The 288358-nt window shown below is 43.3% G+C and overlaps 3 protein-coding genes across 7 annotated transcripts; 2 read left to right on the top strand and 1 right to left on the bottom strand.

Annotated features, from left to right (window-relative positions):
• Positions 1-2279: 2279 nt before the first annotated feature.
• GRAMD4 (GRAM domain containing 4) lies at positions 2280-75087 on the bottom strand. 2 transcript variants are annotated; one of them, XM_054279390.1, is made up of 19 exons: positions 74973-75087; positions 51095-51305; positions 42192-42312; positions 29016-29136; positions 21516-21577; positions 19484-19616; positions 18957-18982; positions 17048-17139; positions 15415-15506; positions 14450-14498; positions 13562-13633; positions 12192-12235; positions 11985-12094; positions 10638-10792; positions 6520-6667; positions 5972-6065; positions 4873-4957; positions 3086-3154; positions 2280-2523 (listed from the first exon to the last, which is right to left on the bottom strand). In XM_054279390.1, the coding sequence occupies exons 1-19, from the start codon at positions 74999-75001 to the stop codon at positions 2422-2424; spliced, it is 1815 nt and encodes a 604-aa protein (XP_054135365.1). In that variant the 5' UTR covers positions 75002-75087; the 3' UTR covers positions 2280-2421. The 2 variants fall into 2 exon arrangements, with proteins under 2 accessions (XP_054135365.1, XP_054135357.1); XM_054279382.1 differs by lacking the exon at positions 74973-75087 and adding an exon at positions 73924-74188.
• LOC128938837 (histone H2B 5-like) lies at positions 74856-94240 on the top strand. Of its 4 annotated transcripts, XM_054279427.1 has the most exons (3): positions 75465-75554; positions 77361-77520; positions 89672-94240. In XM_054279427.1, exon 3 carries the CDS (start codon positions 89704-89706, stop codon positions 90082-90084), a length of 381 nt encoding a protein of 126 aa, XP_054135402.1. In that variant the 5' UTR covers positions 75465-75554; positions 77361-77520; positions 89672-89703; the 3' UTR covers positions 90085-94240. The 4 variants fall into 4 exon arrangements, with proteins under 4 accessions (XP_054135393.1, XP_054135402.1, XP_054135377.1 ...); XM_054279418.1 differs by lacking the exons at positions 75465-75554; positions 77361-77520 and adding an exon at positions 74856-74879; XM_054279402.1 differs by lacking the exon at positions 77361-77520 and having other exon boundaries at positions 75471-75554.
• Positions 94241-121236: 26996 nt separating this feature from the next.
• Positions 121237-286192, top strand: CELSR1 (cadherin EGF LAG seven-pass G-type receptor 1). The gene is made up of 35 exons (XM_054274344.1): positions 121237-124435; positions 190391-191029; positions 211833-212055; positions 216417-216532; positions 219175-219263; positions 239496-239653; positions 240552-240715; positions 241751-241876; positions 246535-246701; positions 247163-247348; positions 247664-247777; positions 248098-248272; positions 248967-249108; positions 250793-250913; positions 252003-252186; positions 253074-253175; positions 254980-255074; positions 255331-255540; positions 258028-258211; positions 260869-261012; positions 262181-262382; positions 262708-262875; positions 265228-265354; positions 265731-265931; positions 269311-269485; positions 275143-275255; positions 276554-276633; positions 278161-278287; positions 280183-280308; positions 280618-280754; positions 281188-281291; positions 282072-282239; positions 283105-283347; positions 283648-283912; positions 285212-286192. Exons 1-35 carry the CDS (start codon positions 121237-121239, stop codon positions 285234-285236), a joined length of 8799 nt encoding a protein of 2932 aa, XP_054130319.1. The 3' UTR covers positions 285237-286192.
• Positions 286193-288358: the final 2166 nt, after the last annotated feature.

The raw sequence follows: 288358 nt of genomic DNA, 5'->3' as shown, positions 1-288358 counted from the left end.
GATCCTATAGCTCCTCCAGGAACCAGAATCTAGGAGAACCCTGGACACGAGGGTCACCAGTGAAGGGTGGAGGGGGAGGAGGTAATAAGTGCAAGTCAACTGATTTCCTACTGAAACTGCTGTTATGATCAGAGTGAAGGTATAAATTACACTTGAAAAATGATACAAAAATAAGAAAAAGAGCATGCTCTCTGTAAAAAATATAGTTTTCTGTTTCTTCAAAGAAAAAAGGATAACCTTAAAACACATCCAAGGGATTTTCTTCTTAAGACAAAATGAATGAATCTGATTAAGATTTATATAACATTAAGCTATTTTAATGCCTATTTTTTAGCTGCACTTGCTATTCAAGGAAGATTCTAGAAAGAAAAGCCAAATTATAATATGTAGCAATTACAAAAAAGATATTAACTGATTTTAAAGTAGTTTTGATGAGGAAGATTTAACATCAATAATTTTTTCTTAAACACATAACCTGAATGTGTAAAGTTATGAAACCATAAACTGTCAAGCTACATCCACTTTAAATGGTGGCAAAATGGATTCCCACCAGTTCACTTGTATTTGAAGTTTCCAGGCCCTGAGTTACAGCATACCAAAGGTGGTCTTAGAAATGCACCCATTTCTCAGGTCATGTACAGACATGTTCCAGTGCTACTCTAAAGTGAGAACTTGAAAATTGCATTTTAACCATTACAGTGGCTTCTCCCCCATTCTTGCTTACATTTCCACCCAGGGCATACCCCATCAATGTTTCACTTTACAATACTCAAACAAATTATGATATTCAACACAATCGCTTCATATAAAAGTTCTATTAAGTTCTCATATCCTACCTTTTCATGGCCAGACTAAAATAAAGTTTGTAGAGTTTGACCTCCACCTTCTTCATTACTCCTGTACTTATTGACAGACTTCAAGTTAAAACTGTGCTAAGAGTTAAACACCCTTTGGTGTTTGCTACCCCTCTCCCTCCTTCAATTTACCCCTTTCCTTATAAAGAAAGGAAATTCCTGTTAAAAAAAAAAAAACAGAGAAAAAAATCCATGAAATTAAGTCTCATTTTACATAAGAATTTGCATCTCCATTGCTTTTTTTTAGGGCCATTCATATAATGTCTGGAGACATCTATACTACTCAACTCAAAAGGCATAGCAAAGGAAAAGACACTCAGGAAGGCTTGGCATAACTCCTACTGTGCTTTCATGAAAATGCAAATAAAACTCTAAACCTCTCAGATGGGTGCTATTATATAGAGTATAAAAGCTCTCTAATATTAAAGACAAAGGTCAATATGTGCTTTGCTGCTAGACAGGCCTGAGAGAGTTTAGAGGAGTGCAGCCTTCCTGTTTTACCTGGCAGTTGGGTTTAATTGTTATTAAAATTTAGTTCTGCAAGGGGGAAGACGGAAGCACACCAACGCTCCTCAAATTATATTTTGAGAGAACTGGTGCTTTCAGTTGCTATATTATAGCATAATTTTATCACAAGGTAACTCAAGAAAAGAGCCAAATTAAAAAAGATCACATCTGAGTTTAGTTTAATCGTTCCCACCTCAACACAAAAAGCCTTCAAGTCTTTAATGCGTTACATACAAATGCCTTGTACATGCAACATGTACAACAGCTGAGCCCTTCTAGGACAAGTACCTATAGAAATATAGTTATAAGATGCCTAACATTTTAGGAACAACATTTTGGTGCCCTCTTTTATAAAAAGTATCTGCCTGCCTTCCATCCTCTTGATTTGGTTAATGAGGAAAGGAAGATATAGTTACAAACTTTCTCCTCCAATTTACTGTACAAGTAATTTAAACATCTCTATGCAGGAAAAATTGAAGTTAACCAAACCAGTAAAACATCCTTCTGCAATGCAAAAATTAGCAAGGAGGAGTTACTTTAAATGCAGTTGTACATATGGAAATACTAAGAAGCTAATACTTCCTTGGTGTTGCCATCAGTTTCAATAAAGGACCCAATTAAAAACTCCAAGCTGAAGAAGGTGACTTCAGGCTGCTGCAGTCATCATTCTCACATCTCAGGGAAAAACAACTAAGATAAAGGGACAAATGAATCCCTAGTGACATCAGTGGAGATAAAGGGATCAATCTGTTATATAGTCAGGTCTCTGAGCATCTTCCCAGCTTTTAATGTCAGTAAATAAACATTAAAAGTGCTTAATGTGCAAGGCTAATAGTGATGATAGCACTTTCACTGTTTTCATTTGGTTTTTTTGTCTTTTTTTTACAAAAACCTTAAAAACAAACATGAAGGCATATATAAAATACACTTGGTTTATGTAACAGATAGAATATAAACTACCAGACAAGAAAAATTATTGCAAAATAGATGAGGATGTTCATTTTTTCACTACCAAGTCATACAAGAAGGAAGTTTCCTTTAGTTCTTCCAAGATAAGACACTAGCTTTCAGTGCTGGATGATGCAGATGTGATTTTCATGTATTGGCTGAAAATTGCCTCAAAAGCTTCATCTCTGTGTACCATGGCACCAAACACCAAAGGCTAAGGGACAGAAAAAAACACATCATGTCAGTCCACAAAGAAAAATAATTTCCTCTAGGTATATTTTCATCAAGTCACTAGGAATAGATCAATTGTGGTAGAAATGCATTGATAAAGACAAAATAATCCTTTTGTCTATCAAATCCTTGACCACGTGGCATATTTTCTAATATTTTTCATTTCCTTTAAAACTTCATCTGAGGGCCAGGCTCTCCCAAGAGAGAGAAAGCCTCCTTCCCCCGCCATGGATACTCTCAAGCCAACAGCTTTTTGTTTCAGACTGCATAGCAGACTGCATGCTCCTGATGGAGGGTGCTGGGGAAAAGCTTTCTGAAGTGTTAGAGTAAAACACTCCAGATGCACTAGACCAAGCTGAATATTTAATACATTAAAATTCTGAAGACAAACACACTGAATAATAGACAAGTGAATTTTTTAAAAAGAAAAAAAACCCAGCCACTGGCATAAGGGGGAAGAAAAAGCCTTTATGCTTGTGCTAACCAGAGGAGGGAAAGAAGGTAAGAAACCCAACACAGCAATACAGATACAGCCAGCTACTTACTTTCTGTGTAGATGGTGTTGATACAGCAATACCCATCCCTGATCCCGGGAGAACAGAGAGCACTTTATACTAAAAAAAGCAAAAAAAAAGCCACACACAAAGACATAAGACACCTTCTGTACTGAACAACTGCAAAAGATGCTCCAGAGGTTACACAATCCATCACTGGCCTGTCCTCCCAGCCATGACTCAGAGACCTCCAGTAAAAGCAGGATGAAGGCAGCTGCCATTCTCTGGAGTCCGATTCTCCTGGCCTTGCTGGGAACAGCCTCACTGGACAGCCAGGACCCTCCTCTCCCCTTCCTCCCAGGAGCTGCTGGGAGCATCCCCAGCCCCCCTGTAAGCACCAGTCCTGCCCCAGCCCAGGGAGCTGAGCCAGCCATGGTGTGGGGAACACAGGCAGGGCACACGTGAGATGGGGCTGGGTGAACATCACCCACAGCCTCCCCTACAGGGGACATCCACCCACTCCTTGCAGGAACAGCAAGCAGACCAGAAAAAGCTTCTTTTTCAAAATTAGATACAAAACAGGGTATCACAGAGTCACAGCATCATTAAAGTTGAAAAAGAGCTCCCACCTTTGAACACCACCATGTCACTTAAACCATAGCACCCAGTGGCACACATGGATTGCTTGTGTGTTTTTTACAAAGTCCATAAAGATAAGAAGGAATACAGTTTGCTGAATTCAGAAGTATTCACAGGGAGAAAGTGACATTCAAGTCAGACCCAGGTTTCCCACCTCCAAATAAAACCACAGTACTTTTTTATGCTTGACTGCATGATCCCTGTCTCATTAAAAACACTACACAGATGCAAAAGAAAGTTTATGGCAGTAAAGGCCTATTGAACAACAAAGTAAGTTGAAGCATAATGTTTGAAAGCCATTAAGATGAATTATTAATTCCAGTAGGAATGTTCAATTTGAGTATAAGCTGTCTGCTTTACAGACATGTCAAAGAAATAGAAGGAATTAATTTGAAAATCTGGAGGTACTTATGCAGTAATAGACACCAGGCTGAGGTGCTTCTTTGCTCAACACGATTTAATCTGTTGTAAGGATGCAGCAGAAAGCAAGGGTGTCTGTGTTCAAGATAGGGAGAAGTTCAGAAATGGTAGCAAAAAGTGATGTTAAAGGCCACAGAGAGTGGTGCAAGGCACCAGTAAAGCCATTAGTAACCACAGGCTGATAAACCTCAGCCAGAGAAAGGACAACACTGCCCTTGCTTTGCTTCCAACCTTCCACTTCTTGCCTCTGTTACTGATGGGTCCCAACTAGATGAAATTCCAGCCCATCACAGTCTGGCTATTCTGATGATCTAAAAATTTAGATCATTATTTATCAATTTATTCTAATGATCTACATTTCTCCACTGACAACAATCCTGCCTCCCTCTAATGCCTCTGCTTTTAAGGTGGTGCATCTATCAATATCCACACTCAAACTGAAGTTAATAATACACAATTCCTGTTACCAATAGATCTTCTTAAGGCCTACACAGCTCTGGTCAACAATGGAGTTTGTAAGCAACATAACTTAAATTTTAAAAAAATCTGGGAGTGTAACGGTTTAGTAAACTAGTTTGTCTTCATGCTTAGAGCAAGTTTGCTTGTGCTGAGTCTGAAAAAACAGTTCTGTGAAACATTCATAAACAAAGGATTACATTTCACTTATACAAACTATCAGTGGCGTGCTTTTCCAAAATAACAAAAGCACAAATGCAAAACATGACTAGCTGAACAGAAAACCAGTTTTCTCCCCTATTTCCAACACCAACCAGACATACCTTCTGGATATCTGTTATGTCCAACAGCTTTATAACTTTATTTCTTTTTGATGAGCCAGATTTTGAGCTTTCAAAGCACAAGTAACTGAAAACAAGAAAAGAAAGGGTTCATTTTAATAGAGTGTTTTAAAATAAATTTCTCAAATATCTTCTTGTCTCTTCTGAAGTTTGAAATCTCACAAGTTAAAACAACTTTCAAAATAAAAAAGACGTTCAGTTAAGTTATGGCTTCTAATTTAGCACAAACATTTATAAATTCTAGCAGCTGGCTGGTGTGTCTGAAAGCCCAGAACATACAGTATGCATACACACAAGAATTCTTGTATTTATATCACTGCACTGAATGGTTAAACCTGACAAGCATTTTAAAGACACACAAGGGGCATATATCCTTAAACAGCTGAAATACCAAATGTCAAAAGGCTTATATGTCTTTCACCATCCTAAAAGAAGATTAATGAGAAACACTATGTTAGTTTCATGTTATTGTGCTGCAGACAAAAGCTCAGATTTCTAAACACTGGAGAGCAGCCTCCATCACTAGGTGTCACTGCATACAGATGAGCTTTACTTCCTTTCATTACCCTCCAAAGGAATTTCAGTGCACGACCCAAACAGTAATGACCAAAGCTATTCAGTCCTGGGAGGCAGGGAGGTAAGCAAAAAAATTTTAAAAAACAACCACTCACCCATAAAAATTTGAATCCAAGGCTTATTTTTCAGTTTTCTTTTTTGTTGCTGTTTTTTCAAGGAAGTTACACATTCAGCTTGCTTGAAAAAAAGCCCAAACTAAGAATATTTGTCAAATAGCTGTTGATCACAATTTTCAATGTTCACTTTGGGTTTTAGGTTTCTCTTCTAGTATCTATACAGTTAGTATGTTATCCACATCAAGAGCTGCAGCTTCTAACAGCTGTCTGTACAGAGCTACTTTGCATTCCTATAAAAGCCTTTCCAAGGCAAAATCTCATCTGCTAAGCACAGCCACACACCAGGCTCAGCTCTCCCTCTCCTATGATACTGCCTTGATGTTGCAAGGCACCTTGAAATGGAATTTTTGTTTCAAAACATTTAATAATGTTTTGATTCAAACACTCACTTTTCTGTGACATAGAGAACTCCATTCCTGATGTAGTCTGTGGGCATCTTCCGGTCTCTGTTGATCAAGCAACAGCGCCAGCCATTTTCACACACTGAAAAAAGCATAACAAGAAATCTGACTTTAAGAAAATGAGACCGGCACTATCCCCAAGTCTCCTTATACAATAGAAAACACTGAATATTAAACTTTAGATACCTAAAAGTGCTTAGAAAGAAAGGCCTAAATCTTGTGTTCTAGACACCATAACATCTGTTTTAACACTTATTTTGAAAAAAAAAAGAAAATAAAACCACCCACACAATTATTCCCTTTAACTTGACTACTGGATTTGCATAACCATAAAAGGAACACCAGGCTGTGCACTCTTTCCAAGAGCTGCAAGGGTATGGAATGAAAGAGACCACCTCCATTCATTCTAATTTAAAGCAAGACCTTTAAATCAAAAGCTTACACCTACACAATGCACAGAAAAGGAAGTCAACTTTAAATTATCCTTGGCTTTTTATAAAATATTCTACTAATGTAGCATTCCTGTGGCATCATACCTGGCAAAGGACGCTCATTCTCTGGCAGGTTAAAAACTTCATGGAAATTTCCTCTCTTGGTGGAATGAAAACGACTTGTGTCTTCATCTTTGCTTATTCCAGTGGGGGCACTTGAGCCCACATAACTCCTGGCAGTTGCTGTTTGAAGCTGCAGGAAAAGAAACATGATTCCAAAATCTGAGCAGCAACATTTAAGCTACACTCTCAAATATAATTTAGCTAACTACTCTTTCTAAAAAAAAATTAAAAATCTATAATGCAACAATTTTCATTAACTACTTCCATAAATTAACTTCAGACTAGTGCACTATGCTGCTGCTAGAGCACAAGCCTCTAATATGCTACCTGAACATAACCTTTCAAAGTGCTGCCCTTTGATGGACACACTTTGCTGGGGTGAAGCACATGGTGCTAAATGCATCTATCTTAAAATACCATTCTTCTACAGTAAAGGCTATGTCTCATTAGATACAGTTAAGTCACTGCAAACAGCTCCAGTGATTGTAACTACTGGGATTACTAACAGACAATATATTATCAGTACTTGGCTTGTTTTCAAGAGATAAACAAAGTATTACTGCACAAAAGAAGTTAGAAAGAAAAGAGAGAGGAAAAAAAGCCACACAGAACTGAGTAAGCTCATTATGAATAGAAATGCTGGAAATGAAAGGAAGTTTTCCACACTATGATCCATACCTTTTCATGCCCTGACAGCTAGCAGGAAAAGAAACAAACAACACAAATGTGACAGTGACAAAAGAAAAAAAGTGAAATCTATTTAACAGTATAATACACAGAATAAAACATGAACTGAGTGGCACTGCAAGACTTTGCTCACAAACCAAGAGACTACACACAATGAATGCAATTAAAAAAGAGTTACGAGTGGTTAGAGCGCACCAGTTCAATTTATTCAGGTTGCATTGGAAGCAGTGATCTTTTCTGTGCTTTGAAGTTGCACTGAATTTTGAAAGCGTTGACACATAAAACAAAATCTGAATGGTTGCTGGCATCTTTGGGAAGGAAAAAAGTACCATGGAGCTCCTAAAACCATACTTGAGTAAAATCTGTTTCTAACAGAGATTGAAAGTCACTGGGGACTGCTCTGGCAACAAGCCCTGCTTCTGGAAGGAGAGCCAGGCAGGTTCTTTTGGACAGCTCTTCCATTCTCATCTTGGTGGGGCACCACGATTGCAGAGCTGGCACGAGCAGCTCTGCTCTGAGCCCTCCCATGCTCATGGAGTTAAACAAGTGTCAAACTGACAGACTGCCAGCCCAGGACTGAGCTCTGCTTCTGTGCAGCCCCAGTGCTGCTGAGGGCCAGGCAGCCTTCAGCTGCTTTTTGTTACTCTGCACTAAATTGGCAGCACTCAACCCCTCACAGGATTTACACACTAAGGAAAGAAATCCAAAGCAAATGAAAACTTGTGAACTGCAATTGCTAACTAGAAATCAGACTGACAAAACAGGCACAGCAGAGGGCATTTGCCCTCTTACCTGCTTAAAGGTACATTTTTAGGGTACCTGTAATACAATGATGCCTCAGGGGAAAAAAATAAAGTTAACATGGAAAGCAAATGACTGATGGTAACTAATATCACTTCTGCAGTGCTCATTCCCTGGAACCAAGGAAAATAACAGCTTCTTCAACAATCTGTGTGCAACTAAAGATGAAAAGAATTTTCTGAAGACCTTCTTAGACAAGCTATTTGGCTGCACATGCACACAACCAGGTGAAGCACCATGGCCCAAAATATAAAAATGATCAAAGCAAGAGGTCTAATGCTCTTTGTGCTGGAATAAGAACTATTTCTGCTCTCTGCTACACTGCTTCCTACCTACCTGCTATATAAAGATATTTAAAAAATGGGAGTTTAAACTTCAGTACCATTACCATTACATCTGGTGGCCGAAAATATGAGTAGTTCTGCCCTTTCTAGTCATAACTAACACATGCAAATGTTTCCTCTTACCACTCAGGCTTGAGACAACCAATGGCCAATTACTAAGAGAAAAGCATTTCCATAAGCCTTAAATCTGACTGTAAGTGATTGGATTTGTAATGCTGGGAGAGTCCTGATTGTCTAAAAACATCACCAACAACCTGGAGGTATTCCTTTTCACCTGATCTGCCATCAACTTTTGACATACAACCTTTACCCATCAGATACTGCTGTCAGGACTTCTCTCTAAGGACACAAGGTCAGAGTGGTGGCAAAGGCAATTAATATTGCATTGTGTCTAAGTTTACTCTGCCTTGTACACTGTTGAATAATAAGAAGTCAAAGTGAATGCACACACATGTTGGCACTACATGTTTTGGGCTCTGCCTTTCCTATGAAAAAAAAATTTAAAACTCTCTTTGGTTTTTACCTTTTAGTACAGAAGTCTATTTTTCATACTATGAGGTTTGCAGAAATCTCTCAAGGGGTAAGAAAGTTTCTCTAAAATTACTGAGATGAAGTTCATGTTTTCAAATGCGTTTGGAAGCAGGTAATGCAGTCCTGCACATCCTTTCCAGGAAGATGAGCCAAGGCCACTGAGCCAGACCTGGTAGTACAAAACCCCTGTCTCTACTTGTAAAACTAAAACCACAAAGAACAGCCAAAAGGAATCATTATTCTCTAAGTTTATGGACTCAAGTTCAACAATTCAGAATCCTTCTACCTCTGAGGCAGATTAGAGAGATTCAGCAATATGATGTCCCAACTACCACAGTATGTAAAAGACAACCTGAAAGAGTGAGCTTTTAAGATAATTTTCTGCAAGTAAGAGAAATACAGGCCATGAATGGCTTCATCCAAGTGCTTATTTACCCCTCTCATCCCTTAGAAAACAGGAACAGGAGACTCACTTTCTGTAAGAAACTGTCCTTGTCCACTTCCTTCTGAAATATTCAATTGTGCTGCAGTTATTTTACCATCCTATGCTCCACCACCCTCCAAGCCCCAGATTTCCTCTTAACAACTTAGGGGTAATTTCGTATTCCTTTTACTTTCCAGTTGTACACCCAGGCTGAATTATTGCTCAGTACTGTGCATTTCAGACAGTACTCAGAAACTCCATGAATGCAATTAGATATTGTGCTAAGAAGCATTAAGCAAATGCTAAAATGGCATTAGACTCAAGGTTTAATACAACTATTTTAATTTTTAAACTAACAAACATTGACAAATCCAGGGATATGGAAAACCCTGACTCAGTTACCACGTCAGGCCCCAAAAGAATTTACCAAGATGCACAAAGCACAATACTTAGTGATTAAACTATGACATTTTTAAAAAAAGAAAATGTACTTCGGAGTATGACATGAAGTCATTTGTCACCACTATGCTAAAAGGTCACCTAATACAAATAACCATGAGACATCATGTCTCATATGTAAACTACCTTACTACCTTTGTAAGTGATTATCCCATTAGAAAGCTAATATACTTTTAAAAAGGTAGTAAACTACCTTAATACTCTATAAGTGATTATACTTACAATGGTAGTAAACTAATAATTTAAAACTATAAATAAATACACTACTATACTACTGTAAAATAATAAAAACTAATTTCTAAATTAGAAAGCTAATATACTTTTAAAAAGGTAGTAAACTACCTTACTACCTTTGTAAGTGATTATCCCATTAGAAAGCCAATATATTATAATATTGCATATTATACTCAAGCCTTTATCTATTTTTAACTGCACTTCATTTTGAATAAGTATGTAAATTTCCACTGAAAAGGGATGTCTAAGAATAGAGAAAGTGGATACAAAAATACTGTACTTGACAACAGTATTACACAGAATGTAGATTAAAAAAATTGGTATGAATATGGATGGTGTTATATTTGTATGTTCAGCTTCATGATTCACAGCATCTCTATACATACATACACATTTTTGATAATTGATTCCTTTCATACAAGAAACAGAATTCACAGAAGAACTGTAAATCTTGAAAATAATAAAAAGAAAGGGATTTTACAATCAACTAACATTGATTGTAAGGATTTAATTAACCTTCTCTTTAATGTGCTCTAGCCACTGGAGAAAAGGAAAAGGGAGAAAGGGATCTGATTTTCAGAGGCTGAGAACACAGGGACAAAAAGATTCATTACCCTTACCCGTCTCGACACCGTAGCATTAGATCTTTCTTTGAGCTGAGGATCTGTCAGGAGGCTTATCCAGATGATATAAGGAGTGTCATACTTAGCTCTTAGTCTGGGGCATCGTTTGAAGATAAAATCAATAAGGAAAAACTTGACTCCAGCATAGAGTCCTGAAAAAAAAGGTCACTTCAGTTTGAATGCTGAAGAGGCATTAAGAACATCACTGTTTTGATCATATTTTCAAAAGTTCACAAATGAAACAGAATTCTGTATATTTAGTCACAGTGTTAAAACCATTCTCCTAGGTTTACTATTTTGTTATTCTTCTTGCAACACCAGAAAATTATTTTTCTTTCCTTCCCATCCCCAGTTCCTTTAAACATTTACATAATTACTATTATGCAGAAGAACATTTGAATAATTCAAACATATGTTCCTTATTACCAGAAGCATTCTGCAAACAGTATATACTACCAAAACAAAAAACACACCAGAGCATTCAACTATGCAGCTCCTGCAAGAATTTTAATGGCAACAGAGGGCTCTCATGTACTACATAAACCTCTATCTTCCAGTCCCAACTCTTACACAAGTTATTTCCTTGCATTCTGCCATTAAATCTGGGCTTAAAATACTCTCTCAAAACTTTACTGAGTGCAGTTCAGATCTCCTAAGAGTCAAACAATTATTCCTCACGCATCTAAATTCAATTGCTGTGTGAAGCAAACCTACATTTACGTTCAAGCTAACTAAATGTAATACTAATTTGATTGCATCATTAGTTTAATGAGAAAAAATTAGAATTCTTAGTTCACAGTACAGGACTTCATACCATAGCAAGGAGTCTCATGGTGTAGTGAGAACCCTTTTCTCCATTCCCAGCTGAGACTGAATGTCTGTAACAGACCCACTGTAGTCTGTTCATTTTGTCCAGCCCATCCTCCAAGTTTTACCAGTAATCCCACTAATACTTTCATTTTTTTCCTACATTGTCACTTTCATGCCTCCTGTGCCATGCCACATATTTCATCTACGAGGATGCATGAGCAAAAAACCCCCAACATACAGGATTTTCCAGAAGCCTTGGAGCTGACAGTCTGAGAAGTTCTGCTAACAGCTCATCATAGACTTCTCCTCCTCAAGAAGCAAAAGCATTACCCAGTCTTTTCCTATTATACACTGAGATGGTTTTCAAAATGGTCATGACAAATGATGCCAAGCACAATGAAAATACTTTAGAACACTGCATGATTTATTAATGCAAGTTTTCTCTCTTAAACTCTAAAATTCTCCCTCTAAAGATCATGTAAGCTTTAACCATTAAGTCTGGACCATAAGAGGTGAATTATTTATTGTGTTTACCCAATGCAAGTCCAAGAATCCTGTAGGGCAAAAAGCAGGATGCAATAAAAGCTGCCCATAGAGCAATGTAGAGCTTCTGTGTTATTTCTGGCTGGACCCACATGAACAAGCTGAAAACAAAATGAAGCAAAATTTTATTACCAGTGTTACAGATATTGGTCAAGTCTTGTTTTAAAAGGGAAGAAAATCTCACATCAGATAACTTACTTTTTAAATTTCTCCAGTATGTCTGCCATCTTGCCAAAAAGGTTCTGCACAAGAAGCAAGAAAATTAAAACGAAGTCCTGCATTGTTTTGGGGTTTTTTGTCCACATAATGAAAACAAATAGCTTTCTGACGGTGTTGGTAAGCAATTCTCAGAAGTGACCTTTTTTAAACTAATTTTTAGCCATTTATGTACTTCACAACTTAGTAAATTACAAAATAGTAATACATGATGACTTCCATCTTGTTTAACCTAGTTCTGTAACTTTTGTTTGATCCTTACAAGTGAAGAAACTATTTGATCCCACTGTCATGACTGGAAAGCACTTACATTATTGCAAATATTTTAAATTAAGCGGTCAATCTAAGAGTAAAGAGCTTCTCTTAGTAGGTAACAGAACTGAAGGTCTCTTCAGACATTCTGAGTATTGAAATTTCAGGAAGTGGTAAAAATGAATTCATCAAAAGGACTATTAGCTTCTTGGAAACAGACCATTATCATTTTTTATAATAAACCATTGGAGACAGCAGATTTCAACTAATTCCAGCAAATGGGGAGGCAACTGACCCCTGCTCAGGACTCAGGCCATACTCTCTGACCAATCCTTACTGTCAGAGCACCTGAAAATTTCACCTTCCCAATAAATTTCCAAAGGTGTTTATGTAAAGATGCATCACCCCAGCAGGAGGGAGGAGCAGAGCAGCCACAGTCAGCAGGGAAGGTTCAATCCCTTCTGACAGCAGCACAGCAGCAAGCAGGGCACAAGGCTGCAGCTCAGCTGCATGCTGCAGCCACTCAGCTGCCACCTCAGCCAGCTCAGGGGGCTGGGAGAAAACCTTCCTTCAGCCTCACCAGCACCAGCAGATTTCAAGGCTTGGAGGGGGTGGAGCTTTTTAAAACATGCTGTTTTAGAGATGAAGTGCAAACTGCTGAATTGACACAGCCAAACAGATCACAGCCTTCAGCTAAATCTTAAAGGAACAGAGTCTCCTAAATCAGTTTTATGACTAGCAGATTTGTGATATGGATCCACACTCCAGTACATTTTGAAGATTCACCACCCAATCTACATTATCAGAAGCTTATATGATACATAAGGTAGGAAACTGTGAGAAGTTGCTTCTGTTCCCCTCCAGAGCTTGCTCAGAGCTGCAGTCAGGGAACCTCAACCCATCCTCTGAAGCACCATGCCATTTCAGAAACTCCAGGAATCTTACTGAGATCTCCACTGCTCACAGGTAAAGTTCCCTTTGCCAGAGAAGTATTTCTTCTTTAAGCATTTGTTTTCAGATGCTGCCTAACAACCTCCTTTGACCACCTGGAGCATGAACCCGCTTGTTCCCAAGGAGGCAGCCAGAGAGCAGCACAGTACCTGAGCCTTCTGAGCCACATCCAGAACAAGCTGGAACTTCTCAGACACAGTCAGGTCCTCTTTTGGGGGCTCCTTAAGCAAGAAAGAGACAATCCATTGATTAGCAGCTCAGATAAATGTGTTTTTACAGAACAAGGTGACTCCTCAACATTCTCAGCAATACTCATCTCATTTTTAACTGTCTCTACATTTACCATTTTCCTCCCTTGTTTCAGAGCCATTTTTTATGTCTTTCAGTGGTAGTTATTTTAAGTTTTCAATGCTGTGGGGGGCTCAGGGGAGACTTTATCTACAACTATCTGAAAGGAGGTTGTTAAGAGGTGGGAGGATTATTCTTCTCTCCCAGGTAACAAGTGATAGACCAAGAGGAAATGGCCTCAAATCTTGTCAGGGGAGATGTAGATTAACTATTCAGAAAAATTTGTTAATTAAAAGGGTTGCCAAGCCTTGAAACAGGCCGCCCAGGGAAGTGGAGTCACTATCCCTGGAAGTATTACAGTGACATTTAGATCTGTCACTCAGGGACGTGTACCCAGACCCAGTGATGGGGCTGGCAATGCTGAGTTAACAGATGGACTTGATGTTCTTAAAGAAAACAGAATGCAAGACTTCTTGAAGATCCCACAGGACCTAATTTGGCCCAAGCTGACAAATTAAAATTCATTTCAGAAATGTCTTTTAAGTTTGGAATATTTTAGGGTGAAGCATGTGAACCCAAGAGTGCTGTTACTAAAGACTTTTAAATTACAAGAGAAAGAAAAGAAAATGTAGTGTCTTCACTTGCAGCTTGCTCTTCCTTCCTTTCCAGCTACCCACACAAACACAGAGGAAGGTTTAAAGGTGCAATTTTTTCTGCAGGCATACAGGTGAAGCTGATCAAAGACCTACCATCTGTTCAGAAACTTCAGGCACAATGCTCCACTGTATCCTCCAACCCCTAGGAATGATGGAAATAGTTAAAGAGCAAGAACTCCATCCATCCACACAGCTTGTTTGTAAAAGGTTAAAGAGCAGTTTTCTGCAATAAGTACTTATGGCTTAAAAGCAAATAATATAATCCTCAAATTAACAAAGAACCCACAATATAACAGAAGCACAAGTGGCCAACAACAGCCAGCTTTAAAAATATTAGTTAAGTAAATACTAAACAGAATCACTACTTGTGGGTTTTACAACAAAACTTAATGGTGTGCATGGAGTAAAGGATTAGGAATATTTTCTCTTATTTTCTCATGCAAAGAAAATTACATCAACTTATTCAGAAGCCTATTTGCTACCAGCAATTTCCAGGGAATACAATGTCAAACAAAATATCAATTAAGAAGTCAGAAAAGTAGTTTACAACATGAACATTAAGGTAATCTACACCATTTTAAGGTGCATTTAAAAAAAACAAACACCCAGACTTAATTTTTAGAAGAGATTGACTTTACAACTGGAAGATACTTTGGATAAAGTATTTCAAGAGCTATGGAAAAAGGCAAAACTGCCATTTTAGGCCTAGGTGAACATTCTCTGCTGGGAAAACCAGCAAGCTTCAGTATTGAAGGTGATGTTCTTCAAGTACTCTAAACATCACAGAATTAGAAATATTAGAATTTCAGTGTGCTGAGGGATTTGTCTGAGAGCATGCAACATTGTTTATGATAACTCAAGCCACAGGATACAAAGATAATTCCCAATAATAGTAAAAGATAATAGAAATTGAGCAATGACCCTTAGGGTATTTGGGTTTGAATTTCCCTGTGTTAAATGTAAGAAAAGGTAGCAGTTTATAACTCAGTGCAAGGACAATAAAACACCTTTGAAACAAAGCATTACTTAAAAGAGTAAGCTAGTATTTATGCAAATACCTGGCTATGAGGTAATTTAGGGATAACCTCAAAATTGCTAAAAATAAGAACATAGGAATGGCCCAGCCATGCCATACAGCATTGATGTAAATCTGCAGATTAAGAAGAAAAAACAAACAAAGAGAAATGTGGATTACAAACTGGGGTACAGTGAGTTACATGAAACACCACTTCCCACTGTGCTCTTGGGCTCAGAAACATGCAATTCATATAAAAAAAATTAATACACTTTAGCCACTCTGTAACTGACAATGGCCCCACACTCAGGAATGCAAAACCAAAACTAAGAAGGAACCAGATCTCCAGAGATGACACTTCACTAGTTCTCAGCTGCCTCAGAGATGGTACTGAGTATTTTCAACACTACAATTACTTGGAGGGGTAGCAGGAAAGAAAAAAAAAAAAAAAAAAAAAGAGGTAAACCCTCTGTGAATCTGCTACATGGCCATGATATGGCCAGCAATGGCACAGAAGCCATGGTACAGAAGTGGAGTTACAGCAACTAGCCCCATACTGGGCAACAGGATAAACTCTCACTCTATTATTTCAGGAAAAGATTGCAGGAAAACAGGTTTTATTTTATGTAAAAAGTACAAACACAAAAAGCTTCAAAAGGTATTCTGTACCCAGCTTCTGAAAACAGAGACTACAGTCTCGGTGAGAGACCCTAGGGTTTTTACTGATAACCACAAAGTGAAACCTTGCTCTGGCTCCCAGGTACCAGAGCTTTCAAAAAAAAAACCAGCTCAAGTTTCTTCTTTCAGTTTTTATCTGAAATATGGGCTTACCAGGTGAAGCAAGAGAAAAACCAGCAGATATGGAGAAGGGACAGACAGAGGGCACTGGGAGGGAAGTCTCCTCCTCAATATTCATTCAGCTGTGCCATACAAAATAGCAGAAGGCCCATAACTTACAGGGAGTTACTATTTAACAAAAAGGTGTGTGATATTTTCACCACACAGCTATTGCCAATTCCTTTGACAGAAATTAATTTCATATACACTATGACGAAAAGAATTTAGATCATTTCATTAACAACAGGAGGAAGGAAAACAAATCCAATCCAAACTCCACTAGATACTTATGTTTCTTTGCAGCATCCAAATCTCATTAAGACAGCAGAAATCTTGAATTAGAGAAATGCTTGAACTTAGCTCACAGACCTCATGTTTGCACATTGATTCTTAATGAAATCAAGGCATTTTGCCTCTCCTCAGTATGATCCTATCGAATGGCAAAGAGCCCTGATGGGGACAATAGCTTCTCACCAAATGTAACCACTATCAGAATTTCAGCCCTAGACAAAAAGAAGCTTTGCAGAGGCTGAAGTAACCATTGAATTACCAGGTCTGGGAGACTGGAAACAAGAAAGGCATGAACAACACCCAGACAGTTCTAAGTTATTTTAACAATTACAAAACTATGCTACAGGAGACCCAGGAAAACACAATTTAACTGGTTTTATATATAACAAACTGACCACTACTGTTATTTTGTGTCAAATGAAATTACATTTTTGATTTGACTTGAACTGTAGCACAACCCCTACTCAGATATGGCAGTTTGAAAGAATTTCAGCAAATAATGTATTTTTTCAAGTTCTTACTACTCCTGGAAGAGTAGGATAACTTACAATAAAGGCAATAGCAGAAGTGTAGATAGAATACCAGTCTAATAAGGCAGTAAGATTCTTCAAAAAATTTGTAACAGGTTTGGCACCTCTCTCTAAATGGAAGTTGAGAAAAAACACAGTATTAGAATTAGCTGGGAGTGGTTAAATCACTTTTAAATTACAAACAATCAAATTAGAAAACTACAGGAATATTCATGACATGTAATGATAAAAAGGCTTACCCAAATGACAAAAAATTAAACCCACCAATGTAACTGAACAAATAAAGAATGCATTTCCAAAAAATGAAGTGTATCCAAGACAAATATTACATCTCAACTCTTAAGTATAAACAAAGGAAAAAAAATCAACATCATTTATAAGGGTACCCTGATGCTAAAAGCAGCTTGTTCTCAGCCATGGTCACACCACCCCAAAGACCACTGTAAAGGTCAGTTTGTCTCACTGTAAAACAATCTACATTAACCTGACTGAAGTACAAGCCACCAAGGAATAACCCAGAATCACAGAATCATTTAGGTGGGAGAAGACCTTTATGGTCATCACTGCATTTGACCATTAACCCAGCATTGCCAAATCCACCATTCAACCATGCCTCTAAATGATTTTCTCTGCAGAGCCTTCCCACTCACCATCAGATCAACACTCCTGTCCAAGTTGGTGTCATTCTGCAAACTGACAGGGAGCACTCCATGCTGCTGGCCAGATCATTGATAAAGATACTGAACAGGACAGATCCCAGTACTGAGCCCTGGGGAACATCACTTGTGACCAGCTGGATGTAGCTCCATCCCCTCTGGGCCTGCCCATCAGCCAGCTTTCTACCCAGCAAAGGTACACCTGTCCAAGCCATGATCAGCCACTTCCTTCAGGGAATGCTGTGGGAAACAGCACCAAAGGCTTTACTACAGCCCAGGCAGACAACATCCAGAGCCCTTCCCTCCTGCGCTGCTGCTCCACCAGCTAGAGTAAAGCCAGGCTGGATCTCCTGGCTGTGTCTCTGCAGGACTCTACCCATAGCTAGCACTTTGCTGCTTACCCTTCCTAAGCCAGGCAACCCAGCAGATGGCTCCCTGAAGCCTGTGTGCCACCCTGCAGACTCTGCTCTGGCTGTCACTGCACGGGACACTGCTCTGTGTGGGAGAGGCCCACACACAGGCACACCCAGCCAGCAAGAGCAAGAGCAGCTCTTCCTCTGCTCCCTAAAACCCTCTTGTCCTTTTCACTACTTGGCAAACCAGCTAGGGAACACAAGGAAACAGGAGAGGGCTGCTGCAAGGCCACCAAGGTGCCTGTTGGACCACACCAGTTTTGCCTTTCGTGAGAAGAATGATGATACCTCCTGCACAGAGAGCCTCAGAAGCTCTCACTCTCTTTTGCAGTAGAACTCACAACTTTCCAAGCCTTTCTTCAAGACAGCCTCTGACTTGCTGTCCCAGTTTGTTTGGCTTGAGACTGAGCTATCCTAAACATACTTCCTAAGTGAAGTAATTAAGCAACTAGCACTGCATTTCCTTAAGCATCAGCAGCACAACCCAAGCAGCAGATGAAGAAGTGGAAGGGCACATCCAAGGCACTGGAAGAGCTCATGGACTCAAGTGCTGCTTCCACCTGCTCTGCTGCAGCAGCCTACACCAAGCCCACAGAGAGGATTAAGACCTGAAAGACTGGAAATCACTGGTGACAACAACACTCTGGAGAGCTCTGAGTCAGGCTCCCTGGACAACAGGGATCTAGATTTTGTGGCTAACCTAGTGGAACTTAGGAACCACCCAAAATTTAACTTTAATACTATTTTGTAAAAGGTATTCTGAAGGCAATGCATGTACACCACTGACAATAAATCAGAAGTATTCTCCCAGATGAAATCAGAATAAAAACAACAAATAAAATACTGCTAAGTACTTACTTAATCTTCTCATATTTTCAGTCAACCTGAAAAATAATAGATAAAAGCAATTTGTTAAAGAGACAACTAGTGAACACTTGTGTACATTTGATCCTTGAAATACTCTTCACACTTCTAAACTATAAGCCTTTATTCTGGCGTTTATTCTTGCCTATTCTTTATTATTTCTTGTTACAAAATGTGTTTCTACTAATACAGTCTACCTTGCATCAGACTGAAAATTGAAGTTTAAAAGCCCTCCAGCCTAACTAAGCCTTTGTTCACTGTTTCTGGGAGGCATATGACAAAACCTGGTAAATAATACAAATCTTATTTTAATTCACACAGCAGATAAACTTAAAACCTCATGTTTTGTCCAAAGTAGTCAAAAAACTTTTGACGTAATTCTGTACTTTTGGTGTTATTATTTGTTATTGAAACACTTGCTGAAACCATACAAAAGGCTGGTTAAAAAGAAAAAAAAAAGTGAGAAGAAAAGTAACTTGTAAAGGCACCAAGAATTTCTCAAAATGACATTAGGGATTTACCTTCTAGCACTAAGTGGCTCTTCTGTTTCCACTGTATTCTCTTCTGGCTGAAATCTGAAGTCCTCAATATACTCCCCAAATTTATCACAAAACCACTTATGGAGTCTTGAGGAGACGGTGTGACTGCTCTTATCTATAAAAAAGAAGCACTAAATATCAGGATAATGCTAGAAGACATCTTTACCCAATGCCAGCCCATTCCCACACAGGGTGCTTTGCTGGGAAGCACACTTCATACAGCTTCCTCATCCTTCACCAACACTCTTTGTGGAAACTTGCAATTTACTTGTGCCACTGCACAGGAACCCAACTGCATTAAATTGGTAAAATAAAACTAAAAGTGATTCCTGCATTGCTCTTAGGACAGTACACGGAAGCATCTTACCACCCAAAGTACAAAGAGTAAAACATCCTAACAAACAGTAATTTTTAGCAAACACAGTAAAAACATTTTCTGGTTAAGAGACTTCTGTAAACGAAAGTGTGACATAAATCTCAGTGCTCCCCGTTGTGCTGAAGGGTCACCTTGAGAAAAGCAAGTTCAAAGCAAATCGCTCCTGAGCAGAGAGCTGGAGAACACTCTGCAGCCACAGGGATCTGACAGGAAAGGGAGGTGGAAACATAAGCAAGATTCTGCTAGAGCCATTTTTACTTCCACTTTCCAACCACTGATAGTCCACAAAGATTGTGTGTGTGTGTCTTTATAGAGCAATACAAAAAAACCACAGAGTTTCTTTTTTTCTAAAGTCAGCCTTCAGAAATTATGCTGCATAAACCACTTTCTATATATGGCATATAAAGTCATAATACTACCTGGGAAGTCTTACACAACAAAATAATGAAGTGATGCACACTTTCTGTACGTCAGTTTCAGTGGAAAAATAACATAATAAAGGGGTACATGGCAATAAAATCAGGCTAAAAGCCTTAAGGCACTGCAAGTGAGAACAAAAGAATCACCCATAACACACAAAATTGTGGTCTAGAAGGAACAGACAGACTATTTGGAAACACAGCTCAATACAGCAATGTCGCCAAGAGGACACTGGTCATAATTACTCCATGACCAAATTTAGTACAGAATTCCATTAAATTAATGTATGATTAAACAGAGACATGGGAGATTCATCAGCCAATTGCAACAGCCAAAAAGATGCATTTAAGCTCATGAGAAAAAGCCACTGGTGCTCAGAAAATAGAATCAAACCATTTATTAATGATTGACAATGAAATACAGAAAAACAAGGAATCTAGTGACTGTTTACAGCTGGGACAACCCTTCTATTTGAGAATAAAAATATGAAGTAGCTTCCCACATGCTAATACTTCAGAAAATACTGAGAAAGAGATTTTGACAAGGGGGAAAAAATGTCAGGTTGTAGCTCTCATAACAAAAAGCACTGACACTATGGAAGTACAGGAGGGGAAATTTCAGATTTAGTCCACAGATTTAAAAGCCTAAATCTCAATCACAAGCTGTAGGAAGGGAAGTAAAAGTGTACTGAAAGATTAAGAATTTGACTGTTGCCTTAGTTGTTTCAGACATCAGTAGTACATTATTGAATTCATAATTAGCATCAGCTTGAGAAATGTATATGGCAGTGTAGGTGTCCAACAAGTTAATAACTCTTATCTTACTCCTTCACTAGAATGTCTCTTCTTTTAGATAAAGGAAGTAGTAATATGATTAGTGGCATAACAGACCTTCTGCAACTGAGAACAAAACAGAACATTTTTTCTACATATTACACCTATTTTCTGCTAAGTCAAGGATCAGCAAGGCATGCCAGAAAGGTGAAGTGAGCCAATAGGTTTCATTACATGCCTAAAGGCTTTACAATACACAATAAATTCCTTGCTCATGTATGCTAAGTCAACTACAAAAAGTAAATGCAGAATCATGTACAGAGAGAGAAGTTGCTTGAATTGTCATTTATAAAAAGCTTCTTCAGAAGCAAGATTTGATTTTCTAAGGATCCTAAAAAAAAATCCAACTGAACTAAAGTGCTGTTAGAGATCTGACCAAGCTCACCTGTTCCATTGGCCTGTGCCAGTGGCTTTGCAGGTTGCTGAGCTGCAGGCACCTCCTCTGCCCTACAAAGAAAACAGAAACAATGTGAAATGCTACAGAGGAAGAATTTATTCCCCTTTAGGTAAAAGAAACACCAGAATCTCCATGGTTTCCATAGCTGAGATTATACAATCATGAAAACCCAGCTTACACCCTTTCACAAGACTCAAAATATTCACTGCACTTCAGATCCTGGGAAATGCCACCCACTGTGAGTGGGGTTTAGCCATTGCTGTCACCAACAGCTCCAATTCACCTTACAACTGCTCAACAATGTAGTATTAAATTTCTTGCATTATTTATGCCTTTGTGTGGTATATTCATTGCAATGCCTGCCAGGAAAATTCTTCAGAGCCACAACTCTTCCCACAGCAATAAATTAAAAGGGATTCTATATCACAAGTTGATAACCACAGCAGCAGAACAAAACCACAATTTAACACACAAATCTTGAATCCTGCCATCGCTACTAGGGTCAAACAACTTCACAAGAGGAACAGGTGTTAGGAATGATTTAAAATGTTATGTTGTAAACTCTCAAAATACACAGATCACAACCAATTTGAAAAATAACTTGAGAAATCGAAATAGCCTGAAAAACTGCAACAAAAATGTTCTAAAAATATATGTCAAGAAGCTGGCATCATTGGTCTCACCTTTCAAAATGACTCAAGAATATTCTCATCCATTAAAAGTGAACAGATTTTTTTAAAACACAAATGCTCTTGGCATTCTGTACATGTGCAAGGCTTCAAGTTACATTCGTACACAGCCTCCAACTGCCAACCTGTGTTGAGAATACTTCAGGCTTCAGTCCCAAAGTCTTCATTCATCCATGCAGATATCATACAGAAAGATTTTTCTAAGGAAGCAGGAGCTTTGACAACATAACACCAGCCACAGCAAGCTTTGACAGGGAGTTGTATGATTGGAAAGATTACTTCTTGAAATAAAAGTGTCAGTTGTGCAATTTCATTTATCAGGCAATGTAAGCATTTTCAAATGTTCCTTTCATCTTTTGCTCCTCAGAAAGAGAAACAAGTGAAACATGGTCAGGAAATGAAGAGCAAGAGGAGGGATCCCACTGCACTGGGCAGGTTGCAGCAATACATATGGACATACAGTCCTCTCTCCTGCTGTTCCTCTAGAAAGGATGTTAGGAAAAGATGTCACTGTACTGCCTGCACATGGAAAAGGTCATTACTACTGTGTGCTGCTCAACATGACCATACATCAATGAACATGATGGAGAAACTGCAGAACTTGTTACCTCCCTTCCTTCCTAAGCATTCCCAATCCTTAATGAGTTTTCCATATCCTTGTTAATTTCTAAAAAGAACATTTAGAAGTAGTTTACTGATTTATGAATTACAGTTCGACATTTATTGGTGTTAATGAGCTGAAATCAATGGTTTTTGCTTTGAAAGACACTTGCTTTCATGATTCATCAGGACTTTTCCCCATGGTTTCTGTATTTGCACCAGACTTTTGAAAGTCACCTGAAATGTCATCAGTTTATTTTCTTTAGCTAAACTTTAACTTTGGTTCCTGTGCCATTTTACCCCAATTTCTATATAAGTCACAGGTTCCTCATCTAAAAACTCCTCCTATCCTTGCTTCTTCACTCATACCGTTGCATCTCCTCCATTACCAGCTCTCAAAAGACAGACAGCAACAAACATGATCAAATTTTGCACCATTATACAGTGGTATCTTGTTTTCCTCCACCAGCCACACATCAGATGGTTACACCACATATTGAGCATTTCAGCTGAAATCTGTCATTCAGGCTGTGCTTCACTGGAGCTGAAGCCACATTTAGGTGGAAAGGAGGTGGTCATTAACAACCCATTCCAGCTGTGTGGAGGCACTGGCTGGGGTGGTGTCACACCAGAACTCCTGGGACAGAGCCAAGATGAGATCCCAGCACTGTCAGCTGTCAGAGTCTTCAGGCTGGGTCTTCCTTTGACATGCTGGGATGTACTTTCAAAAGCAGCACAGCATCATTACTCCCCATGTTTCTTGGGCAAAAAAATCAAGAAAATCTCACCAAGAAGTAGCTCTGTACAGCAGCCTTACTGGGCTCCATCAGGAGCACGTGACAGTTGGCTTTGGCCCTTCTTGGTGCTTTTGTTTCATTTTTTTGGCAATGTCTTACTTGCCATCTGCCTGTTACTTCTTCCCCATGAAGAACCTGACCTTTACGAGTCATCAGGTTAATGACAGCTCATTACTGCACCTGTGAATCAGGTTATAATTAGCCACTTCAGACAGATCTGTGACAGGAAGCTCAGAATTCATTGTTTGGGCTTGCACACCTACTGGGAAGTTCAATTGTAAAACCAGGTCATGTTGAACCATGCAGTTCATCAAGACCACTGACAGAGGGAAGAAATTATTTTTCCAGGTTTCTGAACCACTCTTCATGCCAGAGATAATTTAGAGGACTGAAAAACATTAACAGTCCCGAGAACAAAAGTGTGTTCCTATGTGGGCTTCCCAACAGCAGCCTGAACCTACGAAAACAAGCTGCATTAATTCCTCTTGGACACACTTTCCAGCCAGAAAAACGATGTAACACCAACACATCCCCAACATGAAGCTAGGTCTTCTTTATGCAACTAGAGATTGCAGCCATTTAAAGCACAGCTGTTTGAAACAGATAAGAGCAACCTCAGACAGTGGAGGAGACAAACACAAACTGTCTTTTTTGTTTATTTTAATATACTGAGGTCAGGGAAGCATTGATATTAATGAATGTTAGAGCTGTTCATGACCAGGTCACATGTACCTCTCAAAAGCAACCAGCACACTCTGATGCAGTGTCCATTCAGTGCTGCCCCACAGAACAGCACCCAAGTGTTATTTAATTATTTAGTTGCAAGCATAACATAAAAGTTAAGGGAACCTTGACACTGAAGACCATTTCCCTAAAATAAACATTTTTGTTTATGCATATTAGGCCCTGAATACAGCTGCAAGTTGAGATGTCTGTGAATCAACAGACTCCCCCAAAAAACTGGATGCAGACCAGAATTGTTGGACACAAGAGGGGCAGTCCCTGCCATGATGTTCTCAGACATATTCAAAGCATATTCCCACAGGCTAACTCCAAGTTCACAAGCAACCCACCACCAGTTTTTCAACCACTGTTGCAGAAGACACTCAAGGCTGTTAACACTTTTCCTAATGCTCAAACCTGAATATGCGTGCACTTCCATCAAAAGCACATTCCAACCTCATACATGCAAAACTAAGCAGGTATTTTCTGAGCCCAGTTTAAAAATATCTTTCAGGCATGCATGGCTTCTTACCCTGAAGAGCTGTTAAAAAACCAAGTTAAATAATTTTCATGTTTTCCATCTCCTTCCCATTAAAACACACCAAACATTTCAGAAGCCCTTGCTATTCTCATCTACAATGAAGGAATAGTGATTTATGCAGAAGCATTGTCTATTTGGTCCTTGTAAAAATAGTTCACAATGGTACTAATAACAAGGTGTGCTGCATAAGTCACAAGCTGCTGCTAAATGGTGTTGCAAAACTTTTTGTTATTTTTCTTTTCTGCATGACTGTAGCTCACAATTTGCAAAATATGCCAGTTACAGCTCACACAAACTATTCCAGATTATTTATGCATCATTCTGCTCACAACATGTCATAAGCTTCAGCTGCCTTACCAAATGCTGGGATGTTCTGAACTGTATCTGTGGAAAACTTCAGCTGAGGCCACTGTATTTCTGAATAATCAGATACACAAACAATAAACACCAATACAAAAAAAAGCACCAAAAGTCCTCTTCTTCCACTCTACTCTCTTCCCTGTGTACAATTGTGTCCTCAACAAAGGAAGCCCATGTTCTTCACTAGAAAAAAAAATTAGATTTTGAACTTGCTTTCTCCTTGCCAAACATTTTTTATCATATTTTATATTGATACATGTATTATCTGCCTCACAAATACTTTCGAATACTGCAACCTTTAAAATAATTTCTTTCTTATACCAGAGCACAGTTTGATTTTTTTTAGCATTAGCTTACTTCTGCAACTAAAAAGAACAGTACATGCAAACCCCAGCCTTCAACTGAGTACCACAAAGTTGCTCCCTCCCCTACCAGGGGACACATGAATCTCTATTTTAAAACTGCTAACAATAACCTTAGAAGCAGGATGAATTTGACATAACCAGTCAGAACTTGCTGCAGTTACTTTGCTTAATAAAATCAAATTTCCAACAGGCCATATTTATTTATTAATAAATATTACTTTGCTTAACCAAATTAAATTTCCATCAGCCCATATTTAATTGGGCTATTACATATTTGACTATGTAAGCCAACATTTCCCTTGTAGTCTTAATAAAAGTATTTTTAAATGTCCACAATGAGGTGCAAAATATAGTAAGCAGTGAAGAATTTTACACAATAAAGCACAAGTTAAGGAAAAATAATGGACAAACAAATTGTTCTTTTCCTGGGTAGAAACCAAAAAAAATTTCAAAGTCTTATTTTGTTGTCACCTTGTGCATCCTACCTGCCACAAAGAGGTTGAAATAGTAGTAAAAGCAGTTAGAGAAGCACTTCAGTAGAGAGGATAATTGGCTGAATGTAATCCCCAAGTGCAATACCCAGGCTGACAGGACTAATGCAATCCTTAGGGTATCTAAATAGCACTCAGGGAGCCATGTCATCCTACCTTAATTTAGCACTGTCACTCCTGCTAGAGGTTTGCTGCTGTTCACAACCCAACAAGGTACAGATGTCGACACAAATACTGATAAACAAAGACTGTCCAGCTCTTCTCTGTAAAACCTGTGCTGATAAGCTGCAGTGGGCCAGATCAGACTCTGAGTCAGCCTTATTATTGTGAAACAGAGCAGGATGATGAGTACCATTGTGAAGAAGAAGAGAGCTCCTCATCCTCCTCCAGGACTCACAGCCATGAGGAGATCCCTGTCCCCTTCTCTGTGCATGACCTGGAGTGCAGGCACAGCCCTTGGGACAAAGCTGTGCCAGATCTACAGACAAGCACATGGAATTTGCATCTCAAGCAACTTCTTCAAGGCAGCAAGTCACAGGTGAGAAATTATCCTTTCCTGAAGCATCAGTTTCACCTACCAAGAGCAGGGAACAAGGCTCAGTGCTCTGCACAGCTGTCACTGTGCCAACAGATACTCTCAGCACACAACAAGCTCAAGCTTCTCCTCCTCAGCTATCACTCTAACAGGCAGTACCAGTCCAGACACACAGCCAGACCAACCAGCACAGGAATAAAAATGCACTCTCACATCCCAGCTGTAAGAGCAACTTTAAAATGTCACTCCAAAAAAGTCCAGATGAGAGCAGTCTGAGCCACCTTCCCACTGCACAGTTGTGGTGCTGGCTTGGGAACCAGACTCCTCACAAGGACCTTGGAGAGCCCCTTCTAAGCTGACTTGGCAGCACAGGTCAAAGACTTCACATAGACCAACCCTGCACAGAACCAGTGATTTTGGAAAACCATCACTGTGAAATATCACCTGAAAAAATCCCACTGTAGTAGGTACTGAGAACAGAGGGAAGGCCTCATCTATCTTTTATCTAAAGCCTTGGTGCACCAACACTGAATACTGTTCAAATTCTTAAAACAGTTAAAGAATGGCAACTGAATGGATGAAGGGGATGGAGTACTCTTAAAGAGACAGTGAAAAAGCTGGAACTCTTTAGTCGGAAGAGAATGTAAGAAGAAAGGACTCATTAAGGATGGCAAATAAACTAAATGCTGAACAGTAATTCACCAAATCTTACAATTCTGTAACTATGGGGCACTTCTTGAAACCACTATAAAATCTGTTATAAAGGAAAGCAAATAAAATGTTTCTTTAGAGTTAAGAGGAGACTTCTGTAATGCATTGTCTCCACAGTTTCCAGAAGAAGATAGCTCCAGCAATTAACAGTATTAAGTAAATTCATGGACAACAGGTTTGCCAAGAGACCTGAAGTGAAAGACAGCAGTGTACCTTGTGAAACCCTTAAATAAAGGGTATGTGTATGCTTACAATGAGTGGTTGGGGGAACAGGAGTCGTTTAGCCTGGAGAAAAGGAGGCTCAGTAGAAATCTCACTGCTGGCTACAGCTGCCTGAAAGGAGATTGTAGCTAGGTGGGGGTCAGCCTCTTCTCCCAGGTAACAAGCTATAGGACAAGAAGAAATGACCTCAAGTTGCACTGGGGAGTTTTAGACTTGGTATTAGGAAAAATTCCTTCACCAAAAGGGTTCTCAAGCACTGGAACAGGCTACCAAGGGATGTGGTTGAGTCACCATCCCTGGGGGTATTTAAGAGACATGTAGATGTGGCTCTGGACTGCATGTTTTAGTGGTGGCCCCAGCAGTGCTGGGTTAATGGTTGGACTTCATGGTCCTAAAGGTCGTTTCTAAACTAAATAATTCTATGATTCCATGGGAGCAGCAGGCAGACAGAGAACAGAAAGAAAGTAGGCCCACATGTTTCCTATAAATAGCCCCTACTTCCATTGCTACCAGTGCATGTGGACTGGCCCGAGAGGGAAGGTATTTTTACACCTGAGTACAGAATGAAGTGGGAGGCTGGGAAGAATTTGCATGGCACTGGGAAAGTGCATATCCAAGCAAAACATTTTGCCTGTCTGCTCTTGCTTGTCACCTCTAAGTAAGTGTCAGTGCTTAGCACGTGATCACCAACTCAGCCTGCACTGTGTCCTGTGACAGCAATGGGTGGTGAGACAGAGATCCTGCTCTCAGCCCAGGAATCTCAGCTCCTGCTGGGCAAGGTACAACAGGCAGCTACACACACAAGGGGTCTAAACAACCAGCCACAAGCAGCTGCTGTGGTCTGAAGATCTGTGTAGCTAAGCAGAGTAAGGAGAGACTACATCAAATGCGATGCTTTGCGTCATCAAAATGGATGTCCTTGAAATGGGCGTGAAAGGACCTGAAAGGACCTAGAAGCATGGGGAGTGTTTCCATCTGTCACTGCAGTGGCCAGAAAAGCTCAAATTCCAGTTACTCACATGCTTTTAGGGCTTTGCTGTGGCGCTGGGACATCCTTGCTGCCGCTAGATTAAGAGTAACAAGGATTGGGCAGTCTGGAGAAGACACAGGTTTTGAGAAGGATAAGCATATGCAACAGCATGGCAAAGGCTCTGGCATTCAGTGGCTCCAGGAACGCAAGATCCCAGAGGGAGAGCATCAGAAGAGGTGAAATGAAAAATATCTCAACTAGAAAGTGTCATGGCACTTCTATAGCTACAGCAGCATGTATGGCAAGTAACTTAGATGTACATGGATGTTAATTACATCATTTTACGACTTAGCTGCTCTCTCTGTGACCAGTAATTTATTTTAAGAGCACCTGGGCTGGAAACAGATGCTTTTACCAGCACTTCCCAGAGACAGACAGAGATCTCAAGTGGCTTTGAGCTCTACAGTGAAGATGGTTCTCTTACCTTGCTTTAAGTACTTCATTGACTCTTTGTTCTAGTTCTAATCTCCTGTGCCGCTCCTTTTCTAGCTCCTGCCTTAATGTTTCAGCGTTGGTTTCTTCTCTCAGCTTCCTGAGCTCCTCCTCTGTTAATTAAAGAAGAAGATAAAGATTTAGTTACCCTGAAGTATTTCTATATGAAATTTTAAAATCTAATTATGACAGATTCAGTGTGGGGGACTTTTTTAGCTGCGCTATACCAAATATGTTCACCAGAAAAAAAAAAACAAACAAGTATTCAAGGGCTAGACAGACTTCATAAAAAGCACACAGCTGTATCAGGTACAAAATGTTTCATTACAATTGTTAAGCAAGGAGAAAAATAGCTCCAAAGTTTTCTTTTCAAGACGCAAAATAAGCCCTTGGTACAAGCTATCTTTACTTAAACATGACATACTCTTCATTCCCCAAAAAAAATAATCAGCAGGAAAGGCTGCCTATTGCTAAATGCAGTGATCATAACAACAACAAAAAAAGTATCTGTTTTCTCCCCTCATGTCTGTGGGTGGAAAAACACAAAACCATAAAATCAAAAGAAGTTATATGATGCCATATAAACTCATGCCCATCAATTCCTGGCACTAGGTCAGAGGGTGCCTCTATGAGCCTCAGCATCTTATAATTTTAAGAAAGGGTTGTGAAACAAGAAACTAAGTTAAAATTTTTACACTTTTCCAAGGTTTTTGGGAAAATGTAAAAACTACTAACTTCCATGTAATAATTATATATATAAATATACTCACATATTTACTTATACGAACACATACACACTCTCACAACATTTTTCACAATAAGTTAGTAACAAGTATGTATAAGGATTTTTGTGGCTAATTAGTCTTGCTTCTTGTCACTGGCAGTGTCCTTGCTCATGACCTTATTTTACTCCAGAGCTAAAATGGGGTAACTATTACTGACAGCTTTTCCCAGACAGGCATACATGAGACATGGCCAAAATAAGATTGGTAATCTCTCTCTCTTTTTTTTTTCCTTTTTCTTTTTAAACCAAAATTTACTTTACACTTTTTCTCTGGTATGATTTTTAAGCTCAATTACAACAATCAATAGCAGAACAGCAGGTGTATTTCAAGTTTACAGCAAACCAGAACAGAAACTACTTTCTACTTCCACTACCATTAGAAGCACAATGGGTTCAGGCTTTTTATATTGTTTTACAAGACTCGAACACCATTTTATACCCTCCAGAGAGTTGTTACACAATGTCTTTTGTTTCTCCTCACATACTGCCTTCTAACTCTTTGATAATCAGAGGATTTTGGTATGTGAGCCTCACTGACTCCAACCACCATGGCTCTTGAGAAGGTCTGAAGCTGTAGTGCAAATGTCCAGAGGAACTGATGCACTCTGTGTGCCCTGCAGCAAACCCTGTGCAGGGTGTCCAACCTCTCCATCTGCTGATTGTCCTGCAGCAGAGCAGGAGCCTCAGAGCACAGAATTAGGACAGATGGGAAGAAGACACATGAATCAAAGGGACAACACTACGGCTTCCACAGTAAGGCAACAACTGAGCTCCACCAAAAAGAAAGGAGTGCTGTTACCATCTCCACTGAGAGATGGTGACCCTGGGAAGAAAAGCTGGAGCACAGAAACCACCACGTTATCCCCCAGAACTGAAACTGAGAACCCTCAAGGGTGGGGCAGGGCAGTGTCACTGGTGCAGAAGGCATTGTCTCTCCTGTCAATAAATGGACAGATATGGATATAAGGGCAGACTTCTACGTGGGGCTGTTCCTAATGACATACCCACAAGGAATTTTAAATCCAACAAGAAAACTAAATTTATAATTAATTTACCCAACTTTCAAGGGCTTGCCTTGCTCCAGAACAAGAGCCTGCACACAGCTGAGGGGAAACATCTGTTGCACTTCAAATGCACTGGAGCTTGCACAATATCATGAAGATATCACAGAAAGTTCCAAAGCTTGATAGAGACACTATCTTCTCAAGACCATTAAAGGGAAAAAAATTCTTCATTACGCATTTTTAGTTTGATTAAAGAGGAAGTGACTATGCGTTTTGTGTACATAAAAAAACCACACACATTATAAATTAACCTCAATGTCCTTGAAAGTCAGATTTTCCAGCTTCTTTAATTCCAGCTGTTCTGACTGTGCTACATCTTGTACCAAAACAAAACCTCCAGAAATTGTACCTCTTGTCCTCCAAAGAGGACAAGCAGTGCCAAATATTCTTAATGGAAAGAGGCAGAGTTAAAGGGTGCACAGTGAAAGAGGCAGAACTCCTATAAAACAAACAAAAACAAGTTCAACATCCAATCCTTAAGGACTGTCATAGCTTCACATTTCAGAGCATTTCCTAAGTTTCTCATACATGACTGCAATTCAAATCCACCTCATCAAGCCCTTAAAGCAGTATTTGTTGCTACTTTGGCAGCAGTGTGGTCTGGCACTGTAAAACCTTCGTGTTCAGTTAGTTAAATACTCCTGAGTCTGCTAAGCAACAGGAGCCACCGAGAGGGGAAGGGGGAGAAGTTCTTCCTTGCTCTCTGCCCTGAAATAATCTATCATTTGGCCAAGCTGAACTGCACTTTTAAAGCAAATTTCTCTGTCCCTGAAGAGCCCTCCTGCAGAATGACTGAAGCTCGCTACAAAGAGCAGAGGTCATGGACCCCTGAGAAGAATACATAAGAATATTTCACCATGGTATCTGTCTACTGAGTTTTACAGATGAGTACCCTCCATGATGCTGAGAATGGAGAGCTCCTTAGCTTTCATCTTCAATCAGTCAAAATTCAAACATCCTCCCCACTCTGCACACACACCAAAGGGTAAAACATGAAACATCAAGCTGCAAGGTTCCAGATTAATCGGTTTCCATAATTTCCTTCCCAGGCATATCCATCATGGCTCACTATCTCATCCAGGGCAAGAAACATTAAAATATTGCTGGAGGTTCAGTGCATGTCTTAGCTGGACACTCAGGTGAAGTGAGCAGCCATGAAGGTGACCTGGTTAGAGGGGGGAATTAGTAAAAGAAGAAAGTGTCTGCTGAAATACTGACAGAGAAAATGCTGGTATGTCTGGGAACTACACCTGGGAACCAGACGTATTGCTAAGAAGTGCAGCTGGCCTCTCTGAAATGCATAGCCTGGTACCTAGAAACCTGAGATACCCTGAGATACCATTGATAAGCACAAAAACAAGGAAACACAACAGCCACTTATCATCTGAAAAGGTGAAAAGTAGTCCAAAATCAGGGAAAGCATCCTGAGGAAGAAAGATTTGGTAATTGCCATTGGCAATTACCTGCAGGAAAAAGAAACCAGTCTAGAAAAATAATTGGCATGAGAGAACAGAAAACAACATGCGTTGGCTATTCTGGGTGAAATATAGAAATTACCAGCATCTATTGGCTGCTGAAGTGGTAATGTCCTACACTTCCTTATTTCTGTCTGATATGACTTAATTTTTATCCAAAACAAAATTTCTCTCTCCAAGAACTTCACATACTGCACATACTTTTCCTTTTCTAAACAGGATGAACCCTTCACACAAACTTTCTAAGAGATCTTGGACCCTCACCCAGGACAGTTTCCTCCAACATCTGGGAAGGTCTGGCCCATTCTGACATCTGTCCAATAAGCTGGATACTGGTATTAATATAAACATTTGTAAATGTGCACATAAATAATCCATCATAATTACATTTTCTGTGGTTTTACTGGAAAGCTTCATTAGTGAAAAGTTTGCAGTAGCCTGTAACAGTATACACATATTTGGTTGCTGCCATACTATTGATTGTTCCCAGAAATTTGTAATAGCTCAATATATATTTCTATAAATATACACACACACATATATATATTTGAGTTATAAATCATACATATAGTTGCTAGCCATGATTTTTGTCACAATATGTAATAAAGTAGAGAATTTAGAGTAAAAAACCTCCATGCCCTAGAGTCTTAGAGAAGCCTATGAAGTCAGTAATAACCTCTAAATACCTACACATTGGGTAACTCTAGGTTTTGATAGCAAGTGTGAGTCTGAAAAAAATGCTTTAGAAGCTCTCTAGCAAAGTCAACTTGTGTAGAAAAGCTGAACAATATCTGGATGCTACTGCTCTTTTAAAATGAGCTATAAAAGTCTGTCAGACAAGGCAACATTGGTGTTTCAATGACAGTAATCACTACACTTCTTATTGCACTGTAAACCCTAGGAGAATTGACCCCATAGTGAACACCATCATCAGTGATGTATCTCACAGGTCACCAAAAAAACTTACCCATTTCAGTTTTTCTACAGCATTTTATCCTCTATGAAGTGTAATGGAAGTGTTGGAACTGAACTCTTAGGATTTGACAACTGAAATTGAAAGACAGCATTTCAAAAAGCTTAGCTGATACCATGAAACTGCTACAAGACAGCAGCACCCAGGGCTTTGTTGCATCATCTTACAGCATCAGCCACTACAGCAAATGAAAAATTTCAGTTTGCTCCTCAGAATGCTCACCTGTAAGAAACATTCTGATAAAAAGCACTTTAACACCCAAGTGTTTAGTATTCAGTATTTAGTTCTGGTGAGACTGAACAGAATGTGAGTAGTGTTTAGAAAAGAAGGATGGTACATCAGGCTAGCAAGGCGTGGCAGAATGTTGGATTTCTAATTCAAAACTGCTTGTGCAGTAAAGCGGATGTTTCCCCTAATCCCAGGATTGGAGGTAGATTAGGGAGCCTCCTCGTAGCTGTTTTATATAATACCATTTATTCCCAGACCTACAGGTATGCTGCAAAATCCCCCTCTGGGACAAAGTGACCAAAAATTTATTTCAGAGCAGAGCTAGAGACTGCCAGTCACTGTTTCTAGCTACCTGAATTCAGTCTAGTGCTAAATCTAAGGAATTTAATCTGAGTTAAAAACTAGAAACAGCAAAAAGCATGTGTGCAACCCTGTTATATTTACATGGGGAAACACCAGTACTTAACAGGACAAAAATAACCCTTCTACATCTATGTTAATCATGGTAAATCTCCTTACAACCCTTTGAACATTACTAGGGTTCAAGCACGTTATTTAATTGTTACTAAACACATTAAATCCCAACCACACACTTTCAATCTGGATCTCAGCAGTTGTGCTGATGGAGCTAGACACTGGGAGCTGTCCCCAGGGCAGGCAGCTTCCACCCTTGCCAGACTCCCAAATCCTACAGAAAGCTAATATGTGAACTTTGTCCCAAGGTAAACCCACTATATGACACTACTAACAAAATGTCAGGAGTCTGAAAACATCAGATGTTTTTATCATCAGAGACACTGAAGAGATTTTAGTCTTCACCATTAAAACCAACAGCAAATGGCAGTGCTGTGAAAGCATGGAACAGCTCCATCACTTATGATAAAGCAAGGACAAACAAAGAATATTGTGTGACCAACAAGCAGTGACGGAGGAAGTACCTGCAATGGAATTCCCTAACCTGTTTTTTTCCTGCTTACACTTACTCTGGAATTTACATACTCCTCTGAAGACATGGTCACAGTTCATAGCTGTAACTAGACAGAGCTCAACTGTGCATTATTTGTTCCTGTGTTTCTTCCAATCCATGATTCTCCTTCTCCAGGGCATATGTTTTTTTCCATCAGTGACTTAAGAACCATGGAGATTGCCAAAGAACTTATCATAAATCTACCCAAAAGATTTCAGATAAAACATCACCTTTTGATCCCAGACATTGTGAGATATTCTACTTCTCTGCATGCCAAATGTTTGGCAAAGTGCTTACTAAAGCCATCACTCTAGCAGCTCCACTTTATTAATTGTCCTTCCTTCCTTAAGTCACCTCTTAAGGTCATGTCATCTTTCATGCTTGGATTTCTACACTTCACTTGGGAATCCCAAAACTCACTGTTTAGGAGGATTGCTCCAAGGATTTTATGAAGGAAGAGCCTAAAAACGTCCTTTGTCAAAATGGATACCAGTATTCTTGTTGTCCATAGCTCTTCCAGAGCTGAACAACAACTGGTCTGGAAGAACTCCTCTTTTTTGTTTGGTTTTTTTTTTTTGCATTTTTGAACACCTTGATTTGTCAATTTAATGGCTTTCCCTTGTGGTCAGGCCTCTTGCTTGTTTGCATGAATCTTTCATAGAGCAAAAAAAGATTTTCTAATAGGAATATTGGTGTCATAAAAAGCCAAAAGGCAGACAGAATCATTAAAGATTAAGTATCTTTACTTAGTGCATATCCTTCCCTCCTCTCTGCCCATTTTATACAGGCATTTGGTAGAGTGGAGAAGTGAAATGCATAAATATAAGCCCCACCTTTTCAATATCACCTTTCTCCAGCTAAGTCTGCACACATCAAAACAAAGAAGTGACTTGTCATTTTCAGAGCCAGTCATGCCAATTTCCCTTTAAAAACTTTAACACAGGTTTGTCAGTTAAAAGTTTTTTGCTTTCTTTTGTTTCCATCATTCCTTTGTGCTTCCCTTTGCCCTTCCAAAGACAGAGCTCCTGCCCCCGTACTGAGACTAAGCAGAGCTTTAGAGGACCAGTTTTTGAGCCTCTTTGCATGTGCCTACAGGCCAGGGAGCAGTGTGCTCACAGGGCTCCTGCTCTGCTGATAAGAAACAAGACAACTCTGATCCAGAGACAGGGGAGGGAAGGCAGAGTCTGAACCAGCATCCTCCCTCAGACAGTTAATATTCACTGGTACTCTTCTCCTCACCTGAGCAGCAAGAGTTTCATATAGAGCGATCTCTTTCATGTGATGAGGAAGATGGATTTACAAAACACAACATATTTTATAAAGTCTTCTTCCTCTGTGCAAGCTGTTCCAGCCTCCTCTCTCACCATTCCTGTCAAGTCCTACTTGGAGTGGGTGAGGTTAGAAATAACTAAGATGCCATTGCTAAGGTTTGTACAAAATCATGATGCTGACTACCAATTAGTAACTTTACATTTACATTTAGTGCTTTCAGTGGAGCTTTTTTCATGTTGTAATAGACACAGACCTGGATCACTTCCCCTTCATTAGGGAAGGATTTTAAATTACACTTCCTGAAAATATAGCTTACTGACAAAGACCCCCTTCTCAAAACATCAAGTGGAAAGTTTTGTATTGCTAGATACACTTAAAAGTTCAGCTTAAAAGCAATGAAAAATACAGCTCCTCTATGAATTTTCAGAAATTTCAGATAATAAAAATGCCAGAAGTGTTGCAAAACCCACCTAAAATAAACAGAGCTGCAAAAATGTTGTCATTACTGCAGGAATAGTTTTCACTCTGTGGTTTTGGCAGAAGTGAAACAGTCTATAAATGCTGAAATAACGTCTGGCTTAGGAATAGCAGCAGGCTCTTCCAAGGCTTTTGTGTTACTAAGCTGAGCAGGGAAATGCAGGTTCCACATGGGGCTCCCAAAATCTCTGTCCCAGTTACACAAAAGGGAGAGGCACAACAGTGCTGACCTTGCCCTGCCTGGGTTATCAAACCATCTCTGCAAATTAACGAAGCCAAGCTGGGCAGCCAAAAAAAGGCAGAAATAGGCACAGCCCACACGCATAACACAGTGTGTAGGTGGGATCCGCTCAAGGCTCCACAGCAGCTCCAACAGTACATCCCTCTGAGCACTGAGCTGCATTTCCTGTGGTCCATCAGCCTCATGAAAGGCAGTGTGACAATACAGGACCCTGCAGCATTTGGGCATCTTCACAAACAGCACCATCCCCTACACCACCACGTGCATCCTTTGTACAGGGACAAGGGCAGACTGCACAAACCAGGCTCAGACCCAGCATCAGCCCAGGACTCCAGCCTGCTGCTGGACTGGCATGGAGCCACATCCCTTCCCTCTGCCCTGGTCTCAGGAACCTCATGCTCTGGGAAGCCAAGTTGAGAGTGAGCAAAAGCCCAACCTGTATCTTCCACCAGTCAGAGCAGAGTCCTTGAAGATGAGAAATGGAGATCTGAATGCTCATTAGTCTATATTGAGGCCTCTTGACTCCCAAACAACAGATCACAACTGCCTCTTCCAACAGCATTTCCAGGAAAATGAAGTCAGAGTTTTGGAGGGTTGTTGTTTGTTTTTTTTCCCCAGGAATGCTAGAAATGAACTCAACATACACATTGAGTATCTTTGGGTATAAGCAAAACCTTTCCTAAATCTCTTAAGAAACTTTCTGTAGTTTTAGAGAAGTCTCTCAGTCAGATATCAGACCTAGAAAAACTTTAAAATTTGTTAGGAAGCAAATGAGAGCAGCTCTAGTAAAGAGACAGCACTATAGCAAAGCCTGGACTCACATATTTTTACTGTGTCATCTCTGGGTGCCCAGGACAAACATTAAAGATTTCCCACCCATCACCACAGGCAAACCAGGCTTCATCAGAGGAACTCTACAATCTCAAAAGAGACATGTAAATCTTCCAGGGATACATTTTTAGTGCTAAGGAGTCCAGGATTGTAAACTGAAAGAAAGGAAGTTTAGAGGAAGGAGTAAAGGATGTGAGAAACCCAGGGTGAGCTCCAGTGCCACAGCACCCTCAGCACTCACCAGCACCAGCACACTTTATTTCACAGCCCTGGTGCAGCACCAGGATCACCTGGCCAAGGGCTGACCATGTAGCAAGGAATGGCCATTATGGCCCACAGCTGGTATTTGTGTCTCTCAGATAAACACAGAGCTGCTTATTCTCTTGCCAGGGCCTCCACCTGCTATGTAAACCAGCTCAAATCAGCTCTAGATTCTGCTTCAAGATTTCTGAGCCTCAGGTTCAGATTACAGGCTGCTTTATCAGTAAGAAAACAGCAAAACCAATGCAGTAAATCTATTCTTCTGCTCCTCTCTAGCTCTGCTACTGCAGCTGGTATGACTCTCATATCAGGAGAAATTAAACAGAAGGTGTCCTGACACAGTTGGTAATTGGACTCTGGCCCAGCTTCACTGCCTATTTGTTGCACAGAATGACTGGGACTGTTTGAGGAGGTATTAGCATTTCTGCACAGAACTGGACTTTTCAGCACAGGTCTTTTGCTGGTCAGCACACACTTGGCCTCTGAGGTTTAACACTTTCTAACGTGCCAGTTTTGCCTGGGAATCATGTATGGTTTTCTAGAGCTCTATTTCCATGAGGTCAGTATTCTTCTAGGTTGTTCTTAGAAAGAAGCATCAGGTCATTTATATCAGAAAGTGAAGTGTGAACCAGAGAAAATGCTGTGGAGTTAGTCACATAAGCGGTTCAAAAAGGCACAAGGATGAACAGTGTGCCAGAGCAGAAATTTCAATGGGAAAGCAACATAATTCCAACTTCTTTTGTCATGTGGAATAAACATCATGACTGAGACCATTCATTTGGTGAGACCTTAAAGTCTCCTGCTACAGACTGCTGTGTGGTGTGGAATGCAAACACCCTTGTGGGAGAGGATTCTATTTCCTTCTAGTGCTCCTCATCCTCATGTGAGGTTCCTTTGATTTACCAGCTCATGACTAACCCTCCTCTCTAAGAGTCACCAGGTTTATTCACTCTCAGCTGGTGCTACCAACTCCTCTTTCCTGAGCTGCTGAATTCCACATTGCAAAAGGCCTGAACACCCTTGAATTAGAATTAGCTAATACTTCATGTAAATCACAGGATGCATGTGTGCTTGCAAAGCACCTTGTGACACCAGGACAAGAGCACTGATATCTCCAAAACTGCCCTCTATAAGCAGGCACAGGACATAACAGGAAGCAAGGTGTTTACCTCAAACAAAAAAGATGCAAAAGCAGAAAGATTGTTTTGTTGGTTGTTTTGTCTTTCAAATGCAACAGCAGCAGGTACAATTTTATTTTTTGTTAAGATACTAGGTTTTGAACTGGAAACACTAAAATCACTACTAATCTTAGCATATCAATCTAACTGCCCTGGGTCAGTAGTTGCCTTCCAAAACTGAGCCCTTAACTAGCCGAAGGCAGTGTTCACTTGTATTAAAATCTAGGTTATAATAACAGGAAGTCCTTTAGAAATAAATGATTCTGATTGTCCCAGCTCCAAGAAAAGCTTTTTCCAACCACATGCACTGGAAACTCCAGCAGACTAAGCCCTTTGCACTCTTCATTCAGCTGCTGTTCCAAGATTTCTTCTGAAGGAGCCCACACCAGTACCACAAACTCAACAGGCACATTTTCAGCATTCCTATAATAAGGCTCAGAATGAGCCATTAGATCAAGAGATTAAGACCATTCCCACACAGACAGGAAAAGCAACTTTAGCCCCTTTAGCTGGGAGAATCAGATGATCCCTGCCCCTTGCTTAAGACATTATCCAAGATCCCATTCTCTGCATGCCTCACCCTCCTGTCAATCCACAGCTTAAATCCCTTGCATTTCCAGACACATTTCATTTGCATTTACAGCTCTGCACATGCTAAGCAATTCCTCTCCATCTTCACATCTCTGGGTGTTTAAATTACCTCTTTGCTAAAGAAGACATTCATCTGGCATCTCAGATGTAGATATTTTCCTTAGAGACAACAGCTTCTCTCCATACCTACTTGCTCTGGATATCCCCAACAGCTCATAGAGGCTACAGTGAGGTTTGGGATGTGTTTCACTGAATGTGCTACTCATCCAAATTTCACCCATTGCTGGTGCCTGCTAACAGTTGAATGGAGTTTAGAGAAAAACTTTAGCACCTCAAATTACAAACCCACACTGACCTGCACCTGTGTAATGTACGTGTACATCATACATGAGATAGAGCTGAAAGGAAATTTCTCCTCCTTGAACCTCCTGCCTGATGACATCAATACAAATAAAAGTCAGAATCAAGCTGATAACAAGTAGAACCACAGCACATTAAAAAGCAAATGCATGAAACTTTATATATTTCCCTCACTAACTAGCAATTGCTTTGGTTTTTGCATGCCCAGCTGGAGGAAATGGAGTACGTGGACATGGCAAACAATATGCAAATTCACTATCATAGCAAGGTGTCCTTAAGGGATTCCATAGTTAAAAATAGTATGGAAATACTGCAGAGCAACTAGCCTTCCTAAAAACACCTACTGCAGCAACAGGATTTTAAAAAAATAATGGCCAGGCTTTCTTCCAAGGGCAAACTGAAGTGAACAAACTGCACATTTCAAGAATGTTTTTCTGCAGACCATTAGTTCAGTTTTGGGAAGAAAACAATAATGAAGCATTTCTAGTATCAAAAATCCCAAACCAACTCAAAAGAGAAGGAAAAAGGAAAAGTAAGAACTCAGGAGCCATATGCAAAAGCTGAACTCCTACTTCACTCCAATTGACAAACATGGTGACCTATTTCATCCCAAAATTTTGAATGGAAAGTGGCCAAATAAGGGATAAGCTTCATTTAACTTATTTCTCAACCAGTTTGTCACTCTTACTCTTGTTTTTATGTACAGAGTTACAACCAATTTGTCAGGACAATGCTGCTATTTCAGCCACAGTGAACACCAGGCTGTGGTGAAGAGGTGAGGGCTGGAGACGCTCCTGGCTGACTCAAGGCACCCAGCTGAACCACCCCACTGGCCTGAACCCCCGAACATCTGCTCAAAGTTTACAGAAAGGGGTAAACTTTATCCTATTTATCCTTCCCCTTGGAGTTCACTGCAAAGCTCTGTGCAAAGGAAAATTCAGCTACAAGTAACAGTTGATCAGAAGGTTTTCAAATAACACCAGGATCCTGAAGACTACCAATATTCCCAATATTCCAACATTTAGTTACTGTAAGAACATTTCGTTCTTACAGTAACTAAATGTGTGCCCCATTTAGTTACTGTAAGAACATACTAAGAAGGAGAATGGATCAACCAGCCGTGGAAGTGCCTGGGAGCTCTACCATGTTTTTACATCAAAAAGCACATCCCACTTCAAATCAGAAATCAGTTCTGCTAAGTCCTGCTGTTTTTGGTGTACTTTAGATTGCATCAAGAAACCACAGTTGTCCAACCTAGCCTAAAACACAGCTGTGTAACAGGGGCTTAAGCAAAGTATCTTTGGGGATGGAAGGAGTACATGGTAACTCTGTACCAAATAGTTAAATAAAATTCAAGTAAATCACTGAAACTAACATGGCAAGTCAAACAGATCTTTCAGTTTTTACTTGACATTCCAACCATGATACCTCTTCCAGGTATCAGGGGAAGCTGACAGCAGCTTGTTATAAATTCCTGCCCAGTCTCCTTTATCAGGCCTCCCTCTTATACACATCAGGGGGAAAACATATCAAAGAAGTATTGCCAAGTGAAAAACAAGTCACAGAAAATTAATGACAAATCCTTGAGAACATGCTGAATATAAAAACCTAAGTCTTGTCATTGGATTATAGCCTAGAAATTGAACAGAATCTATAGTTTTGTTATTTCTACTCCTTAGAAAATATCTGACAAGCTTTAAAGACATAAAAACAAACCTCATACTCTGAAGTTCAAAACCAAAATATTAAAATGGCCATTTTGGGAAGCAACTGAGCAAGAATTCTCATTAGTTTATTACAGAGATCTCTACTTGTATCAAGTTATTTTGTTTTCCATTTTTCTCTTTTTAACTATCCTGTCTTAAAAATCAACAGTTCAGACTTGCTGAGATAAAATCCCCAAAATCTTCCCCTCGCCATGAATGACAACTTTTTCTCATTATATAAACATATGTACACATATATAAGCATCAACCCAAAAAAAAGCACTTTAAAGCTCCAGACACTCTTCTCTGTATTTCTTACACCACTTACCAATAATACACATCATGTTAAGAGACATGTGTTTTAAGGTGCATTATTTGTTGAAACAGCTGCCACGAAAATGAACTGGTCTCCCTGTCATAAATCTCTTCTTAGCAGTTACTACTGGAAAGCAAAACACCTATTGCAGGCACATGAAGGTTGACTTAGTTCTAAGAAAACCTGCAGATGTCAACATCAAGACTTCATCTACGCAGCTTTTGTCACACAGTGAGTATGTTGTGAGGAATGTAACGAGGAAAAAAATACCCAAGTGACCCAGAAACCCTGGGAATGCTTTCAAGTTCTTCTTAGAGAAGCATAAACCCATGTGCTATCTGCACATCAGCACACCTCAAAATTCTGATGCCAACTCCTACAGTTAGAGAAACATTATTTCAGAAGTCCAAAGCTATTCCTCTCCACAGAGCATTTTATACTTACGTAAAAAGTGTTTTTCCAGTAAGGCTATTTCCAGGTGACCTTTGATCTCATTCAGTCTGTCAGACTCTGTTCTGTTAAAATCCTGGACTCCTGAAGCCATGATGGTGGTCCCTGGACCAGCCTATAAGAAAGCCAGAACATACTGAAAGTTCACAATGATTTTTTTGTGTGTGTGTGTGTGTGCGTGTGATTTAAATACATCAACTGATTTCTGGAGCAGTAAAGAAATAAGCATGTGAGAAACATGAAAGTATCAACAACTCTAATGCCTCTTTCAGCATGAGATTACCAAAATAAGTGAATGAAAGCTAATCAAATGTGAATTTACAGAACACACTTCTGCAAACCTTGGGAAGCCACAGAAAACAAGTATTTCCCACCACCACCCTCACCAGTTCTACTGCATCATCATTTAATCCCTTCTGCTGCTGACTGAAAAGCCGTATTTGTACTACTCCTCTCCTCTTCCCATAGAATGAATGGTCAATGCTACACACTTTAAACATAAAATTGTGAAGCTGGCAAAAGTAATACTTTTCTAGATAGTCACTGAGCTACTGGGAAACACATATTGTATATTTTAATATCTGTCTATGGAATGTATAATTTTCAAGAGCACAGCCTCTCAGCAAGGAAGGGGCTCCCCACTCCCCCACAACAGTAACTCTCCCAGTTACTGCACAAGGATGTTGTTGGTGCCCAGGAGCTCACTCTGGCAGGCCAGGAGAGCAGGAAATCAGAAGATTGCATGCCTCAACAGATTTACCAGCACCCCTTGAATGAACTCAGCAGAATACTGAAAATACTGCAGAAAGCAGGAATTAAAAAGCAATTTGATTAGTTAGTGAGACCACTGGCAATGCCCACCTCCATGAATTAAACACAGAAAAACCCCAGGCCACAGAGCAGAAGGCAGGTGATGCCTTCTTTCTCTCATCAAGTGGGTATTTTCAGACAGCAGGGAAAAGGGTGCGTGAGGGCATCTCCTGGGTAATGGTTGCTAAGTGCTTGTGTACAGGCCCCACCAGGTATGAAAAATCTGTCAAAGAGAATTGCAGGAGTTTCTCTAGCAGTTTATACTCAAAACCAAAGGGATAGGTTACAGAAGCCTACCTCTCAAAAACAATCTCAAGACAAAAAAGGAATTTATTTACGTATTCTAACTATTCCCCACTCCTTGTTTGAACCCTGCAAACATACAGGAACTGCATTCCTTTCAAACACCAGCTTGCATACATTTAACCATGGCAGCTTAAATTACATACATATATAAATTTAAGTAATCTACAGGAGACATTAAATTCTGACATTTTCTATGTTTTAGGAAAGATGTGCAGAAAGCTTACTGACAGCAAAGTACATTCAGAGTTGGGATTTATTTGCACTTTCAAGATAAAACAGTGTGGAAATAGCTATTAAACATCTGTTTACTTGTTTGAAACTGAGTTTAAGAACAGATCCTGAGTTTAAGCCTCAGAATCTGTCTGTGCAGGCATATCAGCAATCTGTAGGCAGTCACTGCCCAGCATTCACCTAGCACCAGCTCCCCACCTGGGCTTGCTGAACACAGTGCCAAGCAGAGATGGATGCTATTTCCAGCCCCCCAAGCAGCACCACCCACACACACTCTGTCAGTGCTGCTGGCCCTGACGAGGAGCAGGAGCTCTTAGCTCAGCAGCAGCCCTGGGCTACTTCCCATCTTGGAGCTGGCAGGAATCACAGCACAGCAGAGAGGGACAGGGCCCAGGGCAGGACTCACACCGGGAGCTGCCGCGCAGCATCCTCCTCGCCGTGCCCACATTTCCCCACCACTGCTGCCTTTAGACAGGAGGTGCAGTGAGAAATGCCATCTGCAGCTGCTCCAGACACTGCAGAAGATTATCAGAGACTCTTTTCAGATGAGCACAGGATGCAAATTGACCTCTGTGTTGATCTCTTATCTACAGAGCTGGGCTGTATTTATTTACACTGCAAGATTTAGTGCTATCACTTGCCAGACATTAGGAGAGCCCCAAGGAGGATGGTGTGGCTGAAGCTAAAAGCAGCATCCTTACAACATGGGCAGGCACAAGGGAAGTGTTATTAAAATTCAGACTGCTGCCCAGGTGTTAATGCATGGCTTTCTGCATTGTACACCCACATCTAGCACACAGGGACAATCTCTGCTCCCAGCACGCAGGATTTCACAGGGAGCTGTCTGAAGAAACAGTGCCACTGCTCAAATATTTTATTGATAAATAAATAAAATCACATACAGGACAAAGAGCAAGGAGCAGTACTCAAAAGGAATGAGCCTGAACTGGGCATCAGCCCCATGCTTAGACAGCAGCTGGTCCCCATCCCTGGTGAGGGGGGACAGGAAAAGAAAGGGGCTAGCAAGTACCTAAGCATATTCAAGTCCTCATCCTCACTGAAGGTACTCAAGATATTTTACCCAAAGATGTGCTACATTTCAGAAATATGCCTAGAGAACCAGCTGTGCTTTTGCTTCTTCAGAGCTGTTGAGTGAATAATTAAAGCCCAGGATACCTTAACTGTGCCTCTAAGGAAGAAGGAGGTGCACAGCACTGGGGAGAGTGATACCAGTTAACATGACTCAGAGTTCCCAAATACGTTTATCTGCTAAAGCATTGGACCTAAGCAGCCCGACATCCACAGATAGATTAAAAATCAAAAGGTACACGTTTTTAAACTAGCTACAAAAGGTTAAAATGACCTTCTAACTTAGAGAGGAGAAAAAAAGAGAAAGAAAATCCACTGAGTTAAAATGTAAGGCTGCTCACTAGAATACTAGGAGCAAGATAATGTAACTAACATGTAATAATAAAATGGCTTATTAAGATACACAGTGACACAAGTTTGGTGGTGCACCCAATTTCCAAAATTAACATCATCACATTTTATGAGTACCATTTAGAAACACTCAGAAAAACTGAGGATGCCCAGGACAGATGGGCATTTAAACAGATGTCTCTGTCACTGAAGCTTTTTCCCCACACCAACACATCTAAGAAAACAAGAAATAATGCCTCTACATTTGCTGAAGGTCAGCTGCTTCCCTCTGAATTCAAAAAAGTCCCTGTGTCTGAAGCTAGCATATCTGGCTCAATTCACAAGTTAACAAAATCCTTGTATTAATTCCAGTTTTATCTGGGTAAAGGTTTCTCCTCTCTGCTGCCTCTGTGGACAGTGCTGGGACTCGGGCTGGATTACCTACACTGCCCTGTACAGATGTCCTTTCCAGTTTCTGACTCACAGTAAAAGCCTTGAAGGCTTCCACAGATTTCTGCTTTTCCTTCTGCCTCTCTAGCTTTGACAGTATTTGACACAGGAGCCCTCTTAAAAGGTTGGCAATCGTTATTACTTAGCCAAGACCATGAGAAGAAGGCAGTGCCTAGGAACACAGAAATGCCCGAGGTGAACACACAGACAGAGGGGTTACAGGAACATTTCTGATGACAACAGACTGCCTGCAACCCATCAGCAGAGCTCAGGGCTGCTTGTCCAAGCCACATCCAGCTCCAGATGAAAAACCCACATCTCCCCACAAAAGTGTTTTTCAAAAGCCATCTGCAGTTCAGGCTTTTCATAGCAGCACTTCCCAGCCCAAGATGTCTCTGCCTTCCCTCTCCAAAACCCCTGCATGCTGCAAGCCCTGGGATTTTGTTCTGTGTGTGCCACTGCTGCTGTACAGCCACAGAAAGGGTCCCAGTCACTTCCCAGCTAAATGGATCTGTCCTCTCCACTTGCAGCACAGCACCTCTTCAGCATCACACAGAAACACAACTGCCCAACTCTGTGCTTCTAATTTCCTTCCACAACATCATATGTATGTGGATGACTTTTGTCTAGGAATATCTCACAAAATGGTGAAGTTTCCTTGGAGAGGAGCAGCTCTCAAACACAAAGGATGGGGAGCAGTGAGGACACAACATGCCAGTGCCAGGGGCAAAATCCTCCACTCAAGTCACTCCTCAGAGCCCAGAAAGTGGCTGTGTCCCAGAAAGGGACACAACACAGGGAAGAGACAGTTTAAAATAGAAATTTTTAACTTGCATTCATTTGAGGAAAAAAGAGGAGGGGGGAAGTCTTCAGCAATACAACAAACTATACAGCTTGTCTTGTGAAGTTCTAGGCTGAGTTTTTCATCTGACACTTCATGTGCATTTTCTTACTTCAAATTATGAAAGGGCTCCCCATGAATGATGCAATTACCTGCTGTAAGAAAAGGAAAAAACTCAACAACATTGCATAAGGATGAAAGCATCTACATGAATAGTTAATTCTTAGCAGCTATTCATGGAAGCATCCCCATATTGGCATGTTCCTAAACCACAGCTATATTCTACATAAATTTTTAAAAACCTAGAGCTAGCCAGGTTCAGAGAGACTTTAACTTCTTAATTGTAATGTTTGCATCATGCTTGATACTTTCCAATCCCTGTAAATGAGATGACCAACACAGCAGCATTTGAGGTTTTAATTGACATGTGTCAGGGAAAACCAAGCTATACTGCAAGAGCAATTAAAGTAATGTTTTCTGTACCACTTTTCTGTACCACAATAACTCAGATGTAATCCTAGCACACTGGCAGGGAACTTGCATAAGTAGATTAGACTGCTTCCAGCACAATATGCCAGATACAAGAGAGCTTTACCAGCAATTCTCGCTGCCAGGTTAGTGCCAGCCTACAGGTTTAAACACAGTTTGTTCTTTCTCTGCTCTGTGAAGGGGATGTGATCTGTCTGCAACACGTTCATTCATACACCTGCGTGTAGAACAGGATCTTGTCTCCCCTTCTGTACAAACAGGAAGGGTAGCACTGAATAAAGGGGACTTAATTACTGAGCAAGCAACATTGCCTCAATTTCTAATGTCACAACAAATCACATGCTAATTGTTTTGGAATGGCCCAGGTTCCTCCCTCTACCTATTTTGCAATTGTGGTGATTTTACCAAACAATGCAGACAGAGCAGTGCTGCATGGAGTGTGTAATACCCTTGCCTTAAAAAAAAACCAAACAACCAGCTATGGTAAAGAGGGAAGGAAAGAAGAAATCTAGGAAGCCATTCAGGAATTGAAAGAGATATTTAGCAGAGAGTTAAATTTGTTAACCAGTACTGCTGTCTTGGCAATGATCTGATCACAGCATCCAAACACCCACAGGGACCTAAGAAAGCATCTCCTATTCAAGGCATATCTGGTAGCTGAGGCACTTATATGAGAGGGGGAAACCCACACAAGCAAGCAGCCAGCCTGTAAGCTGAATCCAAACTAGTTCAAAAACTCTTTTTTGAACAAAAACTCTCAGAAACCACTGAGAATTCAAAGGAAAATATAAATCCTTCCACCTCCAGAGTCCTTGGACCAGGAGCTAGCTGAGTGCTTTACCCAAACACAGGTTAGGATGCTTCTTATTGAACTAAATAGGTAAAGCTCAGTTTAAAGATAAAGAATAGGAAATGACCTTATCTGGCCATCTTTTCTGTCTTTTCACAGGGTATGAATTTTGCATGTGTGACTTCAATAAGGCATGTGAAGTGTTGGGACTAAGTGCCACTGAGCAATCTGTGGCCTGGGACTGAGCATTCACTTCATTTGCTGCAAGTGCAACAGAGGATGCTGCTCCTCCTGGCAGATGGTCAGGGCTCTGCAATCACAAGCTTTTATCACAAGGCTTTTTACTCTGCAACCTCCATTAGTATCAAGCTTTTGCACTTGTTTGTCAAGTTCAGATACATACCTAAAGAAGAGGCACATTTTTAAGAGCACTGTAAACCCATGAAGGGTTCTTCACTCATAGATGCACTGTGCTGTTCTAATAGACAGAGATCTTTCCTTGATGCCTCCAAAATGAATAATACACCAGATGGGCAGGGGAGGGAAGCAGAGAGAGGCAGAGATGAAGTCTTTGTCTAGGGAATGGCTGCCAGTGAAGATGCAGATAAGGGGACTAGGACCCTAGTTTTGGGTGCTTATGTTCAGTTCCAAGCCCCCAGCCTTGCTCTTTCAAGACCATGAGTTCTGTACCCAGATTTCAATAGAAACCATGAAGGAACAGAAGTGCATCTACAGATACACTGTAGATCCTGTGTGAAAAGGATCCTACAGATCCTTTTCAGATAGATGTGCTTCTGTTCCTTCAGATCTACATGATCTACAGATCCACTGTAGATCCTGTAGATCTAAAGGAACAGAAGCACATCTATCTGAAAAGACATGTAGCCTAACTTCCATTTACACAGAAGACTTGCATTGGTTTTTGTGTGCTTTCATCAGTTTCCCAGAGGTATTAAGCAGGAAGAAACCAATAAGATTTGGTTTTCCCATGATCAGTGTAATACAAATATAATACTAAGTTGCTTACAAAGCCTATAAAAGAAAAACACCCTGCACAAGCAATTTAAGTTATGAGTTTTAGACACTGAATTAAAACCATTTCAGGCACAACTCAACTATATAATCTCAATAAGAAACAGAAAAATAATTCAAAATTGCACTGTTTACACAACCTCAGACACCACTACTTTAATACTGATTTAAGTATATAAGCATTACTTTCTTTACTCTTGGCACCTCTGCAGCACAGGGGTTATTTCTTCTCCCTTCATTTGAGGGATGGGCAGCAGCACTGAGTGCACAGATGCCTGTGAGGGCCAACTGTTAATCTCCCAAAATTCCCATCTGAAATTTATCCCTTGTATGTCAGACCTTTCTCTTCATAGCAATTTGTTTATTTTGCTCATATCTGTAACAGAGCCACTGCTCTTAGCATCCAGCATCACCCTGGGTTTGGAGCTCCCAAACATCAGGAGCAGAGCGAAAAAAGGTTGATACCATTTCTGCTTTCCTCTCTTTCTTTCTCCCTGATTTTAAAGAACTGCCCTCAACTGTATCCAAGGACTTGGACCCAAGGACCACAACAGCCTACTGCAGAATGTAATCAGCCAGAGAGCAAATGCTTCTCAGCACACAGAGATCAACATTTTGAGAAAACAGAGACCATCACTGCAGATGTGCAGCTGTTAAGGCTTTATTACTATTCAAAACTACAAGTTTACCTTGCTGTGCCCTCAGATACCCTCCATACCACCCAGGAGCTACTACTCCCCTGAAGAAATACAGAAAATAGTACCTGGAGTTTAAGGCAGATCTTTCTGTAGCCTCTAGCTCTGCCATCCAGATACTTCTGATTAAATACAAAAGGCATATGTACCAACACCAAATATAAAGCCTGAAGTTTAATGAAAATAAGCCAGTATTTAACTACAAAAAACTCACAAAATACCACATTGGAAGGACAGCATCAAAGATTAGTCCCAGTATTCACAATACTTACATCTTAACAAATGACAAATGCCACAGACATATTTTATGAAAAATCCTTTCATTAGGATTTCTTCTCCTGAGAAACCGAGAAACTTCAGCTTCTCCATGTTTTGCTTCTTTGGAATGTGATTTGGAGAATTGTTTACCCAGCATGTGAAATTGTTTTTACCTGATGACCAATGACAGCCACCTGTGTCGAGGCTGTGAGCAGTCACAAGATTTTATTATCATTCCATTTCTTTCTATTCCTTGCTAGCCTTCTGATTAAATCCTTCTTCTATTATTTTAACATCGTTTTAATATATCCTTTTGTTTTAATATAATATATATCATAAAATAATAAATCAGCCTTCTGAAACACGGAATCAAGATTCTTATCTCTTCCTTCCCATGTTGGAGTTACCTGCAAATTCCACATCTGGTGACCTCGAGTGAGGAACATTGCCACAGATACATGTCTTCAGTAGAATAAGAGCAAAGGAATAGCATTTAACAGATTTCCTTGTCTGAGAAGCTTGAGGATTTCCATATAACAGACTTTGTGACCAAAACATGCTCTGTCATTACCACCTGTTTGTTCCATGATCATAGGAAAAACATTCTGGCAGAAAAGCTCTCTATAAGCAGGACTGTATGTAGTACCATGAAAGCCTACTTCAATTTAAAAAAGCTAATAGCTACAGAACTAGATACAAGCTTCCAGCCCCAAAGGAGATGCATAAGCATATACAGTTTAAAATCTTTTAGTTTACAGCTTCCTGTGAGCAAGTCCCATGCTCCTAGCCATGAGCCTTCAGACAACAGTCTGATTACATTTTGGGGATAAAAACTGCACAGGAAGCTTTCAAAAGGTGATAGAAGTTCTGAATTCCAAGCACCTTCCACAATACAATTATATAAACAAATCTAAAGTAATACTGTGGCACTCCAAGCTCATGGATCTACAGCCATTTCTTAACACTTAAAGAAGGATTTTATTTTACTTTTTTAACGAAAATTTAACTTTTCCTGAAGTAATGTCTTTGAAACAGGTAGGTGTGCTTTGGTGCTTCTGCTTATAAGCACCAAAACGTTTTAGCAGCCCCTTCACAGGTTTAAACCAGCTCTAATGGCATGGAAGCACTACTGGTTATAACACTGCAGTGGAGAAGGAGCTGGTGTGACCCTCTAACACCAATGAAGCAACCAGAAGTCTTATCCTTAAAGTCCTGGACAGTGTCATTTGAGCAGATCTGAGCTCCTCAGGCTGAAAAGTTGCCTTTTCTCTTTCACATGTTCATTAGTAATTCAACAAAACAAATAAAAACCAGAGAGCATCCAGAAGCACATCCAAAGTTAACAAACCAGTCAACTCACAATATCTAAAATTAGAAGTAAGGACAGGGAACTGTAGTATTGAGAAATAAATTGATCTTCCCACAAAATGAAGGCCTAATACTGGAAAGTTACTTCCTAGCCCATAATCTTCAAGTTTTACAACCATTATATAAGGATAAAGAATTAGTAATTTCTGTTATTTTTCTGCCTGAAAAGTAAATAACATAATATAATGATACTAATTTGAGTACTTACAGGGTCTCTCAACTCTTCATTATCTCGAGCTGACGTTCGAGGTATCTTCACTGGGATTTCATCTCCACATTCAGTGTCTGAAGCATTTGGAGACTCTGCTAAATCAAGGAACTCATCTCTCTTGTGACCTCTGAACCTTATTTTGTCCAACTTCTTTAGCATGTTCAGCACTGCACTTTTCTGCTTTACCTTAACATGACGGTTGGAGTCTCTGCAAGATCAAGAAATCAAGAGTATTTTAGAAAGCTTGCAATAAATCTAAATACACACATTCTTATCACTAACTACTCCCAACCATCTTTCAAGTGCCTTCCTGCTACTTGAGGAAAAACATGCTTAGCTTCTTAACAGGAGTTTTTTCCACAGTGTAACAGATGCATGGTTTAGTTTGCAGTAGTTGATCATTTACCTTCTTCCCAGACTATCACGGCCCCTCTCTCCTGGCAGTTTCTAAAGCAAGTCAGAATAGGCAGAAAGCAACAACCTGCACTCCAAAGAAAGATTAGGAAGTCAGTTCCTAACAGGTTACTAGAAACAAAAAAAAGTTTAGCTGATAAGTCAATATTCTTCAATTTGTGATGCTTCTAATCAAAGACATCCACCAAGAAAATCCACCAAGCTTCACAACCAAGTTTTAAATTCCCAGACAAACTAGAGCAAAAGAGTAAGGATATTATCCTATCTCACCATGACCTCAGGCTAACAAAACAAAGTACCATGGGTTTACTGAAAAAAGCCACAGACAGATCCATGCAGAAGATTTCATGAAAAATTAGACAGCTGAAACAGACCATAAATCATATTCAAACACACTGCCAAAATCCTTAAAATTACCACAACTGACAATCTTGTATATCCCTGAAATTATACTAGGAGAAGCATTTTGCTTTTTAAACGACACCAGAAGAAAGTTTAATTTATGTGCGCAAACTCACTGTAATGGCAGCTTTTCAAGACACTGCACTGTATAATTTCTGATTTAACCCAGACTTGCCAAACTGGTCCCATTCAAGATATCACACTCTGTACCAAAGGTGTCAAGCTTCATCTTAAAAAAAAAAAAAAAAGCCAAACCCAACAGTTAGTTCCTTGACCCTGTCACTCCTGCTCTGTCAGTTTATAACAAAACATTCACAATTATCTCAGCACACAGAGATTCATCTGGAGGATGATGCCATGCTCTAGCAAATGGATTTTTAAAAACCTTTTTTGAGGCACTTGCTCCTGGTACTACCCTTTTGTCCTCTATGGTCAGCACTACCATCCTCTTCATTAGCGGTCATGCTTGGCTTCATGGCACATCATCCCAGACACTGGTGTGAGATGGAAGTACAAAGGTAAATTCAGACTCATGTCATTTCAGGAGTAAAAACAGAGAGCAAAATACAAAAATCTTTTGCTACCACAACCTTTGTACCTAAGACAATTCTCACCTCCTAGGACAAACCTCTTTTCAACAGAGCCCTTCAACTTTCCCTATGGATTCTCCACTTAACCTAACACTTTGGCACTGACTATTCACTCCAAGTTCAAACCAGATCATTACCTTCAAATATGTCTTAGTTTGCACCTCTGCCAAAGTTTATTAGCACCTTTCAATTAAACACAGAAGTTTTAAACCAATACAAACCCCTTACAATACAGCTGGCAAAAAAAACCCCACAAAATTCTTCCTTTATCAGAGATGCCTAAAGTTTCAACCTGTGTTTAATCTATCACTTATAGAGAAACACTTGTGGTAACTCACACCAAGGTTATTTTCTAAGAACAGCTTTACTTTGAAGTTCTTTTACTTGTCAGAGCTATGTTTAAAATAGAAACACTTCTTGCTCATTCATTGACTATTTGATGAAGAAACTTGTCAGCTATCACATCCAGAAATATCTCTAGGCCCTACTATTAATAGCAATTAGGGAACAAATGGTATGAGGGAAGTTTAAACCTCTGATAAGCACCAGCACCATTGTGTTGCTCTCTCTCCCATCACAATGATCTCCATCTATGTTCAACCAGATTTACATACCGTGTAGGAGACCTACAGCCAAGCAGCTGTAAACCAAATCCTGTCTGCTCATCATCCATGCTGCCACTGCTAATGCCACAGCAGTGCATGGAAATAATAAGGCATGGAAGAGTTATTCCTTTTCTGGAGTGGCTGGCAGCCCAGAACGATGGAGGACAAGCATCCATCCCATGCCCTCTCTATCCCTCTCAGAGATGGAGCAGTGAGTGCAGATGAACACTGCTGTCCTGGACAGAAACAGGAGACCTCAGCATTGTCCTGTTAAAAGCACATTTATCCACTGCTCCTCAAAGGACAGGGCTGGATCTGGACATCTTTTATAGCCTGGCATATCCAGTACTTTCACAGATGGTTCAAATTCAGAATTCAGCTTTCCTTCCCCTTAGCATAAATTCACATTCACTTGCACGCGTAAGAAATGAGAAGCATCAAAACCATCTTGAGACAAAGCAATCTCCAACCCTTTGAATGAAGACTGAAAAAAGCCACAAGGAAGTGAAGAGGCCCACTGGCATAACTGCCAGGAATGGGCATCATTTGGGGAAATTGAGGTCCTTTCTCATCCTAGGATGGCTCATGCATTTCAGCACAAGGTCACAGAATAACCTGGCCAGCAGGTCACCCATGAACACATTTATGGTATTTTTTAACTCACAAAACTGATGACTTACGCCTATGTATGTTACCACCTAGCCTTTTAAAAATGCAAACCTTTCTTTAAATTACTCCACTGAATGAAGTCAGCATAAATTCTGATTTGACAGGTATGCCATGAGGGTCAATATTTCTAAAGGATTATTCAGTAGGTTAACCATTAAAGGAGGACATAGTAAAGAACCACACTCCAAGCATTTCTGAAGTGCTTGAAGTACCAGAAGCTGGTTTATAAAAATATCTTCTCAGTTAAAATTTAAAAATAATAAGATCATTTTGTCTAAAAATTGTTTTGCATGTACCAGGTTCCCAAATTACTTACAGTTACATTACATTAACCTAAGCAGAAATGTAAGCTTGCCAACAAGCTCCTATGAAAACTCATTATCTGGCCTCCAGCCAAATGTTGGATCTAAGACAGGCTTTTTATGTCAGCAGCCTGTTCCTGCAACCAGTAACTTTTTTTTATGCTGACATTTCAGCAGTTTCACTAGGAAAAAAAATTCTTGGAGATTCTGTATTCCAACTGACTAGAGTCAAATTTAGGCAAGCTTGGGGAAGCTTTTGTAAAGAAAGGAAGCTTTTGAAAGACCAGAATCTGATCTAGAATTAGATTTACTGTAAAATACAGCAACTAAATATCAAAACACTTGCTTCATCATCATAGCTATTCATCCCTCACCTTCTCCCAGCTACCCATCCTGGACCCACCCCTGGGTGCCCAAACACCCATTCTGAGCCCAGCTGGCTCAGCTGTGAGTTTCTGGGTGTTTCTACTAACTTCCCATACCCACTGCATCAAAACCACCAAGCAACTCTCTGCATGTGAGGAGCTCAGAGTGCAAAGGCAGACCCACACCTCACTCTGCTTTCAAACTATTAACAAATACCATAACACTCTAATAAAAATACAAGTATTTTAACTCCATGCATTTAAAATACTGCCAAACATGCATTTCCCAACACTGCCATACATGTGACAGTAATCAAGTGAAACAGGTCTATTTTCTCCATGCTTAAAAAACCTCCTAGCTAAAATAATCTTTAAAGATTTTCTTTTTAATTGTCATTAATATCTACCAGTCCTTCAAGCCAGAAGCTTTATTCCTTTTAGAGAGGGCCAGGGAAGAGATACCTTTATTTTGACCTAATATGTAAAACCCTCAAACAACTGTCAGACCTTTATTTCAAATGAATATAACAAGACCCAAAACCAACATACACTCACATTCCAAATTTATACTAAGAACAGAAAAATCAAGTTTTCCCAAACTTCCACATGAAAATTGTAAGGAGATCTACAAGAAATTTTTCAGCCTACATTTATGGAGACACTTCAGTAAGCAGACAACGATTTCCAGGGAATATTGACAGCCACCCCTGCCATCTGGAGGGACTTGTTCATGAGATGTGTTCCCGTGGACAACCCTCCCACCCCTTCCTGCCACTGCAACCCCATTTCTACTCCTGCATGGAGGAGGAAGAGGTTGGGATGAAGAGAGAACTCAACAAGTGCAGTACCCAACGCACTGCTGCTGTCTGAAACCTGCCTAAACTAACCCCAGAGGCTCCTACAAGTAGTACACAGGTTTTGGTTTTCTGTTACTGCATTTAGTTTTTACACAAGTACAGTCTGTGGCCTGGTAGACCCAGCAGGGATTGAACAGCTAAATTTTCAAGTGCAATTTTCAGAGAAAGGGCTCTGCTTCACAACAGAGGGTTCAGTCAGCTTTCCTTGGCTGTTAACAAAACAAAAACCTGCTACACAAAGTCAAACAGCATTGCCTCAGCAAGTGTTAGTCTGGAGCCTGAGGGAAAACAAACAAAGAAACCACTTAAAACATCATGGATGAATTTCATTCCAGGTCAAAAAGGCCCTACGAGATATGACACAGTACAGTAACCTTCAAAGCACTCATGTTCCTTTTGCTAGAAAAATAGCTCTTCAGAAAGCTGAAGATGACCTGCTAATCTAGCATACCCCTAGTTCTCATTTCTACATTCCAACTCCTTCATATTGTCCTTTCATTCTCAAAATGCATTTCTGCAGAAGTCCAGTGTAAGAGCCCTGGTATCCAAGAAAAGCCAGGCTGTGAGTGGATGAACAAATACAGACATTGTTGTCAACACCAGGACATTTTGGTCTTATCGTGAGGAAGGGATGTGCAAACTGAGGGAGTGGAAGGAATCAAGGTTGTGTTTGGTATTCATTACTTCTACACTGAAATGCTCCTTAATAATACCCTGAGAGTTGATAGGAGAGCAGTAACACAGGATAAACTCAATCCATCCACATACACTGAAAATTAAGCTTGCTGTATTCTTTTCTAGACATGTTTAACTAAAACTGGCAGGAACAGCAATTATCTAAGCCTAATACAGGTTCAGAGTCCCCTGTATAATGTTCTGTGCAAAAAGTTCCCTCCTGCTACATATTTTCCCCCCAATATTTCATTTTAATGAATGGAATCTCAAGTCACTGTCCAAACATTTTGTACTTATTAATATTTAAGAAACTAACCAGAGAAAGATCAACTGCACTAGAGAACTCCTTGTCTGCTCAGCTTTTCACAGAATCAGAATGGGTCAGAGTGGAAGGAACCACAGTGGGTCATCTGGTCCAGCATCCCTACTCAAGCAGGGTCATCCCAGAGCACAGGATAAAAGAAAAGGACACTTTCCTTCCGCCTGTGCAGAGACTTCTCCCAAACTACTCTCCAGAAGGCTCACATCTGTGAAGAAAGCCAAACTTTACCCACAGTTCTTCTTGAACAACAGGGAGTGCTTTTGTAAAGAGGAAGTTTGTACTTTTCAAGAAAACTTTTCATTAAGCTCGACTCAACAAAGACATTTAGCACACAGAAGGGGCACAACTCACACTCAACACGGCCCTTTCATGTCATGAACAGCTCCAACATGAGACTGAGCTCATCCAGGACAATACAACATTTTGGGTTCTCAGTACAGGATGTCATCACTTGTCACTGGAAACCAAGACTGCAATACTTCGGGCCACACAATCAGTTGGATTGGCCAAGAGCAGCTTATAAATACTCTCTGAAAATTACAAGCATTGCACAAGTGCCCTCAATTTCTGACATCACAAACACGCAAACAAATCTTCCAGCTGAGCCCTCCCACACTCATCACAACAGGTTCATCCTGAAATAACACTCACTGCCTCAGCGTCACAGGCTGGTCAAGTCTTCCTTGAATCACCCTTGGCTTCAGGGCCATAACATATCCAGAACAAACTCCTTTCTGGTTTTGAGTAACATCTATTAAAAGCTCCTGACAGGGTCAGGAGTCCTTAAAACTCTAGGAACAGACTAGACTAGACAAGGATAGACTATGGGGATGGACTCTGTGAGTTGTTTCTCTTCATAATAGATGAAATTATCAGGCTACCCTTGAAGAAGCATTATGCTTAGTAACTCAGGATTATTATGCCTGTGAGTTTGAAGGGAGACAACAAAAAAAATCCCACCAGAATCACTTCCTCTGTGTTACACACTCCCAGCAGAAGCAACACTCAGTTAACACAGTTTGGAAACCAACAGGAAGTTGTGCTTTGGTGTTGAGACTCAAAACAGATGCAGCTATTAATTAAGCATCACCTCAAACAATTTATATTGTCCACTGGGAGGAGGAGGGGAGGAAGAAAAGAGTGGAAAGCTGTGTAACATGTTCTATAGTTCAATATGGGGACTGGAGATGTAGTTCAACATACAGATCTCGACTGCCACTGCTGAGGTTGTCACAGCAACCATAATGCAGCTTCATGAATATGCATTATGCTAAAACCTATCTTTTTTTTCCCCCAAAAGGGAGTAAAGTGCCATTCAGCTCACAACATGAAGCTCCCTGGGAGACAAATCAGGACTGCACAGTAAAAGCGATTTGTCTGCAAAACCTTCAGCTTGGCTGCTGCCAACAAAAGGGCTGGGGGAAGAGGGGAGACCCAGAACATGGTGGCTTGGGGCTGTAGGGATCTCTTCTGTGCCTTCCTCAGACAGTACTTCACCCATATCTGGCAAAAATGTTAAGGCAGCAGCACCAGGGACCCTCCACAGAAGGACGGAGAAGGGGGAGCTGCTGCTCAGTGTCCCAGACAGCTGAAAATGGGGCCCTTGACTTGACCACCACTGGAAAACTGTGGGTGGACAGTTCACCAAAAAACAAAAAAAATCCCAAACCACACACTTGTACCTATCCAGGTCAAACCCCACTGTGTCAAGGAACAAAAGGCAGTAATTGTTTCCACTGAGTATCTGTGGGAGCTGCACTTTGTCCTTAACTCCCCATTTACCCTAACATTTCCTCTGCTAACAGAGAGCCACCATACACACTTCTTCTGTCTGGCATCATGAAACCTGTCTCTCCTTGTGAAACCTAAAATTAACAAGCTTTGTTAAATTAATTTGTCTGTAAATTGAGAATTTTAACTCCTGAACAGGAAGATGAAATTCATTCTTCCTCAGGACACCTGTGTGGGAGACAATAAAAGTGAGACACTGGTTATGCCACCAGAAGAGCTGCACAGAAAAGCCTTGCATGAAGACTGCCTGCAGAGAGGATCTCCAGCAGCATGCATGGACTGGAGGAGCCACCAGCTCAAGCCATGGCAGACAGCCTGTGAAAGGGTTAGCATGTCGTGATAAAGGCGATTGCTGGCATGAACTTCTCCCCTCCAGGTCACCCACTGGGCCCTCCTTTCTCCCCTGCTGTGCTCCCATCCCAATCCCAGAGAGTCCAGCCAAGCCTGAAGCCCACGAGATCATAGGCTGACACCAAAGGGAGCAACCCCATTAATTTCTGCCACAGCCTTTATGTCATTTCATCACTCATGCAGTTTATCAGCTCATTGCTGAGCAACTAATTTTTGTGTTTGTTTTCTGGCAAGGTCAGTTTAATCAGAGCAGACAGGGATGCAGTCTCACTCAGGGAAGCACAGACTATTGGAGATTCTGCTGCTCCCACACAGAAAACATTTGTGGTGGTGGTGGGCAGAGGGAGAAAGCATCCTTTTACAGGAGCCACCTGCACTTAAATGAGGTTAAACTGCAAAGACAGTGTTCATGAAGCTGCCACAAGGCACATTTCAGAAATTGGACTCAAGAGCTTCATTCCCTACTCTGAAGGACAGGGAAGAGTTTGTCACAGCTTGGCATTGACAAAAGGCTTTTTTCTGCTTCCTTGCTCTGAATTTTGTCTCCTAGTCAGGGCAGAGCTGAGGGTGAAGACAGGAAGATGAGCATCACCAGCTTAGCAAGAGCCTCTGCATAGAAGGCTCAGGCAGCTCAGAACTGGATGGGCTTCCAACAGGTAAGAAGTTGGGGCACACAGCAAGTGCTGCCCTCAGCAACCACAGCTTCTGCCTATAAAAACAGAGACATGGGGGTGACAAATAGGGCAGAAGGACAGGACACAACTAACACAGGGTAAGATTAAGTCATCACTGCCCTTATCTCTTCCTCCACTGTTCAAATGGAAACTCTAAGAAGTTAACTTGACACAGCACTCAGAATAATGCTGGTCTTTTGCAATCTACTTTAAAATAAATATTTAAAGTTGGAAGTACATATACTGGCAGGAGCATCTTATGCAGACTAAAAAGTTTATTAAGAAGGTAATCACTGACTGTTTATAAAAACTGTGAGCCCTGCCAGCCTTGAAGAATTTTGATTATATTCCTTCAATGTAAAAAAGAGCAAGTTATTGACACCTCTTTGATGCCAAGTTTTTCATCATCTCAACTGCATGTTCATCTTCAGAGGGTAACTACAGATAAATCAGAGAATGAAGGTACTGCTAAGAAAAAAAGACACTGTAGAAATGAGCTGCAACCCAAGCTTAAAAAAAGATTCTTTGAGAAAAGCATTCCAAGGTCTACACAGACTGGCTTGGTGCTAGCAGGTATTTCTTTGAGAGGACTCTCAGAAGCAATCGGGTGTCTGATCACAGCTCACTCAGCAGCCTATGGAAACAGAGCAAAGGTACACAGCATTGTCTAGTTTTGAAGAATGTCTGTGCATTCCTTTTTTTTGTTGTGTGTAAACACAAAGATGTACCCAAGTGAAGCAGAGACAGCTCACAGCTAACAAGCACAGCCTGACCAATCTCCACCATGCACATACAGCCACAAGCACAGCTGAGGGCACAACCCAGGGCTGAAGGGGAGCCTGCCCAGCCCTCACCACCTCTGCACCTCTGGCAAGTGAGAAACACTTCCCTGAGCCACACTGCCAAGCCTCCTGTGCACTGTGATTTCGCTCATGGCCAGGCCACACAGAAGGAATTACTCAAGCTAAGAGGCAAAAGACCGCAGGCTGCAACTGCTGTGTCACACAGGCAGGGATAAAAGGAACCCCCTGACTTTCTGACACTAAGGAACCACAGGCCTGGGTTCCCAAATACTTCCCAAATCACATATCTATTAGGGTACCTCACTGAGAACAAGGGCCAGAGTACAGCAAGATGGTCTGTTTTGAGGGTCTTTCCTCAATTTAGGGAGACAATTCAGAAGAAGCCAACGCTAGAACTTTGTGAGTATCCAGTTAACATGAAAGCATCCCGATGCAAGTTTTCAGTGAAAGATTCCCAAGATGCAGTAATTTTGTGTACAACACTTGGTAACTTGTTTCACCAAGTTTTAACTAACCTACTGCTGATCTGAGAATTCATTAACCTTCTGAAATGTGAATGTTGCAAAAAAAAAAAAATCAAGCATTTCAGTAATGCCGACTACAAAAATCGAAAGACAGACACAACTGAGGAAAAGAACTGAGCATTTTACCAAACACCAGTAGCTCTCCAACTGCTATGCAGTTATAAAAATAATGTTAATGCATTAAAGATTTTTAACTTCTCCCTTTGTGGTTAAATACAACATTGCAATTCCATGAAGAACTATAAAGACATAGCTAGCACATGCCAATTACAATCACCACTATAATTCAGCATATTTTCTTTCCTACTATATACTGGCCCTGAGCTTACAAAGAATGTGTATAATCTCCAAATCACAGACATTTCCATGCAAGAAGCAGAGCTGCTGCTCATTCTATTCCTTGTCACTTTCTCCCAACAAATATCTGAAAATTCTTCTGAAGTTGGTGCTACAAGTACACAAGAGAGGGAAGGGGGGAAAAAAGTTAAAATATACCATGGATTACACAAGTTTGCAGTATTATAATTACTCATCATGTCAACCTCTAAATGAAGGGGCATAATACATTGTGTAAAAACTTGCATGTGTAAAAGGACAGGCACAACACAGAAAGATGGGGTTTATCAGAGTAAGTTAAATGAAGAAGTAACACAGAAAGACCAAGTTTTATACAAAAGTCTGGCTTCAGGCATCAGCTTAATTTCTGGCACTGTCTGTACTACACAGCCACTTGTAAAAGCCATGTAAACTATTCCTTGAAATCTTACCACAGAGTAAAAAAGCCAAGGTCAAGTTCCCACCAGACTGACAGCAGCTCTGCTGGAAAGCAGCACTCTGGAAAAGAGCCGCCTTCATTCCACCCACGCAGCTTGTCAAAGCACGAGAGAGATATTTTACTCCATGTAGAAGAGTTAGGAAATAGCAGAGGAAGTTGTGTGACACAGGAAAGCACCGAATCTGGGCTCTAGTTATCACAGACCCCTCCTGCATTTCTTCTGACTGCAACCCTTTATTGCACTGCTGTTACATTTGCTGGGAAAAGAAAGAAATCACTGTACCCGAAATACAGGTTTGATATCTGAACTGCAATTACTTGTTTAAATAATTAACCTAGTGAAATGGCAGGCTCCAGATTGAAAAGCCCTGCTGCTCAAGGTAATCTTCCTTACAGGAGCAAACCTCTATTCTCTTACATTTCAAACTGCACCATTCCCACAATAGCCAGAATATCTGCTCTTTGTCCCCATGCTTACAGTAGAAATCCTAAATATTTAAGAAACAAAACTCCCAGCTAGTACAGCCATACCAGGGAGCAGAGGGTACAGTCCTGTGAGAAACTAGATCCCTAATGAATAGAACTACAATCCTGCAAGTTAACTCCTTTGTTCAGTAAACTGCTCGGGTCTTCTGCCATAACTGCAGATCTTTCATTTCTCATGTTGATTTTAACATGCTTGGGACAGCAAAAGTCAGGAGAAATCTTTGCTATTAAATCTGATTCTTCCAAGAAGCAGCTGCTGTCTGGGATCTCCTCCACACTCTTTCCCAACTACCTCTGCCTATAATATCAATGCTGTTCAAAAAGCCAATTTGGGTGATACCACTAACTGCTCTAAGAAGAGGACTGAGGATGGACACTGAGGATGGACACCAGTGCAGCCCAGGAAAAAGCTGCCATACACACTTAGCAGCAGTGAGAGTTCAACAGGCAACAGATGGAGAAGTATGAAGGTGAGGCTGAGCAAAGTACATCCCCTCACCCCACCAACAGTCACAGATGGGGACCATAGCCTATGAGGAAGTAGAATTCCTTGGAAAGAATGATGGAGAAGTCAGGGAGGGAAAGAGAAAAAAAAAAAAAAAAAAGAAGACATTACCCATGTTTCCCATGCATTCTTGTGTTTTCTTACAAATTCTACTAGTTGACAAAACCTATTTTATTTTGCAAACAAAACCAAAATAACTCATCACTCAAGACACTCAACACTGCTGGAAACAAGCTCCAGCCAGCAATCATAACGCACTTATCTTCACACACAGGGCAGCTCAGCTCCCCACCTCCAGCAGCCTGGCACACACAGGAACAGGGACAAAACATGGAGATGGTGCAGCCACATTCTATAAGCAATTCTGAGGCCTCCTTAGAGCAAGAATAGAGCTAAGAAAAACTAAAGAAAAAATCCATAATTTCAAGGAAACACAGAAATTATGCTTTATATAAGTCTGAAAGGAAGATACAAAGCCTTTTCCTAACAACAAAACACACAGCTGAGGTAATTACCATAAGCTTGCCCAGTTCATACTAATTTGGTCATATTTGTAAAAAATTAACATTTTAATGGTGTCTCTTATATTCTATCATCTCATAACTGCAGATGACAAAAACTTATGCACAGGAGTTAACAAGTACATTTCTGAAGCTGCCTGAAACAACTGGAACAAGATTATCTTAGAGAAAGTCTTTAAATAAAGCAGAGCATGTCAACAAACCAGCTCCACTTCTCTGCAAAGGGGGAGCCTGCTGTCAGCATCACCACCAAAGTATACACATGGGCTAAGTGGCATTTCTCCCAAGAGAACCAGCTCCTCTCTGGAAACAGCAGTACTAGCTGGTTTCCACCAGGTTTCAACATGATATGCACTGAACACATGGAAAAGGAAAATAAAACCTCTCCCAGATTGGTCCATCTGATCCCAAACATGGGGTAACACATGAATCCAAACGTGTCTGCACTTCATGGATCAGCTTTTTGGTTTATTAACCAAGCCTGTAAAAGCACTCTAAATTACCATACTTTTTGCATCTCTATTATAAAAAAAACCCAGTACTTTCTTGTCTCAAAATGTCACAGCTACAACGCAAAGCCTGTCAGGCTGCTAAAATAATCCAAAGCCAATGACAGCAAATAGCAACCTGGCACATGTTGAGCCTTCAGACTCAAAATAGATTTAAATTAACACAAAGATAGAGGGAGAGAGTTTAGTAACAAAGTGAAGAAACCAAGGGAAAAGAAATAAGATTCTATCAGTCATCATTTCAATCAGCCCAAACAAGTCAAAAGGCAGCTAGAGGATGGCATTTACGTCTGCCTCTGAGGCTGGGCGAGGGCCAGAACTACACTCCTTGAGCTGACTTATTTATGCCACGCTGGCACTTCAGTTGGCAGCCATAAAGGTGCAGAGGTCAGAGTCCCTGCGGAGAGAGCCAGGGATGTGTGTCCTTCCAAGCAGTGTGTCTGGAGCCGGGAGCCACAGCCCCTGCAGCCACCATCAAACCTCTTCAGCTGCGCCCGTTTCAAAGCTGCCTCAGCCCACAGAGGAGATTTCTGGAGAGATCCCACCTTTCTCCATCCAACCACTCCTACAAAATAGAGTGTTTTTCCAAGCCAAAGCCAGAGAGAAGCCAGCGGGGCCTCACTTTAACACTGAGAGGCCACATCACCAGCTGAAGGCCAGAGACCACCCACAGACCTCCAAAGACCTCATGAAAATTCTCTAAAGAATGTGGGGATGGATACAAATGAAGGCAGAGAGCAACATTTCTGGCACTTCTGTCAGTTTCTTAACTGGGATTTCTTACAGCTTTAACTTATTCCCAATTTCTTAAATAATAGTCCCATATTTAAATCTTGGAATTTTAAAACCTAAACCATAGATTTCACTTTTCAAGAAGGAACCCAAAAGCTGAATTACAAGTGAAGCTCAAATTCCTGCATAGGGATATCAAGCCTTTTGTTTATACTACGCAAATGTTTTAACAGATACAATCTCTCAAAGTCATGGAAACTTGCAATTCTGAGACTTTTTGCATTAATGTCAGAAGTATACTCAAGACTGCAGAATGTGATGGAACCACCAGCTAGTACTGAACTCCCACTAGCCTCTGACTTACTTACATGATTGGCATAAAAGTTAAAAAAAAAAAAAAGTAAAAGCTACACTATATTATTCTTGAATATACTGGGCATCTCCAGAGCAAAATATGCTCAAATGCAAATTACAAAACATCAAATTTGGTGAAGGGAAAGTAAAAGGAAAATGATCTCTTTGGATTTCTTTGTTGTAGACACCTGGAACCTCCATCCAGCTGCAGGATCCAGGCAGACAGACTAAACTTGAGCAGGGACTTGGATGGCTGGAAATGGGATCTGCTCTAAACAACACCTTAGTCTTGGAAGAAGAGCTGATGAGTAACAGGGACTGGCTGTCTTTAGGGTGAAAAGAAAAGCTGTAAATACACAATGAAGGGATAGTTCATCTCCTATGGATACCCCTGCCAAACCATTCTATTTGTTGGATAGTACAAAAGCTTCAGAAACGAAACAGCACTTTTAATCAGGGACTGTTCTAGCTTTTAATTGCTGCACTCAACTTTGATGACCCAGCACACCAGGGGCATCAGGCTTTTCAAAAGATCTATTGCAACAAGCAAAATAAAAACCTCCCCTTACTGAAACCCTTCCTTCAGAAGAGGGAGGCACACAACCCAGAGACATGAAAGCAAGTTTTTCCAAATTATAAGACTGTTTCCTAGTAAATGTGAAGGTTTCTGAGTGCCCAGGAGTCACAACTGGTGCTGGGATCAGAAAGTTGGGTCTGATTTGTATAGAACCAGCACTAAGAACTTTGACCAAGAGCTCACATATGTACAGAAAAGGAAGTCTTTGGATTTGGTATATAGTTAACAAACATACAGAAGAGGTCAGACCACTTCCTACTGGCATTCTTACACAAGGGTGCACACTGGACTACAATCACACTGCCAGTTATGACTACACTTTTTAAAACAACTTTTAAAGTAAAAGTTGAATCTACTAGTAAGTCCTTATTTAAAAATAAAAATAAGCTATTCCAATTATCAACTCATAGGAAAGAAAACCTGCAAGCTTGTAGCTAATCTACCTCAAGATCTCATGTCTGGTGCTTCCTCTGTGGTTCAGAACCATCAGCAGTGCATCTGTTTCCTAAACACAGTTTCCCATGTCTCATTTCACACAATGAGCAACCTGTGGTCGTTCAGCCATCCTCAAGGTCAAACCCTTCACTGTGTTTCCAGTAAGTATATGGGTCTTCAACTGACTTTTCTTCTGACTTTTACAAGAATGCAGTATTAACCCACAGCAACTAAACTACTGCTTGATTAAGAAAGTTCTAGAAAACACCAGTCTGTGTAACTGCCAATACCTAGTTTTGCTGGAGCTTTTGAAATGAGAAGTAGTAGTTAAAAAAACCAAGGAAACAGACACTGGTTTTTGTGTCAGTCTATGTAGTGTTTTCAAAACTCATCTAACACAAATGTTCAACAGTTAAATGTGCACATGAAATATTTTGTTCAATGAATGAGATCTGCTGTACTTACATATTAGCTCTCAGATGTTATCATGAACTTTTAGCCAGATGAGAAGAAAGCCTCCTTCAAGGGTAAAACAAACAGCTGTAGTTTGCTTCAGACAATAAAGAATACAAACTGCATGGAAGGATTTTCCATGATTTAACTGTCACCAACAACAGACTAATGAGTCACAGACAACAGCTTAATACTTACAGCTTATTGCTAAAGAAAATATATTTATGCAATTTCAAAGTATTAACAAGAAAACACAAAATGAGTTTTGAATAGATCCCTGTAGTGTCTCAGGTTAGTTGTAACCACCCAAGTGAAACAGAGTGGACACTGGACACAGCCAGGCTTGCACTGCACCAGGAAAACCAGAGTGAAAATGTCAGCCATTGTTTCCTACTCAAAAAGCATATACTGTCCCTGCTCTCCTTTAACAGAGGACTGCAAGGGCCAGAGAGCTTCACCAAGCAAATTCAAACTGCTAACAAAGTCAGCTCCACATTCCTCCTGTAAAATATTCCAAGAAATGGTATTTGTGCTTCAGTTATTTTCAAGAGGGATAAGTGATCCAGCATTAGAGGGAATCTTTGTTGGCAGAGCACTCAAACTGGGGAAGAATTGTGACTGGAAGAAACAGGAAAGTGGCAGAAGTGGCTTTACAAAATGTGCATTTGCTGTAAAAATATTGCCTAATATAGTTTTCTGGGGAAGTCACAACTATTCCACCTTGGCTGGTTATTGCCATGACTGAAAGTAAAAAGAGCTGTTGAATGCATGTAAAATCATCAGTCATATAAGCAACCCTGCCAGGGAGGGAAGACAAAGTTTCTCAAAATGGCCGAGACCTTTCTTAAGTATCAAAAAGCTTTTGTTTTCAGAACATTTCTTCCAAATAGAAAAGGGCTTGCTTATTATTCCAGATAATCTGGAAGAGAACAGAGTTCTCATTTCTGCAGTGTTTTGAAAACTCTTGACATTAGTTTTATTTACTGCAAGTTTCCAGGAAGCTCTTACATCTGAGGACAATCTCGCAAGCCCAGCACCTGGTAGCAGCTGTCAGTTCTCTGAAAGGATCACGGAGCTCAGCCACACTGTTCAAGGCTTGTTCGGAAGGGCATTCCCACTGCACATCCACTGGGATCCCACAGAGCTGCTGGGACCATGCAGGGGTCTACACAACACCAAGTCACATTTTGTACCACATTTTGGTACAAAAAGTGACCTCAGACACTTGGAGGTGTCCTCTGGGTTACTTTGTAGATTAGCTTTTAAAGGAGCGTGAGATATTGGATAAAAGCACTGCAGAAGTGCAAAGAATCATGAACTTAATCTAATTGTAATAACACCTGCAGGTGGTTTAACGCTTTGAAAAGTCAGACTACACAAAGAATATATTCAGACAGATTGCCCTTTTTCCTACTCCTTCCAATGCCATAATTCTTGCAGGGCGATGAAAGACTTAATAGTAAAAACCATCTCTGAAGACTACTATCCGATGATCCCATCAGTCAAAGACACCCTAGTGCAAGTCCCATGAGGATGCTCTGGATGTTTTGCTGCCCCCAAGTTCCACACTTGACAGCAATCTTTGCTCCACACAAACAGGATGGCAGCTGCTGAGAATCAAACGTCTCAGCTAAAGACAGCAAGGTGCATGAAGGCAACTCCTTTGGCACTACTCCCTGTCTCACAAGGAAAAGATGAGCAAGAGAGAAGATGAAGAAAGCCCCCAACACAAAAATGAGTTCAGAGATAGGACTGTGGATTACAGATCATCTTGCACTTGATTTCAATCAGGTAAAGGTCATGTTCATCAGGGGCCATGTAACTGCAAGGAATATCACATTGAAGGTACACAGCATTTCATCTTTGGGTGCCTAAAATGCCCTTGTTTTTTCCTGCTCTAACCTGGTATCTCGTTGCAATACTTGTGCATTTCACAAAACACTCAGGAGCCCAGGCTATTGCTCCCTGCACTCCCAGAATGGGGTTATGGGTATTTTCAGACTGGGCTCTACTGCTAAGATCTCTAAGGCTCATACTGGACATCCCATTCTCTCCAGACAACGCAGAAAGCATAAACTCACCCATTTTCTGGGTTATCCCTGGAACAAAGGCTGACACTGGTAGTGATCCCACTACTAGAGAAGTGTCATGGGAAGCAGCTTTACCCAAAGCACACAATCGTACAGTTCCCTGGATTCTGATCTGGAGGAAATTACAGTAAATTACAGGGTTTAGACACCTTCATCAGTTCTAATGAAAGGTGGGTCCCTGAAGCTGTACAGCTACAGATATCACTTGGCTCTAAAAAACAACATGGAAAAAGAAGATATCCTCATCAGGCTTCTAACACAGCAGCAGGGACTACTCGAGGTGAAGTCCAAAAAATGCCAACATTTTAAGAGCTCCTTCTCCAAACACCTCATGTCTCCCCACCCCCAAGGCTGTGACACTCCTGAAAAACTGCTGACAGTTAGAAACCTGCACACCTCTGTGACACTTCCCCAGGAATTACAACACACTTCTGACCTTGAGAAGTGCAGCAAGGTATTTTAAAGCAGTTACTGTGCACACCTGGGAATGCAGAGAAGAGATCCAGAGAGAAAGAAAGAAAAACATGCAAACCATTTTCCGAATGCAGAAGGAATGTGGAGCCTCAGGTAAAATACATGTAAAATACATAGTGAGAGGCTGGAGGACTTTTTTCTGAAGGTACCTCTAAAGCTAAAATTCTCTTAAGGAGTCAGCTTTTTCATACACATTTCTAACTTAAGAAGAGTTAGTTTTCAAAATTTAAGTTAATTATAAATTTTAGTTTATGAATTAAACCCTACCTTGAGAGCATCTAAAGATGCTTGTGTATCCTTCACTGAAAAACCTGGTACTAATTTTGATCTCTGAATATTGGTCAGTTCCCAAACCAGTGAATTTGATCCGTTGTCTATGTCAGTAACCCTGATACCTGACATGAATATTGAAGGAACAAGTGGCTTTTACAACATGGTAAAATGCCAAGCATTAGTAATGCTAGACACCAATACAAACTGCTGATAGTCCTGTCAAGAGATCTGGTAAGACAGTTTTAGCAGCTGGAAACTAACTGCACTCAGTCATTAACTGCATGCATCAGGCCAGCCTGAAGGGTATGGTTTTGTTCTTTCCAATTAAGGTAAGTACAGACCTCTCATGTTGTGAAGTTACTTTTGGGGGGATACTAAGAAAATTTGAAAGGTGCCTATTAATCACTGTATTTGGACACAGAGAAGGCAAGCAACTTCCAACTGCTTTTTCCACATGATTTTGCTATCTATCTTCAAAAGATCCTATCTTAACCAACCACACATATTAACATTAACAGGATGTAAATGTAATGTAAACCATCACATTTACTTAACGGTAAAGAAATTAGCATCCCCTCTCAAGGAGTTTGATGCAAAACCCACAGATAAAGTGATATTTTGTGCTTTTTGCCTTTTTCTTGTTCTTCTCTCTCCCTCCTGTCCATGACCAGCGCTAGCAGCATTACACCAACATCTTTATTCTCCACCTGGAAGTGTTCACCTAAAAATAGAAGCCCTGTTGACCTAAAAATAAAGCCCTTGTTTACAAATTCTGTACTTAATACCAACTACAGAATCACCCATTTACGCACACAGCATCCAAACTCGCCTGGGTTTGTCTAGACACAGCTGCTCCCCTCCAGGCCCATCTCTGGGAGATGCAGCTATGCACAAGTGCCCAGGGCTGGGCAGGGCAGCCCCAGCAGAGCACAAGGGTGGCTGCTGGAGAGCCAAACCAGCCCACAGCAGGAATGTGCCCTCACTAATGCAAGCACACGTTCATTATAAGCTGCAATGAGCTCTGTTTCAGACAGGAGTCTGCATCAACACACCCCAAAAACACATGTCCCCATGTGACTCAGCATCCAATGGTTACGCTTATTAGGCATGTGCAGCCAGCAAACCCAGTCATAAATCCCTTAATCACAGGTCAAAAGAGTTGTCAAAGCCTGCACTGATGGGATAAGCAAAATGCTGAAGTGTTTTAAACAAGGAACATTAGCTCCCATGGAAGGCAGAAGTACTCAGAGTGTACCCAGAGTGCAAATCATCAGTGATTTACAGCACCAAAGTGACCTCTTGGACCTGCATCCAAAAAACCAAAATGCACAATTTACTTTATAAGTTTCTTATTTTTAAAGCACACTAGGAAACATGAGGCCGCAACTGCAGCACTGTGCGCAGTTCTGAGGGCCCCAGCACAAGAGATGCATGAACATACCGGAGATAGTCCAGCAAAGGGACTGGAGCATCGCTCCTGCGAGGAGAGGCTGGGAGGGCTGGGACTGTTCTGCTTGAAGAAGAAAAGGCTCATGGGGAGGATTTTACAAATGTAGATAAAAAGCTGAAGGGAGGGTGTAGAGGTGACAGAGCTGGGCCCTGCTCAGTGTGCCGTGACAGAAGCACATCTAAGGGGCACAAACTGAAACAAAGTTCTCTCTGCACATCAGGGAACACTTTTTTTACTGTGGGGGTGACTGAGAATTTGCACAGGCTGCCCAGGAAGGTTGTGGAGTCTCCATCCTTGGAGATACTCAAAAGCCATCTAGATTTGTCCCTGAGCAACCTGCTTTAGCTGGCTCTGCTGGAGCCAAGGGTTGGATCAGGCGTCCCCAGAGGACCCTTCTAACCTCAGTCAATCCATGATGCTGCAAAACAAAAAGACTAATTCTCTTCAATTACTGATGAGATACCTAGAGCAAGTTTAAAAAGAATACATCAAACTTCATCTAAAAATGTATCTACAGGTGAAGTGCTCTTTATGCACCACCACAGAAAGCTTTCTGCATTAACCTGGGATTTACAGGAAGCTGCAACCAAACAGAATTTCAGTTTTTATTAAAATGTAAACTAGTTTTTAAACTTAGAGACAATTTTGAGTATACTCAAGGCACGTTTAGAGAACACTTCCTGTGGGGTTTTTTCCTTATTAACACAGGCAAATATTAAACATATACAGTGGCCCAGGATGCAAATAGAAAGGATTTTTTCAAAGCGAACTGTGAATCTTTACTTTCCGTCATCCTCAGAAGCAAAAAATCTGCACTTCCAATCATTTAAGCACCTCTAACAATTGGGTCTTGTAAGCCATGGAATTAAATTTTCTGCTTCCAGAGCATGCACCAGGAGAAAGGATTGGGTGTTCAAGAGAGAAGGGAAAACACAGCAAGAGTGCTCCCACCCACAAATACCCCAAATCAGCATTTCTGATTTGCATCTGATAACTGCTCTTTCAGTTTAGTCAAGACAAGATTTACTTTGCAAATGAAACCATACTATTAAGGTGAAGAAAAGCACCCAGAACCTACTCTCTCTGAAAACTGCAGAGCCTGTTAATATTTATGAAGTCTGAAGTAGCTTCAAAGGCTGTTTACTTCATTTTCCTTATGTCATAACAAAAAGCAGCACTAAGTCATTAAATTTTAAGGGCAGTTCACAACCAAACTCTAACTCTTTTAGTAAATTCTGACCTCTAGGAAAAGGTGGAATTTCTTTGGTTTGGAGGTGCATGTCCTATAGCAACAGCAATGAACACAAGGTGCAAAGAGGAAACTTGCAGGCTCAGTAACTTCGAAGACCAAAACAGATAAAAACCTCAAAGCACCCAACATTCCAACTGAAGCACTGTATTTGTTGTCTGTATTTCTGTGCACAGATTATTACATGGATTAACCTGCCAGGTTAAGGGCAGTGGGCAGAGAGGAAATATGTTTAGAAAAACCCTGATTAAGCACTTACTGTCGAAAGCTTTCCCTCTGATCAAACTGTGTGTCACAAAAATAACACATTAGAGAAAGTGATCTCTCCTCCTAGCATGGAGGCTGCCATGCAGATATTCTTTAGCTTCAAAAGTCTGTGTAGGAAAGAAACAGAACCAGCGCTACAGGATAATGCTAGGAAATTGTGTACTTTATTTGGGCCTGACACAGGTTTGGACAAGAGAGCCTCCAATTCAAGATGACAGAATTCTCTGAACATAATACTGGGGTGTTTTAGTTACAGCCAGGGCTTTCAAGACTTTGAAGTTAGAGAGCATCACTGCTAATCCTGATAAATACAGGGGGTAAGAGAGGGAGGAAGGGACCACGACAAACCATTGAATAGCTACATAACTTTAACCCCAAAAAATCAGTGAGGTATATGTTGCCCTTGACTCAAGCCTTCCTGAACAGCATTTATTACCCAGACCTATAAAAAAGAAAACATCAGAAATGTGATCTATTACTCCTTAAATAAAAAATTACTCACTATAAAATTGTTAATGGGACCATATGTTATACAAAACACAGACTGGTGTTCAAGAGTCCCTATACATTTGGTGGTGATACAGTCAAAAAATAAATTTTCAGCAGACAAAATAAGGAGAAATGGGATCTTTGTTATTCTTCCAACAGATCTGTCATCACTTTGGGGGTTAAACAGCTAATGTCGCTTCCTAGTTCAGAAGTATCTGTATTAAGGATTGAATACTCAAGCACCAAAATGATGCTGAAGACATACCACATATATGCAGTACTACATGTATGTACTTCATGTGTATCCACAGACAAAGTTTCACACCCAGTACCTATACCTGACCTTTAACAGCAGCACTAATCACTTCTCAGACACTGAAAGGGTTCCCTTGCCAAAACAAAGTCTTCCAGCTGGGGTTTTTCCCCCCAGGTCTCAAACAACACTGAATCTCTCTGGCACATAACACTGCTCCAGCCATTCATTTGTATAATTAACTTCTGTTCCTATAACCTTTCAGTATCACTCACAGAAAGAGAAGGAGTAGAGGCAGGGAACAGTTTCTGCTGTAAATCACTGGGAACTAGATTCCAGCTGGAAGGACAGCAGGGCTGCGGTCAGCCCCCTGATTTTGCCTCCTCATTTGGGATCTCCCTCTGCCAGTCTCTTTCAAACCAGGTCCCATGAAAGAGCAGAGCCAGGACTGGCTTTTCCCAGCTGCTGCCTTAATTCCTCACCACCCCCCCAGGTACTGATGTGAGGTCACCAGGACACAGCGATGCTGGCAAGGCATCAGCAGGAGGTGAAAGCCTGGGTGATGCCTCCATTCAGGGCAGAAGCTGTACCATGCAGCAGGAGGTGAAAGCCTGGGTGATGCCTCCACCCAGAGCAGAAGCTGTACCATGCAGCAGGAGGTGAAAGCCTGGGTGATGCCTTCACCCAGGGCAGAAGCTGTACCATGCCAAGGAGTGGCACACACACACATCCAAACAGCAGCAGCCAACCCCAGGCTGCTTGAGAGCCACCCCCTGGCCAAGGACATGCTGAGCACATCACATCTCAATCATGCCACAGTTAAATGAGAAAAAAAACCAAAACCAAACCTATCAGTCTGGTACTTGAACTCAGGTTAGTCCCATCTACCACCGTCCGAAACCAGCTCTGAGAGCTTACCTGCAGAGCAGGATGCACGGCATGGCTCATTTCAGTTCACTCTGGCATCTCAGCCCAAAACCACCTTTATTAGGGCAGAGGGATGAGCCAAACATTCTTGTGGCAAACATGAAAAATAGTGAACCATAACTCAGGATTTCATGGAATTTTGCAAAATTCAGTGCCATAACAACACCAATTTTGTATTTTATCAGTTTCAGAGCTAGCAGCTTAACTGTCAGCTTCTGAAGAACACAGACTAGGACTAAAAAAAGCCTTCCCTTTCTGAACAACTAGATGTGGTATTTGATAACTAAACATGGCATTAAAAAAAGTAGTTAAACTCACACTTCTAATTCTGTGGAATGAAATTATCTATCATATGTTAAAAGCAAAGGCAGGATACTGCCAGATAATGCAAAGCACGGGGACCTGAGAGACCTACTTTATTAAATATTTCCTCTTCCCACTCGCATCTCAACCACCACTGGAAACGCGATACCGAGAACTTGTCCATCATTTATTCCATAATCGCACCAGCTTAACTGTACCACATCTACTAATCTAAAATTCCTGAGCTGCAGCAACAAGGCAAGACACAAAAACATGACAAAAAGCCGTCCTTTCGATTTGCCCCATTTGCGCACACGATGACCACAGGAGCACACAGAAGACCACAAAATCTACGCATACCTATTGACCTGTCTGCAGGAGTCCAGGCTGACATCCTGAATTGCAAAACAGCCATTTACCATGCCATCCTCTCTGTCTCCTCCCGAGTAAGCTCTCCAGCAGCATTCCTCCGCTTCTACTGCTCCACACCAAGAAGCATCCAGACACTGCATGCTCTGAGCAATCAGCACATTGCTGGCTGCTATTTAACACGAACGTGTGCCCAGCCCTGAACTCGGCTAGGCACAGCCACCGCTCAGGAATCAAAGCTCACAGCAGAACCTGCATTCCCAGCTCTCATTGCTAAATCGGATGCCACCCAGCTGCCACCCCGGCCGGGGGCGGGAGGAGGCAAAGCAGGGTGTGACGCAGCTCCCGCTGCTGCTCCTCGCCAAGGGAGATCCCTGCACGCAGCCGGGGAACACCGCCAGCCCAGCCAAGGGCCGGGAGCGGCTCTGCCAGCGACCGCCGCCGGCAGCCGCCACACGGCCCCGGGACAGCAGCTGGGGAGCCCGGGGAGCTCGGGCTGCGTGTGCACACAAGGATGTGACCTTTACCGGGCTCACCGCCGCCCCACGCGCTGTGTTTACTACAGCCGCTGCCTTCTGGCTGGTGGCGGCGATGCCACCGCCTGTCCCCGCAGCCCAGGGCGGCTCCTCCGTGCCGGAGGGGTGCAGGCAGGGGACGAGGGCCACTGTTCCGCCCGGGAAGCGGGGAGGGAGCAGCCGGACATCCCCTGCGCGCACGGGGACAGCCGTGCCGCAACCGCCCGGGCAGCCGGGCCACCGGCCGAGACCTCCGTTGGCTGCCCCGCAACCTCCCGGGCCGCCCCTTCCCCCCGGCCCCGGGAGAGCCGAACAAAAGGGAACGGAGGGACCAAAGGACAGCAACCCCTTCCCAAGGGTCCTCGTCCGGGGATGGCGAGAGACACCGCACCCCGCTGTCCCAGGGAGGTGGCGCCGGGCTAGTAGGTAAAGGTATGGACACCCAAAAATAAAATTATTATTATTATTATTATTATTATTATTATTATTATTATTATTATGCCTCCGAGACAGCGAGGCACTCACCCTGCTCGGAAATCGGAGCAAACTCTCATTCACGCTCCCCGCCGTGCCCAGGCCGCCGGAGCCAGGCGACGCCCCGAGAGCCGCCGCTCTGTTGAGCGGGGCCGGGCGCGGCCGGGGCCGGGCGCGCCCGCTCAGCCCGGACAAAGCGAGCGCGGCGCTGCTGCGGGCGAGGCGGCAGCAGGTGCCCGTCCGCCGCCGCGGCCGTGCCGAGCGCCCCGCGCAGCCGCCGCCGCCGCCGCCGCAGCGCCCGAGCCGCTCGCCGGGGCCGCGCTGCGCGCCCGCCCCGCCCCCGGCGGCCCCGCGGCGGGAGCCCGCAGAGGCGGGGGCGGGCGGAGCCGGCGGGCGGGCTATGGGCGGTGCGGCACGGCCCGGGCCGCAGCGGCGGCGCACAGCGAGGCGCCCCGCCGGTCGCAACCCGGTCGGGACCGGAGGCGGGTCCCGGTCTCGCGGCCCACCCGGCGCGGCGGCTGCCGGATCTGCGCGGAGCGGCAGCGAGCAGCCCCCCGGCCCCGCCGCCCGCACCTGCCCCGCGCCACGCCGGCGCCTGGAGCTCGCCTGCGGAGGAGTCCAGACGCCCAGCAGGCAAGACCCTCCCCTGCGCTGGCTGCCTGCGGTGCGGCAGCGGTGGGCACCGCACGCCGCAGTGTCCGCAGCGGGGCTGCGCTGCCCGGCCGTGAGGGCTGCAGCACCGCCGTGCCGCGATGCGGTGTGCGGCCAGCGCTGCCCTGCCCTGCCCTGCCCTGCCTTGTGCTCGACCCTGAGCCCTGCAGAGTCGGGGCTTTGTCGTTCCCCGGGCTTGGCGAATGCACCGGCACGGTGTCAGCCTTGCCAGTGCTTTGCTGCCATGGTGGGAGTCGTATCGCCGGAGCTCAGTGCGCTCCGGTTAACCGGGGCTGAAGGCGAAGCCCGGGCCGGGCACGGCCGTGGCGGGGCTGGGGCCGCAGCCGGCACTGACTGACTGCAGTGGGGCAGCTGTGCCCACGGGCCGGGCTGGCCCTCGGCAGCCTCACCGCACACATGCCGGGGAGCCTGGGCCCCCGGGGAAGGAAGGGATTATCCTGTGTACAGACCCCCATTGTGTCAACACTCTGTGAGGTTGTTAATTATTTAGTGAGCGTATAGGGCTGTAAACCATTGCTCATGCACTGTTTGTTGTGTTTTGTGTTGCTTGTGGTTAACCCTGATCTTTTTTCCGTAGCTTAAAAAATGCAGGGAGTATACGCCATAGGAAACCCTTTTTTTTCTCATTCCTCTCACCTCCAGTCTCACGGGTTTGGTGATGCAGGGGCTGCCCAACCGAGTGGCTGCTGTGCAGCCTAAGCAATATTATATTATACAATTTTGTAATGATTTGTCTACCTCAGAATGTGCCTCTAGCGCAGTGGCGATGAGCCGGAGTTTGCTGCGCGGCGTCCTCCAGAGAGCCCTGGAGAGGGTGGCCCTGTCTCCAGTGCTGGTCTCCGGCAGATTTGTCCCTTTGCAGGGTGGTGATCGATGGCACGTTCTGTGCTCACCAGCGTCCTTGTATTTCACGTCATCTCGTGCCCTTTGCATGCGGGCTGTGTAACTCTTTCATTTTTTGATATCAAGAATTTATGAATCAAAAGGTGGGGGAGTGTGGAGGCTGAGTCAGATCGTGAAAAAGGAAAGCCAAATGAGAGCGTGCAATTGCATATCACATTTACAAACATGGTTTCATTCATCTCCATATGTTGCTCCTGTTACTACTAATAAAGCTCTGGTTTCTCAGACTGGAGCTACCCTGGGAACACTGATCTTCCTGGCGTTTTTTCTCTATAGCCTCCATAGTATTTGTGTTACAGTATGTTATTTTCCTGATTATGTTTTCATTATATTGAACAGGTTAATATCAGAAAGAACTTGATAATATGAATGTACTTCCCACACACTCCCTCTTGTTCCTATTATTTGATGTTGAGAGGAGTGACAGTTTATTTACAGGCAGCAATTTCTTTCCCTCTCTACTGGGTAAATTAACTAATTATAATAACAAAAAAAAAGAAAGCTTTTTTTTTTCCTGGGTGCTTACCCCTGTTTCCTTCCTCTTTCTTTCCTCATTTTACTAATGGTAGCCAAATCCAGCATGGTGATTTTGGAGCTGCAGGAAATTTACCTTTATCTACCAAAAGATTTCTACAGAAGCCTCTATAGGCAAAGGGAGCCAGAGACAAAGGTCTGCTTTAAGCAGAATGGTGTCTGGGGTTTACATCCCCAGCAGGGAGGTACAACTGTAGAGTGTTCAGTAATTAATTTAATCCAGCATTGAGAGAGAAGGAAGAATGATTGTATTGGGAAAGAGGTTTTTGTCAAGTATCAGATGTAAGATTTAAGCAGCAATTTCAATGACCTTTGTGATTTCTGTTTCAGACAAAAGGCAGCAACCTAGTACAAGGGTATCATTACCTTCTCCCAGCATTGTCCTTTGTTCTCCTTGGGTTTAGCCTGTCACTTCCTAGGGTTTGCCTCTGTCCCTTGTTGGGACGGCAGCACCTCTCACCCGTGACTCTCAGAAGTGCTGTGCTAGCAGGTGATTTATTTTTCCCCACTGCTCGTTTCCCATCTCTGCTGTTCAAGGTCTTTTTTTCTTCTTGTGGCCCTTCTTATGAGTTTCTCTTTCCTGTGTCTTATTTATACTTAAGTATTTCTGCCTTACCAAACATTGTGCTCATTACTTTATCTTCCTCCTCTGTTTTTTTCTCCACTCATTTGTTTTCTCTCATTTTTGTTCTCTTTCATATATCTTCCTCTTACATCTCTTTTTTTCCCCCTCTGTGTCATTCTTTTTAAAGCCTCTCCTTCTCTCTCTCCTTTCTGACATCTCACTTCTGTCCACTGCCTAACTCTACCTTCCTCTTGACATTTCTTCTCCAAGCTATTGCTTTGGTCACTGTCCTTTTCCTCCCTTATATTTACATATATTTTACTTTGATATTATGTATATATATGTATGCATGTATTTCCACTCCACATCTTTCACTCTCCAGCTGGAAACAAGAAATTACTCATGCTGATAGTCTGATCCTATTTCATCCCTTCCTTAGCACCTGAAATACACTGCTCCTGCCCATCCTCAAACATATGTATTGGGTAGACTGAAGAACTATGTGGAAAATGTTCTTAAATTCAGATGTGTACTTGAGAAAGCATCTTGCTCAGGCTGCACTGTGAACAGAGCAGATGTTGTGCTCCCACTGACATTATTAGAGGAGGACTTTAGGGCCCTTGAAGAAAGAACCTCAAGAACCTAATGACATTCTTTTTACGTTTCTCAATTTCAGGGGGGTTTTTGGTAAATAAAAAAACTTACATTTTAAGTGAGGGACTCTGCCATATCTTTGAGATATCCCTTGGATGCTGGACTGACCCAAAATAAGACATCCCAAAACATTTTTCTTTCTTCCCCCCCAGTTGTTTTGTTTTATGCATTTGTTAAGCCAACCTTGTGCAGCTGTTGGAAGAAGTAGCTGCACAAAAGTGGCTTAACAAATGCAAAAATTGGAGAAATGCTTTCTCCTCAGCAGAGCAAAGCTCTTCCTCTGGAAAGGGTTCTGTGTGGGGTGAGACTGGGATTTCAGCTTGTCAGCTTCCCTTTTTTCTGGAGCCAGAGGGAGAGGAGAGAGCTGTGACTGCAGGATCATATGCATTAGGTGGGAGATGGAAGAGTAGATGCATAACCCAAAAATGCTACATTAACCTCAGAGGGTAGGGGGAAAAGTTGTTTAATAATTTTTTCCCTTGACTGTCACTGACTACAAACATCACCATTGAGGATTAAGGGCAATTGTTAGATTTTGCTATTTAGATAAGAATCTTAGTTTTTAAAAATATAATTTATTCTTTAAACTACTTTTTTTGTGTTGTTCAAAGAGCTTACTACTAACTGGCTGGAATGAAAACAGCTCCATCCCACGGATTCCACCTCCGCTTTCTGGCAGCTTACCTGACTCATAAAGAGAGTGGGGGGTTTTATGTGCCACCTACAGCAGCTCAACATTTTCCTTTGTGGTGTGACTTAATCACCACCCTTGTCATATTATTTCATCGACCTTCTTGGAGTAGGAATCCTTTACCTTTCAAACCAGCCTTAAAACTTCCTATAAAAATAGGGCGATGGTTTTTTCCTGAATTTGGTGAAAGGGCATAGGTGGTCCAATGCAGCAAGGTTTTCTGTGTTATTTTTTAAAGATAACTTTTACCTGAGGACCAGAAGAGAGAGTTTTCATTTGCAGAGGATGTATCTGTGACACAAGATGTGTCGCCTGGAGAGTTGAAATCCATCAGCTGAAGGTAGAGGACCATCCCTCAAATAATCACTGCAGGTGGTGTGTGCTGAGGGGCAAACTGTGGGCTTTTGGCCACCATGGTCAAGGATGAGAGTGGACAAAATTTGTCAGAGGCAGTGCCTGTATTAGAGTCAGGAAAGACAAACATGCCCTTGGGCACATCAGATCTCTCCTTATAACCTGTTTGTGTAACCTCTGTGACTGTCTCTTGTAGGGAGAGAGATCATATGAAGTAGACTGATATTTGTCAAGCAGAAAATACTGCTGAGAGAAGACTGCAAGGTCAAAATGAAAACAATAAATAAATACATAAATAAATAAATAAAAACAGTAAATAAACACAAAGGTGGCAATGCAATAGGTAATGTGTACAGGAGGCAATGGAAGAAGGGGTAGGAGAACAGAACCACCCCAGGTTGTTGGGAGTTACAAAGAGGACATGAGTTATGCTAGAAAGCTGGGGCAGAATGCATTTGACATTTTTTCTAAAGAAAAAACATGACATAGGGGAAGGGCAGAAAGGAAGGTATTCTGGAGCTCAGCACTTAAAGATAGAACCAAGTGTGAAGAGAGGCCAGGGAAGGCATTTGGTAAGAGTCTCCTCATTTCTCTGTCACAAAGGCAGGTAGAATCAAGGAACAGCAAGGAAAGGGGAACATTGAAAGGACTGAAGTGAACCATTGGTAAATATCAAAGAAGGAAGTGTAGGGAAGGGAAGCTGCTTGCAGGTTAACAGAAAGGCAGAAGTCCTCTTTGGTCCTCTGGAGGACCTGGAAATTGACTGCATGACAAGTGGGGTTCTACAAGATGGGAGACAGAGAACATTCTGTCAGGAAGGAGCTGTCTGACCACACCTAATATAAATATAGGCTGTTTTCATTCTTGATGTGTTTGTCTTAAAATGCACTGCAGGTGCAGCAGCTCTGCCCTGAAGATATGGAGGCTGCAGCTGTCTGGACCTTCCATTTCCACCATCCTCCTTCTTGCATGCCAGAATTAACCCCATATTATCTCCTCTCCTGCACTGTGGGTCCTCAGCCCAGCCCCAGTCATCCTCCTTACCGACTGCAGCTGCCTGATAACTGGGACACAACTTAAGAAAAGGACTTGGCAGTCACCTGCAAAGATGTGCTTCTGCAAGCAGAGGCACTGATGAGCTCTGTGGAGGGAGTGTGCTGGGGAGGCACCAGCAGGGAGGGAGGAGAGCAAAGGGTGAGCACTTCATCTGAGGGAGAAACAGCTTGGGAGGCTGTTGGACTAAAGCAGTGGGGAAACTAAGGGCATGGAAAGCTCAGGAGGAAAGTGTATGTGGGAGGATGGAGCCAAGGATGGTTAAAAATAACAGTCTTGTACAGCTAGTATGGCACTCCACTGGCATTTTAAACCTGCTGTCTTTCTGAGTTTTGAAAAGTGAACTTTACATTTAATTGTTCTGATTGCTATTGACCATCCAGGACCACTGCCATTTTGTCCAGCAGGCCCCATTTTCTTCACTGCTGGTCCAGTGGTTGCAACCAGGTCTTCAGCATATTGCTCTTTGCATCCTTGCCTGATGTAAATATTGGTGTATCTCCAGTTATACCTTGATTTCTCTGGAAGGGAGATGGTGTTTTTTAGCTTGCATCAACACAGTGACTAGCACACAAAATTCATGCAATAATGATCTATCACAAATTAGAGGTAAATCAAAACACTATTCACAAGCAATTTGTACAGTGTGGAGTTCGGGCATGGGCTAACTTGACAGCCATTTCTTTTAAAGTTTCTGGAGAGCTGCCAGTTTTTCAGCCCTGTGGCTGTTCAAAGTGCTGTGGTAGTCTCTGTATGAATACCACATGTGAGACAAGACCAAGTGGCACAGATCTGCTGGGGCTTTGAACCTCCTGGCACTTGGAATCGATGTGAGGAAAAGAAGGAAGGAACAATAAATAAAAGAATAAAGGAAAGCGAAGTACAAAGTGAAGAACATCTGTGCATTCTGATAACAATTCTTCAGTAGCACAGCACCATAAAAAATGTTGCCTGGTTAATGTAGAGCAGTTACTTGCTATGCTGGAGCCATTTCCTAGAATTTTTATAATATCAAGTTTTGTCTTTGAAATATGGAAGGAATGGATTTCTTTGTCTTTCTCTGCTCCTCCCTTGCCTTTATCCTCCCAATTCCAAGTAAGGATGTAAGTGAGGTTCCCTTTCATCTCCAGTGTAAATTTATTCATGAACATTATAAAACTGTTGGTCAGTTCTTGTTTCAGAGTTTACTCTTACCTTCAATAACTCTTGTGTCTTTAGTGCTTGCCCCCATCTGTTTCTGGAGAAAAGCCAGCTTGTCTCTTCATGGGAAGCTTTGCCAGACCTGGCTGTCCCAGCCCTGCTTCTCTCCTTCCATCTAACAGACTCTCCATTTTCCTGTTTCCTACAGAAGATGACCTCTAATGCTCAGAGGACTCTCTGCCTGTGGTAATGTGATCTGGTGGCAGCAGCAGAAAAAAGTGTCAGTAGTCTTGGATCGTGTTCCCAATCCAGTTATTGAATGATCTGGGGAAGGACATTTATCTTTGTTTCCCTGCAGGCTCCAGTAATAGTCACACATCTCTGTTTTACAGTAAAATTGCTTTTACCATGCCAAATTAATTATTAATACACACATTACAGTATTTTCAGTGTCCTGTAGAAATGAAATCAGATGCTGTGTCACTTGCTGTCCTTTAGTTTGTGACATGGCATGCAATCCTTTTGGATATACCTGTCTGGTACCTGCTGTGTTTACAGTCTGTGTTCCCAGGCTTTATCACCATTATAAAGCAGCTTTCACATATCCCTGACTTTTTTTATTGCATGCTTTCTGCTATTTTTTCTGAAACCATTTTCAGGACTTGCTGAAATGTGAGTAATGTAGCTGGGAAGGGCTGATTGAAGTGAGAGACTCATTTAGAAGGAATGTTTGACATGATTGATTACAGCTGCACACATCATGCCCTTGCCTGACATTTCTCCCCATGTAGGGGGAGACTTGGTGGTGGTGAGGTCCAGGTCTGTAGAGCATGCATGCCTTAGACCCATATAGATACCTTGAAGGTTGTTAAAAGGTTTTGCTGGGTTTATTTTATCCATGGCATTGAGAATATGTGGTAACTACACAGGTAGATCACTACATGGTGATGTACCAATCACATCACTCATAAAACCCTTCATGACCTTAATCTTGTCTTCAGCCTAATATGGGCACGTAGCTTTCCACTTCAGTGTGGGTTTATGTCCAAATTATTGTTCTCAGTCAGTGTGGTTTGGCCAAAGTACACATTTTGGGGTACAATCCCAGCTTTTTGTTTCTTTTTGCTACCCCAGTTATCCATGGTGCTGGAACAGGGCTACAGGAGCCTGCCTAAGCCTGGGTGAGGGGTGTGTAGGAGGAGGAGGTGCTGCATGTGTCTGCATTGGTTCCCACATAACTCCTACCTTAACTCAGAACAGCTCTCACTGCTTGGTGAAGCTTCTCCCTCTGCCACCCACTCTCTCCCCACGGCCTGCAGGTGTTGGGCTGTAGCTTCTCTCCTATTTTTGGCTGAATGGCTGAATTAGCACATTTTTAATGGATGCCTATTTCAGCACTTATGAAAATAGTCTAGAATTTTGATAATTCTCCATTACTCCATAAAATGCATAAAAATAGTTTGCTTGAATGTGATAGCAGTTCTTTAGGCTTATTGTCATTACTAGTTTAGAGACCATGGTTCCACTGAAGAAGGAGATATTTAGATATAGCAGCCTTAGTGAGGTTTTGCTCTCCTCCTTTTCCAGAGAAATTGAAATTATGTGGATAAAGAGCAAGTGATTTTCATTTTTGATACAGCACAGAGCAAATTTTTTTTCAAATCTGCAGTTTTTATTTTCAATAGCATAGGGTGCTATGGAATAAGTAAAGCACTTTTCTTCCATTGGTATTACAGACCCCAGTCATCTCTGATTTTGGTTCTCACACCCATCTCCACTAGTTTGTACTTTGCAAACCACCAAAAAGATAAAGGAGAGGTTGTGATGCTTGTGAGCAGTGGAGCTGCTGTGAAGCCTTGCTCCTTCTGCCCAGCAGGATGGTCCCAGGTCAGTTGGGACAATCAGCTGTCCTTACATGGTGAGCAGGCTCTGACCTCTCCCTGCCTCCAGAGCAGTTTTGCTGAGTTAGTCTGAGGATGGGAGCTAAACCCTGCAGTTGGACACGGGGCTGCTGCTGACAGGCTGGCTCCCAGTGGGTCCAGTTGAGTTCAAGTGGGATATGAAGGGAAAATAAGGCTGTGGCTTGAGGAGAGGATTCATGGCAGAAGCAGAAAATCCTGATGATCCTAAAACTTGGGGAGGAAGCTCATGCTGTATTTTATGTGTGAGGTTTTGAGTTATTGATAAAACACCAGGAAGGAAGTGAGCCTGCTTGTGTTCTCTGTTGGGCTTCCTGAGGATGCTTGTGATAACGCAGAATCACTGAATGGTCCAAGTTGGAAGGGACCCACAAGGATCATCAAATCTAACTCCTACAGGTTTTTCTGAAACCCTGACCATCTGTGGGAAAGCTGACTGGAGTGTAATTGCAGCACATGCTGTACCAACTGGGTGTACCCCACACACATTTAACAGGTATGGGTCCATAGAAAACATCATTTTTCTTTTTGTATTTATTGGATACTTGCTCAAGCATTGAGATCAGAGCTATCCCAAAGCAAGTACAAAATGAGTACTCTTACAAAGAGCAGATAATAAAGCTTTTTAAAGTGCTCCTTCATTAACAGTAACAAAACCTTGATAAAATATGAGGTCGGATTTTTGTGAAGTAATGAGCCTTTTGAATTCCAGTGAAATCAATGTCAGCTGTTGATGTTAAACATCTCTAAACATTATACATGTGCTTTCAGACCTGTGTTAAATCCCCATTGACTTCAGACACTCTTCAAATCAGCATAAGAACTGCAGTATTTAGTCTCCCGACAGTCATTCTTCTTGCAACATTGTCTCTCTATTGCTCTAGTTGACTCATGGGTAAGATTTTATTTTCCTTAAAATTTCAATGTATCTTCTCTGCAGAGAGCTCTGATGTAGGGCCCTGCTCCTTACTTTGTAGGTAATAATACAAAATCTCTGACTGATACCCCTGCAGCCCTGAGAATTACTTGCAACTTGGGCAGAAGTAGCACAAGAAATTACAGCTGTTACTGTGATTAAACAGTAGAGAACTGTAGAGAACTCCCAAGCAATGGGTTAACACAAGCAAGATAAGAATCAGTCAAAGAGCTCAGTGCTCTGTTCTGCTTGTATTTGTTCTAAAGAAATCTGAAAATCTACGTGAGCATCATGGGTCTGTGTCAGGGACTGAGTTTGTAGCATTTCTTTCTTTGTCAGTGAGTAGAGGTCATCTTCAATTTTAACCTGTAGTCACAGCCCTCTGTTCACTACAAGACTGCATGTGTATATCCGATTTTGAAAGGTAGCCATTAAATGAAAACCTCACAGGAGCAGAGATACAAAGTGCAGCAGAGCATGTGGAACTGAGGATGGGGTCTTAGTGCTGTTACTGGATTACTTGGGAGGAAACCTAGGATCTCAAAACTGTCTTCTGTACCCCTCCACCATTGGAAGAAATCAGGCATTTCAGATTAGTTTACCTTATTCTAGGAAATTCTCCTCCTCCTTACTTCAAAGCAAATATTACCTCATCATCACATGCTAGACAACATACCAAGGGAAAAATTCTCCTCAGACCAAAATACAACTATCAGTTTTTGCACGAGGCAACATCACCAATGTCTCACAATGACTCATCATGCATCTGCTTTATACCTGAGGCAGAGCTTGCTACCAGATAATCACAAATATTGTTTGTTTTCCCAACTATGACTATATAATGACACCTGACAGATGAACAAGTTCTTGTATAATAGTAGATGGCCATGCATAATAAAAAGGAAGAGGATTTGCAGTTTGCAGAAATTCTCTTTTCCAATAACAGTCATTTGCTGACACATTGTAATTTGTAAGCTATATTTACCAGATCTCACAAGCATTTCAGAGCAGGTGAATCCATTAGAAAACCTTTTCCTTTTGGTGGAAACATTCCCTAATTTTTTACCCTTTGTGCTTCAAAGAAAATGAAACAAAATGCAGCAGCAAATTTCATTTGGTATTTCTTGGCATGCAGGAATAAATCCAGGTATTCTTTCTTTTATACAGTAGGAGAAAATGAGGAAAAGGGAAATAATTGGACAGCATGGAGAGAATATTCTTATTTAAGGGGCAGAATTATCAGCAGGTATCTGTTGGTTCTAGGAAGGATTAAAGTAGAACATCAGAAGATTAACAAATATCAGAATTTCAGATGTCCAAATGATGAGAGCTTGAGTTTTTTTCCTACAAATATTTAATTTGTCACCTCCTAAGAACAAAATGCTGATTCTACAAATGTAACTTTTATGGTTGAATAGGAAATTACAGAAAGGGCATGGGGATATACAGTGAATGCCCCAGAGCTCATCCCAGCAAGGACAGCCTTCAGAAAGAAAAAAAAAAGTTTAAAAAATCCAAGTGCTGTTTCCAGCTCTGCATGAGGAGAGGTCCAAAAGGGCAGCTCACAGCCCACCCACGGTTACCCATGCACACTGCTGGCAGCAGCTTGGCACTGCTCCTACAGACTCAGCAGCAAGGCCAAAAATGAACAAAAATCTTCCCTGCTTGTCTCTCTCCATTGATATATCAAGCCTGGGGAGAGGAGACATTATCAGATTCCACGTGGGATTTCTCATCAGGCTCTCCCATTTCAGATCTGAGAGACTGTGGTGATTTGTATCTTTGAATATGTTTTTCCGTTCACTTTCCCTTTAATGATGCTGAAGAAAGGAGTGTCAGCACAAAGGAAGATGTATCTGTCACTGGCACTGCTCTGGTTTTTGGCAGCACTCAGGCTGCTGCTTGGAACTGGCTGGAAAAATTACTGTGCTTGGTTTTGTTGTTGGTTTTCTGAGGAAGGAAAAAACTGCCAGCACTGATAACTGATTTAACTCGGAGCATACAAAGCCATAAAGAAAAAAACTTTCCCAGAGATTTTTCTCAAAGACCTGAAACTTTCCAAATGTGCTGCTTGAAAGTGCCTCCTCATGCATGGCCATGGCCTGCATCCCAGGGACCTCAGTGGCCTGGACCTGGAGGTGAGCATCATCTCTTCTTAGGAGTCCATGTGGGAATCTCAGGCTGCAGTATCCCATGGGAGATGTCAGTCAAGGGAACACAGCTCATAAAGTGTTCATAAATTTCTACCCCATTTCAGTCTCCAAATGTCACAGAATGGATGAGGTTGGAGGTGCCTCTGGCAAACATCTGGTCCTGTCCATGCTCAGAGCAGGAGCAGCCCCTGTGGGTTTCTCAGAGTCATCTCCAGTTAGAGACTGAGTATCTGCAAGGATGAAGATCCTGCAACCTCTCTGAGCAACCTGCACCCAATGCTTGGTCTACCTCGCAGTAGAGAAGTCAGTCATGCTGGCAATGCTTCCAAAATAAAAACCAATAATTATTAACCTCTTCAGGTTCTCTCTCCAACTCTCCCTCTCTTTTTTTTTTTCTTAAGGAAACAAAGATATGCAACTGTTTTTATAAAAAGAAACCGTTCTCTTGAAGGTCACTTTTTGTTTTCCTCAACAAACTTTCCACAAGGACACTTTGGGAATAATCCCACTAGTTGTGTACTTACACCAGAGCAGCACCTGCTGTGGGTTGCACTGCACTGTTGACAGAAGGATTGGTGATACTGTTGACCATTATTAACATTATTTATTCAGCACCTGGCAAATGCACTCAGGCTCTGCCTGCTAGGGACTGCCCAAATAAACCACAAAGAACACAACCTGTTTTCAAAGAAGGTGATATTTACCTGTTAAACAGTCAGCTGCAAAGAAATGGGTGGAGGGAAGCACAAGCTCTTGTGCTGATCTCTGAACTTCAGCATCGTTGCTTCCCCCATTGCAGCCATGCATGGGAGGGGAGTGAGATCTGGGCTGTGCTACCCAAGGGTGTTGGCTGATCTAATGGATGGAGATGTCCTGTGAAATCACTGTGGTGCCTGTTGGGCCCTCTATTCATTTTTTTAAAGCTGCAATAGAAGTGCACTTAAGAATTAATACTTACTTTAGAAGGACATACTTTTCAAAATGCTTAAGAAATATCCGTTTGCATTTTTCAGTTGTGGTGTTTTTCAGTCAGGAAATGAGCTCAAAAGAAAAATAAGCAAGTGCACAGTTATTTCTTCCTGTAGAAAAATCATTTTCCATTGAAAAGGCATATTTTCAAGTCTACAAACTGGGGATTTCTTTTCCCAAGACTGTTTCCCAAATAGATAAGGAAAGGAAGAAAACTTGTGATTTCACCAGAGGAAGAAAATGTTGCGTTTAAGTGGGCAGGTGTCAGTTTTGAAAGGTGTCCAGAACTTTTGGGGCAGTCCAGCACTTGCCATTCCAAATGCCACCACTGGGAAGAATGCCAGAAAAAATTAAGGACATGAGGTGGCAGAGTCAGAAACTTGTCACATGAAAATCACATCTTTGGAGAAGGAACTGCTGTTCTGGAGCAGAAACCCAGCTCTCAGGACACTAGTGCTGACTTTGGCTTCCAGACAGGAGGGTGTTTGGGAGGGCTGTGGTGGAGATGTCTCTCCACTGCATCCCAAGCAATGCCAGCCTGCCCCTGCAGCTGGGCACAACCCTGCCTGGGATTAGCCCAGCTGGGCACAGCCCTGCCTGCAGTGCCCAGTGCTGGTCCTTGCCCAGGGGCTGCCAGAGCTCAGCCCAGCCCTGGTGCTCGCTGCAGTGGGAGGCAGCCCCACACAGGCTGCTTTGGAGCCAGGGAGGGGATTTGGAAGCAGGAGCTGGTGCCCACGGAGGTGTGGGTGGGCACATCAATCCAGCCTCAGGATCAAAGGTGTCTCCTCCCACAGGGAGCAGCTGGGAACTTGGTCTGGGCTTGTTTGCAGCAGTGCTGCTGCATCTGGCTGTGATGCAGATGGAGAAATCAGACATCCACTCACTCTCTCCCAAGGAGGAGAGGCAGGGCTGAGCATGCAGCCATTGCCTTGGCACAGGCACTGTTTAGGTCCTTCTCTGATACTCAGAGTGTGCAGACCATATGTTACATCCCAGCTTTCTCTCTTCTGTTTACTTCTATCCATTTCCCATGTGCCAGCAGCCCTGAAGCTCTTTTTTCTCTACCAGTCTCTCTTGGCCAGCAGACTGTAATTCCTAGGCCATCTTCAAAGGAGATGCACAGCAATAAAACCCAAGCCCTGGGGTGATGCTGTAAGCTCATCCTGCAGCAAAACCTGGAGGAGCCTTGTCTTTCAAGGGAGCATTTGAAGTGTTCTCTGAAACACAAAACCATTTACCTGGTTGCAACACAGTTATTATTGCCCTTGGCCCATGAAGTAAAGCACATGTAAATTTGTAGTGTAGGGGAGGCACACAGTTTTTTCATGGGTTTACATACTGGGTTTTTGTTACTGCACTTTGGATGAGAGCAGTCAGCTGCAGGTCATGGCTTTGCACGTTGTGACCTAATGAAGAAAAACTCAGAGGGAGGATCAGGCATCTTGGTGTAACTGTGCAGCAAAGGCTTGCTCTCTTGAAAGCAAAAAGCATCAAATAACAGGAAATAATTTTTTCCATCAACATGTACCCTGAAAGCACTTTGCTTTTTGATTCCTATCCACATTTCTGTTTCTCAGCCAGGTGATTCCTGCCACCTCCTCTAAGCTTTTCTACTCTCTGGTATTTTGGATAGCAAACATGAATACTGATATATTCCTGTAGCTCAGCCAGAATAGCTTAAAACTATTATTTTTTATATTTCACTGGAAAACATGGTGTCAAACAATAGCCACAGAAATGCAAGCATCTTCAAAGTAAACTTCTATCTTCATGCAAATAAAAAGGGTTTATTGGAGATTGTAAACCACGTAAAATAATTTTGACCAGTCTCATGTGCCTGCAGTGATACCTTGCAACAGTCTTGGGCCCATTCCAGCAGGATTTGATTTAATCCATGCTGCAGTTAGTGTTTTCTTTGGAACTGCAGTGTTCTCAGAAAGATGTTCAGGCTCCATCTCATATTTACTGAGCAGATGCCAATTAGGCTTGCGTTCAGAGATGTTGACAAGGCCAGCGTTGTAGGTATTTAAACAGAGAACAACAAAAAGCCATACAAAATCCAGAGAAATTCTTGCTGGCAGTTCAAAAATGCTCTTTCAGGGTCATGGGGTGTTCATCTCAGATTCTGAGCTGTTACTTGCCTCCAACTCAGACTCTGTCATCTTACAGTACAATTATTCTGTAGAAGGTCAAAAAATAATTAGAATTTTTTTATTTTCTCTCCAAGCATCTCCAAGACACAACAAAAGAGCTCTCAGGATGCCAGAGCCAGCGAAGTCAACCTCAGCCCCCAAAAAGGGCTCCAAGAAGGCCGTCACAAAGACGCAGAAGAAGGGCGACAAGAAGCGCCACAAAAGCAGGAAGGAGAGCTACTCCATCTACGTGTACAAGGTGCTGAAGCAGGTGCACCCTGACACGGGCATCTCGTCCAAGGCCATGGGCATCATGAACTCCTTCGTCAACGACATCTTTGAGCGCATTGCCGGCGAGGCCTCGCGCCTGGCGCACTACAACAAGCGCTCCACCATCACCTCGCGGGAGATCCAGACGGCCGTGCGCCTGCTGCTGCCCGGCGAGCTGGCCAAGCACGCCGTGTCCGAGGGCACCAAGGCTGTCACCAAGTACACCAGCTCCAAATAGCTGTGTGTGTGTCCCCTCTGCAGCAGCACCATCGAGCGCAGGGCCCTCCACGCCAGCACAGGCAGGCAGCCATGGTGAATGGTCACAGCTATTGTCCACAGCAATCTGCAACTGGGGATGGGCACGGGAAGCTGCCCAGAGGAGGAGGAGACAGTGATCTGGATATCAGCTGGTTTCCATCATCTGCTCAGGATGTGGGAAGGACCTGCCGAGGCTGGCAGTGGAGGCCCCTGCTTTTACATCTCATTCAAAGAACTGACCAGCCATGGTTTATCCAGTCTCCTCTGTGCTTGGCAAACATTCCTGTTTGGCACTGGGAGGGGGGACTGGCAGCAGCAACACAGAGACACCCTCACTGAAGTCTTCCTGTTTGACTGCTTTCTCACAGTCATCTGATATGGGTACTGAGGAGTCAGCATCCTCTCCCTCAGAGCCTGAATCCCTCCTGGTGTGCAGTGCCTCAGCCCACCCCGTGCTGGCAGAAGTGGCATCAGCAGCTCCCAGGCACATATTGATTCAACAGCTATCTGTGCTTGACAGCCTGTTTTAAAGAGCAAGCCTGGCAGGCAGGCAGATGCCCACGTTGATAGCAAGCACTAATCCTCCTCCTTGCTCCTGATGGATGAGCCATGGAGCAGGATGAGGGTGCTGGAGCTGCCCACTGCCTCCCACCTTGTGCTGAGGTGGAGGGATGGACAAGGTGGGATGTTGGGAGTGGGCCTCTGTCTTTCCTGGCTGCTGCTTTGCCTGCCTTAGGACTTGCTTTGGCATGCAAGACATTGCTAATTCTGCTGCTTTTCAGAGACTTTTCCTGCCTTGATGCTGCCTGGGTGTTCCCTTCCACCATAAGTGTGGGCAAGATGGGGTGGTGCCCGTGGGGGTCCCCTCTCCTGTGAGCAATAGGGTGATGCAGGACAAACAGCACAGATGTTGTGGGCAGGGACTGAGGATTTGGGAAGCATCTGGTGTGGGGGCACAGGTGGTCAGTGCATTTTGAGGGATGGGAGGAAGCTGGATCCCCTCAGAGATCACTGCAGGCAGCTCGCCTGGCCCTGCCCTCCCTAATTCATTCAGCAGTTAGAAAGCAAAAGCAAAATTGGAGGCTGGGTGGATATATAGGGACACTTACCTGCATCCCAGATATTTAAAAGATTAAATAGTTTTAAGCTATTTCAGATAGTCCCCTTATCTTTTCAAAGTCCACAGTAAGGTGAGCAATAATAAATTCATGATAAAGCCATAGAGGTTAATGGAGGAATGTCTTGGTTACAGGTTTATCTTGCCCAGACTGCTGGATAGCAGAAGGGCCTGTGTAGAACTGGTGTGAAGTTGAAGCTTCCTACTCAAACCACAAAATTAGCCAACATTAAAAAAAATCAAAGCCTCTGGTAGGCAGTAACATTCAAACAAAAAATATTCATGTCTAAAATAACAACAGCTTTCTGCACTTACTCTGTAAATAAAAGGAGCAGTAAGGAGATAGGATCCAGAACTAAGTTCAGATTCTCCCTAGGCTTCAGGACCTTGCTTTTAATTAAAAGGTAAATTCATATCCCAAAATAGCAGCCATGCAGTACATTTCTATCTTTCCCCTGCCTTTATCTCTATCCTGTTTCTTTACACTTTGAGAGTGATTGGGACCTTTGGCAAATTTATGTTGCTTTTGGAGCTGTAGGGCTCTGCAGCTCCAGAAGATTCTCATTGCAGTCATTTTTCCAGCTGGTCTGAGGCATAGCCCTGCTCAGAAGGCTGGGAGCAGCCTGGGGTCTCTGTGCAAGAGTGAAGGTCAGTTTGTTTGTGGGCTGCTCACACAGCCCTGCTTTGGGTGTCAGCACCCCACACTTGGGAGGGGGCCAGGGCCACATCTCCCAGGATCACCTCCCACACTCTGCTCAGTGCTAACACACAGCTGTGTCTCATAGCCTGGTGCTGACAGCTCTCAGAAAGAACCAAACCCATCTCCCTGGGTGCCAGCACCCACAAGGAGCAGCTGCCAGCAACAGCCCCTGTATTCAGTGTCAGTGGCATTGGTAACCTGGGCCTCTTGGCCAGGACACTGTGCAGGTACAGCTCAGTACTCCCTTTTGTTTCCAATCAGTCAGAATCAGATACCAAAGATGAACATGTACCTGCAGTGGGCCCAGAGCCACCATCCTTGACACCTGTGCCACAAGAATCCAGGCAGTGGATGATGCACCAGGAGCACTGTTGGGAGTGAAGGGCTGGGTGGCATTGCTGGAGCTTTCTTCTTCTGTCCCTGTGAGCTGCAGGTCAGAATTCATCCCTGTGAGGAGCTCTCTTGAAGGCAGGAATTCAGAGTGGAATGAGCCCTCTCCAGTCCAAGCAGTGTGTTTGAGCCAGGACACATCTCCCAGGATCACCTGGCACAGCCTCTAAACTCTCACTTTTCTGAGCAGAGTCCCACTTGAGTCTCCACAGACTGCAAGAAATCAAGAAAATAAAATTAGGGTTTGGCCCTGCAGGGTCTCCTGGGCAGCTCAGGAGCCAGGAATGAGGCTGGGCACTCAGATGGGAGCTGCTCACTCCATACTCAGAGTACTGGTTCCATTTTCTTCTGCCACTGTTGTCATTCTCCATTTTTGGAGATTGTTTCAGAGAGGAGAACCAGTGATTTAAATATACAAAATACTTGAAGGCTTAAAGAAAACTTTTATATTGTCTAAAGCCAAATGACTGAGGCTGATCATGTCCATGCATTTATAGTTTAGGTTGTCCTTTTATGCATCATTTGCTCTTCACTGTCCATTTGTATTTTTTTTCACTCACTCCTGACAATGTGAAGCACAGGATTGAAGAACTGATCCATATTAAAACAAACCTTTTTTTTTCTTTCCTTTCTTTCAAGCTTTGTTTTAACCCTGTTCTGGTGGCTGCTCTGTTCTGTCATACATTTGTGCCAGCAAAGGGAAGGGATGATCCAGGAAGGGCAAGGCTGGTATAAGCTAGGACTGACACAGAAAGCATCTGGGAAGTTAATGTACAGGACACCATCCACACATCCAAATGGGAATTAGTTTGCATGTGATAAGCTTGGGCTAAGCCTTAATATTAGAGGCAACAGAAGGTGGTCTGAAAGTTCAAGGATTGATTGTCCTGTAAGCAGTCTGAGGTGTGACATATTTCACAGTTTCCTGGTAAGGAGATTTGCTGCAGAAGATGGATTCTGCACTACAGGATCAGTGCTTTTAAAGAATACATATTTCCAGCTCTGGAATTGAGAAAATGTTTTAAAAGTGAAGATAATATACCAAGCCCCACTATCCCTACCTGATCCCCTCTGCAGTCCCAAAAGCATCTCTGGGCCATGCCTGTGTTTTGCCAACTAAAGTAAATCAACTACAGATTGAAAGTTGGAAAGGAAGATGATAAAGGTAATACAGCCTTGATACTAACCTCATATTAACCCCAAGGATATCACTGTAAGTGTTATTTGTTATTTGTTTTCATGTACAATTTAAAAGAGAAAACAAGCTGCTATAGATCTTCTGATTGTCCACCCTGCTTCCCCAGAAGGGCCTAAAGTCCATCTGCCTTTCACAGCAGAGTTCAGCCTGTAGAGGAGCGGAGTGTGGAGGCTTGCTCCTGCTCAGGACTGACAGGTTTTTAGTGAAGCTTGGGGAAAATGAGCAAAAACCATTGTGGAGGATGAGTGCCTGTCCTGGGCACAGCTGTGTGCCCCACAGGGACACTGAAGAGTCCTGCCCAGTGGAGCTGTGTGGCCTGTGCACCCTTACTCTGGTGAGAGGCAGCCCCAAGTCCTGCCACCCCTGGAGCAGAGTTTGGCATGGCCTCTGCATAGCCCTGAGCTTCTGTTCCATCACAGCATGTCCTGAGGGTTTACATCCAGACCAAACTGTTTGCAGGCAAAGGAAGAATGGGAACTGAATAATAAAAATCACTTAGTGACAGAATTTGAGGGTTTCCTGGGACCACCACCTGGGGAGCAATCTTTCATGCTTACTCCATGCATGGTATCTCTTGGGCTTATGTACACAGAGTTTTTCTGACAGTAAGTGTTACATCAAGTATGATCCATGTTAAATTGCTGCTGGGTTATGACTTTAGTGCAAATTACCTGCTTTCTGTTAAGTGTCTAAATAAAATGTAACTTCCATTCTGTTGGAAGTCAATGGTACCCAGCTGTTGGGGTGTCTTTGCTTCTGCCTTATCACTAGTGTTCCCCAAGCCCTGCATTTCTCCCTCTCCATGATATTTCCTCCAGGCCTGGGGTGACAGCAGCGACCCTTCCAGCAGAGATGGAGCACAGCTGATCTGACAGAGGGTCAGTCAAAAACCAGAGGAGTCCCTCGCTGAAGGGATATCACAGGCTGCCACTGGAGTCCTCATGGGCTGTCACTCAACCCAAACATGAGTGCAACATCAACATCTGTTTTGCTCAAGCTCTTCCAATGATCTTGTCCCAGGCAGAGCTGAGCCTGCCATCTGTCCTTGCCACACTCCTGCTTGGGGTGTTTCTGCCTAGCACCCATCATCTACCCCCAAGCAGGAACAGTTTGGACTGAACAATGTGAGATCCTGTGGCTGAAGAAGTGTTTCATGCACATTCAGAATTTCTGTTAGCTGAATTAACAATTGCTAGCACTAGAAACATCTTTTCTTGGACTCTGAGAATTTTATAGGCAACAGCCATGGGATAAGATGTAGCATCTGAAAACCCCAGAAAGAAAAAGATCTTCCCTTTAAGGAATGGTTGGTAAATACACTCCAGTGAAACACTTACCTGCTGGACATCAGTATCATAATGCATTCCCTGGAGTGGGAAATGCAGGGGCCATGCTGGACACTGACTGCTGGAGAAACAAGACTTCAGACATGGCATATAACAGCAATCAGAGCTAAAAGTGTTTCTAGTGTCTCTAAAGAAACACAGGCTTAACATAATTGGGAAAATCAGCATTTAGAAAAAAATTCCCAGCCTATAACTAGCTCATCTGAAATATTTATTTCCAAGGAAATAAATTTTGCTACCTGTACTGATTTCCATTTTCATACTCCTTTCCAGAGACACACCCGCAGTGCAATTTCAGAACAGAGCTGACACCAAGGTATCACAAAGACCCAAACCAGGTTATAAAAGGTAGAGCATAATTCTATGGTCGTGCTTCTCCAGGATGTTGGGAGATAACTTTTTTTTAAATTATCCAGTTATTATCTAATAATTACTGACTGGTTATTCAAAGACCATTAGTGGACTCAGGTGCCAGAATAATGTTGGCAGAACCAAGTGGAAGAACTCAGGAACATCAAAATAAATTATGAGAGGATGAGGTTTGAATTTAGAGGAGCAACCCTTCCTGCAATTAGTCCATCTGTAGAGCCTTTGCCAATGGCTGCTGAAGATGCTAGAACTGGCTCAAGGACAAACTACTGGTAGAAAAAGTCTTTACGTCTTGCTAAACACATAAACTGTGCTGAAAACTATTATAGGCTGAGAGAATATAGAAAAGAAGTGACTGGATTACATGAAAGATGTAAGAGATGTTTTGTTTCTAAAATAGTTAGGGTTAATAAACACAGATGTTGTGAGAATAAGGAATGGACCTTCTGCTTTCTCATATAATGGAAAGCTGTTCTCAAAAGCATTTCTCGTTTTCTCCCTTGAAGCAGTTGATTAAAAAAAAAAAGAAGAAGAAGAAATACACCATTTCCTGCCTTTTAGTGTCTGTAATGCTAATTCCATCCCCTGGCAATAAAAAAAAAAAAAAAAACAACCCAAAACTCTTACAGAAATTAATTCAGAAGAAGATTGAAAATTCTTACAGATTTAACTGTCTTCTAATAAAAGAAGAATATTCCAATAGTAATAGAAATGGGAAGGTTGGTAGGAATGAGGGAATGAGAAAGGAATGGCAATGGGTGGGTTGGTGTAAGGCACCAGAAGGGACCAAAGGCAGGAGACTGTCAGTGATTGCTGCAGGATTGACAGATGCTGGTGAAAGCTCTCTGAGGAGCTTACCAAGGTGCCAGCACACACAGTGTGCTGCTGTTTGGATACAGGAAATAAAGGACAGGGAGTGAATCCCTGGTAAATCCCGGGGCTGGAGCAGGATGGACGGTGTAGCTGCTACCAGAAAAGGTACAAAAGGCACATCCAGAGGCAGCACATGTCACCAGTTCAAGAGCAACACAGGAATGTGATGCAGACATGAGGGCATCATCCCTCATGCTCAGAGCAATTGCAAAGTTGGGCTCACATATCCTGTGTGCTGGTCAGAGAGCTTGGATACATCTCATGAGGGTGCTGCTGCTGTAAAATAGCCTTGACTGCCAATGAGGACACAAAGTCACCCTCCTGTAGGGATTTGTGTTCAGTTTGCTGCACTGTGGCTGCTCATCAATCTTTTGGGTACATCCAGCCTTGGGGCAGGAAAACTTTCCCATCTTCTGGGCACCGCTCCCATTTATGGGCCACTAAACCTTCTCCTAATCAGGTGTGGAAAGGATTCTTTATACAATGTACAGCCCTATTTGCCAAGACTCAGAAAAATGTCCAGCACAACTTTTCAAACAAACCAGGAGATGTTTCTGACCTAATCTGCCATATGGCTCAACACATTCTGGTGAATACAATGCCTGCCTCTGAAAAACTCACTCTGATGGGAGAGCTATGATATGAGCTACGAGGGCAGCTGATCCAAGCACCCAGTGTCCAAACTTTGCCTGACACTGCCTGGGAGTAAAAAACAAAAAAGGAGGGAACATAAGTGCACCACACTGAATTTCACTAAAGTGAAGGAAATGTGAGGGTATTGAATTTTTTTTTTTTTTTGGTAGCCTTTTGGTTTGTTTGAAGTGCCATAGTATTCAAGGGGTTCAAGGAACCCTGGTCTTGCAGGCACAGATGGAAACAGGCTATTGAAGTGCTCCATCCCAATAAAACCTGCCCTTGCACAAAGCTTTCTGAGGCATGACTAAGTTATAGCAAAGTGGGAGGCCTGCAACAGTGAGGGCTGCCTGAGCATGTTGAGAGGAAGATGGTTGCTTTGTTGGGAGGTTGCTTTTTTGGGATGAACATGTATCTCACAACTCATTTCTCCTGTCATCAAGGTAATAAAAAGTCACATCTGAGTACTGACTTCAGAGATGCAGGATCCTCCCATCTCTTCCACAAACACCCTGCAAATGCTGCATCCACTGTACTCACACCAAATCCACGCTGCTCCCATGCTGACTTGCACTCTGGCCCTGAGTTAAAGCCAAGCAACTGCAGCCTGAAGTGGAAAATCCACAGTAGAGTGTGGTGGTGTTCACGGGGGTCCCAGGATGAGGGAAGAGATGAGAATCTTGACTCCATGTTTCAGAAGGCTGATTTATTATTTTTTTAAAAGAAAATTATATATTAAAAGTTACTAAATGAATGGAAGAAAGGATTTCATCAGAAGGCAGGAAAGGAAAAGGAAAAGGAAAAGGAAAAGGAAAAGGAAAAGGAAAAGGAAAAGGAAAAGGAAAAGGAAAAGGAAAAGGAAAAGGAATGATAACAAAAGCTCGTGACTCTCAGAGAGCCTGAGCCAGCTGACTGTGATTGGCCATTAATTAGAAACAACCAACCTGGACCAACCAAAGATGCACCTGTTGCATTCCACAGCAGCAGATAATTATTGTTTTTCTTTTCCTCTGAGGCTTCTCAGGAGAAAAATCCTGGCAAAGGGATTTTTCAGAAAATATCATGGCGACAGTAGAGTGAAAGAATAAGATCAGAATTCATCCCCCAGTGCCTCTTGCAGCTCGTTTTGTAGTGAAAGGCCCGAGACACCTCACGCTGCAGCTGACCTTGGCTAACAAAGGCTGTCCCAGTGGGGTGTGCCAGCAGTCACTGGGCACTGGGCAGGAGCCAGCCCAAGCTCCTTTGGCACGGATGGTTCAGCACAAAGGAGCCTTTCCACCCCTGCAGCAGCACCCCGTGCCTCTGCACATCACACCTCTCCCCAGGCTTTAAATACAAGGGACAAAAGTTTTTGCAAACCCCTGAGTCTGTCCATTCCCTGAACCCACACCTGAAATGCTCTTTGTGGCATTTAAGTGTCTTCAGATGGAAAAGAGAGAGCTCAGGATTGCATGCACCATCTCTCTCGGAGGCAGTTTGGCCGATGGATCCTCCTTCTGTGAAAAACACCAATCACTTGTTTTTATAATTTTAAAAGTTTAATAGTAATAAAATGGTTATAAAAACAGTAATGCAATTAGAGTAATAATAATTTGGACAATTTGAATTAGGACAATATGAGACAATAGAGACAAAGAGTTATGGATGTCTGGGTATCTTTTTCTGGGCAGCACGAGCCTGGAAAAGGACACACGTTAACAGAGGATTAACCCTTAAAAACAATAGCCTGTTGCATATTCATATACTTCCTACATGATGCATAAATTCCATTCAAATACAGGATTCTTCTCATCATCGTTCATTTCTCCTGATAAGAGAGCAATAAATTCTCTTTCTCTGAAAGATTCAGGTGTCCTGTGGCTGCTATCTTGCTGCAAGTCCTTTCTTTAAAAAAAGTATCCTGCATAGCATAGTTTCTATTTTAACATTTTTTTATAACCTAAAACTTTATTTAACACAGTACTTAAGAGAATTAATACAGCATTACTTTCTAACACAATACATATAATATTCATTTTAATATTTGTGAAAAGCCAATCATAAAATACACATTTTTCACACTGCCATACCTGGGGGCTGCAGGGCAGGGCATGACACTGAGCCCCCTGAGCTGCACAGAGCTGGGGCCAGCAGCTGCAGAGCCATGCAGAGCCATGCAGGGGCTGAGCAGGGGCCTCCCTGCCCAAGGGAGGGCAGCCCAGCAACCAAAAGCTCTGCAAGGTTTTAAAGGGATTAGACGCGCATAGATGGCAAGAGGGATTTTCATAACAAAGGATTAAATAGATGCGAGTTTGCAAGCAGCAGTAGCTCTCTGCTTTATAGGAAAGTTACACTAGATACAAAGAAACCGCAGGAAGAAATCTTATCCACCCTGCAGCTGCTGCTGTGGGGCTTGCAGCATCCTCAGAAACAGCCCAGACCTGCTGGTCCAGGCAAGGAGCCTTCCCTAGGTGAAGGCAGAACAGAAGCTCATGCCCTAGCTGCCCTTTTCATGTAAATGAATAGTCAGGTCAGACTGCTCAGAAAGAAATACTCACATTTCAGAATTTTTCCCTTTTTTTTTTGTTTTGGTTTTTCTGTTTCTTTTGCTTTTGTTTGTTTTGTTTATAATTCACCATTTTGATAAAACTATCCACGTTTTCTTTGGGCTTTAACCTGGCTGTGGGTAACTTTGACATGCAGCTACACAACTGTCAAGGCCTGAGCAGGCAACAGCTCTGAAAATGATGGGGAAAACATGAAGGTAACCCCAATATCATCAGTTTTGCTTCTGGGAACAAAGATGCCAAAGCCTCTGTGCTTTGTCTCCCTGTTTGTCTCCATCAAGCTGTCAAGAAATGCAAGAGCAGGGAGCCACTGCTTGCCCACTCAGTGCTACAGCTCAGGGGAAGAAAAAGCACCCTGATTTCTTCCATCTGGTTGGCTGTGTGGGAAACAAGACTCTTATTTCCCTGCCAATGGCCCTGCCATTACTCCTGTGCCTAACCTGGGGCATGCCTTTCGACCCCACTGCTGAGGCTGGGCAGCTTTTTGGAAAAAATAAATCAAGTAAAACAAGTGTAGGAAGAAGCAAGCATTTCTGAAGCAAAGGATAACAGAGCAGTACCCTAGAAACTGTTTTTATAACATAAATTATTAGTGAGGAAGTGTGTGTGACTTGGAGCAGAAATCCATTCCCCAGGGAGTGCCATCTCTTCCAGGTTCCCCACCAAGGGCACTTTTGCTTTCTAATATTTTTGGACAAGAGATCAGTTTAGGAGGCAGCCAAGGGTGAGAACACATTGGAAATTAGACACAGTAGTAGTAGTATAATTTAAATCTCTCACACATCTCTTTACCACAGCTCAGTGCCTGCTATGGATAAAAATCCAACCTCTGCTTCTCATTCTAGTTTCAAAACAGATGCATTAGCTGGGTCTGATGATCCAAGTACCACTAGTAGTACCAGCATCTGTTGTTGCTGTTGCCAACATTCATGAAAGGTCCTTTGCCTGTCCTTGAAGGCAGTTTGACACTGAAAATGGTGTCCTCTCCATTTGGTGGTTGTGTCATATTCCTGCACTTGTCAGATGATGACCCAGAAGAGGTAAGAGCCACATCAGACAGATTTCTCAATCCCCTAGAGCCAGCCAGGGATGAGGTTTGACTGGATGCTATAAAATATTTATTGGAAGACGTGGTTGAGCTGACATCTCTGCTCACTTGTGGGATTTCATGGCACAGCACATCAGGCTGCATTTCTCTGTGCAGGGCTGCTCTTCTCCTGTGCTGGATCTCCCTGGCTCTGCCAGTGAGCCCTCACAACTGAGATTTTAGCTGTGGACTGCACAGTCTAAACCACATCATGTGTTCTATCCTGTGTGTCTTGCTGGATGCCCAGTTGCTGTGCTCAGTGAGCTCCAGAGAAAGATCCTAGCTGGATTCTTAGGAATCAAGTGAGATTTCATTAAGAATTTAAATATTTTTAGCAAGGTGGAAATATCCTTTTTCATCATCTAAGATTCAATTCTCCCCTTGAAGCCAGGCAGCCAAGACACCTCCAGCAGGGTGCTGAGTCACACAGCTCAAGATGGAACCACCTTGTCCTTGCAGCAATGAGTGTGATATCATCTGGGCTCTGAGCCCTGAGCTGAAACACACCCTGACACATTGACAAGCCAGGCCAGAGGGGAAGGGACCTTGGACACAGCACACACTCTCCAGCAATCCAGTCCAAAGCCTTGAGCCTGAAAGCAACACACACACACAGAGCTCCTTCAGCAGCTCCTGTGTGAGCTGCCTTAAACCTGCTGCTGACAGTCATTGTCATTCTCATGGAGAAACGTAAGCTGTGGGAATGGCAGAGCAGTATTTGGTATAAATCAGTTAATTGAAACTCAGCCAGCTTGTGTCAGGGCTGAAATAAACCTGAAAGATTTCATCACAAATATTTCATTTTTATTTTAGAAATGCTAAAAGAATTAAAAGGAGAGCAAGTCTCAACACCAAAGAAAAGAGCTTCTCTTCCATAGACACTGCTCCCAGGCCCAGGACAGGCTGCAGGATGGCAAGGCATGGCCAGGAGTGCCAAGGGATGCTGCCAGGGGTGCTGCAGGCAAGGGCTCTGCTGCCCTCCTGTTGCAGACATCTTTTATGGAAAATCCTTTCCTTAGGATTTTTCCTCCTGAGAAGCTGAGAGGCCTCAGCAACAAAATGTAAACAATGATTATCTGCTGCTGTGGAATGCAACAGGTGCATCTGTGATTGGTCTCATGTGGTTGTTTCTAATTCATGGCCAATCACAGCTGGCTTGGACTCTCTGTCCGGGACACAAGCTTTTGTTATCACTTTTTCGTATTCTCTTCTTAGCTAGCCTTCTGACGAGAACCTTTTCTTCTATTCTTTTGGTATAGTTTTAATGTAATATATATAATAAAATAATAAATCAAGCCTTCTGAAACATGGAGTCAGATCCTCGTCTCTTCCCCAGTCCAAGAACCCCTGTGATCACTGTCACACCCTCCCCTCACTGCACTTTGCTCAAGTGTCCCCCTCCTCCTTCTGCTCCTCCCTGCCCGTGGCTTTGGCTGGTGCAGGCAAGGAGGCTTTGGCTGCTCTTCTCTAACAGGCAAGGAGGAACCAGCTCCTCTCCCTCTGAGCTCCTGCCTCCAGAAGTAGATTAAACTTGAAGAAATGAAGGGCTTATCCATTTCAAAGTCCCCCAACAACAATGTAAAGGTGAAAAGGCCTCAAAGGATTGCTCATCGTGCCTCTGCATGGAGGACGTTTTGTTGAGGGAGGAGTTGTAGTCCCCACACATGCTGTCAGCTGCAAAAACCAGCATGGATAAAGGAACATCCTTCTGCTTTACTCCTCTCTGCCTGGATGACAGATATCTGATGTGCTGGTGTCTCTCATCACTGGGGTTAAGAGCAATTTCCATTCTGTGAGCCAGCTGACATGCACCAGCAGGAAGTGACCTGTACCCCAGGAGGGCACACTTCTCTCATTTTGCAATGGAAGGAGCCTGGAAACCTTCCTTGAAGAGCAATGTCTGGAATTAGGCTGTGGTAGGCAAGACGTGGCTGAGGGGGAGCACAGATCCATGAGAGGTCCATCCAGCAGTGTCTGCTGGCTGTGCATCCCCCAGGATGTCACATCCTGACCTTCCCCCAGCAGCTGTGTGTAAGCTATTCACTTGGCGAGCTGCTGGGCTCAGAGATGCTGAACAACATCTGATCCAGCTCAGTGTGAAGCTCATCCAGCTCAGGCTGGCATGGACATGTCCTCTCCACAGATCTGATGCTCACAGGGGCAGCCAAAAGCCCTTCCAGGCACCCATTTACCATCTCTGTGGTTTTTGGGGCAGAAACTCTGCCTAAGACCCCTCTCAGCAGGGCTCATCTGAAAGCAGGATGTCAGGGACTTGGGTCATGGCCTCTTGGAAACGTGGGGAGCCCCTTGAGAAAATTGTCCTGCAGATCTGTCCTCAGTCACCTGCTCCACTGGCACAGCAGCCTTGCCTTCCCCACTGGAAGCCTTTCCACTGAAAGAGAAAACTCAGTGCTGCTTTCTGAATCCCACAGAGTGCAACATAAATCCATCTGCAGGGGAAAAAAAACAAAAATAAAGTGTGCAAGTTTTGCAGACAGCTTTTGCAGGCACCTGACATCAGTTGCCCACGTCCGTCCTGCCTGCAGCCGCTGCCAGAAGTTTTTTGCCATTCCTGTATCTATCCTGGAGGAAGTTGTCTCTCTGCTGTTTGGAGATTGTGGGCACCAGCAGCAGCTTGAGAACAGTTTTGGATTCAGTTGTTTCAGCTTTACCTGCTTACAGCATTGGGCTGTCACCCTCAGGAAGGCAGAGCCACCTGGCTGGGTTTCTCCTGCACTGAGCTGCACAAAGCTGGGAAAATTCAACCCACAGCTGCTCAGGGACTCAGCTTTATCTGGTGCCAGTGGCCATGGAATGGCCCACATATGCCCTTTCATCTTCTAGTTAGAAACAAAACAGGAAAATTATCCCTCCTGTTACCCTGCCTCCCATAAGAAAAGCAGTAAAGGAGAGCACAGATTCCTGAAGCTTGTGGAGAGGGTTAAATATTGTCACAGACTGACCAGGCTTTGTATTCAGCCATCCCTGCTCTCCCTCCAGTGTTCCTTGTGCCTAACAGCTCTGGCCACATCCATGGTGCTCATATCTCCCATGGGCATATTTTGCAGCAGAGCTTTGATTCCATGAAGTGGGTGTTAGCTTCATCCAGTGTGAATAATTTTGAAGGTGGGACTGCAGGTTCACTCCTCTGCCCTGATTTGGAGAGGCCCTGAGGCAGACAAACCTATACACTCATGTCACAGACACATTTTATGAAAAATCCTTTTGCTAGGATCTTTTTCTCCTGAGAAGCTGGGAAGCTTCAGCTTCTCCATGTTTTGCTTCTTTGGAATGTGATTTGGAGAATTGTTTACCCAGCATGTGAAATTGTTCTTATTGATGACCAATAACAGCCACCTGTGTTGAGACTGTGAGCAGTCACAAGATTTTCTTATCATTCCATTCCTTTCCTTGCCAGCCTTCTGATGAAACAATTTCTTCAATTCTTTGGATAGATAGTTTTAATATATCAGTTTATTTTAATATAATATATATAATAAAATAATAAATCAGCCTTCTGAAACATGGAGTCAAGATTCTCATCTCTTCCCTCACCCACCACCACACACACAGAGGCAGCAGGGGGATTTGGGACAGATTTTTGAAGCCTGTGTCTGTTCTCCTGGTGCTGAAGGAGCCAGGACCTAGCCAGCAGAGCACAGTGCTTTCCTCAGCAGCAAAGCAAGCTGTGTTTAGATCCCAGAGATCTGAGTCCCTTCGGTGCTTCTTGCAAGTGAAATCAAATGCTTTGCAACTTACTTCATGAGGTACCTGTGGGAGCAGAATCTGACATGCTGCATCTCTCCCTAAAACTAACATGATCCTACTACAGGGGAAGTCTGGGGGATTAGCAGCACTTAATCACACAGTTCTTTGAGCAGTATAAATCTTCCTGTACTCAGGCTGGAGAGTCACAAGTTAATGACAAATATTTGTTCTCTCTAATGTGTGTACCAAGGGAGGAGTGCCCAGCTCCTTCCAGCTTTCCTCCTCCATCCCTCTGACAGCTCCACCACCACTTGCTCTTAGAGCAAAGTGGGCACAGGAATAAAATCCATGCTGGTTTTTGGACAGGCAGGCAATACAGGCTTGTAATGTGAGAACATGCACTTTATTTTTAAGTGCAGTGAAGAACTTGGGCACACCTTGTTACAAATGGAGCGATGCACTTCACTTGAAAAAGAGAAGTAGCAATATTCTTATTTATATAAAACATGACTTTTTTATAAGCTTTATAAGTTTAAAGCATGAGTTTTAAAACATTTGATAGCAAATACAACAGTGATTTAATGAATTTGATGGCAAGGTGCACTTGCTGATTTGCTGCATAGAGGATAGAGTAACACAAAACTGTCAGGGAGATATTCCCTTTGAGTCCTGAGGTTCACAAAGGCCTTCTTTCATTCTAAACTCCTACTTTGAGGAGAGTTTAGGGATGGCTGGACTCAGACTTAGTCCCAAAATTGGTCAATGATTTATACATAAAGGATTTTACATGTACAATCAAAGCCTTTAATCATTTAGCTAAGATTTCAAAGTTTCAGAAAATCTAAACAGAAAACATTTAATTCTTTCCCCAGGCTGCCTTTCCTGTATATTGCTATTATTCTACCATCTTTCCTCCAGGACCCCACCCCTCACAAGGGTCATTGCTCAAATTCCCTGGGAGCCAGGACCAGCCCCACAGGCTCCCCCTGCTTCACCTCAGCTGTCAGGGACCCTGAGCACTCTCCTCTGCCTCCCAGGCTGTCCCAAAAACGGCTCCTACTCCCCAGCAGCTCTTCTCCTCCTTGTCCTCCTCCTCATCATCATGTGCTCACCCCTCTCCTTCATCTGTAAAGACAGATATAGCCTGTGTCTCCCTTTGCCAGAGCCTGTGAGTGCTGGATCACCCTGCCCTTCTCTGCTCTGTTCCCACTCAGGAATCGGACAAAAAAGAAGTTTCTGCTTTTCTTGTGTGGATTTCAGCTTATGAGAAGTTCCCACACAGTAGGTCACAGGTGCAAATATCTCCCAGTGAGGACACTGGAGGGGCTGCCTGGCCAGCTGGTCTCACCCTGCCAGGCACACTCAGAGTGATCACAGCTCATGGAACCAGGTGCATTTGTAGCCCTGGGGCTGCAGACTGAAACGCCGTGATCCAGAGAGGTGACCAGATCCCAGGCTCCCAGGGATCTATGGTGGCAGGGAAATAGCATGAAAATAAACCCAAAGGGTGCTTTTCAATAGCAGGGTCACCCTGCTGAGCCATGGGCACTTCCCAGTGCTGCCCCCATCTCTGGGATGGCACAGATGGGTTTGTGTGGCCACGCTGGGACTCCCTGCACAGCACGTGGCTGGTGTAATCACATTCATCCCAGGGTGTCCCCAGCACCATTCAGATGGGCCTAGCCCCATCATTTACACCCTTTGGGTTCCGGGGGGGGTGGTTTGAGTTTTTGCCTTTTTTTTTTTTCAGTGGTGAATGAGCAGTTCTTTATGCTGTAATTTTGGGGGACAGTTGAACAGCTACAGCCTTGCTCTGCCAAGACAGACATGTACCATCAGTGCTCTCATTCCAGCTCCTATGTGCATGGTCTGTGGTTGTCACAGACATCTTTTATGGAAAATCCTTTCCTTAGGATTTTTCCTCCTGAGAAGCTGAGAGGCCTCAGCAACAAAATGTAAACAATGATTATCTGCTGCTGTGGAATGCAACAGGTGCATCTGTGATTGGTCTCATGTGGTTGTTTCTAATTAATGGCCAATCACAGCCCAGCTGGCTTGGACAGAGTCTGAGACAGAAGCCTTTGTTATCATTCTTTCTTTATTCTATTGTTAGCTAGCCTTCTGAGGAAATCTTTTCTTCTATTCTTTTGGTATAGTTTTAATGTTATATATATAATAAAATAATAAATCAAGGCTTCTGAAACATGGAGTCAGATCCTCATCTCTTCCCTCAACCTGAGACCCCTGTGAACACGGTCACATGTGGTAGAATGGGGTCTTGAGCCACATGAGGACCACTGAGCTCTGCAATATGAATGATAATTGGTGCAGGTGATATATAAGGTTCAGAAAATTTCAGGTCTTTGAAAGTTCAGGATTGATGCTGCTCCTGTACAGAGAATGAATGATCTGTGCAAACTTTGTCATCAGTTTTCCATTAGCTTACATTTGCTAATGTTTCTGCTCCATGCAAGTAAAACTGATAAAAACTCATGAAAAGATCATGAATACAATATATACACTGTTGTGGATATGTAAGGTTTAACACCTTTGAATATTGGTGCCAAGATTTGCACCCTTTTTAATGACTCTTTTTGTAAGGCCACACTTACAAAATCTGTGATTCAGGAAACACTTTACAGGCAAATTATTAAATTTTCCTAATTAACAAAAAAGAAAAATCCCACCTTGTGGAGAGCTTCATTGGCTATTCTTTGAGAGATCAAACAGTTATTCAAGTGTTGTTATCATTGTATAAAAAGGTAGAGAAACTCTAGCATGATTAATTTTCCATGTATTGAGTAGAAGGGATAATTAGGGTGTGCTTCATACCGATTGACTGCAATGGCTTTCTAATTAAGTAGAGGACTGCAGAGCTAATGAGATTCAAAATTAATTTTTATATATGAATTTTGCCAGACCTATTTTAAGAACCACGAAGACTGATTGGTCAGAAGCTTGCTCTTGATGGCAATCAGATTGCTATTTTGGAAATGGGCGTTTTATCACCAGGGTGGCTCCTTTGCAGCGGCTTTTGCCTCTACCTGGTGGCTGGAAGATGAATTGCAAGATTCCCGGGGTGTTTTTGCTTGCGGGCAGGCAAGAACATATATGAACATGAAAAGCACTCTAAGATTTTACCATTTGAGGACTTATCTTTTTTCCCCACCCCACAGTTGGGTCAAGTAACTATTGGAAAGGACTGGTCATGTGGATGTGTGAATGAATAAGGTACGTTCATCTCAGCATCAGCAGTCATGGCTCACATATCTATAAGATTCCTTTGAAACCATCAACAATCAGACAAGCAAAACCCAAAAGATGCAGTCAATTCGATTTTCAAAAGGCATTGGGTAAATCCCGCAACAGCAACTTGTGAAATAGCTGCCATGGATTAAGAGAGAGTGTTTTCATGTGAGCAAGCACTTGGCAAAACCCAGGGATGCAGCAGCATTATTCACAGGCAAGGGGAGTCCCAGCTGGAGTCCTGCACTGACATATGCTGCAGCTCCTCTGAGCAACCAGCTTCTACAAAATCCACAAATGAAGGTTTAATAGACCTATTACAGGGAAAATAGACCTTCTGGGATATTGAGTAATGTCAGTCAGTATGCAACTGTCCAAAATAATAAGGACAAAAGTTATTTCAGCAGCTGCAGAAGGGTTTCAGAATACACAGAAACTGGACAATAAAGTGGCAGGTGAAATTGCAGATAAAATACAGAATAGTTTAAGTAAGTCAAACCTATCAGCAAACACAGTTGTAGCCTCCAGTGCAGAGATAAAACCTGAACAAGCTATTGCAAATCAAAACAAGATACACAGTTCTGGGCCCACATTTCAAGGCAAATATAAATGTGAAAATATGTTACAGGAAAAACTGCAGCCATTAGCCCTGAAAATAAATAACTAGGAGGGTGGGAACTGTGTGCATGAAGTCTTGAGCAGGATGGAGAAAGGGAGCAGAGAACATTGTCTGAGGGTGTTTGCAGCCCTGAGCAGGTGGCAGATGCCACAGGGAAGGAGGAGGAGGGCTCCTCACACAATGAATGCTGAAGGTCCACAGCAGTTTGTGGGAGGATGCCAAAGTTTGCACAGTTCAGAAAGCAATCAGCCAAATTCCTGGAAGAAAAACCAGTTTGTCACTATTGAAAATGAAGGTGTTTTTTCTGGTCAGGAAGTCTTTGGACCACAATAGTTGCAGTCTTGCAAGCACTTCCATGAAACACCAGCCCTTTCCTGTCACCTCCTTTTGCTCTACCTGCAGGATCTGTCACTGCCAGAGACAGGGTAACAAGCCAGGAAGCTCTTTTTGATCTGCTTATTCTTGATTTTTTGGTATCATTTATATCCATTACATCTCACATTTGAAGGAAAACACCAAAGGTTACTGAGCATTTGCTGGAGCACATCTCATCTCCCACTAGGTGACATTTCAAACCTCAGCAGGAGTCATTTACAGTGTCTGTAACAGGAATGGAGACAGCTAGCCAGAAAAGCCACAACTAAATGGGAAAGAGAGCTAAATTACTAGGTCTACAGTGTACAACAAGTGCTACACTGAGAAACTGCAACAAATTCCCATAGTAAGTGTACTTAGAAAGTCTGTATAGCATGTAAAACATTTTAATTCTGGCATACTCTTGTGAGCTGGACTCTGCAAAGGCAGTAAAGTTCATTTAATCTGATGGTTGTGTGGTTTTGTGTGAATAATTAGTAGAAATTTGTTGTCAACTTATTGTGAAAGTTTCATACATTCTCAGTGATTTCTCATGGATGTCTCCTCACAGCACTAACTCCTTCTCCCTCACAGTAAAGACAACAAACTCTAGCTGTCTCCTCACCCAGCTAACCCACTCTTTTGTAGCACTCATCCTTATTGGACACAGCTGTGGCCTATTAAGGGGAGGCCTGTTCCTAATCTTTGGTGATTGGTACAGCTGCAGCTCCTCAGGTGTGAGACTGCCTTCTGCACTATTCTCTTACATTCTATCCCTCCACAGAAATTTATATTTTTTTAATCACCAAGACTTTACATTTGTAGTGAACACTTTTACAGTTTGGGATGATTTTCCTTCATCAGACTCAGTATTATGGCTCAAGCTGCTCTCTTCCTGTTGGTGTAGGCAAAGCCTGCCCAGACATGGAAATAACCCATTAGAAGGTTTAATCTGCCAGCACCTTTCATTCAGATTGTGTCCCAGGGCAGTCAGTGCTCCCCCAGCCCTGAGAGCCTGATCATGGCCCATGGTGAGCACTGGTGCCTCACAGGCCCAGCCCTGAGGTGCTGAGCACCCCCTGCCACGGCCCCACCTGTGGGCATGCTCTTCACTGCACAGCCAGCCTAGAGCAACACCAAGAGCAGGAGCACAGGCCTGTGTGGCCTTCAGACAAGCCAACAGCAGCAGCAAACCCCTGCAATGGCACTGCTGTTTACAGCAATACAGAGGCAATCCAACCCAAGCAGAGAAACTGGGCTCAGCCCTGCCAGCTGTGACTATCACATCCCAGCATAGCTCAACTAGCAGAACTGTCAGTGGATAATAGAACATTCTAGATGAACAGCACCAGTGAGGGCTGCCAGGGAGGTCCCACAGCCCTCCGTGTGTTTGGTGTGCCCACTGCTCCTGATCAACCACTGCAGTACTGCAAGCTCATGCCCGAAGCAGCTCCAGCTGCTGGGATTCAGACTGAGGGAGAGGGAAGACCACAGAGAAATGCTTCATTAGGAGCAGCCATGTCCCTTGGATCAGCCTGCCATCACCTCTGTGTGACAGTGTTCACAGGGGTCCAAGGAAGAGGGAAGAGATGAGGATCTGACTCCATGTTTCAGAAGGCTTGATTTATTATTTTATGATATATATTACATTAAAAATATACTAAAAGAATAGAAGAAAAGATTTCATCAGAAGGCTAGCTAAGAATAGAAAAAGAAAGAATGATAACGAAAGCTTGTGTCTGGGACAGAGAGTCCAAGCCAGCTGACTGTGATTGGCCATTAATTAGAAACAATCACAGATGCACCTGTTGCATTCCACAGCAGCAGATAACCATTGTTTACATTTTGTTGCTGAGGCCTTTCAGCTTCTCAGGAGGAAAACTCCTAAGGAAAGGATTTTCCATAAAGCATATCTGTGACACCTCTGCACACCCAAAGAAGGCTGTGCAGTGACAGTGACAAAGTGCAGTGCCAGCCCTGACCCTGGGCAGCTCCTACAGCAGTTCCAGGTTTCACTGGCTCTGTGTTACAGGGGGATGGAATGGCCTGGCACAGGCTGACTGCAACCCATGACAACCATCCTGAGAAGTTCAGTACCAGGTAGAAAGCCTGCCAGATTGTGAGACTATTGTGATTTTCCACTTTGCAACCACTTTCTACTGCAGCATTATATCTCAGTAAGTCCTAAGATATTGGTTTCAGATGGGGCCAGAAGAAAAGGCCGGAAGAAAAACTGATGCTCTCTCCTGGCAGTTTCATCCCTCTCTTCTATTCTGCCTCAGTCATTTGCCTGGCTCTATCTTCCTTGCCCTGTTTTATCTTGCTTTTTTTTCACTATTTATTTTCCTGTTTTGAACCACAGAATAGCTGAATTTGGAAAGCACCTCCAGAAGTATCTGGTCCAAGCCTCTGGTCAAAAAAGGTCATCTACACCTGGTTGGCCAGGCCCATAGTCCGATGTCCTTTGAGTATTTCCAGGGACAGAGACTCCAGAAGATGGAGATTCCTGGGCAGTGTGTGCCAGTGCTCAGTCACCCTCTCAGTGAGAAGGTGATTCCTTGATGTTCAGAGGGAACCTCCTGTGTGTCAGTTTGTGCCCATTGCCTCTGGTTCTGTCAGTGTGCACTGCTGAGAAGAGCCCAGCTCCATCCTCTCTGCACCCTTCCTTCAGGTGTCTGTACAACCTGATGAGATCCCCCTGAGCCTTCTCTTCTCCAGGCTGAACAGTCCCAGCTCACTCAGCCTTTCCCCATGGGAGCAGTGCTCCAGCCCTTCCATCATCTCCAGGCCCTTCTCTGGGCTGTCTCCAGCACACCCATGTCTCTCCTGTGCAGGGGAGAGTAGAACTGGACCCAGCACTCCAGGTTTGGGCTCCCCAGTGCTGAGCAGAGGGGCAGGATATCCCTGACATTCTCCTCCTGGGAATACTTTGCCTGGAAGGACACCAACAGCTCACTTTGCACTGCACAATACCAGGGGAGCAGCACTGCAGAGCTCACCTGAGAAGAGATGTTCCATTCAAAGAGCTCTAACAGCCAAGCTCCTACCAATGGACTAGCAAGGTAACCACTTCTGTATTTTAGAAAAATGCCACCTTGAGGCTAAACAGACCATCTGATCAAAAGTTACAGCATATGAAAAAGGCAGGGACTTTCCAAGAGAGCCTTGCCTCAATCCATAAAATAGGGGGATATGGGGATTTTTGAGGGAATTTTGAATGAGTTAGAGATGGGATTTTTGAGGTTTTACATGTTGTGATTTATTTTTCTTATCTTCTACATAGGTAGGAAGGGTGAGTTTGGTTTACATCTTTATTGTATGGCTCAGAAGGTCATAAGACTACAGGTGGAGATCATGGATTAGAACAGGAAGCAATCTTGGCTGTAGAACAGTAAAACACAGATACAGGGCAATATGCCTTCAGCAACCCAAATATAAACACATCTCTGACATCTGCAGGTTTATACAGCATGCAGTTGGGTGAGAAATCAAAGAAAGAACATGAAAATTTCCTCCTCCAAACAAGACCAAATGTTTCCCTTCACCCCCTTTCCCAAGAAGCAGCCCATTAGCAGCCAGTGATACCCACCCATGAGAAGTGCAGCGTCTCAGCACCCCAGCACTTTGCCCCATGCCTACCCCAGGACTATTTTCTGTCCCAGCCTGTGCTGACAGCATGCTCTGTTGATTAAAATTCTCAGAATAAGACAATTTTGACAACCTTTTTCATCAGTGACAGTGGCAGCTGTGGGAATGCTTTTACTTCTAAGTCTCTCAGCCTCCTCATAGTTCAGAAAATATTTCATTTTCTCTGCTGTGGGTGGAAATGGAGATCAGCACTTCTAATGTTAGAGCAGTGCTCTCTGCATGAGTAGCAGAGTCCCAATGTTTCACCCACAGTCTGCAAAACTGCAAAATTTCAAGGGTGCCCTGCATTTCTCTAACATGACATGGCAGAAGGTGCAACGAACCATAGAGGCAGCAGCTAAGGGTGATGCTGCACACTCCAGTAGGAATGGTTAGAGATATTACCAGAGGATTTTTTTCCACCTGAAATATGTTTTGGGCCCCTGAGGACAATGAAATCATCAAAATGGCATTTATAGCTGAAGGTCAGGTTGTCACAGACATGTTTTATGAAAAATCCTTTCCTTAGGATTTTTTCTCCTGAGAAGCTGAGAGGCCTCAGCAACAAAATGTAAACAATGATTATCTGCTGCTGTGGAATGCAACAGGTGCATCTGTGATTGGTCTCATGTGGTTGTTTCTAATTAATGGCCAATCACAGTCAGCTGGCTTGGACAGAGAGCCGAGCCACAAGCCTTTGTTATTCATTCCTTCTTATTCTGTTCTTAGCTAGCCTTCTGATGAAATCCTTTCTTCCATTCTTTTAGTATAGCTTTCATATAATATATATAATAAAATAATAAATCAAGCCTTCTGAAACATGGAGTCAGATCCTTGTCTCTTCCCTCATCCTGGGACCCCTGTGAGCACTGTCGCATCAGGTCAGGAATTACAGAATCATCAAGGCTGGAGGAGACCTTTTGGATCACCAAGCCCAGCCATCAGCCCAGTACTACCCCTGTACCCCTAAACCACTGAACTGCTCAGGAGCAGCAGGGGTTTTTGGCTCTGCAGAGCCCTGTGAAACCATTGCTGTGGCATGGCTGATGGTGGGATTTGACCCCAAAGCTGCTCTCTGGAAATCATCCTGTGTGGCTCTTGTTTCTCTGAGGGCTGTCAGACCTATGTGTGTGGGTACAGGGAATCAGCCTGGCAGCAGAGGTGGAGTTGGAGCACGTGCCTGATATCCCAGTGAGCTCCCATTGCCCCAGCCTGTGCAACCAGGGGTAATTTCTGTCCTTTTTCCTGACTGCAGTGTTCAGGCTAGAATACCTGATGATAAGGCTGTTTTGGGGCGTGCCAGATAGAGCAGGAAATGACTCCTGGCTGTAACCAAGCAGGAAAGAGGGTCTCTGGTATCCTCCCACAGCCACCGTGGTGCTGCCAGTGAGGCTGCTGTGTGCTGAGGGTTCCAGTCACTGCAAATAAGCTTCACCAATTTTACTTAAAAAGCAGAATTTGGACTGCTTCCCAGATTATAATTACCTATATATAAATATAATGATAATTACACTACCTAAGAGAGACCTCAGAGCACAAAGCTGACAAGTGATGACAACTAAATTCATTAAGAGTGCAAATGCTCTTCCTCTCCTTTATGAAACAACACTGAGTGATCTCTGAAGAAATCCAGCAGCCAGAGACACAGTCTGTTAATAAGTGGTGAGCCTGGTGAAAGCTGCTGGAGAGGCAGGACAAGGAACCCTGGTGCTCAGTAGCAGCAGAGCAGCAGAAATAGAACAGCCAAGACACTAGATTTTGAAAATGCAACGTGTTTCATACATTTGGAGTGAAATCTGTCATTCAGCTTGTTTAAACTGGGAAGGAAGTAAATCAGGGCAGGGACCATTTTTCATCACAGAGGCCACAGGTATGGCATGGCTTGCTCCCAGAGAGCAGCCAGCCCTTTCACCTTTCCCAGCACACTCAGGGCAGCTCTGCCCAAGTTTCTCACAGGGCACAGTCCCAAGGCTGTGCAGAGCCAGCCTGGCCTGGGCTGCCCAGGGAAGGGAGCTGGCACAGGCAAAGCCCAGCCTGGGAGCCCAGAGCAGTGCAGTGCACACAGCCCTGAGCCCTCTGGATGCCTGCACATGGACGTGGTGCCTCTGTGCACCCAGCCCAGAGCCAGGGAGAGCCTGAACTGAGGCCAGCACAGTGTTAGTGAGGCTTTTTAAAGTGGTTTTTCAAACACTTCCTATTTCTCCACATTCAGAGTTGCCAAGCCTCAGGGATGCCAATGAACGCTCACAAATATGTTACAAAATGCATCTATGAGAAAAAAATTACTATTCTTGGGTCTCCTGGGAAAAGATGAAAAGAGGTTATGGTGCAGAGTGTGCTTCCAGGCCAGGACTAGAAACCAAGACTCTGTCTTTCCATTGAATTCTAGGTATGAAATAAAACAAAGAAAAGGGGGGACATAACAATAGCCATAATACCTCACATGGACATCCTATGGTGATTAGGAGAGGTGCTAAATGCTGACTTCACCTTCTCTTGCTGAAACAGCCACAAAGCTGTAACCCCCATCACTGTCTGAGCAACCTGCTATGCTGATTTCATATTCCCACATTAAGCATTTCAGTTAATATTTTTATTTTTCCAACAAGGCAACTAATTCCCTGCCTGAAAGTGTTTCATTAGAGCTGAGTGTTTCCTCCCCTGAGAGGCTGAAATCCCTTGTCTCTGAATGTAATTGAACTTCTAGAAAATGAACAGGTTAAACCAAAGTCACAATGTCCTTTCTTTCACTCCACCTCCATGCCCATCCACCAGAAGCTCTTTGAATACTCCTTGATAAGTTGTTGAAAGAAATTTCCTCCATGCTTTTCTTCTGCAAATGTTGCTGTGTCCAACGAGCCCATGGCAAGCTCATGAAAAACAGGTACAGGGGCCTCCTGCCAGGAAGGAGCCAAGCAGGAAGGGAGCTGGGTGTGTAGATGCTACAAAAATAACCAAATAACCCAGCACTGTTTAATCTAATGGCATCAGATCTAACCAGCTTCTGGAGAAGAATCTCTTGGTGCTGAGCAAGTAGGCAATATAATGGCAGATGATGCTTGATGCTGATAAAGACAAAATAACAGAGATTGGAGGAAAAAGCCTAATCCTGTCTCTGTGTAAACCATAAAAAGTTCAGAAGGTGTTAGTTCACTCCATCAGAAAAATGGACCCTAGAAAACAGTATTTCAATATGATATGGGTGTCTAAATATTAGAGGCAGCTGGAGGAAATACTAGGGGAGAAATTGGAGCAGTCTGGATTCTAACATCATATTGCAAGCATCCATGTGTAGGTACTGAGGAGTAGCTGCTGATGGTGGTTCTTGTAGCACCACCAGGAACTGCTCCCTGGTGACCACATCAGGCTGTTTGTAACGTGTTGTTGGACTTCAGTCCCAAACCCATCACTCAGTCAAGCTAGAATGCCTACCAAGACAGCGTTTCCCTTTTGTACTCTGTTCTTATTAATTAGTGCCCTAATCCCCCCATCAAGCAACAGGAGCTGGCAAAGCCAGCAAATCTGTCCTACTGCACCTTTATTTTGATGAGCTGACTTTCCTCAAGCAAACTTTCCTCAAACTCTTGGCCAAAGCCACAAGAGCTGACTTTTAAATCTGTTTGTACATCATAAGGTGAGACCCTGTGAGAAAGAAAGGGAAAATCCTGCAAATCCAACAATAAAAGGTAATTTCAAAGGGTTTGTTTTTCACTCAGTACCTCAGTTAATGTATAGGTGAGATATGCAAAGTACAGAAAAACACATCAATGTGCAGACTTGGGCTTTCCCCTCTGTTTGTTTACTTGAACTGGATGATTAGTCTCACATTTTTTTTCTTTGTTTGTTACAGTATGTGGTACAGAGCTTGTTATTATGTAGAACTATGTTTCTGATGCATTAATCTCCATATCACTTCCTTCATAAGTAACAATCAAGCCTTATTCAGCTTTCATTTGTTCTTGGCCACTGTGCAATTTTTGAACATGAAATTTGCTTTTCTATTGGTTTATTTGTCATTTTGCATGTTGTAACTAGTGGAGCCTTTAGCTAAAGTGGGGAGGGAGAAAATACCCAAACCAATTTAGAGTGAGGAAACGCACAGGCAGTGTTTGAGTAGGGTGGGGCTGAGCTCCTTAGGGTAAATTATAAATGGATGGTATGAAGTCTAAAGAAATAAACAAGTTCCAACACCGAATCGCTGCTGTATCCACTGAGGATTTTAAAAGAGGCAACAGTGTGATTGGCTGCAACAAACACCAAGAGAACTCAAAATTGTTTCTACTCTTTCTAAAATAAAAGCTACATACAGCCAAGAAGCCTTGAACATAATTCCTGCAATAAGGATCCCAGCATTTTGAAATCCATTCTTGGCTTTAAGAAGAATGAATGTTAGCAATAAAAGTATTTTCTGGAACACTTCCAAACCTGTGTGGTTCCTGCAATAGGGGAAGGATCAAATTTCACCATATGGAGCTTGAACTAGTTCTTCTATTCCTAAAATGAACTCAGATTCAATGTGGAAACATAAACTGGTTTTGCTCATTTAACCATTCTTGGGCTGGATATGGAACAGATTCACATGGGGACTGAGAGTCCAAATGCCTGCTCACAGAGAAATATCTCATGCTTTTGTTCTGTGGTGATTGGAGAAATAGTCTAATATCCTGGGTTTATCCAACTTAAACTCACTACAGTGGTCCTGTCAGCTCCTGTCCGCAGACTAGTTTGCACCCTGTGGCAGGATGAGGTCTCCTGGAGGGGCTGTGAGCAAACACAGATCCTCTCTGGTGTTCCTCTGTGCACAGATCCTCTCTGTGGTGTCCTCTGTGCACAGATCCTCTCTGGTGTCCCTCTATGCACAGATCCTCTCTGTGGTGCCTCTCTGAAGAGATCCTCTCCTCTCTGGTGTGCCCTGTCCCAGAGAGCCGGGGTGACCCAGCCAGTGACAGACCAGGGCTCCCCCCTCCTCCTGCCACAGGCACGGGGAACCTTCAACACTGGGCAATTCCTCTTTTCTCCCCTTTCATGTTTTATCGGGCTCTGTCTGGGATCACAGAAGATTGCTCTCTGCTGATGTGCAGTCCCAGACAATGGAGACACTCAGCTGTGAGGGTAGGATGTAAGAGCAGCCAGCACAGGTAGTCTAAAAACCATTGAGGTATTTGTTATTTGGGTTGGTTTGGGTTTTTTTCATGTCTAATATGCCGCTAGTTTATTTGAAATAACAGGCAATAAATAACATTCCCCTCCAACATCCATTATTCACTTGTAATGTGTGGCACAAAACATCCAGTTTCTTTCAAGTTGCCGGAAAATTGTAAGGTTGTGGAATAAATTGTGGTTATACTACCTGTTGTGGTTTCTTAGATTATTTTCTCAAAGTGTTACTTTAGCAGGAATAGATCATTGGTGCATTTCTGAAGTGAATAAATGCAGTTATGAAGATGTAATAGATATATCAGTTTATGTTAACACTATGTATATAGAGATCTCATACAAGATATAGGTTGTGTTGCATGGACACATAAATTTGAGGATAAATTTTCTTCTTCCCCCAAGCAAGAGTTTAGAAGACAAACCCCTGGTTTGGAGGGGTGGGATACACACTGCAAATCACTTTTTTGCAATATACTTCACAAATTTGATGCCAAAAAAACTTTACACCACTCTTGTTCTTTAAAAAAAAAAAAAAAAAAGAAAGAAAGAAAAAAGTGAACTATTTTAACACAGCATTACTGAATGTGAATTTTAAGTCTTTCCTCAAATTACTGGTGAGCTAAGAAAAGCTCCATCTCCTTCTATAGAACCACCTCTTCCACAGAGATGGATTTACAGTGAATCACTTTATTCCCAACCTCAAAAATACTATTGTATCTAGATGCAGGCAACCCTACTCTGCACAAGCATTCCTCTGGGCTACAGTCCCAATTAAGGAATGATTCTTGATCTCTCCCCTGGTCTTGTAAACTCCATGTTTTAGGAAAATCCCTAACAGTTTAACTACTATTTTTTTAAGTTGAATTAAGCTGGGTAACAATTATGTTCTTCTTTATATATATATTTCTCTGATTTTTTTTAAATTCACTTTGGAAAGAAACTTGAAACATTTCACTCCTAGACAAGTTGAAACAGAGCTTTTTTTTACCTGTGAAATGAATATGTCATCAATTGGTACTAAGGAAACAAAGGGTCAAGGAAAACCTCTCCCACTTGCATTTTTTATGAACATTGTTCATCATGGTGATGTCAGTGCCATTTCTTCTATAGGAAAAGGACAGCTCATATGAGAAAATCTGCAAAATCAGACACAAAGAAAGTATCTGGTATTCTTTGGAGGATCAGCCTTCACTGAAAACCTGCCAGCTAAAACAAGAGAGACGTGTAATTCTGTTTTTGTTCCCCACCTTGAGTTGCCTTTACCAAACGTTCTGTTTCACTGCTGCCTTCTCTGGCCCTTCTGGACGCACAGAACAGCAGCAGGGACAGATCCACCTCTGGTCTAACAGCGACCCCTGTTTCCACACAGAGCACTCTGGGAGCAGGCATGAGTCATTTATTTCACCACTCCAAAGTCATTTGAGTTGCCAGAGTGTTAAAACATTCTTTTTGCTAGAGCAGTGAGTCAGTCGTAACAATTGTATTCACCATTTTGGATTTGAAGTCTATTTTAATGGCACAATAATCTGACAAATGGTGTAATGCATGCAAGGAACAATAAGGATAATACATTTAATAACAAAACAGTGAAACATTATATCAACAAGATGAAATTGGCTGGAAACAGAAGGCAGGTCATACAAATAGGGAAAAGATGGAGGATTTTGTGTAATCATACACAAAATTGGTTTATACAGAAGATATTACAGTATCTTCCCAACTCACAGTTACCTCTTACTGCAATAAAGAGAAAAGAAAAAAGTTTAAACTGTCTTTTCTTACAAATCTATTTTGTCTTGAAATATGCACTTGGATCTCATTTTTGAAGAGCCAAGAAAAGACATTATTTTATAACACGTGGTTATTTTTCAAATTGTGGGCATTGAAAATATAGAAGGAAGGAAGAAAAATATGGACTTAAACTAAAGTTTCCTTATGCAAATCCCAAGTTAATATTGATTAGCCCAGCTACCAGATGAGTTGCTTTGTTTCTGGAGCAGGTCACTGCATCCACTCAAACTCAATAAATGAATGGAAGGTTAAGTTTAATTTTTTTAACTTTCTTTTCATGAGCAATCATTTTAATCAGAAGACATGCAAAGCCAAGTAAGCTTCTAAATTCCATTAAAAAAAAAATCTCAAATTGAGTAAAGCTGAATCAGCAAAATATCTTCCAAAACAACAATTTAACAATTTAAAAAGCTTTTGTCCTCCTGACAGACATACTGGCAATTATCCAGGTGGTCATTTTTGTTTTCTTTCTTTCTTTCTTTCTTTCTTTCCTTTCTTTCTTTCTTTCTTTCTTTCTTTCTTTCTTTCTTTCTTTCTTTCTTTCTTTCTTTCTTTCTTTCTTTCTTTCTTTCTTTCTTTCTTTCTCTTCCTTCGTTCCTTCCGCCACTTCCTTCCTTCCTTCCTTCCTTCCTTCCTTCCTTCCTTCCTTCCTTCCTTCCTTCCGCCACTTCCGCCACTTCCGCCACTTCCGCCACTTCCGCCACTTCCGCCACTTCCTTCTTTCCGCCACTTCCTTCCTTCCTTCCTTCCTTCCTTCCTTCCTTCCTTCCTTCCTTCCTTCCTTCCTTCCTTCCTTCCTTCCTTCCTTCCTTCCCTTGCAATAATGCATTTCATGGAATGAAAACCACTGAAAGAATCTGTTTTATTCACAGTATTCATATAAGTGCTGAAGTGCCTGAACCGCCCGTGACAGATCGCTCTGAAAGTTGCCTCCCAGCTCCTACCAGTAACAAACTTTTGCGAAATCCCAGTCGGCAACTTCGGGCTGCTCGTTGTTCACCACCCCAGGTCTTCATCCTGCGTGAAGCTCCTGTACGCGGGATCTCTGTAGATCAGATCGGTCCTTGCCGCTGGCTGCGGGAACGGCGAGCACGGCGGCGGCTCTCCCGCATCCCCGCATCCCCGCACTCCCGTCCGCGCCCTTCCCGCCGCCCCCGCCAGGGGCCACTGCAGCCGCGGGGATGCGGCCGCAGCTCGGGCGCGCCGCTCGGGCGGCCGCACCGCTAAGGGAAAAGTAGCGCGACGTACAGTAATCAGCATAAATTCGTAGAATTGTCATTATTGTCACCGGAGCGACATTTTCATAGGGAGTTGAGCTTTGCTTCTTCCCACAGAAGTTTGCGTTCTGTTTATTATTATTTGAGATTTCCCCAAAGAAATCTTTAGCTCAGGGCTCCAGATTCCGCCGGCTGCTCTGTGTGTTTCAGAGCAAGGCGTGAGCACGGCAGCGGATCTTGCGCCGGGATACTGGCAGCCCCCCTTGGGCCCCCACATGATGCTCATTTTGCCCTGGAAAGTAGTTTCACTTTATTTTCCCCCTCTCCATAGCGAGAATTTAATAAACCGAATTTAAATGAATTTCTGTTTAACTTTGTCCTGGACGACGGACTGAGACGACAGGTGGCTGCTGCGTGGGGAAGCGGCCGAGAGTCGCCTCCCGCGGAGCTCGTTCCACGCGGGCAGCAGCGGAGCCGCCGTAGCGGGCGCTGCCGAGCGCGCCCGGCCCCGCCAGGACACGGCAGCATCCCCGGCCGCCGAGGGGCGCCGGGCGGCGGAGCGGGAGCCCCGCGGGGCTGAGCTCGGCTCGGCCCCCGCCGCCGCCGCCCGGGAGGGGCCGGGCGGGGCCGGCAGCAAACCCCGCCCCGGGCAGCGCCCGCCGCGCTGCAGCCTGCGCTGCTCAGCGGAGCCGAGCCGAGCCGAGCCGGGCCGGGAGGCTGGAACGGGACGGGACGGGACGGGACGGACGAGGCGCGGCGGCTCTGCCGTGTCGCGCAGTCACGCGGGACCGCGCCGCCCGTGGGCCGGCCCCGCCGCGGGGGGGACCTCGGTATTTGATTTTCTTTTCTTCTTTTTGGCGAAGGAGAGAAGCAGCAGGTTTATGCTAATCGCCCTCTGGGGAGCGGCGGCGGGAGGAGGAGAGGAGCCATTTTGAACTCACTTCAAAGTTTAAGGTGGAAAAGTTGGAGCTCTCCAGCCTGCTGCCCGCGGACCGGGACGGGGCGCGGGGCTTGAGGCCGGCGGTGCCCGGGAGGCGAGGGCGGTGGTGGGGCCGGGCCGGCGGCTGATGGATGCGGGCGGGCGGGCAGCCCGGCGGGTGGATGGATTGTGCAGCAGCCCGCTGCCCGGCCCCGCTGCCCGCTGAGCTCCGGAGATGCCGCGGCTGCTGTCCGCCGCCGCCTGCGTGTCCTGGGCCGCGCTGCTCTGCGCCCTGGCTTCGGCAGCCGGCCGGGACCCGCGGCCGCCCCGCGCCGCCCCGCTCCTCCACCTGCCCGCGGGGGCCCCGCGCCGCCCCGCCGCTGCCGCCGCCGCCGCCGAGCCGCCGGCGCTGCCGCCCGCCGGGCGCCTGAGGGCTGCGGGCACCGCGCCGCGCCGCGCTCCGCCCGCCGAGCCCCGCGGGCCCCGTGCCGGCGGCCCCTGCCCGCGGCGAGCCCGGCACCGGGCGGGCGCCGAGCCCCGCGGAGCCGCCGCCGGCTGCGACCCGCTGCCGGGCACCGAGGGCGGCGGGCGGCGGGCAGCGCGGCGGGCGCGGAGCCTCAACAGCCCCCCACAGTTCCAGCTGCCCAGCTACCAGGTCTCCATCCCCGAGAACGAGCCGGCCGGCACGGCGGTCATCGTGCTGCGGGCCCAGGACCCTGACGAGGGGGAGGCCGGCCGGCTGGCGTACTCCATGGAGGCGCTCTTTGACGAGCGCTCCAACGACTACTTCACCATCGACGCCGAGACGGGCAGCGTGGTCACTGCCCGCAGCCTTGACCGGGAGACGAAGGACACCCATGTGCTGAAGGTTACCGCCTCCGACCACGGTTCCCCACGCCGCCGTTCGGCCACCACCTATCTGACAGTGACAGTGAGTGACACCAACGACCACGAGCCAGTGTTTGAGCAGCCCGAATACCGGGAGAGCATCCGGGAGAACCTGGAGGTGGGTTATGAGGTGCTGACTATCCGTGCCACTGATGGTGATGCCCCAGCCAACGCCAACATGCTGTACCGGCTGCTGGAGCCTGGAGCTGGGGACGGAGTTTTTGAGATTGACCCGCGTTCCGGGGTTGTGAGGACCCGGGCTTCCGTGGACCGTGAGGAGGTCTCTGAGTACCACCTGGTGGTGGAAGCCAATGACCAGGGCAAGGATCCGGGCCCACGCAGTGCCACAGCTATGGTGCACATCACCGTAGAGGATGAGAATGACAACTACCCTCAGTTCAGTGAGAAGCGCTACCTGGTCCAGGTGCCAGAGGACGCCCCCGTGAACAGCCAGATACTGCAGGTGCAGGCCACAGATCGGGACCGGGGCAGCAATGCCCAGGTGCACTACAGCATCGTGAGTGGCAACCTGAAAGGCCAGTTCTACATTCACTCTTTCTCTGGCGCCATCGACCTCATCAACCCTCTGGATTATGAGACTATTCGGGAGTACACGCTCCGGATCAAAGCCCAGGATGGGGGCAGACCTCCTTTGATCAACTCCAGTGGTATGGTGTCAGTGCAGGTTGTGGACGTGAATGACAATGCCCCCATCTTTGTGAGCACTCCCTTCCAGGCCACGGTGCTGGAGAATGTTCCTCTGGGCTACTCGGTGCTGCACATCCAGGCTGTGGATGCTGACTCTGGAGAGAATGCCCGCCTGGAGTACAAACTCATAGAGATGGCACCGTCCACTGGAGGTGCTCCTGTAGCAGGTGACTCTGGGTTCCCTTTTCAAATCAACAACAGCACGGGGTGGATCACTGTGGCTGCAGAGCTGGACCGAGAGACTGTGGAAAACTATCACTTTGGGGTGGAGGCCAGGGACCATGGCGTGCCAGTCATGACCTCCTCAGCCAGCGTGTCCATCACTGTCCTGGACGTGAACGACAACAACCCCACCTTCACAGAGAAGGTGTATCACCTCAGACTGAACGAGGACGCAGCTGTGGGCAGCAGTGTCCTGACCCTGACAGCAGTGGACAGGGACGTTAACAGTGTTGTGACTTACCAGATTACCAGTGGCAACACGAGGAACCGTTTTGCCATCACCAGTCAGAGTGGAGGAGGGCTGATCACGCTGGCCTTGCCCCTGGATTACAAGCAAGAAAGGCAGTATGTGCTCACGGTCACTGCCTCTGATGGCACTCGCTTTGACACCGTCCAGGTCTTCATCAATGTCACAGATGCCAACACACACCGCCCGGTCTTCCAGAGCTCCCATTACACAGTGAGCGTCAGTGAGGACAAGCCCATTGGCACCTCTATTGTCACCATCAGTGCCACTGATGAGGACACAGGGGAGAACGCAAGAATCACTTATATTTTGGACGATAACATCCCCCAGTTCCGCATTGACCCCGATACAGGCACCATCACCACCCTGATGGAGCTGGACTATGAGGACCAGGCCTCCTACACTTTGGCCATTACAGCCCACGACAATGGTATCCCCCAGAAGTCGGACACGACGTATGTTGAGATTCTCATCCTGGATGCCAACGACAACGCGCCCCGCTTCCTGCGCGACCGCTACCAGGGCTCGGTGTTTGAGGATGTGCCGCTCTCCACCAGTGTCCTGCAGCTGTCTGCCACTGACCGTGACTCAGGCCTCAATGGCCGTCTCCTCTACACGTTCCAGGGGGGTGACGATGGAGATGGGGACTTCTACATTGAGCCCACCTCCGGAGTGATACGCACGCTGCGCAAGCTGGACCGTGAGAACGTGGCTGTCTACAGCCTGCGGGCTTTTGCTGTGGACAGGGGCAGCCCGCCCCTGAAAGCCTCTGTGGACATCCAGGTGACCGTGCTGGACATTAATGACAACCCCCCAGTGTTTGAGAAGGATGAATTTGATATCTTTGTGGAGGAGAACAGCCCCGTGGGCTCTATTGTGGCACGGATCAGCGCAGCTGATCCCGACGAGGGGACCAACGCACAGATCATGTACCAGATTGTAGAGGGGAACATCCCTGAGGTCTTCCAACTCGACTTGCTCAACGGAGACCTCACAGCCCTAATGGACCTGGATTATGAGAGCCGGACAGAGTATGTTATTGTGGTGCAGGCCACTTCAGCGCCTCTCGTGAGCCGAGCAACTGTGCATATCCGCCTGCTGGACCAGAACGATAATCCCCCCGTGCTGCAGGACTTCCAGATCCTCTTCAATAACTACGTGACCAACAAGTCCAACAGTTTTCCCTCGGGTGTCATTGGCAAGATCCCAGCTCATGATCCCGATGTGTCTGATAGCCTGGCCTACAGTTTTGTCCAAGGCAACGAGTTAAACTTGCTCCTTTTGGACTCTGTCACTGGGGAACTCAAACTCAGTCGTGATCTGGACAACAACAGACCCCTGGAAGCCCTTATGAAAGTGTCAGTTTCAGGTAAGCAGGCATTTGAGTGCATGATTTTATTTGTCAGACGAGTATGGGGGCACGGGCAGAAATAACACACTTGCAGTTTAGAGTGTAGCTCTTGGTTTCCTGAAGCAGAAATTGATCTGTGAAAGTTTTGGAGAGGAACCACAAAAATCTATCAAGTCTATATGCTGTGGATTGAAGTGGTGCTTTGAAGTTATTTAGTAAACGTGGATCACAAGGATAAATAAATATGAGTGTGCATGGAAGGGAGCATACTCCCTCAGCTGAGGTGGTACTGAGGCTGGAGCTTTTCTGATGTGGTTCCATAAAGGTAGTAAATGATGTAACTTGCAAAGGTAGTAAATTATGTAATTTGCAAAGATGTAGGGATGCACAGGTATCTGTAATGCTGTCTCCCTTCCCTCTTCATTTTTCTGTAAAAAAAAAGCTGTGATTTGATATCTCTGCCTTTCCAGCAACGAAACATGTTCACTCCCTTCTGTGTACCCAGAGCTTTGGCTGGTAGTTCCTCAGACCTCAGCCCAGGGCTGGTGTGGCCCAGGTGGATGTTCTGCTGTGTTTGCACTGCTGAGCTGCACTCCTGTGGGAGATGGCAGCCCTGAAAGCAGTGAGCTATGGCTGTGTGACACGGCTAATGGCACTGGAGCTGCTTTAGTGGCACTAGGGACAGATACTGGCCCAGTGCAGCCCCCAAATCAAGGCTGTTACCGGGAGGGAGAAACAGGGAGAGGGAGGGGTGCTGTGCCATTAACTTCATCGGAGAACTTGTGTCTCCGTGTGTGTGTGAAGACTGTTCCATATTGTCCAATATGTATTTTTATTTGAGCACAAACACGCTCTTGGGATATCATTCTTTTTCTGCTCAGTTGCCTGTTTATCATGGAATTACTTTTTATGCCTCTAATTGTGACATCAATCGTGCAGTGAGTAATTTCCTCTTCAGGTGCCACTCTATAAAGTTTACTGTGGACTTGATCCCATATTTCTGTTGACTTTCAAAAGTTTACCCAGATAATTTTCTTGCTGCCTCTCTTTGCAGACTAAAACTAAGATTTGTGTTATTTTTGTTTAAAAAAAGGCTCAAAGTACTAGGTATGTAAAATCACACATGGGGAGTTTATTAGAAAAATAATAATCAATCTGTGGCATAATCCCAGCAGCAATTATTTTGCTGTAAAAGTGGCCACAGTGTGCAGCAAGGCCTCAGAAAAGTGAGCCACACTCTCCCTTGTGTTTGGAGGCTTGAGGTTCTTTATTCTTCAGAAGAAATGAAAGTGGCATTAACTGAGCTGACTGGTTTTGGTGCAGTGTATCCCCTGAAAAGCCACTCCTGGTTCTTCCAAAATGCTAGGGTGCAGCTTATGCGGTAAGGTAAATGCTGTTCCCATGTCCTGAGAGGACTAGCAGGAAAAACAGACAGTAGGCTTGTGACCTTAAAGAAAAACATTTGGATTAAGTTGCAGATGATTGCATGGTCACTGTCTGTTTGAACCAGTAGCTCTTTATCTGGTAGCAGAAGATAAGCACTCGTCTTGGAGCACAAATCTTGGAAGAGTTGTTAGGCTGGGTGAAGAGCATGTTCAGTGCAGAAAAATAGCTGACATGGGTGACTCCTTTCTCAGTATAATGATTTACACGGTTTAAGTGGGTGAAGTCTCAGGCAGGAGTGAAGACCTGTTTTCTTATGCAGAACATTGATTATTCCAGCATCCTTTTCATGTTTTGTGAAGGTGTGAATTTTGAAACTGTGCTGTGATGTTCATCAGAATGGACTGTCTGCTGCGTGTCTTGAGATACTTGAAATGCTTAAGTTTTTTTATGGCTAGGATTTTAAAATAATTTTAACGAGCACTGAGCTACATTTGACATTTATTTGGAGAAGTTCGCTGTGTGGAAATTGGAAGGGCAGTTTGTCGTGTGATTAGCCCATGAAAGTCTCACCTGCCTGGTTTCTCTGATTTATCTGATGAAGTTCAAAAAAAGAAGGGAGACAGAGAAGAAGCTCAGACAGAAGTACTCCCCGGGGTTATCTCTAAGTGTTGCGTAACACCTGCAAATCATCTGCTAAAATGAGCTGCCAGTTAACTGGGAAAAACGCGTCTGTGGGGTAGCCATTAACCTCTCAACCCAGACAAACACGGAGTCCTCGCTGCTCGCAGCTGCTCTTGGGTCAGGGCAGGACTGGAACTCCTTATGAACTTGGGGATTTGATCTCTGTACGAGTCGGAAATAACAGTGCTGCTATAAAAATCTTATTTCTGTCCCACAATATGTTGTGCAGCGGAGGCATGTGAGTGTGTGCAGTGCTAGCCAGGAGCCCTGCTACTCAGGGAGTTACTTTGAGGCACTGATACGTGGCTAAACGCAGCACTTTTTCATTTCACTTGGGGATTATTCAAATAAGCATGGTAATTTTTGCTTACTCCTTAGAAACAAAATGCAAGGATCATGAAGAGCAAGCAAATGGAGCTAAGAGGCTTCACAGAGCTGTCAGAAGTTTCATGTCCTCGCTGTCAGAGCTCTGTGGGGTGGTGAGCAGTGGGGCAGGCTCTGCCCTTGCCGGGGGGCCCTGGGGTCCCTGTGGGCCGTGCCCCCAGCCAGGCAGGAACCAAGCCAGGCCGGGGAGGGACGAGTGTGGGTGGTGTGGATATTAGCATGGTGCTTTGGACTGGGAAGGAGCGTTTGAAGTCTGTCTCTTTTGAAGTGAATCTCTCTGGGTGTCCCCCTGCCTGTGCCTGTTGTGCAGGGCTGTCTGAGTGAACAAACCGGACCCCTTTTGCATGCACTGTTCCAGATGTGCTCCAGGGGTCCCTTCAAAAGGCACATTCTCCTTTTTCTAGAGTACCTTCAAGGTTTTCCTACAGAAAGGCAGAGCTTTAGCTTTATGTTCCCATGTCTGCACATTGTGTTGTTGTTTTAACAACTGGGGTAAAATCTGGACTCTGCTGAAATCCTGCCCCTACTTTCCAGGAGGGACAGAATTTTACTCTGACCTTCTGAAACAGGTGGTCAAGAGTCCATCAGTCTGTGATTTCTTAGTTTTACTAATTGACAGGATGGTTAAATATGATTATTTTTTGTCCACAGCAATGTCCATCGTAATGCTAAAATGGGATTTATTTGGTCCAAAATGGGTTAAACATTGTTGAAGTCACCTTTCATTTGCTTGTTAAACATTATATTGCAGTTCTTGCTGGGGCAGCGGGAGGGGGAAGGCTGGTCTGAGCATCAGCTTTTCACAAACGTTACACAAGTTTGCCTGGGTATCACATTGCAAACACTGCTGGCACCTGCTTGGCTGTGTTGCCACAAGTAGTCCCACTTATCATCAGCGACAGCTCGGTGGGATACAATGGATGTGTGTGCAAACTCCTCTGGGAACCCAGCCTAAATCAGCAGAGCAGACAAAACCCAAACTGGCTGGATGCTGCAGCTTCTGAGTGGTCCAGATAAATGCAAAATATCATTATGCAACAGACAATATACAATTCTGGGAAGGTGTTGCACTTCAGACAGTGAGGGATAGACACCCAGGCATTTCTGAGGACTGTGTGAACTCAAGTATCATCTTTTACATTTCTTTAGCTTTAAATATCCAGTGGCATTCTGTGAGGTTATTGACTATCAGCAAATAGAAATTAACATAGAACTCATTTGTGTTACAATCAGCTTTGGGAATTTTTACTCAGGGCTTCATAAAGAATCTTCATTATTATTGTAATTTTGAAGTCATTATTGCTAATGAATCTCCATACAAATACAGATGCTGCAATACTTTGGTACAGCCCTTCTCAGAAAGGTGAGGCCACAGCTGTGCCTGAGATAGAAAGTATTGGGGTGTTACTGGTGTGTGGCAAGATTTGGGATTAAAGGGAAAAAGGAAATTTCAGCAAAAAGGTATCTTTGTATGTACAGGGACACCTGTGGGCATGGAGGGTGAGCAGGGTGTGACCCCTCAGGATGTGCAGGGCAGCACCAGGGCACAGCCCGGCCTCATGTCCCCACCTTTGGGCAGCAGGGCAGCTGCTTCTGGCTGCCACCAAGGACAGGCTCCCAGGGACAGCAAGGGACACTGAGCACCCAGACTGCTCTCCATGCCCCCCTTCCAGGGAAACATTGCTGCAGGCAGCTGCTGTGGGGATCCCTGTGGGTTGTTCAGGTAGGAGATGATGGAAATGGGTGGGTGGAGAGTCCTCCCCTTGGAGCAGGGGATGTGTTGGGGCCTGTTCTGTGCCTGCAGGGCATCCCAGGCACCTTGGGCTCCTGCAGTTCCCTGTGCATCCATCCCACTGCAGAGCAAGGGGAGGAGGCAGCAGGGCAGAGGCTGCCGAGGCGGGGGAGGCAGTGATGAGGGACACCTTTAGGAAGATGGCATGGAACCACAGGCTACAGGATTGCATCCCAGTCCTTGTGTGGTGTGTTTGGTGGGACTGAAGTGAAGGATGGTTGATAACAGCCAGTAGAGGTGACTTTGAACATTTACATTTGTTTTCCTAAAACAGCAAATCAAGAACAGTGACCATCAGTTAAAGCTACCTGTGGCTACCTGTATCCTTTATTGCATCCATATAGGATCCATTATAGATGTGCGTCCTTCCAGCCTGCTGGAACGTGACTTTCCATTTTCAGCTGCATGAGGTGTTCCAGCTGATAAAAAGCTGTGGTTGCCTTGTTGCTTCCCTACAGGCTTCCTTCCACTTCATGCCTGGGTTTCATAGGAGCGCTGTATTTTTGTTTCAAGACAGGAAAACATGTATGGCAATAAGGGGAAATTATTTGGTGGAAGTCTGACTGACAAAGTAACATTTTATGAGATAAAAGGTATCTTCTGTCTCTCAATAAAAAAAATGCTGATACTTTTCTGGTCAATTTCTGGGAAAGAGAGAAGCTGAGGTAACAAGGAGAAAGTATTAGAAGAATGAGAATGGAGATATGACAGTGAGAAAGATCTAATAGGCTTCACTTAATAACAAGTCTCATGGGAAGGAAATTAAATGTGGAGAAGTATGGTGAGGGGATTACCTTGAAAACTTTTTTCCTCTCATTTTCACATTATTTGCAAATGAGGAGATAGTTGTAATAACATTTTTAAAAACTGGACTAGTAATTGGTTTATATTTTTGATTGCTTTTTAACCCTCAGGATATATTAAAGAATTGGTTTCCTTGGTGTATTCTCTTGTGATTTGCTTCCATCTCAGACATCACTGAAGTGTTCTTCCTTCTGACCTGCACCCCTGAGTTCAGAAGAATCCTCTCTTGTTCTGTTTTTCTGGTCAGGCATTTCAGAATTGTTTTAGGCCGGGATTGTGGAGCCTGCTGCAAACTGCCAAATACAGAATAAACATTGAATTGTTGTCCAGGTAATGGCAAAAGAACCCTTTGTTCAGAATACAGGAACAGTTTTCTAAGTTTCCATGTTAGCATGATATTAAACCTGCAGCAGAGGTAGTGGTGGGGAAAGTAGGTGATATGGAGCAGTGGGATTTTATACTTCACTATCTCCAACATGCCAGGTGTTACCTGAGGAAGTGTCTGGCTGCTGATAACGCCTATCATGTTACATTCGCTCACTGAATGGTCCATTTTCCTTCAGTGTATCTACTTAATACCTGGGAACCCCCATCCATTGCTGACTCCTGTCTTGGAACTAAAGAAATTTTCTCAAGATATCCCATGACTGAGGAACATAATGTGAGGTTTTAAAGTGTAGCATTAGGTGAAGTAGGTAGTGTGCTCACTGCTCTTCTGTAGGGTGACTGAGAGACCCTTAGCAGACGCTTGGATGGGAACCCTGACATCCTCACGTTTCAGCCAGTCTGGCCAGAGCATCTTGATCAGAGCATCTCGCCATCCTGGTATCTCCCAGCATCTCCATGGAGGGTTTGGGGCGACTCAGTCATGATCTGCCTCCCCCTCAGAGTGAGCAGCAGGTCTGTCAGACACCCCTGTGGCTGACAAGCTGTCTGCAGTCTTTGGGCTGGCTGGGGAGTTCATGGGTCCAGGGGCCTGTGGGAGCATGCCAGAGCTCTGATGGTGATTCCAGTTCAGCCAGATGTGCTGCTGCTGCACACATTGGCATAGCTGAGCTCACACCCATCTGGTTATGTTGGGTACAGCAATTGTTGGGCACAGGTTTGACTTGTGGGCCCTCAATTCCCTTGTGGGTCAGGTGAGACTGATACCAAGACCCTGGGAATATGACTGCTCTGAAAACTGGAGCAGGAAACAACTGAATGTGGAGCAGAAACCTCTTTAAACCTGTGTGCAAGCACCTTTTCAATATTTAGCAGTGTAGGCAACTCTATCAGTAATGCTCATGCATGGAGGATGAGTAAGGGAAGGATCAAATGTCAAGACACAAGATCTATGCTCTCATCCCTTCTCCCTCTCTTTCTGAAGCCTTCAGGGTTTTGAGAGTCAGTTGGTGAGGACAAGCTCTCTAGTCTGAGTGCCTGAGATAACAGCACAGCTTACCTGCTTACCTCAGTATTGCCCAAGGTACAGGGTTTGGGCAACTGCTCTGTTGGCTTCCTTTGACCTACTGACTTGCATTTCCAAAAATATCTATGGAAACTATTTAGGAAATGTAGGAGGGTTAGAAGAGCTGAAGATACTCAGATCAGATCTAATGACAGTCTTTGACAATCTTCCATGTTACAGTTTATCTGTCCTGGTTTCTGTGGGAATTATGATGTTTTTAGGTAATACAGTAGTCCTGACTACTCTGACGTCTACTTTGCCATCCAAGAAACAAGCATGGTAGTACTGTCTTTTCTGAAGAATAGGTTTTTTGTTGTCTGCTCCTTTTTTAAGACTAGTTGTACAAAAAATGGCATAAATCAAAGTACAGAACAAGTTGACAAGAAGTTCAGTTCTTCAAAGATTTTTTCACAGTGGATGTCCACTTGAAACAAAGAACATCTGAGACCTAATTAAATTCAGTTTTGCCACTTTGAATTTCTGTGACAAGTGACAGTATTATTTTTCCCTCCCCCAACAGAGATCTTTTTCCAGTGTTGAAAAACACTGAGCTATTTATAGAAGTAAATATTTTGTAATATTATTTCTGCCAATTTTCCAAAAGGGGCCAAATGTAATCTTTATAAACAATTCAAAATCTGTTGAGATTTGCCTAATGCTTTTTTTAAAAATTCTTAAGTCTTTGCTTGAGAATGAATTGCAATGTGTTGTTCTTGTTGGATTGAAAACAGCATTATCAAAGGTACAGCTTGGCTTTTATGGTCAGATCTCTATCTGGTACCATGATCATCCTCTGTATCTCTTCAAATGCTTCAGATGTGGGTTGCAGCCATGACTGGGTGATAAGCAGGTGGTCTGTTGGCTGGAAATGTCCATCACTGATTAAAGAGGGGACAGAAATGACTGACCTGGGCTGAGTGCTTTGCTGTTAGGTGGCTGAAGTTCAGTGGGATGAACCCACCCTGAACGTGTGTGCCAGAACAGAAGGGTTTGTTTTCTTTTGGAGGGATGATTGTACTTATTTCTGTTACTGCAAACTACCTGTAGTAACAGGCTTAGCAGACCAGAGAGAAAAGATGGGGGAGGCTGTAATTTGCAAAGAGGAAAATATTTTGCTGTGAATAATGCTAGGATATACTTTAAATATTGTCAAGGGTTTGAGTGAATGAAGAGGGAAAGTATGCTTTTATGGGGATTTGGCATTCAACAAAGAAAGAAAATTTTAAAATACTTCAGAAAGATGATCTTCACACTTGAAAAAAAGCACTTGAACAGAAAAGTAGGATTTGCTGGAGAGAAAGGAAAACTGTTGGACTTTGTTTCAACAAGTCGTTAATGCTGCTAAGCCGTAACCACCTTCATATTTATTCTAGTGTTTACCCTTGCCAAGCACAAAAAAAGCAAATAAATGGAACAGCAAACCTGTAATAAATCCTCAGGGGACCATATGATAAACATGGACAGGTTATGTTTATCACATACAAAGGAAAGTGATCTGTTTTCAACACCATTGCCTGACATGTGATAGATGCTACATTCCATCAGGTCTCCAGCACTTTTGGAGATGATGCATATGGTCAAAATATTTCAGTGTGTTTTGAAGGAGACAAAAGAAAAAATCTCTTGTTAACAACTGCTGTCAACGTGGCATCTCCTGCCTGCCATGGAGTCTGTGGCTTGGCCCAGTTTTAGGAAGAAGCAAAAGGTTCTGGACCCCACCAAAAGGGGCAAAACAAGGACTGTGCTATTACATTTGAGTTTCTAAGATGTGATGGCCAGCACCCAGCAGCCTGTCTTTGCTGTTAGATGCCAAGGGGCTGTTAGGTTTGGAAGCTCATGCACTCAAGGAGAATCTCTGTAGCTGCCATGCCAGCGGGGCACACATCATGGGCACAAAGATCGGCTGGGTTGGTTGGGTTTGCTCTTTCCTTTCACTAGCCACAGATCACATTCCTTGATCCTATTCAAAACTGATGTTAGCAAGTCACTGAGCTCATTGCATTGAATTCCTGTCACAGCACTTTTGAACTTTCCAGGAACCGGCTCAGCCTCTCATTTATTTGTGTGCTTGCAGTGTTCGTGCTGGCTCCATTTCTAAAGGAGACTCTTGAACATCCAAGCTGTGATTTTTAGTTTTAAAATTGATTTGGCTGTGTGCATTTACTTTAAATCATGTAAAAGCTGTCCCACACTAGTGCATTTCTTGTTTTAGCAGCCTCCAGACACTGCAGGTACCATTCAGTGGGGACTAGGGAGAGGCATTTGGCACCTTTCATCCCTTAGGCTAGTAAGAGGACTTGGATCTAACCAGCAAGTGCTAGAGCATTTCACTTGTAGGTGCCTGTTCCCTGCAGCCCTATTCTGTTTTAGGCAGTTAAGTGTCCTATAAAGTGGGAATACTTGAAATACCATCCCACTACAGCCTGGGCACTTCACTCAGCACAGCCATCAGGACACTCAGCAGGGCAGAGATAGGCTGGGCTCCAGCCTCTGATCTCAGAGCTCTCACTGTGCTGTACATTAAAGAGGAGCCCAAGAGGGTTCACAGGCTGCTGTGGGACTCACATTTCCCATCTCTTTGGTGAGTGCCATCAGGCACAGGATCACACTCACTCCTGCAGGAGAGGAGGATTTTTGGCTCATGGGCATGGGCATCTCTGCTGCAGCAGCACTGTGGGCACTCTGGCTTTTACCCTCAGGATGCTGTTTAGGCTGTAAGAAAAGAGGGAACACAAGCCATTCAGGCCATGTCAGGACTAGGTCACTTCTGGTTGTAACCAGGAACTGAATTCTTCTTACCTGGGTACTTAAAGTTAAAATAAACAAGAACCCTGGGAATTTTCATGGAGTACTTTCCTGTTGATCAGAGATGATTTGTTTCTCTCCTGGCTTTAACTATTTGTAAATATATTCTGATTTTATGTGGAGCAGCCCCCAGATGGGCTAAAGAGTCAATTATGGAAGAATTCATGGGCTCAGACTTACATTACACTGCTAAATATTTAGAGTCCAACCCATCTTTGCCTACTGTTTAATCCTCTTTCTCCCTGCAGTTTGCCATGATGATAGACTTGCTGGCAATTACGGACGTGTTGCTGCTCGTCCCCTGGGAGCGGTGGCTTTTCCTGCAGTGTGCTCTGGTGCTGCAGGCAGCCCCTGCTGCCCCACACGTGTGCCAATGGTCCCTTGGCAGCACTGACTGGGCTGAGCTGTCCCTTTGGTGACTCAGTTTCCCTTCTCACAGGATGCATTTCTGGTGTTGGCCACCTCTTACTGTCACAGTGTAATTTGGTGATGTATGCTCTGCACGATGAGCTCTCCATCTGGCAGGTAATTGCCTGCTAGTTTAAATCCCATCTTAACTGCAGTTTCTCAAGCTCATGAACCTGCTGATGCCTTCTGGTTAGTTTTGCAGGGTGTTTGCAAAAGAGTTTGGTGCAAGTTATAGTGATGTGGGTAAATTTCTCGGTTTTGATTGATATGTAAGACTAACTTTTAGGTTAAGATTAGGTTAAGACTAACTTTTAGGTAAGATTAACTTTTAGGTCCTACTTACCAAGCTACCTGACATTGTTCTGCATTGAGTTTGGCAGAATGACACCTGGGTTTGTAGACCAAGCTGCTGACAGCAGGCACTGGCTGTTTGCACTGGTTATGCAGAGTGGGAACCCTGGGTGTGTTCTGGGACTTGGTAGATGCTGAGAGCTTGTTACACAATACATGCTGCTGTTCCTCTTCCCTTCTTCCATATATTTTTCCCCTTTCTCCCTTTGCACTCACTGGATCTGTTTGCCCTACCCTGTTGTGCAGCAAGGTGCTGCATCTCTGGAGCTTGCTTGCTGCAAGTTTGTACAGGGCCAAGCACAGCAGAGGCCTTGCTGGGCTGCTTTTGTAATACCTGCTGTAAATAATGAGCATAACCAGCAGGCATCGAGTGAGTGACTGCCCTGTGAGATAACAGCAGTGCTGGGATGTCCTGGGCCCATGGTGTGTGTGGCAGGCCCTGGGAGCTGGCTGGCAGGGCTGGCAGGGCCTCTGGGAGGGCCTGCTTGGTGTGACAGCCTCCATTGCCACTGCCGTCCCTCTTGCATTCGGGGAGGCAGGGCAGATTTCTGCACCTCTTCTGAGCACTGTGCTGTCACTCAGGAGGGTGTGTTGGTGCAGAGGGAGGGGCAGGGTCCATCCCTTCCTGGGATGCCCCTGGAGATGTTCCTGGTGAGCCAGTGCTTTGTCCATGCAGCCCTTGCCCTTCCCTGGCAGTTCTGGGCTTGAGCCTTCAGCAGTGATGGCTGCAGGTTGCAGCTTCCAGAGGTTTTGCAGACACAATCCTCTGCCCCTGTCCCTGTGCAGAGCCCAGGGGGTTGCAGCATCAGGTGCTGCTGACAGCCCCACAGAGGTCACCAGCACAAGCAGTCCCAGGACATCTGTGTCCAGCTCCATGTGTGTCCAGCTCCATGTGTGTCCAGCTCCATGTGTGTCCAGCTCCACGTGTGTCCAGCTCCACGTGTGTCCAGCTCCAGGCTGCAGGGCATGCTGCACACTGAGTGTCACTACTTGCTGTCTTTGCAGTCTGTGGGAGCAGCATCTGTGTGGCCCAGTCTGGGTGGTGATGTTGACTGTATTTTTTTCCTATCCCTTGTGAAAAGGTGCAGTTGCCTTTATTGACTTGTGCCTTTGTGCCTCAGCTACCCTATGGCTCAGCTAATAACACTGTCTGGAACTTTATTCAGCTTTAAGAAGCTTTAAACTAAGAAATTCCTATTTACTACTTACAGCATTGATGGACATGACTGATTAATGGCAATAAATTCAGGTGAGAACTGAGAGACAAGGACATTTTTTGTGTTCTGTGCCATGAACATGCTTGTTTTGTATGACTGAATTTTACGAACTTTTGTAGGATCTGCTTTTAAAATGTGTCCTTTGCCAAGTGGTGGGGATTTCTTAAGCTGGGATGACTGATTCACTCCTTTATCTCAGCCAGCCTGCATCAGACTGGTCTGAAGCTGAGATGCTGAAATGATCAGATAAAATTCTTCACACCCCTTCTGGCAGTTAAGTATCCATCCATCCTTTTTTTTTCCCCTGGGGCGAGTCCTCCAGGAGAGTTTCTCCTGCTCTGAGGTTGTGTCAGTGACTCCCTGAGTTTTTGCTCTGAGTTTCTTTGATCAGTCTGTAGCTGTTAAAAGATTCCATGGCTCTTTTCAAGGCCTAAGGGGAAAGTAAAGTGACATCTCTGATAGCCAGTTTGAAAGCTTTCTCAGACTGGAAAGCATCCCATGGAGCAAACTACTTTACTCACACTCTAGAATCCCATACTAGTCATACAGGATGGCTTAGTGCTGCATAAAATTTGGATATGGTGCATTTTCAGGTATTTCAATTAAATTATATAAGTGACTAATGATAAGAAAACCCTAATTAAATTTTTCTCCTGTGATGAAACGGAATTTTAGAGAAATCAGGTTGAGATTTCAGCAGTTGTGAAATTCCCAGTGTTGTTCTTTGCACTGTAGAGCCTTTGTGTTTACTGCTGTAGTCATGTTACATGACATTGCCTAATACCAGCAAGGCGTATTCTTGGCTCATTCAGCAGGTAAGATTCCCTGAGGGTCACTGAATCTGTCCCTGCACTCAACAGAGAGCTCAGTCTGATGCTTTCACAGCCATGGATTTGCATTTCCAGTGCCTTTTTCTTTTTGCCATGCATTTCCCTTCTATTCTACCATGATTATCAAAACCAAGGCTCTGACTAGTTTTGTGACTGTGTCATCCCTTCCTGCATCCCACTTGCTAGCTGGTGGTCTGTGCTGGGATGTGTTTTCCCTCTTGAGCCCTGGCTCCATCTCCTGATGCAGTGGGAGGGCCCCACGGGTGTGGGCGCCTTGCAGGGGTGGTCAGGTCATGGGGTGGGTGTTGAGCTTGCAGCTGAGAGCTGGTCCATTAGAACCATGAGAAGGGGATCCATTAGAACTTCAGGGTAATATAATCCCTTTTGGAAAGCACAAATCCAATAGTCAATAATCCAACACTTAGAAAGCACCACTGTTTCTGTTCCTTATTAGACACCTTGATTAGTTTATTTTCTATTTCTGTTCTTAGGTATTTTGTAGCATTTCATTTTCTCTACGATAGTTTATGAGTCACAAAATCTCTTGGAACAGGTTATCTTCCATGTGATGGCATTTCAGCACCTCTTGCATTTCCTTTAGCTGAATCACAGGTTGCTGTTTGTTTGGAGGAAATTCTGCTGCTTCTCTGAAGAAATCAATATATTTTTACCTGGGAATGATGTGCCAGGGTCGCACTGCTCTCTCTTTGGAGATGGGCCCTGCATCAACTTATACAGTACTTAAGGTGCTTGTCAAATACTAGGATGGAAAATTACTCCATTTTCTGAAATTACACTATTTGGGTGACTTAATTTTCTTTCCTGCCACCTCTGTCTATGTGTTTGAGTTGGTTCAGACACAGGGAAGCGTCAGACCAGCAGAAAAAGTGCAGTGATGTGTGGAGCTTCCACCACAGGGGCTTGATAAGGGAGATGGGTTTATTACATGAAGTATTACATGCTGTTGTACCAGGCACTGCAAATATCTCATCTCTCTCTAGTTCTGATTGTTCCTAGTCAAGAAAAGTTAATATATATTGTAAAGAGGACAAATGGAGGAACAGAGAGAATTTGTTTTACCGGAGGTATCATTTATGGTAGAAGATTGCATCCTTCTTATTGCAAAATAAAGACCAAAGAAAACTATGACTGCTACCTACACCCCTGAAGTACAGGAGCAGGGCAGTTTAAAGAAAAAGTGTGTAAGTTAATATAATAAATTTAGGTGGGATGTTAGAAGGCAGTTTGAAGCCTTCAGGGAAGCAAATTTCTGGCATAACCCCTCTGTGAAAGGATCCAAAGAAGTGTAGCTAGGTTTAAGATAAAGCTTGATAAATTGATAAGCTTCATAGTTTTAAGTAATATTATGTATATACAACACATTTCCTTGAGAATCTTCCTTAAACTGAAAATTGAACTTGCTGGTGGAAAAATTATTTCCTGTTCTCTTTTTGCTGCAGAAATTAAACATACATATTAACAAATTGTGAGAGCAATTAGCTCTTTGAACTGCCTGAGCTTGTGTAACTTGCTGTGTGTTGATAACAGGATTGCTATCTCCTCCTAAACTTGGTATCAAAATAAGGTAAAAAATCCACAAAATAACATGGTTCAGACACATGAATGGGGCTGGAAGTTACTCACAAATGTCACAGGATGCAAGTGGCAGCAAAGATGAGCCAATCTTGCTTCTGCTGTTACAGCCTTTTGCTTCCCATCCCCTGTATGACCTTGTGCTGGGCTGTTCCCATCCACCAAGTTTCTAAAAAGCCAATCTGCCAATAAAAACCCCAACAAAACAAGCTTCTGACTTAGCATGAGGAAACAGCTGAGTTCATTGAATGAGTGGAAGATAATGCAAGGGAGGATGAATGTTGACAAAAAGCCAAACTAGCAATAAAAAACAGACTAAAAAGTTCTTAGTTGGTGTGAAGAAACAGTTCAGTGCAGTATGAAATGAGTTCCAGTGTGGAGGTGGAGAGGAGCTGTGGTAGTCAGCCCTTCCTTAGCTTAGGGCTGCTTTGAGTTTGTAACGAAAGCAAAATTAATTTTTCTTGGTTTTCTTTTTTCAGTAGGATTTCTGTTGCCTTATGCTGGAGCAGTTCAGCACATGGCTGGACAGACATAGGGATGATGTTAAAGAGGAGGCATTAATTAGGTGGGTTTAGGCTCTGCCCTTGGCTTGGTTGTTTCTTTGCTGTTTTTTCTTGAAGGAGATATTATATAATTCTGCCCATGCTTGCACTGTGTCCCTCTGAAAGGTCAAAAGCTTCTAGAAAGTCCTTTTAAGTTATGAAGATGTAGTACTGTCCCTCCCTCAGGCCTGTGTGACCACATGGACTCATACCAAGGGAAGGATTTTTTCCAGTGCTCTGTGTGCAATACTCAGCACCTAACCCATGTAGGCAAGAGTGTCAGCACTCACCGCTTTCTTCTGTGGGTACAAAGCTTCCAGCTTTCATCTGTGTGAATTTCTGCCACCCAGAAATTCTACAGTTTGAACCTACCAGAGATGTTATGATACAAAATGCAGCTGCATTGTACTAACATCAAAACCTCAATTAACATGGCTAAAAATACCTGTCTTGAGAACACACAGAGTGCATAAAAAAAAAGTAATGAATGGATGCAAAAATAAGAACTGAATACATTTTCCCTGTAGATTGCTGCCTTTCTAAGTTTGTGAATTTAAAAGACTAACAAATTTCAGTTAAAAAAGGTAACAAATTCTCTGATAATAAGAGTTTGGCATTGAGAAAGTGTACATATTAATGAGCTCTGGCTCGGTCCTTTGAATTATCTAGGCACTACTGTAACTGATAAGTGAATGCTGATAACCCTGTTAATATTTCAAGGGCTCTGCAGCTATAGGGGAGCACTCAGTAACTATCACATTCCTTTGCACTGCAGGACAGGTTTTTTATTTGCTATCTTAATGGTATTACATACATACAGGGTTTTTTTTCTAACTCAGTTCACCTTGTCTCACAGCAGCCCCTTGGCACACAGCCTCATGAGCTCTCTGAAATGCTTTTTACAGCAGCTAGGCTCATTGCCTGCTCTGGTGTGGCAGGGATTTGGATTGCAAATTCATGATCCAAACAAAGAGGGAGAATAGAAAGGGCTGGTCTCTGGCCTCTCTCACACTTTAGGAAACTTTGCTAGCTTCACAGGATTGTTCTGGTAACTCTGGTTACACTTCGAAATAAGAAAAAAAAACCCTTTATCTTTGCAAAGATGGGTGCAGCCCTACCAGTTGGAGAGAGGTGGCTCTGGGGAGGCTGCTGGCATTTCAGGCTACCTTGAGTTTTGTCCACACTTGTTCGCTTTTTCTCCCCTGCTTTGTTTCCTCCAAACCACAGGTTTGGAAGTCCATGAGTTTAGAAAACTCATGGGAGAGAGGAATAAAAAAATGGATGGAGGCAAGTGGTGCATGCAGGATGTATCCACACGTGTTCCTTCACTGCTTGTTGGCTGCACATGAGGCCCTGCAATCTGAGCAGCAGCTTCCAGTAATTGATTTTGTGAGCCAGTATCATCTGGGTAGGATTTGGCCTGTGCTGGCTTGTGTTCCTTGAGGAGCAGAGAGAGGAGTCAAACTAAACAGGGTGACTCATGAGAGTCAGGTTCCTGCAGTGCTTTGTGTGAGAATGCTCAGAGTTGGGAAATGGCCTGTCATGGTTGTTAAATTATTACCCCTCCTTTGGTTTGCTGCTCTCTGGAGCCACTGGAGAAGGCCATGAGATCCCTGTCAGCCACAGCCAGGGGCAAAAGTCTGTGTGTGCCTGTCACCTGGCTGCCATGGGGCTCTGGACAAGGACAACCACAGTGCTGCAGGGCAACTGCTGAGATTGAACCTGTGTGCTTGCACCTGGGCTTCCCTTTCTGCTGTCCCTCTCATTAAAAATGACCAAAATTGCTCAAATCACTCATTTGTGTGGAAACCTCTACGGAGGACTTTGCACAATAAGCAGTGCTGGGCTAAGCAGCCTGCAATTATTCAATGCTTTGGTTTAAGTGTGGTAACTACATCCCTGAAGCCAGGTTTGTGCTGTGCAATGAGGAGAGGCACTGCTTTGCTGTCTCTTGAACTGTGTTTTGACTTGACACCGTTCTCCCTCTTCTCTTGGGCGCTTGTGTGTTAAAGATGTTCACCACATGCTGGAATCTCCACCTCTCTAATGGCATAAAATCACAGGTTTTGTCTGAATGTACTGGGAGGACCCAGGTAGAGGCAGGGAGATGGTGGCCAGATGGATGCTGGAATTACTCTCCCTCACCCCAGGGTTGATCAGAAGAAATCCAGCCAGGGATGCATTTCTCCTGCATGAGAAAAAGCCTCCTGGAAGGGGGAACTGGAAGGTGGAGCCAGGTGTGGATCTCTGGGAGGAGGAGAGCCTTGTTTGATCTGCAGATGAGAGCTCCTGTGGGCGCAGAGCGGGTGGTGGCCGGGAGCAGCCGTGGGAGCCAGGGATGGTGGCCGTGGGCGGGAAGGAGCCCCAGGGCTGCCTCGCACTCATCTCTGCAGACAGGAGCAGCCTCATGAAAGCATGGTCTTGAATATTATATGCACAAAACAAGCCTCTGGGAAAAGCTGCTGCTTGCTGGAGACATTTTTTGGGTGTATCCTGCTCTGTGAGGTACGATTTCTGTGAGATACAACACACACCCTCTTTGGGTGAGTTTGTTAGTCAAAAAGTGCACTGACTTCCTTCTGTTTCAGGGGAAGCAGGGCTGCAGGAGAGGCAGGTAAACAGTGTAAGGGGATCTCCTGGCATGGCTCATTTTAGAGCCAGGAGGCCACTGGGATGGGGCTTGGCTGGGCTGCCTGGCCAGTTCCAGGATAGAGGTAACTAAGATATATCCTGCAATTAACCTGAGTGGCCCTTTTATTGATGTGTGAGATCAGTGAGCCCAGCTGCCATACAGACAGCAGAAAAGAGTCTGGATGATTTTAACCACTGCTTTGCATGTTTTAGTAATTTAGAGATCTGCCTTGTTAATGTTTACAGAGGCTCATTAAGCAGGACAGGTACGCTTCCCTGCCCTGCAGGATAAATGGCAGGGCCTGGCTGGGCTGGAATAGTTCCCTTGGCTTTGTCCAGCCTGGTGTGGCCAGATCTGTCCCTGCAGGTGAGCCAGCTCAGCAGGATGCTGCTGCACCTGCCAAAAATTGCACCAGGTCCAGGGCTAACACTGCTGTGTTATGTGGCAGCACTATTTGAATGTATGAATGTCTGTGGTGCCCTGTTTTATTTAGAGCCACAGGCATCACCTCTCAGACCTACTAAATGCTGTGAGGCCAGAGGGATGGCCAAGCCAACATCCCCACTCTTGCTCTGCCCAGCAGCATACACTAAGGAAAGTGTGTGAGGAACAGGACAAGTACAGACTGATCCTTCCCTCCCTGCCCTGCTCCAGCCCACAGCAGGCACATGTTTGAGGGCTTTTGGGGCCGCAGGATTCCCCTGATCGTGGCATTGACTCACTGTGGGGCAAGTCAGTGCCACAACCCATGGTCCTCTCATCTCTCAGTTTCTTCAATCCCTCTGAAGTTTCTGCTTTCCCCAGTGCCTGATCACAGTCCCCACCATCCACATCACACTTGCAGAAATGGTTTTCTGTTAAAACATGTTGCCTGATCATCTCACTGAGTGATCTCTTGGTTTTGTATTGTGAGGGACAGGGATTTTTTTGGTTTTTTGTTTCCCTTCTTATTGTGATTTTGTATTTCCTTCTCATGCTTCATCTTAGCCATTGTCTCTCCATCCTATGAAGAGTGCTCCTAGTCATGTAATATACTGTGAAGGTGATTTCTCCAGATGTGCCTGACTTGCCCAGGGGGGTGCAAATGAAAGAATCCCAATGTATATGGAGGGTGCATTTATGGCCAAACTATTTCCAGGAAAAAGGCAAATTGCAGAGGTGATAATTGTCTGCAGTGTTCTCAGATGCTTTGAGCTTTGTATTTTTCCTGCAAGAATTGTTCTGTGTTCACATCATTTTTAAAAACTTCTTTACAAAACTTCAGATATATAAACATTATTTTCCCCAGATAGCTGCTTCTGGTGGCTGCTGTTTGAAGAGCTGCAAGGTAACCCATACAGCTTTTTGTTACTCTCTTTGCTCATCTCTCTAGCTGGGCTGTTTTGGATACTGAGCTGTTTTAATGCCCATTTCAATACACAAATAGTAGCTGTATTGCCTTCCCACTCGTGTCAGAGCAAAGATTAGTCATATATTTCAGAGAAGAATGAGAAGAGCCAGGTGCAGTGAATGTATTTTTACATTTTTATTTGTATTTGTTGGTAGCATTTTAGGCTGCAGAGCTGTGCTGAGCAGTGTTTGCTGCAGCTGATGGAGGGTAGCTGTGATCTGGGCTGGGCATCATGTCAGAATTAAGGTGTTCATCCCTTTTGGGCTCTTGCTTACATTTGGGCCCAGCTCCAGGTAATTGCTGGTAGTGCAAACAAGAAGGAGAGGGTGGGAGATACCCATGAGGTCAGGGTCTCTGCAGACCTTAAGCCAGGGTTGGATAGCACACCCGCCCAGCTGGTCCCTGCTGGATTCTGTGCAGGGAGCAGGGATCACTGTGGCTCTCCCATCCCTGGGGAAAGGCTTGACTCCTGCTAAACGTTTTACCCCGCTCACGGTTTCTTTATTTATTTGTTTATGTATCTGGATACTTTTGCTCCTATAACCACATGAATTGTGAGCACATCTGAACCTGGTACTTTAATTGCTGTATGAATTGCCTTTGGGTTGCTAAGGGAAAATCCCTGTTTTTTCCTTCAACGGTGCTGTCGACCTGGTCAGGATTTTGGTTTGGGGTGGGGCAGGTGTGGCTGCCTGGTTTCTTAGACCCCCTTGCTCAGCCCTTTCTGATAGAAACACCAAGGTGGACAGTTTATTATTTTTTTTACAATAACTCTTTCTGCTAAAATCATTACACACTGATTTTTTTTAACAAAGTCAAAATCAGCTCAAGAAAGATGCTTTCTGTAGCCTTCTGAAGAAGACCAAAGCGGTGAGAATATTATCTGTTTGGCATATGGAGTACAGGGATTTGGGAGCTTCATGGTGCTGCGGGAGAATGTCTTCATGGGGCCCTTATCACCAGTCTTTTGGAGAACAACTTCACCCAAAATGGGAGCTCAATGCTTGGCAACAACATTGGACATTATTTTTAGTTGTTAGATTTAAATTTGTCTCTGTTTACTGATTTTAAAAGGTGAAAAAAAAAGCAGAAAATCCTAAGCACCATTGTTCAAATGACATAAAAAGCAAAGTGTTTGTTGTTTTTCTTTTGTTTATGTTTTGGGTCATAGGGGCTTGATCTTGGATCAAGCTTTGGATTATAAATCACTATAATAAAATGAAAAAAGCCGGCAACTCTGCTTTGCCTTGCACACAAGTATGATACAGCATTTCCTTAATTTAATTTTTTCAAATTTTCCATATATGCTTTTGATTCCATTTTTTGACTTAACAGGAATTGTATTGGTTGTGTCTTGGTCACAGATGATTGAGCAGGGAATTATTAACCCAGCATAAGAGCTAACATGAGGATTACTGGAAAGTTCCTGCCTGTGACAGCTTTAAGTGAACTGTGTTACTGCAAAAGCTGCAGAAAGTTCAAATTGCTTGAGACCGTGCCAGAGGACTGTCAGTGGTCTTTTGTTAGAGGCTGACCACCTCAGGCAGGGCTCACAAAGGGAGCCTATTTTGTTTAAACCAAGCAGGGCTGGTTCTGTGCTCCAGAGTTACTGCCTAGCTACCTTCCCCTGCATCAGCATTTTGGATATTAGCACAGTTACCCCTGTTTCCAAAAGCCTCTAGCAGGGAACCTGGCACTGCTGTGACTGGGGTCTCACCAGCTTTAATGGGAACTTACTGCAAAGCTCCTGCTGTCTTGTGGACCACCTCTGTTTTTACCTGAGTCATAAAGCTTGGTTTTGACCAAATACTGCTCCTGGCTGCTCCATATGGCTGGTGACACCTGCACATCCATCTCGCTGAGGCTGAGCCCTGCCAGGCTGATGGATCACTGAAACAGAGCAGTTCCCTAAAGCCTGAGCAATCTGAGGCTCTGAGTCTTTTCCTGAGCAGTGCAAAGCTGTGATGCAGGCGTCTGCAAGGACCCTTATGTGGCTCAGGTCCGGGGAACAGGCCTCCACAGCCATCAGATTCCACCTCCAGGTGCTGAGAGAGGTCCTCTCCGTTGGACATCCCTGCTCTGCACAGGCTCCATTGCCTTGGGGGATCTGAGATGTTTCACTCCTGTAATTCTTCTGGAGCAGAAAAGCCTCAAATCAGTTACATTGGGGAGCTGAGGGTCTTCTGTGCATCGGGCCAAGCCTTTCATATCAAATTGAACAGGAGTCTGGACAACCCCTGTTTCTCATGTTGTCATGTAAAGCATCCTCCACTGAGTAACTGATGTCCTTGATTCCAGTATCTGCAATATCTGGATTTTAGATCATTTCAGGAGGTATTTGTCTGGGTTGCCAAACCCTTGGAGACAGAGGAAGCAGAGACAGCAGCAGAACCAGGAACTGTTCTTCACTGTCAGCTGCTGGAGAGGCTGAGATCACCCTCCAGGAAACTGGAAGATGTTGAAAAGCACTGTACTGTTTGTACCTTGTGGAAAATGTGTAAATGGTGCCTGTAAGAGGGAGGGCAGAGCAGTGGGGACTGGGGGGGTTTCCATCAGTTCCCCAGCTGCTCACACATACCAAGGTTACCAGCAGCTGTCCTGAGTGTGTGACCACAGCTTTCTCATGTGCTCCTGGGGATGCTGAGAGGACCAGCTGGAGAGCTGCACACCTGATTGCTTGGTGCTTTGTGGCAAAGTATTCTGACAGAAGTTTAACAGAAGAAATGACCGGGTCAGTGGTCAGCAAAGGTCATGACATTCAGCTTCTCTTGCCTTTTCACCTCTTTTCTAGATTGATTGACCAGCTTTAGCCTGGGAGGTGTTGCCTTCTGGAGTGCTTTTTTCCATCACTGTCAGCAGATTATGGAGGCTGAGTCTGACTTTGTGCACCTGTGCCTCTGCTGACTGTGATGGATGCACGAGTTTGTCACTGATCAAGCTCCTCCCAGCATGGCCAGCATCTGTCCTGGGGGTCTAAACAAGGACCAGCCTTTGTCTTAGCTGAGAGACAATGTAATCTGCCTACAGAAGCTGGAGCTAGCCCAGGGCTAGCTGTGTGCTCTCATGGCTCTGCTGCCCTGGGAGCAAGAGGCTGCATTTTCAGAAAGGAATTGTTGCTCTCATGGAGAGAAGCATTGCCAGTCCTACCCTGTTGGCATGTCCTGCCCTCTCCCTTTTTGCTTAGTCTGAGGGGCCTTCACTGGGTGTTGTGTCTTAAGGGTGAGACCTGGTTTCTTGTCTCTTTATTGATTATTGATGTGATTTTTCTGACAAAGCTTATTTTCATTAGCCAAATGTATCAGCATTCGTAAATGCTTTCTAGGAAAAAGGATCCTCAGCTCCTGTGTCTTAACACTTCAGAGCCTTTTTTTTTTTTCTCTGGTGATACCATGACAGGGACACAACTTTTACCAGGTTTTTGGTGGATGGACCTCCAGGAGGTCTATAAATAGACTTACATTGTTACATGTATGTGACCACATATCACTGCAACTATTCTTGAGGTAAAAACATTCAGAGATCCACTATTGTTCCAGCATTTTAAACCCTAAATAGTGGCAGTAGCATGAGACAATATCTAGTGTTAGTTTGAGCCTTTCAACAGCTTTCTGAAGCAGCAGACCCTGGTGAGTCAGAGGAACAGAATACAGGTTTATGTGGATTCTTTCAGAAACAGAACAACAACATTGTTTCTGTTGTTTTCCCAACATCTGAAATTGTTGTGGGAGTTTTTGTAACATCTCTTTCTCCTATACATATGTGCTGCTTCTAGGAGAGAAGCTCAGTACAGAAGTTGCACTCTTAGCAAGTCAAAGGCTACCCTGCAGCACTGTATTCTACTCAGGCATGTCTAACACAAAATTAGCTCCTTTCTTTTAACTATTGTGTATTGTATAACATGGTATTGTTATTGGATAACACTGGAGTCCTCTTTGTTGTGTGTGTACCCACACGTGTGGAGAACACCAGCGTGGTAAAGGGGACAATTCCTGCAGCGCGTTGCTGGGGCTGCCAGCTGCTGATGCCGGCTGTGTGCAGCCTTTGCGTCCCTCACATTCAATAGCAACAGCTGCCAAGGCTTTTGTGCTGGCTCTGATTGCAAAACCACTCTCTGCCTGTTCCTCCCCGTGCCCGGCCCTGCAGCAGGCTCTGGCTAGCGTGACCATTTGTACAGGATGAGTCTCCAAAATCGTCATTTTGCACCCCAGCATCTGCCGCTGGTTCTCTGCCATGTGCTGTCTTAGCTGTGCCATGTAACCTGTGTTTATTCATTTCCCTGTGAAAGTAGTAACAGGTCGGAAGTCAGAGCAGAAAATGATCAGGCTGTGCCCTGGGTGGGTGCAAATCCTCACTGAAAGGGAAAACAGGGCAGGTCATGGCTACAAACCATCCCGAGGGAATGCTGAGCTCTTGAGGGGCTGTGAGCTCATGGGCCTCTCAATTGGCACCGGGGGAGAACTGCACTGTGAATGTTGAAGAGTCTCTTTTATCATACTCCCGGTGAGGTAATTCTTATGGAATAACACCCAATCATTGATTAAATAGAATTCTTATGGAATAATATCAAATCATTGATGAAAGGGAAGCCCTTTATTTACTTAGTCTAGAGAGAGATGGCAATGTAGTACAAGAAATGCTGTGTAAGTACAAGTGACAAGAAATGGTTGGATTTGATTTTGTTGATGGAAATATGGTAGAGACTTGGCAGATAAAGTTTGACAAATTCTAAAAAAATCCATAGTGTGGATTGAAATAAAATGCAGATGTGCAGAGGTATATAATCTTCTCCTTATCTGTCCCTATGCATCTTTATAAGTTTACAAACTCATGAGGTACCAAAACCTTTAGATCCCAGAACACCCATGTTTTACTCAAATGATGCTTATGGCAGGTTGGTCTGCCCCTTTTTTTTTTTTATTATTATTCTTTCTGTTATTTTCTTCCTTCACAGCAGCAATCTTTTGGCCAGCTATAATGCCCTTTCTCAAGAAAGAGTTGTCTGGGCTAGAAAATCATTGGCATTAAAAAGAGGTTGTCATAGTGATTGAAACCTCCTCATAGACATTCCTTAGGAAAAGTAGGCTGCAAGATGCACCTTTGTAGTCCCTTTTTTAAGTAAGGGACCCTTTAAATTGAAGAGCCTATTTCATTGTCTAAATGCAGATTTCTGTCACTTGTAAAACAATAGGACTCTGGAGTGCTGTTTGTGTATCAATGCTTCTTTTAATTACTTTCTACAAGAAATGACTCAATGGGAATTAAGTTCCAATTTCTTGCTATTGCAAGGCACCAGGTTTTTAGGTTTAAACCAGGATCACAGCTTGGTTCTGAGATTAATTGGAAAAGATTTGAGGACGACACTCCAAGTGAGCCCTGAATGACCAGCTCTGAGAAGGCTTGAAAAGCACAGCCTGGGAAATCCTTCCTTAGAGAAGTTTGGTCTCTTGCCTGAAAAGACCAAAACAAGGTCGGGAATTAACTGTTACCTCTGGAGCAGTCAGATCCAAATGTGTCATCAGTGTGTTTGGCTCTGGACAGAACGATGCACATACAAAAGAGACAGCTGAGAACATGAACAAATCACTTTTATGCTAAATCTAGAATTACAGCATTGAATCAGTATGGTGCGGATTTTTTACAGAGCGATGTCATTATTTATTTGAATCACCGCTACATCTGTGCTGTATTTCTCAATAAGACTAAAATAAGATGAGAAGGCACATGTTTCTTGAATGGGATCTTCACTATATAAAGTGAATAAAAATGTATGATGGATAATCTGGGAAAAGATTGAAAAAAATTAAGCTAGGAATAAAATATGTGCAGGGGCTGGGGTGGGGTTGCAGAAGTCTCTTGGCAATTATATCTTTCACTGCTTGGAGTCCCTGGATGTGCTTTATTCCATACACCTACTTTCAGTTCTTTCATAACACATGCACATGCAAGGAATATTAATTAGATGAAAGTAAACTTGTGGCTAGCCCACAGCCATCTGTTAGGAACCTACTTTTTTACCTGGCTGCCCAGCAAGAAAGGTCTAATCCTGAGCTGTTTGGAGACAGTGGAAGAATGAGAGGTGTTGATGTGAGCTGCACTGGATTTCAATGCCTGCTCCTGCAACAAAATTAACCCCGAATTCCAATCCTGTTGGGATTAAAGAAAGAGACAAAGAAAGAGACCTTCAGGAAGATCTTGTTATTTCTGGAAGTACCCAAAGCCCTGCTGGGAATGAGGCCTAATGAGAACCTATTATTGTTCTTATTGTTGTCTCTGAAGTCAAAGGGACTTCTGCAATCGACTTGAAAGGAGCAGGACCTGGGAGCCATTTATTTTACTTTCATTCCCTGCAGTGAGAGTTCATCAGTTCCAGAATAGTAACTCCAGCGTTTATGGGTATGGGAAAACCCATCTGAGGGGGAAACAGGGGCTATTTTTTTGTATTGCATCGGGGTGTCTGGGGAGCTGGGCAAAGCTGAAAGCTGCAGTGTAGTTTAAATCTGTCTCACCATAGGTGCCAGCATTTTAGCTCAGATCTCAAGTGTGCTTTTGAAGCAGGTCTGATCATTCCCACTGATTCCAGTGTGATGTGCCCTTCAGTGTGCTTTGTGCAGCCACTTGTGAGTGCAGGAACTGGGCTTCTCCCCTGTGAAACTTGTCCAGAGCGCTCACTTTAAACACAGCCACTTTTCAGGACAGAGCCAGGACAGGCGAGACCAGGAACCCCTGAAATGCACGCAGAGAGGTGTCAGCCCCTGCTCTCTTCACCTCCCGGGTCCTGCTGCACTGCCATGCCAACATCATGTGCCACACAGCCTGGAGGGGAATATGCGCCCCACCCCGAGCTTCCCAGCTGCCCATCCTTGTCTGGGTGTCAGGCAGTAGCTTGGAGCAGGTCTGCAGGGTCTCATCGGGTGAGGAAAATGCCCAGGAGGGTCACTAAGCTCACAAGATAACAGGAGACTGGTTTTGTCATTTTAGCACACAGCCATGCTTGCCCCATGTCTGCCTTCTCTTGCTCTTAGGGTGCTGCAGCAGGTGCTGAGTTACTGCTTTCATAGAAAAGTTTTTCTTTTCACATACGCAGCTGATTTTAAACATTTCGGAAAGACTAGAATATTGAAACATGTTTAGTAATAGATTTTTAAAGCAGCTCAGCATGGTTGGATGTGGCATTACACTCGGCAAAGGGATTGCTACAGGGGAACTGATGGTTGAAATAATGTTGTGAACAAGTTTTTGTCTGCGCTTCTGTCTGCCTTTTTGAAAGCTCTGAAGTTAGGGAGGACCAAAATCTGGATCCAAATCATAATTCTTATGTGTTTTCTCCACACGAGAAAGTGCTGTAAATAATAATTCAAAAATCCTTTAGGAAGAATAATAAAGTCATTTGGCAAAATTTGGCAAAATTTGCTTCAGTACTCCCTTTATGATTGCTCCCACCAGCCACGGGTGTCTCTCCAGCTGCGGTTTCAGCTTGGACATTTCTTCCCCGGGGTTTGTTTCGCTGCAGCCATCCTTTCCTGCCCCTTGCGGGGCGCTGGGGACCCGCGGGGCGCTGGGCGCAGCATTGTCCCCGGGTTACTCATCAACCACCGGGCCCGCAGCGCTGCCCCGTTGCCGTGGCGACCGGCAGCATCGCGCTCCGCTTGTAAATGCGATCTTTGACCGGAGCCACTGCACCGGAGGAATTTTCACAGCTCCCGGAGAAGACAAAACTCCGGGAGCCGGGATGTAAAAGGTTATCTGATACAAGGTGGATGAAGCGGAGGCTTGTTCTGTGTGAAAGGGAATCCCTCTGCCTCGCAGTGAGGGAAATGTTGGGAAGATTTTAAAGTTTCAGGCGTGTTCCCTTGCAGCTATGGTCTTGTTAAATTTGTTTTCTCTAGCTCCAGTACAAGGGTCCTAGGCAGCAGTAGGGGTTTGGCCGTTGGCCATTTGCAGAGGTATAAGGTCACTCAAAATTGTTCTTGCACTTGTGTGCTCGCAGTAAGAAAATTTTAATGAGTCTTTCATTGGTAGCAGCCAGATTGTATCTGCTCCAGGGTATCACTCATCTGGCCCCAGCAGAATGAACGTGCTGAATGCCCTGAGCTACAGGCTGAACTCGCAGAAAAGGAGCTCAAGTCTTTGTCTGCGTAGCCACAGCAACAAAACCACAGCTGAACTATAAGGTTCTCCAGGATCTGACAATAAACATGCTTTAGCCTGAAAGACTGTGATCACCTGCCTACAGGAGGGTGTTCTCAGTCGGGACTTTCTGCTTACCTGTTTCAAAGTGATGGGTCTGAATAAACAGAAACTGGGGCCAGAGCACTGGAGACATCATAATATCATTGCATTTACCATTGTATTTTGTCTCATTTGTTCACTGTTGCATTATGTTTATAACTTTATTTTTCAGGGGAGTTTGTATGCGTATGTATGTAATATGTATCTATTCTGTATCACATTTTTATTTACTCGAATTGCTTAAAATGTTTAATTCCAGGCATGAGTTTAACAGGGGAAGGGGCTGGTGCAGTGCTGGCTGAAAGGGAAGTGCAAGAGGTGCAGATGATGAGATTGTCCCCTCTTGCTGGGACTCTGCCCCCCTCCCATGTACTTTAGACATTCCAAGCTCTTCTTAAGATTTTAGAAGTCCCTTCCTTCTTCCCATACATATGAGTTCAGGCCTTATCTGCCCCTATTCTTTCAGTTCTTAAATGGAAAATACACTGGCACCTGTGCAGTTATTGAAAATACCAGAAATTATTGCCTGCCTGAGTTTAAGATCTGTGTGATGGCTGTGAGCAGATCCTCAGCCCTTACAGAGGGAGGATGGCATCTTGCAGCCAGCAGGGCAGGTCCTGCCCCTGGGTCACGGGACACGAAGGGGTGACAGGGCCATGCTGTGTTGGCTCCAGGCTCCAGGGACAGGGTGAACATCTGATCTCTTGGGTGGTGTCAGGAATGAAACCAAGGGAATTAATGCAGTTAAACCCGCATCCATTTTTTTCTTAGTTCCCTCTTTGCTACTGTGGGAAGCTCCCAAAGCAAGTATGATTCAGCAGGGCCAAACAAGATGAGCTTGTGAAGATGCTCCCCTTGTGTCACTTTGGGAGCTGCATTCAGATCTTGAGAGGTGCTGCAAGGAGAGCCATCCCAAGGCAAGTGTGCAGGTGAAGGCAGTCAGGGGCTGTTGCAGTGGGGGCTCCGTGGTGCTGCAGCACCACAGCCCCAAACAGAGATGATAAGCCAGATACAGTTTCACTGGGGCTTGCACTGTGGCATAAAAGGTTCTTTTTTAGTGCAGCCAAGAATTCCATTAGCCTTTTCTTTTCCCAAACAGCCTGTCTCCTAACCACTGGCAGTACGTTTTGCTTACCTTGCATCATATAGTGTGTCTTGCATGATTTTGTGCTAAAATGCATCTCTTTACATTTGCTCACATTACAGTGAATTCTGTCACTTCACTACAATCAGCTGCCACAAGCCTAAAGTCATGTAGTGTCCTGGTGATTCCATGAGTCTGTTCTCACTGGGGAAGTGAGCAGAATTTGGTTGCTAGTGGGACCAATGCCTGTCCAGCACAGTCTGTGTGACGCGGGACATTAAATGTGTTGAGATTTGTGTAGTCTGGCGTGTGAAGCCTTAGAGCCTGTGAAATTGCAGTGATACAATGACATTGTGAGGTGTTTAACTTTACAGGAACTCTTTTGCTCCTTTCTTGTAATTTTTGAACATCTCTCCCATTTATAAAGACAGAATTCTCCCATTTCTTCCACTTGAATACTCTGAGAAAGCAACTCTTCTGTGGTGTGGTTAATGTTACAATACTGTTTGTGTGCACTCTCTAGTCCCTATAATGTCACATCACTTTGGACTAGGAACCTGAGAATAGTTATGCATTACTTTAGTAGAAAAAGCACCCAAAATATCCAAGTTTTTATACCATCAAAATTAAAATAGTAGATATTAGGCACTATCACTCTTCTTAGTGAGTAACTTTGGCTGAATTAGAAGAAATCTGTACTATGAAAAAGCTTTTATTTGCTAAAAGTATCTTAAAACTGTTTATATTCTTGCTGAATTGCTTGTGAATGGCCCTTCTGCTGTGAGAGGTAAATGCTGGCTTAATTGCACTTTTTTGGTGGAGCTCCTTTGGTTTCCCTGTAGATTACCAGCAGTTTATACCCACTCCTGCCATTACCCATCAGTGCAGAGAGCAGACTCTCCAGTGCTGACTCTCAGAATAAATTGGTCTGAGAAACTGTTGGCAAACAAACTGCTGCAGTTAGATGCTTTAGAACAGCACTAATGAGGATAAATTTGCAGGGATATTTGGCATGATTCAGCATGGCTGTCAACCACGTTCTCTGTTTCTGCCAAAAATACTAGAATGTGTGTAATTTGATTGCAAGTAGTAAAACAGTTTTCAGGTATAAACAGGCCATTTCTCTATAGAACAGAGACACCAAAGTGTATTATAATCATTTTCAGGTCTGAAAACTCTATCACTCATAAATATCTCTTTAGGCACCAACACTACAAATTCTTGCCTGAGTGAGCTAACTTGTCTACCTTGAGCGATTTCATTAACTTCATTCTAACTGCCAGGGTAGGAAGAGATTTGCAAGACCAGGTCAACAGTTTGACTTGCTTTCCCACGTGGTGCTAGACTTCATTGTAACAAACTCCTTGTTACCATTTTCAATTCACTTTTAGGAGGAAAGGCTGGTTTTGATAAGCAATATAGACCCTATTGCCTGTTGTCTTTTCATATGGATTTTTCTTCCCTATAGATTTTGTAACATTTTTCTCTGTTGAGATCTATTCTTTTAAGAATTGTTCTTTTGGTAAGAGCTGTTTACTTGCAGAGATTTGTGTACCTAAAGTGCTGAGGTTGTTTCTACAGTGGATTTCCATGTCTCGCATATTTGTCTCCCTGTCGGATTAACCGTTCTTGCTGTGCCACTAGGAACATCTGTCAATCTTTTCTGCCCTGTCTGGCAGCTTCATTAAGGATTTCAAATGCATGTAAACACCTTGGGGCTGGGCCTGTCTGTCTTTCCTCTTGGCCAATGCAGTGTGTTCAGGAAGTGCTGCACCAGTGACAGCTCGAAGTAACAGACACAGATAGGGTGTGAGTACTCAGAAACAGCAGAAAATTCATGGACTCAGTTTGAAGGGTTTGGGGACTGACCTCTCTCACAAAAGTCATTGGGACAGGGAGAACTTGGACTTTCCCAGGTCAAGCTTTTAATCTCCAGAATGTCCAGATTCTCTTCCGTACTGCAATATACTGTTGGAAAGATATTTGAGGTCTTGGTAGTTTTGTTTATTTAATGGGTTTTTTGTGTGATCACTTAAGGGAATCAATGAGTACTTTTGTGTTCCCTAATTTTATTTTATACTTACATCATAGGTTGTTGGACAGATCATAGGCACAGTTTGTTCTTGGTACATGCACTTCAAGTGACATTTCCAGTGATGGCCATAAGAAAAAGAAAGCAAACAAATGTAGTAGACACAATCCTTTTTTAGAGAACAATTATTTTTTCAAAGGCATGTGGATGGAATATGCCTTCTAACCAGGAGACACCTCAAGGAGAGGATAAGACCTTCTCTGCCCAGCTAGGAAGGCAGAGAGGTGGGGCTGGCAGTCACTGGGACTTTGCCAACAGGGTGGATGTGGAGTGGGATGCCCCAGACTGTGCATTTGGCATGCCTCTGTGAAATACAAGGTCTTTCTCCTTTCCCTTTTGAAGTGCATTTTGTCCTTTTTTGGAATGCAGCTTCCTTGGACTGAGCATAATTATCAAACTCTGACTGATAGCTGTTATCAGTGCTTCTCTTCTCAGACACAGTTCAAGGATGATGTGAGGAGATGGCAACCACAAGTCAGGTCTGCCCCATCTAGAATGGATCTTTTCCATTTTTATATGAAACCTGTTCTTCAGAAATGATGCAGAAACTTTTTCAATGGATGAGTTATGTCAGCTTAGTTTTCACTTGTTTTCACTGTGGAAAGTATGTTATGTTTTTCTGACTTGGCTCAAACAATTCACTTCAGTTCCCCAAGTCATGGGATCAAGAAGATGAGAGACTTGGGATAAAGAAAGTGAGGGAATTCTATAATCCCCTTGCAAATTTGCTGAGGTCAGTAGAGTTTTCCTACCTGAGCCCTTTGAGCTGACCTTACGGAAAATATGGGTGCCTTATCTTGATTATGATTTCCCTCGGGGTAGGTGACATGCACTAGTTAACTGCAGACAGAATAAAGCAAGAACCTCCCTCCCATGTATTCGGTACTCTCCTAAGCTTCCTTCCAGTCCTTCTGCTGATATTGCCAGTGCCAGCACAGCCCTTGTTAATTAGTGAGCCCTCGTGGGACTGCTCACTTTCCCACTGGATGTGGATGGCAATCATGGAGCAGGATCCTTCTGTGTACCCAAAACCAGAAGACAAGAGACTATAGCTATAGTTCACAGGGGAATTTGGTTTGTTGTTTAACTTTAGTTGTCTGTTTTCCAAGTAGTGCAGATGGCCCAGTTCTGAATAGTGTACAGACTTGCGTTTCCTCTGTGTTTTTCTTTATAAATTGTCTCTCTGTATATATTTGGGAATGTACCAATATCTATATATATTTCTCTTTTAAATGGTTTAAAAATCTCACTTTTTAAGGCAATGGCAAACTACAGTATTATTAAAAGATACAAGCATGTTGCCTTCTTCTTGTATTTAGCCCAAATACGGTGAGTGGAGAGTGATTTAGTAGGGCTGTGAGAATGTAATGAGTGCATTAGCAGGCTTATAAAGTCAGATTGTGAATCAAATCCTGACTCATGCACAAGAAGTTTTGACTTGCTGAGTTGCTTGTTGGATTTCACACAGCCAACAAATTAATGAAATATATGAATTATTAGCCTTTCAGCATCTCCCTTTCCTTTTTTAGTTAAAATGTTGTTTTAATTTCAAGTATGGGCAGTTCATATAATGAAACTGTTTTGGTAACTGTAGACTCCTTGTTTGCATTTTCCTGCCCTTTCTTGGTAAAATTGATGCTGAGGTTTCCAGATTTGCATTGGCAGAAGTCAATGTCCAGCCTCCTGCACAAAGACTGCATCTCATCCTCCTTCCAAGCTGCTCTTTGCCCATCGAGCAGACACAGCATGGTCAGGATAGCAAAGCAGGTTCCTGGGCCAGAGGGATAACAGAGACAGCATCAGCACTTTTTATGGCATGAAACTTCTACAAGCAAGCACACTTAGTAGTTTTCTGAATCCCCTCACACCTGGAGCCCTGTGATTTCACAGCTATCAAATTTTCATTTTTGGGGTTAAAAAAACCAAAACTCTTTAATGAGCAAACGTTTAATTGCTTTAATACAAGATTTCCCAACCTGCTGCAATTTCATTTTGAAATCACGTGTTGTTATGAGAAAGCTGTGCTCTGACAGTTGTGCCGCATTTTAATAGAGTCCTGGGGCCTAATTCTGCCATGTTTGCATTAAGCAATGCTTTGTTCCAGGAGCAGTTGTATGGCAATTACCAGGTGTACATTACTGCACACCATGAGTAAGCATGTGATTTAATTAGCTCATGGCAGATTCTCATTGATGTAAAAAGAAATATTGACCCTTCCAAAAGCTAATAACTGAACTTTGGTGGAAGTATATAAAGCTGTTTTCTATCTGAATACCAAATGTAGTAATTAAACATCAGGAACTCACTGTAAAAATGTAATGGGAAAAGTTGCCCACAGTTCTGGAAGAATTGTGGTATGGGCTGGAGCCTGTGCCGTTCCCAGGAATGGGAATTTTTCCTTTGACTTGGTGAAGAGCAAGATAAAGATCAGTGTGCTGAGTTCTGAGGGACCAGTTAAACAACTCATGTTGGTCACATTCTCACGGCAAGCCTATGGACTAAATGTGCAACTACTTCAACAAGTAAATGCCTCTAAATTAACACCGATAAATTAACTAACCTAGTCCTTTGCAGTAAATAATGTCTGTTGGGCACCATATTAGCATGTTGGGATCTGAAAAGGTTTGTAACAGAAGAGTAGAATATGCATTCTAATGAGAGAGAGCAGCAGTCTGTAAGCACACTTTAGTTTTGGGGATCTCAACTGGACACTAATCAGTAGAGACATTATTAGCAAAATTCTCCTTTCAAGTCTGTTTATGTATAATGCACTAAGCACCTTTTATCAGATTTTCTCTCAGAGGGAGTGACAAGAATCTCTGATGACAAAACTCTTGTCAGTGTGTTGTGTTTGCAGCTAGCTTGAAGGAGGAGATATGTGCTGTACAGTTTATTCTCACCAGGTGGACAAGAATCCACTCATTGCTAATGGGGTTTTCTTGATTTTTTTGGTTTTTGGTTGTTCTTCATTGAGTGTTTTAGGTTTTTGTTTGAAAGATGTATTGCTGCCCCATAGACTTTTCTATGGTTTGTCTCTATAAAGTTATAGAACTTGGTTCTCACCTTCCAACTCTGAAGGGGCCTCTTCTCATCTGATGATTTTGAAGTTGGAAGCCAGGGGAGCAGGAGATCTTTGTGTGTGCTCAATTTATCTTCAAATAATTTAGGAGTTAGCTTCATGGGGTGTGGAATCTGCCTCCTTCCCTCACTGGATCCTTTCTGGTTTGCAGACTAAACTGGGTTGGTTGCTGGTCTTGCCTTCTCCACTTGACTCTTGCAGCCAGCCTTGTAGCCCGAGCCATGGTGAGGAAAGGGTGCCTGGAAATGCCAAGGCAGGATGTGAGCCCAGGAAGGGCAGGGACAGCCATTAGGCCTCCAGCACTGGAGTCCCCTTTGCTGCCCAAGCCACACATCCTGAGGGTTACACAGTGTATCGTTTTGTTCATTGTCTGAAAAATTTGTGTGACTGGGGAAGTCCATAATCTGTGGTCTCTTTATTCATAAATACCAGTTCAGCAATTTTTTAATTCTTAAAAAATCTGCAGTACTGTAAATGCCTATAGAAACTATGCCCTTTTGGATAGCATTTTCATTGGGGTCTTACCTTGGTATTCAGAGAAATTTAGAGGAAAAGTGTACTCCATTTTAACTACATAAAATCTGCTCTGATGATTTACTGCCTGACTTGCAGATATGATTGGATTCATATGCCACGTTGGTATGTTTGTTTTGCAGTATATATTAATAAATTTGAATGTAATATTGCTGGAATACAGCAGACACCAAGTCTACTGTACCTCCTGCACAGTGCAGTTGTCATGCAGAAGATTCATTCCTTGTGCCACAACAATATCTTGAGTGGTTCTTGTTCCAAAATGAGGGAAGCATTTCTTATTTCATTACTTTTGCCCTCTCCCAAGTGTTGAGTGAGGACTCTGTGTCAGGCAGTATTGAAATGTTGAAAAGTGAAAGACAATGGAAAGACAAGGATTTGTGCCCCTTCACAGTAGGAATCCCTCTCTGTTACACAGAAAAAGTATTAATCCATAAATTCCCTTATAAAACTTGCATCTATTGAAACAGGATTATTTGAACAACATAATAAAGGAAGTTATTTGAAGTTTTTAATGGCGTGATACGTACCACTTTCAATTATTAATAGAGAACTCTTTCATCAATGTATTTTTCTGTTTTGATGAGTAAGTGTTTTCACCTGGAGATGATGAGTGACAGCTATGAAGGCTCTTGCAGAACATGTTGCCCTGGCAGATGAAGCCTGGGCGGCTTGGGGCAGATCATCAAGGAGGTGCCCATCGCTCCTGCAGTGCCGGCGGGAGCTGCTTGGAGGGAAAACACTGCTTGACTTCCCATGCTGCTTCCAAAAATATGGCTGTAAAAGAGCTTGGTTTGTGCTGCTTCAAGTAGCAGCTTGATCAGAGAAGCCTTGCTTACTTCATCATTTTTGTGCACTTAGACCAAGATCAGAGGCTGGTGTGACTGAGAAGAAACTGGCACCAGGGTGGGCCTGAGGTGACTCCTCTGGCACGGGTCCTCGTGCCTCACAGCTTAGCTCCACTCCTTGCAGTGAGATTCTTAAGGGGTAGGAAGGTTTTTAGGACCAGAGGAGTAGATTAACAGAAAAGTGTTAATTAAGGAGATTTATAAACTTTCTGTGTCAGATATGTAGATAGATATTTAGGAACTGAAGTGACCACTCACGGGATGTGTTATACAGTTAGAGCCATGTAACAATTTCCTAGCTGTGGCACCTGGGGCAAAGTAACTGTCTCCTTTGGTCACCACTCATTGTCTTCAATTCAAAATATTAGCCCTCTGGTTTTTTTCTTTTTGTGCTGCTTTTATAAACCTTTGGGCAGGAGCAATGCATTCTTGGCATTGTTGCACGTTTTGGGGGAGCACAATTCCATGCATTCTTAGCTTTGGGAAGTGATCAGGCAGAAAGGTGTGAGCTAATGTCCAATGATTTATCATTGTTCCACCAGAAAAGGGACACAAGACTTTAAACAATTACTGGCTGTATAAGCTCAGAAAGTTATTTTACATGGGGTTGTTTAAGCCCAAAATAGGAATGGTGACAGCCTTGCATACTGGAAAGTTGCACTCTTGTTTAAATCCATAGGCATTATTTACTTGCATGATAATTTTGATAATGCAATAATGGGGAAAAGTTTGTAAAGAAGAGATTTACTTTCAGGAAAAATATTAAGACTGTGAAAGCTTAATATGTCAAAATGTTTGGTACTTTGTTCAGTCCGGGAGGTCTTTATCTTTGTGTTCGTAACAATGGTCTTCTCCAACCTAGGATTTAAGTTTATTGATGGGCTGTCTTGGTGAATGAGGAACTTCCTTTCTTGCTGCTGAGAGAAAGAAAACAGCGTACTTTACTGAGATTCCCCTTTTATTAAATCCAAAATCAGCTGCTTGACAACTGATCGTATGTTCTCAAGATTTTCACAGCAGAAACCCTGCATTTAAACTTTGTTTTTATTCTACAGCATACATCTAGAAACTCTCTAATTTAAATACAATAGTTGTAAAAGGAATCTGTCAAGTGTTCTCTGAATTTCACTCTCTTTCAGAAAGCACTGGCAATTCAGATAGGCAGTAAATTGTTTAAATTTAGTTATGAATTCTGTAAAAATTATCTACAAAGTCATCACACTTCTGGGTTTTCTTGGACATATCTCCTTTCTCTTCCCAGCAGTTTTGTCCAGGCAGAAAGACGGGACTTTGCCTATATAAAAGCACATTATGTCAGGCTCTTAGTGTGTGAAAATTTTGCCTAAGGAGGTGTTTGATAATTAGAATAATTAAAAGTAAGCACTAGGGCAGATGTGCTAAGGATATTTATGGAAGTTTATTCTCAGTATAAACAGAAGAGGAGCCACTTAAAAGGCTGAAAGCTTTATTTTGCATCTTTCAGTCTTGAACCAGAGCACTAAGTAGCACCACTGCTACTTTGGCTTTAAAGATAACACTGCTGTGAAGACTCGTCTGTTTTTAGGTACTCAGTTTTCTGGGTGACAGTCTTTTGAAGTTTGTGATGGACTACTTTGTACAATCACATGCATGAAGTGTTTCCAGCCCTGGGTCATGATAAAGCCTCTTTAAAAGAAATCAAGTAGTGTATTTTGTTCTGGTTCACAAAAGTGGTATGGGATAACATAGTGAAAACCTTTGCTGCTTAGTGAATCAGGAGAGAAACAGCGGTCTGACCCTGAAGGGAGGAGAGCTGGATGTACAGAGCCTCAAGAAGGGGAAGTCCCAGGGCCTTTGGGTTTATATTCTGAAAGAAATAAAGTTCATTTTCTTTTAGACACAAGTCATTCTAATTTTGACTTCCTTCAATTGGGAGCCATGGGCAGAGCCAGGAACTGGCTCTGAGGCAAAGCAGGGTGAGGGGGTGAGACCTGGAGGATTGGAGGGAAAGGAGAAGGCTGTCTGTTGTGGGAAGCTGCTGGAGTTGGACATTCTCACTTAAACTGAAAAGTTTTCCTTTCCTGACTGCCCCAAAGTTTCCTCCCAGCCCTCCTGGGTGAGAAATACCTGTTGTCCTGGATCTGGCAAAATATCTGTCTCTCAAGGCATAATGATTCCTGTTTACAGCTTTACTAAGAGAGGGAATATGTGAAAGGAGAGAGTGGGAGGGGAAAAATACATGCTGTGTCTTGGGGAACTTGTGTTTCCCAGCATGTGAAGGACACAGGAATTAAACTCCCTGCTTGAAAGATGTGACTCTCGTTTATTGTTACTCTTTGTCCTCAGTCCATATGTATGCATATATATTTACCTATGTGTGCCTATGCCCATGTAATACATGGTCATCAACTGGGATTTTTTGGTTCTGTAAAGAGAGTATATTGCTTGTATTGTCATATAATTACTTAGCAGCATTTGAAATAAATGGAAAATAGTGAACAAAGTTCCTGTGAGTTAAAAAAACTCAACACAGAAAACCCCCCAGCAAACTAAAAATCCAATTGCAATATGTGAAAAATTATTGTATTCAGTCTCTGCAGATGGAAATGTGCACCTTCAAGTCTGAAAGTGGAACTTTCTTAAAATGAAGGAGTTGGAGAACAAGAAAAAAAAAAAACCCAAGTCCAGAACCATTCCATTTCAGAAGTTTGAGCTTTCATGCTCTAAGAAAGGGAAAGCATTTGTCTTTTTTCAGTATACATACATGTGTTGGTTTACAGTCAGAAGAGAAGTGTAAACCTCATCAGAACCATTGGGATTATTTCGTGTTGGCATCTGTGAGAATAGTGTTTGTTTTTTGATCCTAATGTTTTAGCTCCTACCAGAACTCAAATCCACAGGTGAAAGCTGCTGATATTTTCCTGTGAAAGTGTGAATTCACAAGGGAAAAATTGATTGTGTGGAACGGTATCATTAAAGTTGAAAGCTAGAGGAAATTGTGCAAAGTCCCAAAACACAGACACTTAGGCTGGGATCTGCTGCCATTATAGTGAATGCCAAAACTCCTATTGTTTTCCTTAGGAACTGGATTAACACTTCTATTGATATCATGCCAGTTTGAATTCCTTCTCTTATTTTTGATCTTGACAATCACTTTTTCCATTGAAGTTTCATTAAAGACTTATAACACAGCATAATAAAACTCAGTGAAAAAAATAACTTAATACATCTAAATTATTATGTAGATGGATACAAATTAAAATGCATTCACATAATTGCAATTCTATCTTTGCAGCAAACAACAGAATCTAAACTTCATTCTTTTTGCTTGCTAATCAATTTTCAGTTCATTGTCCCTTTTTTCCAGAGGTTTCTAGAGTATCAAAGTAATTGAAAATAATTGGTCTTTCAGTTGTTTTACAATTAGTACTTGAATAATTAAAAATTAAGCAGATTATGCATGTTGTATTTTAATAGAGCAATTAATTCAATGGCATTATTCAGTGGCCTCTGTTGAGCATGCCTGGCAGCGCTCAGCCCCAAACCAATGGAGACCAGTCCAGAACACAGAACTGGCCTCTCTGTTTTGGCAGCCACTGAGATTGCTATTATGGACTCTCCACAAGGAAACAAAAATAAAAGGACTGAAGTATCCTTTTTTAACCCAGGAGAAGCTGCTGCAGCAGAGATTTGGGAGCAGGGACAGCGAGAGACTCTGGATGTCAGAGGCTGCTGGGTCAGCTACATCTCATCTTCACTCACTTTGGCATTTTTTACAAGACTGTGATGGAGGAGTCTATTTGAGGCTCATATGTAGATCTGAATCAATAGTTCTTAGTCAGTGTCAACATAATAAATTCTGTCACAGTTGACCTCCACATGGCCATCTTCCAAATTATGTATTTATATAATTCTGAACAATTGTGAACTTGGTTTTAAGGTGTATTGGCTCAGAATTTGCATGTAGAAATAAATGGAGACACTGTAGACTGTCAGTGTGCAACTTTGCTGTCATTCAGGCTGATCATGGTTTATTTTTGTTTATATGATTTTGATATGAATTTAAAGATGTGACAGCAAAGATACGGTTGGAAGAAAATTGATAAATTGCATCTAAAACATTTGCAGTGAAGAGCCAAAGTGTCTTATGCCCTTTTGGCTTTGGGTCTCCACAATGTCAATTCCTTTGCCTCCAGCCTTTGCATAGGACAGCTGTAGGAGCATTGCTGTAATGTTTTAGCGCTTCATACAACAAATATTACAGACAATTAAAGACTGTTTGAAAAATGCTTTTATTTTTCAGATTTGAAAATGCTTTAGTGAATAGACCAGCCTCTTGTCTACAATATGCAATATAATTTTTCATACTACACCAAGTAATAGGATCTGACACAAACAAGGGGAGTTCTGCAAGCTGCATTTGTTTTGGGGCATTTCTATCACTTACCTGCATGAGCAAGGATGTTCCGGTAGTGCACACAGACACTGAGGAAATGGTGGTGTGGTAAGAGGCCTCGTTCCCTCTTCAAACATTGTTTTCTTTTCTCTACACATGGACACACAAGTGTTAGATGGAGAATCCTGAGTCAGTCCCAGCAGCCTATGAAGCTCAGGCTCAGCCAAGGCCTCTGCTGGTTAATGAAGACATTTATGGCCTCCAAAAATGTCCTTGTGACAGGACAGGTTTTTAATAGGGGTAATGGGGAGCTATGGAATCTGTTGCATTCACTCAGTGCTCTGTGGTGGCTCTTAGGGAGCAGGAGCATGTTTCTGTGTTTTCCTTTTGTGGCTGGATCAGGAAAAGAAGGTAAGTTAGATAAACTCAGTTAATGGGAATGTTAGAGACATGTTGTCCCTAGGTTTTTCCCCTTCTTTTCATACATTTCATTCCACATACATTTCAAAAGGAATGGGTATTGCCAAAAGGAATGAGGAGCATGCAGGGACAATGAAACCTGAATTTGGCAGCCTGAAGCCTGCCAAGGGCTGGGAACCAGGGGGTGCAGCCTTCACAGGGTGCCAGACCGAGTAGGCTAGACCACATGCAAATCTTGATTTCAACTGTAAAGGCAATTTTGGGATGGGTCTTGCTGGGATGGGTGTTCCAGATCATTCTCATATGCCCAGGGCAGATGTATTACTGTTTGAGCATTTGGTTGAGACTCAGAGAGCTGTTAGCTTTACTGCTAGAGTCAGGGAGGCCGAGTTCTCTCTTCTGTAATAGCCCTGTAAGCCTCAGCAAAATCAGTGGAGTTATGTCAGGTCTGCATCTTTGGGGGTGAGGACAGTGTTTTACTTCTGGGCAGACTTCAAATACACAGATAAAAAGGGACAAGTTTCTTTTGTCTTGCAACAAAAGAACCAGCTCTTTTCTGAACAGATTTCAGTGGGTTTTGGAGGCCTGAGTCTGTCATCCATAGTGCATGAAGCATGGGATGAAGCTGCTCTGCTGGAGCTCTGCTGCTCCCTTGCTTTGCCACAGCCCTGTGCACATGCTCACAGCTGGGTGGGCTTGCCTGGAAATGTGCACTGAACCTACGTGGTTTTATTCTTCAGCTGTCTTCTAACACGCCACCCAAGCATTGCTAATAAAATTGTCCTTTCTATGGAGATCTAATATCATATGAGCTCTGCTTTTGAGCAAATTTACATTATTCCATGGCATGTGGTGACGAGTCTGAAGTTGCAAAGCACTGGGGTGACTTCTGTGCCAAGGGCTGGAGGGGCAGCTCCTGATGGATACCCCTTTACACATACACGAAAATCTGTGTCAGTTCTGACTGCAGCAGGTTTGTGGGCTGTGCAAAGGGATTTCAGGAGGTGTAATCCCTCATGGTGCAGCTGCAAGGACATCAGCAGAGCCACCCACTGCTGAGATTTTCTGCTTTTTCCTTTCAAAGGAGAAGCACCGAGTTTCTGTGGCTAGTTTGGAGTGTTACCTGCCTAAAAAAATCCCTTGATCCTTATACTGTCTGAGAGGCCTCTCAGGTGGGTGAACACAAGCTTAGTAGAACACAAGAGCTCAAATAGTAATCAGGTGGTTGTTTGGATAGTAATACTTTTTTATCATTTTCTTCACAAAAGGCTTAGTGAAGGTGTGGATTACTTGCTAACAGCTGAAGTCAAGCAGTGATAGGCAAATCCTTTCCCTCTATTTACACAATACAACGCCAGAAAGCAAGAAATTTTTTTGAAATAGTCTCTGTAAGCACTGTAAAAACAAATGTCTCCACCCTTCACAAATAAAGGCTTTACTGGAGAGGCCGTTTGCCATGTATAGAGCAGAGAAAAGGAAATAAAGCTGGTAAAAGTATCCTGTTCATGATGGAAGTGAGAATCCTGGCTGTTCTTCTGTCCAGGTTTGCAAACACATCTCTGCTGACTCCATGAGCTCCACAGAGCTGAGCACGGAGGAGGAAGAGAAAAGCTTTGGGGGAGCAGTCAGAACATCAACCACTTCCCAAACCAGTGCATTTTAAAAGCAGGTTTGGGTAGAGGGTAATGCCATTTGTCTCTCCTAAGAGCTCCACAGCACGGACTGCTGGTGGGGCACTCAGTTTCTGAGGGCTGGTGCTTGCCTAAAGCTCACTCCTGCCCTGAAGATGCCTGTTCCTGTGCTGGTTAGTCACTGGTCTTATATTTTGTACATGTTAGCTGCTGCTCCCCAAGCAACCAGAGGTGAACCACAAACAGGTTGCAACAAGACCCTTTAAAATGCTGAAAGGTTAGAATGCAGCAAGTGGGATTTTCAGCATGTTAAAAAAAATCTTGTAAACCTTTCATCCGCAAAGTTTTAATGGACGTTTTTAGTGTGTATGTGTGTGTGTGTGTGTATCTTTCTAGGAATAAAAAACTATTTGAGGAGATCTAGAAGTATAAATTAACTGCAAATTGAATTAGGAAGGCATTCCAAATTCAAGAGGGAGAAGAAGACTCCTCTCCAGCATTTCTGAAGTTGTTGTGCAGTAGGGTACAAAATCTTGTAATGTTTTTTCCAGTTGTTTCTTTTTATGTTTTTCAATATGGTTACTCTTCTGTCTGCCTTTTACTCTTCAGAGGGGGCTTGGCATGAACTGGGAGATATTTCAGATCTCAGCAAATCTCTGAGTTTCTGAGCCCTACATCATCTGCATTTGCGCACCAAACAAAAATCCCAGAAAGGAGTATTTTTCTCTCCATGTTCATGCAGAGTTAAGAATTACTTAGTTGTCTTCCTTGCGCTGAGAAGGATCTGTGGAGGCCTCAGCTGCAGAACATGCAGCCCTTTGAAGACTCTCAAACTCCTGTTTCTGAAACGGTGATCCCCAAAGTTTGGTGCATTTTGGAAGCTGCATGGTGTTTTCCATTTAACACGTGCTGTTCAGGTGGCATTTTGGTACTCAGCCTAGCCTGGTGGCCCAAAAAGCAGAGGCACTGCTTTTGCTGACCTTCCCCAGTGGGGGCTCCAGGGGGGGTTAGTGGAGGTGAGCCCGTGGGTGGGCAGCATCATTGGGCACGCTGTGGGGCAGGCAGGGGATGGATGGGGTGGGCAGTGCAGTGGAAGCTGCAGCTGCAGTGCCCTGTGCCCTGCCTGGGAGCACTGTACATGGGCCATGTCAGCAAAGCTCACTGCTGCAGTGGAAAGGAGCTGAACAGCCCAGGCAGGGAGAGTTGGAGAGAGTGGCAATGGAGGAGTGCTGTGAAACTCCTAATAATTAACTGCCTACTGTGGACTAGATGAAAAATCTGCAAATGTTTTCTCTTTTTAAATCCTTTCTTACATGCTGTAATAATGGTAGAATTATGATGATCTGCCAAATAAGCTGGGGTGGCAAATGAAATGACCTTTATACAGGAAAGGGTGTTACATTGCTGTTCTCATCTTCAGCTGAAATATGTCCAGTGCACTTTTCTATTGTTTAAATTGCTTAATTGCTATGGTCTATGAAGGCATTATTTTGCTTATTATTCTTTAATTTGTAAGGTAAACTTTATTTGGGGCCAGAAGGTCAGCTCGTGAATATTTTTTAGTTTTTAGGTAAATAAAAAATTTGCTTTTAAGAAATCTTTCAGTGCTAATTCTCTGTGTCCTGTAAAATAAGTCTGCATTGAATAAAATAAAGAAGAAGAAACATAGGCTAATGGTAAAACTGGTCAGGAGCAGGGTGCCCCTGGCTTGCCTGGTGGTATTATTGGTCACTGGGTCTGCAGCACGTCACCCTTGCAGAAGCAGCTTCTCCAGGAGCTTGCTTGGTTTCTCCTGGCAAATATTGTCTCTCATGCAAGGAGAAGGAACAGCCCTGGTGCCAGGCCTTGAAAGGCTGCAGACCCCTGAGCTAACCTGCTCTAGTCTAATAGAGACAGATTGATGTGCTTCTCACAGCATGTTTGAAAATATTGCTAAAACTTTCTAAATGCTAGTCTGTACAAGTTAATCAGCTGAATTTTATCCCTCCTCAGTGCCCTGGGAAGGCGTGCTCTGTGTCTGAGCTTTACCTGAGCTCGGCTGTTTGCTGTGCTTCAGAGAAATGCAGCAATAACAGATGATGGACATTCTTTCTCACAAACGTATTCCTTTTTCCATACTCCTCCTTGAATGAGCTTGTGCCAGAATTTGCTGAGCTGTTAGGAAGGTGCCGGAAGCTGGTAATTTGCTCTCCTCTCACAAAAGCTACCAATTTTTTGTGTAGTTCTTACCATCTAAAGGCATATATAATTAAGAAATTTACTTGGTTTACAAATAGGTCATGGACCATCTAATAAATTGCAATTGTTGACATTTATGGAGGCTTTTTCTCCCAAACATTGTTTGTGAAAGGCAACTGGCAAAGGCAAGGAGACAAAAACTGCTGTAGGCTCCTATTCTGGGCAGCGCTTAGCCTCTCCTGCTCCTCCTCCTCTTTCTCCCCAGCATATCTTTTGAAGCTCCCTTTGAGTATTTTCATGTATGTACATGTGCTACACTTCAAATGGTGCAGTAGTTGATTTTCTTGTACTGAGAGCTGTGGGTTGTTAATTGCTAGGCTGGTATTAATGGGTTTCATCCAAATCCTGGCTTTCCTCCGGTGAGGCTGCAGAGCACGTTGGTGATTTCAGCTGCTATGTGGGCTAGGCAGGGTGTCCCAGCCAGGCACAAAGTGTCCTGCCAGACCTCCTGTGGAGCTGCCACCTTCACTAGGTCAGTGTGGAGCACTCTGGCTGTCCATAGACATTTGTCTCAGCCCCAAATCAACCTCTGGAGCAGCTGTAGGTGCATGTATGGTCTTGCTCTTTGTGGGAGAGCAGCAGTATGTCAAGCATCAAAGTTGCTGCAGGCAACAAAGGGTCAGGGTACAGTCTATCCTTGAAGCAGCCAGTAAATTTACCATCAGGTTTTTCTTATTTCAGTTTGCTGTGCATTGCATCTCATTTTTGTACCAGAATTATTTACTCCAGTTAGAGGCAGCTGATCTGAACTAAAAAAGTCTTGCTAGAGGCAAAACGCATATTCTGTCTTCATTACCCACACCAGACTGGTGAGAAAAAAACAAAGGCGGGGAGCAAGGAGAACCAGATCAGGGAAGGAGCTGAAAGCGGAAGCCTGGTCTGTGTTCAGTTTTTTGCCCATGATCTGGTGTACTCAGAGGTGTGGTTAGTTAGATTCAGGAGAAGGAAAATAAGGGTCAGTCAAGGAATGACCTCGACCTGATCTTCTCAAAAATTGGCAGTACTGGGTTGTGAAGTTGTGCTTTGGAACTATTGGTAAGGAGGCAAAACCTGGACCAAGCAGATCCTGTGGGGATCTTCAAGGAACAATAGCATCTTTCATACTTCATACTTCATGTCTATAAAACACATGAATCAACTCACCTGAGGCAAGAGAAGTCAGGACCAGCTGACATCAGCCACCGGGAGCCGAGCTGCTCATTCTTTCGGAGTGAGCGCATTTCCCGACCGACCCGGTCTGCGCTCTGGAGGCCGATCCCTCCTTCCCTGCCAATATGAGCTGGGCCAGATGTTTCAAACACTTCTGCTCTTGTGTCAGACAGCTCACCACTCCCACAGAGGCCACCATGCAGGTGAGAAGCCCAGCTGGACACTGCCACTGCCGGACATAACACTGGGCAAGAGGTGTTGTGTCATGCCCTTGGTGGTATCCCCACCATGTGTGCTTATCCTGCAGCACTCAGGGTGTTGAGAACAGTCCTGCCCTGGGTGGTAGGGGACAGCCCAGCTCTCCCTCATGATGGGAAGCTGGAGATCAGTGTGCAGGGCTTGGCTTTTTGGATGGCTCATATGCAGTTCCACAATTGTGTCTGAGAGGCTACTTTCTTTGCACTCAAAATTACTATAGTTGGAGTTTTAGTGCAAAAGATCCCAGAGTGACCAAACTGGGATTTAATTTACCCATGGAAAAGCCCCTTGTAGCAAAATCCCACCCCTTCTTGTATGGCGTGTGTTAGTGTTTCAAACACCAATAAGAGCCAGAGGGAAGCTAAATGAAACTCATTTAATTTTTTTTCTTTTGCCAGAGCACTCAACCTGGTGTGAAAGGCTCCTATTAGCAGGATTATTCTCTTGTCAGATGGAAGCTGGAGATAGTTGTCCCAGATGTGCATGTCTGGTTTGAAGGCCTGATTATCTTGTTCATGTCACTTCTTGGCCTCCTATCAAAGGAACTCTCACGCACATCACCTTTCAGCTCCTCGCTCTCAGCTCTGCAAGGAGGAGGGGTACACTTAAACTATTTCCAGCTACTAAGCCAGTGTTTGTAATTTTTTTTTCCTCTGGGGCAATAGTGTCAAGAGGAACAGGCTCCTGAGCATGTTAGGTGGAGAGAGGATGGAAGAAAGTTTCTCATGGTTGAGGATAATAGATGAGGACAGAGCTGCTGTGCTGCAGCAGGAGGATTACAGCCCGGTGCATTTGCCAAGCATGAGGTGCCTGTTGGATGGAGCCTTCTGGATAGCTGGGATTTGATTTAAAATAATTTTTAAACACCCTTTATTGTGAAATGTAGCTTAAAACCTGAAAGTATTATCAGGTGGCTCAAGAGGAGAACTTAAGGAAGATTCAGAATACTGTAAATACTCACTTAAAAAAAAAATAGTCTATTATTACTTTTATCAATATGTCAATAGAGTAACTATAAGTTCTGGTATTCCTGGAGTCATTTCCATGAACCACTTAGTAACTTTTCATAACAAAGATATCAAGAAGAGAAACCAAGTATTTCCTGCTTGTAAAATCCCCAAACATCATTTGATGCCTGTCAAGGTGTCACCAGTCTAAACAGAGGCATATGTCCTTCTGAACACAATAAATGCAGGAGCTTCTATCTCTGTCATTCACTGGTAGGGAAAGCTTGTCCTTTCCCAAGGCACATTGACAAGGGGATGTTTAATTGAGCTGAACAAACTGGTACTGAGGGGCTGGGGAGATGAGCAGTGCTGGCTGCGGGGCAGGCACTGCTGTGGATGCTGTGTGCTGCTCAGTGAGCAGTCCCAGGCAAGGACTGCCAGTGAGTGAGCTCTGCTCTCTGGAATGAGCTGCTGAATGTGCACTCTGCTCTCAGAGTGAGCCCTGAGTGTGCACTCTGGTCTCCAGAGTGAGCCCTGAGTGTGTGCTGTGCTCTCCTCACTGAGCCCTGAATGTGCACTCTGCTCTCTGCACTGAGCCCTGAGTGTGCTCTCTGCTCTCAGAGTGAGCCCTGAGTGTGCACTCTGCTCTCAGAGTGAGCCCTGAGTGTGCACTCTGCTCTCTGCACTGAGTGTGCGCTCTGCTCTCAGAGTGAGCCCTGAGTGTGCACTCTGCTCTCTGCACTGAGTGTGCACTCTGCTCTCAGAGTGAGCCCTGAGTGTGCACTCTGCTCTCTGCACTGAGTATGCACTCTGCTCTCAGAGTGAGCCCTGAGTGTGCACTCTGCTCTCAGAGAGAGCCCTGAGTGTGCACTCTGCTCTCTGCACTGAGTGTGCACTCTGCTCTCAGAGAGAGCCCTGAGTGTGCACTCTTCTCTCTGCACTGAGTGTGCACTCTGCTCTCAGAGAGAGCCCTGAGTGTGCACTCTTCTCTCTGCACTGAGTGTGCACTCTGCTCTCAGAGAGAGCCCTGAGTGTGCACTCTGCTCTCTGCACTGAGTGTGCACTCTGCTCTCAGAGAGAGCCCTGAGTGTGCACTCTGCTCTCTGCACTGAGTGTGCACTCTGCTCTCAGAGTGAGCCCTGAGTGTGCACTCTGCTCTCAGAGAGAGCCCTGAGTGTGCACTCTGCTCTCTGCACTGAGTGTGCACTCTGCTCTCAGAGAGAGCCCTGAGTGTGCACTCTGCTCTCTGCACTGAGTGTGCACTCTGCTCTCAGAGTGAGCCCTGAGTGTGCACTCTGCTCTCAGAGAGAGCCCTGAGTGTGCACTCTGCTCTCTGCACTGAGTGTGCACTCTGCTCTCAGAGAGAGCCCTGAGTGTGCACTCTTCTCTCTGCACTGAGTGTGCACTCTGCTCTCAGAGAGAGCCCTGAGTGTGCACTCTTCTCTCTGCACTGAGTGTGCACTCTGCTCTCAGAGTGAGCCCTGAGTGTGCGCTCTGCTCTCAGAGAGAGCCCTGAGTGTGCACTCTGCTCTCCGGAGTGCTGGGGGTGCCAATCCATGCAGTGCCAGGAGCCAGCACTGCAGCCAGCCAGGGAGAGAGGGGAATTAAAGGAGAGGCAGCAGGTAAGAGTTAAAGGAAGTCAGTGTGGTGCTCCCAGCTAGATTGGCACAGGCAGCAGTTGTGAACTCAACTCCCTGTGACCATCTCTCAAGTCCAGGTGGACTGGAAGTTACTTCTGTGGTTCCAGGAAAAACACTCTGAAGATATTCCACTTTCACCATATATCATTTTTATCAGTAACTAGTCTATATTAAGAAAATGCAACCAGTGAAGTTCATGTTGGATTAAGCTGGCTTCTGTCATGTCTGAATCCTGCAGATGGGAGCATTACTAGTGTTAACAATTTACTTGTATTTGGCAAATCAATTTTAACTATGCTGACTGCTGTATTTGTTCATTACTAGCGCTAAACTGCCACATGTTGCATTACCAGCTAGTTCTTCCTTTAATTCTTAAGTCCTCTCAGATCTCTTTTCTTGTAGTTAGATTCTACTGTTTCTGTATCACGGAGCTGGTCTATAGATCTACTAGCAGAATCTAGCATGCATGTAAATGCACAGTGTGTTAAAATTCCCTACCTCTTTACAAGATGTGAAAAGCCAAGCAAGTTTATATTGTGGTGTGGTCTGTTCCTGATGTCCAGCTGGCTTCCTCTTGTAGCTGCTTTGGGGTTTGTCCCATTTATTCACTCCCATAATGTTTTGCCTCCTAATTTTCTTCATTGTCATATGGGCTTTTGTTAGCTACATCTAGCACTGCATCACCACCCCTCTGCCTCCATTCTCTCTCTCCATTGCTAGTCCAGGAATCATTGTTCTCTGTTTGGTGATGTTGCCTAGGTCACAAATTGCATCATTTATTAACATTTTTGCATAGCTCACTTCTTTCCCATACCCTCTGCATTGTGTGTGTGTACATCAATGTAGCTGTCACCAAGCACTTATATTTAACTTTTTAAATTATTATTTTGACTGTTCAGGGTTTCTTTAAGCCATAAAAAGGAGCAGAGAGTTGGCTTTGCAGAGTAACACATTCAGGCATTTCCCCAGGCTTGCAGAAAACCCAGCTGACACAGACCTGAGAGGTATGTCTGTGTTAGGAAGATGTTTACATACTGGGGGCCTGGCAGCAGTGGAGGCAAACACCAGCCATCAGCGTGCCCTGTGTGGCTTTGTTTCTTGCAATGTATATTGTCATGAGAATGTGTATTTCAGGAGTAAGAAAAACAATTATATTTTCTTTTAGACTCTATGCTGGAGCCTGTACTGAGACCTCTGAGCCAAGTGCCTCCTCTGCTGTTTTGTACTTATCTTGAAGCTCTTCTGAACTGTCAGTTGTGAACACAGGGACGTTAGCAACCTCTTTGCTTAAGACCATTTAATCTTAGTACTAACCTTGCATTGAAGAAAGCACCCCTGAGCCCTGCCACTGCAGGTTCATTTCTGTGGCACTCCTGCATCCCTTGGCTGCTGTGCCATCTCTGCTGACCTGCAGTGCGTACCAGAGCAGTTGCAAGGGGCCTTCCTCTTGGCTTTTCTAGCCACACATTTCTAACATGATCCTCTTAAGCACTGACTTCCCTGCTGCCCTTCTCAGTAGTTTTCACTTGAAAATACTGACTCAGAAAATTCCCTGGTATTCTTGAGCTGATCCACCCTCCATATGTTTATTGTATTAATCCCAAACTCCCAGAAGGTAACATCACATCCCATCCCATCCCATTCTCTTTCTTACAGACTGCAGGTTTTGGCTCTTCACTGTAAAATAGCACTCACAGTGAGTCAGGTCACCTCTGTGTCTCCAGCCTTTGGCTCATGTTTGCTTCTTGACTGTGAGTTAGCAGAGTTTTGGGTTCCTTGTGTCCCTTGCATGCACTGCTCTCTGCAGGGGCTGCGGCTCAGTCAGTCTGAGCAGTCTCTAAGCCCACACAGTAAATTCTCCACAAACATATGCCCTGGGACCATAAATCCCTTTCTGCAAGAGATACCTTTGCTTTGTTACTCTTCTCTCCTTGCATTTTAGCAGCCTGCTGACCCAGAGCCAGGTGAACATGGAACAGGCAGTCCTAGGGGCTGAAAAAGGAGATGGTGAAAGTTTGCAAGGCTCTCTCAGGGTGAGGGATGGTGGAAGGGCAAGGCCATTTGTCTCTCTACACTTGCATCTACATCTACATTTGCAGTTGGGACCTTCCCTTATCCACATGAGCATGTAAAGAAGGCATCAGTGGCTGCAGCCACCTGCACCTGCTGTCACCTGCTGTCACCTGCTGTCACCTGCCATCACCTGCCGTCACAGGAGGGCAGCTTCCCAGCAGTGCTTCAGAAAAGAGAAGTATATAGTGGGCAACAGAGGGAGGACTTTGTGGTCATTCTGGGAGGGGGAAAAAGGGGCAGACACTGAGAGGAGATGAATTGTAGGGTAAATCTGATGCTGGGAGATGGAGCTCTGCTGTGCTGACAGAGCAGAGGGTAAGTGAAGGTGTGTGACCTTAATGATGTGGAAATCTTGATATGCCATGCCTACAGCGCATGGTAACTCTCTGATGTTATTCCTTAGCTCATGAGGATCCTGTCAGCCACCACACTAGTGCTTTGAGGATTGTATTTGCTTTTGTTGGTGTGACAGCTCTCCTTTCTTTCCCATCTCCTTTGAGCTCTGAGGTAGAATTTCCTACAGACTTCTTTGCAGGATCTCTGCATCTGCTCCAACAGAAGCATCAGCTTCGGGCAAGGGCTGACAGGACCTGAGCCCACACTGGTAGTACCAAACAAAAACTAATAAGTAGTTTCCCCTGAATTATTAATTTTCATATCTGCGTTCATGGTTTTCCCCTGCACGGCTTCTCTGCCCACTTCTTTACTGACTGTTGGCAATTTGCATTTGAAGTAGCTGGCTTGAGTATCAGTAGATGTTTTGTGACATTTTGAGGTGCCAAACTGGGACCTGTTCACCTCCTCAAACATGCATCTGCCTCTTTGCCCTCCTGTGCAGGTCTAGCAGCTGAGAGGAGAGGGATTAGTCTCTCTAGACAGGGCTTTCAGAAACAGACTTTAATTAAAGGTGCAGGATGGAGCTCAGTGATCACCTCTGATTACTGCTGCAAATGCTTTAAGAAGAGAAATTAGAGCAATGGCGTATTAAGAGGTGGATTCTCAGGTATTTATCTCAAGCAGTTCAGTCTTTTTAAAGTGATTTGGCCAGATTCTGCCTCCTGGTGCCTGTGTGCAAACCTAAAATAACTCCAGTACACCAAAGGTGTTCCTGAGCAGAGCAGTTACTTTGCTGCCTTGGGTAGAGACTGTTTTGAGCTCAGTGCTGCTGGGTGTGTAACTCTGTGCTTGGAAAGAGGAGAGGGAAACACCCAATTTATTTTAAAGTGGCGAGTGATAATAGAGAAATAGTCTGCTTCATGCTCATGTGACCTTGTTGTTGCCACATTATTTCTCAACTTCTGCTGATGTCTTGGGATGTTGGTTTGGTATTTTCTAGGACAGTATAATTATTCAAATCCCATGCCTTGCACAGCAGTGCACAGCATGCATCAAGTGAGCTCAGTACCTTAAAGTAATTACAGAAATATCATTACTTGATTGGCAGATAAAAACAGTTTTGAAAGAGAGGTACAAGATGCACTCAGAGAGACCTAAGGAGCCCCTCTGTACTTTCATGATCTCCAGAGTATCCTGTGCTTTCCAGATGACTCAGTCAGTAAAATGCAGCAGATATTAAATGATGTTAAATTTAAAGAAATTGTAATATCATATCTGGTGGCCTTGAGTAGTGTCTTGGTATGAGTCATGGACTGATACAGAAACCCCTAAATTCTGATAATGATTGTAAACATCTAAAGACAGAAAGGTGCATTAGGTAGGTAATATTAACGTTTCCTTTTTCTGGGTGCTGACTTAACTTGGGCCACCTGTTCCAGCATTTCTGAAACCTCAGGTTACTGCTGGAGAAACAACGTGTGGGAGATGGCTTGAGCTAACTGAGAAAGAGAGCTGAGGGAGGTCACTTGCAGAGCTTGGGCTGTTTTCAAGGGCACAGGAGCCTGGTGTCACAGCACAGCTTCCTGTTCACAAGAGCCTCTTTCAAAGACAAATGTGAAAGGGTTTATCCACTAAACACGGAGCTGGCAGCAGTCCTGAAGCGAGAGCGTAGCGTTGGATTTCCGTAAGAGGAGACTGTGAAATGTCCTCTTTGCCAAACAGGTCTCTGAAAAGGACACAAAGGCAAACTGGTAATTTTTTTCAGGGCTAGAATATCTTATTTTGAGCTTGAACATTTTTGGAAATTTTCATGGGTTTTTTTTTTTGTTTTGGTTTGGTTTTTTGGGTTTTTCTTTTAATTGTGCATCTATCAATCCTAAAATTTAATTTTTTTAATTTTTTTTTTTAATTCTACATCCATCCTTAAGTAGAAGATTGTTCTTTTTTTTTTTTTTAATGGAACCAAAGTAGAAGACATGTTTTTCAACTGAGGAAGCACTTATAAATTTTACTGTAATGAAGTTGGAGTTCATGAAAGCTTGAGTCTGGCCAAACCCACCTCACCCCATGGGCCTCATGCCCATGAACAGTTTCCACCACTAAATGCACTGTTGGTATTTGCTTCTGCATCACTGCTCAGAGAAGAATGCAGAATGCCCATGTGAGCTGTCCTTTTCTACCTCCATGTCCTTGTAGCTACAAATGCAGCAGTTTGTTTTTCCTGGGAAGACAGAAAGAAAAAAAATAGAGGAGTAAACGCCAGCTTCTCTGGGACAATTCTCTGTTCCTCTAGGGGTGGTGGAGGAGGAGCTGCATCCACTTCTTGTTAGCAGTCATGGAGTCAGCCTGAGCTGGAGATCAAGAACTTCTACAGTTTTGGAAGATTCCTGGTAGAAATGTTTCTCCACTTGATGTTTTCTGCAGACATTGCAGCCACCTGTCATGACACTTCCATTGCATCTTGCTCTGAGGTTTCTGGCATGAGGAATGACACCTGTGTGACAAATTGTGGAGCAGGGTTGGGTGGCAGCTGGGCATCACCACTGGCCACCACACTGCCCCCACCCAGCCTCCTGCCTGTGCTCCCTGTGACCTGGAGCGTGCCAAAGCCATCCCTGGCACACATTTATGTGAATTTTGCTGTCCTTTCCACTAACATTGGCTGTGTGGAGCTGCTGCTGCTTCCTGTGCTGCACAGGCATGCTGGCAGCCCTCTAAACCTCCTGATCTGGGTTACAGCTGCTTTGCCTCTCCCCATTACCAGCTGTCACATCCAGAGAGAAATAATTCTTTCCATGCAAATACTGAAGCTCTACTTCCCTTCTGCATGAGCCCACCTGTGAGACATTCAAAGTGCTCAAGCAGCCAGTGCTGTGAGGTCCTGCAGCTGAGGACCACTGTGGCAGGATTTGGCTGTCCTGGGACCCACCTCAGGGATCAGCAGGTTTCCTGCAGGCTGGGAAGCAGGAGGGGGTTTCTGGTTGGCTCTGTGGAGGGAAGGAGTGAGTCTTCATGTGGATATTTTGGGGGTTATTAATGTAGTACAGTGACTGCAGGTGATAAAACCGAGTGGTTTTTCAGCATTTAGGAAGCTCTTTCATGGAGATGCTCACTGGCTAAATAGAGAAATATCAGGGCTAAATATAAACAGGACTAAAAAGGTTTTTGAAAACAGAGAAAGTTTTAAAATAGCTGAAATACATTTTTTTTCTGAGAACTTTGTCATTGAGTTGAGCCATGGCACAAGCCTAATTTTATAAGTGGAGAGAGAGAGAATGAATGTCTGGACTCAAAGGCGTGGTCCAAAAAGCTGATGTACTGTCTGTCCAGTTGCCCTCAGAGCTTAGGTGGTGAAAAGAGGTGCTCTGGACACTGAAACACAAAAACTTTCTACTTAATTAAACTTCTACAATTATCTGAGCTCTTGGGAAGTGACTCCACAGTGTGAAGCATCCTGCAGGAATTCAGATTAGGTCTTTGCATGGAAAAAATCCTGATTTACAGACAACTGCTTTTCACAGTATGTACTACTAAATTTTAAAAACTATATTTTAAAAATAAAATTAGTGTTTCTATTCTCTCAGTGATAACTTTATCTCATTGCATGCCTACAAATGGAGGACATGGGTTTGGTATGTTTTATAGAAAGGTGATAGGATGAACCTCTACTAATGCTTGGTGAAATTTCATCCTTGTGACTCAGTGGTTTCTCAGGAAGCTGCACATCCTTGATATTGTACCAAAGTAGTCTCAGAGCTCAGGCTGAAGGCTTCCTGTCCAGCAGTCCTGTAATGGTCAGCTGTGCAAGAGATCAGTGGGATTACAGGGGTAGGGATTCCTAGAATTAAGATTTTTGTGTTTTACCAGAGTGATTTACATTTTAAGGCTCAACATTAATGGTGATAGGTTTTGAGTATATTTTACATATGCTCAGTATTTTTATATTTTTCCATAAAACATAACTAAAACAATTAAAAATAATAGCTTTAAAGATATTAACAGGAATCTCCTGGTACTATAATGAAGGAGATACATAAATTCTTTAGGTTTTGTAGAATATACAAACAGCCCTAGGAAAACTCAATGTACAATGAAACATTTTTTCTTCACGGGTAGTTTATTCAATGCTAGTTGGAAAATGCTGCTTCCACAGCACCATGGAGGTCATCACATATCCAGTTTTCACTGTGCATCTCCTCTTCTACACCTGGAAATTCTGCTTGTGTTGAAAGAGAAGGCTTTTCTACACATGTTAAGATGTCCAGTGGTCTGGTGGGAGCATTAGCTACAATGGGATACCTGGAAATGGTGAATTAATTATCACTGAACTGGAAAATCTTTGTGCTGTCCATGATGCAGGTGTCCCAGGGAGTCACCTTGCCCTGCTTTGTGGTGGGCACATGCCTGCTGCGTTTTGCCATGCTCTTGTAGTAAGGCTCTGTTTGCTGATCTCACCAAATACAAGTCACCTGGGTTGTCTGCAAATTTGGCAGAATAGGAAGGAAAGAACCATCACCCAGAAGAGAAAGACACAATCATCCTGCCCTTGGCCAGAAACATGTAGCTGCTTGGCAGAGCCCAGCCTGGCAACTCGTGGAGATGCCCTGCTGATGTTGTGCTGAGATCAAGTATGTTTCAACAGCACAAATTTTTTCTCCATTTATCCATATAGTAAATTCCTTTAAAGAGAATCTTTTCCTTGTGGAATTTGTTGGACAATCTTACATTAGTTCTAGAATGCAAAATTTTGCTCCAGATCAGTGTCTTACAAAGTGTGTCTGGCAGAAAATCTTATCTGATTCTTCGAGAAGCGAATCATGTAGTTATGACTTCATTTCTACAGTTCAGCTGAACAGGAATCCTTAGATAGGCATTTGAGATTGCAGTATCATTTCTGAGGATCAGTGTAGTTTCTGTGTTTCACCAGTGGCTCCCAGTCACTGCCTTACCCACTTTCATCTGCCATAACTCAACCTGCCCCTTCTCTGCATGGGCTTCCCCAGATGGCGTGCAGCGACAGGAGCCGAGCTCTTCATTCTCCACATTTTGCATGGGCAGCTGCTTTTGTCTTTGGAAAAGTTTTGGGGAGAAAAATACTCACCCACAGGTTGAGTACTATAGAAACAGGAAACGAGTGCTTTGTCTCTTTTGATTCTTGTCCAGCATTCTAGTTTTAGCGGCAGGGATCCAAGAATAATCTCAGCTGACCATGCAGCCAAGCCCACCATGATCTCATTGCCAGTGGCCAGTGGTGTGTAGGTGGTTGGTTAATCAGAAGGGGGTTGTTTTTGCATGACATTTTTAGAAGATTGTGTAGGTCACCTGTCAAGAGAGAGTCCAGACAAAGTACCTAGCATTTTCCCTATAAATATTCCCACTGCCTGGGGAGTCTTTCCCAAAACTGTGGAAGTTTGGTAAGGGTGGTTTTACCTGTTTATTTTGTCTTTGTGTTTGTACTTCTTTAATCACATGATGCAAGCAATTTTATTTACATTTCTTATTTGCTTACATTTATTTCCTCAAGTTTCTGATTTGTTTATTCCCTTCTTATTCTGCTTAAGTCAGCAGACCTCAGTTAACAGAAAAGACCAGCTAAACTGGTCAGCTGAAAATCTAGTAATAAAAAGGAAAATCTACTCCCTTTGAAATCAAAACTGAAGGAAAATGTAATATTTTGTTTAGTATTTTCATTCTTGATATTTTTAATGGAATTAAGCTAGTTGAAAGTCTAAATTTTTCAGACTGTGGAAGATTGGTATATTTTTTGTCAGATCTCAGTGCATGGACCGTGATGGACCTCATCTCTTCTCTTGAATTTTATCTACTTCTTATTAAAAATTCTTAAACATTAATTGAGCTTGAGAGACGAAGGGAGAAAAGGTAGAGTTATAAAGGCTCTGAAACCTTTACTTTTGGACATGTATGCTACAGGTGAGACATCCATGCCCTGTCATTGCTCCCATCAAAAATTTTTGAGAACTGAAGCAGCCTGAGTGTGCTACTTTGTTTATGTGGGTCCCTCATGTTTGAGTCTGAGTCTCCTGGGTCTCCTGAACCAACTTTTCCTGTGCCTGGTGCATGTGGAAGCTGACATGTAGCCATTATTACTTGCTCTGTTCTAGAGAGATAGCCCTCTGGTTTTGCTTTTTATTAATTTGCAAATGCCTTAAAATGACAGAAACCACAGAAAATAAAAAAAAAAAAGGAAGTGCCCATATGCCTAAGAACCCTCTTATTTCCCCAAGCTGGGCCTCCATAGCACACGAGAACAGTCAGCAACCTGTTGAGCTACCACAGCTGAATTTTTCTGGGTTTTTTTCTGTTTCAGAGAGCTGGGCAAGTCTACATCACCCCATATACCAATAACTTTCAGCTGATACACAGCTGTTTTGAAAGCTTGTCTGTAAACATAACTATTGTCTTTCTTTCATTGTTCCCTTCTCTTTTTTCCACTCAAGATAGCAAACCTGAACCCCATCCAGCAGGAAGTGTCCCTGTGGTTTCACTGTGGGTCACAGCAAGGAGCAGAGCATACCTCCAGGAAAAAGCAACATGGGAATTTGGAGACATTTATGATGGATTTCATTTTGCTGATGCTGTTTTGAAAGGATACCTTTGAGGTTACTAATATGCAGTATGGGTGCAAACAGTGAGGCAGAGAAGCAATTTCCTTAGCACCGTTCCCAGTTTTGAAACTCCCAGGCCCCCACCCCAATTCATCCCACCTCACCCTTGCCATCCTCAAAACAGTTTTCATCTATTCCTGCTTTGAAACTGCAAAGAGAGAGATTTGAAAAGAGCTCTGGCTTGCCTGGGGAAGTTCTTGCTTTAATCAGACACCATGAGTAAAAATGTTTGCAGGGGATGTGTAGCTGTGAGGAGAATGGAGGCTTTTATGGTGACCCATGGGTTGTCCCCCCGCAGCACAGCCAGGCACCCCACACAGGGGCTGTCCCGTTTGAAGTGGGGTAAGTGACATAAAAGCATCTCAGGGTAAACAGACTGCTCTTATGTCCTCTGTACAAAATGCATCATTTACTTGAGGACCATGGCCTGAATGGAGATTTAACGCTGGAGCATCCCATGACTGCAGTTGTTTGTCCACTGCTTTCATGGATTTTTCCTGGAGGCCCAGGAAAAGCTCTTTGGCGGTGGGGTGAGGGGACAGCAGTGCTCCCTGTGCCTAGGCTTCATACACCTCAATGCTGCTGGCATCTCTGCCTGCCCAGCAGTGCCCACCAATCCACTGCTGCCACCACTGCAGCACACTGTGAGATGGGGCTACAAGCCATGAGAGTCTGCTGGGAAACTCTTTTGGCTAACAACATTTAGCTCTGCATTTAATTAGAATTAAAATGTGAATGATATTAAACCCCTCTTCCTTTAAAGTTCAGAGAAAATTATTGCAGTAATTAGGCAATAGTTTTGATTATATATGAAACAAGGTCAAGCTTTATGGGAGGTGCTGGAGGCCCCATCAAGTCAGTCTATGAATTTATCTGGTGTAGCAATCTGGAGCAGGGTTTTTCAGCTGAGCAGGTCAGATGAGTGTTGTAAGGTGCACAGTTTCCATGGACATTAGCATTAAATGGAAATCCTTGTCTTCAGTGGGAGTCTGGAACCTCCATTGTCACTGGCAGCTGGCTGTGGAGAAGCAGTGGAGTGGGCTCCTTGCCTGTGCACCCCATCAGGGTGTGGCTGGGAGCAGGGCAAGGCTCTGGAGCTGTGCACCCCACCAGGGCTGCCATGGTCTAGAGCAGGGCAGGGCTCCTGGGCCGTGCACCTCACTGGGAGCAGGGCAGGGCTCCTGGGCTGTGCATCCCACCGAGGGCTGGCATGGCCTAGAGCAGGGCAGGGCTCTGGGGTTATACACCCCACACAGTCTGGTGTGGGCCAGAGTGGGACAGGGCTCCTGGGCTGTGCACCTCACCAGGGCTGACATGGCCTGGAGCAGGGCAGGGCTCCTAGACTGTGCACCGAACAGGGGCTGGCGTGGCCCAGAGTGAGACAGGGCTCCCCAGGAGTGGTGGTGTGGCCCAGGAGTGGCCTGGCCCAGAGATCATTGCCTGTGCACCCCACCAGGGTGCACATGGCCCGGAGCAGGGCAGGGCTCCTGGGCTGTGTACCCAACAGGGCTAGCATGGCCTGGAGCAGGGCAGGGCTCTGGAGCTGTGCTGCCATACATTGCAAGTGTTCTATTGTCATTACACTGCAAGGGTTCCATACTGCTAGAGTTTTGTACCTCCTTGACATTTCCTGTAGGCAGCTCCTCCAGGCACTGACTCTTCCTCATCCTCACAGCAGCCAACAGACTCCAGTTCCCACCAATCCACTCTTTTATAACACTCTTCTTGTTGGCTACAGGCGTGGCCTGTTAACATCAGGCCGGCTCCTAATCTTTAGTAATTGGTTCAGCTGCAACTCTTTAGGGGATAAGATTACATTCTATACCACCTTCATTTACCCATACTGTACCCCCCTACAGATCTGTGCACCCCAAAAGGCTGGCATGGCCCGGAGCAGGGCTTCAGTGCTGTACACCCACCAGGGCTGGTATGGCCCAGGGCAGGGCTCTGGGGCTGTGCACCCACCGGGGCTGGCATGGCCTGGAGCAGGGCAGGATGCACAGGTGGGGAGCTGGCCCTGCTGCCGAGCACAGCTGGGCAGGGGAGTCTGGCCAGTCCTTGCTAACAAGGAAAACCAGCTGAGGAACAGGGAGGTGTGCAGAGGCCAGAAGGAAAATTGGTTTGCATTTTAGTTAGAAGGGAAATCTCCTCTTTAGTTAAATAGCCTGTAAGGAGCTGGTTGTTAGCATGCTCATGCTATCTCCCCACATATCATACTTCCCTCTAAGTGTCCCAAATCCCTTCTACTTGTGCTTTCTGCTCAGGACAGGGATTTGCTTCCTTGTTCAACCTGTTGCTCCTGCATCCCCGTCAGCATCCCTTGCCTACACCCCCGACAGAAGCTATAGCCCATGGGCACCAGGTACCTGAAGAGCAAGAAGTGATTCTGTGGGAGGGTGTTCAAGGAAATGAGGTGTATCTTCAGCCTTGCTACAGTTAGAAGTCAAGAAGGCTTATTTCTGTCAGCAGATCCAACTTGCTTTACCTCCTACCCTCCGGAAATGTTCCCCCAGACTAGTGTTATCAACCCAATTAACATTTCAAAATTCTCAGCTTGCAGGTGCTGGTTTCAGAACAGCAATCTTGTACAATGTTGAGCAATCCAGTTGGCATCAATTTGTTCAAGTTGCAGACTCAAATATGCTCTTTTTCTTTTCAGTATTGTGTACAAAGTAAATAATCCAGAGCAGCACAGGCTACATTAAAGATAATGATGCCAAAATTGGTTTGTTTTTCTCTCTTATGCACGTCGGGAATTCACAGTTGCTTTATGCACAATTTATCCTCCCACAATTTGGGTATTTTTAGCTGTTTGATTTAGTTGGTTCAGCTACAGCTGCTGCCAAGGGAACTGTGGGGTGAGAGCCCCAAGTGCCACTGCCCACTCTCCCCAGGTGTCCCAGATATTCATCTTCTTTGCAAAAAGAAGTACATTAAGGTTTGACTTGAAATTAAGAGTACCTGCAGGTTGTGAGCAGAAGAGGTGGCTTTGCCTGGAAGTGTCTGAACACACTTGTTGGGATCTGTTGCTTGCAATGACTGACATCCATTCACAAGTGGGGATGTGGCTGATGCTGCCATGGGCAGTGCAGTGGCAAGGCACAGCCTGGCACAGCCATCACCCAGGTGCATGGGTGGCCTGCCTGGGACAGACCCTGGGGTGCTCCGAGTTGCTGCAGTGGCAGCAGGAAGGTGCTGGAGGTAATGTGGTTAATGCTGGTTTAAGGGGAGCTGGGCACTGGCACAGTTACACATTGGCGCTCTCTCTGCCACTGTGGACTTTTCTTCCATCAGTCTGCCAGTCTTGCTGTAGTTAATCCAGACACCTGCTTTTCCCCTAAAGACATGTCTTACCCAGGACTTCCCCCTTCTTGCAGCTCAGTCAGGACCTGCCAAGGTACTTGCATACACCATGTACCTCAGCTGCCTCCTGTTTTACCTCACCCTGAAACCTAAATACCCCTGTAACACATCTTTGTATTCCCTCTTCCTGTGAGTGCTCCAAACCTCCTTTTCTCCAAATGATGCTGGGCAACATTGGCCAATGTTTCAAAACAGAGCATCTGCTGAAGGGTGGCTGCAGGTGCTCATTCTTCCTGGAAAATGGGAGATGTTGAGGTACAGATTCAGACACCTGATTTTAGAAAACCTTTTCCACCATTACAGCTCAGGAGGTGCTGTCCATGGGGCATGTTTCTAGTGCTTGCCCTGCTCATCCCTCATGTTTTGCTTTCTGCTCTTTTGACTTTTCAAGCCTGTACCATTTCCTGGGCAGACTGTTCTTGTCTGGGGCTGCAGGGTTGAGAGTGAAACTCTGTGTTAGTGCACTGGCAGTGACTCTGGGATTTAGGCTCTAGGCCAGATTTTGGCAGGGAGTCCAACTGAAGTCCATGGGTATCTTCCTGTTGGTGTAATGGGCTTGGGAGCAGACCTGGACTTTGACATTCTTCACAGCAGCAGTTCCATCATGAACCTTTGGCATTGTGTGAATAATAGATAGTTATTTTTATATATTGTTTCTAAAGCCCACAACTTGTGTTGGCAGTCAGTGCTCCTAAATGCAGGGAGCTGACTGGCAGCCTGAAACAAAGGGACAAAATCAATAACATAAGCTTCATGTGGCCAAGGACAGTCTCCATGTGGTTGCACCCAACTTGCTGTATTGACAGAATTGCTCATCAGCAGTGTTTTCCTAGGAAGTGGAGGCTTTGACAGAATTCATTAGTGCCTGTCTAAGAAATAATAGGATATTACACCCAATATGTTATGTTTTTTACAGCAAGTGATGGAGTGTATTTCTCATGGATGTTACTTTTCTGTTACTGTACCATTTAAAATCACTTTTCTCTAGCAAAAGAGGCCTTTGCACTTTGAGCTGTTCCAGCTACAAAACAGAGACTCTTTAGGGACACAGAGGGGATATTTGCCACTGGACATTGTGGTTGTCTTTTGGAAAGCTAAGACCAAAACCATCACCTGCTTCCTTTTCCAGGGTGCCCTGAGGGGACACTAAAACTGGGCTCATATTCACTTTCTAAACACTTCCTCAGTGAGGCTGCTTGATAACTGGGAAAACCCTGAGATGGGAGATCTTTAAATTCACAAGTATGCCCATTTTCCTTTTCCTTTCTGGTCATGTCTTCCTGGTGTTTCAGCAAGGAATCTTGCTTAGGTTTCCACCTGCCATTTTCTGTGCAGTTTATTTTCTTTCAGGGTATTTTCTTTGCATTATAAGCTGCTGAACTTTCTGTAACACAGAGATATTTTAAGGAGTTTATCTTATGGGTGTTCATAGAGTTCTTATTTCTACTCATGGATGTGAAGCTTTGTAATGCCTACAGCAGTGGTTTGGAAGGGACAATATTAGCATTTAAATATTTTATGCATTTTAAATCTGCTCCCATGGTGGTGGAAGCACAATGCAAGGAAAGGAGTCAACCCTGCAATGGTGGCAGAATCTGAGGCAAACTAAAGCTCAGGGCAGGACTGTGCAGTCTGTCTCACTTTTATTGACACATGTTGATGTTTTACTGCTGTTTGCTCAGTGGGAAGTGTGGTTTGGGTGCCAGCCCTGCTCAGACAGGCCAGCATTGCCTGCAGTGTTCATTCCTGTGAGCTGCTGCTACTGATGTGCTACTGCCATCCAAGCTGTGGAGAGGGCACTAAAAGCACAGCATCCTCATCAGAAATTCCAGGTTTAGTGCTGGGCTGGGTGTGCATTAACTCCTGTATGTAAAGACATGGGTGGAAGCAATGAGGATGCAGCTTTGGTCATTCCAAGGCCTTTACCAAGCAGTGGCTGCTACCCATGGCCACAGCTGCTTCTTGTGATCTGAGAAGAGCAAGAGGTTATTTGAACCTGGATTGCTGGCCAAGGATTTTGCATGGCTGTTGTAAAAACTGGCATCTGCTATTTCCAGATGTGTTATAAAGCAAAATTAGAATGAGTTTGAGTCAGTATATCTGTGAAAAAAAAGCTCTGATGCTAAAGTATAAAGTATGCAGCTTTCAAAATTGGTACTAAGACCTTTGTATGTAATAAGCTAAAAATAGTTTTAATTATTTTATTTCTGCAAACTTAAAAAAGAAACATAAGAACCTTTCTGGCCAGGTGCTACCATTGCCAAATATGCATTTCAGTTATACTTTGCTGTGTTTACATTTCTAGATAATAAAATTCTTTGGTTTATGGACTACCAGAGGATAGAAAGCTGAGATTAAAGTATCAGATTTCATAAGGTTTGTTGTAAAGTAAAGGCAATAATGAAACAATGCCTATTTAGTCAATTTTCTAGTTATTAATGTCTTTTAGAGAGCATCAAGCTTTCATCAGCCTTTCTTGTCTTCTCTTTTCTTTGTAATGCATCAGGGTATGTGTTTGCTATTAGATCTTTTCATTAATTTGATGAAGGATGAAGATGAGTAATTCTAGTTTTAAGTCTCCTTGTCAGCAATGACAGTGACTCAGAAGACAACAATCTGCTTTGATTTCCACCTTGTGGGGACCGAGCACTTTTGTGGAAATTATACATAGAATAATATTGCCAGAATAAAAATTGAGTGTGCAGGGACCACATTTGTAATGAACACATTTCTGGTGTGGTCACCAGGCTGTCCAGAATTCTCTTTGTTCATTCATGGGTCTGTGAGACAGTAAGAGTCTTATTTTAATCCTTCCACCTTGTTTTTGATAAACTTGGCTGCAACAGCTCTTAAAAGAACCTTTTATGATTTGTTAAGGACATTTGTCTTGCTTTTGTTGTTACCCAGTGTCTCAAAATTTTATCATCTGTACCCACTACTTCACAGTGTACATGTTAAATGCTATTATCCCTATTTTATGGAAGAGAAACTTGAGGACCAAGTGACAAAAGCCACTGGCACAGGGATTTAGGAGCCAAGCCAACAAGGGGTTGGGTGAATCCTTTTTCATTCTTTGGTCTGTTCTGTGTTTCCCTTTCCTCGGGCTATCTGGGTGGCTGGGGCTGCTAAGATCCAGGCTGTCTGCTCAAATCACTCTTAGCAGGATGCCTGCACATCCCATCTGCCAGCATGATCTGAGTGTTTAGAGCTCCTTCAGGAAGACTCCTGCACCCAGCAGGTTTGCTGAAGCCCCCACATGATGGCTGTGAGAACTGGTGACAGCTAAGCCTGGGGAATGTGTGTGCACTCATCTGTTCCAAGATCTGCTCCAAAGAGTAAAGTGCAGCCAGAATTTTCCAGTGTAGAACTTGAAGGTTCTTTCACACCCCCGACTGAAACCATCTTGCACCTGCCATAAACATGATAGGGACTTCTTATGGCTGTATCATGAGACCTTTGGAAGCTCAGATGGTTTGAGCCTTTTTAGCAGTTTGGTAGCTGCCTATGGTGGGCATCTCAAACACTGAAGGCCATGAAGTATGGCCACTCCACAAAACAGTACTTCCTAATAATAATAATAATTCTCTGGCATTTCTGGCAGGAAACCTTTTAAACATTCATGGAGTATTTCAATTATAAATCTCAAAACACATATGTTACTGGGTATTTAGGGCTTAAATCATTTCCCAAAAAAGACCAAAAAAAATTTCCACTTTCTTTATTGCAGTTGTTCCCCACCTCAAAGCCAATGTTGTCTGTTGAAAGGAGAATAGATACTAATTTGGTCTCATAAAACCACAGATTGTTTCAACTTTCCTTGAGTTTCTGAATGAATAGCTGATCAGATCCTGTGATGCTGCTCTCAGCCTAACTGAGATATGAAAGAGGCACTTGTCCAGCCAGTTCTATGGCTGTGCCATTCTTTTGTTGCCTATAGTACACATGCTCTGCTCCTTTTTTACTCTCTTTTTAATTTAATGCTCTGCAACAGGGTTGCACAAAGCTGAGTTGGCTTTTAAAACACAACTTCATTTTGCAGCTATATGGCTGTGCCCAGTTTTCTTTTGTGCTGTCCATGGAACAAGGAGGCTGTGTGGTATCTGACACCAGGCTTTTTTCCAGTGATTTATTAACTGTGTCAGAATAGCTGTTGTGAATGCTGGGAAGCTCTTGCATATTGTGACAGTTGATATTGATTATGACAGTTTGTAGACTCTACTGCATTGTCAGACAGTGGATCTTATTTTGTCTTTTTACTATACATACCACGGGCTATAGATCATAGTGTTTTCTTTAAAAAAGGACCCATTGTCCAGCATTCTGGCTGGTATGAGGGAACTTCTGTAGCATATTGTGCAACAAATAGCAAAATAGTTCAGGCACCCTATGGGACAAACAGGCAAATGTCAATTGCTTTAGGAAAAAAAAAAGTGAATAGTTTCTTCTGGCCTTTCAGGGGAATGAGCTGTGCAAATGATAGACATGGGTAAACTAGTCTGAGGATGTCATTTATGAAAATACTGGAAATCCTGTATTGTCTGTTGACCAGAAATCCACAGAGGATTTTGGCTACCAATAATTTGTAAAGGCTACTTTGGGTCTTGATGGAAACTGATACCACAGATTTCTAGAATGAGTCCGAGGAAGAGAAGAAAGAGATTTTTGCAAACTTGGGAGAAAATGAAAGCTGGTATGTGAGCTTCTGTGATGGGCACATAGAATCATAGAATTGTTTATTTTGGAAAGGGCCTCTAAGATCATTGAGTCCAACCATTAACCCAGCCTTGCCAAGCCCACCATTTAACCATGTCCCTAAGGGCCACATCCACACATCTTTTAAACACCTCTAGGAATGATGACTCCACCACTTCCCTGGGCTGCCTGTTCCAGTGCCTGAGCACCCTTTTGGTGGAGAAATTCTTCCTCATACTTAATCTAAGCCTCCCCTGGAGCAACCTGAGGTATTTTCCTGTTGTCTTGTACTTGTTACCTAGGGGAAGCCAAACAGATCACTCCAGACAATGTCCCCTCCTGGTGGATTGGTTTTAGCCAGGCAGTAGTTAAAGTAGCACACAGAAGAGATTTTTCTATTTGCATTAAAGCTGCTTCCGTGGGGAAGAAGTCAACAGCTGAGCTTTTACAGACAACCTGATGGGAGGAAGGAGTCAAAAGCCATTTTGTTAATTAGGCTGCTATGATTTACTATATTGCTGCTATAAAACTGGAGGAAAAATTGTCCAACAATACATTTCTTTTTAAAACAAAACCATACTTGAGATGGAGTGGTGACAGTGAATAGGAAAGAAATAATTCTGATTTTTCTGTTCTATTCCTGCATGACCATAATAGGTCATAAAGTTACACTTGGAGATAACAAACCTTAGCAAAATGACATTTAGCAGTCTATGCTGTTAGACTCTTGATCTCACACTAATAGATTTAAACACAGTTCCTGATGCAATTTACATTGATGTGATTCAAAATCCATTTCTGCATGTACCTTGTGGTTTAATTGAAATCAAGCTTAATGGCAGGTTACTTGTGCATTATTATCACTGAGATACTTCAGACCAAGGCTGTGACACTGAGCTGTGGCCTAAGGAAACTGGGCTCAGGTCTTGACCCCACTCTTGGGCTCATATTGGCCACTCAAACCAGTTCATCTCTCTCATGAGACAAATTTATGCCCATTTCAGGTTGTTTGTTTACACTGTGACATCTTTCAGAAGGAACATTTCCTACCGGAAACCACTCTTGATCTCATCTGGGATTTCTAGATGCTGCTCTAATGCTAACCACATTTTCTGTAATGCAATCTGTATTTTAATGAGTCCCTAATGTTAGCAAGGAGACACATTTAAAGTAAGTGATTTGATTTAGTGATGATGCAACTTCCCATTCCACATATGCATTGAAGTTAGATTAAATTTAGCACTCTCACAGTGTCATAATTATTTTCCATAATGCCAGAATAATCTAGAATTTGTACATTCACAGTGCTGCTGTAAGCCTCAGGGTGTGCTGAAATTTTACAGTGGCAATTCTCAGTCCAGTGTCAGGTATTAGTGCTATATTTTTATAATTATGGGTTTTATTGCAGAACAGGCACAGCAGTATCAGAAATGCCTTAAAGGAAGAATAAAATGGAAGAGTTTTTAAATGTCTACTTTTCACTACAGGCATATTTTATTTAAATTTTTTTCTAATATTCATAAAATATTTTTAAGAAGTTACATGTGAGAAATGAAAAAGTTCCAGCACTCAGATGTGAAGACTTGTTTCCTTAAATGACTTATCTGAAGCTCTGGTCACAATTCTCTGTCTGTGCAGAGTTCTGGCTCCTTAAGCCTGAGACCACACCTGAAGAAGATAATTTTGGTATTGTGCTGTGAAAAGCAGCAGCTTCCCAGCACCAGTTATAGACTAGCAGTCACTGTCACAGGAGTCACCTTCCTCTTGGTTTCCCTTGGCCATCATAGGGCCCTCAGACTGTTTCCACACTAACCCTTGCTAGTTATTTGCCTGGCATCTTCTTCAGATGTTCTTGCCTCTTTGAGATGTCTTGGGTCCTTTGAGTTACAATTCTTAAGAAATTTTATTTTGTTTTCCTGATAAAAGGCAATGGTAATAACTTCAGAAGGTGGATACATTTCCCTCTCTCATCCTGGTGCCCAGAACTGAGTGCCTTGCAGGTCTGTTTCATTTTCAGGAGGCTCTGGGAGCCCCCCTGTCCGTAGGTTGAGGCCTGCTCTCTGACATGGCTGTTATTTTCTCCCTTCCCTTCAGATGGAGTTCACAGTGTCACTGCAGTCTGCACCCTGCGTGTCACCATCATCACGGACGACATGCTCACCAACAGCATCACAGTGCGCCTGGAGAACATGTCCCAGGAGAGGTTCCTTTCTCCCCTCCTGTCCCTCTTTGTGGAGGGGGTGGCAACCGTGCTCTCCACCGCCAAGGACGGCATCTTTGTTTTCAACATCCAAAACGACACGGACGTCAGCTCCAACATCCTGAACGTCACCTTCTCAGCCTTGCTCCCTGGTGGCATTCGAAACAAGTTCTTCCCCTCTGAGGACCTGCAGGAGCAGATCTACCTCAACAGGACGCTGCTGACCCTGATTTCCACGCAGAGGGTGCTGCCTTTCGACGACAACATCTGCTTGCGCGAGCCCTGCGAGAACTACATGAAGTGCGTCTCCGTGCTGAAGTTCGATAGCTCAGCGCCGTTCATCAGCTCCAACACGGTCCTGTTCCGCCCCATCCACCCCATCAACGGGCTGCGCTGCCGCTGCCCGCCGGGCTTCACCGGCGACTACTGCGAGACGGAAATCGACCTGTGCTACTCCAACCCCTGCGGGAGCAACGGGCTGTGCCGCAGCCGCGAGGGCGGCTACACCTGCGAGTGCCACGAGGACTACACCGGTATGTGCTTATCTTATCTGGGGCCCCTGATTTATATGTTGGACCAGCAGCCAGGCCAGCTCTGTGGCAAGCTGAAATTGCTGGCATTCTTAGGCAAAGGGAGGGAAACTCCTGGCGCTGCCTTCTAGTCAGGAGAAGGTTTGTGGGTGTCACTGAGGGTGGGTAAGTCCCGTGTCTCTGTGTGTGCACGGTGGGAGGAACCGTGCCTTGCTCCAGGTCATGCACGGGGACTGTCAGCTGCTGGAGAGATTTGCACAGTGTGAATTTCTGCTCAAAATGCGTTACGCAGACACATTTCTTCTGTCTGGAAGGAAAAAGGTGGGACACATCTCTTGGTTCATGGGATTGCATGTAAACCCATTGCAGGCCCCTTCACCTACCAGGGCATAGTGAGGGTGCACAGCCTTGACAGGAGCTCCTCACCCCTTGGTCATCAGCCAGCACAGAGCATTAGCCTTGTTCTTGTTCCCAAAAAGCTGCAGTAATACACACTTAAGGGAAATGCTGTAACCCAGCTCTGGTTTGTAAATGTTCAGATAAAACTCCAGAAGGACGTAGCTGCTTCCAGGCCTGTCTCCACAGCCCACTGAGGAACGTACTTTACCTCATCATGGGCTTGACAGCTAATAAAGATCAAAGTGCTGCTTCTCAAATACTCCTGAGAAGTTACAAAAGAACATTAGGTGAATGTTCTCTGGTGCTTCAGTAAAGTCAGTGAGATTATTTATGTATTTGAAATTGCACACGCATTTAAGCATTCTGCGCTGACGTGCTGCCAGCTGTAATTTACACTGACAGCTCAGAAATGTCTGCTGTGACCCTGCAAACAAGGGGTGGAGCAGAGGGGGCTGGTTCCCAACACTCTCTCATTGCTGAAGTTATAAAAAATTGAAACCATAAATTATTTAAATTCTGATGTAAAAAAAATCTCGTTGATGTGGATCCAGCCCTCCAGGTGGAAGGCTTTTCCTTCACAGTCTCTGGCTTTTGCCTCAGGGCTGTCATCAAAAATGTGACTGTGGAAGGAACCAAGAGTTAGCAAGCAGGGACATGGCAGCAAAGGAACTGGGCTTTTCCCTGCATGGGGGACAGGAGATGCTCCCTCAAATTTATGCAGGGCTTGGGGTAGCAGGACCAATCTGATAAGAAGAGAAAAAAATTTTTGCCTGATGGGAGAAACCCTGAGCAGAACTATGAGATGGTTGGAATACTTGGTGTTTGTTGAGGAGTTACTTTTGTGCCAAGCCTCTCATGAACGAGTTCCACAGCGAAATACATTTTAAAGTCCATTATCCATAAATACACAATACACACAGAACTGGGCATCACAAAATAGATTTTATAATTGGTAGATTTAATTTAAAATGTTTGTATACTATTGTACTGTAAATAGGAAGTAGCAGGATTCATTAACCAAAGATATGCATAAAAATGAAGTTAATGCATCCATGTCTTAGTTTTGGAATGACATGCATTCCATCACATTTTTAGAATCTCTTGCTAGAAATCCTCAGAAAAAAAGGCTAAATACACTTTTAGAATGAAAGATAATAAGCTCATATTAATAATTGATGAACGTGTTTAATACTTAATGCTGTAGTCAGAACAAACAGCACATATTTAGAAGAGAAGCACCATATTATTCATACACAAAGATTTGATCTGTAAGTCTATTTTCAGTGCATAGTTGTTGAGTTAAAAATTAACTGTCCTGCTGTCAGGATATTAAAGTGGTCAGAAGTTAAGGAGGGAGCACTGCTTATAGCTTTGTTGTCTTTAGGTTTCAGAGTTAGCTACACTTGAGTGAAAGCACTTTCTTCTGTGGAAGGTCAGTTTGATCACATTCAGATTGGCCAGGGAAAAACACTTCCAACCATGATAAAGAGGGCTCTGGAATACTTTATCCCAAAAATCAATGCAAATATTGTAGAATTTTATGACTGTTTTATCACTGGATGAATGCAGTAGAAATTTGATATCTGTTCTGGGGTTGGTTGAAGCTGCTTTGATGCTTTTAGGTTCCATGTTGCATAACAATGTTTTGTTCATCGAACCCAAACATCTACCCACATATGGTGGCCATTAGTTCCTTATTTTCATCCCCTTTACAAAGCAGGGTTAAAAATGTTATCAACAAGAAATCTATTACCAGAAATATTTCATGAAGGTGCATTATTGAATTTTGTCCCAATCTCCTTTAAGTATTGTTATTTTACCTATGATTTTAATAATTTAAATATATTCGTATCCATTTGCAAGTTCAGTTTATGACTATTAATCATAATATTGTGTTTTCAGCTTGGATGTGAATTTATTGTTTACAGCATTCCAGATTTTCTATCTATTTGATATGTAAATAGCACAGGTTGGTTTCAATAGCAGCAGTGTGTGTTGGCTCATGGAATGCAGTGGCCATAAATTGGAATGAGCAGGGAATTCCCCAGTCTGAAGGTTGGAAGATTCTGGTATTACTGAAATTTTATCATGGTACTAACTTGGTGTAGTAACATACCAGTATGAGGTACCTACAAATTTTTGAATTAATTGTAAAAGATGAAATATGAATGGTAATGGTCTATGAAATGCAGCCTGCTTTGGGAGCTCTCATGTTTCCATTTCCCAATTAAGAGCCTACATAGAAAAATAATTATAAGAAAATACCAAGATCTGTCATCTCTCTGGGGAGATAGGCTGCAATTTGATGAGAAATCACTACACAATCACAACCCTGTCCTGATTCTATCTGACTAGTCACCTGCTAAAAATATAATGTTTATTTCCTGTAAAAGACTATTATGTCCTATCTTAATAGGATGGAATTTCCCTCCATTTTTCCACCCTGCTTTGAAGCCCTCCATTTGGTTCCATGTAATTGTTAGTCATTTATACATGATGAAAGTTTCTCTGTCTTCAGGAGTCTTCTGTTACGGGCACAAAGGTAAACTGAGCTTCCACAAGGTATTTCTGAAACCTGATTACTGCCTAGGCTGGGGTGATTTGGAATGAACTTCACTTCCTGTGATGTAAGGATGTGAGTGAGGAAGTACATATATTTTTAATCCTTTTTTTTTTCAGACTTGCAACCTCTTTAACTTCTTTATATACAAATCAGTGTAGGGAACTGAGCAATGTACACACTAATAGTTGAGCCATTGATGGCAGAGAGCTGTGTGCATGACTAAAGGTTAAAGGATGTAATTTTAGTTAAGCAAACAAATTTATTGAACACTGTATAAAGCCTGTATAATTTTTCCAGCTTCCTTTCATTTATCTTTGAGCACTGCAGAAGCAGCTGAGATGAGCTGTGGGTGGAGGCTTAGACACAGATGGAATTGTCTGTACTCCCCAGGAGGCAACCCCTGAAGTGCAAATGGATCATGTCATGGACACTGTTTTAGGGGCATGGATGCCACAGCAGTTCCTACATGAGCTGTACTTCCAGCCCCATTGGTGCCTCCTACAGAGCACACCACTGCAGCCGTAAGTCAGCACCTTTTTGGGTGTGAATTCCCACTGTTCCTGCCCTGCCATGAGTGGTGCCTCCTCCAGTGCTGTCCTCATGGTCCTCCTGCTCAGCAGCCCCCAACACTGCTGTCCTCTATGGTCATGTTCCCAAAAAGCAAAATTTAATCAACACAGAACAAGAGCGCTCTAAGGGAAAAGAAACCAACTCCTGAAATAAAGAAATTCAATGTTCCCACAGTTCTCCTTAGCATTATCACATTCTCTCTGCCTCCTTTGCTATGCAACCCCGAGCAAGGAGCAGTTTGTAGGGGAAAAAGATCATCAGAGAATTCCCCATATCCTTTGCATCTCTCCTTGGATTTCACTTCAGAGAGAAGAGAAATCTTATGTGGTTGTAAATCTTCTGGTAATCAAATACAGCAATTAGAGATTTTCTGCATGTTACACTTTTTTCCCTCCTAGTTTGTATTTGTGATACTATATTGACATGAGGAATCATTACATCTAATGTGCCTGCTATGAATTCAAACTTTGTGTCATAAGAAGGTAATTATAGCTGGTTTCTCAGCATCCTGCCAGAAGTTCCTAATCATATTGCTCAGTGTTTGGCCCTTGCAAACATGGAACATAAAAGTAAACGTGAGGATATCTTCTGCTTTATCTTTACTTATATCCATTCTTCAGATAGTAATTTCTCAGTTCACTCTGATACCAGATTCTCCTTTTTCAGGTCAGAGAGATTTATTTCAGGGAATTTCAGCTTTGAGGTAGAGAAATCTGGCAGCCACAGTAGTCATAATGAGTGTTTTATCTTGTGCAAGAAGGTCTGAAATTCCACCCTCAGTTGCATTTCTGCAGCTTGTTGGGATCACAGGTGTGTAACAGCCAAATATTGTAGAGCAAATCTAAATTTGATTCTTTCCTCACTGCATCTTTAACTCCTTGTTTAGCTTATGGAAGGCTGTGGTTTTGTGACAGCAAGTGTGAACAAGGGTTATCCTTACTGGCCTGTGGGGCTTTGACAACATTTTCAAGCAGCTGTGACCAAGTTTTTCTTTAATATAAAACACCAAACAAGAAATTCTGTCATTCACAAACACTGCCATGAATGTAAGGACATTGTCCTTGCCATGACAGCTTCATTGATCATCTCTCTGATTCTTCATTCAAATATTGAGGGAACACAATGAAGATACTGAAATGTTTTGTATCATTGCTGCCTTAACAGTATCTTTTAGTGTAAGTCTACAGAGTTATGCTACTGGACTCCACATGGTTTTACATACTAAAGAAATAAACACCTAGGAAGGTCTAATACTCTAAAAAACATATAGACAATTTTAAGAGTTTAAATACGATTAGAGTTTTTAGAGTGCTGGATGATTTGCAGTATTTCCAGAATTTGAACTCTTAATGGAGTTCTGTCAAGTTTTTCTGTTGATTTTGGATGCAGGAAAAATTGAAGTAGAGTGCTGACTAACTTTCATTGTTTCTCAGTGCCTCGAGTGGAACACCTGGTTGCCTTACCTTGCAGTGTCTGTATGGCAATACTGTGAGAAAGCTTGTGGAGGGTGATTGCATGCCAGTGAAGGTCTGGACAGTGTTGAAGGTTTAGACATTTTTGTATTTTTTTTATTTTTCAGCAGTGCTATGCCATGCCATTATTCTGATGCTTGTAGTGAAACTAGGTCTGCAGAACAGCATCACCCCTTCCTCTGATTGCTGTGGACCTGACTCCACGCAGCTTTTTCACATCTGATGGAAAAGTAAATAATTGTTTGCTTGTAAGATCCATCCTTACAATTAGTACTCCTTGGCTGACGTCCCAGCACAGTCTTTTCCATCCATCTTCAACTTTCTCTGTTTCATCAGCCCTTTTCTGTTATCTCTGTTGGTGTAGGCATGGCAAGCTGTGCCCCACATTGGCAGCAGCTGTGTACAGCCAGGTGCCTCTGTTTCCTCACAGCCCCTTCCAAGCCCCCAAAGCTTACAGCACTTGGGTAGCTTGCAAGGACCCCACAAGCAGGGAGATGGATGGTCCAGAAGCAGAGTTTAAATCCTCCAAACTCTTCTCAGAGCATGACTGGTGTAAAAGCTGGAACAGGCTGTCATTATTGTTATTTATTATCTTCATCAATGACATAGACATAGAGATCAAGCACACCATCAGATGACACCAAGCTGAGTGGTGCAATCACACACCTGAAGGATGGGATGCCATCCAGAGGGACCTGGACAAGCTCAAGAAATGCATGGTGTTGCCATGAGAATCTCATGAGGTTTAAGAAGACCAAGAGCAAGGTCCTGCACCTGGGTTGGGGCACCCCTGGTACCAACACAGTCTGGGGGATGAGCAGATGGAGAGCTGGTGGTGGTGAGGCTGGATGTGAGCTAGCAATATGCTCTTACAGCCCAGAAAGCCACTTGTGTCCTGGACTGCACCAAAAGCAAGTCAAGAGCAGCTGGGGAAGGGACATTCCTGGGCAGCCCATGGCTGGGAACCTGGGGGGATCCCTGTGAAAGGCATTTCTTTCCTGACACAGATTCTCAGCAGAAGTCTGTACACCCACTCACCTGGTGTGTTTAACTCTGAGATTTGCTGTGCATGTTAAAACAGGTCCTTGCTTCTTTTTGTGGCAAGGTTTGCTGTTCATGCATGCAGGGATGGGGCCAGCATACCACAGCCCCATCACACAAGTGATGCTGCAATGGGGCTGTGGCCCAGATGTCACAGCTGCATGAGTGCTTCCTCCAGAATATAAATGAAACAACAGAAAGAGTAAAAAAATTCAGTCAAATTCTGAAGTCTATTATTGTCATGTTTCTGTTGATTGTATTCCTGTCCATGTCTATCACCAAGTCACAGGAGATGAATGTTGCAAATCTGGAGTTTATATCAGATTCTCAGGACTCACTACCATTTCTCTAGGTGGGTTTTTATCTGGAGGGCATGTCCTTCAGCTAATCTTCAACCTACGCTCACTTGTCAGGATGCAAAGAGCCTTTGCTAATTGGATTAGTGTGGTGTCTTTGTTGACAGTTTAGCTCTCAAATGCTGTACATGGCCTGCAGCCTTCACAGCAATCTGCTATGCTTTTTCTTAAACCCAGGCAAAGAGTTTTATCGCATTACCCTCCTCCTGATGTGCATAAACTGGCTACTGTTTAAAGTTCCACAGTTTCCTCAGCCACGTCCAAACCCTCCTTGCCCTCACCCCAAGGTGCTGCATGTGGGATGCTCTTTGATTCAGCTGGCCTGCTGCAAGTGCTGGGGGCTCAGATGCCTCATCTGGAGCCTTGTGTCTTATCTTCCTTGCCCATGGAAATATTTGCACTGATCAAAGTCCTTTGCTGTCATATGGAAAGCTAGCTACAGACCTCATGTTGTGTTTGTTCTTTTTAATTAGTTTTATAATTATTTGACAGGACTCATGTTCTTGCTGGGTGCTCCTGCAGTGGAGGCACCATGGGTGCTTTGTAGAAGCAAGCAGCAGATCACACACCAATGCAATCACTTAGCTCTGGTTTCAGGAGCTCCCTTAGTAATTAATCTCCAATATACTTATGAATTCAGCTCTTCCAAACAGTTCCGTGCCTAGGAAATCCTCCTTACTGATTATGGCTTATCTTCTTTTGCTTCTCCATAAGACAGCTGTGGGGCTGGCTGCTTCTTCCCTTCATTTAGCCACTCCCCTCATTTGTCAGCCAAAGAGTCTATCACTGATAATTTTACACTTTCTCCCCAGATTTTGATTTAAAAAAATTTTAAAAAAGTAAAAGTAGCATATAGCTAGAATTCAGTGACCAGATAACTCTGGCAGTAACCTGTTTCAGGATGGTTCCATTCTCACGGTTACATTTTCACATTTGCTGGCTCCTGCTGCCCTTGGTGACTGTGAGATCAGGGAGAAGATGGAGGGAAGGTTGTGGGTTTTTGGCTGTGGGCTGTACAGTACAAAGTCAAGCCTTGCTGACATGAGGGGCCTGCAAGCTCACCACAGACTGTGGTGGGACAGGGTTGCAGCTGAGGGACAAGTGCTGCCCCAGCTCTTCTACAGTGCAGGTGTTCAGTATCTAGCCCTGATGGCCAGCTGTAACCTCAGGATATTTTGGGTTGGAAGGGACCTCTAAAGATCAGCTAGTCCAAGCCCTCGACCATGGCTAACATCAATTTCAGTCTCTTTTTTCCAAGCTGAATTTATTAAATAGCTGTGTGAAAAGAGCACATTTGACCTGACACCATGCCCAGCTAAGCTCCTGTTTGCTGTCAGGCACCCTGCTCTGTGTGAGCAGGGCAAGCTGCTGACCTGGTGTGGGTGCCTGCCTGCCTCTGGCACTGACCTCTCTTCCCACCCCTTGGCAAGGAGATGTGCTGGGAGTATGAGCTCTCAGTGGTGTCCAGTGGCAGAGAATACACAGTGAGCACCTCAGCTTTCCTTTTGGCAGCCTGCTTAACAATAGCCTGCTCCAAATTTAGCATTCCCTTTATTCTAGCGCATGTGAAATCTCTTTTATTGTATTTTATTGTGTATGACATTGCTCTGTCAATTATGAGCAGTTTCTTGAATTATTTTCCTGGTTTTATATTGATGGTATTTCTGTTACCACACCTAAATGGGAGTCACAATTCTCCCAGGCTTTTTGAAAACCTTTGTTATAGCACATTTTCTTATCATCATTGGTCAAACTGAAATTAAAAAAAAACTTCACTGTGGGAAGTGGAATTCATCAAAGTGAAGATGTTTGCTATTATAATTTTATAGGTACATGTAAAACCCCTCCCCACTGATGTAGCTAAATTCCCACACACCGTCATAATTGTGAACATCTATATGCATTGCAGATCCTTGGCCTGACAGGAATTACACACAGGGAGGTTTGTTTTCATTAAAATATTTTAAATAGCAGTTTATTAAACTACAGCAAATTTCTGTGACCGAAGTTTACAATTGTGTTTTCATTAACTTAGCCAAGTTGAGCCTTGTGTAATGTAAGATTTGGGGGGATTTTCCCCATTGTTAAAATTCAAAAAGGTTAGCTGGATAAAATTTTAAGCTGCACAAGTGCATTCTCATTACCCAAACATACACTTGCTAAATGTCGAAACAACCCATATGTTAGATACCCCTTAAGTGGTTGTGGTTTTTTCTCACTGAAAACAAATCAGATAAGAAAAAAGGAGAAGAGAAACCAGGAGAAAAACCCAAAAACTTACCTATAAGTTATTTGTGCAGAAGATAAAATCATAATGAGATAGTGTTTTTTCCCAGCCTACATTATGTTCTGAAAATCCCCTCACAGAGTTCACGGCAAATCAAACCTTTTCAAAGGTGAAAACAAAACAAAAAAAATTCCAGGGCATCTGAAGTGAAATATTCTAGATCTTCCAAAACAAAAAAGATATTTACCTTCCAAGGATTAAGATAATGGAGCTCCTTTTCTCCTGTCTGCAAATAAAAAACTGGGAAACAAAACGACTGAATTATGAAAAACATGTTGGACTTCTGTACATATATTTATAATTCCCAAATCAGACATTTTTATTTTCATCAGTGGATAAACAATGGGAAAGTGGCAGGAAGGATGGTTGGGTGCAGAGAGGAGGGTATCAGGATGATATCCTGTTAGGAAGGAAAAAAAGCATGAAATAGTTGCTTGTGTCTGTGTTCTTTGTACTATGATGATTGAAAGTTTCGACAGTTGAGCACCAGACTGAGGCACTTGGCCTTGAACATCAAGATAATTACAGTTGTGCAGAGCGTGGTGGGAACCACAACTTCATTGTTGTTGCAAATGCTCTTTTGTTTGGAGCCCCATGGTTCAGTGCCTGCACGGCAGCCCCGCTCCTCCCGGGGCGCGTTGTGTGCGCTGCCCCATCGCGCCTTCCAGGGAGCCACACGCTCACTCCCCGCTTCCTACAACTCAACATCAGGATACTTTCCTTCCCAAATTCTCCACAGAGGAGCTTATGAGACCTTTCATACAGCATTTTCATATGGTATAATTAAAAAGCATGTTTTAATTAGACAGGCCAGCTTCAAAGGGTCAGCACAACTGATGTGCATATGTGTGTAAGGAAGATTAAGATAGGAAGATGAATGCCTTATATTAATAATTAAACACGTTCTAATTGACACAGTGAAGTGTATTAACTCTAATAAGATGGTAATCACTTAAAGTTACTTTAAAATTGAATGGTATTTAACAAAAAGACTGAATTTTAATTTACTGGACTGCTGTAAGCAGTTAAGTACAAGCTATGAAAGCTGGCTGGATTAATTTTTTAAGAATTCATTTAAAAACACTTTTTAAGAAAGTAACTTTTGAATGTCCATCAGTTCTGTAGGTTTAAAAACACATGGATTTTGAGATTTTCTGAGCAAGATGTGTGTGACATTACAATCCCTTTTTCATGACGCATTAAGAAAAAGTCAGTTTCCCTGGTTAAGTTGCTTTTTGTTTTCAGTTTGTGTTCCTGTGCTGTGTACTAAATATTTTTGAGGCTACCAAAACATAAGATTACAGGATTATATGTTTAACCTTAATCCTTTTAATTTGACAAGCAAAGGGGCATTTTTTGATTGGTTTTTTTTTTCAGAATTTTCTTTCAATCTATAACAATGAGAATTTGATCAGCATCAGATTGTTTTGCCAGCTCTACCTATCCCATGATGCTAAACCACTGAACTACAATTCACAGTAGTGAAGACCGACAGTGCTTTTGAGTATACCTTTCTTTTAAGCTGATAATTCTCATATAAAATAAAATATAAAGCTGTGAACTGCCAGCTTCCTAACACACACTTACAATGGTAGATTGACTTTAAGCATGGTTTTCTGTTGCATTATTAATATTTTATGGCTTATCTTCAGTTATTCTCACTAATTGGCCATTACGCTTCTTTCCACCAGAACTTGTGGGACCACCTAGGGTGTGAAGGGGCATGGTTTCATTTGGGGCCTGCCTGGTTTTAAATTGCCATGATGTTTACCATAGCATTGGGTTGCACTGAAAATGGGAGAGTGAGATTTTCCTGTGAAAACTTCTAATTTTATGGAAAACACAAAAAGCAGGCTCTCACCAGCCCTCCTTTAGTGGAGACACGCAGAGTTAGCTGCTTGTGCTGTCAGTCCCAGCAGGCTGCTGGAGACAGGGGGAGATGGCTTCTGTGTTCTGTCTCCTGTGAGCTGAATCATCCTGTCTGTAACAGTTACATGGAGAAAATTAAGTGCGATTTTAGTGAAATAAGGGCTGAACACTCCTAAAGAAAGGGCAATGTTTGCCCTTGAAAGGACGACACTGATCTTCATTTCTGCTTATTCTTTAACCTTCATTTTTCGTCTTCTTTCAGAGGGCAGTTATTTGCAGATGTGTTGCCTTTTTGAACTGCTTTGAGATGCTAACTTGATCAAAAGCAAGTGCTAGAGTTTTGCTCTTGCCCACCAATTTAGGAACTGGGAGTTGCAACCCTTTGGTGATCTCTGTGGAAAGCAGCTTAGGGAAACTAGGCTCAAAGTGAGCAGGAAGCCTGATGGTGCCTGAAAGTGTGTCTGGTTTTCCAGCTCCTGAGTTCCTGTTGATAAAAGATGTTATTGCACACACACGCCTGCCCCTGCCACCACGCCTTGCTTGCTTTCCTCATTCACATAAATAGTTTAATGTATTTTGAAAAGCCCAGTGGGAGGCCCAAACAGCCTGTGGAGCAGCAGCCTTGTGGAGTTAATGGTCTTGGTGGTGGCATTTGGTGCCCAGGAAGAATTGCAACTCTGTGGCATGAAATAATCTTTCTTGTCATGTGAGCAGAAGCACAATGAGCTTGTGGCCTTCTTCTGCCCCACTGCTGCCCATGGAAGGAGGTGAGAACCAGGCCAGGCAGGTGGTTCCCATGCTGGAGTGCCTGCAGGCGTGCAGGGGTGCAAATGTGGATCAGCCTGCAAAGGCTGTCCCAAAGGGAATCTGTCCTGCCAGCCACGGTGCCTACTCCAGCCTTTGGCTCCCTCCATGTGCCCCTCCTCAAGTAACACTCCTGGAGAGGAATCAAGGGGCACAGAGAGCTGAGAAAACAAAATATAATATCAGATGAATCTATAGTAAAGGTAGAGGGTGAATGTGCCTCTTAAAAATAGATGGAGGATGGGATATTCTTCTGTAAATGAATGTGTTATGCAAAGGGATGCTTTGTTCTTACACCTCCAGCTTCTTCACTAGTTTTAAGGTGGGGTTTTTTAGGAAGAGATTTATTCCAAGTAATAATGCAAATTGCAGACACAATGGCATAATCTAGTTTGAGGTTTATCTTTGACATCTATAATAATGTTATCCCCCTGATAATACATCCAGAGATAAAGCTTAGGCTTTTATTGAAAGGCACTGCTTCATCACCATATCTTACACCAAATCACTGCAATTTGCATTATGATGAATTGTCTTACATGTAAAACCTGCCACAGAGTTCAACAAAACAGGAAATTTTTATGAATTTCTTTTTTCTCGTGTGTAGATTTGTACTGCATTTAGCTCTGTGAGAGAGACAGAACCTAAAAGGTCTCTAAAGCTTTACCTTACAGGTCAAATGCAGAAGGAGATGACACCTTGTGAGGGCCCTGTACACTACAATAAATGGTTTAATAATTTAGAGAGCTTAGCAACCATTGTCAAGTCAGCCAAGAGTAAAATGAAGATGTCAAGAAATTACCCACTGGACCCCATAGGGCAAAATTTGTTGTTAAGTGTGGCAGGCTAAAGGCCTGGATGCTAAAGGCCTTTTCCAACCAAAATGATCCTGGGATTCTATGGGTTTTTCTCCTCCACCACATCTAAAGCCTTCCAAAAAAGTGCTTTTCCTCAGCATTTCCTCAGAAGTCTGGGGGCGATTATGTCTGGTGCTGTGCGAGCAGGCAGCAGGGGGAAAGCAGAGACATTGTGTGCACCCTGCCCACTGGCCCACTGCAGGACACAAGTGCCCAGGTTTCACACAGAGGTGTCTCTTCATAAGTTTGCCGTTGAGCATGTGCCCCACCTCTCCAAAACAACCCTCTGGGGCTTCCTTTGGAGGTATTGGCACCAATCGTGGGCTGGAAAATCATGAATTACCTCTTCTTCTTTTGCCAAACCGTAAGGTGGGCTTCAGAATTGGGTGTTTTCTTAAATGGGGAATATTTTACTGTGGCATCTGGCTCTTTGCTCACCATGGTGCTGTCAGGAAAAAAAAAAATCACAGTACTCCTGATAAATCTTGGTTTCACTTCTAGTGCTCACACTGTTCTGGCCTCATGGCTGGAAGGTGAAAGGTGAGTTGCCTGGTATAGATAGAGTGGAAGCTTAATGCCTGGGAATTTTTAATCCTCAACAAATACACAAGGGAGGGAACACAGGTGTTCAGTTGTGACTTTTGTCTATGCTCTGTTCTTGCTGGCACTGGTGGAAATTGCACAGGAGAGTGAGGTTCAGTGATCATGCAGCATTGAGCATATATCTTCTTGAGAACATGCTCATAATTTCTGAATCCACAGACTAATTCATTTCTCCAACAGATGTGCCCCAAATATCACTAATCCTCCTCAGTATTGTTTCTTCTCCCTCCCAGCTCCCCCAATTATTCCTTCTCAGTTAAATGCAAAAGCACAAAACAACCCAAATCATCAATCCATCCATCCATCCTTCTCTGCAGGGTGTCTTTTGTTTTGCTTTGTTGTGTGACCAGGGAAGAAGGGGAGGAGTCCAGGCAAAATGGAGCATCTTTGCTCAGGCTGGTGCTGTTCTGGGATCCTGGCCTGGTCTGGGGCTGTGAAAGGGCCAGGCACTGTTGCAGTGGCTGCTCTGCGTGTGCATTGCACTGTTGCAGTGGCTGCTCTGCATGTGCATTGCACCAGTGGGCACAGCTGGAGCAGCTTGAGACATGGGGACCTGCTTTGGCTGCTTTTGCTTTTGTAAAACAGTTTAGCTTGGTTTCCAGTGGGGAAGGATCAGCAAGAAGAGTGGGATCCTGGCCTCTCCCTTGCCTGTTTGGCCCATGGGAGATTTTCATGGTGGTCCTGCTTCTCCTCCCAGGAGCTTGCAGGAATTCAGAGCAGCCAGGGTGCAGAGGTTTTCCTTGAGGACCCTGGTGGGAAGAGGAACTAGGAAGGCTCAGGTAGCATCATCCTGTTGATGTGTGAGTAGGAATGGGAGTTCCCTCAGAACAGACAGTTTGGGCTGGAATTTGACCACCAAGAGCTCTCATCTACCTTGGGGCCAGCAGATGACACCCACAGCTTCAGAGGAAATAAAATAAAATAAAATAAAATAATGCCTCTCACATTCATTATTTTAAAGCATCTCATTATTAAAAATCTTAGGACACTTATTTAGTTGAGTCTTAGGATTTCTGAAAATCTGAATTGTGAGTTATCAGGGGTGCCTAGGGGGAACTTTATGGAAGCACAGGGAAGGGAGAAGTGTGATGGTAAAGGAGATGTATGAGAGATATGTGTTTGTATCCAAAAGAGCAGTGGTATCTGCACTGTTTCTTCCCACCAGCTCAGAGCTTAGTGCTTATGCCCACAGAAAACCTAAAGCAGATACAGAGATAAAAGGGTGATTTCTAGAGTATCTTATTATAGAATCATTTCTACATATCACCTCAGAGAACTGCTTGGCAAGCTATGTGCATAGTGTGACAGGAATGTTTTTGCTGTTACTTTGCTTAGTGTTATAAGGTCAGATTATTCTCCCGTAAATACATAATATGAAATCTGGAATGGTTAGCAACTGAAATTCTGCAGGAAAGCTGTCACTACAAAGTCAGCAGTTTGAGTGTGTATGTGTGGAGTATGTCTGTAGGTATTTATGTATTATTTTACTCTAACCTGTTTCTTATAATATGACTTTATAAGTCAGAAATCAGCAAAGGAAGCAGAAAGCAAAAGAAAGGAGGGAAACTCTAAAATAGACCTTAAGCTGGTGTTTCTCCCTGTAAGAGGATCTGGGATAATTTTAATTAACCTCAATCAGTCCCAGTTCTAAAAACATAAACAAATGTGTAAAAGAAAAGACCAAACTGTATTTTCAAGTTGAAAGGTTTAGTAGCAGTGTCATTTAGAAACCTCACAAAGTCATGCCCATCAGTGTCAATAACATGGAGTCTGCATGGCCTCTCTGAAGTAGCAGTGGGAGTTTGGCCCTTGGTTTCTAAGGAACCCAGATTTTATGTCTGTTACTCAAATAACACTTCTGAGTCAGTCATGGAAAATGGTACATGAATTTAGTTGTCCCCTAATTAATCTCTGTCACTAGTACACCAGTGGCTTCTATTTGATCCAGTTTCTCCATCATTCAGAATGAGCTGGCTGATGTTTCTGGGTAGCTGCTCTCTAACTTCTCTCATAAACCAAGTAGAAGTTTGTTTGTTTGTTTGTTTGTTTGTTTGTGTCACTTTTCATTGGTAATTGGCATTTGCTGCCAATTTGCTGGGAAGTAAAGCTGACCTCCCAGTAGGTTCTGAGGGCAGACTCATGCAACACAGAGCCACTGAATTTCCCTTTATGGGCATGGATTCCTCATGAATTTCCCTTTATCGAGTCATGAATTTCCCTTTATGGACAAAATCCAGTGCTAATTTTTATTATTTGAATCGCACCTATGTTTGAGGCAAATTTTTCTGCAGTACATCCGTGTAGTCAGTGGAGAGAGGTGGGTATCTACTGGAGATGTTGATTCAGTTCTCCTAAGGCAATCATTGAGCCACTGGACTCACACATGAGCCATCTAAAATGGCTCAAAGCTGCATTTCCATAACAGTTAAACCTTTCTAAGAATTCCTGGGTGCATGGTCCTGCCTCCTGCCCATGTGCTTGCTGTGCTATTCATCCCATCAGTTCTAGAATGGACTTAATCTGAAGATCACTAACACTTCAATAAAGAAATGAATGGTGTTTTACCATCTTAGCTCTACAGATCAGTCAGCTGCAGGATTACATGAATGCTTGCACAAGGCAGGGGGAGGGAACTGCAGTGTGCTTGGGGAAAGGAGGGGTCTGTGGTAACTCCCACTCTCTGAACTATGGTGAAACCACCCCCAAAGCACAGGATCCTCTATCTCTTGTCCCAGTGGAGATTTCCAAGCTGATTCTGCAGCTAATTTGGTTTTAACAACCTTCTTATTTCTTAGTGCACTGATTGCTTTGGTGCCAATTGTCATGTAAGGTTAGTAGTGCTTTAATTACTAGAGGAAAAGGAGGATTGATTTCCCATAATGTGCAAGACAGCAAATGCATTTTTAATGCAGTTGGTTCTTTATTAGGGCAAACGGTCAATAGGAATTGTTTTAAGAATTTAGTTGTTCTATTTCTTGTTGTTTCTCCTTTTGCCTTAATTCTTATGGATTCTCCTTTCCACTTTAAAGTATATAATTTTAGGTCAGCTGCTTAAATCAGCTTCTCAACATGCTGTTTATTCTGGCAAAGCAACTATAAACATAGAGAAAATGAATATGTGTCTAGAGCGAGTGGCAGGATGAGGAAAGGAGAAAAGAATCAGTTCAAACAATTACAGACAGTGAGTAAAAAATTCATGTGTCCAGGGAAACTGATGAAAACAGAACATCAGTGCAAATTTGCTGCTTCATGTAAATATATATTTAATGTACTGTTTCAGTTGAATACAATCAGAGACTAGTAAAAAAATGTGAGGACTTGTCCCTAAACTGGTGTATTGGTGAAACACACTGCAGTAAACTGATGTGAAGAGGAATTCTGTATGTATTTGGATGCCGTCATCTTGTTTCCAGCAAGCTTTCAAGCATTTTACATTGTTGTTGTAAAGTCAAACAACTCATCAGGAAAACCACAATTTTTGCAGATTTCTGCACAGACCAGCTCATTGATGCACACCAGTGTGTTGCCTGAAACCCTCAATGTTCAGCTCACAAGGCATTTTCAATTATGAGATTATTGTCTCAGTTTTAAGACAGCTTATTTTTATTTCTTTTCACTTTTTTCATCACCATTTATTGTTTATTAGTTAAACTTACATTACTTTATTTGGAATTGGTCAGAGGAAGACCAAATCTAGCCAGCCTTTGTATTTGCCTGTTCTTGTTATTTTGCACCTGCTATCATGGTGTCCTCACTTATATAAACTTAACAGGAACTTTATGACTAACATCTTTATAACATTAGTCCTAAAATCGAAGAGGATAGGTATGTATTAAAGATAGGATGTTTGTGAGTACTTTGCAGTGTCCAAAGCAACTATGACATTTTGATCTCAAGGGCTTTAAAACCAGGAAGCGCTACATAAAGCCCTGCAGAAAAGCCACAAGTAGCTTTAAAAGGCATCAGTATTAATTGAGAGCCTATAAGTTCAGCTACTGGCATGTCACAGTAAATCATTTTCTGGCAAGGCAGAATTTTTTCAAAGGCCAGGAATCTGCTGGCAGATAACAGGCAGCCACAGCCCATGTTATCTGAGAGTGCATGCTTTAGCTTCAGCAGCTGGAGGGGCTGAGCTTCACATCCCCTGCTTGGATCCCACAGAGCTGTGATGTGTAACTAGTTTGTTCAGTGATTCCTAAAATGCAAGCCAGTGTGAAAAATGAAATTATATTAGCCAAGGAAATGCTGTGAGGAGCAAAGGAGGGTTTCACAGGCTGGGTGAGTGGCTGAGCCATGCCCCCATCCCCAGTCTCACAGACTGGCCCCAGGCTGTGTGTGTCAGCTATTTGGGCTGTGCTTTTATCATCCCAGCCCCTCCAGACCCTCACTACACAGCAGCTTTCCCCCTTCTGTGCTGTTTTTTCCTAGCAGACTGTAAGGCCACCCTTTTGATGGCACGTGCCAGCCCTCCGACCTTGCGCTGCAAGCAGGCACACAGGCGCTTTTCATTGCCAGGGCTGGCACAGGCAGCTCCTTCCTCTCGTGCTCCTCTAGCAGCTCTTCCCTTAGGCCCTTCTGGCTCCAGCCAGCAGACAGCTCTTCCTTCAAGTCCATGCAGGCTTTGATTCTAATTCTGAGGATGGTTTTTAGGCTGTGCCTCAAAACTCCTGCAGGGCAGAGCTGTGGGACAGTGCTGTGTCCAAGGGAAGGTGGCTGCCCTGGGAAGTGGCAAACCCAAGGGTGACACAAAGGTACCTTCTGATCAAAGCAGAGCTTCCAATTCTTGCTCAGATGGCTACTCCAAAAGGCAAAAATACTCTGTTTCTAAGCTGATCCAGTCCTGATCAAAGCAGAGCTTCCAATTCTTGCTCAGATGGCTACTCCAAAAGGCAAAAATACTCTGTTTCTAAATAATTCCAGGCACTTTTGGAGAAAAGAGTAATTAAGGATTTTAAGTTTAAAAAACAAAAGGTTTTTTGGTAACCTTTATGCTCAAAGCACAGTGACACCTTGCATTTACTGCTGAGATTTCAAAACCACTACTTTAATATATTTTGGTAAATACACATAAAATATGAAAATTCAACATCAAAGAATATGCATCAAATGCAGTTCTCATTTACATTACAGACTTAAGAGAATTCAAAATAATTTTAGTAACTGGGACATCAATGATGCTACAACCGAATAAATATGGGACAAAGAATCTTGAAGTATATCATTTTAATTTACTTCTTTACACATCATAATGAAAAGAAGTAATAAAAACAATACAATATAACTTTTCTGTAGGCTTTTCTCTTAAATAGTTCTATGCCTGTATAGATATCTAAATAAACAGTCTATATATTCTAGTTATATCACAAAATTAATACAGAACCATCAATGACTTCTAGCTGAGGCTTTTATATTTCACCTCTGTATTGCCATGGCATTTCCACAGCATGCTGCAATGCCAGGAATCTCTCCTTTTAGCTCACCCTTTTTCTCTCTGTGTATCCAAGCCTCCATGTTATTTGCTTTTACAAAATACATTATTCTGTTCCCAGAAAGCCTTGAAGATTACATTCTTCTGTGAGTCGGGGAGTTATTTCACAAAATATCCTACTACATTTTTTTAATCAACAAACCTCTGTTTTTTCTTTCTGTAGGAATTTTGTTTTTCCACTTTTTTGAGAGTTTTGGTACACAAGAGATGTGTATAAGGGCTGTGTTTATTCAGTGGTTCATCAACAAGTGCTTGCTGTAGTGTCCTCTTAAAACATCTGATGCATGTGTGCACCATATCCTGTATACTGAGGGATATCTTGGATGATATATACATATTTTTCCAAAAGAAACACATTATAGAGCATTTAAAAATATTAAGGAAGGTGCATTCACATAATCTTGCCTGATATGTAGAGCTGATAAATGGAAACAGGAAGATATTTATCAAGTGATTTTCACAGCATTTCACTTAATATGTTAAAGTGAGAATATAGGGACATGAGTGCTGAAGGGGAAAACCTCTAAGCACAGGCTTGGACTCAAAGCTGTGTTGGTTATTAGTTCAGAGTAATGCACAGAGCAGGTCCATCCCCCAGAGCTGGCCCCACCTGACTGGGGTGTGCCTGGCTCCTGATCACAGCAGTCTTGTGTTTGCTCCTGCATTTTGCCAGCTTAAGCCATACCTGGTCTGAAAGGCAAGTGATGCTGATGCAAGAAGAAAAAGGCAGCAAAGCTGGAGAGCCAAAACCACAAAGCTGCCCGCCTCACCTTATCTCAGAGATCACTGCCCTTGGGGCAGTGGCTAAGCCAGCTGCAAACCATGGCATTTACAGCCTGGCACAGAAAGGAGCTGCAGCCCCAGCTCTGGGTGCAGAGGGTGCAGGGTACTGCTGCCTTCAGCCTCCCACTGTGAGCAGCTTTGGCATGGGAACCTGTGGGAGCTGGGCTGTGGAGCACTAAATGGAACAAAACTTTCCATTTAAAGTTGCCTTTGTTAATGAGTCACTGCCCACTGCTCCTGCTGCTTTTACTTTCCTGCAGGAATGTGTTTTCACGGTCTTAACTGTGCTTGGATCAATCACAGACCATGGAACGGTCAGGGTTGGAAGGGGTCTCTGCTCCTCCTGCCAAAGCAGGTTCACCCACAGCAAGTTGCACAGGATCATGTCCAGATGGGTTTTGAATATCTCCACTGAAAGAGACTCCACAGCCTCTCTGAGCAGCCAATTCCAGTGCTCTGTCATCCTCAAAGGACAGAAGGTTTTTCTCATTCTCAGATGGAATTTTCTGCTTTTCAGTCTGTGCCTGTTGCCCCTCGTCCTGTTGCTGAGCGCTGTAATGAGCCTGTCCCAATGTAATTGTATCATCTGGTGGCAGTGGTGATGCAAACACTGAAGTGTTAGAAATGTATTCCTTCAGCTGGCTGTGTTGAGTAGTATTGCTCTACATTTAATTGTCAGACACTGTTACTGGGTTCAATTCAACTGTACATGCCACCTCCAGTTTCTCTGAACAGTTTTACATGTGGGATGTGAACATACCATAGGAATACACATGTCAAAACACCAATGTTAACTAATTAACTCACACAGAGGGATTCAGCAGCTGCTTTTGTCCCAGTCACAGCAGATATTTTAAAATTAATATCCTCTGTACTTTTTTTTTTTTTAAATTGGAATTCATTCTCAGATTTTGAGCAAGCACAGGACAGAAACCCATGGCATACATACAAAGCAAGACACTGCATCCTTTACTATTGTGTTTAACACATCCTACTACATGCTTTGGGGATGAATAAAGATAAATTATTTAGGGATGAAAAAACTTAGCAAGTGGCACACAGAATCTAAAACTTCTATGGAGAGTTAACATGCCCTTCTCCAAAGGGTTCAGAAAATTGTCATCACCTGCAGGATGCATGTGTGGGAAAAGGTGGAAGCAATCCCTCTGTCATCTGTATCCTGCTTGTTCTTGCTATAGACATTTTGAGAGCTTTGTCATGAGCTCAGTCATGTCCTGCTGCCACCATGGGCAGCAAAGTCAAATCCCATTTGAGACAAAGTGAAACCATTTATCTGTTTTACACAATTTCCAACTATAGTGACACACCAAAACAATTTCCACATATTTTGGTTGACAGAGAATGTGCAGGGTTTTACCTCCTCCCATCTAGATCTGTCACCAGGTCTGTATTTGTCACTCAGTTTGGAAGCAGCCAAGGAATCTGAAAACCATAGGCCAATGTTGTTGGATATTTGCAAGAGGATTGCTCAGCAAATCACATTCCACACGCCTCTGAAAATTCTGCATTCTGAGGAAGATGCAGCATTCTTACCCCCAGCAATCACAGGCTTGTACCTCACTTGCTTGGGGAAGCAGGTGCAGAGATTTGGAAGCAGCTTGACCTGCAGCAGAACCCCTTGGGTAGCTGAGTGTCTCAGCTTGGTGCTGGGCTGAGGTGCCCCCTTCCCTGACGTGTGCATTTCCCGTTGCAGGAGAGTCGTGCGAGGTGAACGCGCGCTCCGGCCGCTGCGCGCCGGGCGTGTGCAAGAACGGGGGCACCTGCGTGAACCTGCTCATCGGGGGCTTCAAGTGCGAGTGCCCCCCCGGCGAGTACGAGCGGCCCTACTGCGAGATGACCACCAGGAGCTTCCCCCCTCAGTCCTTCATCACCTTCAAGGGGCTGCGGCAGCGCTTCCACTTCACCGTCTCGCTCATGTGAGTCCCAGCGGGAAGGGTTCTGTGGCTGGCGGCTTCTCACTCAGCTTGGGACTGTTTGTCATGTACTGGTGGCCACCAAAGAGCTGCCCCTGAAGGTCACTGCAGGGATGTCTGACAGTGACTCCTGTGACCAGGGCATGTTATTTGAAAGATTTGATTTTCTGCCTTGCTGTGCATGTTTCTCTGTTGCTGACTCATGACCTCCCTATTGGAGTGGGGAGAAGGGATACCAGGACCACTCTGGCCACCCATCACCAGCCTTGAGCTGCAGAAGTGCTGGGGTGAATTTGGATTTGACACTTTTACTGTCTGGGCCTTTGGCTTCCTGACCTTCAGCCCAGCTTCAGAAGCAAACCATTTGTGCTCCTTGTTTGTGAGCACTCTTCCCATCTCCTGTTTCCCCACCTGTGAGAGGACCTGGGCATATCAGGCCATGGCTGAGCACAGTCTGATCCTTCTCAGGTTCTTGCTTTGGGACAACCCCAACTGGTCCAGCTCCTCACTTAGCTCCTTCTGGCCTTCGCACCCAGGTCCTGCTTCTGGTCCCGTTCCAGCTCCCAGGCACTAGTCTTAGCCCCATCCCACCTGCCCCAACATCCACATGTTGGGCAGTTTTCTTCTGGGCTCTCACTTTTGCCCTGGGGGTGCTCAGGTAGGCAAGGAGGAGCAATGACAGCTGCCACAGCCATGGGCAAGGGCTCTCCCTCACCAGGGAAAAACCCCTCTTCTGGAGAAGACTTCATGGCTCATAGGGCTTGGTGTGGAGCCAGAGCTCAGGTGCACAGATGCCTCTTCTCTGGGGAAGGGCTGGGTTTGCAGCTCTCCCATGGTTTAGCTGGGCAGGATTGACTTTTGGTTTTCCCTCACAGCTGACTGAGTAAACAACACAAAATGTGTTATTCACCCCAAAGAGCAGAGCTGGGGATTTTTTGATAGGTAGAGCAGCAGCTGCAGGGGCAGAGCTGTGTGTGTATCTGCCCAGAGAAAGTGCTCAGGAAGGCCAGACAGGCTTCAGGCACATGTCTCCTCCAGCACCCAGCCATTACCTGGTGTTTCATATCTGTCAGGAGCCAGGTCTGTTTTTACAGCATGTTTTTCAGTACTGTTCTTTAGCATAGTTTACTTTCCTGAGGTAAGATCCCAGAGAGACCCCCCCCATGTAATTACTTTTGTTAATAGAAATAAGTAATGCCCCATCCTTGTAAATGTTCAAGGCCAGGCTGGATGGGACTTGGAGCAACGTGGTCTAGTGGCAGTTGTCCCTGCCCATGGCAGGGGGCTGGGACTGGATGGTTTTTATGGTCCCTTCCAACCCAAACCATGCTATCATTTTATGATTTCTACCATTTTATGTTTCATCTGCCTTAATCCTAAAGTCAAAATTTTATGGAATCTTGAAATTTTGGTTAAATCAGAAAGCACAGATGTGGTTTGCACACAAGCCAAGGCAAGGGAGAGCTGTACCTGTGAAGATTGTTTTAGAGCATCAGGTCTAAGTGCACAGAAAAACCAAGGAGCAAAAGGCTCTGTTGGATTTGTCAGACCCACAGTGAGCAAACAAAGGTGCAGTCTGGGCTGGCTGCCAGCTTGAATTGCCTGCACTACCCTTGACTTGTCCCCTCAGCCATGAGGTGTCATTTTTCAGGCTTTTGGAAAGAGAGCTTTGCCATTTAGGGTGCTTTAAGTTAAAATTACTCAAATACCCTGTGTAGGGGTTATGGAGAAATAGCAAAGTACTGTACAAGGGTAGTCCTTACACCAGGGCTTCTTCACCATCTTTAGAACCACAATGGCTTATTTAGTCATGAGCTCAGCACTGCCTACTCCATTTGGTGTGACTATAAGAATTCTAGGCCATTATGAGGTTCATCCCCCACTGCCTGGAATGGCCACACATTTAGCTTTTCATACCTGAAGTTCACTTTTATCTACACTAGCTATTTCTTTGGCTTTTATTAATCCTTCAGTGGAGGAGGAAAAGATCATGTGAGGATCTGCAAGATTTAGCAGTTTGACTGCTAACAATGATGATTTACCATTACATGTTTTGTGATTTGGGAGCATTTGTAAAATCCCAGGGAGGCCAGCTTTCCTCAGCCTCCAGTGACCCACTCCTAGCAAAGAGCAGAATATTTGCCTTGTCCAGTCTCATAACTAAAATGATTTTTTAAAGTATTTAGGTTACTGACCATGCATGTCTTTCTGCTCCCAATATTATGTACCTCCCTTGCTTAATTCCAAAACTTACTACTCCTTCACTCCAAGAGACACTGTTAGTGGAGAGGTTTTCTCATTATTTATGCAAAATTCTGTAAGTGAGTCTTTTGTTTCCTGTGTCATGAAATGAAACATATCCCTTCTATTAAAATCCAGCATTGTTTCTCCCAGCTGGTGAGTGACAACCAGACAAGTTCAAAAGCAGTAGTGCTTTTAACAACAAGTATAATATAAAAGTTGCTGTTGACTAGTGGCAAAGAGTGAAACTGAGCACAGATAAAGAAATGTACAAAATGGCTTAATAATGTATTAGTGTAATAAATAATGGTTTCATACTTAAAATTATTGTAGGAAATTGTAAGAATATGAGAAAATATATTCAAAAAGAACTAAGCTTCCTGTTATTGCTGCCAGACTAAATCTTCCTGCCCACTGAAGAAGCAGCACTAGTATTATTGTTTTTTCCTTTGCTCATAAATATTCTGGATAGATGTGATCAAAATATTTGGGTGAAGCAGTTATCCACAAAAAAATAGCTTGGGAAATGTTTTACAGGAACTATATTCCTTTGGATGAAATGTTTGATGGTAAAAAGTGAAAACTAAATCCATGTTTTGATACTATTGATGTATTTCAATGGTATTGTTGTAATTAATTTAGTTTGTGTTTAACTTGTATACTATTGTACTATGATAAAACTAGAAATAAATATGTATATCAAAACTGATTAAAAGTAATCAAAACATTAATTAATATTTTATGGACTATAATACATATTCTCTGAAATTTGAATTTTACAGGAAATATCAAATTTGTGACTTCTGTTTTTTGAACCAGAACAATCCATTATCCTTCAAAAACATTAAAAAATATATGAATAAAATTTTCCATTTCCATGTAGTTCAAATTCTGAAAGGTCTCTACTCAGTGGGATCCACAGTATACATATGTCTGACAAACAACTTCTGGTAAAAATTATTCTTTATCTTTGGAACCTTTTCTTTCAAATACCAACCCTAGTATTCTAAAATACTGCTTCATTCCCATTCTCTGAAATGCAGGTTTTGCTGCATCACGTGAGAGTCTTGCCATTAGACATGATATGACAGGCACAAGAGTCACTTCTTCTGTCTGTGGAAGACAGATTTCATTTCATTAGCTGTGTTCAGTATTTCATTCATTTGTAGGAAAATGGGTTAATTTAAATCAGGCATGTTTCCTGAAGTTCAAGATACAAAATCAGACTAAATTGCCATTGGGAAACGCAAGAAATTCCCATGGTTTCTCTCTTTTTCTCTCTTTATCTAATATTAATATTTGTAAAAATGTTTATGTAAAGTGTAATATTTTTTTTGCATTTCTGAGTAGATGAAAGCTGTGTGCAACTCTCCAGAGATAAGAGAATTCAATTAAAAAATATAAAATACTCACAACGAGCAGAAATTTTTTAAAAATGGTCTGTGCTGACATAAAAAAAGTAGGCTTTTTTAAAAGTGGGGTTTCCCCTTTTTCTGCAAGAAAGATACATCCGATATTCATAGCACAAGATAAACAAAATCCAAATGCACCTGTTGGTGCTGATCTAGTGAAATCATTTGAGTGTTTATTTTCCTTCTCCAATTGACTGACCTGTTGATTGACTAACTCTGATTTTCCACATGGCATTATTAAAGTAAATCTTATCTTTCCCCTTACTCCCTCATCAGGCTTTTTTAGTCAGTTGATGACTGTCCTAGGACCCTGTAGCATTTAGACAGCAAGCAGGCAGCAAGGATCCCCCTTTGAAGTGAAAATGCTTTCTAGCTGTCCCACTGTTTGCAGAGTGTAGTGCGTGCTACTGTTTGGTGAGTGTTAGATACTGCTGCTGCATCTTGTGTCTGCCTAATTTTAGCCCTCGTGAGGGTCAGCAGATCTCTGCAGAGTAGATTTCTGTAATTTCCATCTGCTTGCCTTGTTGATTGTGAAAGAGTAGATTTATCCTGCGGCTGACTCCTCAGTTTTATAATTTTCTGTCTGCAGATTGATTCAAAGGCTTGTTTATCTGCTAAACACAATGCCTTCTTTCTTCTGGGCGACTTGACCATCAGTCTTTAATCCATTAGCTGTTAAGCACAAGCTAACTCCATGTCTCTGTGTTCTAGGTTTGCAACCAGGGAGAGGAATGCTCTCCTCCTCTACAACGGGCGTTTCAACGAGAAGCACGACTTCATTGCCTTGGAGATCATCGAGGAGCAGATCCAGCTCACCTTCTCTGCAGGTGAGCTTTCACTTGAGTCCAGCATTGCTCCTTGAAGTCAGGAGATCCTCTCAAGCCATTTGGAAATGCACTTCAGTGATTTTATATGGCTATTTGCTGCCTCATTAATTTACTGGCTGACATTGCACAGTAAACAAGTGATGCCGGGCGTACTCCAGATTGTAGCGGTTTGTGGTGATTGCTCTCACTGTCGTAGGCAGGAGCTTGTCAACATATCAGTTATAAAAGCCAAAGTTTATGACTACTATAAAAGATTGGCACTAGCCTGAATGTTGGCCTCCAAGCCAATGTTTGCTTAAATTTAAATGAGACTTCATTTTATCATACTGTGATAAATGTTGTGTGTTTATACTACACCATCAGAGGTGCATAAATGTTATCTTAAAAATCAATACAAGCCAAAGGAAAAGCTAGCAGAAGTGAAAATGGCCTGCCATTCATTAGGGACTGGGGAGGAGCAGTGCTGTCTCTAGAATGCATTTCTGTCCTGGAGAAGCACCTCCTATTAGAAGAAGCCGTAAAAAACAATGAATTGAGGAAAACTGCAAATTAAGGAGAACTGTGTGCTCATTGCTACAGTGGGTCAGGAAACAGCAAGTGGCAGCTTTGGCTGCTTTCTGCACTAGGACTGAGCAAGTGTCTTTGGTGCTTGTAGGAGAAGAGAGAGAGGAGGGCTAACAAGCAAAGTTCAGGCAGGACATATGCCCAGAAGCAGATCTGTGCTTTCGGTGGCAAGGCTTTGGTGACTTAATGAAATCTCAGTAGTGCAGAAAAACTCTGGTTGTCACAGGTTTAAGCTATTTTTCTACTGAAACTAAAACAAATATCTGGAAAGGGCTGTTGTCCTGTAAGTCAAGTGGAGTTATGTGTAGGTCAAGTGAGATATTTGTGCCTCTGTATAGGGGACATAGTTCAGGAAATAATCCTGCTATTTCCCATTATCCATATTTAGACAGACATGTGGGCTCCAGTCAAGTCCTGTTTTATTTTTGTGGAAAGTGAGACACTGCAAGCAGTAAAGCCATAGAGGCAGAAGCACAGCCTGCATTGGTGTTGCACACTCATCACCAGTGATGGCTGCTGCCCTCAGACCCCATGGTAAATCCTGTGTGACCCCATTGATTTACCAGCAATGCTGAGTGCATAGTGGGCCCTTTGGGTTGAAAGTATCCAGTTACATTTCCCCTTTATTACCTCAAAGTTGTCCAAATTAGATTTTAAGGCAGGTTTATGAATGGATTAGTGTAAGGAAATAATATGCTGCAGAGAGATGTGCTTTCTTCTGTAGCTCTGCTTCACCTGTCTAAACTTGAATCAAATTGCTTGGAAGGTACCCTGAGGATGATTGGGAAAAAAATAAATTCTGCTTGCACTTATATGCATTTAAATGTGAAGGAACTCCTTTCAGATACATGAAACTAAATTTAGATTTGCACTGCTGCACCTGAGAGCAGGTCTGGTCCTGCACATTACAAATGGTATTTTCTTTGGAAGGAGAATGGTTTATGTTTTATAGTTTTAAGTGGCTTTTAATGAACAGTGCAAGTTTTGGACACCTGATCTCACTGTGTTACGTGTCGCAACAACTTTTTCTCAGAAAGCAGAGCAAAAGGATTGCAGAACAGTGATCTTCCTTTTGCAGACATTTGATAGCTGAATAGAAAGCTCAATTATTTGTATAGATTTTATCACTAAATGATAAAAACCATCACAGCAGGATGTCATACATGCTAAACTGAAATATGTATTGTTTAAATCACAGAAACATATGGGATGGGAGTTAAAGGAGAGCAGGGAACACAAGAATAATACTTGACTTAGGTGTTTGTTGCAAATACAGAGTTGAAAGTACATTTTAAGCGCAACAATACTATGAGATTTGTTCGTTTACAGGGGCAGTTATTTTTCCTGTGGTTTGTTATGTAGAATTTTCCAACTGTTAAAAAAAAAAGGAAAAAGAAAAGGGAGCAATCCCTTCTCTGTGCCAGGCCTATTATGTACTTTCAACATGGATGTTTATTTTGCTGCTACCTCGAAACGGATATGCCTGGTTACTGAGCTGGGTCTGCTGACTCTGTCCTGGCTTAAAAGCTTCAGCTTTCCAATTGGAATGGCAAAGTCTTACTTTCAAATATAAACACTGAAAGGCTGCCAATAATTTCATTAATCACTGGTAAAGTTTTGCTGAGCCCAAGGTTACCATGGGTTTTATACTAGAGTACTTTTGGATTTCACTTTCTCAGCTCTAACAGGGAGTAGCTTCCCTTCCCTGACAAAATAACCCATCACAATACTCATCATACTAAAAACACCTCAAAGGGTGCTCGTGGCAAAAATGCAGAAAAATTAATGTACATCTCTCCCTCGGTTGATCACTTCAGCAATAGCTGTATCTACCCAATGCATCTGCTACCACCCTTTGCAGAAGCATGATAAAAACCAACATAATTCACCCAAATGTGCCAGAAGCTGGTTTCTGTGCACCAGAGTAGCTCCACAAAACTGGGGGTATTTATTGTCTTGCAGGACAAACCCAATTTCCTCCCTGATGGAGCAAGGTGGCTGCATCCTGTGCCCAGTGAGAGTCTCTGTGTTCCTGGCAGTGGTGGTGACTGACTTTTCCCTGCTGGCTGTCTTTGCAGGGGAGACGACCACGACGGTGGCGCCGTTCATTGTGGGCGGGGTCAGCGACGGGCAGTGGCACTCGGTGCAGGTGCAGTACTACAACAAGGTAAGGCTGGATGTGCTGCTGCTGGCCCTGCTGTTCATACAGCTACAGGGGCAGCTAGCTCTGACCTGACATAGGCAGGTGACCTGAATTGTGTTTGTTCCACCAGGCACCTTGGTACAGCTCTGCACAAATGGTACTGGTCTTGCTTACCTTGCCTGGGACAAAAATTCTCTCATAGGACGTTTGGGTTTTGGCCCAGGAAGGCAAAACTAGATGTAGTATATTTTTTTTCAGAAGTACTCCTAGGGAAACCTTCATGTGCTTGGAACTATTTTCATTTTCAGTTTTTTAAGCTGTTACAAGTGTCAGTGTGTCTAAACCAACTGATTCACTTGTATCTTGTTAAAAAAATTGTGCTATGCAGGAGCCTTCAGTGTAATAGCTATCAACCATTAGTGTAGAATTTTCTGAAGCAGAGAAAATTCTTTCCTATAGCTGTCTTTTCTTGTCAAATGATGAATTTAGCTAGCACTAGCTTCTCTGGTTTGGAAAATATGATTATTAAAAGGTTCACAGCTTTCAGTAATAAAGCACTTACTATGTAACTTTTTGTCTGCTGTATAAAAAGATACACAAGAGAAACGCGAAAGTTGTCACTGCATGCAGTCCATGGCACTCAGAGGTGGACTCTGTGGTCCCTGTCCCTCAGCTGCCACTTGGTCACAGGGTCAGTCTGACTAAACTAAAAGCATTGCAGGCTCTCTGTGCAGAGCAGCCATTTCATGATGAACCACAAAGCAGGCTTTTAGAGTGTACAGTGTCACTGTTTACAGGTAGATGTCAGAGATCTTCTATAAACCATAACAAAAATTAGAGTTCATTTAGTGACTAGGAAGCATGGCTTTTAAGTCTGACATGCTAGAATTTTAGGGGAATCACATAAGGAAATAGAGAGGCATTGTTGGCTGTTAAAAAGGAAACAGGATACTGGTGTAGGAAGCTGAATGGAAGATGGAGGATTAATATGATCAGCAAGTTTATTATTTCCCAGTGCTGCATCCTTTCATCACAGTTTGTGTGGCAGTTTGAATGGGAGGATTAAAATTTTATTTTGACTCCTAGATAGGATCTCCTAGCCTAAGGATATTTTATTGAGGTAGTAAAAAGCTTTCTATTAGTATTTTATATTTTTTTAAAAATTTAAAACTTAATTAAGTTTTGTGCTTAATATATGCAATATACTCTCTGCTATGTGGAGCCCAGAGAAATAGAAGTGAAACTTGTGTTGCTATGCACACATCTGTGGACACTGTGAAGCTCCTCTGCTGTTTCCACGTGTGCATATTTGTTAGAGGATTACTCTGGCAGAGCGCACAGCACTTGCTGAGGCAGTGGAGGGACACTCCAGCTTTCAGGCTCCTGGGCACAGCTGCAGGGAGAGCTGCTGGACCAGCTCACTGAAGTGCCAAGGAGCAGATAAGGGGCCTGAGCAGCAGAGGAACGCTCTTTAAAAGGCAAAGAGATCTGACACAGGTGTTAAAAATAAACCCCTGCCTCATTTTCAGGGCTTGCTGTGGTTCAAGCAGACTGGTAGTGAGCCATGTTAGCAGCTGGTGTTTTCTCGTTGTTAACATGTGTGTCCTGTCATCATTTTCTTCTTCTGCCTCAGTTTTTTGAAGTGAAATGAGCCCGTCTCCACTGAACAGGACAAAATTCAGGGCAGAGAGGGAGAGCAGAGTGAAACACCAGGAAACACTGCTGATTTACTGCCTTGCCACTTGTGTGACATGAAAGTGATGAAAAGCAGGGTCACTGTGTGGAGAGCTGCACTGTGCCCTTTGCTGTCCGTGTGAGAGACTGAGGTCATCACCTTCCCCTTAGCAGCATTTATTGCAGGATGGTTACATTTGGGCTGGAGGGGGGAGCTCACAACGTTGAGTAGTAAATGGCACAAGCAGGATATGCTCACCAGTATGTGTTCAGTGTGCTCTCAGTACTTCCCAGCACATCTGAGAACTGCACATGTTGCACCAGCTCTCCAGCAGTGGAAGAGGGAGTGGGTGCTGCAGGGCAGGGACAGCTGGAGGCAGCTCTGCAGCCCTGCCCACCAGGCTGCCCCCACACCCTGCCCCAGGGTTAAGCCTTCACCTCAGCTGGTATTTGTTTGTACAGCAGTTTCTTGGCTACTTCATGTTTTAACAAAGCTGGAAGCAAAGTTCCTGTGAGGAGGTTGAAAAGACAGGGACAATTTAGGGATTTGAGTTGTGCCAAGATAAATGGGATGCTGTGTCTAAACTTGACACAGTTGAGATGTTTGAATAACAGGGTACCAAAACTCATGAGTTCTGAAATATAAAATCATGCACACATATTAGTTTGCAGGTACTGCATCCTTCCACTCTTTCCAAAATCCTACTGCAGGGTCAGTTCATCATCCCAAGGCTACACAGCCCCTTTGTTTTGCTCAGACACTGCATAACCTTTCTGAGCATGCAGAGCTCCCCTGAGCTGTCTCCCTCCTCCCTGTCTCTGGCTCATGTTTGATGCTCACCTTCAGGCCCTTCTGGACTCTCCTCCCTCCTGTCTGCCTCTGTCTTTTCCTGGCAGCAGGGCCACAGGGGCTGCCCCCACCAGTATCCCTTTGGTGCTCCTCCCCCTTTTTCCCTTCTGCTCTTTGTCTGGGGAGCTTCTGGTCTTTGCTCCTTTTTAGACATCTCTTGACAGTGTTGTCTGTGGGAAATGCGTAATCATCACCACAGATATCCCTAGAGATCCAATTTATTGATTTGTCATTCTTGCATTAAAAAACTTGAGCAGCAGCTGTTTTCTTAATAGACACATCCTGGCAATATGCAAGGTCACCCTGCACAAAGCCAGTTTGCTAATAACCATAGTGAAATGAGAAGCAAGTGTAGAAGTGACTCCTGTAAAGTATTTTCTGTGCTTAGCTCAGAAGTGATGTGCTTGGTAATGTTTATCTTTAATGTTGTTGAAAAATGATTGTTTAGAATTAGCTAATAGAATTAACTAATATCAGAAGGTCCCCTGCCACGTGGGGCCAAACACTGGAGCCTCATCAGTAAAAGATAAGTCCAGAGCTGGCTTTGCTGCACTGTGTTTACAGAGAGGCATCAAAGCAGTTCTCTGTCAGTTCAAGTATTTGATGCTTTCTTACCAACCCTGCTATGTGCCAGCTCTGTAAAACAATGCAGTAAGGGAGCAGATTGTATCAGAGGAAGGGAAGCAATGTCATTTCATTTACTATGTAGTGATGGAAATGGATGCTCCCTTCATTGGAGGAAACCAGCTGGATTCAGCAGAAGTGCCTGAGGGAAGCACATGGAACTTGTACTAAGTGTTGGCTCTGTATTGAATTTCTGGAAGGGAAGACATCAAGGGAGAGGAATTAGAAGTTATAAGACAGCAGAAGTGAACTAGGAGTGTTTTATAACCATTATCTGCTTTCAATTCTGTGTTAGAAGTTTTTCAGCTTCCCAGTAGCAAGGTATCAGTTTACCTGTTACTTGCCATTGTAGATGTTTGCTGACAGTGGGGGAAGACAGTCAGGAAGGCCACTTGCTGACTCTGATAGCTCAAACACATTATTTAGTGGGGTCCTGATCTTGCAGCCATTAAAATCAATGGGAGGTATTGAATTAATGGTAACCTGTGGGTGACCTGCTTTCTCAAGAGGTATACATTGATAAGAACTTTAGAAGAAATGGAATTAAAAATGTTATTTTGAAAGGAAAAATGGAAGGAGGGGGAAGATTTCAGCCTGGTAAATAAAACTGATTTTAACATAGTAGAAACAGCCTGCTGCTTGTCCACAGGATAGCTGGTGTAAGGGGCAGCAGCAATGTCAGCTGCCCTATTTGCCTCAGTACTGTACTTCCTCTCCAGGTGATGAGAATATAGTCAGCCTCTCATGGAGTTTGGTCCTCATCCTTTGGCTCTCCTGAGCCTGCAGCATGAGTGACAGTGACCAGGTTTAGCTGTGCTGGTACTTGTTTGGAATAGGAGCACACCCGTGTTTGATGGTGATGATGCTCAGTAGCAATGGCATTATATGAACTGTCTGGCATTCATTGTACATACAGGTAGGTTATTACTTGTAACAGCAGATTTTACTGGACCTTGTAGTGAGTGGTGTTTTTGATTAAGTGCAAAGTTCAAGCCACTCTCCCAAACTCCTGATAGAAACACAGTTCTGTTCAGCATTTGATATATACCATCAAACTTATAGTAATGCTTTACCTGACTCATTGCCTCAGGGTAGAATTCATCATTTGGCACAACATAAAAATATTTTGAGTATGGACATGTTCCTTTAATTATAGAGGGCATGTACCTGTATATTTGTATTTATATGCTCTGTATATTATGTGTTACTTATACACACATGACATCCAAGTTGCTTAAGGATGTTACTGTTCTGTAGGCAGAAGGTCCTTCTGCATCTCTTTAAGGGAACACAGGATAATTTTACCTCAATGACAGAAAACCCGGAAAAAGCATATAGAAACAAACTCTCAGTGAGTGTGTGATGTGCAGTGCAGTAATTCTGGGGGATGGGGTGAACAAAGCCCTGAATGACTCACTGGGTGACTCACAGAAGGAACAACTTCTGTGTGCTGTGAGGCAGTGCCTGTGGTGGGATCCACGGTCAGGAGGTGTAAAATGGTGGGTCCTTAGGAGAGTGTCTCCAATGTACTGGTCTCTGAGCCTGCAGTCTCCTAGGATGAGCTATTCAGGACAAATGTTACTCTTTTTCCATTACTGGGATGAGATTTCTTTTCATATCTGATAATCAGTAGTAAGCTGCTGTTCTTTCTCTCCCTCCTTGAATGTCTTTGATTGAGACATGCCACAGTTTTTGTTTCAGATACTTGGCTGTCTTGGGAGTAGCCCACCCCTTCAGAGTGATTAAGGTTAGTCAGGACCTGCTGACTCTCATCCCTGTGTGCTTCCCACCAGCAGAACCCAGACCTGCACTTAGCCTGAAGAGAACTGCAGAGAAAACAGGCAAATTCTTCAGTTAGAGATAAACTTGAAAGAAGTGAGGGTGATTAGGGTTGATCTTCAGTGTGTTGTGAATTCAAAGGACAGGAGATGCATTGCTCTCTGTTAGACTCACATATCAATTTAAAAATTTCCTGCCTGTGGTAAGTGATGATTTCTCTTGAGTTAACTGGCCTTCATCTGGGGCAAGCTGCAGCTTGAATATCACTGAAGACTGAGTTAATACTGAAGAGATTTAGCTGTCAGCTTACTCATGCACTAGAATTTGCCAGTACCTTCCCATCTCACGGAGTTTTTATCCCTCATCCACTGGCTGAAAGCTGTTTACAGGGCCAGAACACCCTGTGTTTCAGTGCCAAGTCCCACTTGTATCTTGTTTTCCATAAGGTGGGTACAGCAGCTCTCCCCTTGTGCTTGCTCAGCAGGTGAATGGGTGGGTGGGAGGCAGCTCCCTCCCTCCCTTGGGGGCTCCTTGGCCAAAGCTGATCCTTGAAGGGTTAATTTACCATGCCCCCACAGCTGTGTGTAGCACCACAGAGCTGATTCTTTGAAGTCTGCATCCACAAATCCTCCATACTATGGATCACTAGTAGTGCCACAGACTGGCTGTGGATGCCAGGGGCGGCCTCTGGGCAAAACCCACCAGCTCCATGTCTGGGACACCTCAGTGAGCCCCATTTGTTCATGCCATCTGAGTGGGACACCTCAGTGAGCCCCATTTGTTCAGCTGTGTGGGGGCTCTCCAGCACTGCCTGACAGAGCTTGTGTGCCTTGCTGTGATCCAGCTGTGGGCAGCTGAGGGTCTTGAGGATGGTGTGGCTTTGGGACTGCTGCCAGCTCAGGTAGACTTGGGATGAAGCTGTTCACAACAGAGAAACAGATCCTATCTGCACTTGCTCAGGACTTAGGATAAAGTGTAAGGAAGGGCAGGGTCATGGAGGAAAAGTCAGGAAGAAAAAAAGCAATTCCAGGCCAAGTCAGGGTTTCATGTGATGCTGTTCCTGTGGCTAGTCAGGCAATATGGTGGTCAGAAAGAGGAATGTCATATGGAAGTTCTGTGAATATAGGTGTCCTTTAAGGAGGCATAAATTAAGAGCATAACTGAAGATAGTATCTGTCAATGCTCTTAATGAGATGCTCTTAAAAGCATCTGCTGGTCTGCTCTGAACCACCCACTTTCACTCCATGTACACTCTTCATCTCCATGTGCAATTTTTGTCATGCCCAAGTGTACTGGGTTTGGCTGGGGTAAAGTTAAGTTTTTTCCCAGTAGCTAATATGGGCTGTGTCTTGTATTTGTGCTGAAGGCAGTGTTGGTAATGCAGGGACATTTGAGTTGCTGCTGGGCAGGGCTTACACAAAGTCAAGGACTTTTCTGCTCCTCAGACTGCCCAGCAGTGAGGAAGGTGGTGGTGCACAAGGAGCTGGGAGGGGACAGCCAGGACAGCTGCCCAGAGGGGAACCCCATGCCATATGATTGAAGGGAAGAAGGAGGAATGGGGGGATGTTCACAGTGATGACATTTGTCTTCCCAAGTCACTGTTACATGTGACAGAGCCCTGCTTTCCTGAGAGTGACTGAACATTTTTGGGCCCATGGAAAGTGGTGAATGAATGCCTTGTTTTGCTTTGCATGTGTGCACAGCTTTTGCTTTACCTATTAAAGTGTCTTTATCTCAACCCACACATTTTCTCACTTTTACCCTTCTGATTTTCTCCCCCATCCTTTTGTGGGGAGAGTGAGCAGCTGTGTGGGGCTTAACAGATAAAGACTTTCTATAATTCCTCTATAAGGAGGAAAGACCTTGCAATAAAAATTGCAATATTTACCTGGCAAGCTTGGATATGTAAAGGGAAGGTTACTGGGTTTGGGGTTTGCTGAGTTTTTGCATTTCTGGGGAGCTAAGGATGTATCCCCCCCATTTTCTAAATGAAGCAGAAAAATCAACCAATTGCAAAGTACTGTCCTGTATAGCCCCTGTATTTCTTATACTCTTGCATGCCTTATGTCTGCCACTTGTTGGCAGAATTATCTTCAGGATTATCTTTACAGCAAATCTCTAACATTCATCACTGCCTTTGTTTTACTAGAGCCTCTGTTTTGATTCTGGGAGCTCGTATCACACAGCTGCCTAACAGTGGCCAGAGGCCGAGCACTGCTGAACAACTTGAGGATGTGTACACAAAACTTTTATTTTAAAACTCAGGTGCGCCCCTGTTCTCCCACCCAGGAGCCAGCTGAGACAAGTTTCATGCAGCCACCTATCACCAAGGGGGGGATGACACAGTTATACCCCAAAAATCAAGTTCTGCAGGGCTGTGTGTTGTTGTACTCAACAGCTTCAGCTGTTGGCAGCTGAATCTTGGTGGCCGCTTGCAGTCCCCTGGCGTGGGCAAGCAGGAGGTGCCTTTTAATCCAAGGGCAGAAGCACAGGTGGCACAGGCAGTGCAGGCAGTGGGAGTGGTGCAGCTCTGTGCTGGAGAGTTTAATGCAGCAATTTGTTTTCAGTAGGATGGGATGAGTGCAGCAACCTGTGACAGTGCTGCAGAGACAAGCACAGACCCTGCTGCCTCTGGCCCACGTGCCCTGCACGAGGTGCCTTTGGAGCTGACAGATAGGTTATCTTGTTTCCTTCTGAAAACACAAACCTCCTCTGATGATGGCAAATTTGCCTGTTATGGAAATATATTCTGTATCCAGCACTGACAATTGATTTTGTCACTTTGCCTTGAAAAAAAAAAAGGCAGAGTGCCTTTCACTACTACATTGTAGTGAAACTCAGACTGTGACAATTGTGCCAAAAAACAAGGATGGCACTAATTGCTGCTCTCTTTCCTGTAAAGGGAACCTATCCTTGTTGGACTGGGTTCTCAGCACTGTTGCCCCAGGACCAGCAGGCAGCACCAGGCAGCAGCTCAGCACAGGCTTCCCTGTGCTACCCCACTCCCACCTCGTGTGAGCTTTCCAGCACAAACACCTTGTTTGCTCAGCTCCTGGTCTCCCTGCTGAGCCTGCCAAGGCGCTGCCAGCACTGTGGGTGATTTATGAGGCAGGCACATGCCTGCAGCTGAATAGGGATTGCCAGCTCCTTGGAGAAAAGCCACATAGCTGCCACCAGCTAGGCATAACTTTGTCATTGGACCCTGGGTGCAAGACACTGCCCTCACAGTATCCAAGACACCACCCAGTATCGTTTACCTCTGAATCTGAGCGGTCAGGAAAAGTGGTTGGTGATTAAATTCTTAGATTGGTATTTGGTATTGCCCCTTGTGCTGGGCAGCACCTCTCACACCAGAGCAGGATTGCCCAGCTGAGTGCTGAGTTTTTTAACTTGGTTGGAAAAGACAGACAGACCCCAACAGAAGTCAAATAACTGGAAAAACAATTAGCAATAACGTTTGGGTATGACTTATGCAGATGTCTATCACTGGTGACATCGGAGCAGATTTAATTGTGATCTGAGGGAGAATTTTTGAAGTTAATCCTCTTGGTGGCTCCCAGACTAATTTGTTAAGGGATTGAGGGAGATTTTCTAAACAAACAATGCAGTTGTTGAAGATTATGGTAATGCCACTGTTGATCAGATGTGGCACTGCCAGAGTTTGGATTTTGCTGGCTCAGATTGACATACTGTGTTTACAGCATTTGTGATTGACACAGACCTGCTCCAGCATTGCTTGGCATTGTTTGATAAAGAAAAATGCAGAACAGTAATTGCCATGTCAAGCAACCCTGGAGGTGGAGAGGTACTGGAAATACTGAAAATGTTATTCAATTAGGAGCACCCTACTTCTCTAAGCATATTTTTCCAGAAGGAAATAGAATTTTGTGGCATTTCAAAACCTAAATTCATGGTATTTCTAAGAAATGCCAATAGATCTTTTAAAGGCTCTCCTAAGTGTGCAAGGCAGCACATTACAACATAGTGCTTCCTCTTAAAAGAAACCACATATTCTTACTTAAGATTTAACCATATTTCTTCCAAGGTTATCATTCCCTCATCACTCATCTCATTGTGAATTGTTTAACAGCAGGATATACAGCAGGGTCTGGAGGCCAGTGGTGTTACAGCAAGGAGGAGGTGGTGGATGGTGCTAACTTCCAGCAGTGTGGATGGTACACCTCACAGATCATCAATTTGTGCTGGATGCCTTTCCTTTTCATGGCATTTTCATGGGATCAAAAGTTCTGCCATGGCTTATGCACAGGGAAGCCTGCAGGACACCAAAACCACAGGGAGCATGACCACAGTCAGTTCATTAGCTCACGTTTTTGAGGATTTAGCTGTACTTACCCATGTAATAACTGGGGGGCCTGATCTTCACAGAGAAAGGGTTTCTTCACAGTGTTTCTTCAGCTTTACAAGAAAAAAAAAAGCATCTCAATTGTAAAAGTCACTTTTCTAGCCACAACAAAAAATTTTAAGCAATGTCCTGAGAGATATTCAGCTCAAGTGGGTAAGGAAATTTGACTGGAATACCAAGGTGGTTAGCCAGAAGCAGGTTATGAAGTTTTTTTACAACTTTCTTACAAGAACAGAAGTTGCTGTATCAGCAGATTATTGTCCTTTTTGGTGGGTAGGCTTGTATACTGGTGAAAGATGTGGTAGGTAGTGCTGGAGGCTCATGTACAATATGTATGAGGAATTTGTAGCTATGCATTTGTATTACTGATCTGTATTTTTGGTGCTACTGGGCATGGCCACTTAAAAAAACCCTAGCAATTAAAATTGCAAGCAGCTAGAGGAAGGAAAGAAATTAGATTTTCATTACTGAATGCATTCTGCATTTTACATTTGAAGTTCAGAATGTTGTTCTAGTCAAACACACAAAATATGTTCTTCGTGTCTGAATGCAAAAGATATAATTTCCCACATGCTCAGAACTCAATTTTTAAAATGCCATGAGAAAAGGTAATCTCAGAAAAAATAATTCCTTTTATGAGTCATTTACTGGTGTTCTGGCTCATGATTCATACACTCACATCCTTGCTGAGGTGAAATTCATCCTCTTCCACCCAAATCCAGAGGATCATCAATGAAAGTCCTCTTCTAGGTAAGACCATAGATTTGCTGTATAGAAACTGAACCTTGACAGATTCTGATTAGAATTAATATACCTGCCCACAGTTCTGATGTTTTTGCTGTCCCCTGAAATCTTTAAATCAAGTCAGTATTTCACTTTCTAAAGAAACATTTTCGCTTGGGTGCAAGTGATGTTATTGAGCAGGACTCAGTGGGTTATATTCAGTGGTTGTATAAAGCAAAGAAAAGACTGATTAGATGAGAACATGAGTCCCATAGATTCAAAAAAATGTGACAGAATCCTGTGAAAGCCTGTCTTGACTTCCAGCCTGCAGTATTGCAGGTGGAAAGCTCAGAGGGAGCAGAATTGTTGCTGCACATTTGCCCTGTTCTTACACACTTGCACAGCATCTACCACTCCCTCAGTGGGACTTTGGCCTGGCCTGTGGCAACCATTTACATTCCTAACATCTCCTGAAAGGCACTGGAGGGCTGCCTGGCTAATATTTACTTTTTCTTGCTCTGGCTGGTTGTGGAGGCCTTGCAGGTGTTAGTGGGTGTAAAGGGATGGGGGGTGGGCAGCTGATCTGCCCTTGTGGAGCAAAGATATGTGAGCCTGGACTTTAAAAGTCCCTCCCTGCAATTCCACCGACATTTATTCATGTGGATTTCAATTAGTAATTGTTTTTGTTGGTGTTTTGTTTGCTTTTTTTTTTTTCTGGTGGAGGGTAAGTGTGAAGTGATTGATATCTGGGAAAGGAAATCAGGATTTGGCTGTGGAGCGACATTCCATTGTCTTGACACAAAATAACAAATAACTCACCTCTAAATCTGTGTCTCGGGAAATTAAAGTGTAAAGCAGTGAAAGTCATGTGGAGGTCATTGAGATGTAAAGTGTGACCTGCTCCCCAGTGCTGAGTAGCTCAGCTCTCAGTGACAGCTTTGAGAAATCTCTGGGACCGGGGAAGGGAGGGAAAGCGTGTACCCAGTGCCTGGCTTGTTCTCTCCCCTGCCTGCTTTTTGGAACTGTTGCTCTCACAGTTTGCAAACACCACCTGAAAAACACTGATTGTTGTGGTGGTGATTTTATATGCAAACACAAACAGTAACTTTTCAGAAAACATCTGCACAGTAAGGGACTGTGTCTTGGCAAAACCAGCCTGAGTCCCTCCTCTTTTGGAAGCCTCATCTTTGTCAGGGCTGTTCAGTGCTTACTCTTCTCACATCAGCCAGGTTTTAAAGGCATAATTTATGTGTCTGTCTAGGGTGTGCACCCCACATCTGAACTGGGTGTCAGCTGTGTGGCTTTTCGTCCTGGTGTGGGGCTCTCAGTCATGCTGGGGAACCTGGCACCCAGAGATGCTCCTGAGCCCAGTTTGCTCAAGCCATCTGTCACCTCTGCAAAAATCCCACGGCATTTGGTGGCACCTCCCAAAATGGTGATTTTCGGGATCTCCATGAGACCTGGCACAATCTGAATGGTCCTTGGCTCACTAAGGCCCTGAGGACAGTGCTTGAAGGTTGTGCTCTGCAGCCCAGCCTGGCAAGGCCTTGCTCAAAGCCATGGAGTCATTGGAATGGCACCTCAGGAATTTGGTGCGAGTTCTTTGAAGTGCACTGTTATCACAATTAAATCATGTAGTAAATTACAGTAGCTCACTGATTCGCAGTAATTTTTCAGGTATTTTGTATCTCTCTGTGTGGTGAGAGGAAGCAGCACTTTGCAGTTACCTGGCCTTGCAGAAGTCTCTGTGTGCCAGGAGATCCTCACAAAGATCCCCCATGGGGGCAGGGAGCGAGCCCATGGAAAAGTGTGGGATTCCTGGATATTAAAGGCTGAAATGTGACTCCATTACCCACACTAAGCAGCAGTTTGCTTGGCAAGGTGTCACCAGGGATTTGTCCAGGAAGGGGTTAGTTGCTGGGCATAAGTGTCACAGGTAATTTTTGGACTCTGAGAGCAGCCATATTAACATTCTGGATGCAAAAATATGTCATAGAACTTACAAGATTTTATATAAAGCAAAAAATATTTCAGAATTGTTCTTTGGCAGGTAAACAGGGACAAGTGGCAGAGGGAGAAGGATTTGCTGAGCTGGAAGAGGACAGCAGGGGAGGGAGAGCAACGGGGCTCTTCCAGCATCAAAGGATATGTTCTTCTTTGCCAGTTCTCCATAGGTGCTGGAGAACATCCTTGTTGGTGGAAAGAGAGTGAGACAGCAAAATAGACAGAAAAAGGGTTCAGAGGGCAGGAAGGGTCAGGGAGAAGGAACATGAGCCACAGGGGCAGATCAGCATGAGGAAAGGGCTGCAGAGGAAGGACAGGGCACCCACAGGAGCAGAGCACTGTGGTGAGCGCTGTCTGCCGCATGGAAAACTGAATGTTGTCCTGAGGAGAGAGAGAATGGTCTCTTGACAGCCAAAACAGGTCTGTCTTGCTGTGTCACTGATTCAGCCTCAAAGAACTGAGAAGCATCTGGGAATACACATTTGAGGATAAAATTTCCATTTGCAGACAGGGAAAACTCATCTTCCCATCAGTACTACAGCAGCCCTTGCCAAAATTAGTCAGAACTAAGAATACACCCTTTGCAGAAGATGGATGATATTTGTGAAGATCCTGGTCATGCTCTAGAGGCAAGGAGCATATCTGGATGCCATGCCTGTGTAACCATGGCTTTTCACAGCCCTGCTGTGCCACTGCCACATGTTGTGACAGGAGGGGCTGCTCCCCATCTCTGCCCCAGCACTGGAAGAGCAGCACAATTCGGGCAGTGCCCTTCACTAGTGCCAGGTGTCAGAGCTGTGCTGAAACCTCCTGCTTTGAATATCAAAGTTTAGCCTCTGGATGCAGCCCTAAAGGAGATAACAAATCAGGCCAGTAAAACTCGCTTGACTTTGTGGGCCAGCCCAGATCCTGATGATTGGTGTTGCAGGGCGTTTCTCTAGGAAAAGAAACTGGTCTGATGGCTTTTCAGGATTTGCATTTTTTACTCACTGATGGGAAGCTCTTTGGCTTTCCTTTTCACTGTCACAAGCTCTCGTGTTTCTGTACAGACTTGAGTCAAATTTGTATAGAGAAATGCCATTAAAATATTCAGTGAATAAAGGGAATACATACATCAAAGGAGTAAGGGGGTTATGTGAAATGACTTGTCCTGCCTTTCCCTGGCGACTAATCAGGATCTGTTCTTCACACCGCCTATCTTCAAGGTGCTCTGGAAATATGTAAGGGGAAACTCTAGAAAACAAAGATTAACGTTAGAGGTTTCTGTAATCTGGCCTGATTTGGAGTTTCCTGATTGATCAGAGTGGTCTGCAAGTCCATGCTAAGCTCCTCTGGCATTTCCTAGTCTCTCCCCACAGGACTGTGAGCAGCGTGCTGTCCCTGTTTATTTTTTCCTGTTTATTTATTTATTTATTTTCCTTGCTGGGGGGGGCTGGGCTGCGGCAGCTTGTTGGGGAGACACTGCTGCCATGGGCCCTTAATGAGCTTTTTGAGCACTGAAGCAGCACAGCATCGCCTGGGAATGGCGGGGGCTCCTCCCTTCCCCATGGCCGAGGGGAGCAGAGGCCGGCGGGTTAACGAAGCAGCCGGGGCTGGCAGGCGGCCTAATGAGCGCCGGGGAGCCGGGCAGGGACCCGGCAAGGCTGCAGCCCGAGCAGCAGCAGCCTCCAGCCAGTGCCACATGCCCCAATGCCCCCAGCAGGACCCCGTGCCACTCACTGCAATGCCCCCAGCAGGACCCTGTGCCACCTGCCCCAATGCCCCCAGCAGGACCCTGTGCCACTCACTGCAGTGCCTTCAGCAGGACCCTGTGCCACTCACTGCAATGCCCCCAGCAGGACCCCGTGCCACCTGCCCCAATGCCCCCAGCAGGACCCTGTGCCACTCACTGCAATGCCCCCAGCAGGACCCTGTGCCACCTGCCCCAATGCCCCCAGCAGGACCCTGTGCCACTCACTGCAGTGCCTTCAGCAGGACCCTGTGCCACTCACTGCAATGCCCCCAGCAGGACCCTGTGCCACTCACTGCTATGCCCCCAGCAGGACCCTGTGCCATTTACTCCATTTTCCCCTGTTATTACTGTAGCTGGAAGTGTTAAAAAGCAAAGAGCCCCAAAAGGTTTAAGGCATTTTCCACCCAGCACTTTTTTGGGTGCTGGGGTCTGAACCAGTGCATTAACAATGAAGAGGAGAGTGTTAAAAAAAAATAACAAGGAAACAGATTATTTTTCACCTTTAACCACTCCGAAAGGCCAATAAATCATTAGCTACTAATTAACAAAAACAGACGGGTAACTTACTGTCTGGTAAGCAAACTCTTGGAATTACTGAAAGGCTGGCACTGACTTCAGGATGGCTTTTCTTCTTACACTTATTAAAAAGACAAACATGCCAAGCTCTGAATATTAAGCTATGCCATGCAAAGCATTTTGCTAGAAGACTGACTGTCTAAAATAAATATATTTTTAATGTGTACAGTGAGCTGAGAAAATGCAGAATTTACAATATGCAACATCTGACCCCAAGAAATTTGGTTTCCTCCTGGTGCCAAGTGTAACAAGGTACATTGTGTCTCATCTGCAGGCAGTACTGGTTTGCATTTTCTAAATGTTGGCCATAGTTACAGTCTGCTGCTGAATCATCTCCTCAGCTCCTTCAAAAGACTCAATGGGGTGGCTGAAGCAGGAGGAAGACCTTCTGGCTGAGATTTGAGCTGGAGAGCATAGCTTTCAGCCTGAGCTCAGGGAATATCCCTTATGTTGGAGCACTCTCTGATGGCTGACCAAAACCACTCTCCCTCTTCCCATCTGTGAGAAAAGTCAAGTGGCAAGTTTTTATCTAGGAATGGAAGCTGGAAAAAAGTTGTCTGGTGGAGGAAATGTTTGTGAGACCTCTGGAACAAGCTATTATTTTACAGATTAACTAATAAAAGGGTGAGATCTAGGAATCTGAGTGTCACCACTGCTGCTGATTAAACAAACATTTGAACTTTGCAGTATTATTATTACATGTACAGATACTGTCTCGTCTGGTTTAGTTTAAAATAAGTCTGCCTAGGATTGGACTACTTGCTTAAACCTCTCCAACAGTTTTGCATCCTGACTTGGAAACAGTAGGACATATGATCTAAAGTACAAGGGTTAAGTGTTTAGGACAAGGGCTCCCGTTGTCTGTGGATCTGTATGTCTTTTCCATTCACTGTGCATCGTTACACCAGCTGTGTCTCTAATAAGTAACTGTGTGGGCTCTCGCAGTTTAAATATTTACTTAAACATAATAGAGAACCCAAACGAAACTGAGCCATATGAGAATATCCACCTCTGATGTTCTAAGTGTAATCACAGTGGATTTGTGCAGTGGATTTGCAAACTATAAACAGATGTGTTTTGATGACTTTCTCTCCTCTGTCTGGTCTCCACTTGTAAAACACAAGTTCACAGATTAAGCTTCTCAGGGTTTTTCACCTGGGAGAAGCTACATGTCTTTCTTACTGTTGAATTTATGGGGAGAGGTCCGAACATTGCCCTGTAACTGAGTCTCACAAAAATCAGATTTAGCATCTCTAGGAAAATACCTCTACCAGTGGTATTCTCTCACTGCAGCCTTAGAAAGTCACTACAGGTGGCCAAAGGGAGTTCCATACCCTGTTGTGGCTCAAGGAGCTCACTCCTCCAGGTGAATGCTGAGACAGTAGATGAGTCTCACTGTTACCTCTGCTATGGTCAGAAAGGGAGCTGTAATTTTCAAAATACGTCCTAGGAGGCTGTCATTCCTGTAGTCACATTTTGCCTGTGACTCTGGGCAAAGGTGAATATCATGGGTTAGACATGAGATGGGGGATTGTCACTCATAGATCAGAACAAGTGATCTTCATGAAAGCTCGGTGAGGCAAAGTTAAGTTTCATTACATTGTTTACAATTTTAGGTACTAATTGCCATCTTTTGAGGAACATAAATATGGTTAATCTTGGTTTACAGATGGAGAAAAAGGTAGGGGACTTATGCTGCCCCATATTGATCCTAAGACAGGACTATTTATTTTCTCCGGGTGACCCTATATATGACTATAACATAAAAACAAGAGTCAGTAATAAACAAAATGAATTTCATTATGGGATGCACAGAATGTTTGAAGAATCATCATGTGATAGTGATAAAACACTGCAACACTCAGAGCTGCTTTTTCTTCCTTTCGTTTGAGTCCCAGAATAATGCACTTCTTTCATAGTTTGTTTAAGGGGGACCAGGTTTTCTCTCTGGCACTGTTTGGTACCTCTTCTTGCTACTCAGTGTTACAGCATGTGGTCTTTGAAATTTGAATCCCAGCTTCTTTCTGGAGAAGTACTAACTGAAAACGCAGCCTTTAGGGTTAGGTAGCGAAAGGTAAATTTTCAGCTCCATGAGCAGGAACTCAGTTACATGACTTGCATTACTATTAATGGGGGTCATGCTGGTAAATTCCTGTACACCACATTGCACATTTACTCATGAGTGCAGAATTGGCACAGCTAATGAAACTTGCCTTTCGGGTAGCATGTATTTCAGGAGATGGGTCTGACAGGCAGAAAGGACTGCTAAGTACCCAGATGAAAGTCTGGCTTTTAACTCCTTGAACATATTTCCAGAAAATAATAGTGTGAATTAATGCTGGTTAGTGTTAGCTGCTCCTACTGTTAGGGATCAGTCTTGCTCCAGTAGGATTTCATTGAGGCAAAGATCATGCTTGAAATGTGAATGTGTGTGCTGTCATGTAGTGTTGGCAATTCACTTTCTGGTGCATTTTCCAAGTACTATTCACTGTCATTCATTTTCTTTCAAGCATAGGCCAGTCCTCTGCTAAAATGGACTTCTATAATCATAAACAAATAAAGTTTTTTTTAAATCATTTTCAGCCCTGCTACTTTCCCAACAATGATCTCTCCTATGGCTGAGCATACTTTGGTGATTACCAGCCTACATTACTCATGGGCGTCTTATACCCCTTTATTCTTAAACTGTGCATTGCAGTGATGGCATCTTTATTTCCAAAACTCTTCTCTAGCCTTTACTTTGCTAGGCTAAACATGCCAAGTCCATTTTGCCTGTTTGATATGGTAAACTTGCTCTGGCTGCTGTTCTGTGCACCTGCTGTAATTGGAAGGTATTTTTAGTAAATGAAAACAAAACTGCCCAAACATTCCATCCTGTTCAGTGTTATGAAACTTTCCTCATATGCATCTGTGCAACAGCTCAGTGTTGTGTTGCCTTTTTAACCTTTCAATCTCACCGTGGTTCCTCATTGTTTTGCAGTTAATTAGTAGGGTTGCTTTATTATTTTTCATCATTTAGTGCTGAGAGTTTCAGAGTCTGCAACAGGAATTTTTGTCATCAGATCCAAGTTTCATGTTGTGGCATTAATTCTTTTTCTTGCATGCAGCTATTCAAAGTGTTTTTTTTTTAAATGCATGATACTCTAAATATCCTTTGCATCATCAGTAGCCTATATTTAACATTAATCAAAGTATTTAATGAATAAAATCTGTTCCATGATTCATTGCTGAAGGAGCTCTTAACTTGGGCTTTCTCTGATAAAGTCTTTTCTTTACTTCCATTATTTCAATTATAAAGCATTCCCTATATTAGCTGTTGAGAAGATGAATACTTGACACATATTTTGAGATCTCATCCTATTAATTCAGTCTGAAAATATCTCTTTCCTTTCCCAGTAACATATTCTTGCATTTTGGGAAAAATCTGTCAAATTCTGTCAAATGAGACTTTTAACATGGTCAGCAAATTACCTTGTGTTTGAACTAAGTATGGTTTGAACTGCCAATACATTTCTTTTCATTCACTGCAATATTCCCTTTCTTCATGGTTCTGTGTGGTCATCAGAGCCCAAGAGATACCAGAGATCTTTACTGCAATGAACAATCAACATGTAGAGAAACACTTTTCAGTTTCTATATTAAATAAAAGTAGGAAAAAAATCAATTTTCTACTGCAGCTAGTGACTGTGAAGGAGCAGCTGCAAAGTGCTGAGTCTCATCAGGTTGCAATCATGATTAACATTGGGCAGATCCCCCCTGCTGAGGGAATAAATACCCTGCCTTTGTCAAGGCTTCCATGTAAGAAACAATAGATTATTTCAGTGAAGCACAAGAACATAAATGTTAATCGAATCATTCCTCTGAATGAATAGAACTAGCATCCAGAACGTAAACATTTTAATTTTGGAAGGGAAGGCTTGCCTGTCAGTTGGTTAGTTTTCCATGTATTTTTAAATTTACTTTGAAAAGCTGCTCACTAACATTGCCATCATCGCATACAATAACATTTTCAGCACTTTAAATACGTGTGTTTCCTGTCTTTCCAACCTAGGCAGTGGCAAAGTCCAGGGAGTATCGGAAAAAATAAAATCTGCCTTAATATCACTAAAGAAAGGTCAAAACCTTATACTGAGTAACTGCCAAACTATGTGATCACATTAGTTCTTGGTAGAGGAAATGGAAAATACTTTCCAAATGAAATCGACACCAGGAAACATGTTTTAAAAATGTTTTTTATATATTGGGATACTTACCCTTAAAAAGAATTGTCTCTATACAGATAATGAAAGTGGCTGTAAGTATGTTAACAAATTTATGTGTCTGTAAGTGAAACAGAAAGAATTCATTTATCCCCTTACTGCTTCCTTGTTTGCTGTACAAATAAGGAATTTCAGAATGCAGTCATGCAGTACATTTTTTAAAGCAAGTGTACAGCAAGCTACAGATGCCCAGCCATCTTCATTTTCATATGGATGCAGCTACTGTTGATTAACACATCCAGTAAATATGTTTGGACTTTGGACTTAAATACGTTTTGGACCAGTGCATCTGGTCAGATCCTGCTGGCTTCATTCCTGTGGGGTGTCCCTTTGCAAAGCCAGTAGAGCTCAGCTCAGTGCTTCTCTTGTGCCCATAATGCCCTCAGAGATCTTGCATCTGTGGTAGACCCCTCAGCTCTATATGGACATTAAACATGGAAACAGTTTTCTTACAGGATTTGCTGGCTCTTCACTGAGGCTGCTATGCTTCTGTTTGCACATGCACCTTTTTTAACAGTCATAATGTACTTCTCCACTGGACAAATCTGTCTCTTGAGTTTCTGCACAGGAAACATCATCTCCTGTCAGTCACTCAAAATACATCTGATCAGTGACAAAATTAGTGAAGATGATGAAGGATCTGTTTGTGGTGGAAGCACAGAAACTTGATGACTGGTATTGAATTCCTGGTGGTCCCATAGGAAAGCCTGTCTGTTGGGATCACTGAATTTCCCCACTCAGTCGGTGCTGAAGTGGGGAGAACACCAACTGACAGCAGGTGATGGGCAGAGTAAGCCAGTAACAGTGGAGGTGTGAAGCTGAGTGTGACAATTCTGGCTTTGTGGCTCATGTTCACCAGGACACATTGTGACTGAGTGGGCAGGAGTTTCCTACTGCCTGGGAGAAGCAGAGGTGAAGAAAAGCCAGAGCTTTTATTGCTGCTCTAAGCCACATCTTCCATGCTACACCTGCATCTGTGTGCCTGCACCAGGGCAAACACAGATACATCCATTATTTTTGATTGTCCAGCTCCACAGGTCATTGGTCTCTATTCTCCTGTAACTAGAACTTGAGGGCTTCACAGCTGACCCAGCAATGGGCAGTGGTTTGTCATGCACTCCATCTTGTAGCTGGAACAAGCAGGTTTCATTTAAGTTCCCTCCCAGTCATCAGATGACGCCTCACTACAGCTTTTATAGAGGCCTGAACTCAGTTTCTGGTAGCCTGGACAGAGTGCAGCCATCAGAGAAAATGTGATTTAAGCCTTTAATTCAAGCTTCAGTTGTAATAATGCATCATTTTAGGGTTTTCATTGCCTTGAGGTGAAGAGGTGCAAAATGAGCATAATTTATTAGAATTTACTATGCAGAAGTGGGAAAACACCTGTTTGATATGATTTGGGCCAAAGTGGTTCAGCTGTGGAAAAGACCAAAGCCACTTCTGAGCACCCTGTGTAACCATACTGGGCATGTGTGGACTCTGACTGAAGTCATCCATCAGGGTTTTTCCTTGCCTAAATGTCGTGGGACAACCTAACTTCTGCTGTTTCATTTACATCTTCTATTATTGTCCTCTTTGGGGGGTAATAAGTGTGTTGCTGAGCTGACTGAACCAGCATTTAAATCTCATGTGTATGTAGCCCTGTGTGACATGTGCCATTTCCTTTTTGAAGCCAAACATTGGCCGGTTAGGAATCCCCCATGGGCCCTCTGGAGAGAAGGTGGCCGTGGTGACTGTGGACGACTGTGACACAGCAGTGGCCGTGCGCTTCGGGAGCCTCATTGGGAACTACACCTGTGCTGCCCAGGGCACTCAGACTGGCTCCAAAAAGTAAGGATTCCCTGTATTTGTGTTTTCCACTCATTCTCTTTTTCCAGTGAAGAATCACCAGCTTGCAATTAACCACTGAGCACTAAGTGATTAACCAGTAAGTTGGAAAAACAGATGTGACAAAACAACAAAAATTAACAAAGTTTCATTTGGGGTATGGAATTACTTCTGCCATTTAAGTTAAGAGTCCTAAAAGGAGGTAGAAATAGAGACTGTAAACAAACAACCATTGAAAATCACTGATTGTGAGAAAGGTTTCCTGTGAAGAAAGAAAAAAAATTGATACTTTTGAGTTTAAGGAGAAGGTGAACAGCAGACAACACAGGGGGATATAAAGTAATGAGTGATAGCAGAGAGACCACTGAGAGACACATGGTGCTCTAATATCCCAAGAGAGGGGCACACTATAAAAACTGGGGCTAATCCAAATGACCAGATGACAACACTTCTCACACAGTGTGGAGTCATTTAGTAGAACCTACATCCACTAAATGTCATTAAGACTTAAGATCCTCAGAGGATTTTAAAAGGGTTGGCACTATATGATAATTAAGTCCTTATATAAAAATGTGCTGCTTCTCAACCTTGTGCTGAGTGGCATCCGCCAGTCCCTGCATGACTGGGGTCAGAAAGAAGTGTCCTTTGGCTACACATTTTTCTCTAATTTTCATTTTCTTCTGCATACTAGCAACTGTTAGGGACAGGTCACTGGATTCTGTATGGACATGACAGCTCCTAAGTTAAAAGTTAGTGTTGCTGGACTTTGGTTACAAGCTCTGGACGTGCTCATGTTGCAAAGGGAAGTGCAGCTTAAATGTGCTTATGGAAGCAGTAAGATAAAGAACAACACAAAACAAACTCTTTGCAAGAAATTATGAGCATTTCTTTGTTTCTTCAGATCTTTGGACCTGACTGGCCCTCTCCTCCTTGGTGGTGTCCCAAACTTGCCTGAGGATTTCCCGGTGCACAACAGGCAGTTCATTGGCTGCATGAGGAACCTCTCCATCGACAGCAAGCCCATCGACATGGCTGGTTTCATTGCCAATAATGGCACTCTGCCAGGTATGGGCAACCAGTGCCCCAAGGGTCAACTCCACAAAGGTCTCTGCCACAGCTGCACGTGGGACATGGCTTAGCATGTTGAGGCTGCCACTGCAAGGAACCCCAAGAAGAGGAAGGGGACACAGGGTTCTGAAATTCCCCTGTCCCCCTGTTAGCACTATTGAGGGCAAAGCAGCTATGGGGCAGGAACTTCAGGTGCTGTATGGCATTGTGCTGCCACTGTGTCTCTGGCCAGACCTCATTTGTTTGTGTAATGTGCAGTCCACACCTGTGCCAGGGAGGCATACAATAGCCCGTGGCACAGGGCACACTTCCAGGATTCAGCAGCACATCAGAAAGGCCTGGGCTTGTTTAGCCTTTCTGTATTGCTGGGAGTTTCAGCCAGGAATTTACTCCTAAATTGACTTCTTCTCCTCTATTTTTAAACCACCTATTAAATGTCATTTTGCTCTGAAAGCCAGTGGGATTAGTTCATGAAAAAGACAGCGCTTACAATGACTTTTTAATGAATTGTGTTTGTTCTGTAAATAAAATTCTGCAGTTCCCCAAATGTGAAACCTACTTCGTGGAGCAGACTGTTGGAAGTTCTGATTTGATTTCCAGTCCCTGGATCCCTGATCAGGATTAGTTCCAGTGATTAGGCATACAGAATGTTCTCATCATCCTAAAACTGGCTCTTACCCACAAAAATGGAAAGTCCCTTCTGTCCATGCTGCTGAAGGTCTTTGTAAGAGCTAAATTGCAGTTCTAAAGTGTGTTGCATTGATTGTGGATTAAGGAGAGAGTCATAGCATATGCCTTTGATAGACAGACTTATCTTTGTGCATATAACAGATGTATGCATGATCAGCTTACATAAACTTTTGCCATCCACATTTTGCTTCACTGACTTCAAAAACATTTTTTTTTAAAAAAGCAAAAAACCCAAACCTATAATAGCCATGTCTTGTTTTTATGTAAAAACCCAAATACAGTCATTAAGAACCTTTTCTTTTTATTGAAACCATACAAAGTAGTGGTTTTCCTGAATTGCAGGCTGTGCAGCTCAGAGGAACTATTGTGAAACCAACTGGTGCCAGAATGGAGGCACGTGCATCAACAAGTGGAACACGTACATCTGTGAGTGTCCTGTGCGCTACGGAGGCAAGAACTGTGAGCAAGGTAGGCTGCACAGAGCTCTCTGTGCTTGTCATGTGTGCACATGTCACTGCTGCCATTGCCATCCCATAGCACCTATGTCCAGCTGTGATGATTGAGGGTAGCAGAAGATTGCAGCTGAGACTGTCACCTGTTATCTGTTTGAAATCATTTTAGAGATCCCCTCTCTAGCAGATGACATACTGTCATGAATAAGAGCAGCTTTCATTGATTTACTTACATAAGCAAAGTAGTTAGAAAAAACTTGGCTGTATTTAGTAATTTGTTTATAGTAAAAATGCCTGATCCTAAGCCCCTTTAAATCAGTAGAAAGAATCCTGCTGACTTTACTGGGCTTTGACTCAAACTGGGGATGAATGTGCTGTTTTAATCACTACTTTTTTGGCAAGAGGGCATTCTGTGCTAAGTAAGAGCACTTTTGGTTTTACTGGATTTCTCTTTGATTGAGCACAGTGTGCATATATGTGTAAAACCTCATTACTAAAGGATAAGGAAGGAGCAGTAGGTGAGTTTTATAGGGTGTGAAGAACTTGCAGTCAGTTTTTTTCCCCTAGAAGTGAGGAGTTGCCTGTGGGAGGAGTCCCGTGGGGTTGGTGCTGTAAGGTGGCTGCTCCTTTGGAATCTTCCTGGATGCTTCCAGCAAAGAAAACGTGCTTCTACTGGGCCTGGTCTAGGTAGTGGTACTGGTCTAGGTAGTAGCAATTTCTCTTCCCCTTCCAGAGAAGCAGCAATATTAGCTTAAGAGGAAAGGACACGTGGTTAAGTTTCTATCTTGGAGATAAAGGTTTTCGGAGTGAAGAACAGGAAAAAGGAGTGATGGAGACCTCTTCCTATGCTCCACCTCACACAGAGCCCAGAGCTATTATTATTGCCCCTAGCCTGGTACCTGTTTTCTGTAGCAGCTCCTCAAATATTTTGAGTTTCCCAGATTTGTATGAAGATCTGATTTTTCCATGTGTCTCATGTCAAGAATGTTTGTTGGTGAAGTTCTTGTGTTTTCTTCATGATTGGTTTTTCTCTGTGCTACAAACCCACTCTGATGTATCCTGAGGGGAATGCCAGGGCCCAGCTATGGTGTGTCCTGTACTGGTGTAAATGGGAGTACTGCTATCACATGCAAAGACTCTCCTTCCCTCTGTTTTTCAAATGGAAATTCAAAATTTCATCAAATGTTTGTTTTATTTACTATTTTCTTATCCCAAACTCAAGACCAATCCACAAAGTTTGGGATTTAGATTATCATCTGGGAGCTGCCCTGTAGCCATCCCTGGAACCTCATTTTCAATTCAGGTGAAAGAGATGATGGCAGTCACAGCAGCACTGCCTCCCCCAGTCCCAGCTGTCACCTCTGCCTCTGGCACTGTACATTCCTGCATGTCCCCTTTATTAATGAAAAACCCCATGTTCTTGCTGATGCCTCACTTTTTGGGGTTTTTCTGACAGTTTAAAGGCAGCAGGCTCCTTGGTTCTTTAATCATATTTGTAGGCCAGTGTCCCTGTGGGAAAATTGCAAGCCAAGAAAGAAACACAATGTGACCGAACACTGAGGAGTCCAAAGTTAAAGTCAGGAGATAGAGTCAGTCACAGATATACTATTCTCCTGTCTTTCAAATTTCTTATTTGAATGCTCAGCTATGATCCTAAGAGCATTAGCTATTATTAGGCAGCTATTTTTCTTAGAAGTCTTCAATAGAATATTTGCAGTTTTGAGTAGGAGTGCTGCATTTCTTTAATCCCTGTGGCAGTGCTGGTTCTGCTTCAGGCTGACAGAGAACAAAGACTTTGGCAAGTTAACAATTAACCTTTTTTTCATTTCCTGCTCTTCAAAACCTCTGGGATCTGGTCTACACTAGTGAGGATGGGATGTTTTACCTTCACCACCCTCCTAGAATCTGCTAATTCACCTTCTGGCAGCTCCCTTCTCCCTCTGCTGATATATAGAAGGGGAGATAAAATGAAGGAAAATTAGTTTCCCCTTTATTGTAATTTAATTCTTTTAAACTATTAGGTGTTGCAATTCTGTGAAGAAGATCTAGCAGCTGTGTCTGACTCACTCTTGGATGGCCAGTGTCATTGCACTAGCCTTGGGCTGGACCTAAACATAAGCTTCCACATGTCCAGCACCCACACTGCAGGTGACATCCAGTGGGGTGTTGGCTGCATGTTTCCCACACTGCAGGTGACATCCAGTGGGATGTTTCCCCAGGCTCTCTGTCTCCACAGGGAATGGCCCTCATGTGTTTCTGCTGGCCTGTTGGGTGCAGGACTCTCTTTAGAGTGAACATAGATACTCAGGCAGCGCTCCAAGTGACAAACCCTGAGCACAGGATCAGTTTGTATCACTGCACTGCCCATGGCAGGGGGTGCTGGGAAGCATGTGGGCCTCTGTGGTGACAGGGGAGGTCAGGTCCCATCTTAGGACAGTGGATGTGCCACCCCCTCCATGGACACTCCTGGTCCCAGGCATGAGGAAGGGCTGGGGGGAAGAGGGAGGTCAGAAGGGGACTGACAAATGGGGATTTCTATTTAACTAGCCGGGAAAGGTGCACCCTGGCCCCAGGGAAGGGAGGGAGGCTGGGAGAAGGTGTGGGAAGGGAATGGTATTTGCAAGTACAGAAAGTCACCACCAGTGAGAAAAGGAAGAAGGTGGCTAATTGCCATGCCAGTCCAGTTCTCCCAGGAGCAAAGGCAAAGTGCTTGCACACAGCATTCCCAGCATTCAGCAGGTGGGAAGCCCACAAATTTGCATCCTGCCTCTGCACTCCAGAGGCAGATGGGCTCAAAAATCTCAGCAACAGTCCAGAAAACCAGCAGCAAAGTTGGAAGCTGAGGTTATTGTGAAGGTCAGCAGGGTAGAGGAGGAAGGCAAAGGCTGACTTTTGCACAGGTGGAGCAAGAGAAAATAATCCTGCTCAACACTGATGTCCTGGCTACTTTTACATTGATGTGGTGCAGTGTGGGCTGATGAATTGTGCCCTGGCCCAGAATTGTGCCCTGGCCCAGACAGCCAGAATTCAAGTACTGCATTCAGCTTTTAAGCAACCTGAGAAATCTGTATCTGATGACAACTTTTTGTAAAGTCACCATCTGGTTTTCAAGAGCAGGCCATGCTGCAGTTGTTTCACCATATGCCCTCTCTGGCAAAGGTGAGAGCACAGGCTGGAGGAGGAGGGAGGAGGGCTGCCCCTTAGCCTGCCTCCCCTTATCCTGGTGTGGGGTGGCTGGGTAACCACATCTTGAGGAAGGGCAAGTCAAGTTCCACCTCTGGCTTGACTAGTGGTAGCCCAGTAGTCCCTGACTTTTTGTTTCTCACAAATAGAGAGCTAAAGGGCTTGCACTTTACCCCAACACCTGCACTCCACTCCTCACCCCAGCCTTTCCCTTTGTAGACATCAGCAAGGCAGACATATGAGAATTTGGGGTTTGGCTTTATTCCTCAAAAAATGCAACTTCACATCAACCTTCCCCCATTTTTTGGTATGGTGTCATCCTTCAATCTTTTTCTAAGGACTTATACATATGCACATAGTATATAGTAACACATATGCATTTGTATATACATGATCTACTAGAAAAACTCCAGAAAGTGTCAGCAGATATGGTAGTGTGGAGCAGAAAGGGAAAGAGTGTTAAGCAGTGATTTCCCTGTGATTTCACTGACTGACATGGACTCAGTACATGATGAAATAAAAGTCTGGGTGCTAATCTCTGGTGGTTGTACCCAGTCTCCAAGGCCTGCTTCCACTGGCAAAAAGCTGCCATGAACTTCACCAATATGCCCACAAGCAAGGATGTCAGGAAGGAGCTGACTGTAGATCTCCTAGAAGGTTCCACACATGGTGGTGGTGTCATATGAGGTGTTGCAAATAGCACAGATCTCCCATGGCTTAATTTGTACTTCTAATCAGTGGGATCAACTAATCCATGGGACTGTAGCTGCTGTTACCCGGGGTAACAACTTTAGAAGTCCAAGGGGATGGGTGTTTCTCTATTTTCCATCAGCAAAGTTCTTTCTATTGAAGGCTGTCATTGGTGTCACCCTGTAGGAGCTGTGCTTGTACAAGGTTTGAGAGAGGGGCAATTTTGCAGCTGTCACCTCAGGATATTTAAGGCAGGTGATTTAGGCAATTCCACACAAACTTTCTCCCTGTGAAAACACTGCATAGCTGGGGCAGCTGAATAATCTGGCCCTGGAGTATTCACAATTAATTCATATTTCCTGTTGCCTCCCAGCCTTTTCCTGTGTTTAATCTGTTAATTAGAAGCAGGTAATCAAGGTTGTGTTGAAAACATCTGAAGCAACTGTTGCCTTCATACTTCCTGCTCTGTCCACCCACTCACCAGCAGAACTATATCAGCAGAGATCCTGAGCCCTTTCTAGGAACAGCTCTCATGTGGGTAATGCCATAGCAGTGTGGAGGTGCTGCTTTTGAGTACAGGCACCAAGATGCCTACCCACAACCAGGGTAGGTTGTGAATTTGCAGTATTATCAACTGTTTCACAGTAACTCCCCTAGACCAGCTCTTCATCCATGGTAGATTGAACGTAGCTCAGTGGAAGAAGCACTAGCTCCTTGTGTCATCACTGTGGCATAGCATCACTTCTTCTTCACATTTGTCCTGAAGGATAAAAACCATTTCTCTTGTATTTTGATTCACAGCAATGCCTTCTCCTCAGCGTTTCAGTGGTGAGAGCATTATCATTTGGAGTGACCTTGACATCACCATCTCTGTGCCATGGTACATTGGGCTGATGTTCAGAACCAGGAAAGTCAATGGCATGTTAATGCAAGCCAATGCTGGGGCTGCATCCAAGATCAACATTCAGGTAAAGTGGTTTTTGGCTAGAAAAGAATTAATACTCCCCCAGCAATGGATATGGCTAGATGAACTACACAGCTCCATCCACTTAGCTAAATAAATGCATGTCAAAAAAACATATCATTACTTTAGCCTTTTACAATGATCAAAAAGTGAATGATCAAAATATCATTATAAAAATCATATTCATTTAAGGTTATTTTTCTGGTCAGAGGTAGTAGTGGGCATTAATATAGATGTAAAAAATTGATCTATTCCTTTGGGGATTTTTTGCCCATAAGGGAAGTTGGATTCTGAATGTCCAAAGTTATACAAGGAGTTCTTGCAAGCATTCCCATCTTTACTCTTTGAGCTTTTTTTCCTTTTGGGTTTTCTTAGGAGATGTTATTTTCTTGCCCTCCACCTACTTCTGCATCAAGTACAAATATGTAGCAAAAAAAGACATGGTTGGTTTTTTTTCCCCAACAGATACTGAACAGCTATGTGCAGTTTGAAGTGTACAGTGGCCTGAGCCAGGTTGCTAGTTTGAAGATGAGCCAGTCACGGGTCAGTGATGGGGAATGGCATCATTTATTAGTAGAGCTGAAGAGTGCAAAGGATGGTAAAGATCTCAAGTACCTTGCTGTCATGTCCTTGGACTATGGGATGTACCAGGTAAGGCAGCATCGAAACTTTGCCACTGAGCACTGCAAAATGCTCTTAGGAGAAACTAGGATAGAGGACTGAGGACAAGTGCTTATGCTGTGAGACATGTTCTGCAGTGATTTATGCCTGATCAATGATATTCATTTATTAAGCTTTATGATAATATATCTTACAAAGAAGTCATAAAAAGACACATTCCAATGTCTGGCTCCTCACTGCTTTGGTATTTTTTATGTAATCTGTCAGCTACTGCTTGTCACCATCACAACTCTTGTCTGTGTCACAGGGGATGATAGTGCTTATCAGCTGTTGTTTTCCTCACAGAGCACTGTGCAGATTGGAAATCAACTACCTGGACTGAAAATGAAAAGCATCATTGTGGGAGGTGTTTCTGGAGACCAGGTCTCTGTTCAGCAGGGATTTTATGGATGTATGCAGGTATGAAATTAAAAGCGTAGCAATAAACTTTGAATTAGTGAGAAAATGCCCAGGTGAAAGTGTGGGAGGTTTCTTTTTCATCCACCCTCAAACATTTCTGTTTCGTCCATAAAAATTATCTGAGAATCAAAATATTGAAATCTTTGCCAGGAACAAATCTTATCACATAGAGGAAAAACATGTGAAAAAAAAATCTGGGTTTGGCTCATTAGGTGATTTCTTTAAAATGTAGCCTCATTGATTGATGAAAATAATGAAACACATAATACTGTACTCTGAAAGGAGACTCTAACTTTAAAATAATTGTCTTTTGTCACCAGGGAGTAAGAATGGGAGAGACATCTACAAACATAGCGACCCTCAACATGAAGCAGGCTATCAAGATCAACGTGAGGGAGGGCTGTGAAGTGGATAACCCTTGTGATTCCAACCCCTGTCCCCAGCACAGCTACTGCAGTGACGACTGGGACAGCTACTCCTGTGTCTGTGACCCAGGTAACCTGCTGGCCACTCATACAGGAGCTGGATCACACCTCCATGAGCTCATGGCAGCACAGCAGCAGCAGGCTGGCAAAGTGTTCATCTTCTGATTCTTCCTCTTCCAATCAGTATTACCCTTCTCACTCTTACAGTAGCACCCTGGAAGCTGAACTCCTGGGCTGAGAATCCAGGCAATGTATCTACCAAACGGAAAGACAGTCTCTGGTCCAAAAAACTCCTGTGCACTTCCCCTTTTCTTTTAATGGTTTTTTTGTTTCTTTCTCAGCCTTTTCTGCTGTTGAATTTCAGTCTCTCACTCTGCATCCTAATCAAGATACTTCGAATGTTTTCTCTGTTTTGGAGCATGTAGCCAGCACATGCTGTCAGCGCTCAGCACAGTCACCTCCCATACATGCAGCAAGAAAATAAAATACTATTTGTAGCACATGCCCCAAATATAAAATTGGGAACCAAAGGCTCAAGGGTGCCTCAAGCATGGTAACAGACTGTCAAAAAAATGGCTTGCTATAATTTTGTTTGAGAGGGAAAAGAGTGTTTCATTTCTGACAGTATCTCAGGGGGAATCTACTGATTATCAAAGATGTGTTATTAGTGTATAAGCTTATTAGTGTATAAAAGACAGTCTTTTGGAGACATGCAAATCATAAATTACAATGGTTGCTGTAATTTTCTTACCTTGTCTCCCCAGGGTACTTTGGGAGAGACTGTGTTGATGTGTGCAACTTGAACCCATGTGAGCATGTCTCCACATGTGTGCACAAACCTAGCTCATCCCACGGCTACACCTGTGAGTGTGGACAAAGCTACTACGGACAGTACTGCGAAAGCAAGTAAGAGAATTATTTTGTTCTTGGTTTCTTGATCCTGCCAGGAAGCTCTTCACCTAGGGCAGCAGTCATCCCACTTCCTGTTCTGCTCCAATAAACTTTCCTGTTACAATTTGAGTGGTATTTTAGGCTCTGTTGCCTTTTGGCATTCCTGAACTTTCCCAGAAACTAGACATGCTATTCAGGAGCCACTTTGCTTCATCAGCTACTCGGGAGCTCAACCAGTTCTCCTGTGTTGCACAGCATTGCACCTCACCTGTACTTTGTGGTGGGTTTGGCCTGAGTTTGCTCTGCATCTCTCCTCCAGCTTCCCCAGCACACAGAGCAATGCACCAGTTTAGTGGCCTCTAGGAAGATAAAGCCTCTTGGCAGTGTAGGTTCAGTCCCTGGGCTGGCAAAGAGCCATCTCTTCTGGACAGTCCGGGGCCTGTGTCTGTTGCTTTGTGGGAGAAACGTGCTGATTCCCTCGTCAGCAGCTTCCTGGTCTCTGATAAGCATTCAGCAAACAGCCTTAACCCAGAGGCGGCACTTTGATTTACTGTAATATGGGCCATTCATGATGTGCAAATGAAGTGCATTTGTCTGCCTGTTTAGGAATGGCTCATGTGATATTTCCTTCCCTTTGAAAACTGCAAGCTTCTTCCTCTGCCTTTTGTAGTGTGAGCTTGCAAATGTTGGCTGTGCTGTTGCCAGATTTGTCTTTCATTCCTCTGGATTAGCGACACAGAGACATTGTCCCTTGTCATTATCTGCTGGCATGTGTCAAGTGCAACACTGTGGTTTTCATATTATAAAGCATAGAAGTACAAACTTACCAGTTACCATAAATAAAATTGGTGTTGGTCTTCAAAACAGATGGAAATAGTTTTTCTTTCCTAAAAATGAGCAGCAGGAAGGGGATACCTTGTGCATTTCCAGGATCCCAGTCTCAGAACCCTTGTCCTATTGTTTGACAAAGACTCCCAGCTATCAGAGAATCAGAGCTCTCCTTGCCAGAATTAGTGTTGGGGTATCTGTGGGATAACCAGCTCAGAGGCTCACCCAGATGAAACAGTCCCAGTGAGAATGGGGCTTTCCTTCAGCAGGGGTGGCCTTTGGCTTGCTGCTTAGCTCCCAGTGCTGCTGCACTCAGTCTGAATCATAGTTTTGATCCACAGTCCAGATCAAAGCTGCCACCCTCCCCTCTTCCATGTCCCCAACCATGGGTCCTCTGTCTCTCCTGAGGCAGACCAGGGCTTTTCAGACCTTGTAGTGAACAGTCTGAGAAAGCCAGGCTGGCTGAAAGTAGTGGCTTTTCTCTATAGGATGAACTTGCAGACAGCTTTGCACCTGAACTGGTGTCCCTGTGGGCTGGGGCAGGATGGGGATGGGAAGTGGGATATAAAGGGTTGGGGAGCTGTACCTCAAGGCAATTTGTGGTGGTAGATAAACCAGAGCACAGGCTCAAAGCCACCTGTGCTTGAAAATACTTAGAAAAGCATTCTCTCTAGGTTTTCATAGCACTGATATTCTAAATTTTCCTATATTATAGTGTATTTATATTTATATATTTATTGATTGTTGTTTGAGATACATTACTGTCTGTAAGCTGATGCAGTTGAGTGCAGATTTGGTCCAAAGCTTTATTTTCACCCTTTTTAAGAGGGAACTTAAAATAACTTTCTTTCAATTTGATTTTCTTCAATAGGATCGACCTACCTTGTCCCAAAGGTTGGTGGGGAAATCCCATCTGTGGCCCATGTAATTGTGAGACTAGTAAAGGGTTTGATTCTGATTGCAATAAGACCAATGGAGAATGCCACTGCAAGGTAAGCAAAGCAAACCATTCTTAAGTCAAAATTTCTTTAGTTTAAAAAGAAGCTGTACCACTAATAATTACAAGTGAGTATCTGATACAAAGTACACACAGTTGTGCTTTGTATCACATATATATGTATGTGCACAGTGGAGTTAATCATTACCCAAAACATTTTGCTGGCACCACCCTTCTCCAAATCATACTGTACAGCTCTTATCTTATTTGTGTTTGGAAAAGCGAGCCGAGAGGATGAAAGCCTGGCTCTGATCTCTGAAGTGCAGCCTGGTTTATCAGGGGAGATCAGGCCGGGGTGCAGAGGAGTGTCAGTGGGGTTTTGTGCATCACAAGTGAGTAATGGCCATGAAACAGCTCGGGCCAGCTGGCTGAAGCTCTCCCCTGTGCTATGGCCAGCAAGAGGCCTGGCAGCTGGAGAGAGCTGCAGGGCTAAATGCTTTCCTCATCTCTGGACAGGCAGGGACAGATGGGGGACATGGGAGGGGAGGCACCTCGTCATGAAGGTTTTACAAAGGACTTCTCACAATAGGTTTAAACTGGCTTGAATGACATCAGAGGAGCTGGGCTTGTGCAGACTGGCGGCTGTGAATCTGGCCCCCTGCTCCTTTCTGAAACGCCAGCAGGACACACAGCAACTGTTGCATGAAATGGAGTCAGTGGGGTGCCAGCTCCAGCTCTTGTGCAATCCTAATGCCTCAGATCAAATGCATATACAGAGGTGATTTGAATATGGGGTCATTGCATGCTCTCCACCCTCTACCTGAAACACAAATGCATAATGCAGGAAGTTTCCTTAGTGGCTTCTTCATGCCATATAAGAGCAGAATTGCAAAGCTGAGAAAACTGTAAATCTTCCAAGAATATGTTTGGTGGGCACTTGCAACAAGTGCCCAAGGAGTAATGTGGGCCCTGTGGCTCTACTGCAAATGGCAGCACAAACCCTGGGTCTCTGATAATAGTAATGTAACTTTCTCTGTGCTCTGCAAAATAAGCCCTTTTGATGTACCTGCTGCCAGAGCAGGTTTCAGAAAGGTGAGCAGTTTGGAACTCAAACACCTTGTGTCTATAATTTTGGTTTTTCTAGGCCAATTACTACAGGCCCCAAAGCAGCGACACCTGCTACCCCTGCGACTGCTTCCCATCTGGCTCCCACACGCGCGCCTGCGACATGGAGACGGGACAGTGTCCCTGCAAGCCCGGCGTCATCGGGCGCCAGTGCAACCGCTGCGACAACCCCTTTGCAGAGGTCACCGTGAGGGGCTGCGAAGGTACCTCAGCCTCGCCATGCTGCCCAACCCTGCGGCCCAACCACGCTGCCCAACCCTGCGGCCCAGTCATGCAGCCTGGCCCTGCGGCCCAGCCATGCTGCCCGGCCACACTGCCATGTGGGACCAGAGCCACTGGCAGCGTGCAGATGGGGACACTGCAGGGACACTCCTGGGCCCAGCAGCACAGCTCCAGCAGTGGAGCAATGGGGGCTGCAGCAGCCTGAACATACACCCCTCCTCCTAGATATGTGCCAGTGTGACTCATGGGGGCTGAGGGAATGGAGAAAAAAGCTCTTATCTCTTTAATTTTTTTCACATGGTAGTATAGCCAGCTGAGGTGGAGTAGGGAGAGCAAAAGACTAGCAGCAGCTTTTCTTTAAACCTGAGTTCATCTGCCAGGGCAGTGTTGTATTGCTGAGCTGCAGCTGAGGAGGCTGGTGAGAGCCCTCACGCCTTTTGCCCACAGAGGCACCGTGCTGTGTGCCTCGTGCACTCTGCCTTCCTATCCCACCTTGCCCATCCTGCCTTTCCTCTCACCCACCCACCCACCCACTGTCCTCCTGTGATCAGCACAAAACTGCTGCAACAGCAGTGTGTGGGCAAAATAAAGGAGAAATGTTTTCCCACAATAAAGGAGCAAGCAGAGATAGGCAGAGCCAAAATCCAGAGCCCCATAATCATCCTGAGCTCTCCTCTGCCTGTACCTGTCTGTCCAATCTGTTGGATAAGGAGCAGCTGATGGGTTACAGCTTGGAAGGCACTGCAGAGGACGGGTATCCTGACAGGGCTTTGGAATTACAGGAAGGTCCTTCAGGCAGGTTGAAATGTCTCACTGTTGTGATATTATCTTGTCAGAAAAATTGCATCATTTCTTTTTCTGCTTTCAGTAATCTATAATGGCTGTCCCAAAGCTTTCGAGGCTGGTATTTGGTGGCCACAGACCAAGTTTGGCCAGCCAGCTGCTGTGCCTTGTCCTAAGGGCTCAGTGGGTAAGTTCCCTGGGTAAATAATTACCTACTTTATTTGCATGCTTTTTTTTTTTTTAAATGTGCATAGGGAATATCATTAATTCATTGGGTCTAGAGACTGCAGCATAGCTTATATATCATGAGCAGAAAAGTATAGCTAGCTGAAATCAAAGAGCTGTTAATATATATTTGGAATACTAGCAATAAATAAATGTAGCAGTACAGCAGATAAACATGTAAAAAGCACAGAAATTCTCTATTTTCAAAAAAGCAGAGCCCTATTTTCTATTTATCAAACAATTCTTACACATGTAACTTTCAGTTTCTAGTGACTTATAAGTGTTCTTTAGCTATACAGTTCCTCTGGGCAAAGATAAAATTAGGAGAATAATATTCCTGATGACTGCTTTACTAGGCTTACAGCCTACTAAAGCTAGAGTTGCAATAAAACTTGCATTTTTCCACACTATATCTTTTCCGTAAGCAAAACACGTTTTCGCTGAAAAACTGAAAACATCTTTTATAAAAAAAAAAAGCTGAAAAAGAAAGCTGAAAAACACCTTTTATAAAGCAGATGATCTATGTTTTTTTGTACAACAGGCAAATGACAATTTTTTCATATATGTCTCTATAAACATGTATCAGATTTTTGAAAATAGAGTTCCCAGTCTTTTCCAAAGGCTGTTCTGTGGGAAGTGAAAACTCTGTCTTGGTTCTGGACCTGCTAACTCTCTGCTGTGAGTGTTCCTTAGGCTCAGGGAGTTCTAAATAGTTACACGACTGCCCCAAATATTTCTAGGAGGAGGCCACTGCTTATAGGTGTGCAGAAGATTTGTGGTCAACCTATCTCCTGTTCTAAAGATTTTAGGAGATAGAATTTTTTTTTAGGTGAAGAACATTTTCATGATTAAGCAGTGTAAAGCTGAATTAAAATTAGTTTTCTGCACTCTTCTTGAAGTGGTTCACCCAAGCATCTCTTCTAGGCAATGTTGCTTATAGTAATTGCATGTTCTAAGTAAATTTTACAAATTGTTCAAAGAAGTAAGCCTTATAATAATGAATATTCAAACTGAGAACCTGAGGCTTAATTGTATTCACCTAATAATGGAAGAGAAATAATATAATTAGATACAGTAAAATTAATTATAGTTCTTATTCAGATATTGGTAATTAAATGGCTTAGACATATGCAGTATGTTATGTGCAAATTAACTAGAACAAATGTCAGTTTTGAATTAGATTACTTGCAATTCATGGTGAAGGATCCTCAGCCAAGAATTACATTTTAAAATTATTTGACAAATAGTACAAAATATAATAGGCTAAATTAAACAGTAAGCTGCTCACAGTCCATTTACAAGTGGCAAAAAGGCAATTATGCATGTTGGTTGAAGTGTTTAGCACATGCAGATGTGTGGGCATACAGCATTTGTCCAGGAGCTCTTGCTATGTAGTCTATTGCACAGAAATCTCAGCAGGGGTTGGTTTTCAGGAATACTTAGGAAGTGCAGAGCCCTTCTCTTTTTTGGTATAAAGAAATGAATGAATTAATTTGAGAACAATCTGGCAGTGAGGCTGAGAGCAGTTGGGCAGAGCTTGGAGTTTACTGACTTTCCTCCAAAGCCTGACAAAAGCAATTCCTGAATATTAGTCATCCTTAACTTTTCTCTCGCAGGAATCCCCTGTTTGGAAATTGAAATACATGTGTAGCTTTGAACAATTTAAAAATGTAAGAAATCTGACAGTCTAGGATAGTTGAAATCTATGAATATTTGCCCTGCACAATTCAGAAAATTGTTTGCCATTGATGCTTTGTTTCCTTCAGGAAATGCCGTTCGCCATTGTAACATTGAGAAGGGCTGGCTGCCTCCTGAGCTTTTCAACTGCACCACCAACACTTTTGTGGATCTAAAAATCATGGTAAGCTGAGTTTTCTCAGTTTTCCCTTTGTTTTGTAAATAATGACCAGTTTGGACTCTGGTTTGATATCCCTGCACACACAGTCTTTTGACTGCAACCTTGAACAGCCTCATTTTCCATCAGGACCCTGGTGCTTTTCTGGCTCTCAGTTACATCTGCCATTGAGTTTTGTTGCCAACTCTTTCTCAAGACAAACAAAACAAACAAAAAAATATATACATAATTGGATTTTTTTCTTCCTCTTTATCTGCTTCAGAATGAGAAGTTACACCACAATGAGACCAGGTTGGATGGAGATAAAACCATACGGATCGTGAGAGCGCTGCAGAATGCCACCAAATATACACAGAGCTTGTATGGCAATGATGTGAGGACAGCTTACCAGATCATGATCCGGGTCCTCCAGTATGAGAGCCAGCAGCAAGGGTTTGACTTGGCAGCCACAAGGGATGTGGAATTCAATGAGGTAAGAGAAACACTGTATACTGTGCTGAGCCATTACAGTTTCCCTTAAAAATTAGGTGGCAGTGGGTAATTAAATTAGTCTTTGACCAAGGTGAAGCTAATATTGTGTAATTGACTAATCTGTTCCACAAATAAGCCTTTCTTCTCAGATTAGAATGGGAAGTTGGTTATGCATGTGTCTATGCATGCATGTGTATGTGTAATACAAATATTATAGAATGTGCTTTTCTAAAAAATATCATCATAGTAACAGCCAAAAGCAATATTCCCCATATGAAAAGAAATCATCACATTAATGTGTTTTTCTTGGCTAAAATAGTTTTGTGTACTGTATTTATTTTTGTTGTAAAACATGTCTAATGTGATCATGCTCATTTAAATGTGCAGCAAATTAAGTCTGAGCCAGTTACTGACTCTGAAGGTTTCCTCTAATTCAGTCAAGAGTTGGTACATGGAAAGACATTCCATATCATTGGTATTTTAAGGCACATACTAAAATGTGTGCCAGAGAGCTTCTGCTACTCAGAGCACTGAAGAAAGTCATAGTTATTACCAAAGACCTGACCAGGGCTAGAGAACAAGCTGTAGCACCCTCCCTGTCTGGTAAAATATGTAGTTGTGGTGGAAAAATGTGAAATTTGAAGGCAGTGGGGAGTATTCTGTGGTCTGATAATGTGAAGGCTGGATGACCCAAGTCAAGCTTGTAGAGCTTTCCTCAGTCCCATGTGTACAGGGGGTACTGTTCTCCACTCTTGCCCATGCTATCACCAAGATCCTGGCCATGGCACAACACAGAGTCCAGGCTAAAACATCTGTTTGGATCTGTGCTAGCAGAGCCCAGAGCTTGGGGACCAGCATGTGGAATGACCCTCCATGGGTCAGCACTGGTGTCTGTGATGGCCAAAGATCTGTTTGGCTCCCTGAGAATGTGTGCTACACCCATGTCGCTGCTCACAGTACTCCAGGAGGACCAGGCAGGTCAGGCAGACCTGGGGTGAAATTGGAGAGAACTTCTGAAACATTTTATGTTTTAGATGCACCAAATTTTAAGAGATTCAGTTTTTTCTTTCCTGTGGAGTGTGAAGCAGGCCATTCAGATCTTGAAAAGGAGCTTCATTTCTAGCATGTTTTGTTAAGTAGAAATATGAACAATAAGCAAAAAAATTTTGGTTTGGAAATATATGCTTTAATTTATTGTTCTCTGCACTTGGCACTGAAATTCATACAGATGATGCTTTCAAGAACTCCCTAAATATTTTAGGATAGGTCAGGAATTTGAAAACTAATGAGTACAGCTCATGGATAAAAGGAGGCAACATTCTAGGCTGAGGAACCACAAGGGGAGAAGGAAATTTTTTTAATAATTCCACATAGAAGCCTGAAAAATAGATAATAAAAAACCATAAATAATGTTCACAAACATGGAGGAGGCCTGGTACCAAGTACAGTATGTGTCTCCTGCATTCCTGGGATCCATGTTGTGCTTCTCACCCTAGGTAGAGGTGGTCATACTGGGAATCTCTTTCAGCTCAGATACGTGCTTGCAGCCTCCAACAGTACAGACAGGATACAGATAGCTCCTTCTAAATGAAGCCTAAATATTTGTCTTGGCTATTTTAGAGCTTGTGGTGATTAATTCCTACTGCCATTTACGCCAATTTTACCTTAGTTAGGAATTAGGTTTTGTTACAACAACACAGTTCATATGTACACCAAGATTAAAAACTTTTTAGCATTTTTCTCACTTAAGCCATTTAGCACACTCTTTTGGGGCCAGTCTCCTTCCATTCACCCTGAGGGTCCCTTTGCATATTTTTCTAAGAAAGGGCAGAAGAGTCAGGTCCTCAGAAAGAAATGCCTTTTTAATACCATTTGTAAGCAATGTAAAAATGGGGAGACAATTACATGATTTAAGTTTTCTTATGTATTTTCAAGTTTGTCTATGCAAGTTAATATTCACTCTTAGCATTCTTCACTGTATAAGTTGTCTTCGTTATCTAGGAAACAAAGCAAAAAAATTAAAGTAAGGGAGGAAGTTACATTTCTATTCATGGCTTTCTTTCGTTTTTCAACAAAAAAGCATTATTTTGATTTATCTGGGAAAGTTCTTCAGTGTACCTGCTAAGAGCTGTGCTTTTCATGTGTCTGATCTCTCAGAAACAAAGAAAATATGGATAGGTTCTTCTCCTGCATTTTCTTGCTCGATTTCTTGTCATGAGGAGGAAGAAAGTAGGCAGTTCTCTTACAGTCTCCAATTTTGGCTTACTTTACTTGTAAAAAGTTTAGAGGGATTTGCTTTACATGACCAAAAACCCTCTGGGTGAGTAACTGCTGTGTGTATTTTATATGGCTGCAGTGGAACATGCCTGCATTAAATATTTCATTATACACTTACCTAAGGCAGTCGGGCAAATAATTTTCAATACTTCTCACTTGAAACCCAGCTCTGTGTTTGATTCATAATTTAGGCTTGTACTTTATTTCTCAGAATATTATCAGAGTGGGTAGTGCTTTGCTGGACCCTGGCAACAAGGAGCACTGGGAGCAAATTCAGCGAACAGAGGGTGGCACCGCTCATCTGCTCAGGCACTATGAGGAATATTTCAACAATGTGGCCCAGAACATGAAAAAAACCTACATGAGACCCTTTGTCATTGTTGCTACTAACATGAGTGAGTATCTGTGTTGAAAACTGCCCTTTTTTTGACTCTTAAAAATGTGCTGGACAGAGGTGCTAGTTATTTGTTTTAATAGTACCTACTTGGAAAAATCATTGCATTTTTTCAAATCCATCAAGCCTTGATCCATATCTTTCAGTTGTCATGGGGGCCTCCTGGGAAGTGTCTGATCTGTTTTGCCTCTGGTCCATGCCACTGCTCTACGTGGCTTTTTGTTGCAGTCATAGCAGTGTAGAGATAGTAGGAAGGACTAAGTTTGTAAACAAAGGTAATGCCTATGTAGTAGATCTCATTTTTGGCAGAGTCACACCAACACCACCTGAAGAATTACTGCAGTACAAAAAAAAAGTAACCCTACTATTGATTTTGTTGCATATTATTGATCTTACTTGCATAGGTGGGGACTCCCCAGGGAGAGGATGGAATTCCCAGCACTGGAGATGTTCAAGAAGCAACTGGATGTGGCATTTAGTGCTGTGGTCTAGTTGACAGGGTTATGATCTATCAAAGGTTGATCTCAATGATCCTATAGATCTTTTCCAACCTAGCTGATTCTGTGATTATACCTCTGATTTTCCATGCTTTCCTAACTTGGAACCTATCCATAAAACCATCATCTGTAGAGATTCTTGTACTGAAAGGTATTTTCACAGAATCACCAGCCCTTCAAATGCCATCCTAGTCTTGCAAAACCCATAATCCGAACAAAATCTATGGGAGCCAAAATATCCAGAATGAGTGTAAATTGAGAAGGAAACATCAGGCATACCAAGACACCCTGTTCACCTATCACAGGAAATTTCTCCTCTGACAAACAAATAACAGCTCCTGCACTTTGGACTGGGATGTATTTCATAGACATCCCTGCAGTGCATATGCAGGTGAAGCACAGCAACCACAGCCTGGTCAGCTTCTTTCCCCACTTTCTCCCCTGCTCTCTATTTCATTTTCTTCCCAGTTACAAACAGTCTGAGCTGAGGGGGTGTTGGTGATAGTCCTGCCCTGGGTGTGAGGTGAGATGGAGCCAGCTGACCTTCAGAAGTCCCTCACAAGCAGCATTGCTATTTGGTTTTTCTTTCAGAGGTGCTCCAAACTATATAAGCCTGAACTCATGTTTAGCTTTTCAAGCTGTTGCTTTTATTTCAGATATGAAGAAGGCTTATGTGCCAAAAGTTGGTCTTATTTTCCCAACTACACCTTCTGTTATAGTAAGAATTTTAATTGGCTACAAACCTTGTCCCAAGAATGCTTTATGTGCACAATCACAGGGGCAGAAAAAGGCATGAGGCAGTCAAGTTACAAAGGCTGTAGCATCCTGCATCAATGGGGCATAGATTATTGTTGAGCTATGCCAAACTGAAACACTTTGATTTTTCTTTGATAAACTGAAATACTTTCTTATTATTCAGGACTATGAGAATCAAAATATTTTTATCTTCATACTCAGAAAAAACTGTCCTTAGGATTTTAACCCAACTGAACTGAGATGAAAACAAACCCCAGAATTTCTTGCAGGTTATAAATCATGATTTTTTTTCAACCAGTTCTTCCTGTTTAAATAGGTGTGAGCTTGAGAGTGATGAGGCAGCTCTGGCCTGAAAGAGGTCTGTTTTCTTTTGAACAGTTTTTCCAGGTGAACATGGTGTTAATAGAGTTTCCTAATGGCTCCTCTGGGAATTAGTTAGAACCTAGGAAAGGAATGGGAATTTGCAGGTCTTAACGTGGGTATTTCCTCATATAGAAATTTGCAGAGGATCATACCTTTTGGTGTAGGGTTACCCCCAGGACATGTAAATTGGCACTCAGTGACTTGTCCTAAATGAGAAAGTTAAAGCCAACTCAAATGCTTTTAAGTATTTGGGCAGTTAAACAGGCAGAGATGATGAGGTAAGCCAGGGAGGATCTGCCAGTGGGGACTCAGGAGTAGTCCCAGATTAAATGCATGTTATTTGCTTCTGTCAGCTGACTTCACAATCCAACAGATGCAGAACTGTGGTTTTGAAGCACTAGATTTAGTCTTCCCATTACAAAGCAAGTCTGGAATTGGAACATGCAGCACACACTGGAGCAAGCCAGCAGCACATGGAGAAACTCTGTGAAGCAGGAGCATTCACTGAGCAGCAGCCAGGGAAAAGCCTCTGAAACCCCAGTCAGCTGCTGCTGGAGAAGTACCAGCAAAGTGATCCACCTCGAGATGGATATTAGCAAAAGTTTTTTCACTGAAACAATTCCCAGGCATTGAAACAGGTGGCCCAGGGAAGTCACCATCCCTGGAGGTATTTAAGACATGTAGATGTGGCCCTTGGGGCCATGATTTAGTGCTTGGCAGTGCTAAATTAACAGTTCCACTTGATCTTGGAGATCTTTTGCAACCTAAACAATTTTATGATTCTTTATTTCCAATGTTTCCAGTATGTTTTCATAGAGATGCTGTCTTGTGAATTCCTTTCCACTGAACAATCAATGTATAATATGATAAATGTAACATAATGCTGATACATAAAATTTTAGTTATTATATAAAGTGTTAACAGAAAAAAATTAAGTTTTACTTTCACTTTTGGGGTTTAAACTTTTTACCTGTATCGTGCAGTCATTTTAACCTTCCAGTAATGTTTCACTGTGGTGATGGGAAACTTTTATCCCCCCCAGTTATTGCTGTTGACATCTTTGACAAGTCTAATTTCACGGGAGCTAGAATACCACGATTTCATGAGATTAAAGAAGATTACCCCAAAGATCTGGAGTCATCTGTTGTCTTCCCTGATACTCTATTCAGACCTTCAGAAAGGAAAGGTAAAACCCTTCTGCTGCTGTTTGGTGAGCAATTATGGGCAGCTCCCAGGGCGTGTGGTGGATCCTCAGGGAGCAGAGTGGTACTGGGGTGAGAGCAGGGCGATGCCTGCACAAGTGAGCATTATTGAGGGATGGAGCAGCTGTGCATACTTCTGAGGCATTTTGCCTGCCGGCAGCGATGGAGGCATGGGGGGCTGTGGGACTGGCTGTACCTGTCTGTCAGGTCTCGCCTGCAGCCCCTCAGAGCCCTGTCAAAGCAGGAGAAATGCTCTGCCTCTGTTCCCACCAGGATGGGATGGGATGGCTGTCCAGTGCCTGCAGTCCCATGGCTGCCTTCCTCCAGCCCCTGCAGAGATGGAGGGAGGTGGTGTGAGAGACAGAGAATCCAAATCTGGGAGCACAGAGAGGTGTTATCAGAACTAGGCAGCAATGAAAAAGTCTTGAGCTGGGTGATCAGGGAGAATACATTGGGGAGTACCTACTTCCCAGTGTCTCTGAAGTATCCCAAGATTGCTGCAAAGCACCGCAAGGTTTTTGGGCAAAGGGAGAGAGGGTAACTCAAAGTTCAATAGATGAACCATCCTTGAATGTCTTCTGAATGAGGAAATAGTAACTCTTCCAAAAATAATTAGTACAGCTTTATGGCTTTTTGCTTAGAAACAGATTATCTATTTCTATGATTTGTATCTTTTTTGTAAGACAAAAGGGAATGGGAATTTTAAGAGAATCTTCCAAAACAGAAAGCTCATTAAATGACAGAATTAGCAGGGAGAAATCTCATGTGAGTGGTTGGTGTGTTCATTAATACTAGTTTTGCCATATATAAATGCATTTTAACACCATGCATAATGTTTTAATCTTCTCCTTAAGTTGTGCATGGGGTACTTATATACTTATGTACCTTTTAGCTTAGAAATTGCTTATTTTATAGCTAGACTAAATGGCTTCTCACTGTTCAATGGTTTTTTGATTATCAGCTATATAACTATGATTTGTGCTGAAATTTTATTAAAAATATCAAGTAGAACATTAGAAGCATGCTGAGTGCTCTAAGCTTGGAATTGTAAGAACTCTAATATTATTGTATCTTGGCAAAGTAAAATTACCAGTTTAAATGGTGGCTCTGAAGCTGTATGCAAAGAATTTAATATTTGTGTTTATTCCATAGCAGTGCCTACAATGAAACCTTCAAATCAGAAAATACCCTCTAAGTTGAACAGCGATGTATTCAGCCCTGAGAGTGCTTTTGCAAAGAGGAAGAAGCGACACCCAGACATTGAGGCACATCATACTGTTGCCATGGTCATTATATACCGATCTCTGGGACACCTCCTGCCTGAAAACTATGATCCTGACAGGAGGAGCTTGAGGTAAACCCCAGACCTGTTTGGGAATTGTTCAGATCTCTTTTTCTGCTCTCTGGATGCGTGGGGGAGACAGAGCTGCATTTATACTGGCCAAAAGTCATCAGTGCTGCTGTTCTCGCTGCGGTGCTGCCCCATGTCCTCCTCTGGCACACTGTGGGAGAATAACCATGCCAGAAGTGCCAGCAGTTTTTGGGAACACATCTGTATGGAAGGCTGTTGGTATACCTGCCTCACTTTCTGAGCAGAAGCAACTGGAGATCTTCCATTTGCAGAATGTAGCTTTGCATTTTGATGTGCAGACCACCGTGCAATTTTTCTCCTTGTGCAGATTACCAAATCGCCCCATCATCAACACACCTGTAGTGAGCACAGCCATTCACAGCGATGGAGAGTTTCCTCCCAACCTGGTGGAAAAGCCTGTCATAGTGGAGTATGCCATGCTGGAAACAGAGGAGAGAACAAAGCCTGTCTGTGTCTTCTGGAATCACTCCATCACGTATGTCTCCTGCTTGCTTTAGGGCTGTGAGTGACACCGTCTGAGTAGCAGAAAACTCCTGCCCTTATCCTGGGAAGATAATTCTGCAGGAAACCCTGTCTTGGTCTGTCTGTTCAACTGACAGCTGATTTTTGTGGAATAGAGCCATGTAGTCATTTCCCACCAACCTGAGAAAAATGAAAATAATTATCATAACTCCTCAAACAAAGGATTAGCCATGCGGTTTCTAAGAAACACAATGCTGTCATGTCTTTCTGCAGGTTCATTTTCACCCAGAAGCAATAAATCCCACAATTTCCTTGTATTTGTCCATGCTATTTGCCCACGGATGTATGTCTGGACAAACATAGTCCAACTCCAGTGTCTGAATTCATGGCTTGCCTGAGGTCTTTAAGTGAGAATTTTCAGGAGATGATTCAGCTCTTCCATAAGCTCAATCTTCTCCTGTTACACTCCAGTGACTATGGACAGAGTAGATAGCAAACAGGCACCTACCCTTGGTGCCTCAGCCAGGGCCAGTGCAAAAAATTAAAAAATCAAATCTTCATTTTAGTAGAAATGAGGACTGAGGTTTTTCACATAAAATTGGGAGTAAAGATTATTAATTTCTGAATCACAAATTTTTGACTCAAAAGTCAATACAAAGGCAGTTGGGCTGGTAAGAAACTTAACTTTCATTTCACCAGCTGTTGTGGATTTGCTTTCATTTGTTTTAGTGAAAAAATGGAGGGAGTGGAAATACCTTTTTTGGGACATTAGACCTTTTCAGTTTATGGAAAGCAATAGTAATATAGAAGCAGAATATAAGAGAGTATTTGACTCTCTAGGAGGCAAGTGTTAGGAAAAAGATGAAATGTTCTGAAAATCGTTCATTTAGGTCTTTTGTGTTCAGTAAAGTTCAAGACAAAGACATCTTTTTCTTGAAAATAAGAAAAATTATATGAGCTGGAGCTGTATATGCTGATGTTTCATTGGTTTTATGGCATTGTGGAAACAGCACAGTCCTGTTGGAAATATTTCAAGAGTGGGGATAAAACAAAAGAAAATGTTCTGAGAGGTAACCACATTCTCATATGATGCTTTCACAATATTGTAACTGTTACATATATGTTGCAATTTTCAGCTACAAACCCAGGTACACAGTGAGAGGATGACATGATCTGCCCAGGAAAGGGGAATAGCTGTCACTTGTTTCCTAAAACCCCCAAAATTCTAGTAAATGTATGGAAAAATCCATTAAAAGGCAATATCCTGTGCAGCAAACTAACCTAGGGAATGTGTGCCCCCTAGTTAAAGGCTTCAGGAGGTTATATCATTTAAAGGATCAAATATGCAACAGAAATCTCTTATCTTCACAGTAATAAACTCTTCATTTGCCCACATGTGAAGTAGTGTTTTTGCTTGTATGCACTCTGTCAATCTGCTGATTGTGAGGGAATGGCAAGTCCTTTTTCATAAATTTTTAAACATTGTTTGAGCTTGAATAACTCATTAGCTCTAAAGTGATTCATGTGTTAGCTATTTGCTGGCAACTTCAGTGGCATTGTTATCTGTGTTAGGTCTTCCTACAGCCACAATTGAAAAGCAGCTCTTATGTGGCTTGTAATAATGAAAGAGCTTTTAGAAAGAGACTACTTTTTGAGAGGAAGTGATATTAAAATTTAACAAATATTTTATTGCTGAATGAAAAAGAGGTCTTGTCATATTTAATTGAAAAATCTTTCAGTAACTGCAAGACTATTTTTATTACTCATTAACTTCAGAATAGAATAATTAATAGTGATACAAAATAATTTCTGAAGTCACTGGAGTGAACCATAACTGCACAGGGAAGAATTTTAAGGCAGCAGTTCCTCCCCATTGTTAATATAAGAGATCTCCTGGCATGAAATATTATTTATTAGAGAAGGTTTTAACCTTTTCTTGTGTACTTTTCAGAGGAACTGTATAATGATATCATATTATTCCTGAAACATATTCATGTGATTCAAAAACATTTGTCCCTCTGTGGTTCTGATATCATTTAGCTCAGTTACAGACATTTTGTTCGGTGCAATCTCTTTCCCATATTGGTTGTGTGGTCACTGACCCAAAAGCACGTTTTTAAATCTTTTTTTTTAAACTCAAAACATACTGTTATAAACCCACCAAATCTGGCCAGCTATCTTATCAGAAACTACTTCAACTGAAGGCCTTTGATGATAGATGCTCTTTAAGGCAGATGACAGCTATAGATGATTCTGTCCTGTACTTGCAGTCCTCTCTGGTTGTGCAGCACAAGCTGCCACAAAGGGCAGAGGAAGGTGAGGGGAGATTGGAGGATGGTGCTCAGAAATGCCTTTTTCCCCACAGGATTGGCGGGACAGGTGCCTGGTCCTCCCGAGGGTGTGAGCTGTTTTCCAGAAACCACAGCCATATTGCTTGCCAGTGCAACCATATAACCAGCTTTGCTGTCCTGATGGACATTTCCAAACGAGAGGTGGGTGATGTCAGGTTCATGATTTTTGGAGACTTTCGTTTCCAAGAGCTTTGGAACAGAGCTTTGTGGGTGACTCAGGGCATTGCCAGCAGATCAGTCCCAGTGTCAGGAGTGTGTTGCCCATGCCTGGCAGCACCTGCCGCTGGGTTTGCTGAAAGGACCTTCATACTTGGTTGGTGCATCCTCTGGGTGCTGCCCATATGCACTCAACATGTTTAGCAGCTAAAGAGGTGGCGTCACCCACTCCTGTTGGTCCCTAAGTAAATCTGTATGTTGGCTCAGTATAATGAAAATATTGGCATCCTGAGTAGTAGATTTGATTGGAGGAAAGGGAAGGGAAAACCCCCAGAGTTCCTGTCAATCTGTCTTTCTACAGAATGGGGAGGTGCTTCCTCTGAAGATTGTCACTTACACAACCGTATCCATCTCACTGGCGGCTTTGCTGATCACCTTCATTTTGCTGGTCCTGATCCGCACACTGCGCTCCAACTTGCACAGTATCCACAAAAACCTGGTGGCTGCCCTCTTCTTTTCTGAGCTTGTCTTTCTTATTGGAATCAACCAGACTGAGAACCCGGTAAGACTTACTCTGTGTTCATTGCTAGAGTTGTTCTCAAGCTTTAAATCAGGGGGTTTGTATTGCAGCTTTTACCTTCTCCCATCTGTTTCACTTTCTCCTCTTTTTGGCTTCAACACTTACTTGAAAAACATCAGATTTTAATATATTCATGTGTGGTTGATAACATTAATAGCAATGGCAGGCAATAGGAGTATATCTTATTTTCAGAGAATATATGACAGCAGCCCTGTTGAAGGTTTATCCCAGGAACTGAACCTTAAATACTTATTTCTTCCTTCCTTTCCATCAGTGTGTTTTCTGTCTTGCTTTGCCTGTTCAGTAGGAGGCTCTCCAGTTTCACCTGCAGCAGGTACCTCCCAAGCCCAAATGGCTCCTGGTGTAGACTCACAGGTTGTCAGTGATGTGGTGCTGGTCAGGTGTTATATGCACATTGTGCACCCGCTGGCCATTCTGGAGAAGCCACTTGCCAGGCACAGGACAGCTTGCTACATTCAAGATTCAGTAGGATACCTGTCAGTTTGCTTTGTGCCTTCCAGACACAGGGGTTGTTGGCTTCAGCCCATCATATCTGTTGACAAAACTTAGTGCAAGGATCTCCAGCATTGTGCATGTCAAGAAATGCAAGTTATGAATAGATTGAGTATGAGATAGATAGATATAAACCACACGTGAAGTGTGTTCTGTACTGAAGACCTCATTGCTCTCTTAACTATGTGGCATTATATGTAGTCTTGCTGCTGTTCTTAGTAGCACCCATCCCAAAAGCCATGGCTGCCATTCAGACAGGTAAGAGACAGACAAGGGCTCCAGCACTGCCAGGCTCCACAGCTGTGCCAAACAAGCTGGACATAGATGAGGGATGGCATGCAACAAAATGTATGTCCTTAATAGATAGGAAAAATATTCAGAATGTTACTTTAGGGATTATCTGAACGCTGTGAAGAAAATTTATCTTCTAGAAATCCATTAATGTACATGTTTCAATCTAATTTTTGAGAGGGAAGTACAGTGTTGAGATCAAAACAAAATAGCAATAAAAAAATCATGCTGATTTCACATTATCCAAGCAACAGAAATAGGAGAATATGCCTACATTCAATGAATATCATCACCATCATGGCAGTGACACTGTGGTGCCTAAACACACAGCCTCATTTGCTGTCTAACTTAATCCTACACTGTCACTCTGGCTTCTAATAGCCACTTGAGCTATAACATGCATTTTTAAAAGTATCTAACCTTGACTAATTTCAGCTTCCAGTAACTGACTGCTGACAGGAACTTTTCCTGGTAAATTTGAGAGACCTCTCTTATAAAAACTGTCATGCCAGGAAACCTCTGTTTAATAGTATTTCTTTTGGAAAACTGTATAAAACTAAGATGCTGAAATTATTCAATTTCTAAGATTCAGGTTAGTCTGTTGGGTTTTTTCCTGGGCTTCTTCTCCCACTTTACCTTTTGAAAAACTATGAATGCCAAACTGGATAAAGCTTTCCAGCTGGTTGCATCACTTCCAATTCTGTATACCAATATTCCCCTTTACCAGGAATCCTGGTCCTTTTTCTGCTGCTGTGGTGAGATCTTCTGCAGTGACCTGCCCTCTGGGATATGGTCTCATGTCATGTGTGAACTTGTGTTGTCTTTGTTTCGTTATATAAATGTTTGCATACTAACATAACTTTGCTGAAAGGAGCTCACCTTGCCAATTGATACACAGCACTCTGTGTAACTTGACCTTTCCCATGCCTTGCTGAGCACACCACTCATTTTTCACTGCATTTCACTGGCAAGGGGTAGTTTCAGTTCTCCAGCGTATCTACTGAGGAGTTGGGGGCCAAGTCCACATCCCTACAGAATTTTACCAAAAATGATTCCATAAATGATGGCTCCTCATTTCCATATTAATTTCATAGTATCATGAAGTACCAAGCAGAGGTATATAAAAGCAGTAAAACAGTTCATTACATCAATACCACAAATCCTAATGGTTGTACTTGGTGAGATTGTTCTCTTTTACTCCTTCTCATTTCTATGCTTTGGGGCTCATGGTGTTATCATGTCCTGTGGGGTTACCAGGACTCAGTGAAACACCCCAAACCTTTAAACCATTTACACAAAGATCTTTAATTTATAGAATATATTTCATACAGTAGAAGGCTGCTCCTTACAGCCTACCCAGTCAATTTGAGAAGGTAGGAGGGCTGTAAGCCATGTCTGCTTGAGACAATTATTCATCTGTCTGTATGGAATGAGAGTTGTCTAACGAGTCATGCACTGATGAACATAAAGAGGTAAAGAATGCTGGAGCACAAATAATGCTGTGCTGCTTGGCACCCAGCCTGGCTTTTATGGGTTTCTGTAAATTAACAGTCACATTTCTGGGTGAGGTTTTAATCTTTCCCTGGACTATTGATAGAAAGTGATTTATTTTCTTTCTTTTTTCTTACCTGAAAAAGGTAATGTTCAGGGCAGCACTCTACTCATAAGCATGTGAGAATAGGAACAAGAAAAGCACTAGTTAGAAAGAGGGAAGAATGATGGTTTATTTAGTGAGCCACATTTTCAATAACACATGATGTTATAATAGTGCTGATGTAGTAAGTGAATCCAGAAAGTTGGCAGTCTTTGTATGATTCTTTTGCTCACTAAAGAGGTTAAATGTACATTAAACAGGGGAATGTACATATCTGAGCATTACACCCTGAAAAACCACTAAAAATTCATGCCAGAGTCCGAAAGCAGGGTCAGTGCTGCACAGGAACAAAAGGTTACAAAACACAATGTAAAACATTTTCAAACAAAAACTGAATGGTTGCACAAAGTTCTCTTAATTCAAGCTTATCAACAGATCCTTGGCAAAATTTTTGGTTGGCTTCTGAAAGGAGAAGGTTCGTCACAAGATTACAATTCAGGTGTCAGGTGCTTGAGGTCATTCTTGTTTCTTGTTTTTACTCATCAAACTGTTAAGTAGGGAGAGAAAATTGGTTAGCAGATATTACAGAAGGGCAAGTATCTGTAGGTCATAGGTTTCAAGGTGGCTATTTGATCACAAAGATGATTTCAGCTACCAGTGTGCCCATTGTAGCTGTTACTTTTAGTCTCACTGTGGACTTGGTCTCTGGTTTCAGCAGGTCCTTAAATTTTTCTGCTCTCAGCCTGACAGAGCTTCGTGATCCACTTTACTTTAAAAAAGCAAAATCTCTCACAGTATGGGCAGCTCTTCTTAAGCTCTGAAAAACTTAATTAAAGGCAGTATATTTGTTCTGCCAAAATCTTTTTATTACATTTGCCATTAGCTACATGGGGGGAACGAGTGACTCACCAGGTAGTGATTCAGAAGAGCAATTCTAATTTCCCTGCCCTTTCCCTTTTGCAGTTTGTGTGTACTGTGATTGCCATCCTCCTGCATTATTTCTACATGAGCACCTTTGCCTGGATGTTTGTGGAGCAGCTCCACATCTACCGGATGCTGACTGAAGTGAGGAACATCAACTTCGGGCACATGCGGTTCTACTACGTTGTTGGCTGGGGCATTCCTGCCATCATAACAGGTACCCTCAAGCACCCCAAAAAAGCTCAGTTTCCCTGCCATGTTCACTGCCCAGGTTCAGGGAAGTTATCCCATGTCAGACAGCTATGGGAGTTTTCCTGAAGCACAGCAGCACCAAGACACGTCTAGCAGAAGTCAGCCTGAATTTGGCAGATCTGTGTACCAAATGTTTGTTGCCCTAGCTGAAGTGATGCTGATGGTTATCAGAAACATAATTGCACAGATTAAACCAGGACTTGATAACATTGCTTGGGAATAACAGTATTTTTATTTGAACAACTTTGCCCATGGCTTTCAGAAATTTTCCTTCCCTGTGCTGGTACCTCCAGATATGGACACACTGTCTCTGGGGTAACTGCAGTGGCTTCAGAAGCAATGCTGCTAGCCCACAGGACATTACTGCCCTTCACTGGACATTCCCACTGCCTACAGTCAACCAGCAGTAAATACTTCTGAAGGGAATTTCAGTGGCTCTGTTTTATTTGGCATAAAACCAAGTTGGGAATACTAAAGCTGCCTTTTACTTAATTTCAGATACAAAGGCTGTAACTTTCAGCTGAGGAAAAGTAATGAAAATCTGGAGGCAGTAATCTTTTAAACCAGCCCAGAGTGATCCACTGGAACACATCCATCTCCACCCTCACTGTGCCTATTTTTGCCACAGACATTTCCAGTGTTACCCTAAGCACACGGTGCTGTGTTAATTCAGGCAGACAGCTCCTCAGGAACTGTGCTTCATGGAACAGTTGGAGTGGGCATTTTTGGTTCAACTGTTTCAGCATGTATCTGTTGCCATATGGGAAATCACATCATAGGCAGGCAGTTAACTTTTTTCCAATTAGTTTTATTTTTACAGATAATATCATACTGTCAGCAATGGCAGAAGTTTAGATATCTCTTAGATCAAACAAATAGCTATCACTCATGTACACTTGCAAAAATATTATGGAACAAGTTAGATTTAAAAATACATACTTGTTCTTTTTTCTGTGTGTTTTAAGAAGGTGTAATACGAAATCACAGCGTAGGCTGGTATAGGTTAATTCTCCCTTCAGGGAGCTGGTAAGTTTTTCCATATCATTTCGTGCCTACCTAATAATTTCTACTTCTATCAGTTTATAGTGGAAAGCAAAGCCTAGAAGGCTCTGCCATTTTAGATGTACCCCTGACACTTAAAACAGAAATTGTCCTTGAACTTCTGAAGCATTTCAGACCTATGTGACTTTTACCAGGACTACTGCAGTATTTTCAGGAACACTGAAGTGCAATCAGACATTTGGCAGCATCATTCCTAGGAGAAAAGAAGTATCATTAAATAAAAAAACTAATTAAATTTCAGAACTCACTATCTTTAGAAGAATTTTGTTGGAAGGAGTTTCTGTTTAAGGTTGCTTTCTCTCCTGAAATCTAAATTCAGACCTTCTCAACAGATATTTATGCAATTTAAATATCACAAACATACCATTTTAACATTTTTCTACTTAATTATTGCTCTCTGTGACATGGAACTATTTTGCACTTTAGAAATTTTCCAGGTTGTGTCCTGCAATTCAATCCCCAAATCTACTGAATTTGCAGTTCTGTTTAAATGAAAAGCCAGATCCCTATTACTGAGAAAGTCAGGGGATTTTGTGAAATGAAAGATAAGGAAAACTAAGCCTTCAGTTTGCCCTTCCAGGCTTATAAATCATCTGAGGAGAAAATTGTTTCTTCATAAATAGCACAATGTAGGATTTCTTGCCTCTAGATAACTTGTTACTGTACATATTTTAATTAAGCTTCTTTATAAATTTTAATTTATAAACAGCAAAAAGGTTCCAACTTCATAACATGAATCCTAAACATTATTTAAATTGATTTATGAGAGAAGGATTGTTTATTTTTCTTAGTTGTGCTATAGTCTAGATATGGGAAGAAATTTTAGTCTTGGGATATTAGAGGACTTTTTTATTTTAAAGACAAATACTATTTCATCTTCATCATAACTACCCTGAGAGGGGGAAAACCCCCCCAAAACTACAGTAGCCGTGGCTTTTTGTATATTATTTTTTCTACTTTATATGCTCAAACTGATATTCATTTCAAACTGGGACATAGTGGTCCTAAGACATCTGTGATGAGACCAAGCTACGTGACGAAGGGAACCTTGGCCTTTAGAGGAGGATAAAACTTAGTAAAATGTTTACTCCAGTGGGGAAGAACCACATTTAATCACAGCAGAGAAATGCAAAGTACCATGAATAAGAATAGGATAGAAGTTGGGAGAAAGCTTACGGCCATCAAAAGAGTGGGGATCTGGAATAGTCCTCCATTGGGAATGATAGTGGAACATTTTAAATCAACTTTAAACTTGCTCATTTTAAGGTGTAGTTTGATCCATCTTGGAGAGGGATTTTATGACTTCCTTGCCACAGGAGCAAAGGGCTGGATTTGGCACTCAGCAAGACCCCCCCCAGTTCTGCCTGTCTCTGTGGCAGCACACTAACTGCTCAACATATGTGTGCAGTGACTGCTTTGCCATGGAGACTGCAGCCCTTGTGTTAAAACAGGTTCCTACAGAGCCCTGAAACCAATGTCCCCCAGAAACTGGCACTTTTCAAATCCTAACCAAAGCAAATAATCAGGAGAGAATTGAGGCTGTCCCACAGCTGCCTGAGTCACTCATGGCTGCTGAGCCCTCAAGGGCTCAGAAGGGTCAAAACATGTCTCTCCTGCAGCCCTTGGCACACTCCTGTGTGTGTGCTGGGGGTAAGTGCTGATCTCCACAGGACTTTTGGCCATAGGACCAGCCCCAGTTCCTGCAAATGCTAGCAAGGTATCACTCAGCTTGCACACTCAGTCTGTTAAGGGCAACCAGGCTGCAGCATTTAATTGATGTGCCAGAATATTTCTCAGTATTACATTGCATTGGCTTAATTCTGCCTTCGAGTAAAGTGTTATTTCACGTGTTGTTGACTGCAGTAATATTTGACTCATGTACCTGAAGACTGCAATTTGCCCCATTTGTTTAATGGAGAACTTCAGAGTAGGATTTTGAGAGTAAAAAAACGTTGCTGTCTGCCAATTACTCACAGAGCCAGAGTCCCATTAATGGGAAAATCCAGTCCTGGGAAACAGACTGTATCCACAGAATTACATCTGTATAAAATACTTTATGGTCCCTTAATCATTTATGGCTAATTCTTTCTGGATGGCAACTGCTGAAGGGGGTGGTGGAAGGGCCAATGGGAGCAGGAAGGGAGACTAGTCCTATCTCATTCCACATTTCAGTGAAAACAGATCCAATATCCACTGCTTTGCCAAATAGCCAGTTTAGTTTTCATAGACCATAGGCCTGTACCAGATGTGAATATTGGCTGTGGGCCAGTTCTAAGCAGCAAGAGTGAAATGCAGCTACCTTTCCCTTTCTCAGTGTCCTTTCATCAAAGCATGCAGGCTTCAATTCAGAAAAAGATGACTCTTGTCATCTTTTTCTGAATTGAAATTCAGAAATGCACGAGCCCTCCTTGCAGAGAGCAGCAGCACTGTCAGCCTTGGCCCCTCTGGAGGCAGGACAGACGCTCATGGCCGTGGGTGCCCCCGTGCCCAGCCAGCATGCTGCAGCCACCTGCCATATGCCACTGGCCACAGGGATCACTCTCTGTGCCCTGGAGAGGGGAGATCTCTGCAGACAGGGTACACCTGTCTCAAAGGGGGAAAAGGATCTTTGCCCAGGAATTACAGGGCTCATTAAAAGAGCTTTAAGCCAGGTTTGAAGGGGGAAAGGGATAAAGCCAAGCTCACTAGAGGCAACTGAGGGCAGAATGCCAGTGTTTGTGGGATAGCATGCTAGTGACTCCTTCTGTCTGCCATCTCAGTGGAGGCAGGGCTTAGAGATCCATGTGGCAGCAAAGACACAGGTGTGTCTGTGTTAGAAACCATTGGGATGGTTACCTTTGTTAGAGAGTGTTCTGACTGTCTAGAGTTGGTGATAAAAGAATTGAGTGTTTATGGGTAAGAATCATCAGGAAGGATGAGACAGATACCACAGTGAGAATCTGTTAGACCATCCAACCAGAATGAGGAGGCAGAGGTCTGTTAGAGGCCTAACTCACAGAGTCTCTTGGGAGACAGTCATGAAGGGCCAAGGAGAGCAAATATTTTACAAGCAGCTGAGAGAAGTCTCACCATCACTACTCCTTGTTCTTGTGGGAGACTTCAACTTAACAGGTGTCTGCTGGGAATACATTACAGCAGAAGAGAGTCCCAGAGGTTCCTGGAGTGTGTGGAAGGAACTTCCTGATGCAGCTGATGAGTGAGCCAGCAAATGGAGATATCCCACTGGACCTGTTCATTGTGAGCAGAGAGGGACTGGTGGGTGATGTGATGGCTGGAAACTGTCTTGGACACAATGATAGTTTTCAGTTCTCTTAGAAGTAAAGTGGGGATTCAGCAGAACTTCCACCTTGGACTTCCACAGGGCTGACTTTGGTCTGTGCAGAGGCCTAACTCAAAAGTCTCTTGGGAGGCAGTCATGAAGGGCAAAGGAGTCCAGGAAGATGGAAGATCCTCAAGTAGGAAGCCCTAAAGGCACGGGAGGAGCCATGCTGACAAACCAATGGGGAAGGTCAGCCTGGAGCCAAGGGAAAAATGGAGGAAAAAGGAGGCAGCTCAGGAGGACTAAAAGGATGTTGTGATCATCCTCCTATACCAGTACTGGTGAAGCCACACTGTGAACCAGTTCAGTTTTGGGGCCCTTACCACAAGGAAGACATTGAGGCGCTGGAGCAAGTCCAAGAAGAGCTGGTGAAGGGTCTGGAACACAAGTCTGATAAGGAGCAGCTGAGGGAACTGGGGGTGTTTAGCCCAGAGAAAAGAAGTCTCAGATCTTTCACATAAGGGGACCCCTTATGTGAAAGGTCTTTTCCAACCTCAACAATCCCATGACTCTAAGATTTTGCAGGCCAAAGGCAAATCCCAGTCTATCACCATATGAGCAAGGTGTAGGTCACCAAGTCAGACAGCACTGTAAATCAGCAGGTGAATGTTGGGCTCAGAGACCCCCCTGGAATTGGCCAGGTTTTGAAAAATAAAATAATAGAAGGTGTGGTTTTTACTCAATTGCCTTGGGGCATTAACTCCATTTCAGACAGTGCTGAAAGCAGGGTGAGGTACCTGGGATGGCACTTCAAAATGAATCCCACCTGAGCTCAGGCACTTAACTCCCATAAGTTCCCAGGTTCCTTTGTCTCTGATGTTATTTTAGTGACAGCAAGTTAAGAATGCACTTTTTTTTTCATAGCATAGACATCTCCTCAGTTATGATTCATGTCATTCTGCTGCACAGGCTTATTGAAATTCCTCAACATGTCACTCACCCTCAAGGCTCACACTGTGTGAGAATGACTATAAAACTATGCTGAAACAGAATTAATTTGGGACTTGCATTTTTTGTCATTTTTATGTAGCTGAACTTTGTTCCAGTTGGGAAAACTCAGAGTATTGTTTGATATGAAGTAACCAGGATGAAGATTTTGATTTACAGAAGCTTTATTTCAATTTTTGCCTTCACAGAATTTCCTGTTGAATGAATTGCCATGATAATTTTGTTTATTTGAAACAACATTTGGCTATAGGCAGCACCTTTCTGATTTAGGTTTTCTCCACTTTGTGACACAGGGCTTGCTGTTGGTCTTGATCCACAAGGCTATGGGAATCCTGATTTCTGCTGGCTGTCTGTTCATGACACCCTGATCTGGAGTTTCGCTGGGCCCATCGTAATGGTTGTTGTTGTAAGTACGGGGAGTTGGCATCCAGAACTGTCTCTTCCTTGCTGCTACCTTTTCTCCTAAGTTTTGACAAACAGTAATCATGCAAAGCAACCATTTTCTTTACATTTGAAGCAAATGTACTTGAGTTTGCATCTATTTCTTAAACAGATAAGACATGAGCTAAGCTCCTGGAAATCAGAGGGCTGCTTGCCCGTATAAAGATTGCTTGTGAAGCAATGGCTTCTGGCTGTAGGGCCAGAAACCTATTTCTCATTTGCTTTGTTCCATTTTTGAAGGGTTGGTCTGTGAGATTAGTAAATAAAGCAACAAAATGAGGCATAACAAGTCACTTCATCCAGAAGTCCTAAAGGAATATTAAATATTTCCACTTTCAGAAATTTTAAAGAATGGGCTGCTGTTTAACTTTTCCTTACAGCTTCTCCATCAAAGTAACACCAGAAGATAAATAGTCATGTTTTGATTCTTATCTTGAATGCCAAAGGCAAGTTCTGGTCTCCTTGCCTCAAAAAGCCGACCTAGAAGCAGTGTAGGTTATGGTCACAAACCTTCAGAGACATGGGACAGCCCCCACCAGAGGACCAAGTGGAGTCTTAAGCCTAGAGAAATGAAAGCTGCAGAGAAGGGAGGAAGGAGGAGCCTGTAATGGTGTGTTGGTCTGGAGAAAATCGCTATGGACCCAACCATTCAAATCTTTCCCAACACAAGCAGTACCAGGAGGTGGCAGATCTAGCAGAAACCGGACAAGCTGCATCATTTCTCCATAGCATTTTAAGTTAGAAATTCCTAGAAACAGGACAATGGCAGTGATAAAACTCTACATGGTTTTGGAAAGTGAGTGATGAGACAAATTCTCAGCATTAATATTCACTACAAGTGATTAAGTACAAATGCACCACCAACCTAGAACCTCCCAGCTGACATGGAAATCAGTGGAAACTGGAGGTTTATTTAGAGTAATTATCACTGTATGATCTGCTAGAAAATATTCCTAAATTCTGGTTTGACCAACTGAAACAAGAGGCTGGGCTGAGGAGGACACTGATTTGGACAAGGACAGCCATTCTTTCCCTCAAGCATCTTTGCATAGGGTTGTCTTACTGGGTTTCAAGTGCCAGGATGTCCTTGACTATGTTGCCTTGAAACAAGGTGAATCTTGGAATTTAGAGACCTGTAAGTTGAACAAGAAATATTCTTGGTGCCACAAACCACTTTAGGATAAAAATTGCATTGCTATTGAAAATAAAGCTGTAACAAAGTTACAGAAAGAATCCATGCTGTTATTTCAATTTGTTTTTCAGATAAACACTGTCATTTTTATACTAGCAATGAAAGCGTCATGCAGACGAAGGCAACGTTCATTTGAAAAAACAGGAGTCATGTAAGTTTCAGTTCAAAAACCTGTAGACATTCTAACCAGAAATAATAAAAACCAGAATTGCCTAAAATCAAGTTTTGGAGCAGGAAATAAAAATGTTTTTTTGAAGGAGAATGTTGGTAGAGGCATTTGGAGCTGCTTCACCTCACCCTCTCCTGGGGTTCCCTTGGAGATCCTGTAAAACTTCCACCATGGTGCTCTGCACCACCAAGTGTAGGCAGGAGAAAGGAGAAAGGAAAGATCTATCCTCCAGGTGGTGTCATTGTCTCTTCTACACTGTCACTTCACCTCTGCCCATGGCATGCCCAGGTAAACATCATTCTGGGTCTCCCTGTGCTTGTCCATGGCTCAGAAGGGTCTCCCCTCTCAAGTGTCTGGTTGCCAGCTGTGTCATGGCAAAGATCCACTGACATTCCCATGCTGCGGGCCAGCCTCCCTGCATCCCATGCTCAGTGGGATGAGCAGCATTGCAAGTTGCAGCCTGCCACCTTCCTGAGCTGTTGTGACAGCCTGTTCTCATTAACATCTGTTTTGCCCAAAGCTCAGAATTTACCTGTGAACTCAAATGTGATTAGCTAGTGGCAGTACAGCCCCTTGGATTCTGGTTTATTTTTTCCAACGAGGTAGCTGTATGAGATTTCAAATGGCTGCTTTTCATTTTTGTTTTTCAGCTCCAGCTGTAGGGTACTATGTACACACTTGGCATGGCTTTTCCACCCCTGGTGTCCCTGGAGCTGGACTTTGTGGTTCTCTGAACCCTAACCCTAACACTAAGCTTAATGAAAACTAGAATCTGAGTGTGAGCTCCCTGGCAACATGGGTGGCCCAGTTAATAACAGTGTGGGAGGAGCAATGTTGGTGCAGTGCCATGCTCCCCTTGGCATGCCCTTTCCAGCCCCAGTTTCCATGCAGCTGTTGGCTTTGTGCATTCTGAATCCTGACCCCAGTAGTGTCTGGGTGTTGAGGATGAGGTCTAAATCTCCCTAAACCAAGGAATATAACTGCTACATAATGGCAGCAGTTTTACTCATTAAATAAAACTTTTGCCACTAGATTTGTTTCTGTCTTTTGAAAAGTGTCTGTGGAAATCGTATTTTTAAGCAAAGAAAATTTCCCTGACTGCCCTCAATCCAAAACCTTGGGTAGTATCTTTGGGAAGGAATGTGAGAGTGAAGGTGACAAACTGAAATGAGATGGACATGGCCATTTACTGCCCAGATGTGTTCCTCAGAGTCATCAAGGCTGAAGAGCATGGGCTTGTAAAACAGTCAGATTTGTTTGAAGAAAGACTTGGAAATGAACTTGGAAAGAAATCACTTTTTTAACATGAACACGCTAAGCTGTGGAGTGTTGCTGTGAGAGAGTTGGAAAGTTGTGGAAACTGGGATTTGGTGAACACTGCCCTAATTTTCCCAAAATGCTTTTCCAGTTGCCAAGTTGTTGGGCACATAGCACCATCCATGGGGAGAAGTTGGGCTGTTCTGTTGTATCCCACCACACTGCAAACGCCCATCTGTGCTTGCTTTACAGCCCTGTGCTGAGGACAGCGTTCCTGCTGCTGCTGCTCATCAGTGCCACGTGGCTGCTGGGGCTCATGGCAGTCAACAGTGACGTCATGACCTTCCACTATCTCTTTGCCATTTTCAGCTGCCTGCAGGTAAGTTGGGTAGCATCTTGTCTGTGGTAGACTCTGATGAGCACACTTCTGCACTCAGACCTCCAAAAACCTGCTCAGCATGAGCTAACTTAAGAAAACAGAGATCTCAAGGCAATTTTTGCTTTCTCTTCTGAAGGAGAGGGTTCTTTTCACCAAAACTATAATTTAGAGTAATTACGTCTCTCACTGTTAGTCATTCTCAAGGTAAGTGCACTACCATAGTAACCTGTGACAGTAGGCAGGTATACCTCTGTCATTCTAGAGACAAATTCTTTGTTACTGTGTTCTGTGTTCTCATTCTTAAGTCATCCTGTTGCTATTGCAAATCAGAAACTGCTACATTTCACCCAGAGTCAATGGCTCCAAGTTCAAGGCTTCCACAAATTAAGTTACTGTTTAAAGAAATGAGACAAATAAGGATTTTCAAATGCAATGTGAGCTGTATTATGGTTTTCCTGGGTTGCCTGTCCCAGTTTACACAATTGTTGATTAAAGACGCAGAAAATAGGAGACCTGGCATGGAAGTAGTGACAGAGCTTGATGTGGTCACATTTTGAATGTGACCTAGGATGGCAGTAACTGCCCTAGCAGGTGCCTGCAGTACTAAAACAGCTACTGCAGGACACTCAGCTGCAGCACAACAGCCACAACTTGCAGCCACAGAGAAAGCAAAGTCTGATGGGTCCCCTTTGGAGACAGCTCTCAGTGCCCTGGAAGCACAGCAGATAGTTCAGCCTGGAGCAAGATTATTTTGCCACTGCAACTAGTGTGCTCTGTAATAAATGCACCTACTCAGGCTATAAAACCAGGCTTCCACAAATCTAAAATAAAACTAAATTAAACATAAACCTGATGAAAGTGACAAAGGTCACCAGCTGGAATTCTCCAAACTTGCCCAGAAAGGCACAGTGGTATGTGGCATTTCACATCACTGCCTTCTTTGAACTTAGGTTTTTAAAGAGACATTTATGTGAATTTTATTAATGAATAATCCCAAAGTGCTAGTGCCAGCTAAGATCACATTTGATTGAATGTTAAGAAAGTGAGCTTTAAGTTTAAAGTTACTCTAAGTCAATTGCTTTGGCTGAAATCATGAAATTCGGGCTTCTTATGATGTTGGTACAGCTGCAACTTCATGAGTATTGACTTTTCTACACTGTGTGTCCAACCAAAGTTGATAACAATTTGGCAGCTGCATTAATTCCCTCAGAAGTACATCTGAAGGCACACGTGTGTGTGCTGTGCCCCCAGCAAAAGCTGTTAATGTGTGTTCCTGGCAGCCAATAACTGCCCAGCCCTGGGGACTTTGCTGATTTTCCCACCAGAGGTATTGCTTAACCAAGCAACTTCGGCAACAGGAGTTGGGACCTCTCTGCTCCCAGTACCTCTTCACATCTCACAAGGCTTTCTAAAATTCTCTTAGATGCAGTCTTAAGGGCTCCTTTCACAGAAGTTGCCTAGTTCCAGAGACTTTCACTAAAGGCTGTGATATTTTTCATGTGCTGCTGTTGATTTTCTCTCATCATCTGTGTAAAAGCTCCAAAATCCCAAATTCTAAAATCTCTGCAATTTTCTAGTGGGACATTGAGGCTCCCTTTGGATTTCTTCCCAAATCAAACTCTGCTCTGTAAATTCTGGAGAAATGCATATTTCTGTATATTTTCCCAGGCCTTTAATGCACATTTGAACTTGGAATCAAATGATGAAGAAGTGCTAGGAGATCAGTCAATACTGTTTCAGTCAAGAAAGAAAATAGTTACTGCTTTTGAAATACACCATGATGGACTACAAACTAGAATTCAGGGGTTGTTTCACAAGGAGTGTTCTCTAATATCTATATTTGCAATATGGTGGTAGTGAAGCATTTACATTTTCCTCTCTCTAAAATTATCCAGGGGCTGTTCATTTTCTTCTTCCACTGTGTTTTTAACAAAGAAGTGAGAAAGCACTTGAAGAACACTTTAACTGGAAAGAAACCTCTTCCAGATGATTCCGCTGCAACAAGAGCTACATTGTTAACAGTAAGGAAAAAAGCAATGGGAGAACAAAAACATCCTCTTGCTGGCAGAAGTTACCTAAAATAAACTTAGAGGTGGCTTATCTGTAATTAAGTGGACTGAATGATTGCTTTCACTGACTTGTACAAAGACTACTGATGGCTTCTCTCAAAAGTTTTTATTATTATTTTAATTGAAACCTTCAAGAGAAAATAATTCTTTCCCTTGGCATCAAAACCCATTTGGTTCTTTGAAACTTAATACATTTGTGGGTAACATGAGCTTCTGGAAGGATCATTCACTGTGGCTTTATGTCTTTTTTTCCCCTTTCAGCGATCTCTGAACTGTAACAACACGTATATAGAAGAGCCAAACATGTATCGCACAACAATGGGGGAATCCACTGTCTCCCTAGAGAGCACCGTCAGGTCAGCCAAGAGCCACAATAGCTACCTTGCTTATATTCTCAGGTAATCTGGTGGCAGGTGCATGGCTTTCAGGTGCTTGCCTTTCCTTTTTTATTGCTGTTGTGGAAACCAGAGCTCTGGTTCAAATGCTACTTGGTTTATGTCTTAACAGTTCTGTTTCATGTGACTGTCATTCTCCTTGGTGCATTTTCTGTTGCATGTGTCTTTGGGGCAGGATTCCAGCAGTGCAGTGGTTAACCTAAGAGTGATGTTACCTATATGGGCCCACCTGCTTGCCTGTTATAATCCAGATGTGTCTCAAGGAGCACAGTTTAGCTCATTAGCTTTGGGCTTTTTCAGAGTGTGATTCACATGGCACAAGGCAGATAGCCACATCAGGATAACCTCTGTCTCACCCTAAAGTGACTGTGCATGTCTGCCTTGTTAAAAACAACAAAGTGACCAAGAAGGTTGCCCTCTGTTTTTCTTCTCAAAGGGATGAGGCTGCTCATAAACTCAGTGGATCCTCAAGTCAAGCAAGGGCTGGTCAGACTGAAGCAGATTCCTCCATTTTTCATAGGAATCCGTCCAAATCCAATGGTAAGAATAATTTCTAAATGCTTTGACCTATTTGTGCAACTTCTTCTCATCACTTTCCATGAAGTCTTCTGTAACAGAAAGAATAGTTGAAATAATTAGATGATCTCATTCTCATTATGCTATTGGCAAAACAAGCTGTGCAATGGCTGTCTTACAAGGAAATCCTGGAATGAAAGTATCATATATCTGCTGCTTGTGATGGTTTAATTTTTATCTTATGCTGTCACAGCTATTGACAGTTTATGGAGTCTCCTTTCTTTCTCACAAATTATTTTAGTTGGAGAAATTTTAATATTTGAGGCAATATTCTCCTTTACTGCTCTGTGGTTTGTACAATGATGAGAAGTGCCTCTTGTCTGATTTCCTTTCATTTTGGTCTTGACATTCAATTTTGTTTCCTTGTAGTAGTTTTTAAGTTAAGTTCATTTCAGATTCTTGGTATTTTTAGATATCTTCTTTTGCCTGTGTGTTGTGCTCATTGAGATCCAATAGAATTACTGTTCTGCACGTTAAATAGGGAAAAATACGTTCCCACTCTGTTCTGCATGTCCTGTACTTGTAAAAGGTCCTGCCCACTAGCTGAGCTGAGTGGTTGTGCTTCCCAGTGGTTGTGCTGCCGTCCTTCTGAGTTTATCCTAAATACACTTACAGATGTAAGAGCTCATTCCTGTCATGGCCTGGACCAATGCCTGCCTTTCCTTTCTCTTGTGCATTTGTCAGGTAGATTTGTTGAACTCCCATTTACACTGTCACCCCTGTGTTTCCCATGCACGTTTGCAGAGCACGACTCAGACTCTGACAGCGAGCTGTCCCTCGATGAGCACAGCAGTTCTTACGCCTCCTCCCACTCATCCGACAGCGAGGAGGACGGGCTCGAGGCAGAGAAGAAGTGGAACACATCTACTTCCAAAAACAATGAACATGGCCCACTCCACAGCACACCCAAAGGTACCCCCAGTGTGAGGGGAGGGCAGTGGTGCTCTAAAATAGCTTTAGATCAAATGGGATAAATTTGCCATGCTACTATGCGACTGAGGCAGCATGTCTGCCTCTGTGCCTTGCTTCTGTGGAGATCCTTATTGTTTCCAGTTTAGAGACCTTTCTTCTTCCAAAGCCTTGTTCACAGACTGAGTACAGAATCACACAGAATTGCACAGAATGCTGAATGCCTTAAGGCAGGCAGCTTTGCAGGCAGTCCCCAAAGCACTTGGACATGGCATTACCAAGCCAGCAAAATCTAATATGAAAAAGAGGAGAAAGAAGGCACTTGTTTTGAGGGCAGGGGGAAGAAATGCCTGCCTCTCCTCATGCAATAAAGGCATTAGTGTTGGGGAGGTCCTGGACCTAAAGAGTTGGCAACCACTGACCATTAATATAATTTCTGCGGGTCAGGGTGCAGGCATTTCTAAACATAGTTGATCTTCTCCTAATGAAAGGCAACTTTGAATGACAAACATCCAGGCTGTGTGCTGTGGAACTTCACAGATACAGCACAGGGTGCCTGGAGTGCCCTCAGCCTTCAGAAACTAACCTCTCCAAGGAGGGATCTCTGATCCTGGAGAGCTGAGAGGGTGGGTTTGCCTCACACTTCTCCATAATTGAGCTGACAACCTCACTCTGAGAACGGGTTTGCCATCCTACCAGGTGATTTTTGGGGATTTAATGCACCCCGAGAGCAGTGCAGTCCAGCAAGGAACTGACTGAAAGATTGCTCTGGTTTGATACATAGCCCTTCTCCAGCCATAGAGGCCAGGCAGTGGTTGAGAGAAGATATCAAAAGTGTTTTTTGAGCTAGTGTTTTTTTGCATTGCAGTTGATACCCTTCCCAATCATGTGAAACCCTATTGGCCCACAGAGTGCGTAACAGCCAGCGATGGCGAGGACCCCGGTAGGAAACAAAAACTCAAAGTAGAGACCAAGGTCAACGTAGAGCTTCACAGGGAAAACCAGGTGAACCACAGCAATGAAGCACCCCAGGACAAGGAGAATGAAGGGCAGCAGAAGGAGAACAGACCTCTGGCCCACCAGAATAACCAGCAGCCGGAACAGAGGAAAGGTAGCACAGCCAACCCAGCCTCACTGTTGGATTGGGAGACTGGGGGGCTAATGAGCATTAATTAGTTTAAAATGTAGCTCTCTCAGGGAAAAATACTTTCCAAATGGCTCCAACCTGTGTAGCCAGATACACCATGGGAAGCTAGTAGGTAGTTGCTGTAGTCTAATCTGTTGGTTATGAAATGAAGTGCCAAACTAGAAATCTTAGTAAGAAATAGAGACTGTAACATCAAGCTTAGCTTGATAAATTAACTTACTGATACACTTAAAAAATTTTATTATTTCCTCTTTTCCTTCATAGGCATCTTAAAAAATAAAGTTACCTACCCTCCCCCACTGGTGGATAAGAATATGAAGAACCGCTTGCGGGAGAAGCTGTTGGATTACAATCAGAGCACAGTCTCATCCAGGACTACTTCCCTAGGGACAAACGAGGGGCTCCGCTCTCCTTCGGACTCAGGGGTAACGGTGAAAAACGTTCGGAGGGAGCAGTCTCGAGACCAGCTCAACGGCATGGCCATGAGCCTCCACGTGGCAACAGGACATGCTGACACCTCAGACTCAGAGTAAGTGCCACATTGGGATGCCCTGGCTGACCTCCTATGGTCTCAGCCTTCACCTTCCAACCCCAGACTCACACATGAACAAAACTTTCCTCTGGGAACTGGCCAGAGTCCTTCACCAATGACTGTCTTGATGGTTTACCCATACTGTGTCCCCAGGCCATGAGGTTTCATCCTCAGAGAAGGCCAAAACAGGTATCATGGGCAAGACACCTGTGACTGGGTCACCCTGGCATGCTCTGAACTGGCAGGCTGATGTGGTACTGGCACCCTTGGACAGGAGCAGCCTTGCTCTGCCCTCCCACCCTGCCAGGATTGAGTGGGGAAAGGCACAAGGCTGTGGGGGGCATGGTGTGAGCATCCATCTGGGCAGAGGAAACAATGGCTGAGGCAGGAGACCCCAAGGCTGGAGAGAACACCAAGCTACTGATCCTAAATTACCAGGCATGTGATTCCCACCAGCTGCATGGCAATCAGTGTGTGAATTTACCACTGTAAACTAAACAAATATAAACAAAAGGCTGAGCAAGCTCTCAGCCAAAGGGGATGCTCAGAAACCTCATTATTCATCATAATTCTTGCGTTTCAAATTATGACAACAGCCGTATGTAAGGTCTCTGCAGGCATTTTATGCATATAGGCTCATTTTCTATTGACGTGACTAACAGTCTTATTCTTTCACCAAACCAAGAGAAAATTTCTCACCCAGCTTTAACTCTGGCACTGTCCCACCAGGCTTTAAATACCCCTGTTGTCTGGTGCACAGGCCATTCCCACCTCACTATAAAAGCACATGTTTAGATTGCTGGGAGTTGGCTGATGAAATAGATCCTAGTTAGCCAGGAAACATGGATGTTTTGAATAAGCCATAACTGAATAAGCTGCTACCAGGTAACACAGTCATTACTGGAGAATAGCTCACCAGCTTGTACTAAGCAACTGTGTTATCTCCAGAGCTTTGGCATAATGGAAAGCTCTGCTGTTGGCAGCAGATTGCGTGAATCTGTCTGATACACCAGGCTTCTAGCAGCTTGTAAGATCTGTGTGTGAACCTTGTATGCTCAGCAAAGCATTAGACAAATACAAGCCCTATGTGGAAGTTCACTAAAGCATTTCTGTTGTGTACTGCCTGAAATTGTTTCTCCCAGCTGGTCTTCCCCTCTAGGACAGCATCCCCCTTGCAAGCATGGTAACTTCACAGAGCATGAGCCCTTACTAAGAAGGATTAGGTGGGTTTGGGTGGAGTGGTTTGCCTGTGCCTGTTTAACCCTGAGCCTGCACGATCCCTTCTCTCACTAACAGCGGCAGTAATGAAACTTCAATTTGAACCATCAGGAAATTGTGATCGCCTCTGCACGGTTCCGCCCCTCGCTGCGCTGCCGCCTCGGACTCCACCAGAGTGGCCACACGGTGAGGAGGATGAGGTGGGCATCCACTCCCACGTGGCTTCACCTTCTGGCAGAATCCTGACTGCTCCTGGCACAGACACAGTGCCCAGCTGCCCTGGCAATAAGGGCTCTGTGTGGTACGCTCCTCCCACAGGAACCCACGCTGGAAACATGGAAATGGAAACGGGGTGCACTGTGATGGACAGATACCTGTGCACGGTGCAGGCAGTGCTGCAGGGCTTGCTTGTTACCGGGGAGAAGCAAGGAAGAACACATTGCTTCCTAGTGGACCTACAATAAGCCTGAAGACAAGCACTAGGAGGTGTCTCTTGTGGAGTTTTGATGGCTACAGAGTGAACTCTTGAGGTTGCTGAGCTGTAGGGAGGAATATTGCAACAAGTGTCCTTTGGTTTCTATGCCAGCATCTCTGTCCACCCCTCTATGGACACGTCGTCTTAAGAAAAAAAATCCTTTATATATATATATATATAAAAAGTGTAGATACTTTTATATATTTTGTATGGTGTTGCTAAAGAAAAAGTTCCTTTGTATATTTTACATTTATACTGATCTTCTTAATTTGATAATAGGAAATCAATTAAAAAGATGTTTTGATATTTTTTATATGAACATTGCACAATTTTACTTGAATTTGGCGTTTGATAAGTAACTGAGGTTTGCATGGAAGCCACCTTCAGACACAATGCAGTTTTCAAAGTAATACAGTAAAGATTACATCAAAGCCTATGACTGTAATTTATAAGTTTGGTTAACAGATTTTGGAACACTTTGAGGGCACAGTATGTTTTACTCATAACCTCTTCTAAAACCTACAAAAATTTCTTTTTTCATTTTTGGTATTTTAATCTCTTCTCACAAGTGCATTGAAGTGTTCAGAAACTGAACTTCAGGACTACACGTCTTTGTGTAAAGTTTCAACACAGTCCTTGTCTGGAAGAAGTCAAATCAGTACTTCCCTTACTAAGAACAAGAAAATAATTGGTGTGATTGTATGGCTGTGCAACAAACCAGCACTCTGCATGTCCCAAGGAGAGGGCCCTCCTCCCATGGGTCAAGTTCTGCCTCAGGTGCAATATTTTTTTTCCTCTTTTGCGCTCACTGGATTCAGCACATGGCTAATCAAAGCAGAAATACAAGACTTAAAAGATGTCCAGATTTGTCTGCCCGGCTCTTTGACAAAGCCCTGGCCTTCTTGATATTTCAGAAAGCTCATGGAAGGCTTAAGGTTTCATGTTGCCCACAAAATGTGCTGGTTTCACAAGTCAAGCATGACCTGTCTGCTGTCTTCACCTTCCTGCAATGTTTACAAAAAGAGGAAAAGTAAGATGTGAGAAAGTTTTCATCCAGCAGTGTGAGGCAGAGCTCAGCCAGTGGCTCCTATGGTGGGAATACATGACTCCAAGATGACAATGGTGTGCCTGTGCCTGCTCTCTGCCAACAAGGCTCTCAGGAGCTCCTTGCTCACCACAGCAGCCCTGGCTGTTGTTTGTGCAAATTGTGGAAGAGAAGAAACAGAAAATGGGGCTAAATAAAATGCAGGAGTTGAGGGAAAGATGAGAAACTGTATACTGTAATCTGGGTTTCATTATATTCCTATGCATTTTCAAAGTATCAAGGAGGCCTTTGGAAGGGGAGAGGGAGGGAAGATGCTGTTCCTTTAAAAATTATGCAACATCCTGTGTGACATTTTCTGACAGAAAAAAATTTTGAATGTTTTAAGGGTCTGGCACTTGGCTGTGTGCTCAGGCATTGTGTATAACCCATGCTAGTTGTTATTACATCTGTGTATGTATATTTTGTCCCAGTAGGTGTAGGTAGTTTTTATTTTGATCAGAATTGTTACAGTAAATGAGGGTCAGTTGTATTAATGACAAAAAAATTAAAACCTATTTTTATGACTTTTTAAAAGCTTTATGGCAGATTAGACACTGGAAGTTTGTTTGTTTGTTTTTTTTAACAAATGTATATTTATTAATGTGCAGAACACTGGAATTGCAGCACAGATGAAAGGAGAATTTACAATAAATTAAGAAATTTTTTTGAACTTGTATTCTTCCTCTGGTGGTTTATTTCTAAGCGCAGTGCAGATAATGAGGGCCCAAATGTCATTTCCTGGGGATTAGCAGGAGCAGGAACATCCAGGTACCCATCTGAGCAGGGGCTGTACAGCAGCAAGCAGGCAATGCACAGCCCCTGCAGCCCAGGGCCCCATGCTGGCACAGGATGCCACAGTGTGCATTCACATTCCAACCCTGCAGAATCCTTCAGGCCTGGAAGAGAAATGCCCTCTGCCAACCCACAGCAAAGCAGATCACCAGGAAAGCCTCAGATTTAGAAAAGGATGTGTGAGCAGCTCGAGGGGAGTGGCAGCCAGCCCAGCCCACAACAGCCTGCAGTGAGTGACAAGGGCATTTTGGACAGTCTGGGCTCCATCCTTGGCTCTCCCAAGCCATGCTCCTGCTCACCCAGTCCTTTCCTGCTTTGCAAATCCTCATTCATGCATCTCACAAGGCACAGCACTGCACGTCTTGCCAGCTTTCTGGAAATAAAAGTATTTCTCAGTGACAACTGGCCAGGTGGAGAGAGCCTGGCTTCTGACTTAGGAGCAAAATCAAATCTTCAGGATCTGCAGTTTGGAAACAGCTCTGCCAAAACTTGCCACTAAACAAACTCAAATAATTATCCCAAAGGGAAACTGTTTTTAATTTTATTGTACAAGTGCATTATTTGGTGGAGCACTGAGTTTTTTCTCAAGTATTAGTTCACCATTCTGTAGAGAAGCAGAAGTAAGCCTCAGGCTTTCACATAAGCAGGTTAGTGAAGGGAGAGGCCAGCCTGTGATCCTGTCTCCAGCAGTGACCTACAGCATATGTTTAGGAAAAGAGGATTATCAGGCACAGGTTTCGTGTCAAGGTGGCCCCTGCAGGGACCACAGCCCCCAGCTCTGCAGCTCAGGCCTTCCCAGAGGGAGGGGTTGTGCTTGTCTCCAGCATTCCATCAATCTCCTTCATACATCTCTCATGTTGTTTTGGATCCATTT

This window comes from Melozone crissalis, unplaced genomic scaffold (genome assembly GCF_028551555.1).
Source record: "Melozone crissalis strain CALT ecotype California unplaced genomic scaffold, PUWL_Pcris_2 ptg000004l_1, whole genome shotgun sequence".
Classification (NCBI taxonomy): Eukaryota; Metazoa; Chordata; class Aves; order Passeriformes; family Passerellidae; genus Melozone; species Melozone crissalis.
This window is presented reverse-complemented; position numbering and strand designations above follow the sequence as displayed.

Coding starts and splice junctions, on each gene's coding strand:
- LOC128938837 (XM_054279418.1), top strand. CDS start 89,704: ATGCCAGAGCCAGCGAAGTCAACCTCAGCCCCCAAAAAGGGCTCCAAG.
- CELSR1 (XM_054274344.1), top strand. CDS start 121,237: ATGCCGCGGCTGCTGTCCGCCGCCGCCTGCGTGTCCTGGGCCGCGCTG. Junction 216,533..219,174: donor CCAGCTCACCTTCTCTGCAG/GTGAGCTTTCAC, acceptor CTGTCTTTGCAG/GGGAGACGACCACGACGGTG. Junction 276,634..278,160: donor TTTGAAAAAACAGGAGTCAT/GTAAGTTTCAGT, acceptor CTTGCTTTACAG/CCCTGTGCTGAGGACAGCGT.
- GRAMD4 (XM_054279382.1), bottom strand. CDS start 74,075: ATGCAGTGTCTGGATGCTTCTTGGTGTGGAGCAGTAGAAGCGGAGGAA. Junction 12,236..13,561: donor ATGTGGCTCAGAAGGCTCAG/GTACTGTGCTGC, acceptor CTTCTTGTGCAG/AACCTTTTTGGCAAGATGGC. Junction 10,793..11,984: donor GATTCTTGGACTTGCATTGG/GTAAACACAATA, acceptor CTTTTTTTTCAG/GACTCTATGCTGGAGTCAAG.